This window comes from Delphinus delphis, chromosome 7, assembly GCF_949987515.2.
Source record: "Delphinus delphis chromosome 7, mDelDel1.2, whole genome shotgun sequence".
Taxonomy (NCBI): domain Eukaryota; kingdom Metazoa; phylum Chordata; class Mammalia; order Artiodactyla; family Delphinidae; genus Delphinus; species Delphinus delphis.
The window spans coordinates 58,511,313-58,799,670 of NC_082689.1; the positions used below are offsets into that span (position 1 = coordinate 58,511,313).

The window sequence follows — 288,358 nt, forward strand, 5'->3', positions numbered from 1 at the left end:
AGGATGAGCTATCATGTGGAGACAGAGGCCACAGGAAGAGCACTGAGGGACCAAACATGTGAGTAAAGAAGCGTGTGTATGTTATAGATCCAACCACTATGACTGCAGTCATTTGAAGTCACTAAGTTTGGGGCTGTTTTTTTCTTTTTAATATAACAATAGAAAACTACAACAGAAATTGGAATCTGGAAGTGAGGTGCTATGGTAATAAAAAGCTAAAAACGTGTGGCATTGGCTTTGGGACCAGCTGGAGGGCAGAGGCCAGAAGGGCTTTGAGGAAACTGTAAATGAAGTTGGAAGGAGGGTGATAACAATGTTATTGTATACTGGAGAAAAGGCAACCCCTGTTAAGTAGTGGTGGAAAGTCTGGCAACCCTGTTGACTATAGTAATACATCAATACAAGATAGAAAACATACCTCATGAACTTGTCAACATGGCTAAGGAGATTTGCAGGCAGAGTATTGTAAGTACCAGTTGGTTTCTCTAAGCTGCATATGATGAAACAGGAATATAGAGTCCCAGCCAGGACTTTGCTGGCAAGAATCAAATCCAAGGTGCTGCCAGCTAGATGACAGGGCTTCTAAGAATTTTAAGTGCACACCTCTTGGATTTTCTTTGCTAGACAAAAGGACCCCTGGGAATCTTAAAGGCATTGTCCCATAGCACCTGACTCTAAATCCAAGATAGAGGGAGCCTGTCTCACAGAGATTTGAGGGTGTGGCTTTTATCGAATAGAGTGGATTAAAATTTGATACACTGGAAGCCCTTAAAGATTTTAAAAAAGGAATTATATAAGCATGGCCTGAAGGGACAGAGATAGTGTAAAAACAAAAGAGGCCTCTGAGCCCACAACTTCCTCTGGACAAGAAGCAAGCAGAGACTGCTACTCAGTTGCAAACATGGACCGTTTCTTGTTTTTTTTTTTTTTTTGGCGGCACTGGGTCTTCATTGCTACGCACAGGCTTTCTCTAGTTGTGGCGAGTGGGGGCTACTCTTCGTTGCGGTGCACGGGCTTCTCATTGCAGTGGTTTCTCTTGTTGCAGAACATGGGTTCTAGGTGCGCGGGCTTCAGCAGCTGCAGCACGTGGGCTCAGTAGTTGAGGCACATGGGCGCTAGAGCATGCGGGCTTCAGTAGTTGCGGTGCATGGGCTCAGTAGTTGTGGCTCGAGGGCTCTAGAGTGCAGGCTCAGTAGTTGTGGTGCACGGGCTTAGCTGTTCCACAGCATGTGGGATCTTCCTGTATCAGGGATCGAACCCGTGTCTCCTGCATTGGCAGGTGGATTCTCAACCACTGTGCCACCAGGGAAGTCCCTGGACAATTTCTTATGGAAAATGAAGAATGACTCAGAGGGCACAGCCAAGGGCCTAGAGAATCTGATACTCCCAGCACGTGGAACTGGGCCTTAATTAAGGCATGTTCTCTGATCTCAGAGTTGGAGGAAATGATAGTATGTGCTTGGCCTAATTTCAGAATTACTATAGTCTGGTGACTGCTATGTACCTCTTATCCCTCCCACCCCTTAAAAATTTTTTTTTTAAATTGAAGTATATTTGATTTACAACATTGTGTTAGTTTCTGGTATACAGCAAAGTGATTCAATTATATAGATAGATAATATATATGTACACACATGTACATACATATTCTTTTTCACATTCTTTTCCATTATGGTTTATTACAGGATATTGAATATAGTTCCCTGTGCTATACAGTTGGACCTTATTATTTATTTTATATATAGTATTTTGTATCTGCTAATTCCAAACTCCTAATTTATCCCTCCCCTACTCCCTTTTCCTTTTGGTAACCATAAGTTTGTTTTCTATGTCTGCAAATCTGTTTCTCTTTTGTAAATCAGTTGATTTGTATTATTTTTTTCAGTTCCATATGTAAGTGATATATTTGTCTTTGACTTACTTCACTCAGTATGATAATCTCTAGGTCCATCCATGTTGCTGCAAATGGCAGTATTTCATTTTTTTATGGCTGAGTAATATTCCATTATATATATATATATATATATATATATATATATATGTATATATACCACATCTTCATCCATTCATCTGTTTTTTTTTTTTTTTTTTTTTGTGGTATGCGGGCCTCTCACTGTTGTGGCCTCTCCCCTCACCGTTATGGCCTCTCCCATTGCAGAGCACAGGCTCCGTACGCACAGGTTCAGCGGCATGTGGGATCTTCCCGGACCGGGGCACAAACCTGTGTCCCCTGCATCGGCAGGCGGACTCTCAACCACTGTGCCACCAGGGAAGTCCCCATTCATCTGTTGATGGACACTTAGGTTGCTTCCATGTCTTGGCTATTGTGAGTAGCACTGCTATGAACATTGGGGTGCATGTATCTTTTCGAATTAGAGTTTTCTCTGGATATACGCCTAGGAGTGGGATCGCTGGATCATATCTATTCCCCTCTTTTTGAATGGAGGTGTCTATTGTGGTTAACCTGTCCCTTTTTCACCATGGTATTGCTGGATGCAGGTGGGACAGATAAGTTTTCTTTTTCACAGGTCTTTGCAAATAAGGGCTGCACTTGAGAGACTTCCCTTGAAGAGCTTCAGTTGCTCCTGGACCTTATTTAACTGACAAAGTCCCGGACTTTGACCTGATGCCATAAAAGTACGAGATTTTAGGAGCTCTGAAGAGTGTGTATATTTTGCACGTTGGAAGGATGTGAATTGTTGTGGCCAGAGGGTAGACTAAAGTAGCTAGTTTCCAAAGATTGTCCCCCACAAATACTTCTCCTACAAGTATACTTGCCACTCTTCACATTAAGAGATGGAGCGTATTTCCCTTTCCTTGAATCTAGACTAGCTTTGACTAGTAGGATATAGACAAAGTGACATTCTAGGTCTTCTGGAACTAGACCTTAAGAGAACTGACAGCTTCCACTGCCTATTGCTACTGAAATGCTCCCTCTTTGAACCCAGCCGCCACGCTCTGAGATGCCTGAGTGACAGAGAAAGGCCATGTAGAGAAGGACTGAGGTGCCCTAAGCAACAGCCCTGTCTGACTAGCAACAAATGTCAGCCAAATGAGTGAGGTCATTTTGGATCTTCTAGCAATCCCAGTGCCTAGCCTAGCAATTCCACCCAAAGCAGAACTACCCAGATAACCCACAGAAATGTGAGAAATACTAAATATTTGTGTTAAGGCACTACGTTTTGTTTGTACAGGAGACTATAGTTGAAGGGAACTAATAATATCTGAAGAATGCTTTCATCTTGTGCCAGGTAACCTGGTTGCTGCTGTACACACCATTTTCATTAGACCTCATAAAACCTTTGTGAGGAAGATGGTGGTAGGATCAGGAAACTGAGGCTGAGACAAATAAGATGGTCCAAATGACATAGCTAGTAAGCAGTAGTACCAGAATTCAGGTCTAGGTTATCTGGCTCCAAAGCCTGTATTCTTTTTAGTATGCTGTGACACTCAACAATATTTTATAATTAATGGGCAAACCTCAGGTTTAACATAGAGAAAAATATGATTGGTGATTTTAAACAATATTACTCTGGAAACCTTGTTTATATTAAGTCCTAGAAAATTCTTATTTTATATACCATGCTAATGCATAGAAAGCCAAATCTTTGCTTTATCATAGTCTCAATTAATAGACTTTTATTGAACTTAATTTCCTCTTTTAGCATGTATTATTCAAGTAACAGGGAGATATGTTCCTTGCTTATATTGGTAATACATTTTAATTATATTTCTATGGAAAAATCTTTCATTTTGTTACTTATGGAATTCTTCGATTGGTTTAATGCTGTCAAAAATCTATTCAGGGCTTCCCTGGTGGCGCAGTGGTTGAGAGTCTGCCTGCCGATGCAGGGGACACGGGTTCGTGTCCCGGTCTGGGAAGATCCCACATGCCGCGGGGCGGCTGGGCCCGTGAGCCATGGCCGCTGAGCCTGCGCGTCCGGAGCCTGTGCTCTGCAGCAGGAGAGGCCACAACGGTGAGAGGCCCGCGTACCGCAAGAAAAAAAAAAAAAAAAAAATATATATATATTCATTACATTTCACTTTCTTTAAAGTTAATATAGAAAATGCAACAGAAGATAGTTATATTTGATAGGCACAACATTCCTGAGATTTTGACTTAAAAAAATAATGTGGATTAGAACAATAACACTAAAAAAATCTTCAAAGAGCTTGAAATACCTGCTTCAAAGCCCCATATCTAAGATGGAATCTGTGGTTAAAGAATAGTGACATTTCTATTCTTTCCCAAGATAGCTCATTTCAATTTATTCACAAATGATTAGGTAGTTATATTTAGCTAACAATTCTATACAAAGGAGTCTCTTAGCATTCTTTTTAGCAGTATAGTTCTATACAAATGTGAGCAATGGTTTTAGGCCAAATTTTTCCTTTCATTTGATTGCTCCAGACTTTCACAATTTCATAGTCTGGCTCTTAGGATTATTTTCCAGTTGCTAGGGATTTTACTACATTTTGTGTACATTCACAGAAATACTGATGGAGACAACAGTGGTGAAAAGTCTGGCAGGCTGGTTCCTTTAGGGTCTTGTCTCTGTCCACGGCCGCCATGAACCCCTTGCTCTGTCCTAGCCACTGGCAGCTCCTTATTGTGACTTTGTGAGTGAGTGGTATTCTTGCATGCCTCTGAGACTTGCTCCCCATCTCATTAATCTCAACTCAGCCTTTACAGTTCAGCACAAGTGTCCCCTACTCCAGTAAGCCCTCCATCATTGTCGGTCTTGGTGCCATACCGCATTTACTCACCCCCAGTTTAATCCTCACTTATTACACTGCGATTCCTTTGTCTCTTTTCCCCATTATGCTATGGAAGCACTGAGGAAAGCAATTGCATTTTATCCATCTTTATCTTCCCATCCCTCAGCAGAGTACCTGGCACAGCATTAGATTCAATAAATGCTTATTAAAGGAGAGAATGAAAGGGAAGCCTGTCTTAGAAAAAAAAAAAAAATACAAGCCTTAGAAAGGCACCTTCAAGGAGATCCACAGAAAAACACACTAACTTACTTTCTCTGTCAAACAGCTTTATTGAGAGATAATTCACATGCCCTGTAATTCACTTCTTAGGGTTATTTATGCTATGACAAACCCCTGCAGGTAGTTACAATTTATTCTCCTTCAGACTCTTGCATATACCACAAATGCTTGTGTTTTTTTTTTTTAACTTTCTTTTTATAGTAACAGTTTTCAAACATACTGAAAAATATTCAACACTTAAAATTCTCAGACCTCCTTTTGTCCAGCACAGTGGTTCTCAAACTTTAGTTGCATCAGAATCAACTGGAGGGTTTGTTAAACTATAAATTGCTGGGCCCTACCCTCAGAGTTTAGAAATTAGCATTTCTAACAGATTCTCAAATGATGCTACCGCTGCTGGTCTGGGGACTACTTTTGAGAACTTTTGGCCTAGCAGTCTCAACAATTATCAACATTTTGCCATATCTATCATTTATCACTCCCTCCCTTCCTTCCTCTTTCCTTTCTCTTCTGTATTTCTAAAAGCAAATGTCTGACGTTTCTCTATCATTTCACCCTTAAATACTTCTGTATATATCTAAACAATAAGGACTTAAAAAAACATATTATAATATCATCACACCTAAAAGTTAACACTACTTCATTAATATCTCTCATTGATAATGATCACATTTTTCTGATTATCTCAAAAACACTTTTTATGGTTGGTTTGTTCAAATCAGCATTAAAACAAGGTTAACACATTCCATTTTGTTGTGATTAAGTCTCTTTTAATCTAGAACAGTCGTCTTTCCCTTTATTTTCTCATGCCATTGACTTGTTGACAAAATCAGGTCAGTTACCCTGTAGAATGTCTTACCTTCTGGATTTGGATAACTGTTTCTTCATAGTGTAATTCAACTTGTCCTCCCATCCACTGTATTTCCTGTAAACTGGAAGTCAGTACTAAAGGTTGAATTAGATTCAGTTTTAGCTTCTTTAGCAAGAATATCTTGTAGGCGATGCCACATAAGTTATGTTGAATCACATCAGGAGGCATATAACATCTGGTTGTTCTACTTTTATTTTTATTTTATTTTAATTTTTTTTTGGTTATTCTACTTTTAGTGATGCTACATTGATTGGTAGATTCAAGTGGTAACAGCTTAATCATTGTAAAGTGAACTACCAACCTTTCTCCTTAATAGTTTTAATCATCCATTGATAAGCACTGCCTATACCACAAAATAGTGTTTTTCTAACTCAATCATTCTGTTTACATCTATTTTTATTTTTTAAATTAATTAATTAATTTTTGGCTGCTTTGGGTCTTCATTGCTGCGTGCAGGTTTTCTCTAGTTGTGGCGAGTGGGGTCTACTCTTTGTTGAGGTGTGCGGGCTTCTCATTGTGGTGGCTTCTCTTGTTGCAGAGCATGGGCTCTAGGCACATGGGTTTCAGTAGTTGCGGCACGCGGGCTCAGGAGTTGTGGCGCGTAGGCTTAGTTGCTCCAAGGCATGTGGGATCTTCCTGGACCAGGGCTTGAACCTGTGTCCCTTGCATTGGCAGGTGGATTCTTAACCACTGTGCCACCAGGGAAGTCCCTCTGTTTAAATTTATTAACTGGGTTTTCCTCCTCAATTAGGGTGATTTAGTGTATTTTGTACAGGATGGGCAGGATACATTCTTTTCCTTTATTTTTTAATTTTTTAATTAAAAACAAATTTTTTTTTGGCCACACTCTGTGCGGCATGCAGGATCCTAGTTCCCCGACCAGGGATCAAACCCACACCCCCTACAGTGGAAGCATGGAATCCTAACCACTGGACTGCCAGAGAAGTTCCTCTTTTCCTTTAGTTTTTAATTTTCAAAGTAAGGACTCGGTGCCTGTTGTTACTAAATTGTGTTGTTACTCAAATTCATATGTTGAAGTCCTAAGCCCCAGTATGTGTTTGGAGATGTCTTTAAAAGGCAATTAAGATAAAACGTAGTCATTAGGGTAGTCCCTAATACAACAAGACTGGTGTCCTTACAAGAAGAGGAAATTCAGACACAGATATACACAGAGGGAAGGCCATGTGAAGACACTGGGAGAATGTGGGCCTCTGCAAGCCAAGAGAGGCCTCAGAAGAAATCAACCTTGCTGACACCTTGATCTTGGATTTCTAGCTCCCAGAATTGTGAGGAAAAAAATTTCTGTTGTTGAAGCCACCTAGTCTGTAGTATTTTGTTATGGCAGCCCTAGTGAGCATACAATGCCCTAGCTACTTGTAATGGTGACCAGTAATTTTTTGTATATTTATGTAATTAATTAGCTAATTAATTAATTAGCTTTCTTTCTCTTTTTCATATCATTATGAATGCATGGATTTTATACATCCAACATGTTTCAATTTGTTGCAATCATTTTTCTTTTGGATGTTTAAATTGTTCTGTATTTGGCTAGAGGGAGCCTAGAGGAAATTGACTTTTGTGTCATTTTGATATGATCCCAACAGTCTTTGACAACTTCCTTGCTTTCAGGTAGAAGGCATCCTGGGCGCATTTTATACATTTTGGATCCCAACACATTAACGTAATCATTTGCTCTATAATGTCCATAAAATAGTTTCAGAGTAATCCAAGTATTTTTCACTAATTAGACTACTAGATGAAATTTAAAATTTATCTTTCTTTTTGTCCTTAGAATACCTATTTCTAAGAATATATACTCGAAGTCTTATGTTCTAGAGACTTCCCCGGTGGCGCAGTGGTTAAGAATACACTTGCCAATGCAGGGTACATGGGTTCAATCCCTGGTCCGGGGAGATTCCACATGCCTCAGGGCAACTAAGCCCATGCACCACAACTACTGAGCCTGCGTGCCACAGCTACTGAAGCCCGCGTGCCTAGAGCCTGTGCTCTGCAACAAGAGAAGCCGCTGCAATGAGAAGCCTGTGCACCGCAAGGAAGAGTAGCCCTTGCTGGCCGCAACTAGAGAAAGCCCGCACGCAGAAACGAAGACCCAACGCAGCCAAAAATAAGTAAAAAATTAATTAATTAAAAAAAGACAAAGGCTGCAGAAGCAGCAAAAGAAAAAAATAGGTAAATTGGACCATATCAAAATTAAAAAAAATACTTTTCTTCAAGCTGTAATGAGAACTGAAGTTAAAAGACAGATGAAATGGGAAGAAGCACAGTTCTGGGATTTCATCTTCCTACTTATATGCATCATTTAATAGTTCACCAATGATTTCACAGCATTTCATCCAGGATTCCCTGAATATACTGTTTCCTGATGGAACATTTTAATCACTGCATCAATTTAGATAATTCTGGTCATGTCATAACCACTGAAGCCTTAATGTTTCAGGCTCTTGTTTGTCCTTGAATATCAAAGCCTACAGATATGCTGAATATGTCTTTCAGTAATGTTAATAGTCCTATTTACTGAACTGAAATATTCATGATTAAAAAAAGAAATCCTAGCCAGAAGTTCCCTTTGAGGTCAATTTTTTTTACATGAACTATTTGAGTTAATCTTTTGCTCCAGTTAAAAGCACACACAGACATGGGTGCACACGAACACACATATACACACCCCTTTCTTCTTTATCTATACTGTTCGACTGCATCATTTACTATATGTAAGACATCATTTGGCTGTTGTGTGACAAGCATGTTTAAATACAAAGTGCATCTGGAATCAGATGGAATTGGTTTTTTTCTTGCCTAATAGTTAGGTTATTGCCTAACAAAGAGACTGTAATAAAATTGCCTAAACTTTTATGGATTTGGTGTCTTTAGCTACAAAAGTAACACTTACCTATAGAGTTAGTAAATTAGGTCCCAAATATAAAGTGGCTAGGACAGTATCTGGCACACAATAAGGGTTTAATAACTATCTTCATTCTCTACCTAAAAACCTCTTAGGACAAATGAAAGCAGAAAAAAAATCATTTGATCTTGAAGATGACTGTGAGTACAGTGCTACTTCCTCTCTTGATTCTTAGATCATTGTGTGTAATCCGGCTCTACTTTAAAGGAGCGCCAACATGAGCTGTTATTGCTTCAGTTGGCCAGGAAGGCAAAGTGTTAAGCAGTCTTTTAAGTCCTGTTAATTTGTATAAGGCACAGAGGTAATATAAAACAGTGGCTGTCCTAGTCACGGGTTCTCCTATCAGCTGTCAGACAGGATATCCCAAAGATACCTTCTAGAAGGAGATTCCTCAGTAATTTTCCAAGGTCACTCAAGAAAACCTACATGTTTCATCCCACTCTTTGGAGATCTTGCCCTCCTTGTGAAAAGGCATTTTTTCATCCAGAGTAAAATGAAGCATAAGACTATTAATTCTAAACTTCATCTTGGTAGTGAGACATCTGGTGGGAGCAATGCTTTCCTTAGGTTGGTACTCACTTTTTTTTTTTCCTCGTTAAATAAGCATTTTTGTCATTAGGTAGCTGTTAAAAAAGCAAGGGAAGAGAGCACTGTTCAACAGATTTCTGCTGCAGCAAAAAGTACTCCTCCTAAATCACTACTTAATAGCAACTTTCAAAGAGTTGATCTCCTCAGAGCACATGCTCCAAGAGGTTTTAATGTGTATTATATGAAAATGCATGTACCCATCTGGTAATGCTGGGTTAAGGAGATTTAACAGGTCTCTTTATTGCAGAATTTCTCAGACCCTTAAATATACTAATGTATATTACTGTCTCCTAAGGGGGGATGCAGGATGCAGCACTTCCTAAACTTATCTGATCCTAGATCTGTTGTTCCACAGAGCAGTGTGGAGGATCACTGTTGCAGAGAATACACTCTGGGAAATAATGTCCTATAATTTAAAACTACAGGTAAGAGGAACATTGGACCAATGGGCCCCTAATGTACATTAATCATTTTCAGGACAGTATAAGTTATTCTTTGCTTTGGCTATTGCAACTGTTGTTTGGCTGTAAGAAACAGAAACCCATTGCAAACCAATTTAAACAGAAGATGGAAGTCTTGGTAGAACACAGCGCTTTCGCACAGAGTTCAAAGTCAGAAAGTATACAGAGTTTTAGGAGGACTAGACTGTAACTTGAAAGTCAGAACTTGTGATTAAAGGACCATGTGGGTGATTGATTACCTACGCTTTTTTCCTGCCTGCCTGTTTTTTTCTTTCTTTTGAAGAGCTTTGTCTATATTGTCAAGAAAGTGTGTGACATAGCCTATGTCCCGTTCTATGTTCCCGTTAAGTTGTCAATATTATTTATTGCTATGTCCTAAGTCCAGCTTCTCAAAAGAAAGAGAATCTTGATAGCCCAGCTTGGATTGGGCTTTCACCCAACCCTAGAAACAATCTGTTGAGGCTAAAATTCATGTGCTATAAATATGAAGGTCTAGGCCGGCCCCCTCAGTTGGGTGAGGGGGATGGATTTTTCTTAGAAGGAAGGGGCCATGGGATGAGTAGGCACCACCAAAGTAACATTAGTCATGACTTCTTTATAAGAATCATTTTAGAAAGAAGGGCAGCCTTGATTGCAGTATATCATATACTGACAATAGCAAATCGATTTAGAAAGAATGTGCTTCATAGAATCTATTTGTGAATCTATTATGAATATTGTGTTAGGCATTATCACTATTTATTAATAACTAATTCTCCTCTACTGCTGGGTACAAGTACGGATCCCCTGCCCCTTGAAGTTTGATGTGGCCATGTAACTTCACTTGGCCAATGAAACGTCACTTCGTGGGGGGAAATACTTTGATATAGAAGGATTTAGAGACCAGGGCAGCCTGCAAGTGCCAAGCCAACTCATGGACAGCTAGCAGAGCTCCAAGGGACTTCCTGTAAGAGAACTATTTTATTCTGTAACCCCTCTGACATTTTGGAGTTGTCTGTTATTGTATTATAATCTAGCCTATCCTGACTAGTACAAATATTCCCTGAAATGAACCACACAGGTTCAACAGTGTAATGAAGGTGAAATATTATCCTGAGCTGGTGCTAATCTGAGAGGCCATAAGTTTGGTGACCTAGGCCTATGGACAAGATTCCCCAGTTTCCAGTTCAATTGACGGGACTCTTGTGATACATTTTGGTAATCTTCACTTCTCATGACTAGAATTTTAAGTATCCTTGTGAAGGTTAATAGAAATATTATTTTCACATACTCTCATTATATAACACCATTAAGTGTTATCAGAAGAGGAGCAATTTTCTTCAGTGTTTTCTCAGTGAACTAGGTGTATCAACATTTATGACAATTATGTACATTCAATCAGATGACCACCAATGCCACTGATTTGTTTCAGAATTATCATTCTGTACTCAAGCTGTTATCTTGAAAAAATGGTACAGGAAGTGTAAGTGGACATAGGTGCGCTTTTCTTATACAACCCTGATTTTGCTCAGAGACCTATCCATAGCCCTCACAATCAGATGCCTCAGAGGAAGCTGAGCTCTACTCCAGTCCCAAGGTTGGGCTGAATGGTCTCAGGCTAACCCCATTTCCCCTGCCAGTGTTCGGTTCAAATACAGGCATGAGACCCTACTTTGCCCAATGGAAGAAGAAGTCTGCTAGAGGGTTTCTAGGGCATATTTCCTTTTTTCTAAGAAAGAGTTACAGGAAGAGATGGTTTCTTCCCCTTACCCTCTCTGAATATTGTCATTTCAGGATGTGTTGCCTGGAACTGCCACAGCAGTCTTTTTGCTGTTAGCCTGAAGATGAATCCAGAAAATGCCCAGAGAAGACAGAGCTGTGATACAGAAAGAACCAGGATCCCTGAAAATAGTGTTGAGCTACAGAATCTATCAATCCTGAAGTTCTTCCTCTCTGGACTTTCTGTTGCATAGGACAAATTTCCATTGAATCAGAATTGCTATTACTTGCAGCTAAAAGCATCCTGGCTAATACATTAATAATATATTTGCTCTTTTAGGTTAGCATATGCCTTTTATGTTGCCTCTGAGAAAACAGCATGTAAAATTTTCTTTTAAGACTTCCTAAATCTTTATTCATGAATTACGATAGAGATTAGATAACAAAACTCCAGTAGTTTCTGCGATAACTGGACTCTTTAATCAATCAGCATTCTTTCAAACACTATGAGCAATTCCAGAATACAGAGCAGATGATTAAGCATGTTTTACTTCACAGGTAGCTTATGGTCAAATTTCAAAGATTCAAAATAATGTTCTGTCAAGTGGAAGAATGAAAATTTAAAATCTGTTTCTTTGCTGATGCCTGACAGGGTCTGGGTACTGCTGGTAATAGAACAGGCAAAGGCAAGGATTAAGCACTGCCTGGAACATAATATCAGAAGTCCTGCAAGTAAGTGAAAATCAAGGTGGTGGTGTATTTTAAATCGTGAAATTGTAATCAAAGTACTTAGGTATTCTATAGATTTTTACCAAGTTCTTAGATAGTTATTTGTGTAATTACTTGTTTGCCTGCCCTGTTAGATTGCAAGCTCCTTGAGGGCAATGACCATGTTTATCTTGTTCTTCACTGCACCTCCGTCACACAATTGTCATTGTTTTTTTGTGATAAGAACATTTAAAATCTAGTCTTTTAGCAACTTTCAAATATATGTATATAACACAGTATTGTTAACTATAATGACAATGCTGTGCGTTAGATCCCCAGAACTTATTTATCTTCTAACTCCAAGTTTGTACCCTCTGACCAACATGTCCCCAACTCCCCCCCAACCCCCAGGGTACTTATTTTTTTTGCAAGCTGTTCCCTTCCCCTGTAAAGTTATTCCCAGGACTCAATTTCCCTCTTAGTGTAGTTATTACTATTATTTTGTTATCTGTTATGCCTGTAACAGATGTGGATGAAGTTGACCAATACGTGTAGTCCAGCCTTGCCAGCCCATGATGAATGTGTCACTACTCCATTTTCCTCCTTTCCTCCTTAGACTCTCTCTAAAGTCTTCCTGTCTCCTGTCCCCTAGCTTTCTCTACAAGATCATTAAATCTCTGGATTTCCAACTGAGCTAGTCTGTATAAATTACTGACTCCAAACCACTCCCTAGATCCTTTGTGACCTTTCGTCAACTTACTTGATCCCTGGTCATTTCTTACCCTAGTAAGGTAAGAAAAATTCTGAAAGCTAATAATAACAAAGAACAAAAAATATGAGTTCTACTTATTTTCATCCCATTGATATCTCCTTGGCAGCATCCTTATGTTGAGCTGATCTGATGGCCTATTCTCATCCTTCCTCTGACAGAGATCTTTTGCTCAATTTCCATCCTAGGGATTTCCCTGGTAGTCCAGTGGTTAAGAATCCGCCTTCCAATGCAGGGGACACAGGTTCAATCCCTGGTCGGGGAGCTAAGATCCCACATGCCGTGGGGCAACTAAACCCCGTGCCGCAACTACTGAGCCTGTGTGCCACGACTAGAGAGAAGCCCACAACGAAGACCCAACACAGCCAAAAAAAGAAAAAAAAAAATTTCCATTCTAGACCACTTCTGATTCTTTCCTCTAGGCTTCACTTAATCACTGAGCCCAACAGATACTAAATAGACTTCCCTTTGTGCAAAAGGCTCAAGGACAAGCTTTCCTATGTTCAAAGTCATTTTCTTAGGCTTGGCATTAGTGTTAACTCTTAATATCCTGTCTGTCTCACTGAATCTTCATTTATCATGTAGAATAAAAGATACCTACTAGGCTTTTCTCTGAGACATGCCTGCTTCATTAGTAGAGGGAGGTCATGCACACAGATGTTTCTACTATGTGACCTCTACCCACCTGACCAAGGCTGACTGGACCCTTGGTAGAACTTTACCTAAACCAGGCCAATCAGATCCTCTTTCTCATGAATATGAATTGACCCCCCGTGAGTGCGAGTGTGTGGCATTTCCCCCAGTGAGTTGGAAATGGAGTCTTATTATTGGGCAACGGTTAGCAGCAGCTATTGGCCACTCCTGAAACTTCCTAGCTCACTGACATCTGTGTGACCTGCTTTGTCAAAGCACTTTAAAGGTGGTGAAAAGTGCAAGTAAAAGACGTAGCTGCAAATAGAGAAACAGGTAACTGACTCAAGGACTTGATAGTGTGAATTGAAGGGAACAGGTAGATCGCAGAGATATTGAGATTGAAGAAAGAGCAAGATCTGGCTAAAAGACAGTGATAACTTGAAGATAATTCTACTTCTCCAAGACTGGGGAACATTTTCAATTACTATTGGAGTGGCTGGTTGCTGGGCAGATTGGGCTCTCTGGGATTCTTGAGCTTTTCAGGTAATGGTTCCTCTCTTTTCACAAGCAGCAGTGTGAAAGCCAACTATAGAACTTCACTACTGAACAGTAAACAATTTAGGAATTACTTTGTTAGGACTATTCATAACCGTTTATACTGAGGCTGGGTACAAAATGTGGGCTATTTAGCTTCCTTCTGTTTCGTACCTACTGTGTACTCACACCCATTTTTATAAATACAAGGTATTGGTGACAAGGGAGCTAGATTGGGAGAATTTAAACGGTGCATATTTACCAATGACATAATGAAAAAATAATACAAAACCAAAATCAAATCAAGTTGCCCATGTCCTTGAGAATTTCCAAACTTATAGAAAAAGCTTTTTAACTTATCTCAGTAGATCACTCTCATAGGAAAGAGGAAAATGTTATGCAATTTTATTATCAATAATGGCTCCGTTGCTGCTTATAAAAAGTCCCTATTAGAATTTTGGCTGAAAGGGAACAGATTTTTCCGTTTGATTGGGGCTTGAAATTTGGCTTCTGCCATTTGCCAGTTAGTTGTGTGACTCTATCCAAATTATATAACCTTTCTGATCTTGTTCCCACATCTGTAAAATGGGCATACCCATACCAGCCAACTCAGAACTTTTCCTTTATTAGAAACTAGTCTCTTTGAAAGAAGCACCTAAAAAAAGTGTCACAATTTTTGGACAAGTATTGCATTCACTGCAACAAATACTTGAATGCTGACTGAAGGCCAGAACCTAAATGAATGAATTCCTTCTACAGATGGAGCTCATGGTGTAGTCAGGTAGGGGTGAGATGAGATGAAACCCTAATATTAACAATAGCCTTTATTACTATTTATGAGCCTTTCCTATCTGTGTTGGGTACTGTTACTACAAGGTTTACACACATTATCTCATTTATCCTCAATCCTCACAATAACCTCTTAAGGTGGGTCTCAGTAGCCTCATTTTATCCCAGAGGAAACTGAAGCCCAGAGAGATTATTTTGGTCAGGGTCAAACGGCTAATGGGTAGTGGATTCCAGATTGGAACCAACGTTCCCCAAATTCCAAAGGCTTCTGCTCTTAACCTTCCAGAGGAAAAGGAGCGGGATGTGTGTGGAAACTGGCTGTGTTAAACGCATTCTGGGATCCAGTGCCTGTAATACGCCTGAAAAATAAGGCGACAAAGGACTCCTTAGATCATACCCTTAACCCTTTTTTCCGTTAAGAAAGTTTGACAGCTTCTCACCATCTGGATTGACTGAAGAGCGTTATAGGAAAAGGAGGCGAGCTGGGTCCGTGGTCCCCGAGGACTCAGCTGGCGGCCAAGCGGGGCTGGCGCGGCTGATCGCCAGACCTCAGGCGACCCGCCTCCGCGCGGGCGGTCAGGCCGAGGGTGCTTCGAGGTGAAGCGGCGGGTGAAGTGTGGGGCTGGAGGGCGGCAAGCGAGCGTGTGCGGGAAACGCGGGGCGCGCACCGGTAAGGAAGCGGAGATCCGGGGCCGAGAGGCCCCACGTGTAGGGATGGCGGAAGACGCGCGCTCCTGCGTGACCGGCTCAGGCCTGCAAGGATGGTTCTCCAGCTCCCGTCAGCTCGGGCGCCGCGCGACTCCTCCCACCCTCTCCCGCCTCCCGCGGCCAAACCAATGGGCGGGACGGGATGGGGGGAGCGCGGGGCGGAGCGGGGTGGGGCGCGCGGCTTGCGCGCAGGTGCAGCCCGGCGCCCGGCCCGCCTGTTCCGCTGCCGCCGCCGCAGCCGCCGCCGCCGCCGCCGCCGCTGCCGCCGACGTGCATTCCGCTCGGCGGAGGGGCCGGGCCTGCGCTTTCTCCTCCTTCCTCCCGGCCTCCGGCTGCCGGTAGGACCCGTTTCCCGCTGCCGCTGGGAGCCTGTGTCATCGTCCGCCCTGAGCACGGTGAGGTCTTCAGGGAGCCTGTGGTCGCGACCCCCGTCGCGTCTTTGACTCTGGCCCATTGCTCTGAGGCCGGCGTCCCGCCAGGGCCGGGTGGCCGGCCTGGGCGGAGGGCGGCGTGGAGCGTGTGGATGAATGAGGCGCTCTCGGACTAGGCCGCGTGTCCCGGGAGCGGCCCACGCCTCACCCGGCACGCTATGGGGAAAGCCTTCTCCGGAGGCGGGGACGGCCAGTGGCCCAGTCCAGAGGGGGAATATGTTGGGTGGGACCTCGCTTTGGCTGGGCGGCCAGCCACTCCTTGGTAGGAGGCCAGAGGACTGGAAAGTCTCTGCTCGTGCAGCTGTGCTTCGGAGACCTGGGGTTTGGCTGGGAACAGCTGTGAGTTACGACCCTGAGAAGGGAGATTCCTGGCCCTCGGGGTCAGGGATCAGAGGCTATCACTTCATGAGCAGGGCGTCAGCGTGGCCCCGGGAGGTTCAATTGGAGCCAGAAGACAGGGATAGTGTTAGTTCCCAGCTTATAAAACGTGAGGTTAGCAGTCCTCATGAGTTCAGTTTGCAGTCGGCTCAATTTTGCCCGGAGAAACTTAGAGCCAGATTGTCAGGGACCGAGAAAGTTTCGACCTGTAAATAAAAAGGCTTAGTAGATCCATTTACGACTAGAAGTAACCAAAGGGTGGATTCAGGAGGTTGCTTATGAGGACTGATGAGTTGTAACTACAGTGCCGAAGGTGAAAGAGACTTGTTGGAAAGACCTTGATACCGGCGTGTGTTCATTCATGCGAAAAATGGTGCTTGTGGGCGAAATGGAAAAGAACAGGTTCCAGATTGAGGGAATGGTTTGGTGGGAGGTGACTCGGTTGCTAGTGGTTCTAGAATGGATTTTCTTTGACACTCTTACCTGTGCTCCTGCTTCCAAATGCTTTCATTCATATAACCACATGTCAGGTTAAGAAAATGTTTCGTGAACAGTCTGGATGGAAGATTGGCAGCTAAATTTTATTTTTGATTTCTGGTGCCACATATTTTTAGATCAGTTTTCCAGGACTTCTCAGGAGTGACTGCTTTGACAACTATCAGAATCAGATCTGTTAACAGAACTTTTTTGTTTTCATTTTTGTTGAAAAATAAAGTGTGTCAGTTTTAGATTGATATATACAGTATGCTGTATTCTTAATCTATTATTCAATAATATATTGTGTGTGATGAAATGTGTTTTTGGTCAATGGGGACAGTAAAAAGTTTTGTTCATATGTGTGTTTGTTTTGACATTTCAGATGCCCCCCAAAAAGGGAGGTGATGGAATTAAACCACCCCCAATCATTGGAAGATTTGGAACTTCCTTGAAAATTGGTGTTGTTGGGTTGCCAAATGTTGGGTAGGTGAATGTTGGGCTTTTCTCATTTTCGTTTTGTAAATACTTTGGGTCTTGTTGTAGAAATGGGAACTCATGAGGTAATAAAAATTTAAATTGAAGAAAAGAGGCTAGGAAGCTGGACTATTAATATGTTGCAAAACAAGGTTTTCATTTACACTTATCTTATTTTTGCTTTTCTACACAGATATTGGGTTGAAACTTGAGTTACTTATATTGTTTGTTTTGCTAAACTCAGAGGAAGAAGCAGTGGGAGTTTAAACATCAAGTTGAACCAGATCAGCTCTGGTTCGCCAGAAACACTGTTGGGAGATACACAGTATTGAATTTATGAGGAATTAGAGTAGTTTAAATTAGATTTTCATGCTGGCTGGCTCCGTAGGGTACTTAGGCTGGCTACCAGAGGCCATGCAGTAGGATACTTTAGGAAATAGTTTTAAAAACCCCATTATAAATTTGATTAGATTTTTGGGAGATCAGGGATCAGATGGCTGAATTTTTACTAGAAAAGAAGGTGACAAGTTTGAACTTAATATTGGAAGTTGTGTGCTAAAAGGGTATCTTATAAAGTGGCTAAATCTGAAAGTTGTGAGAATAAAATTTTGAGTTTTGTAATGTTTAAAATTAAAGTGAATTATTACTGCAAATAAGACTAATTAGGAAATATTTGTGGGGTTTATTATATAAATCTGTACACATGCAACTTGGTTGTTCAAAGTCTACTTTTTTCATTATTTGCCCTTCTATTTTAATACCTTTTACTAACCTTAAAATGTAAAATGTCTCAGAAGTGATTAGGGTGTACTAAGGAGTAACAGATCCAATATGGATTTATTAAGAGGATGGAAAGTATTTTGGAATGTGCTTTAGGCTTTTAGATTGGTGGCAGGTAGGACAACTATGTTCTTTCACGTGTTCCTAGGAGCCCCTGTCATAGAGATTGCTTAGTGAATGGAGCATGGTGTGACCAAGTAAGGCAGTTCTGAAATTCTTGTAATGTAAAACATGACAAGTGGGGCTGTCCTAATTTCAGTCTGGAGCTGGAGAGGTTGGCATTTTGAGGGGGTTTCCTGCTGTGATATAGGCTGCTTGCAAAGTAAGACTAAATAGAGAGTGGGAATCTAAGCAAAACAAATAATTAAGCAAAGTACTGTAGGGTGCTGTCAATAAACTTGAAAGCAAGATATGATCGTTATGTATGTTGTGAACTTTATTGCGTTAGTAAGCAAGACATAGTTTTTAGATATTAACATACTTCTCTCATTCTAGAATCATTGCAGTCAACGCAGCTTGACTTTACATGGGACTGATTTAAAATGGGCCATCTTAAAAAATGTTTCCTGTATGAGTTTTTTAGCATAGAGCATAATAAAGTCAATATATAGGAAAATAACCTAGGATATTTTATTATCCAGTATAAATGTGCTATTTATGCTTTTAAATTAAATACTCCTCCCACTTTCCCCCAGTTTTATTGATGTATACTTTATAAACAGTAAAATTCACTCATTTTAATAATGTGCAGTTCAATGAGTTTTGGCAATTGTGTTTGGTTATGAACACTCTTTTTTTTAGAATGATCTTACATTGCCTAACTGTATCAGGTAGGGTTCTTCGTAAGCAACACAAATTCTTGCTGTTTTAAGCAAGAAAAAGAGACTTATTGGAAGGAGAGCATTGAAGGACAAGCTGAACAGCCAGGCCTCAGGAAGGACAGCAGCCTGGGTAGTGCTGGCAGAGACGGGTCCACGTGGAGCTCAGCCATATGAACTGAACTTCTGGGTGTTTCTCATCACCTGCTGCCTCTCCAGTGATATAGATTCCTGTGTAAGGAAATCTTACTGGGCATGTCTACCTCTGGATAGGCCCACAAGAAATGGATTGGGGAGAGGGGACAGTTCTCTGAAGGATGGCCTGCTGATCAAAAATAAGGACATTTAGTGCTGAAACCATCTAAAGAATCTCTTGGTTTTTAGAGAACTGGATGAATAAGAAGGTTTGCTGATTATCTAGAAACATAGAGGGATATTTATAGCTAACAATAGTTGATATTTATTTGAACACTTATTTAGTGTATGCCTATCACTATTCTGAGCACTTTATGTGTATTATCTAATTTAATCAATGTTTAACATCCCTGCCCTCTTCTCATTAGAATTTAAATTCCGTAAAGGCAAGGATTGTCTTGTTCTTGTTTATTGTTGTATTTCTAGCACCTAGACTGGTGTTAGGAACTTAGTAGGTAGGCACTCAGTAATTATCTGTGAATGGATAGTTTTTCTGCCCTTGATGCCATGTGTAGGTTTAATGATAAGGAGGCACGTTTTGATGGCCACTTTTTTTTTTTTTTTTTTTTTTTTTGCGGTACGCGGGCCTCTCACTGTTGTGGCCTCTCCCGTTGCGGAGCACAGGCTCCGGACGCGCAGGCTCAGCGGCCATGGCTCACGGGCCCAGCAGCTCCGAGGCATGTGGGATCTTCCCGGACCCGGGCACGAACCCGCGTCCCCTGCATTGGCAGGCGGACTCTCAACCACTGCACCACCAGGGAAGCCCAGAAGTTTCTTTTTTATGTAAAAGTGTAAATTTTGCAGTCATAGATTGGTATATTGACCTTGCTTTATGAACTTAGAAACCCCAGCTCCTTGCACCTCATGCTTCAGCAATCCCAAGGGAATGGCCTTTCATTCTCATGGACCAAAGTGTTGTGAATTCCAGACAACTGGTTATCCAAGGGGTGAAAGGACCAAACAACTTGCCCTGCAATCTAAGAGGGATTTTTTTTTTTCCTGTAAGCTGCCACACCATACTTCTGGTAACATTCCTTTGTCCAGATATAGTCATAAGAATTTACTTTCAAGGAAGGCTAGGATATGTAGTCTTTATTTTGATGGACATATGTTCAGTTAAAAATTCTGTTACTATGAAAGGAGGAAAGAATGAATATTGGGGGACAACTGTATACTCTGTTCCATTACTCAGCAACTGCCTCAGGAGAGTATTTGTCTTGCTTAGTTGATACTTCCGGGAATGTCCTTTGGTTGTTCCTACAGCTTGCCTTTTCCCAATTTGCCAGAGTCCAGCCACAAAGCTATGTACTGTTGTTGAGGAAAACATTTTTTTTAAATGCTTTAAAAAAAATCACAGGGTAATTATATTCAATGTTTTAGTTATCTATTTTTATGTAGGAAACCACTCCAAAAGTTTGTGGTTTAAAACGATGAATATTTATAATAATATTTCTCATGATTCTGTGGGTTAGCTGGGTGAGTCTACTGCTGGTCTCACTTGAGATCCTTCAGGTGGCTGCATTCAGCTGATGGCTAGTGAGGGTTGGAAGGTCCAAGATGGCCATACCCACAGGGCTGGGGCCTTATCAGGCTGGAAGTCTAGGGCATTTCTATCTTCCCTTACTTGGCTTCTTTCTCTCCAAGTGGTCTCCAGCCCAAACTTTTTTATAGCATGGTGGCTGATGCCCAAGAGAGTGAAAATGTGCCAGTGGTACAAAACACTCCCACCTATTTCTTTTAGTCAAAGCAAGTCGTGACACCAGCCCAGAGATAAGGAGGGAAGGGAAATAGACTCACCCTCTTGAGGGAAGGAGTAGAAAAGAACATGTGGCCATCTTTAATCCATTGCATTCTACTATTTTCCTATTTTCCTAATATAGTTTTATATGACACCCATTTGTTCCCTGGAGAAGTCTTCCTGGCTCGTTCTTAGCTTCTTGTTCTTACTGAAGAGGCTCCATTCTTGACTGCTTCGAGAAACTCACTGGAGGAAGATTAATCTCTAGGTGCTCAATTAATAATGCTCTTTTTAATGCATATATTTATTTTTCATGCTGGCCAGTTTTTTTTTTCCAATATTTGATTATAAAAAATTTCACGTACAGAAAAGCCACTCACTTTTTATACAGAATAGTGTTTATTATATATACATTATATATAGGAAACAATAAGCAATTATGTATATTCTATCCTTGGGATAGATTATATTTTTCTTTTACAATTTTAAAGTCTTAATAGTAATCTTCCACTGATGACTATTAATAATTTGTTTTTTGCAGATTGCTTACATGAACTAGTTTGAAATTGATGTGGAAATGAAGGTACAGCGTGGTACAGATTGTGTATTTTAACTCTTTTGTAGGTCATTTAAGACCTTTTAAAAATGTTTGCTTTTGACAAAAACTATAGCAAAAGGCAATAATGATCTGATTGTCAAAGCTGGTACGCATTTTTTGTCCTTAACTTACTTAACCTCTCTGCCCTATTTGGCACTGTTAGTAACTCCCCACCTCTCTCAACTCTTCCTTCAGTCTTTTGTGCTTGCTACACTTCCTGTGTTTGCGCTCTATATTAGGTTTCTGTCCTTGGCTGTCTTCTCTTTTATACTTTCTCCCTGGGCAGTCTCATCCTCTCCTAATTTTAATCATCTGTTGGCTTCTCTTTTCTAAATTTATATGTCCTGCTCAGGTTGCATCTGAGTTCCAGATTCATATATCTAACTGCCCTGAATATCTCCAGTTAAATGTCTACACCCTACATGTCTAAAACTGAACTTATTGCCTCTTGCATTCCCTATCTTGGTTAATAATACTACTTTCCACCCAGATACTTGAGAGATTTATCTTTTCATCCTTTCCCCTCAGCTGTATTTTTCAGTAGGGCACCAAACCTGGTACCTGAATATCTCTCTGATCTATTTTCTTCACATCTTTTTGCCACTCATTTCTTACTTGAATTATTCCAGAGGCTTCTTAAGTGGGCTTTCTGTCAGGGCATTATCTATAGTAAATCTTTTTTTGTTTTGCCCAGGTGTTTTTTTGTTTTTGTTTTTTAAATTGAGGTATAACATACACAGTAAAATGCGAAAACTTTAAATGTACATATCAGATTTTTACATTTTAATTCACCCATGTAACCAGTACCCACATCAAAATCTAGAACAAATCCAGTGCCACAAAAGACTTCCTTGTACCCCTTCCCAGTTGGTACTATCCTTCCTAGGATAACCATATTCCAACTTGTATTACCACATTGATTAGTTTGCCTGATACAGATGGAATCACACATTATGCACTCTTGTTTGTTTTTTTTTTTTTCTTTTTTGCGGTACGCGGGCCTCTGACTGTTGTGGCCTCTCCCGTTGTGGAGCACAGGCTCCAGACGTGCAGGCTCAGCAGCCATGGCTCACGGGCCTTTCCACTCCGTGGCATGTGGGATCTTCCCGGACCGGGGCACGAACCTGCGTCCCCTGCATGGGCAGGCGGACTCTCAACCACTGCGCCACCAGGGAAGCCCACATTATGCACTCTTTATATCTTTTACAAGTCATTATGCCTGAGAGAATATACACTATATTTACCCTTTTTGCTATTGATGGGCATTTGGGTTGTTTCCTTTTTTTTGTCTATTATGAATAGAGCTGCTTTGAACATTCATGTACATGTCTTTTGGTGGGTAGATATAAGAACTCATTTCTGTTGGGTGAATGGATACACTTACCCCACTCACCCTGTCCCCCGAACTCCCCACCTCTAGGAGTTAAATAGCTTTAGATACTGCCACATAATTTTCCAAAGTGGTTATTCTAATTTATAGTGCTGGTATTGTAAAAAAGAGTTCTAATTTCTCTTCATCCTCACTAGCACTTGGTATTATCATTCTTTTTCATTTTGGCCATACTTGTGTGCAGTATCATGATCGTTTTGCATACCTGTGATAGCTAATGATTTTGAACATCTTTTAATATGTTTACTGGACATTTTTTGTGAAGGATATTTTTTCTTTTTAGTAATAATTAGGTGTTTTTTATTCTGGATATGGGTTCCTTGTTGGATATGCATTAGAACTACCTCTTCCTAGTCTGTGTGACTTTTTGCTTAAGAGTAAATAAAAATTGTTTTTGAAGTAGTTTCGCAATTAAAAAATTTCATACTTGCAAAGCTAGTTAAAAAAATTCCTATATGAGGTCTGCTTACACTCCCCAAATGTTAACATAGTACAGTTATAAAAATCAGGAAATTAGCATTGATTTACCAGTTGCCTCACTAATGTCCATTTTCTGGTCCAGGATCTAATACAGGATTACATATATGTTGCATTTAATTGTTGCTGTGTCCTTAGTTTCCTTTAACCTAGAACAGTTTCTCACTTTGTCTTTCATGTCCTTGACACTTTTGAGGAGTGCTGACCTCTTATGGTAGGCTCTTAAACCTTGGGGTTTATCTAATATTTCCTTGTGATTAAATTCAAATTATGCATTTTTGGATGCAGAAGTGACATGTGCTTCTTAGTACATTATATCAGGAAGCACACAATGTTGATTTGTCCTGTTACTAGTGATTTTAACTTTGATCACTTATCTAAGGAGGTGTCTGACAAATTTCTTCACTGAAAAGTTTACTGTATTTTCCGTTGCAATTAATAAATATATCTTTTAGGGAGATACTTTGAAATTATGTAAATACTGTGTTTCTCATACTTTTGCCCCCCAGTTTTGGCGTGTATTAATGATTCTTGTTTGAAATAGTTATTATTGTGGTGTTTACCAAATAGAGATTTAAAAATTTCTGTTGGTCTTCTACATTTATAGAGGAAACAATTTATAGAAGAAACAATGGAAATTCTATTGTTTAGAATTCTATTGTTTAGAATTCTGTTGTAAAGAAGAACCCCCCATTTTCTCATGTAAATTACTTATAATTTGTTTATATCAGGATCAGTTTTTACTTTGCTGGTTATAATGCGTTACTATTGTTATTTATTTTGTTGCTCAAATTGCCCACATTTGGCCATCAGGAGCCTTCCTGTTCACTCGTGTTACTTTTGATGTGTCCTCCATTTTTTGAGTATTTTCTGGTTTCTAGCTCCACATTATGTTCCAGGCTTATTTGTACCTTCTCTGTCCCAGCTTTGTAATAAACAAATTTTTCTGTTGACATATGTTTTCATCTCTCTTGGGTGTATACTTAGGAGTGGAATTTCTGGGTTGTATGTAACCGTATATTTAACTATTTGAGGAACTGCCAAACTTTTCTAAAGCGAGTGTGTCATTCTGTGTTCTTACCAGCAATGTATGTGGGTTCTACTTTCTTCACATTCTCACCGGTGCTTGTAATTATCTTTATTAAACATTTTTTATTTTTTTAAAATTTTATTTATTATTTATTTATTTATTTTTGCGGTATGTGGGCCTCTCACTGTTGCAGCCTCTCCCGTTGTGGAGCACAGGCTCCGGACGCGCAGGCTCAGCAGCCATGGCTCACGGGCCCAGCTGCTCCGCGGCATGTGGGATCTTCCCAGACCGGGGCACGAACCTGTGTCCCCTGCGTCGGCAGGCAGACTCTCAACCAGTGCGCCACCAGGGAAGCCCTATTAAACATTTTTTAAATTGAGGTTTAGTTGATTTACAATATTATAGTAGTTTCAGGTGTGCAGCATAGTGATTCAAAATTTTTATAGGTTATACTTCATTTATAGTTATTATAAAATATTGGCTATATCCCTTGTGCTGTGCAATATGTCCTTGTAGCTTATTTATTTTATACATATTAGTTTTTACCTCTTACTCCCCTACCCGTATCTTGCCACTACACCCTTTCCCTGTCCTCACTGATAACCACTATTTTGTTCTCTGTATCTTCATTTTGATTTCATTTTATTTCAGATATTTTATTTTTTATACAATAGTTCTGTCTGGATAGTTTTCGTATTTTTTCATTCCTCATTATCTTCACCTGTGAGTCTGTTTATTTTTTGTTATGTTCACTGGTTTGTTTTGTTTTTTAGATTCCACATATAAGTGATAATATACAGTATTTGTCTTTCTCTGCCTGACTTATTTCACTAAGCATAATACCCTCCAGGTCCAGCCACATTGTTGCAAATGGCAGAATTTCTTTCTTTGTTTTTTAATGGCTGAGTAGTATTCCATTGTGTGTGTGTGTGTGTGTGTGTGTGTGTGTGTGTGTGTGTGTGTGTGGTGTGTGGTGTGTATCTCATGTTATCTTTATCCCTTTATCTGTTCATGGACACTTAGTTTGCTTCTATATCTTGGCTATTGTAAATAATGGTGCTATGAACACTGGGGTGTATGTATCTTTTAGAATTAGTATTTTCATTTTCTTTGGATATGTACCCAAGAAGTTGAATTGCTGGATCATATGGTAGTTCCACTTTTAGTTTTTTGAGGAACCTGCGTGCTGTTTTCCACAGTGGTTGCAGCAATTTATGTTCCCACCAACAGTGCACAGGGTTCTTCTTTCTCCACATCCCAGCCAATATTTGTTATTTGTGGTCTCTGATTGTTATCATCTTTTTAATTATAGCGAAGGCATGAAGTGGTATCTCATTGTGGTTTTGAATTGCACTTCCTTGATGCCTAATAATATTGAGCATCTTTTCATGTGCTTATTATGCCTTCATTTTGGAACGATTTTCGTTGGGAATTCCAGGAACAGTTTTTCTTTCAGCACATTGAAGGTATCTTCCATTTTCTTCCAGCTTTCTAATGAGAAGTCTGTTGTTGTTGTTATCTTGGTTTCTTTGTACATAATGTGTTTTTTTTTTTTCCCTATAACTTTCTTTAAAATTTTCTCTTTACTACTGGTTTTCAGAAATTTGATTTTCATATGCATTGATGTGGTTTCCCTTATGCCTCTTTTGCTTGGGGTCTGTTGAGACTTTAGGCTTGTGAGTTTATGATTTTCATTAAATTTGTAAAATATTTGGCCAGAGCATTTCTTCAAATGCTCTTTTCTCCCCCTCTCCTCCTTTCCCTTCCTCTCCTCCTGAGACTTTTATTACATATGGGTTAGTCCGCTAGGTAATATTCTACTGAAGCTCTGGTTATGTTTTTGTCCAATTTTTTTCCCCTGTGCTTCATTTGATAGCTGCTGTTGTTCTGTCTTCATGTTCACTGATCTTTTGTGCAGTGTCTAATCTACAGTTAGTCACATCCAGTGTGTTTCATTTCAATTCAATTTTTTCATACACTGTATTTTTTATACAATAGTTCTGTCTGGATGGTTTTCATATTTTCATTATCTTCATATTTACCTTTATATCCTTCAGAAAAATTTTAAAAAATCTATTACATTTATTTTAAGGTCCTCGTCTGCTAATTCCATCATCTCTATCATTACTGTGTTTGTGTTTATTGACTTTTATCTTGCTTTGGATCTATATTTTCCTGCTTCTTTGCATGCCTGTTAATTTTTTTTTTTTTTTTTATGGTACGCGGGCCTCTCACTGTTGTGGCCTCTCCCGTTGTGGAGCACAGGTTCTGGACGCGCAGGCTCAGCGGCCATGGCTCATGGGCCCAGCCGCTCCGCGGCATGTGGGATCTTCCTGGACCGGGGCACGAACCTGTGTCCCCTGCATCAGCAGGCGGACTCTCAACCACTGTGCCACCAGGGAAGCCCGTGCCTGTTAATTTTTATTGGATTCCAGATGCTGGATTTTATGTTGAGTGCTGAATGTTATAGTATTCCTTTAACGAGTGTAGGACTTTGTTCTGGCATTTAGTTTTTGTGTATCATTTTGATTGTTTTGAGGCTGTTTATTATATTTTCTTATCATGAGTTCATAATATTTTTTGCTCTGGTGCTACTTTAGCTCTGATACTAAGACGTGACTCTTTGAGGACTCTACCCAAGTTCCCTTATATTATTATATCTTTCTCTGCTCTGCTGGTGGGGATGTGAAGTGTTCCAAGCTCCGTGTGAACCTGAGAACTGTTCACTGTGCTGCTTTTGAGTGTTTTTTTCTCCTGGCCTTTGGAGACTGAGCTTCCTCATGTACAAATATTACTGAACCATATTCTTGAAGATACCTTCTGCTTATCTCCAGAGCCCTCTCTCTGTGCAACTGCTTCCTTTCTAGTATACTGTCCTGTAAATTTTAGCTACTTTGGCCTGCTCAAACTCTCATCTCAGTCTCTTTAACTTGGCATGACTGCCGGGTTCTATTGGTTCCCCCTCCCTGTGCTGTGGCTTTGAAACCACCTTTAGGCAGTAAGCTAGGGTAGTTTTAGAGCTTAGTTCATTGGTTGTTTTCACAGGGAACACAGTCCTGTGCTACATACTGTCCCCTGTTTGAAAACTGTTTATTTCATGTTTTATCTGATTTCCTAGCTCTTTGTGTCAGGAGGGCAGTTCCATAAATAGAAGGGGAAGCAAAATTCCCCAATGACATTTAAATGAACTTAAATCTTATTGTATACTTCTCAGTATTGCAGGGTGCCTCCTCTTTCATGGAAATTCGTGAGTTGGGAATTATTTGTTTTCTTTTTTAATATGTTATGAATAATCTTTTGGACAATGGATATGCTCTCCCACTCACTCTTTCCTGTTATCAACAGTAATTGTGTACCTTAAAAGTACTTCATAATTTACTTTCTGTTAAATCTTTTAATTTTCATTGTTTATTTTTCAGAATTCTGGTCACTTTTTTTTTTCTATTTTCATAATTTTTTTTTGCATTTTTTAAAATTAGTTGTCCATTTTATACATATTAGTGTATATATGTCAATCCCAATATCCCAGTGCATCACACACCACCCCCCACCCACCGCTTCCTCACTTGGTGTCCATACGTTTGTTCTCTACATCTGTGTCTCAATTTCTGCCCTACAAACTGGTTCATCTGTACCATTTTTCTAGGTTCCATGTATATGCATTAATATACAATATTTGTTTTTCACTTTCTGACTTACTTCACTCTGTATGACAGTCTCTAGATCCATCCCTGTCTCTACAAATGACCCAATTTCGTTCCTTTTTATGGCTGAGTAATATTCCATTGTATATATGTACCACATCTTCTTTATCCATTTGTCTGTCGATGGGCATTTAGGTTGCTTCCATGTCCTGGCTATTGTAAACAGTGCTGCAATGAACATTGGGGTGCATGTATCTTTTGAATTATGGTTTTCTCTGGTTATGTGCCCAGTAGTGGGATTGCTGGGTCATATGGTAATTCTAGTTTCAATTTTTTAAGGAACCTCCATACTATTCTCCATAGTGGCTGTATCAATTTACACTCCCACCAACAGTGCAAGAGGGTTCCCTTTTCTCCACACCCTCTCCAGCATTTGTTGTTTGTAGATTTTCTGGTGATGTCCATTCTAACTGGTATGAGGTGATACCTCATTGTAGTTTTGATTTGCATTTGTCTAATAATTAGTGATGTTGAGCAGCTTTTCATGGGCTTCTTGGCCATCTGTATGTTTTCTTTGGAGAAATGTCTATTTAGGTCTTCTGCCCATTTTTGGATTGGGTTATTTTTTTTTAATATTGAGCTGCATGAGCTGTTTATATATTTTGGAGATTAATCCTTTGTCCGTTGATTCATTTGCAAATATTTTCTCCCATTCTGAGGGTTGTCTTTTCATCTTGTTTGTAGTTTCCTTTGCTGTGCAAAAGCTTTTAAGTTTCATTAGGTCCCATTTGTTTATTTTAGTTTTTATTTCCATTACTCTAGGAGGTGGATCAAAAAAGGTCTTGCTGTGATTTATGTCAAAGAGTGTTCTTCCTATGTTTTCCTCTAAGAGTTTTATAGTGTGCGGTCTTGCATTTAGGTTTCTAATCCATTTTGAGTTTATTTTTGTGTATGGTGTTAGGGAGTGTTCTAATTTCATTCTTTTACATGTAGCTGTCCAGTTTTCCCAGCACCGCTTATTGAAGCGACTGTGTTTTTCTCCATTTTATATCCTTGCCTCCTTTGTCATAGATTGGTTGACCATAGGTGTGTGGGTTTATCTCTGGGCTTTCTATCCTGTTCCATTGATTTATATTTCTGTTTTTGTGCCAGTACCGTATTGTCTTGATTACTGGCTTGGTAGTATAGTTTGAAGTCAGGGAGTCTGATTCCTCCAGCTCCTTTTTTTTTCCCTCAAGACCGCCTTGGCTATTTGGGGTCTTTTGTGTCTCCATACAAATTTTAAGATTTTTTGTTCTAGTTCTGTAAAAAATGCCACTGGTAATTGGATAGGGATTGCATTGATTCTGTAGATTGCTTTGGGTTGTATAGTCATTTTCACAATATTGATTCCTCCAATCCAAGAACATGGTATATATCTCCATCTGTTTGTATCAGCTTTAATTTCTTTCATCAGCATCTTACAGTTTTCTGCATACAGGTCTTTTGTCTCCCTAGGTAGGTTTATTCCTAGGTATTTTATTCTTTTTGTTGCAATGGTAAATGGGAGTGTTTCCTTAATTTCTCTTTCAGATTTTTCATCATTAGTGTATAGGAATGCAAGAGATTTTTGTGCATTAATTTTGTATCCTGCAACTTTACCAAATTCATTGACTAGCTCTAGTAGTTTTCTGGTGGCATCTTTAGGATTCTCTATGTATAGTTTCATGCCATCTACAAACAGTGACAGTTTTACGTCTTCTTTTCCAATTTGTATTTCTTTTTCTTCTCTAATTGCCATGGCTAGGACTTCCAAAACTATGTTGAATAATAGTGGTGAGAGTGGACATCTTTGTCTTGTTCCTGATCTTAGAGGAAATGCTTTCAGTGTTTCACCATTGAGAATGTTGTTTGCTCTGGGTTTGTTGTATATGGCTTTTACTATGTTGAGGTAGGTTCCCTCTATGCCCACTTTCTGGAGAGTTTTTATTATAAGTGGGTGTTGAATTTTGTCAAAACCTTTTTCTGCATCTATTGAGATGATCATATGGTTTTTATTCTTCAGTTTCTTAATATGGTGTATCACGTTGATTGATTTGCATATATTGAAGAATCCTTGCATCCCTGGGATAAATCCCACTTGATCATGGTGTATGATCCTTTTAATGTGTTGTTGGATTCTGCTTGCTAGTACTTTGTTGAGGATTTTTGCATATATATTCATGAGTGATATTGGTCTGCAATTTTCTTTTTTTGTAGTATCTTTGTCTGGTTTTGGTATCAGGGTGATGGTGGCCTCATAGAATGAGTTTGGGATTGTTCCTTCCTCTGCAATTGTTTGGAAGAGTTTGAGAAGGATGGGTGTTAGCTCTTCTCTAAATGTTTGATAGAATTCACCTGTGAAGCCATCTGGTCCTGGACTTTTGTTTGTTGAAAGACTTTTTTGTTGTTGTTGTTGTTGAAAGACTTTTAATCACAGTTTCAATTTCATTACTTGTGATTGGTCTGTCCATATTTTCTGTTTCTTCCTGGTTCTGTCTTGGAAGGTTATACCTTGTAAGAATTTGTCCATTTCTTCCAGGTTGTCCATTTTATTGGCATAGGGTTGCTTGTAGTAGTCTCTTAGGATGCTTTATATTTCTGTGGTGTCTGTTGTAACTTCTCCTTTTTCATCTCTAATTTTATTGACTTGAGTCCTCTCCCTCTTTTTCTGGATGAGTCTGGCTAATGGTTTATCAATTTTGTTTATCTTCTCAAAGAACCAGCTTTTAGTTTCATTGATCTTTGCTATTGTTTTCTTTGTTTCTGTTTGATTTATTTCTGCTCTGATCTTTATGATTTCTTTCCTTCTACTAACTTTGGGTTTTGTTTGTTCTTCTTTCTCTAGTTCCTTTAGGTGTAAGGTTAGATTGTTTACTTGAGATTTTTCTTGTTTCTTGAGGTAGGATTGTATTGCTATAAACTTCCCTCTTAGAACTGCTTTTGCTGCATCCCGTAGGTTTTGGGTCATCGTGTTTTCATTATCATTTGTCTCTAGGTATTTTTTGATTCCCTCTTTGATTTCTTCAGTAATCTCTTGGTTATTTAGTAACATATTGTTTAGCCTCCATGTGTTTGTGTTTTTTACATGTTTTTCCCTGTGCTTGATTTCTAATCTCATAGCGTTGTGGTCAGAAAAGATGCTTGATATGATTTCAATTTTCTTAAATTTACTTTGGCTTGATTTGTTACCCAAGATGTGATCTATCCTGGAGAATGTTCCATGAGCACTTGAGAAGAAAGTGTAATCTGCTATTTTGGATGGAATGTCCTATAAATATCCGTTAAATCTATCTGGTCTATTGTGTCTTTTAAAGCTTGTGTTTCCTTATTAATTTTCTGTTTGGATGATCTGTCCATTGGTGTAAGTGAGGTGTTCAAGTCCCCCACTATTATTGTGTTACTGTCAATTTTCTCTTTCATAGCTGTTAGCCATTGCCTTATGTATTGAGGTGCTCCTTTGTTGGGTGCATATATATTTATAATTGTTATATCTTCTTCTTGGATTGATTCCTTGATTATTATATAATGTCCTTCCTTGTCTGTTGTAACATTCGTTATTTTAAAGTCTGTTTTATTTGATATGAGTATTGCTACTCCAGCTTTCTTTTGATTTCCATTTTCATGTAATATCTTTTTCCATCCCCTCACTTTCATTGGGTATGTGTCCCTAGGTTTGAAGTGGGTCTCTTGTAGACAGCATATATATGGGTCTTGTTTTTGTATCCATTCAGCAAGCCTGTGTCTTTTGGTAGGAGCATTTTTTTTTTTTTTTTTTTTGCTGTACGCGGGCCTCTCACTGTTGTGGCCTCTCCCGTTGTGGAGCACAGGCTCTGGACGCGCAGGCTCAGCGGCCATGGCTCACGGGCCTAGCCGCTCCGCGGCATGTGGGATCTTCCCAGACCGGGGTATGAACCCGTGTACCCTGCATCGGCAGGCGGACTCTCAACCACTGCGCCACCAGGGAAGTCCGGTAGGAGCATTTAATCCATTCACGTTTAAGGCAATTATCGATATGTATGTTCCTGTTACCATTTTCTTAATTGTTTTGAGTTTGTTTTGTAGGTCCTTTTCTTCTCTTGTGTTTCCCAGTTAGAGAAGTTCCTTTAGCATTTGTTGTAGAGCTGGTTTGGTGGTGCTGAATTCTTTTAGCTTTTGCTTGTTTGTAAAGCTTTTGATTTCTCCATCGAATCTGAATGAGATCCTTGCCGGGTAGAGTAATCTTGGTTGTAGTTTTTTCTCTTTCATTACTTTAAATATGTCATGCCAGTCCCTTCTGGCTTGTAGGGTTTCTGCTGAGAAATCAGCTGTTAACCTTATGGGAGTTCCCTTGTATGTTATGTCATTTTTCCCTTGCTGCTTCAATAATTTTTCTTTGTCTTTAATGTTTGCTAATTTGATTACTATGTGTCTCGGTGTGTTTCTCCTTGGGTTTTTCCTGTATGGGACTCTCTGTGCTTCCTGGACTTGGGTGACTATTTCCTTTCCCATGTTAGGGAAGTTTTCAACTATAATCTATTCAGATATTTTCTCTGGTCCTTTCTCTCTCTCTTCTCTTTCTGGGACCCCTATAATGTGAATGTTGTTGTGTTTAATGTTGTCCCAGAGGTCTCTTAGGCTGTCTTCATTTCTTTTCATTCTTCTTTCTTTATTCAGTTCCACAGTAGTGAATTCCACCATTCTGTCTTCCGGATAAGGTCACTTATCCGTTCTTCTGCTTCAGTTATTCTGCTATTGATTCCTTCTAGTGTATTTCTCATTTCAGTTATTGTATTGTTCACCTGTGTTTGTTTGTTCTTTAATTCTTCTAGGTCTTTGTTAAACATTTCTTGCATTTTCTCGATCTTTGCCTCCATTCTTTTTCCGATGTCCTGTATCATCTTAACTATCATTATTCTGAATTCTTTTTCTGGAAGGTTGCCTATCTCCACTTCATTTAGCTGTTTTTCTGGGGTTTTATTTTTTTCCTTCATCTGGTACATAGCCTTCTGCCTTTTCATCTTGTCTATCTTTCTGTGAATGCGGTTTTTGTTCCATAGGCTGCAGGATTGTAGTTCTTCTTGCTGCTGCTGTCTGCCCTCTCATGGATGAGGCTATCTAAGAGGCTTGTGGAAGTTTCCTGATGGGAGGGACTGGTGGTGGGTAGAGCTGGGTTTTGCTCTGGTGGGCCGAATTCAGTAAAACTTTAATATGCCTCTCTGCTGATGGGTGGGGCTGGGTTCCCTCCCTGTTGGTTGTTTGGCCTGAGGGGACCCAACACTGGAGGCTACCCTGGCTCTTTGGTGGGGTAATGGCGGGCTCTGGGAGAGCTCTTGCCAAGGAGTACTTCCCAGAACTTCTGCTCCTAGTGTCCTTGTTCTCATGGTGAGACACAGCCACCCCCGCCTCTGCAGGAGACCCTCCAACACTAGCAGGTAGGTGTGGTTCAGTCTCCTGAGGGGTCACTGCTCTTTCCCCTGGGTCCTGATGTGGACACTACTTTGTGTGTGCCCTCCAAGAGTGGAGTCTCTTTTTCCCCCACTCCTGTCAAAGTCCTGCAATCAAATCCCGCTAGCCTCAAAGTCTGATTCTCTGGGAGTTCCTCCTCCCGTTGCTGGACCCCCAGGTTGGAAAGCCTGAAGTGGGGCTCAGAACCTTCACTCCACTGGGTGGAGTATAAGTATTCTGTGGTATAAGTACTCTCCAATTTGTGAGTCACCCATCCAACAGTTATGGGATTTGATTTTATTGTGCTTGCGCCCTTCCTACTGTCTCATTGTGGTTTCTTCTTTGTCTTTGGGTGTGGGGTGTCTTTTTTGGTGAGTTCCAGTGTCTCCCTGTCGATTATTGTTCAGCAGTTAGTTGTGATTCTGGTGCTCTTGCAAGAGGGAGTGAGAGCCCGTCCTTCTACTCCACCGTCTTGAACCTGAAGCCTGGTCACTATTGCTATATCATATAATTTCAGATTTTTTTTTTCGCTCATTTATTTATTTACTATTAACTATAGCCTGTTTTGGATTTCACCAGTTTTCCTGCTAATGTCCTTTTTCTTTTCCTGTATAGACCTTTTAAAGGTCATGAAAAATTTCATTTACTTTTGAAAAGTTCTATTCAGGTATTTTGTATAATGTCTCTCAATTCCAGTTTGATGTTTCCTCATGCTGTGGACTTTTTCTTTATCCACTCCTCTGTCGATAGACATTAGGGCTGCTTCCACCTTTTGGTTATTGTGAATAATGCTGAAGTGAACATGAGTGTGCAAATATCACTTTGAGATCCTGCTTTTAATTATTTTGGGTAAATACCCTGAAGTGGAGTTGCTGGATCACATGGTAATTCTATTTTTAGTTTGTTGAGGAACCTTCATACTGTTTTCCATAGCAGCTGTACCATTTTACATTCCACCAACAGTGTACCAGAGTTCTAAATTCTCTACGTCTTGGCCAACACTTGTTTTCTGTTTTTTTGATAGTGACTGTCTTAATGGGTGTGAGGTGATACCTCATTGTGGTTTTGATTTGCATTTTACTGATGATTGGTGATGTTGAGCATCTTTTCGTATGTTTCTTGGCTATTTGTTTATCTTCTGTGGAGAAATGTCTATTGAGGTCCTTTGCTACTTTTTAATGTTACTTTTTACAGTTACTTTTGTTGTTGTTGTTAAGTTATACTAGTTCTCTATACATTCTGGATATTAACTCTTTATCAGACATGTGATTTGCAATTATTTTTTTCCCATTCTATAGGTTACCTTTCACTCTGTTGATTGTTTCTTTTGATGTACAGTTTTTAAGTTTGAGGTAGTCTCATTTTTTTTCTAATTTTGCTTTTGTTGCGTGTCCTTTTGGTGTCATATCTCAGAAATAATTGCCAAATCCAGCGTTACAAAGTTTTTCCCCTATATTTCCTCTGTGACTTTTATAGTTTTAGGCTCTACCTTTAGGTCTGTAATCCATTTTGAGTTAATTTTTGTGTATGGTGTAAGGTGAGGGTCTTCATTCCTTTGCATGTGGCTATCCAGTTTTCTCAGTGTCATTTATTGAAGAGACTGTCTTTTCCCCATTGTGTGGTCTTGATACTCTTGTCAAAGATTATCTGACTGTATATGGGAGGATTTATTTCTGGGCTCTCTATTCTGTTCCACTGATATATGGGTCCATCTTTATGTCAGTTCCACACTATTTGGATTACTGTAGTTTTACAATATATTTTGGTATCAGAAATCATGCAGTAGACTTTTGGGAAGAACACTGTGGAGGTGAAGTGCCTTTCTCATTGTGTCATATTGAGGGGCTACATGATAGCAACATGATTTGTCACTGGTGATGTTAACCTTGATCATTTGGTTAAGGTGGTGTCTGCCAGATTTCTCCACTGTAAAATTATCCTTTTTCTTTTTGATAGGCTGTTCCTTAGAAGCAAGTCACTAAGTCCAACCCATGCTCAAGGGGAGGGGAATTAAGCTCCACCTCCTGAAGGAATAAGTATCAAAGAATTTGTGGACATTTGTTAAAATCACCACAGTAATTAATTAGTATTATGGGGGAAAGGTATCTTGAGGCTATTTAAATATTCTGTTTCTTCTTAAAGTTTCCCCAGCTAAACTTTATCACTTCTTGGTGGATTTTGCCTGCAGCAATTATTAGTGTGGTGTTCTAATGGTGATATTCTACTTCCTTTATTCCTTTTACATTTATTATTTGGAATTCTTCTGTATGGAATGTTTTTTTTTCCCCCTACAATTAGTTATTTATTCAATCATTTATATAGTTCTATTTAGACTCAGTGAAATTTTTTTTATTCTTTGGGTTTTAATCCAATATTATCAGTATTTATTTTGTTGCTCAAATTGTTCAGATTTGGTCATTGGGAGCTCCTTTAAGTTGCGTTTTATGTCCTTTTTACATGCCTCCATCTTTTTTTTCCATTCTTTTTGTTTTTTCCCTTTCTTTTTTTTTCCTTTTTTTTTTTTTCTTTTCAAGCATTTCCTTACTCTCTGACACTGTATGATATTTCTGGCTAATAGTGTATTTTTTGTGTCCTAACCTTGTCTCCAGAGAGCCTTGGTTTCTTTTATCGAAGAATGGTATTTAGAAACTAAGATCTGGGCTCTAGATGTGATCCTACTGCTGGGGTGTTACTTCTTTTAAGCCCTCTCACCTGATAGAATTAGGAAAAATATGTGGTTATACTAACTTATGTATACACACATTGGTATTTATTCCTGTCATTTCTGTTTTCTGTATCTAGCAGATAGATACTTTTTAACAGTTTAGTTATATGTAAATTCAAAACATTTCGAAAGAATATTCTTTTTTCCATGCTTTTGGTTGTGTGTTGTATGAATGGTTAATTCAGAATGCTGGGGGAGTTTGCATTGGTATCCTGACTTCCCTATACATATTGTAATTTTGCATAAGGTTTTAGATAAAACATATATTCAGTCAGATTTATTTATTATAGTAAAATATATAATTTCAAAAATAAAGTATTTAGGTCTTAAGTGGAGGGGGCATACATTAAGTCTAGCCACTCTTTTTTTTAATGATATCATTGCTGAAATAATATTTATGTAAACCTGTTCTTGCATAAGAGAGATCCCTACAATTTTGAATCTTATACTTTCAAGCTTCAATAATAACCTTATAAGGGATCTGAATGTGTGTGTGTGTGTAAAATTCTCATTTCACAAAAAGCCTTATGGGCTTTACCACTCCAATTTAAGCCAAAACTTTAAAATTCTTTGCTTTTGCAAGGCTTTTCTTTAATAGATTTGAATAGATCAAAATGTCTTAACTTGCCGCTAAAGGCTATACTAATAATCCTTAGAAAATTTTCTTTTTCCTTCTTCCTTTTTACTTTTTTGTACTTACAAAGCTATTGGAAGGTACAGATTACTTGGACTTTATGAAATTTAAAATCCTGTCCAAGATGAGTTGATCTGTGAAAATGGAGATGTCTTCCATGTTTAGTTTGACTGCATGTAAGAATTTTTTTAGCCTAAGAGATAATGGGACTTTCTTTTCTATATTTTTACTGTATAATATGTTTTAAGGGATAAACTTTTTTCTTTAGTATTAAACATATTTTTGTCCAGGTAGGCAGTCAAAAATGTAGTACTTAATAAAACCAATAAATTTGAAAATAACTCCATGAACTCCCTATGGACTTTTTTTTTTCTTTTTTTTTTTTTTTTTTGCCGTATGCGGGCCCCTCACCGTTGTGGCCTCTCCCGTTGCAGAGCACAGGCTCCAGACGCGCAGGCTCAGCGGCCATGGCTCACAGGCCCAGCCACTCCGCGGCATGTGGGATCCTCCCGGACTGGGGCACGAACCCGTGTCCGCCGCATCGGTAGGCGGACTCCCAACCACTGCACCACCAGGGAAGCCCCTGGACTTTTTATATTGCAATTACTGTGACTGTGGTAATAGCAATGAGCAGTTTTTTATCTACAGTGTACAAAAATACAACTGCACTTTTTTTGTCCCCCAAGAAAGGCACAAATGTCTTGTAAGTGGATTAATTAATATATTTAAATTTTCCTTGAAGTATTTTTATTGTACCATTATTTTGTAATATTTTTATTGCAGGTATGCAATATTTTAGTTACATTTTATTTTTTTAATTTTTTATTTTTATTTGTTGGCTGCACTGCGCATCTTCTGGGATCTTAGTTCCCTGACCAGGGATTGAATCCGCGCCCTTGGCAGTGGAAGCGCAGAATTGTAACCACTGGACCGCCAGGGAATTCCCTTTACTTACATTTTCGGTAAATAAGGACTTATGGATTGTTTTGGCAACCTAAGTATCACTTTTTATGTTTTATTTTTGTGTAGGGAGGGGAATAAGGTATGGAGCATATTACTCTCCAGTTCATTTACTTCAGTACACTTTTGTAATTCTCCCTTTTGTGAGCAATATCCTGAGGGGAAAACTGGTCGTGTTCTTGAGGTCCATCCTCCAAGTCTTCTAATTCTTTGCTGGGTTCCCTGTACTTCAGCATCAGCTTACGCGAGTAAAGCTGTTCTTGCATAAGAGAGATCCCTGGATTCTTGGCCGCCTTACTTTGCCTAGAATGGGCAAATGTCCCATTTCCAGATTCTTAGCCCCTTCAAACAGATACTTTCTGTATCCTGCATTTAAATGGCTTTTCTAGTTTTGGGTGAGAGTTCTAGTCTGCTGTTAGCTTTTGCATCTCACCCAGAAGCAGAATTTCCTCCCTCCACCAGTTGACTTGTTAGAGAAATCTGGATGTTAGTCTTACAGAATTTTCCAAAGTCCAAATTTTCTTAATTGCATCTATGTGGTGTCATTTAATATGTTCTCCTGTCCTCTGTATTTTCTGTTAAGTGATAGTAATATCTAAAGGCTTGATCAGGTAAGTTTCAGATAATTTTTGATCATATAATTTTTTTATGTCAGGAATACTTGAAAGATGGTGTACATAATTGTTAGGAGGTACTTTTTGGGGGGGAGACAGTTAATGATCATTGGTGATAATTACCCAATTCATTAGTTCCTTAGTGGTTGCAAAATGGTGGTATTCTAAGTTTTTTATTCTTTTTTCATTTATTGGCTGGAATATGTCTATAAAAGAATCTTTTCTTCATCAACTCTTTGTTACTCTAAAAGTGCAGTTTATATAGGAAAGACACAATGAATGTTTTACTCAACGGTTATCAGAAGAATCAATCACCTAGCATCATTAAAAGGTAGCCAGAGAGGGTTTTTTTTTTTCTTTTTTTTGATTTTGTCTTGTTGAGGATTATTAACAGCTCATGGATATGAAGTTATTTGATTTGTTATAGTTCATTGTAGCTATCCTTAAAGATGCTCAGATTGACCCATCTTTGGCCTGTGGGCCTATTCAGATTGGCTCCAGAGTGCTTTTGATAGGACTCTATGGCCTTCACTAGGTTCCTTGTTTTCCCTTGGGGAAAAATTGTTTGAGATTCATCTTGTATACTTCTGGTCCCAGACCTGGAACTAGTAATTTCTCCAAGAAGTCCTCGTTATTTTTAATGGACATGGCATTTAAAGCTCATAATTTGAATGTGAGTTTTCTTTTTAAAAATTATCTGCCTTATTTTATATATTAATTTTTAAAATTGTATTAATCTTCAGTGTCTTTCTTGAAATAGATGGACTATAACTTGATAAATATACAGACTATTTTAAATTAAGTACTATGACATTTATCTTAACAGGATTGAAAAGAAAAGCTATCTCTATAGGAACTAGTAATTTCCTCTTAATCATCATTCCTAGAGTTCTGGGATTGTTACCAGGCTCTTAGAGGTTACCAATATAAATTCTACAACAGTCAGTATTATTCAGTGAGTTGTTAGCTGAGTTAAAATACTGGGGCCTACACCAAATCTGGAAAGAGGCCTGGTAGTGCATGCCTTTAAATTCTCAGCTGAGTCTGTTCTGGCAAGCATTTGAAAGCTACTGATTTGACCATTGGTACTCTAAGTAACCAGTAATGATTTAAGTGTCTGTTTTTGGAAACTTTTCTACTTTAATCCTAAATATTTAGTCTGAATGTGATATAAGAGCAATATCTTAAAGACCTATGGGCAGGTTCAAGTTAATATATCGTTGCCAAACCATCCTTCTCACCAGTAGTATTTAGGTAAGCCTTCCTTGTTGCCTTTTGTTCATTACTATTTTATTTTATTTTATTTTTAGAGGGTGTCTTAGAGATGGCTTTTTATTTATTTTATTTTATTTATTTATTTATTATTATTATTTTTTAATTAATTAATTTATTTGTTTATTTATGGCTGTGTTGGCTCCTCGTTTCTGTGCGAGGGCTTTCTCTAGTTGTGGCAAGCGGGGGCCACTCTTCATCGCAGTGCGCGGGCCTCTCACTATCGTGGCCTCTCTTGTTGCGGAGCGCACGCTCCAGACGCGCAGGCTCAGTAATTGTGGCTCACGGGGCTAGTTGCTCCGTGGCATGTGGGAACTTCCCAGACCAGGACTCGAACCCGTGTCCCCTGCATCGGCAGGCAGGTTCTCAACCACTGCGCCACCAGGGAAGCCCAGAGATGGCTTTTTAAAAAAATTTTTATATTTGGCTGCGTTGGGTCTTAGTTGTGGCGCACAGGCTCTTTGTTGTAGTGCGCGGGCTTTTCTCTAGTTGTGGCGTGTGGGTTTTCTCCTCTCTAGTTGTGGTGCACTGGCTCCGGGGTGTGTGGGCTCTGTAGTTGTGGCGTGCGGGTTCCAGAGTGGGTGGGCTGTATAGTTTGCTGCTTGGGGGTTCTAGTTGAGGCATGCGAGCTCAGTAGTTGTGGTGGCGTGCTGGCTTAGTTGCCCCGTGGCATGTGAGATCTTAGTTCCCTGACCAGGGATTGAACCCACGTCCCCTGCATTGTAAGGTGGATTCTTTACCACTGGACCACCAGGGAAGTCCCTGTTCATTACTCTTTTAAAAGGGTCTCAGAATTTAAAAAAAAAAAAAAAGGACTGGTTCTCTGATTTAAAATTCAGTCAGATGAACTAACTGTAGCAAGTATAAACTTCTGATGAATATAGGGTTAGAGCTCATCTGGGAGACATTTTTACCTTAAAAAGTGTTTGGAAAAGATAGAATAGTAATACGAGTTGGCATTCTCTGAGTGTGTATTATCTGATAAAAATCAGATAACAGAAAATTAGTGAACAGTTCTTTCATTTTTAATAGCTTTTTCTTGATTAAAATTATACCTTGGAAAAAATTCACATTTTGACTTTCACAATCCACCATTCACAGTTCTAGATTACCAGTAATCCTTATGCACTAACAATTAGAAGGGAGTCTGAGCTCCAAACTCCCATTTCCTATTAGACAATTAGCCAATGCTTGTGAAGTGATTGACCTAACTAAATGAACACCTCTCTACATTTATGCCAGAGAAGATTATACTAGATACAGGTGAAATGATACTGGTATTCCAGGTACTTTAGGAGTAAAATAGATTTTGTGGTGTGTTGTGAGACTAGTTATCATTTATAACAAAGATTCTTTGGGGAGATGCTTTTCATGTTCCAAATAGACTGAGAGAGGAGCATAACTTAATTGTAAATCATGAGCTGCATTGTTGTAAATTTCATTTGTTTCTGTTAGTAAAAATGTATTCCCCGCCCTACCCCCCACCCTGCATTCCCAGATTGGTTTTATAATCCTTATGGATTTTATTTGAGCATTGAAATTGGAGTGAGATAGATTTTTCTCAGTGTTAGCCTAAGAATTGATTGAAATCGTTTTTATTCATTTTAGGAAATCTACTTTCTTCAATGTATTAACCAATAGTCAAGCTTCAGCAGAAAACTTCCCATTCTGCACTATTGATCCTAATGAGAGCAGAGTACCTGTGCCAGATGAAAGGTTTGACTTTCTTTGCCAGTACCACAAACCAGCAAGGTAAGAAGAATCTTTATGCCATTGTTCATGTGGTTGGCCCTGTATAGATTGAGTAAATATATATAAGTGATATATTTAAAATTATGTAGAAGGGTTGTGTTGTTTATTTCAAAATTAATGTAGCATTATTGTTTTGGGTGATTATAAAAGTAACCTAGAACCTGGAGAAGGGTGAGGAAGGATACATCCATTGTTAACATTGAAGTTATTTTTTTCTGGGGAGTGTGAAGTAGAGGGAGTAATTAGTCTGTATTATGTGATTCCATTCATGTAAAATGATACATGTATGTGTGTATTCATAGGAAAATGTATGAACTGAAGATCACAAACTAATTGATGGTTATCTCTGGGGAATGGAATTTTTAGGTCATTTTTTTCTTCATTTCTTGTAGTTCTCTCTGTTTGAAGTTTTTATAACAGCATGTATTATATCTTTAATTAGAAAAAGTAAGATAATACAGTTTTATTGTAGGAAGTTCAGACAATATGGAAATATATAAAGAGAGGAGTAAAAATCACCTATACTTCTACCTTGATATAATAGATATAAATACTTTTGAGGTAGATCCTTCCATACTTTTGATATATTTTTACTTGGGGTATCGTTAATATTTTTCTAGATTAAAAAGTACAGATTTAAATAAATAATAATTTCTAATATAATGTTTAGTACTATGTTATATGAATGTGCACAGATTATTTACCATTTCCCTATTATTGAGAATTTAGTTTGCTTTTAGTTTTTCACTATTTTGAATGTGGTGATAAATCCCCAATTTTTGTCTCCAGCCCTGAACTCTGTTGAACTCTAGATGTGTATCTAACTGCCTGCTTGACACTGACACTTAGAAGGCTAAACAGGTGCCTCCGATTTTACATGTCCTAAATGGACTTGATTTCACCCTGCCTGTGTCAAATTTGTTCTTCCTCAAGACGTTTAGAATTCAATAAATAGTACTATTATTTCTTCAGTTGCTTAAGTTAAAGCCCAAGATCTATCCTTGATTCTTTTCTTTCCTCACCCCTACATCCAATCTATCAGCAATTCCTATGAGTTCTAACTACAGAATATATACCAAATTTATTTACTTCTCTTACTTTCATCCTCTAGTTTTAGCATCTATTGATTTTTTTATGAATTAATTATTACTGTGATGATTGTCACATGATGATTTTGTAATTCCACCATTTCTTCTTCATTTATTAGTTGACATTCTGCTGTAAGAAGAGCTTTCTTGTTTTCATTTATTCATTCATATCAGTGTTACTCACTTGGTTATAATATGTCACAGTCATTGGATATAGCTCAAATTATATCCCTCAAATTGGCTCCTCAAGCTGACTTCTGAATCCTTTTTAAAAACTTTTTATTTTTAAATGATTTCAATTTTATATAAAAGCTGCAAAATTATATGTAGAATGTTTGTATGCCTTTCACTCAAATTTCTCTGAACCTTTGAAAATAACTTGCAGACATGATGCCACATTGCACTTTAATTCTTCAGTTTGTATTTGCTAAGTATAGGCACTCGCCTACATATCCACAGTAAGCCATCATAATCAGGACATTGACAATGATCTAATATTATCATCTAATTCACAGATTCCATTTAGCTTTCTCCAGTTGTCCCCATAATGTGCTTATTTGCTCAGTCCCTTTATATGTTGCAAATCCCTTGAACCCACCAGGTTGTTGCCCAGGTTGGACACTCTCCTGGCTTGGGCCCTGCCTGTTGCTGGGCTGCTCTCCTGCCCAGATGCCTTCCTTGTCCAGGCCCCAGCTGCTGTTGTGCTGCCTTCTCTGCCCACTCTGACTCTCTCCTTGTGTGAGCCTTTGCCACTGAGGGGCTGTGTGGTCATGTGACATTGCTGAAATTCTCCAGAGATATGAAGAGAACAACAACAATAATAAAGCTCTTGGAGGGACTTCCCTGGTGGTGTAGTGGTTAAGACTCTGAGCTCCCAGTGCAGGGGACCTGGGTTTGCTCCCTGGTCAGGGAACTAGATCCCACATGCATGCCGCAACTAAGAGTTCGCATACCACAATTAAGGAGCCCGCCTACTGCAACTAAGGAGCCCGCCTACCACAACTAAGGGACACACGTGCCGCAACTAAGGAGCCTGTGAGATGCAGCTAAGGAGCCCGCCTGCCACAGTTAAGACCCAATGCAACCAAATAAATAAATAAATAAATAAATGTCATGTTATTTAAAAAAAATCAATAATAAAGCTCATGGACTTCAAATTTATTGAAATTTTAGGCAGTGAGGGAATTAATTTCTCAAAATTTCTTTTGCTTTACTGGTAAACATTGATTAAACACCTTTATGGAAATACAAAAGTTGAATGGGAACCCATCTTCATTTTTTCCATAACTTAATTTTGTCCTCTTTGTGGTCAAGCAAATAAGGAAGAATTGACAGTAATTCATAGTTTTTCTTCTTGCAACCCCAAACTTACCTGTTATATTGCAAGTTTCCAGGTTTTTTGTTTGTTTTTTTGATGGAAGAAAAATCCTCCTCATCATTTTCATTTGTTTCTATTGAAGAAAGACTTACAAATGTTTTTGGTATTCTGTGTTCATAATATCATAGTGATTAAAAAGATTTTAAACCTTATTTTAATTTCAAGAAAGTTTCATAAGGTCTAAAAACATAAAGTAGTCTTAAAATCATTGGTACAGTATATAGAAAATCTTTGAATTAGGGCTCAAGTTTTTATTTTTTGCGATATATTAATGGTTTAAACCTTTATCCTGGCCTTAAATCAAGAATCAGAATTAAGAAGCTCATTTTCATTAGAAAACAGAATCTCAGAGCTATAGATTGTCCTGTGTGGTTTCCTTATAAAAGGAACGGAAGCCCAGAAAGGTGAAATGATTTGCTCAAGGTCATACAGATAGTTAATGTCAACCAGGGCTAGAACCCCAGACTTCTTCCTTCAACTTCAGGGCCTTTCCTCTCATATCTATGCTACTGTACTTTGTATTTATCATATGGGTGATATGTTTTAGTTGTTATATTATTTAGATGAGTTTGGTTGCACCTAACATATGGACTTAAAAATTGATTTATTGAGTTAGTAACAGGTAGCATGGTATTTTGTGTTGGTTTCAGCACCTCAGTTGTGTCATCAAGGATCTGGCTTTGTTCCCCTCTCCATTTTACTTACTTTATCAGCTTGATCATAAGATCGCCTTCCCCTTTGGTCATCTCAAATGACCAAATCATTTGGAACTCTCAAATCTTGGAACTGTATACTTTCTCATCCTTGTTCAGAGTGAAGGAAGAGCGGTTTGCTTCTAGAAGCCCTGTCAGAGGACTGACGATCTTCTATTCAAGAATCCTCTTAACCCTCTCTGGCAAATCTCTCCTTAAGCCTTTCTAGGCAAATGGGGCAAGGCAGAGGTCCTAGAATCATTAATTGTGCCTAGGGAATGAGATTAAGCTGCTTAGTATAGGCCCAAGCTACATGCCCCCTTCTAGAGTTAGGTGTAGAGCCAGCTTTTTCAAAGCTCCAGGCTACACTGGCGAGGTATGGCTAGCCAAATGACAGTCAATAGTCATCAAGAGAAAGGGCAAAGGATGCTGGAGAGGCAACCACAGTAGTCACCAAAAACTTAACCCCATCTTATGTATGTTTTCTGTGGATTTGCTGGTACCAGTTATGAAGTAATTTCTATTTGTATAAAAATTTTTTATAGAACAGTTATTTTAAAAGGACTCAGTTTCCATGCAGATAATAGGAAAGCATTTTGTGGAACTTTTTTCTTTTTTTGCGGTTTGCGGGCCCGTCACCGCCGTGGCCCCTCCCCGCCGTGGCCCCTCCCGCTGCGTAGCACAGGCGCCAGACGCGCAGGCTCAGCGGCCATGGCTCACGGGACCAGCCGCTCCACGGCACGTGGGATCCTCCCGGACCGGGGCACGAACCCATGTCCCCCACATCGGCAGGCGGACTCCCAACCACTGCACCACCAGGGAAGCCCTTGTGGAACTTTTATGTTGTATTTTATCATGTAATAAAATTGACATTCTGAAAAATGAATACTCTGAAAATTGACAAAGGATACATAAATGCATATACCGTACACCTTTGTCATATGACATTGAAAGTAGCTTTATTTACTCATATGCTTTAATCTCCATTTCTACATGGCTGACTGGTTTTCTTGTTTTCTAATTTGTGTTAACTGTTACTTTACTGTGTCTAATTCTGCTGCTGTTGTTAACAGCTACGTTATTACTATGCTGACAATTGGTTCACATCATTACATGTGCATTTTGGGGCTGTAAAACCTATATGGTGATTAAATGCAAACCCAGATATCCTATATTTGAATAGCAGTTTTGGTCACTATTAGCTGAGTGATCCTGTGTGCAATAGATTTCTTAACTCCTCTATGGCTTAATTTCCTCATCTGTAAAGTGGGTTTAATAAATAACACCCATCTTATAGAGTAAGTTTGAACTTTAGAATGATAATACATGTAAAGCACTTAGTCCAGTTCCTGGCACAAAGTATCTGTTGAGTACGTTGGCTCATTCTATGATGATTACCTTGACTTGTATCAGTATACTGTTTAAATGTTCTCTGCTTTTGTGTATGTGTGCATGTGCCAGTATAATAAAATTAATGATATGAGTTTTAGTTTTTAGAGTAACAATAAAGACATCTGTTCTGCTTTAAAATGTTTTCCCTTCATTTTCCTAGGTAAGAAAGTCCTAATTTTTTTTTTTTTTTTTTTTTTGCGGTACGCGGGCTTCTCACTGTTGTGGCCTCTCCCATTGCGGAGCACAGGCTCCGGACGCGCAGGCTCAGCGGCCATGGCTCACGGGCCCAGCCGCTCCGCGGCATGTGGGATCTTCCCGGACCGGGACACAAACCCGTGTCCCCTGCATTGGCAGGCGGACTCTCAACTACTGCGCCACCAGGGAAGCCCGAAAGTCCTAATTTTTTTTTGTTTTGTTTTTTTGCGGTACGCGGACCTCTCACTGTTGTGGCCTCTCCCGTTGCGGAGCACAGGCTCCGAACGCACAGGCTCAGCGACCATGGCTCACGGGCCCAGCCGCTCCGCGGCATGTGGGATCTTCCCGGACCGGGACACAAACCCGTGTCCCCTGCATCGGCAGGCGGACTCTCAACCACTGCGCCACCAGGGAAGCCCCAGAAAGTCCTAATGTTTTAAAAGATTATTTCTTGTTTAAATTTTTTTAATTCATTTGAGAGTCTAATAAACATTGTTCTAGAAAGGAAAGAATTAATTCATGTAACATGTTTGGGAAAGCCATTTGGTTAATAAACAGGTTCTTAGTACTATTTTATATTAAAATCATCGTTTGTTTTTCAGCAAAATTCCTGCTTTTCTAAATGTAGTGGATATTGCTGGCCTTGTGAAAGGAGCTCACAATGGGCAAGGCCTGGGAAATGCCTTTTTATCTCATATTAGTGCCTGTGATGGAATCTTTCATCTAACACGTAAGTACAGTTGTTTATTTAATTGATTGATTTCATTATGATCCGTGTTTTCTTTCCATTATTGTGAAAGTAAAATTAATAAATAATTAATAAAATAAAGTTTGCTTAGCTTCACAAGGTGAATTGTGGATTTGTCTGTTGATTGTGACTTAATGTGATTAAGTATCATCTCCATATGAGAAGGCTTATTCCATAGTAATATGCTGTGTTGCTGTCATTTTGTAATTGAATTTTATCCCATTCTGGATTAGACCCATTGAAAAGTGTTTTTATGCAGAAGTACTTTTGTTGATTGTAAAGGCATTTTGAAATTTTCTTAACTTGTGGAATTTGTCTGCATTTTTGCTTTTCCATGTGTTGAAAAGGCAGAATTGATAGAGGAGGGGATACCGTTACTTCAGAGGAAAGAAAATCATCCAGGTTATTTACTAAAGATGAAAGGATTAAGGAGAGACTATAGATCAGCTAGTCCTTGATGGAGAGAGGGATATAAAGCAGAGAGAAAATAAGTAGAACTATATGTTGGTTTGTGTTCTTTTGACTGTAGAAGTGAACCAAGAACAAAGTAATTCTCTGACAAAATAGAAAGTTTTAGGTTAAGGCTCAGGTCAAGACTGTACTTTATGGTAATAATATTAATAATATTATAATGAGCAAACGAAGGAAACATAAATTAGAGGTGGGGTCTGGTTCAGTGCTTTTGTTTGTTACTGGCCCTTGACAGATAACTATAAACAATTGAGAGTGAGCATTTAGAAAATTTGAGTAATTTTTTGGTCATTTGAATTTAATTAAAATATTGTGCTAGTATTTATGTATGTCTTTTAAAAAATTCATTTGCCTAGTAATTCATTTTTATTGTATTTTACAAAAGCCCATAACAGGTAGTTTGAGAAGCACTGGTCTAGGTAGCTTTACTTGGATGAAGGTTTGGAGACACCTTCTGGAAGGGTTTGGAATGTAGGCAAAGAATAAGGTTATATGTTTGTGTGTGTGGGGTTTCAGTTATGTTGAGTAGTGTTACCTAATGTCTGTACATTGGCGGGAGCCTCTGTTTTCCTGACAGTTTGTTTTTTCACTGGTTCTGGTGACTGATGTGAGAGTTTCAAAGAGAGGATAGAATCAAGTGTGACAACTGGGTTTCTGGACTGGGCCAATTGAATGACTCTTGATGCTACTCACTGAGATGTTAAATACAGAAGGAGCAGCAAGTCTTGGCAGAGTCAAAGAGTTCAGTTTGGGACAGTTTTTTGAATGTGTACCAGGGACATCCAGATAGGGATGTCTTTAAGGAAGTAGTCTTGATAGGGCAGGTATGACAGGAGGATGGGGGCCAAGAGAACTGAAGGTTGGGGTGTGAGTGATTGAACTGATGTGTGGGATAGAGCTTACCATAGGGTAGCAGTGAAGGTAGGAAAGGACTGAAAAGTGGAAGGATCTATTTCCTGATGAGGTTCAGGAACAGGTATGTTGGCTGTAAGCGGGTGTGTGGTTGAGAGGGATATTTGACTTAAAATTTTCAGAGCTGGAGCAGTTTCGGGTGATGATAAGTTCCTGAGAATAGCCTGAAACCATTCATATATGTAATAAAGTCTTTGGTTTTGTTGTCTCTTGTATAATATTCATCTGATATGTTTTTCTAACCTTTAGGGGAAAATGAATTTGGTTAGGAGCATACATACTTTATTGTATTTCATTCAGGCTAAAGATATTGTTGTTAAGAAAGGGAAAAAAATCCAGTTAAACTAGGTAACATGCTTTCTTATAGTGATTGATTTGAAATATGTTAAACTGTGAAAATATGCACCTTAGAATTGATGAAATACAGTATATATTATTGTATAGTGCACAGAACACAGAATGATACATTTATAACAAGAATTTTTTAAAAACCTTTGTAGAATTACAGGCAATAACAAAGACTTGAAGAGAATAAAAGGATAAAGTGATTACTTTGAAGCTATGAAAAGTGAGAATTCTTTAATTCCAAATTATGGTATATTTTCATCTTCAACTGGTTATTAAATATGAGTGTGAAATAAAATTTTATCTTTAATATTACTCTTTATAAAGGTTATTTTCTTCAAACGTCTTAAAGTCACCAGAAATGCAGTTCATTTGTTTATTTAATATTCGTTAATTAAATAGTAAATGTTTTTTCTGTTCTGGGTGTTGGAAATATATAGTGGGTAGCAGAATCTAATACAGTTTCTCGTTTTATGAAGCTTCTAGTCTAGTGGTGGAAACAGATATTGATTAATAATGTTAATAAATGTGTAATTACATTATTGTATTTGGACTTAAAAAAAGACGTACTTGTGAATTGTTTACTTATTTGCTTATTATTAGCATGTTTGAAACTTGTTTTATTTCTTTACTTCATTTTAATTTTGGTGTGAAAAATCCATTTTTTATGTTAATATCTTTTAGTTTCTCTATTTTTAAAAATTAATTAATTAATTTACTTTTGGCTACATTAGGTCTTCATTGCTGCTCACGGGCTTTCTCTAGTTGCGGCGAGTGGGGGCTACTCTTTGTTGTGGTGCGAGGGCTTCTCATTGCAGTGGCTTCTCTTGTTACGGAGCACGGGCTCTAGGCATGCAGGCTTCAGTAGTTGTGGCACGTGGACTCGATAGTTGTGGTTCGCAGCCTCTAGAGCACAGGCTCGGTAGTTGTGGCGCACGGGCTTAGTTGCACCATGGCATGTGGGATCTTCCCAGACCAGGGATCGAACCTGTGTCCCCTGCATTGGCAGGCGGATTCTTAACCACTGTGCCACTAGGGAAGTCATCTATTTTTGTTTTATACAGTTGGTTTAAACTACTAAGGAAAGGGACAGTGTAGGATGATATGTATTCGTGTGTTCAGGGCACTGTAAAGCTTTTCATTAGAACTTCTGAAAACAGAGAGAAAAAATTTTTAATGGTAAGTTGTGGTTATTACAGAGTTTTAATTTATTAATGTTATGTTTCTCTCCGTTAGTTTGATTCTTAAAGGTTAATTTTCCCCTCACCTTGTTTATTTCCCTTGGTTATTAGATGGATGTAAATATATACCTTGCATCAAAAATTTATACTTGTTTTAAATGTAAATAGTTATTCTGACAGGTTTGTTGGCTTTAGATCTTTTTTTTTTAACTTTTAAATCTAGTTATTTTAACAAGCACTCTTTTTAATTGAAGTATAGTTGACTTACAAAATATAGTTTCAGGTGTACAATATAGTGATTCAATATTTTTATGTATTACACTTCATATAAAGATATAAAATACTGACTATATTCCCTGTACTGTACATTACATCCTTGTAACTTACTTATTTTATACCTAGTTGTTTGTACCTCTTAATGACTTTGAATCTTTAGACCACTCTGTTTTATTCATTTGACACATTATTTGTGGAGCTTCTCTTTTTAGTGTGCTAGATTCTAAGGGATGTAATGGTGAGTAAAAAGAAAATGACCCTCCTTTATGGAGTTTACAGTCCAGTGGAGGAGACAGACATTGAATAAATGGTCACATGAACACTAGATGTCATTCTCCAGTTGCGTACAGAGAACAGAGACAGTATGTGTGTGTGTGTGTGTGTGTGTGTGTGTGGTGTTACCTTGAGGAAGTGATGATTTTGCTGAGAGGTAAAGGTTGGGTGAGGGCTAATAAGTTAGCAGCAGGAGGGAAGGAGAGATTGATTATTCAGAGTAAATGGCTTGTTTCAAAGGCCCTAGCACAATGAAGGAATTGTCAGCGTGGATAGGATTAATAACGAGGAGTAGAAGTGATGGAAAAGATCCTGGGAGGTAGCTGGGGATTCACCATGTCCACTATATTAAGGATTTTCTTCTCTGATGACTTAAGTATAAAGTTTTGAATGGAGACTTGGGGCAGGGAGGCAGATTAAAGTGTTTACAGGAGTTATTCAGTTGAGTTGCATTTTTAATGTTTTTTTTCATACTTTTGTTTTATTGTATTTTTAAAGTTTTTTTGAGGTCTCATTAAATTTCTTTAATTTTTTATTGAAATATAGTTGATTTATAATGTGTTAGTTTTACGTGTACAGCACAGTGATTCAGTTATACATACATATATACATGTATATATATGTGTGTGTGTGTGTGTATATATATATATATACTTTTTTAGATTCTTTTCCCTTATAGGTTATTACAGAATATTGAGTATAGTTCCCTGTGCTATACAGTAGGTCCTTGTTGGTTATCTGTTTTATGTATATGTTAACCTCAAACTCCTAATTTATCCCTCTCCCCCCACCCCACTTCCCCTTTGGTAATCATAAGTTTGTTTCCTATGTCTGTTGATCTTTTTTTTTTTTTTTTCAAGTTTCTGAAGACATTTATTTCCAACATAAAGGCAACATTTAACAGTTTGAAAATTCTTGGTCTAAAATTCACGTGACTATAGCTTTGGTCTCACAATCCCTGGTTTTAGAAACTTTTTGCATTGCTCTGTTATCTGTGAGTCTATTTTTGTTTTGTAAATAAGTTCATTTGTATCTTTTTTTTTTTTTAAGATTCCACATATAAGCAATATCATATGATATTTGTCTTTCTCTGTCTGGCTTAACTTCACCTAGTATGATAATCTCTAGGTCCATCCATGTTGGTTGCTGCAAATGGCAATATTCTTTATTTACGGCTGAGTAATATTCCTGTGTGTGTGTGTGTGTGTGTGTGTACACACACACACACACACAGACACACACACACATATATATATATATACACACATATATATATATATTTATATACACACATAGATACTATACACTATATCTTCTTTATCCATTCATCTGTTGATGGACATTTAGGTTGTTTTTATGTCTTGGCTATTGTAAATAGTGCTGCAGTGAACATCGGGGGTGCATGTAGATTTTCAAATTATGGTTTTCTCTAGATATATGCCCAGGAGTGGGATCGCAGGTTCATATGGTAACTCTGCTTTCAGTTTTTTAAGGAACCTCCATACTGTTCTCCATAGTGGCTGTACCAGTTTATATTTCCACCTGTAGTGTAGGAGGTTTCCTTATTCTCCACACCCTCTCTAGCATTTATTATTTGTAGACTTTCTGAGGATGGCCATTCTGACTGGAATGAGGTGATACCTCATTGTAGTTGTGATTTGCATTTCTCAAATAATTAGCGATGTTGAGCATTTTTTCATGTGCCTGCAGTTATTTATCTGAGGTATATATTCCTTTCTTTGGTCTAAGTGTCAAACTGTTTTTGAATGTTGATGATGTTCTAAATAATCATCTTCCTACTTAATTATTCCCCCTTTCCCAAAGTATTTTGAACTTTTGAAATTCTGCAGAAATTATTTCTTGATCCAGATGTGTTACTCTTCAGCTGACTGCTTTTCAGGTTTCTTGAACCATACAGAACATTTTTTTAATGGTTTGCATGATTTAAAAAACTAAAAACTTTTAAAAAGTGGGAATTTCTCCATACTTTTGCCGTGTGGCACCTATGATTTTGGATAAACAACTCTGACTAGATACGGGTATGTTATACATTGCTAGTTATATGTATTAACTATAGAACAGAAATTCTTTATGAATTCATAATTTTCCTTTTTTTTTGTTTGTTTTTGCTTTTCCTTACTTGATCATGTCATTGAGAAAGAAAAATAACAGTTTCCAGTGTTTGGGAAAAAATAAATAGAAATTAACATTCTAAAAATTACTTAATGGATTAACTGCTTTTGAAAACAAAACAGATACCCATTATACTTAGTATATATCACTTTTATGGAAAATTTTGTTGTGAAGATTTTGTTTTAAAAAGCTAAATACCGTGTTTGTTTATTTTAAAAGTTTTTTGAAGCAAACTATCCACATTTCCTTAATAGGTTAGTTATTCACATAAGCTGAGTTAGCTTTTTTATGAACCAAAAAAACTAGCCTTCATTCACTTTGAAGCAGAAACGCAGAGGTATGACGTTCAGGATATACTTTTCAAAGTGGTCTGTTAAAAATTAGTTACTGTTTAAATGACATTAAAGATAATAATGAAAGGGAAAATAAATCAGAATCATGTTAGCATAAAGCAACTATTTTATTTTTCTGCTATTTCAGTCTAGTGCCTAGAGTAAAGTGGAACGAATGTGGGTTTTAGAATCAAACCTGTGTAACTGTCAGTTCTTACTTTCTAGCTGTGTAACTGTGAAAAAGTAACACCTTGTCTTTGAACCTCAGTTTTCTCATGTAAAATGGGGATTGTAATACTGTACTTAAAGAATTATTTTGGAGTTTAAATAAACGATCATTCTGTGTGAGTGCAAATAGACTGTTATTTTTAATGCTGCTTCATTGTTTTTCTTGTGAACTTAGATTTTTAATTTCTACATTTTTTTAACTATAAATAAAAAAAAATTGTGGTAAAGTGTTCATAACATAAAATTTGCAGTTTTAACCGTTTTTGAGTGTACAATTCAGTGATGTTAATTACATTCACATGTTGTGCACCCATCACCACCATCCATCTCCAGAACTTTTTCATTTTCCCAAATTGAAACTCTGTACCTATTAAACTGTAACTTCCAATTCCTTCTTCCCCCAGCCCCTGTCAGCCACTGTTCTACTTTCTGTCTCTGAATTTGACTACTCTAGGTACCTCATATGAATGGAATCATACAATATTTATCCTATTGTGACTGGCTTATTTCATGCTTCATTATTTAATTATTTTTTAATTTTTTGCGGTACGCGGGCCCCTCACTGTTGTGGCCTCTCCCATTGCGGAGCACAGCCTCCAGACGCACAGACTCAGCGGCCATGGCTCACGGGCCTAGCCGCTCCGCGGCATGTGGGATCCTCCCGGACTGGGGCACGAACCCGCGTCCCCCGCATTGGCAGGTGGACTCTCAACCACTGCGCCACCAGGGAAGCCCCCTGCTTTATTATTTTTTAACTGCTGCACCATTGTCCACAGTATGAAAGTACCAGAGTTTATTGAATTAGTACTTCCTATTTGTGGGCATTTATTTATTTATTTTCCCAGCTTTATTGAGATATAATTGACATATAACATTGTCAACGTGATGATTTGATATATGTATGTATTGTGAAATGATTACCACAGTACGGTTAGTTAACACATCCATCACATCACATAATTAACATTTTTTGTGTGTGTTGAGAACATTTAAGATTATTCATTTAGCATCTTTCAAGCATGCAATAGAGTATTGTTAACTATAGTCACCATGCTTTACATTAGACACCAGAACTTAGGCATCTTGTGACTGGAAGTTTGTACCCTTTGACCAGCATCTCCCCATTTCCCCCACCCCAGCCCCTGGGGTCTACTCTCTGTAGCCACCAGTCTACTCTCTCTGTTTCTTTGAGTTTGGCTTTTTTAGATTCCACATGTAAGTGAGATCATACAATATTTGTCTTTCTTTGACTTATTTCACTTAGCATACTGTATGGGCATTATCATTTCTGACTTTTTTTTTTTTTTAACAGAATGTTGTTAATGGAATTCTTATACAGGTTTTTTTGTTTGTTTTTGGTACATGTCTGGGTATTTCTCTAAGAGATGCCTAGAAGTGTAATTACTAGGCCAATGGGTATATACACTTAGAATTCTATCAGATACATCCAAATTCTCCTCCTTTATCTCCAAGGGGATAATAGTGTTTTAATTTTTTGAATAGTTTTAGACAGGTCATATATTGGAATAGGTAAAACATTTACATGGTTCAAAAAGAAAATTGATGTAACATTGGGGTATACATTGAGAAATCTTTTTCCTACTCACATTCTGATTCCTCTGTCTTGCCTTTATAAGTGAGGCATTTATTAGTTTTTTGTGTTATTTTTTAGAGCAAGGCTTGGGGAATTTTTTTCTTTAGTGGGGCAGATAGTAAACATTTTGCTCTGTTGCATGTTCTTTGTGTCTGTGTGTGTTTGCAGCACTTCAAAAAGTGTAACAATCATTCTTAGCTCTAAGGTCATACAAAAATAGGGCACAAGCCTTAGTTCGCTGATCTCTGTTCTAGAGTTTGTTCATACAATGCAGACACATGGGGATATATTATATGTGTCATCTTCGTGAAAATACTTTTATCAGTCTTTTCCTTTGATTTCTTCTATTACCTTTATACTTAGAAAGTTCTTATCCTTCTCATAATCAGGTAAATATTCACAACTGTTTTTTTCTAGTTGATTTTCCATTATTTTTTTTTGAGATAGAAAATACAGTAAAGTATAAAATTCACAAATCTGAAGTGCATAGCTGGATGCATTTGTACATGTATATACACTTGTGTAACGACCACATAGATCAAGGTAGAGAACATTTCTGTCACCCTTCCCAGTCAGTTCCCCACTCAGGGTAATCACTGTTCTGACTTACATCATCATTGATTAGTTTTGCTTATTCTTGAACTTCTTATAAATGTAATCGCACATTCTGTATTCTTTTGTGCCTTCCCCCTTTCTCTCGCCATAATGTCTGTGAGATTCATCCCTATTGGGTATATCGATATTGATAATTTGTAGTTTTGTTAAGTTAGAAATTTGGATTTTATCCACTTCATGGATAATATACAGGATTATGTCACTTAGTTAACAGAGTTGATGCTCTATCAACTATGTATGAACACATTCTGAACAGATTTTAGTGGGAAGAAGTTTGGGGCAAAAAGAACTGCCAGGAGGTTCTTATAGTATTTCACGAAAGAAATAATGAGGACTGGATTTCAGAAAACTGTCAGTGACAGTTGAAGGGAAAGCAAATTTGAGAGACTTTGTGAAGAAGGGATAGGCTTTTCTTACATCTCGCGTAAACAGGAGTCTCTTCAAATAAAACTGTTTGCCAAAGATTCAGTGCAGAATAGGGAAACAGTGACAATATTATGGGAAGCAAATTCTTTTAAAATTCATATACATGCAGTAACTTGTAACAGGTTTTCTATTTAGAAAAATGATTATTTTTTTCTCTAGGGTTTTGTGAGCCGTATGACTTGTTTTAGAAGGAATGTAACTTCCTATTGTTAAATTTTTAAAGCTTTGAACATGACGAGGCTATTGATTTCACTGAATCCTTAGCTTTTTAAAGCTGGCATTAGAAGTTTTGAAGTGATTTTTCAATAGGAAGCTAAGGTGTTTGTGTGTTATCTGAAGGACAGCACCTTTGGCTCTATCGTTGCACCTACTGTCAAGCTGTTTATAGATAAAACTTGTTAGTTTCTCAGCAGCTACTTAGAGATAAGACCTTGTAGACTGGAAACAAAGGTTCTGTTTTCTGAGGTATGGGACAGTTTTGTTCCCAATTTAGAAATATATAGGAGGTCCAGATTTATAGAACTGCTAATTATAAAGTATGTAATCATTTATAGTTATAGGAAAGAAAATTTCAAATACAACTTGATTATTTTCAGCTAAATTGGTATGTGTTTGCGTGTGCGTGTATTATGTTGGTAGTGATGATGGGAGGGTGGGGTATGTGGTGCCCTGTTCTTTCCAGAGTTCTGTTCTCCAGTTGCTTGTTAAAGGGATAAAATGTAGGGAACCTGGGATGACTATACAGCCAGCATGTTTTTAAACTACCTCTTCAGGGTATGAACAGGCAGTTATGGCATGGCAAGCACTTCAGCATTAACATTATTAGCCTGTCTGAATTGTTTTGGCATTTTATTTTGATGTCCAGAAGAAGAGACGTGATTATTCAGTACCTAGTATGAATTAGGTACTATGGTCGATTCGTTCTAATATATTATTCTATTTAATCTTAACAATTCTGCAGGATTGGTGTTATCCCAGCTGTACAGATGAGGATACTGAGAGAGAGAGGCTAAGCAGTTTTGCTAGGGTACATAGCTAGTATACTGCGCATAGAGTCCATCCTTATTCTCTCTCTTTATTTGGCCGAGCAGCGTGGCTTCTGGGATCTTGGTTCCCCCACCAGAGATAGAACCCGGACCCAGCAGTGAAAGCGCCGAGCCCTAACCACTGGGATGCCAGGGAACTCCCCCATCTTTCTTCTTTAAGTCCTTTTTTCTTTCCAGGTTTTCACCATACCACACTGCTTTTGTACATTTTTAGATCTAAATGTTTAGGATCTGTGGGACTTCCCTGGTCGTCTGGTGGTTAAGACTCTGCTTCCACTGCAAGGGGCGTGGGTTCAAATCCTGGTGGGGGAAGTGAGATCCTGCATGCCGCGCGGTGCGGCCAAAAAAAAAAGCGTTTAGGATCCATATAGTAAACATGTTCAAGATCCATGTATTTGTGTGTGTGTGTGTGTGTGTGTGTGTGTGTGTGTGTGTGTGTGTGAAAGAGAGAGAAAGAAAATTCAAGTGCTTGGTATACATTGTTTTTCAGAGACTACCTGCTCTGCACAGTAGTGACCTACAGGTATAACTGGAGACTTTTCTGAAGAGACAGGTGCCGTATAGTGATTTTAAAAGAATTAGGTTATAGTTTTATTCTTTTGTTGCCAGGAAATATTATTAAGTACTTACTATGTGCCAGGCTCTGTGCTAAGTGGTTTTTGTGAGGAATTTCATTCAATTCTCAGAATAAGTCAGAAGTAGGTACAGAGGGGTTAGAACATCTGTCCAAGGTTACATAGCTGGTAGATGGTATAGTTGGGAGTAGTACTCAGTAAGGCAAGTCTGACTCCAAAACCTGCACCATTAGCCTTTGTACCAGTGCTGACCAATAGAAATATAATGTGAGCTATGTATCTAATTAAAATTTTCTGATAGCCACATTAAAAAAGTAAAAAGTGAAATTAACTTTAATAACATATATTTAATCTATCAAAAATATTATTTCAGCATGTAGTCAATATGAAAAATTATTGATATATTTTTGGTGCCATGTCTTTGAAATCTGGTGTGTAATTTATACTTAGAGCACATCTCCGTTTGGACTAGCCACATTTCAAGTATTTTATAGCCTCATGTGGCTAGTGGCTATAGTATTAGATAGCTCAGCTCTACACTATATTCATAGAAAGAAATTTGAAGAGATACATCAAACTGTTCATAGGTTTTTGGGAGAATGGAATTGGGATGGAGAGAGAGGTGGGTGACTTTCCTTTTTAGATCCTTGGCTTTTTAAAAAGTGAGCATGTATTACTCTGATTTTTAAAACATGAGGAATTTTCTTATTTAAATACCAATATAAGGTATGCACAAATGATTCAAATAAAATTCTCAGGAGTTCTGTATTAAATTAAGGAGAAGATGGCTTTGGCTTAGAATGCAGTGATTCAGGAGTTGTCAGTGATCTTCTGCCATCTCTGTAAAATGTTTGATTTTTAAGCTGGGCTAATCAAGTTAGTTCTGCCAGGATGATTTAGTTAAGAATTTTACTCTCAGGTAACTAAATTAGTGGGTTCTGTTGTTAAAGAAGTACTTCATTGAGAGCTCCCACACATTATATTTGTATGGTCTGTTCTGCCATAAAAATACTTGCGTTTCACAGGGAGATCAGCTTGGTGCTTTGTGACCACCTAGGGGGGTGGGATAGGGAGGGTGGGAGGGAGACGCAAGAGGGAGGAGATGTGGGGATATATGTACACGTATAGCTGATTCACTTTGTTAGAAAGCAGAAACTAACACACCATTGTAAAGCAATTATACTCCAATAAAGATGTTAGAAAAATAATTTATACAACATCTATACTGCATAATATTTTGCAGTCTTTAAAAATGTTAATGTAACTCTGTGGTCATTGAATGAAAATACCATCACCATATATTACTACATGCAGACATAAGACTGCGAAAGAACATTTATAATGTGATCTTATTTTTAGTAAAATACAAACACATAGAAAATCTGCAAAAATATATGCAAAAATGCTAGCAATAGTTACATTTTGTTAGAGGGAATATAAGTAATTTTCACTGCTTTTTTTCCTGCCTTTCTGTTGTCACAAATGTTCTCAAACTAAATATATTCTGGCCAGGTATTATTTTGTAATTAGAAAAATAGCCTGTAAGCCTGGTTTTATTTTGAAAGAAAAGAAAGATAATGTAGTTCTGAAAATTAATTTTGATTATTTTCAAAAATATTTTTCTCTGTTTGAATCTTTAGCAGACAAAAAACCCCTGTAAGTAATTTAGAAGGAAAACAAAATGAAAGAATTTCATAGAGTAAAAATACCTAAGATTTTCCAGTTTTATTTTATTTTGTTTACATTATATACTAATTCCACATTCCATCACTCCCTTTTTCTTTCATGTTTTCCACAAATCCTACTGTCTCTGTCACCTTTAAGTGAATACATTTTGGGTAAGAAAAAAAATGTGCATTTCTAAGATACCTTACTGTTATGTAGTGAAAGTGTGTGTGTGTGCGTGTGTGTGTGTGTGTGTGTGTGTGTGTGTGTGTGTTGAGGGGAGAAGAGGAGGCTGTGGGGAAGTCAGGACTGCCTTTATACCTTTTTGTTCTAATAACAAACTAATTCCTTTTTGTGCAGGTATCTCTTCCCCCATTCCATGTATTCTTGGTAAGGCGATATTATCCAGCTTCCTCCTTCTACCCTGGGAGGTTGTGGGAGCTTTATCTGTGCCCTTGCCAGGTAGAGCCAGGAATTGGCCCCCTAACCTGAGCTGGGCTTTGAACGATGAAAAGATTGGGTTAAGGTCATTGAGAGCTCATTATTTCATTTCATCTGGGTTTTTTTCCCCCCAAGAGTAAGAATGATAATAGGAAAAGAAGCATAGTCTTCTAAATAGATTCTTAACATTTTTATTGTCTTTACACCAGTTGTTTTAATATGCCCAGTGCAGTCCTCTAAACAAAATTCCTTTGTTAATTTGTCAAAGCAAAGGGAAACCCTTGCTAGCCATGCCAGCCCATTGTTGTTTGAGATATAATCAGTAGCCATCTACTTGATATCAAAAAGTATTCCCTTAAAATAGATTGAATTATATGCAATTTAGGTACAAAAACTTGTGCTTTAGAAAAAAATTAGTGTCATTCCATAGTCCACATAAAATTGTAAGTTAATTATGTATTTATCCTCACCCCCTTTCCATCATCTCTAATAAGAAGGCAGTTTTGGTTTTATCAGATTTCACTCTATTTCTTTTCTTTTCTTTAAAATCTGAAAGGATATATGCTTATTTTCTTCTCCTGATTACAGGGAGGAATTTAGTTTCTATTTGAATTTACTTTCCAATGTTTATTTTCCTTAAAAAAAGGAGTCTACGTCAGTAAGTAGAATATTTCCATTTAGGGAATAATTGCTAATTGTAGTTCGATTTTGATGTCATTTCTTTTTATTTTGAAAGATCTCTGCAGTTTTATAATTCTTAGGAAGTGTGTCTGTCATTCCCCCACACCCCAGGATGATTTTAAACCCTTGACTGATTTTACTTCTCTTTTGGGCTTACCCTTCTCAAACTGGGCAGACAAATTCTTATGGGATAGAATTAAGATTAATCTATGTAGATGATTTCTGTGCAGATGGTTAGAATTTTTGGCCAGGAAAAATAAAGCCTTATCCTTTCTCCTTTGTTATCAATGGCAGACGCGTCTTCACTCAGTTTTGTATTGCAGTTACTCTATATCTGTTTAAATTTCATATGCCTAAATTGCTTAGTTAGAGCTTTAACAGTAAGATTCCAGAGGGGTCCTATAGTTTTGTTGCCTGTGTTTGCTAAAAAGGGATGAAGGTAACATTGATGGAAGAAATAGGTTTTAAGTTGCCTTTCTAGTTGTAACCCTCAAGGCACTACCACTTTATTGAACTGCTAAATGAGAAGGTGAAAAGGCTGTCATTTAATTGCCATCCCCCCTTTTAGGTTAAGTTACGTGTTTATATGTTTTGTAAATCACCTTTAATTACCATGAACATAAATTACTGTTTTTCAAGAGACCACCTCCCCCCTTCCTCATAAGCACGTCATTTAAGAGTTTAAAATGAGTCACGCATTTTTGCCTAAACACAAATTGCCAATATAAAGCTGTCTTTGATTGTATCCTAAAATAATGGGTTTTTTTTCCTTTGGGTCCTGTAATTTTCTTTTTCAGCAGTATTTATTAAATTAATCTAGTATTGGATTGCAGTAAACAATCTGACCAAAAAACATGTTTCCTTTGTTTCTTCGGTACAAATTCAATGGGTTAAGTAATTATGCAGTGGTTCTCATCTACATATACAATGCATTCTAATAATCAACTTCTGTTTACTGTGGAAATAATGCAGCAGTAGGAAACAGTTCCTTCTAGTTTGCATTGTAATATTGTATACATTGTAATGTTGTATGCAGTAATCTACTAGCTGTTTACAATTTAATTGCTTGAACATATCCTCATATTCATGGTGGTCTTATATCTACTTTAGGTGCTTGAGGCGTTCTCATTTTTTTTCTAGATTGTCTTTTCCGACATGTTTTAGAGGTCTCCTTTCCTGTCCTCTGCTCAAAATAGCAACTATATGGATTCTTTTTAAAACTCTTCTCTCACTAACGAGTTGAAATCACTCAGGGATGGAAGGGCAACTTCTAAGGTCCTGGAGAGTCTCTTGATCTTTTAAACATTAAATTTTGAACCACATTTTTCTTAGTTGTCAGAACATTGTCATTATGTTAAGTTAAAAATGTAAGTTTGAGACTGATTTGGTTTTGAAAACCAGTGTATTCATTGTTATACTTGACTTGCATGAATGAAATCAGATGAACACTTGTTTTTTTATCACAGTGTGAGTCTTCAATTTCCTCATAACTTGTCCCTCTGCAGATTTGACATTGACACCCATAACCACCTATTGTGGACCTGATACAGTTTTCCTGCATCAGTGACTTAAAATTTTGAGGTTACGGGTTGCCAGCCGAGGCAGTTGAGGGAAAGGCAGGGCTTCCTCTAAGGGCTGTAGGTTGTGTAGCAGCACTAGTCCTTTGGAACTGGAAGATTCCTCTTCTCTCCACTGGTGAGGTCAAGGTGTCTCCTCAGAACCCCCAGGCTGCCCGTGAACCTGGAATTATCTTGTCCAGGTCTGTGACGTCTCCTTCCTGGTGCATCTTCTCCTCCCACCCTAACCCTGTCTTTGCTGTCCTTGCTCCCAGTGTAGGAGGGAGGAAGGAACGTTGCCTGGCTGGCCTGGATTTGACTGACTCAGTTCTTGCCATTGGGACCTAAAGAAGACCCCGTTGTTCCACCAGACGTTTAGATATTTTGCACATCACATAGGAAAAGAGTTGGGTCAGGTGAAGGTGGTTTTGTTCCTCTTCCCCCTTCCCTGAGTTGAAAGGGACAACTGTGTCCACCTTCTCTTTAGGCCAGTTGTGAAGGTCTTCTCTTGTATGCCAGGGTGTCAGATGGATAGAACTGAAACAATGGTTATACATTAATTTATAGCTTTCTGAGAATAGTGTTCTCCCTCACCCGCAACTAAATTTATTGTTCACATTTTAATAAAGCTTTAGTGTGAAAATGTAGGGGGTTGAATGTACTCCACCCATTTTCCTAATTTGTTTTTTCCATTTTTGTATATTCAGACTGAATTCTGATTTGTGTATTATGAGTAAAATGTTTGGGAAAAAACTAATTTAAATTATTTTGAATACAATTTTTAAAAACAATTGAAACATTGGTATATTAAGGGTTACAGTCAGACCAAGTGCTGATATTTTATTTTAAAGAACTGAGGAAAATAAAGCCCCATTAAGGAACTTTACTGCAGGTTTTGATTTTAAATATAGAACCCCAGTCTTATTATAATCACCATTTAGATATGATCTGCTATTTATAAACTCATGGTTGTATTAATAGGAAGGAATCAGTTGAGTAACAGGGAAAGGAATTTATTGAGTTAGGAGGAGGCGCTTTACAGCGCTCTCATTTGATTCTCCCAAGAACCCTATGAGTTAGATCTTATTAGCCCATTTTAGAAATGAGGAAACTGAGTCTCAGGGAGTTTAAATAACTTTGGAAAATCACACAGCTACTGAGTGGCAGAGTGAAGATTTTTAGCAAAACCCATACTTTAATTGCTACCCTATGTTTACTTCCTAAAGCTATTTTATTGCTTAAAATTATATCATAAAATATTTTTCTTGTTTTAGAATAGCTTTAATATTAATAATTTTTAATGAGAGGATAATATTGTCAGTGATCTATGATTTATCATTTCCTAGATACTGAATATGTTTTCAGTTATTCTACTATGATAGATAACTCTCAGTGAGTGAATATTCATGTCTTTTTGCCTTTATTGTATTATTTGCTTAAGAAATATTTATTAGAGAGAAATTAATGAATCAAAGGATACACTTCTTTTACATTTCATTTCTTGCTAGCCATTGCCATGTTGATTTTCAATAGGGTTTCTTGAATTTGCTTTTTATAGAGATTACCATACCCCATTTAACCAACTGTAAATACCCGTTGTACAGCGTATATTGGGAACAACTTAAAGTGTACATAAATCAGTGAAATAAGATTACATGGTAACTATTTACCCTATGGAGAGTAAAGGGGAAAAGCTGAGTGACTTTGATAAGAAAACAGTTGGCGAAGCCCCAAGAGTGGGACTGTTCCTAGAGAACAGTTGTTGGAAGAGAATGGAGGAGCTTGAACGCACTGGAATTTACCAGGGGATTGGTTTGTACCTGGTTTGCTTTTCTTGGCAGGGTTTTGTGGTTAATCTCTGAGTTAAATTTGATGTAAATTAAGACCAGACTATAATTTGAATTTGAATTTGAATCCTTCTTTGTTATAATCCGTTTTTGTTCTTTCTGTCAGCCTTTCTTTGCTAACATTGTAATTCGTGGATGAGAATTTTAAAGTTTGCTTCGTTTGACTTGAGAGGCATTAGGAGACTGGCATATTTTACTTGCAAATAGAAGATTTAGACTTGAGTATTTACATAGAAGGATTATGTTATAAGCATCACTATGTTTTTTCACTAAATGACTTGTTAGGTAATATTTTATTAGGAAATAAATGAAGGAAACAAAGTTAATGTTATTTCAGATGGTATACTTAACCCTGGTGTCTGTGAAAATATATGTACATATTTATATATTGTATTTTCCTATCATTTTTGATAACTGTCCCATACCAGCTAAGGCAGAGTGGTAGCTAATCTTTACTGGACTGATGATGATATCCCTTGACAGTGGTGGAAGGAACTGTTCTGCGCAGCATTTTCCTGTCATCTCCTTTCTTTCCCTATACATGACATGAAGAATTACAAGTACTATTACCAGAAGCTTTATTTATTGAGGATTAATATGTTATAGGCAGCATCTGAAAGCTTTATTATTACATCTGTTACCTCATTTAATTTTTCACAAGGTTTACTTGAAGTATGCACTACTATTCCCATTTTACATACTAGAGAAACAATTAGAGAGGTTAAATAACTCAGGTTAGTAAATGGCAGAACTGGAAGTTGAATTTGGGCTCTTTGATCTAAAGCCCTTCCTTTTAACCATTATCTCATGTGTTCTGTACATTTTTAGTTAAATTGACTATAAATGGTACCATGTTTCAAGTCTTTAGTCTCCTTTGCCTTAGAACCTAGTTATTTCAAGGAAATCTTCACATTCTGTTTTTGAACAAAGTACTCATGGTAATTACTTTGAGGTTCACAAGCATTTCTTAGGGATAGAGTTCAGAGGGAAAGAGAGATCTCGTTTAGTCAGAGAAGTTGTGATTTTGCTTGGTTCGTAAAGATAGATGTTTTGTGTGGGTTTCTTTGAAGGTGATTTATGTATGGTAAGGGAAATACGGTTGGAAAGTGCATGCTTACTGTTTATTAGCATCAATGTATCAGTATTTTATCTGGACTTTAAAAAATGTATTTAAAGGTTACAGGATCTTATTTTTACTAAATAAGAATTCCATTGAAACACTTTTCTGACTTGAGCTTTTTCCCCCCTCTTGGGCATTTGGGTGGAATACAAAAAAATGGGATATATTGGCATTTTCCTAGGATAAAGTTGGCACAATAGTGAGATGGTTCATTGGCATCCTCTAAAGGCGACTGGTGATACTTTTTGGATCTCTTTTGATACCACACTAGTAGTCTTTGATAGTTTTATGCTATCTGGTATGATATGAAGGATGTTCCTGGCTTATCTCTTCTTTTTTTTTTTTTTTTTTTTTTTAACATCTTTATTGGGGTATAATTGCTTTACAATGGTGTGTTAGTTTCTGCTTTATAACAAAGTGAATCAGTCATACATAAACATATGTTCCCATATGTCTTCCCTGTTGCGTCTCCCTCCCTCTGGCTTATCTCTTCTATTTCCTGCCCCAGGTCTGGAAACAGCACAGTGTCCAAAGAATGCTGGTTCCTTTTTCTAACTGCTGTAGTCTTTCTCACTCAGCTATCTCTCTTTATATCCCCTAGAGAAATTCATTTTTTTAAAAAAGAATGCAATTTTTCCAGCCACTTGTCTCCATGTGGAAAGGTGGAAAATTATCTTTAAAAGAGTGGGGATTAATAACCTCTAAAGCAGCAGTTCTCAAACTTTTTGGTCTGAAGACTCTTTTATATTCTTAAAATTATTAAATATACCGAAAACTTGTGTTTATGTAGGTTAAGATCAATCAATATTTACCATATTAGAAATTTAAACTAAGACTAAAAAATTTCTTCTTAATGCATTTTAAAATAACAGTGATAAACCCATTATATGTTAACATATTTTTGAAAAATAATTATATTTTCTAAAACAAAATACTTAATAAGAGTGGGATTATTTTATATTTTGCAAATCTCTTTAATATCTGGCATAATAGGGGATAGCTGGATTATATTTGCTTGTACACTTAATTTTTTGCAATATGTTGACTTGGGTGAGATGAAGAAAATCTGGCCTTATACAGATATGTGGTTTGAAAAAGGAAGAGTACTTTAATAACCATTTCAGATAATTGTGAATATTATTCTTTGATACTACATCAAAGCTTGACAAATAGAAATTTCTTAAAAGTTAATTGAAATGTAGAATCTTCAGCTATAGCAATGGACTCTTTTTCTCTCACATTAAAGTCCATTGGTCTATTTTGTACTTTGAATGACTCTCCTACCCATGCATGCCTTGAGTCATTTGGAGAATACCAGTTCTCAGTGAGTGATGCAGATCTTTTAAATTATGACACATTTTATTATACAACAGCACAAAATCACATATGTTAATATCGCCACAGATCTCATAAGAAAAGTCTTTAAATATTGGGAAGCTGTCCGGTGCTTTGTGACCGCCTGGAGGGGTGGGATAGGGAGGGTGGGAGGGAGGGAGACGCAAGAGGGAAGAGATATGGGAACATATGTATATATATAACTGATTCATTTTGTTGTAAAGCAGAAACTAACACACCATTGTAAAGCAATTATACTCCAATAAAGATGTTAAAAAAAATATTGGGAAGCTGTCAAGGTCATGGTGGCAGTTACAAGTTTTCCAAAATTTTAATTTTAATTTGAAAGCCTGAATTTTATCGTTTATAATAAAATGGCTGCCATATACTAAAGATTAAATAACCATGGTTTGAATGTCAGTTGTTCTTTCGAGTAGAAATGGTGCTCCATGGAAAAAGTGGCTAGTTCAGCTGGCAATTCAAATGCTTTTCCGTGACAACTATTGTACTTTGGTATGTAGCAGAAGTGTTTTATGTGTACTTCTGTGTCCTTACCCAGCATATTAAAAAGATGTGTACCCAAAGCTGAGATTTAATAAAATTAATAATTTTTACTCTCATTAAGGACATTGTTAAGTGAAACTTGATTACTGTTTTTGTATGTGTGTGTGAAGTAAACAATGATTATTAGTACAGTTTGGCATCACTACCTTGATTCATGCTAACATCCTGGTAGTTCTTAGCATTGATTTTGTACCATGACTACAAATGTCAACACAGTGAGAAAAACCAATAGCATCTTATTATTATTATGACATAATGCTTTAAACTTGCACACCCCTCAGGGGTCCATGGACCACACTTTGAGAACCACTGTTCTAAATTCTTTGAAAATGCCCAGAAGTCTTCGTTAGTCTTTATGAATCTACCTACATCTTTTGTTCATACAACCTGGATTTCTTCAAGTTCCACTGTTCCAGGTACATGTAAGTAATTTATCACTCAACTTTATCATTTTCGTTTTGCGAGCATCACATACAAAAGTTTACTGCAGATGTGCAGATGTTCAGCTACTTGGTCATTTGAAAGGGCTTTGAATAATAGACATTGTGTCTATCAGCCTACAAATGAATATTTGTATGTAAATATTTGTGTGTAAATAAATTGGATGTTACATATATATCCTAGAATTAAACAGTTGTAATGTGAATTTTAGAGATAATTCAGTATTCCTTGGTTGTATTGATATTAATGTGACTCTAAGGGATGTCGTAGATCACACTTGCCTGTTTATTTTTTCCTCATTTTTTAGTGACTTAAGTCTACCCTCTCCATCCCCAGTTGTTGCTCTTTAAACTAGAACAGTTAAAATCATTTAAGACGAATAAGGATCCTTTGTGTACAGGAATATTTGGGAGTAGGAGAAATCTTTTAATCATAATCCATTCCTAATCAAATCTTTTTCTGTGATTAGTTCATTGCAGTGGCAGAATTGGGGTAGTGAGTATGTCTTAAACTTGAAGTTTTATTTCATTCTACTTTGCCTTATTCTCTTTTAAGAAACAACATCAAAAACAACATAGCTTCTAGTGCTCCAGTAAAAGTTTAGATTTTTAGGTTGGGTGGTGGTGGTAGTGAGGAATGCTAGTCATTTTGGACACCGCCATCTGTTTCACTTTTCTCCATCAATGAGAAAACACCTCTAACACTGATAGCTAATTAGGCCTAAAGAGCTTGGGTGTTTGTTTCTTGCTTTTATGGGGAGGTTTTGGTCCAGCACTGAATAATAGTACTCCGATATCAACTAATAAGAATAGATTTTTTAAAAATTTTGAAAATATTTTAACCTGTTACTAAACTATGAAATACACTGGTAATATATTAACACATTGGCAATATATTAATATACTGTCTCATATAAATACTTTTAGCCCAGTATTAATCCTAGTTTGTCTGGTTCAACGTCTTTTTTATGTTGGGAATACTGTATTTCCCTGTAGAAGAAACCTTTTGGCTATTCAAAGATTAAAACAGATATTCTGGCAAAACATTATAAAAATGTTGATTATGAACAATTTAAGAGCTTCACTTCAGTATTTTCTTTTTATAAGCCACCTGTTGTCTTATGTGCCTAGTGTATACATTTGAACAAAGTGCTCATCACTTGTCAGCCATCAGTGGCAGCATAGAAATTACTTGTGGTACTTGCTTTGCAAGAAGTTCTTTTGTATTTGTGACATCAGCTTTGTTTTATACAATTAAAGTATTACACGCTAGAATAATCTAAATTGCAACCACTAAATGGTGATTTAATTCTTCTTGCCTTGAACTGAATTTGTTTACTGATTATATGTAGCTATTGACTACTGTTTAACATGACAGATTCATAAAAATTTCCCCCCATTTTGATAGCAAATAAGGTGGTTATATTATTAAAGGTTTTTCTCAATTTAAAAATTTGCCTTCAATAAATAATACATAAAGGGATAACATGTTGAAAACCCTGCGTGTGTGGATAATCCTTCTCATATGATTTGATTTTCAAATGAAGTTTAATACTTCTGATATGATATATTCATGATCACTTTAATAGTATTGTTCTAATTTTTAAATTCCCAGTTAAAAGTGTTTGCAGTCATTTTTATTCATTTTCTTCTGTTAAAAAAGAACAAAGTATAACTGTTTGATTAAGACTTAAGATTGATACTAGAATAAATATTTAGACTGTTAGATAACTTCTCTTATACTTACAGTAACATTAACTCTACACAGCAATCTGGATGCTTAGATAACTTTACCAGTGGATTTTAAGTAATCTGAATATTTCCTTTTTGTTGTCTTGTTAATAGTCCTGGTTATAATTTTTTAAAATAAGTTAACAGCACTAATACATTGACATTATTTAAAATGACAAATATTTTATCCAGATCATTTTTTTAGTGAACAGATTTCAGAACTAATGGAATAAAATTACTCACTTAAAGCAAATTTATCTTGTATTTTGTATAAAGCTTAGGTAGGAATGCCACTATTCAGTTATATTATAAAGGTAAAGTATAGTATAAATATATTTTCCAAGGTAGCCAGTGGTATATTTCTGCAATATAATTGGCTTCCTACACCTTGACAATAGTTTGTATACAGAAACTCTACATGAACTACTACAGAAAACTACTCACAAATAAGACTTTTTTGTTCTTTTCAGTAACAGTCTGAAACTAAATGGGAACTTTATGTTTGCAGGAACAAAATTTGGAATTTCTTTTTTACTGCATGGTTGCTCTGATGTAAATGATGTAATATAGTGGACATTAGTATATAAGTAAATGATCAAATGAGTCATAAGATGGAACATCTGCCTCAGAAGCCCTTTCAGACAGCATAAGCTATGCCGTTGAAGTCTCTAATCAGTGCATCTGTCCCTGAGACTTCAGTGGTGCAAGGATAGTTTTCTATTTTGGATTAGTTACTATATGAAGACAGTATATTAACAATTTTTTTTTTGATGCATGCAACTGGAAAATTTGTGCCTGTGATATCTGAATAAAAAATTAACAGTGATTTTTTTAAAGCATAGTAATAATTAAGGGATGGCAATGAACATATAAACTTTTACTTTTACCTGCCTTAAAGTGGTTATTTATGATAGGATTTTACATTGCAGACCCGTAGATGCTTACTGGAGGAAATTTTCTTGCAAATACTGATGTAACAACAGGAGAGAAATCCAGATGGAACCTGAAGCACAGCAGGATTCAGAAAAGATATTTAACTAAAACAGAAGCCTGTATTTTGGGTCCATTCTGAGCTGGAGAATTCCTATAGTTTTAAAATTGCCACCAGAGAGAGTTGGGATGGCGGGGGGGAGGAAGGGTGGGCAAAGGAGGGAGGGTATGTGCATGTTCATGTGTTTCATACAAAGTAAAAACTTCTAACCAAATGCACTGTAGAATACCAGATGATGATAATGACATACAGAGAATTGTGGTATATGTATGTGTATTTTATTCTTATAATCAACAAGCCACAGAAGATGAATTCTTATGATCATATTTAATTTTACTAAAGGATATGATCTAAAGTAGAAGTCTGCCCTCTTCCCTTAGAAAATTTATACTTAGCCATTCAATTAATCCTTTTTAACAATAGAGAAACAAGTGTAATTAGAGTAGGGTTTTTTTGTTTGTTTGTTTTTTGTTTTTTTGCGGTACGCGGGCCTCTCACTGTTGTGGCCTCTCCCGTTGTGGAGCACAGGCTCCAGACATGCAGGCTCAGCAGCCATGGCTCACGGCCCCAGCCGCTCCGCGGCATGTGGGATCTTCCCGGACCGGGACACGAACCCGTGTCCCCTGCATTGGCAGGCGGACTCTCAGCCACTGTGCCACCAGGGAAGCCCCAATGAAAATTTTTTTTAAAATGAAGGAGAAATAGTTTTTCTTAGCCAAACAAAAACTAGGCATTCATTGACAGCAGATTTACTGTATAAGAAATGTTAAAGCAAGTTCTTCAAGCAGGAGGAATATGATCTACACAAACTTAGATCTACATAAAGACCACTGGACATGGAAAAAAAAGTTATTACTTATTTTTAATTTATTTGAGATAAAGGTCAGCAAACTTTTTATATAAAGGGCTAGACAATATTTTAGGTTTTAAGAGCCATACACGCTTGCGTCTACTCAGCTCTGCCATTGTAGTGTGAAATATATAAGTGAATGAATGTGGCTGTGTTCTAGTAAAACAATTTCTAAAAACAGGCAGAGGGTTAGAGTTGGCCCATGGGCTATTGTTGGCTCATCCCTGCTCTAACAGTTAACTGACTATCTAAGACAAAAGTAGTATTATATGTTTATAGCATTTATAAAAGATATGACAATAGCATAAAAGATGGAAGAAAGGAATTGGAAATATAATATTTCTGTAAGTCCTTGTACTACACATGAAATGGTATAATATTTGAAGGTGCCCTCAGATTAATTAAAAATGTGTATTGGACAACCACTAAAAATTTTGAAATAAGGGCATAAATAATAAATCTATGGAAGCAATGCAATGGACTTGTAAACAATCCTCAGCATAAGAGAAGTTAGAGAAAGAGGAATAAAGAAAGAATAGATGGAACAAATAGAAAATAGTAAGATGGTAAATTTTAATCTAGTCATATCAGTAATCACGTTAAACGTGGATAGTCTAAACCAGGGAATGGCAAAGTACTTCCAACCACAGTTTCATTTCTTTGTACATGTGTGCCATGATAAAGGAAGTTCCTGGACCTATTGGGCATCTAGAATTTAGATACTCATTTACTTGCATAAGGAAGAATTCAGATACTGTCCTGTGATACCCGCCTGTTTAATGGTAATTTACTTCAAGGAGTAATTTTCATTTTAGGGAATAAAAATTGACTTGGGTATGACTAGAGATAAAAGGGTACATTGTATTCCAGACTTTAGAAACACCAATCTGAAATAAAGGAAAAAAAGTATTACAGTAAATACACATTAAAGCTGTTCTGTCTTATCAGTTACCTAAATGACATTGGATTAGGAGTTAGTTTTTAATGTAGGAAGTTTTCAAAATTCATTTGTGAACTATAATCTGTTATTAGGTACACATCCATTTCTAGGGCTAGCTATACTTTTCCCTTTGGAATATCGCTGACTATATATACTACAGTAAGAATGCTTACACATTACTTGTTGATAAATACTAATGTGTTGTAGGTTAAAATCTGTGCTTAAGGGCTTCCCTGGTGGCGCAGTGGTTGAGAGTCTGCCTGCCGATGCAGGGCACACGGGTTCGTGCCCTGGTCCGGGAAGATCCCATATGCCGTGGAGCGGCTGGGCCCATGAGCCATGACAGCTGAGCCTGCACGTCCAGAGCCTGTGCTCCACAACGGGAGAAGCCACAACAGTGAGAGGCCAGCATACCGCAAAAAAAAAAAAAAAAAAAAATCTGTGCTTAATATTTTGTTGGTAACTTTCATGTAACTAACTTGAAGCAATACTGCTTGCCTTTGAAAATAATTCAATGTTTGGAAAGATATTTGTGGTTTTAAATTCCAGCTTTGTTACTTACTAACTAGTTTTGTACAAGCAGTAACAGTTAGGCTGTTTGAGTAAAGTGGAGGTTATTATCATACCTCGTTTACATAGTGAGGTTTAAATGAGATATAATGTATGTAAAAGACTGAGAAATATTAAATTTAAATCTCAAATTAATTGTTTTGAATATGTAATTATATATGTGGCTCAAAAGTAAAATGATATCTAAAGATAAACACTGAAAAGTCTTCTTCACCTTGTCTCTATCTACCATGCCCCCTCCAACTCTAGTATTTAATTAATTAATTAATTTATGGCTGCGTTGGGTCTTTGTTGCTGCATGGGGGCTTTCTTTAGTTGCATCGAGTGGGGGCTACTCTTTGTTGCGGTGCGCAGGCTTCTCATTGCAGTGGCTTCTCTTGTTCCCGAGCATGGTCTCTAGGCACACGGGCTTCTGTAGTTATGGCACACTGGCTCAGTAGCTGTGGCATGCGGCCTCTGGTGCGCAGGCTCAGTAGTTGTGGCGCACGGGCTTAGTTGCTCTGCGGCATGTGGGATCTTCCCAGACCAGGGCTCGAACCTGTGTCCCCTGCATTGGCAGGCAGATTCTTAACCACTGCGCCACCAGGGAAGTCCCTAGTATTTATTTTTACTAGTTTCTTGCTTATTCTTTGATAGTTTTTTTATACAGTTACAAGCAAATACAGTTAAATATTTTTTCTTTCCCTTTCCTAAACAAAATGCCTGCCATATAAACTGTGATGCACTTTGCTTTTGATATTTAAAATGTCCTGGAGAGCTCTCCATATCAGTGCACAGAGATTGTTTTCATTTTTCTTCACAGATACATTGTATTTCATTGTGCGGCTGGGTCATCATTTATTCAGGAGGTTCAGTATTGCTGGATACTTGGCTTATTTCCAGTTTTTTGCTGTGATTATGTTATAATGCCACAATGAGTAATCTAGTACTTATGTTATTTCATAAATGTGTAAGTTTATGAGGGAGATTCCCAGAAATGGAATTGTTGAGTTAAAGGGAAAATGCATTGGTAATTATGGCAGATACTGCCAGATTTCCTTCATAGGGGTTGTGCAGTTTTTGTACTGCTTCCAGCAATGTATGAGAATACTTGTTTCTCTATAACCTTGCTAGCAGAATGTGTGTTAAACTTACAGATTTTTTTGCAGGTCGTTAGGAGAGAATTGGTATGTGGGTGTAGTTTTAATTTGCTGTTCTCATTATAAGTGAAGTTGAACATCTCTTCGGATGTTTAATAGCTGTTCGTGTTTTTCTTCAGATTGCCTGTTTATGTTGCTTGCCCATTTTCCTATTGGGTTGTCCTTCCTTCCTTCCTTCCTTCCTTCCTTCCTTCCTTCCTTCCTTCCTTCCTTCCTTCCTCCCTTCCTTCCTTCCTTCCTCCCTCCCTCCCTCCCTTCCTTCCTCCCTTCTTTCCTTCTTTCTTTCTTTCTTTTCCGTAATAACTAAGAATTCTTTTATGTTGGGAATATTAGATCTATGAGTTGCAGATATTTTTTCCCAATTAGTCATTTGTCTTTTTCTTTATGGTCCGTTTTGCTATACAAATATGTTTTGGTAGTTGAGCTCAGTTGTTATCAAAGAGGCCTTCTCCAGGGAATTCCCTGGCAGTCCAGTGGTTAGGACTCTGTGCTTCCACTACAGGGGGCATGAGTTTGATCCCTGGTTGGGGAACAAAGATTCTGCAAGCCATCTGGCTCGGCCAAAAAAAAAAAAAACAGGCCTTCCGCAACTCAGGGCTATAAAGTAATTCATCATATTTTCTTTCAGTATGTTTATGGTTTCATCTTTTACTTGTAAATCTCTAATCCATTTAGAGTTTATCTTTGTGTACACTGCAACACATCGATTCTACTATGTGTATATATTTTTTAAGTATTCCTTTCATAATGTTGTCAAATAATATTTATTAAAGTCTGTTCTTTACTGACTTGACACCTTTGGCATATGCTAGATTCCTATAAGTACTTGGGTCTATTTCAGATCTTTCTCTGTTTCATCAGTGTGTCAGTTTATTCATTTCCTAATGCGACACTTTTAAAAAAATCATCAAGACTTTGTACATATTGTAGTATCTGGTAGGGCTGTTTCCTTCATTTTCATAGTGTTCCTGGCTAGTTTTGCTTATTTATTTTTCTGTATAAACTTAATAATCATCTTTCTTCATCACAGAAAATAAATCTTGTTGGCATTATTATTATGATGACATTCAATAAACTTAATAATCAGCTTTCCTCATCTCTGAAAAAGAAATCTCGTTGGCATTATTATGATGACATTAAATTTATGTTAATTTTAAAAGAATTTATAATCTTTTCGTTCAGAAACATGGTGTGTTCTTTTACTTGTTCATGTCTACTTTTGTAGTGTTTGGAAAGGTTCTCTTTGTGTTGGTTTTGTACATTTATTGTACAGTTAATTTCTGGGTTTTTTATCTTTTTTGTTGCTTTTGGTATTATAAATGTGGTCTTCTCTTTCGTTATGTTTTCTGTTGTTGTTTGTATATTAAGAATACTTTAAAAAATCAACCTGTTCACGTGATTCTTTGTTAGGTACTGTAGGAAGGTCTTAAAAATGGATAAAATATAGATTAAGGGAAATTGGATATAGCACATTAATTCAGTGGAATACTGTGCAGTTTATATTAAAGTGGACAGGTGCCTGTGACTCATGAAATGAAAAAGTAGGTATTCTGGTTTTGTTTAAGCCCTATGGAAAAAAAGCCTCAAAAATGTATTCAAATGTTAACAATGGTTTTTTGGGGATTGCTAGATAATTTCTTCTTTTTGCATAACTTTTCTGGTGGCAGTTACTAGTCCACAAAAATCCATGTTTTCCTTCCTTGTACATGTCCGTTCATCTTTACTACATTTCCAAATCCACCATGAGAATGGACATGTGTCTGCAGTTTTAGCAGTGGATTGTGAAAAGAAGTGATAGGTGATACTTGTCCTAGATTTTAAGGCATTGACTATGCCTCCTATAGTAGTTGCTTTTCTCCTTTTATGCTGATTTAATTGGAAGCACTTAGACCATGCAGATGATGGTGGTGCCTTAGAGGATGGTTGAGTCATGTCTTGGAAGGAACCTGGATCCATGAATGACTGCAAGGAGCAGAGCTGCCTCGCTAAGCTGGACCATTTGTTTCAAGATTGAAATTAAAGAGAAATAAACTTTTTGCTTGTTAATTCACTCGAATTTTGGCTCTCTTTGTGTTCTGGTTTTACTGTGGCTTATACACTTGTGTAGGGCTTCCCTGGTGGCGCAGTGATTGAGAATCTGCCTGCCAATGCAGGGGACACGGGTTTGAGCCCTGGTCTGGGAAGATCCCACATGCCGCGGAGCGACTGGGCCCGTGAGCCACAAACTACTGAGTCTGCGCATCTGGAGCCTGTGCTCCGCAACAAGAGAGGCCGTGATAGTGAGAGACCTGCGGACTGCGATGAAGAGTGGCCCCTGCTTGCCGCAACTAGAGAAAGCCCTCGCACAGAAACGAAGACCCAACACAGCCAAAAATACAATAAATTAAAAAAACAAAAAACCAAACAGAGTTGGTAAAAGACCACAGGCATAAAGACGATCATTTAAAAAAATAAAAATACACTTGTGTATTCTAAATATGTGAACACATTACTTTTATAATTAAAAAATCCATTTTCAAAGAATGTAAGATCATACTATACTTATTTTACTGAAACTTGATTTTCTCATTTAAAATATCCTGAATATCTTTCCATGTCATCAAATGCCCCTTTTTGTGTAAATAAACTTTTTATTTGGAATAATTATAGATTTACAGGAAAGTTTCAAAGATAGCACTGAGAGTTCTCATATACCCCTCACCCAGTTTCAGTTTCCTCTTATGTTATCATTGTTTCAATATCCCCTTATTTTACCATGGTGCATTTGTAAAAACTAAGTACATAAAACATGGTACATTTATTAAACCAGCATTGGTACATTACTATTAACTAAACTCCAGACTTTATTTGGATTGCACCATTTTATCTACTGAAGTTCTTTTTCTATTCCAGGATCCAATTCAGGAGACCACATCTTATTTACTTGTCATGTTTCCTTAGCCTTCTTTGGTCTCCTCTGATAGTTCTTAGTCTTTCCTTCTTTTTCATGACCTTCACAGTTTTGACAGTTGAAGTGTTTTGTAGTTCCCTCAGATTGGGTTTATCTGATGTTTTTCTCATGATTAAACCAGGGTTATGGGTTTTTGGAAAGAATACCACAGAGGTGAAGTGCCTTTCACATCATATCCAGGAATACATGGTATCTACATGACATCAGGGATATGTAAAGCTTTATCACTCGATGAAGGTGGTGTTTGCCAGGTATTTTCACTGTAAAGTTACTATTTTTTCCTTTTCATATTTTTCCTTTTCTTTGGAAGCAAGTCAAATCTAGCCCACAATAAAAGGGAAAGGGGAAAATACCCATTTTTGAAGGCTGAATTTAATTTGATAGATATCAAACTTGATGTCCAAAGACCAGCTTTGGATACTTGAAATTTTCTGCTTTGCTTCTGTGGGCAGCTGACCAATCAGCATGGAACCAGGCTTGAATTTCCTTCTTTAATTGCACATTGTATAGCCTACAAGTTGGGAACAAGAGAGGAATAAATGGGATTGGAGAATATACTTGTGTCCCTCCCCAAATGCCTCATTTTTTTCTATTTGTCATCTTGATCTGGAAATCAAAGTTAAATTCCCTATCTCTGGAGATCTGAACATTTCTGGTAGTACAATGGGAAGATTTAACTGAGTACCATTTATTGAGTTCCATTTAGGGCCAGTACTGTGCTGGGCCTTTCACATGAATCATAGTTAATCTTTAGAACAATCTTAAGAGGAAAGTACATTTTACCACAAAGAAACTGAGACTAGATTTTGACTTGCCTAATGTCATTCAGCTTATAAGAGGTAATATCTAGGTCAAAACCATTTCTTCCCCCACCTCCTTTTTTTCCATCTTATATATCACAGTGCCACCAGTTCTTTTGTCTCTACATCAATAAGAACAACCTAGTTATCATTAAATATAGGTATATGATAGCTATTTGGTGTACTTAACAGGTAGTATGAAAAGATGAAAACTATTAGTGCTGTGTGTTGTAATCAGATTTTCAAGTTAGGATTCTCTTTTCCCCAACCTAGATCATGTGCTGCCCTATTTTCTCTGCCCTAGTGTATACTTCCTGAATACCTGAAGAAACCCGTAAGAGACTGGGCTCTCCTGGTCTCAGTTCCAGCTTGCTGTTGCACAGCTGATGGTTGGATTATCAATAGTTTGACTTTGCCATTGGCCAGTTCATTCTGATGCCAGTGGCTGATATAACTGATTTCTCCCTCAGAACTGATGATGGTAAACTTTTTCTGAGAGTATGTTAATATGCAGATATAGTAGTCATATTAGCAAAGATTGACCTTTTGTGGTTGTTGAAGTAGTGTCCCATTTTCTTAAAGAGATGTCAGAGTTTTTAATGGTATCTTTAGAGATTTGTTATAGGCAATAAACAAAATGTTTAAAAAAATTATGCTGTATATTTGATGGTAATAAATACTAAGGAAAATAAAGTACAGAAAGAGAATAGTAAGTGTTTGGGTGGGGATTGCAGTTTTAAACACTGCAAAGGAAGGCTTCACTGAGAAGTTGTCATTTGAGTAAAGAACTAACGGAAGTAAGGGATCAAATTATTTAAATTTTGGGGGCACAGTAGGAAATGCAAGGGGCCTGAGGTGGAGTAGGGCCTGGTGTTTTTGAGTTCTGTTCTTCTATATCCACCTGTATCATATACTCTTCTTTTCCTTTTAGTATAACAGGTGAATTGTCCCTGCCAAGGCCAACTTGTTAAATCTGCTTCCCTCTCACATGTGATTGTGATCCTGCTGCCCTGCCCTCTCTTTCCTGTATCATGTTTCCTCTCTATTGATTTGTTCCCATGACCGTGCAAACATGGGGTAATGACCCCATCCAGCTACTACTCTCTGTTCTCTTTTGCAACGAGACTGAAAAGATGTTGTTTGTACTGTGTCCACTTCTTTGCATTCCATTCTTTTTTTTTTTAACTTCAGTGAGGTTTTGCCCCCCAAAAGAGCATTTGAGAATGCTCTTGTCTAGGTCATCAATAACCTCCACGTTGCCAAATGCTCCTTTTTCATCATTCTCTCTGAGTAAATAATAGCCAGTTATCCATTTATTATCTGTTTCTCCTTCTAGTATGTAAGTTCCATGACAGTATGCACATGGGTGCCCCTCGATATTTGTTGAATGTGTGGGTATGTGTTGCTACATACGTCCTTGTACATACCTTATATACACCATGGTCCACTTGCCTGAGGTTTTTTTCCTTAGGGTAAGTTGCTAAAAGTAGAAATTACTGAGCCAAAGAGTGTACACATTTTAAAGGCTTGTTAGTAAGCTGCCTCCTTAACCAGAACATACTGTTAGTATTTGTTTATCTTTAAGGCTTTAGCATTTATTATGAACACCTCTTAAATGCTTTTAATATTTTAGATTTGTATGGTTTCCCAGATAGCCAAAATTCCAGTGTAACTTACAGTTTTTTTCTTTAGTATTCTGTCTATAGTCTAATAGAAAAAGGTGCTCCTGAAGTTTTGTGTCCACAGAGTATTGGAGACTTAGAATATCATCGAAGCAGTATGACTGTCTTTAGGAAAGAAGTTTTAGCCATTATACTGCATCCTGCTGTCTTATCTGAGGAGTAACACATTTGCTAGAGGTATTTTCCTTTAGATTGCTGCCCCAGTCAGAGGTCAAGTACTGTGGTAACTACACTTTTGCTATATTGATTGAAGAAACAGAGCACTAACACACACACACACACACACCAAATTTGTACTCTGATCATATGGGTGGATTTCTGATTCTGGACTTAAAAGTCGAATAGTTTGATTTTACTCACATATTCCCAATACTTGTTAAAATGTAGGCATTTGATAAGAATATTGATAAGGCTATTGATAAGAATAAAAATGGATACATTTGCTCTATAGTTGTAGTGTTATACTGAATGTAAATTTTTTCCATGTAAATATTATATTTATAACAAACAATATTTTATTATGGAATATTTAGATTTTTTCCTTCATTGAAAGAAATGTTTCTGCTATTATTAGCTAGTAGCTGCTGTTTTCAGTGTGCAGTTTGTTGCTTGATTATATGTTATAAAATAAACTTAAGTTTGCCCTAGACTGCTAAACTCAATAGTTGCATGTTAGCTTATTGTTAGGAATAGGGTTCTTGTAAATTTGGAAGGGAAGAGTAAAATTAATGTGAAAAATAAAGATATCAAGATATCTTCTCTTTCATTAATCTTTCACAACAAATTAATTTTCTTTTTCTGGTTCTTGTTATGTGACTGGCAAGTGAAATGTAAGTTTAGTTACCAGTCCAGAATGTTTTAGGAACATGGAGTTTTTGAATTATAACCATCACTGCTATCTAACAAGTGATAGCAAACATTTATTAAATACCTACAATGTAAAGCCCTTAGGGCTAGGTTAATAAAATTCATAATATATCTGTCCTTAAAAAATTCACAGCCAAATTGGGAAATTAAGACAAATGATGGCATTCATAGTAACTCAGAATTAGTCAATAAATGGAAGTTTATTATAATGTTGTTACCACCAATAGAAATGTCTATTTAACCTTTACATATTGTCAGGCATCCCACGTGAGCTTCTGTCTGTTTTACAGATAATTGAGTAAAAATATTTAGAGGTTCTATAATTACTGATAGTGAAGATTTTTAAAGTATTCCTTTAGTTAAGGTAGGGTGCCCCTAAAAGAGCCTTGTAGGCCAGCAAAGATATATATTTGAATATCTAGCATATCGACATGAAGTTTAGAATTTTTAATAAACTGAACTCAGTATTATGTAACAATGTTCATACGTAACTACTTTGAAAAGTTTCTGTTCTTTTAAACTTTGAAGTACTAATAGCCTGCAATTTTTCACATTGTTGTCATACTGTAGCCATTAAGTTGCACTTTGAGAATTTGGGGTATTAGTGAGAATTTTATTAGTTAAGTTTTTAAATTATCCTCTTGGTTGTGTTTTCCCCCCACCCCCGATATGGGTAAAATAAACTGTCAATACTTACAGTTAAAAATAGAAAATGCAGAGCTTCCCTGGTGGCTCAGTGGTTGGGAGTCCGCCTGCCGGTGCAGGGGTTGCGGGTTCGTGCCCCGGTCCGGGAGGAACCCGCGTGCCGCGGAGCGGCTGGGCCCGTGAGCCATGGCCGCTGGGCCTTTGCGTTTGGAGCCTGTGCTCCGCAAACGGGAGAGGCCACAATGGTGAGAGGCCCACATATCGCAAAAAAAAAAAAAAAGAAAAAAGAAAAATGCATGAACGTATGTGCTTATAATCTGCTCATTATTTTTTAAATTTTTAAATTTTTTTTTGCGGTACGCGGGCCTCTCACTGTTGTGGCCTCCCCCGTTGCGGAGCACAGGCTCCGGACGCGCAGGCTCAGGGGCCATGGCTCATGGGCCCAGCCGCTCCGCAGCATGTGGCATCTTCCCAGACCGCGGCACGAACCCGTGTCCCCTGCATCGGCAGGCGGACTCTCAACCACTGCGCCACCAGGGAAGCCCTCATTTTCCTTTCAGTTTAAGCATTATCCTTGGTTTAAATTTAAGTCATATACCTCAGATCATAAACTAAACCAATCCAAAATAAGGCAAATAAGGCATAATGTTCTGGCATCTTCCTTACACTTCTGTATTTCCTGGTAGAAGTGGAGATTTTGAAAATAAGAGGAGATATTCCTTAGAAGGAGATTTTAATGTTGCTGTTATTTAAAATAAGTTAAGTTGCTTATTTTTCCTTTAAAACTTTGTACCAGTTTTCAGAAGTCAGGAGTTTATCTAGCTTGTACAAGTTTTGGGGAACTAATTCTACAACATAAAATAATTTTGCTATCTTTTCTCTTTGTGATTAAATATTTAAACCAAGTATAAAATTTAGGTTAAAGATATTAGGAAGAAAATAAAATATATATGTATTTGATTTGAAATATACTTATTTCATAGGCTCATATAAAGACAATTTAAATTAGCTGGCACAATTTATGCAGAAAGTAATAACAGTTTGATCATATGAAGTGTGTTTACGTCTGTGTTTCTGTTTGTCTTAAGGAAGTAGAGTAAGTCTATTAAAATTTTTGTTTGCTAAATTTAAATAATTAAATTTAGATCTTTTTCCAGAGCGCTGAGGAACTGGTATTTGTTCCTTTGTGGAAGGAGGTGGATTCATAAATTAATAATGGGTTATTAGTTCAATAGTGGTAGTTTGAAAAACCATGTATATTTCCATGTTCTATTTTACATTTGAGGTTATGCAAAAGTAGTTAATATTTATGTTCTGATATTTTAAAAAAATTATCTGCTTTGAATTGATTTAGTGATTCATAGATTATAGTTGTTGTGTTGTTTTTTGTTTTTCTTTTTTACACCGGTGTTTAGTTTATCCTTAAAGTTAGTTTAGTTCTTCATAGGGAACTGTGTTTTTTTTTATATATATAAATTTATTTATTTTATTATTTTAATTTTTTTTTTTGGCTGTGTTCGGTCTTCATTGCTACACGCAGGCTTTTCTCTGGTTGCAGCGAGTGGGAGCTACTCTTCGTTGTGGTGCGCGGGCTTCTCATTGCAGTGGCTTCTCTTGTTGCAGAGCACAGGCTCTAGGTGCGTGGGCTTCAGTAGTTGTGGCACATGGGCTCAGTAGTTGTGGCTTGCGGGCTCTAGAGTGCAGGCTCAGTAGTTGTGGCGCACGGGCTTAGTTGGTCCGTGGCATGTGGGATCTTCCTGGACCAGGTCTCGAACCCGTGTCCCCTGCATTGGCAGGAGGATTCTTAACCACTGCGCCACCAGGGAAGCCACAGGGAACTGTGTTTTGATTTGATTAGTAATTAGAAAATAGGCATTTAAAAATTTTGCATAGGCTTCTAAAATGCCACTAAATATCTCTAAGAATACTGAAAAATACCTATATTTGGTTTGCATGTGTAATAAATTCTGAAAATTATTTAATGAAATTATTACGTATAGTTGATATTTCAAGTATAAAAGGGTTTGGATAAAACTGAAGTGAATTTATTAGCAATTTGAAATGTACAGCTTTTTAAAATGTGATTGAATCCAGTATTTTAAAGAAGGTTAGTATATTCTGAACCCATTAGAGAATTGGTTAAATTGGGGTAAGTCAAGGACTTTTTGTAAATTAAGATTTTCTTTAAGATCTGTCTTTTTCTTTTAAGTGGTATTAATTTCTTGAGGAATTCATATTTTCTGATTAAGCATGTTAGGGTTTGCCTGAAAAAAAATTTAAATGATCCAGATGTACTTGATTTTATTAAACTGGCTGACTTTATCGTAAGTCCATTGCCATTTGCTTATGGTTTCTGGCTTTTACAAGCGGTGAATAATAGTGCTCTTAAATTGGATTTATGCTGACTTTTAAGAAACATATTTGTTCCAAGCAGTCTAAGAAGCACAGAGATCCATGTCAATATTAAGAATTCATATTTTCCTTGAACAGAAGGTTGTGTTAAAATGGTACATGGTATGTTTTCATTGCCTGTTGAAAGACTTTCATGCAGTTAAAATAAGCATTTTGATGGTGGTTGAATTAAGAGTTTTTGTCAGTCTCTTCTCATCATGGATGATTAGACTAAAACGTCTGCTTGTCTTGACTTGAGATCACCACAGCTTCAGATAACACGCTTTGTGATTGAAGGTCGAAATATTTTGAATTCTAATAGGCTGCCAGATGAATTGCTTGAAATAGACTGTAAAATTTCAAGGCTTCCTTTTCCATCTGCTGTGAAAAGAACCATTGGGAATGGTTGAGCTTGATGATCATAGAATTACTGTATGGTGATTCTAAAACCCTCAAAGGGAAGTTGCTATGGAGATCTAGTTCCAAACTGAAATGATTCACCTTTGAAAGGCTGCAGGGTCTGAGGAGCTGAACACATCATTGTTCAGGTGGTCATTGGTTAGGAAATTGCTGGTGCCTGTGTAATCAGCATTCCTGTGGTAGTTAACGATCTAAAAAGGTTTGTTCTGAATGATGTGGGACAACAGCAATGTGCATAAGATGGCTTCTCTCAATCATGGTTTGCTCAGCCTGGGGCTTGTAAAAATACAGTACTAAATAGCACAGAAAGGAACTGCTTCATTGAGGAAATCTTTTGAAAACAAAATTTTGCATTGATGAGTTTGACATAAAAAAAAGAAGGTTCCTTTTTAAAATAAAGTTTTTTGTAGAAACATACTTTGTTTTCTTCGTTTTATTCCACCCTGCACCCCCATTTTGTGATAAGAAGCTCTTTATTTCTCTAGGCCCAGGACCGTGGTGAAATATTCAGCTTTTAATATCCTAAGTACCTTGTCAAGAGCCTCTTCGTATAGCCACAGGGTCACATGAGGAGTTTAGAAAAGCCCCAAATCGTGGAGAATGAATCTAGGAAAGTCCCTAAGTTATCAGGAGTAGAATGCAATTAATCCCTCTATAGCAAATTGATCCCCTCAAATTTTTTATTTTTTGTGATAGCATTATTTTATTTTATTATTTTTTAGTTTATTATTTTAAATTTTATTTTTGGCTATGTTGGGTCTTTGTTGCTGCGCGCGGGCCCTCTCTAGTTGCGGCGAGCGGGTGCTACTCTTCTTTGCAGTGCATAGGCTTCTCATTGCGGTGGCTTCTCTTGTTGTGGAGCATGGGCTCTAGGCGCACGGGCTTCAGTAGTTGTAGCTCACGGGCTCTAGAGCGCAGGCTCAGTAGTTGTGGCTCACAGGCTTAATTGCTCTGTGGCATGTGGGATCTTCTCAGACCACGGATCCAACCCGTGTCCTCTGCATTGGGCAGGCAGATTCTTAACCACTGCGCCACCAGGGAAGTCCCGGGCAACACAATTTTAAATTGATATTGTTTACAATTTTTTCTTCTATGATTTTTAGTAAAAATTTTTAATCACCTTTCACTTTTATTTCTAGAAACCTGAGACCAGAATAATTTTTGAAATTCGTTTGACAACAAATCATTGTAAACTGCTTTTCTCCCATATTAAGATTTCAAAATATGTGAAATTCAGTCTTAATTTCCTAAGAGCCTATAATGTTGAGCTTCTGTAATCAAGTATGAAATCTTATCAAAGATAATTTTATATATTGTTTCTCTAGATAAGACGTTTTCCCCAAACATTATTGAGGTATATTTTACATATAATAAAATCACCCATTCTTACTGTACAGCTTGATGAATTTTGTTTATTGTATACAGTATGTTTCCACCATCACAATCAATAAATACATTTTAATCATCCTAGAATGTTTCCTCATATTCTTTTGCAGTTCCTCCAACCCTTTTGCTCTAGAAACCACTAGTCTGCTTTCTATCATTATAGATTTATCATTTTTAGAATTTCATATAGTATCATATGGTATGTTTGTGTTAGACTTTTTTAAACTAGCATAATGTTTTTGAGATTTATCCATATTGTGTGTTAACATTTTGTTCTTTGTTATTGCTATGGTAATGATAGTATGGATATATCACAGTTTGCTTATCCATTTATTAGTTGATGGGGATGTTTGAATTTCAAATTTCCAACTTTACTGTTATGAATATAGATAGGTATTCAAGTCTGTGTGTGAGCATATATTTCTATTTCTTTTGGATAAATATTATACCTAGAAATGGGCTTGCTGAAACATATGGTAAATATATGTTTAGCTTTATAAGATACTGCCACATACTGTTTTCCAAAGTGGCTGTTGGAAATTCCCTGGTGGTCCAGTGGTTAGAGCTCCATGCTTTCATTGCCGAGGGTGCAGGTTCAATCCCTGGTTGGGGAACTAAGATCCCTCAAGCTGTGCGGTGTGGCCAAAACAAAACAAAGTGGCTGCAATTTTCATTTCACACCAGCAATATGTGAGTTCCAGATACTCTTCATCCTCTTCAACACTTGATATTGTCAGTCATTTAAACTTTAGACATTCTAAAGGGTTTCTCATTGTGGCTTTAATTTCTGTTTTCCAGATGATTAATGATGAACATCTTTTCACGCTCATCTTTATGTCTGCTTTGGTGAAATATCTGTTCAGACCTTTTGCCTGTATTAAATTGAACTGTTTGTATTATTTTGAGCTGAAAGAGTTCTTTGTATGTTCTGGCTACAAGTCCTTTATCAGATATATGTTTGTGAAATTTTCTCCCAGACTGTGGCTTGCCTTTTTGTTTTCTTGATTTTGTCTTTCAAAGAGCAAAAGTTTTTCATTACGATGTTCATTTTATCATTTTTTTCTCCAGTGACTCATTGCTTTTTGTACCCTGTTTAATAAATCTTTACCCAACTCAGTGTCACAAAGGTTTTCTTTTATTAAAGTTTAATAATGTTAGTACTTACATTTATGCCTGTCATCCAGTTTAATTTTGCATATGGCATGAGGTAAGGGGTTAAAGTTAATATTTTTCAATACAGATAGCTAGTTGTTTCAGAAACATCTGATATTTTCTCTCAGTGAATTGACTTGGCACCTTGTCAGAAATCAGTTGACCACATTTTGGGGTCAAATATTGGTCTATTTCTGGACTCTATTCCATTGTTCTGTTTGTCTATTCTGCCAATACCACACTGTTTTGATTACTGTAGCTTTAGTAAGTTTTAAAATCAAATAGTATAGGTCTTCCAACTTTGTTCTTTTTCAAGATACTTTTGGCTTTTCTAGGTTCTCTATACAAATTTTAGATTCAGCATTAATTTCTACAAATTAAGAAGCAGCCTGCTAGCTTCCCTGGTGGTGCAGTGGTTGAGAGTCCGCCTGCTGATGCAGGGGACACGGGTTTGTGCCCTGGTCCGGGAAGATCCCACATGCCGCGGAGCGGCTGGGCCCGTGAGCCATGGCCCCTGAGCCTGCGCGTCCGGAGCCTGTGCTCCGCAGCAAGAGAGGCCACAACAGTGAGAGGCCCATGTACTGCAAAACAAAAACAAACAAAAAAACCCCAACAAACTCAGCCTGCTGAGTTTTTATTGATTTTTGACTTTGTATTGAAACTAAGTATGGAGACTACCACTCTGTGAACATGGTGAATCTCTTAATTTACATAGGTCTTCTATCAACAATATTTTGTATTGATAAGTTATAGTATACAGGTTTTGTACATATTTTTAAAATTTATCCTGAAGTATTTAAAAATTTTTTCTTGCTATTGTAGGTTATTTGTATATGCCCTTAATCAGGTTGAAGAAGTTCTCTTCTATTCATAGTTGCCTAAAGACTTTCATCCTGAATGGGTACTGGATTTTATCAAATGCATTTCTTTTTTTTTGGCTTAACAAAAGGAGTTTATTTGTCTTACATATGAAAAAATTCAAGGGTTGGTTCAGCAACCCAACAATGTCATAAAAGCCCAGATTATTTTTATCTTTTCATGTTTCCACCCTTAGTATTTCCATGATATCCTCTCTCCAAGCCTCATATTATTACATGATAGCAGCTAAAACTAGGAAGTAATTGGCAAGCTCTCCTTAAATTTGTATTTTTTTTTAACATCTTTATTAGAGTATAATTGCTTTACAATAGTGTGTTAGTTTCTGCTTTATAACAAAGTGAATCAGCTATACATATACATATATCCCCATATCTCCTCCCTCCTGTGTCTCCCTCCCACCCTCCCTATACCACCCCTCCAGGTGGTCACAAAGCACTGAGCTGATCTGCCTGTGCTATGCGGCTGCTTCCCACTAGCTATCTATTTTACATTTGGTAGTATTTATAAGTCCATGCCACTCTCTCACTTCGTCCCAGCTTACCCTTCCCCCTCCCCATGTCCTCAAGTCCATTCTCTACGTCTGCGTCTTTATTCCTGTCCTGCCCCTAGGTTCTTCAGAACCATTGTTTTTTTTAGATTCCATATATATGTGTTAGCATATGGTATTTGTTTTTCTCTTTCTGACTTACTTCACTCTGTGTGACAGACTCTAGGTCCATCCACCTCATTACAAATAACTCAATTTTGTTTCTTTTTATGGCTGAGTAATATTCCATTGTATATATGTGCCACATTTTCTTTATCCATTCATCTGTCAATGGACACTTGGTTGCTTCCATGTCCTGGCTATTGAAAATAGAGCTGCAGTGAACATTGTGGTTCATGACTCTTTTTGTACTATGCTTTTTCTCAGGGTATATGCCCAGTAGTGGGGTTGCTGGGTCGTATGGTAGTTCTATTTTTAGTTTTTTAAGGAACCTCTATACTGTTGTCCATAGTGGCTGTATCAATTTACATTCCCACCAACAGTGCAAGAGGGTTCCCTTTTCTCCACACCCTCTCCAGCATTTATTGTTTGTAGATTTTTTGATGATGGCCATTCTGACTGGTGTGAGGTGATACCTCATTGTAGTTTTGATTTGCATTTCTCTAATGATTAGTGATGTTGAGCATCTTTTCATGTCTTTGTTGGCAATCTGTATATCCTCTTTGGAGAAATATCTGTTTAGGGCTTCTGCCCATTTTTGGATTAGGTGGTTTGGTTTTTTGACATTGAGTTGCATGAGCTGCTTATAAATTTTGGAGGTTAATCCTTTGTCAGTTGCTTCATTTGCAAATATTTTCTCCCATTCTGAGTGTTGTCTTTTCGTCTTGTTTATGGTTTCCTTTGCTGTGCAAAAGCTTTTAAGTTTCATTAGGTCCAATTTGTTTATTTTTATTTCCATTTCTGTAGGAGGTGGGTCAAAAAGGATCTTGCTGTGATTTATGTCATAGACTGTTCCAAATGTACTTCTTTTTGTTATTGAAATGATCATATGGTGTTTCTTTTTTATTGTATTAATATGGTGACTTTCATAGACTGATTTTTGGATAATAAGCTGCTCGTATTGCCAGAATAAACTCAGTTATTCATGATGAATAATTCTTTTTGCATTATGTTTGATTTGATTTGCTAAGATATTTTTTAAAGGATTTTTACATCTGTGTTAATGAGGGATCATCAGTTCTGTGGTTTTCTTTTCTTTCTTTCTTTCTTTTTTCCAGATCTTTGTCTGGTTTGGATATGAGGGTTATATTAGCCCTATAAATTGAGTTCAAAAGTATTTCTTCCTTGATTTTCTGAAAGAGTTTGTGGAGGATTAGTGTTATTTTTACCCTAAATGTTTTTGTTTGTTTGTTTGTTTTGTGTTTTTTTGCGGTAAGCGGGCCTCTCACTGTTGTGGCCTCTTCCATTGCGGAGCACAGGCTCCGGACGCGTAGGCTCAGCAGCCGTGGCTCACGGGCCCAGCCGCTCTGCAGCATGTGTGATCTTCCCAGACTGGGGCACGAACCCGTGTCCCCTGCATCGGTAGGCAGACTCTCAACCACTGCGCCGCCAGGGAAGCCCTACCATAAATGTTTGATAGAATTTACCAGTAAAGCCGCCTAAGCCTGGAGTTTTCTTTCTTTTTTTTTTTTAATGTGTGTGTGTAAATCCATACTTTATTACACTGAGTTGGCTTAAAGTGAATTATAGTTGTGATACAGGGCAGAGCAACGTTTAGGAGTGAATTCAGAGGTAATGACTCTCTCTGAGCAGATACAACAATTCAGAACTTTGTATGAGATGATTTAGAGGAGGAGTTGCCAAATAAGTCTGGTGAAAGGCACTTCTTAGAGAACACTGAGCATGAGCAAGCTTTCTACACCAAGATCCTGACAGTGTGGTTGGGGAAAGCCAGCAAACAAGCTCTTATGACATCATCAGAAAGTGTCATCTAAAGATGACAATGGTCATCTTTAGATCTTTGGCTATCTTTTTAAAGAAACATTTTTCCCTTCATTTCCTTGTTATTATTTAGTTGTTTTATTTATTTATTTATTTATTAACATCTTTATTAGAGAATAATTGCTTTACAATGGTGAGTCAGTTTCTGCTTTATAACAAGAAACTGACATATACATATGTCCCCATATCTCTTCCCTCTTGCATCTCCCTCCCTACCACCCTCCCTACCACCCTCCCTATCCCACCCCTCTAGGTGGTCACAAAGCACTGAGCTTATCTCCCTTTGCTATGCGGCTGCTTCCCACTAGCTATCTGTTTTACGTTTGGTAGTGTATATATGTCCATGCCACTCTCTCACTTTGTCCCAGCTTACCCTTCCCCCTCCCCGCATCCTCAAGTCCATTCTCTAGTAGGTCTGCATCTTTATTCCCATCTTGCCCCTGGGTTCTTCTGACCCTGGAGTTTTCTTTGTGGGAAGAATTTTGTTTGCAAATTCAGTTTCTCTAATTGATATAGGGCTATTCATATTTTCTATTTCTTCTTGGTTCCCTTTTGGTAATTTGTGTCTTTTCAGCATTTTGATGATTTCATCTAGACTGTCAAATTTTCTTTCTACGTATTTGGTTTAAATCTGCTTTTCCTCTTTAATTTCTTTCATTTTTTTTTTAAATTTAATTTCTTTTTTGGCCGCACCAAGAGGCTTGTGGGATCTTTGTTCCCTGACCAGGGATTGAACCTGGGCCCTCCGGCAGTAAAAGCACAGAGTTCTAACCACTGGACTGCCAGGGAATTACTCTCCCCTTTAATTTCTTTTTTTTTTTAATAAATAAATTTACTTATTTATTTATTTATTTATTTTTGGCTGCATTGGGTCTCCGTTGCTGCGCATGGGCTTTCTCTAGTTGTGGCGAGCGGGGGCTACTGTTCGTTGGAGTGCATGGGCTTCTCATTGTGATGGCTCCTCTTGTTGTGGAGCATGGACTCTAGGCATGTGGGCTTAGTAGTTGTGGCATGCGGGCTCAGTAGTTGTGGTTCTTGGGCTCTAGAGCGCAGGCTCAGTAGTTGTGGCACATGGGCTTAGTTGCTCTGGGCCATGTGTGATCTTCCTGGACCAGGGATCGAGCCTGTGTCCCTGCATTGGCAGGCAGATTCTTAACCACTGTGCCACCAGGGAAGTCCCTCCTGTTTAATTTCTTAAAGTGAGAACTCATATCATTGATTTTAGAGCTTCTTTTTTTTTTCCAGTTTATTTTTGGCTGCATCCGGTCTTAGTTGCAGCACGTGAGATCTTCGTTGAGGCATGCGGGATCTTTCGTTGCAGCGCGCGGGCTTCTCTCTAGTTGTGGCATACGGGTTTTCTCTTCTTTAGTTGTGGCGCACAGGCTCTAGGGCACGTGGGCTCTGTAGTTGTGGAGTGCAGGTTCCAGGGTATGTGGGCTCTGTAGTTTGCGGCACACGGACTCTAGTTGAGGTGTGCAAGCTCATTAGTTGTGGTGCGTGGGCTTAGTTGCCTTGTGCATGTGGAATCTTTGTTCCCTAACCAGGGGTCGAACCCTCATCCCCTGCATTGGCAGGTGGATTCTTTACCACTGGATCACCAGGGAAGTCCCTAGAGCTTCTTTTTTAATGTAATCATTTAAAGTTACACTTTCCTCTAAGTACTGCTTTTACTGCATTCCACGTATTTTGATATGTTGTATTTTTATTATCATTTTAAAATATTTTCTTATTTCTCTTGTAATTTCTTCTTAATTCTTAAGAAGTATGTGTGTTTCTGAATGTTTGGGGTTTACCTGTTATGCTTATTGTTACTGATTTCTAATTTAGTTTCTTTGTGGTCAAGGATCATATTGTGTATGGTTTTAGTTTTAGTCTTTTTATGTTTATTGAGACTTGTTTTTTGACTCAGTGTGTAGTATGGGCCAACTCAGCTGTGTACTCTTGAAAAGAATGTATACTTTGTTATTATTAGGTATAATGTTTGATAAATATCAATCATTTAAGTGAAGTTGATTGATAGCATTTTTCATATCTTCTGTGTATTTATCGATTTTTTTTTTTTTTGGTCTGGTCTATCAATTTAGTTAAGAGAAGGGTATAAAAAATCTCCAACTCTTGATTGTGGAATTGTCTATTTTGTCTTAATTTTGTCAATTTCGATTTCCTATATTTTGAAGTTTTGTTATAAAGTATATACACATATATGAATATGTTCCTTCCTAATGAATTTACTTTTTCTCATTATAAAATATCCTTTTATCTTTAGGAATACTTTTAATTTTGAAATCATAAGATAGTTAGAGCCACTATAACTATCTTATGTTTATTGTTTTCCATTCATTTACTTTCAACCGATCAATGTCTTTATATTTAAAGTACATCTCTTGTACAGAGCATATAGTTATGTCCTGTTTTATTAATTTTGATAGTTGGCAACTATTAAAATGCATCGTTTAATGTACTTATTGATAGGTTTAGATCTGTGTGCTTCTCTTTGTGTTCTCTTTGTTGCTTCTGTGTTTTGTTCCTCTGTTTCTCTTTCTATGTATTATTTTATTATTTGAAGATTTCTTAGGGTTTCATTTTAGTATTCATCTTGGTTTTTAACTAGACTTCACCTTTTTTCTTTAATTGTTGCTTTTTCATTTACAATACACATCCTTAACTTTTCACAGATAGTGTGTAGATGTTTTTAAGTTTCTTACAGTTTACATAGCTTATATCGTATCATTTCATGTAAAATATAAAAACCTTGCAACTATATAAACCCATACTCCCTTCCAGTCCTTTGTGCTATAGTTGTTGTATGTAATACTCTACATATATAAATGCAACAATTAAAAAATTGAGATCAAATTCGCATAAAACTAACCATTTAAAAATGTACATTCCAGTGGCCTTTAGTACATCCCACAAACGGCTTTTGCTTTAAACATATGTTTGTATTATAAATAAATCAAGAAGACAAAAACAGAAAAAATTAGTCTGTTGTGTTTACTCAAATATTTGCCATTTCTGATGCTCTGTTTTTTTTCTGAGAATCTGAGGTTCTATCTATTGCATGTCCTTCTACTCTGCCATCTTGAAATGTGTCTCCTGAGGTTCTACCTATTATCATTTCCCTTAAGCTTGAAGACGTCTTCCAAATGTTTAAGTGCAGGGCTGTTGGCAATGAATTCTCTCCGTTTTCTTTCATCTGAAAATGTCTTTATTTCAGTGTCATTCTTTAAGAATATTTTTGCTGGGTATAAAATTCTTAGTTGACAGGTTTTTTGGTTTTCCTTTTTGTACTTTAAAACTATTGCACTCTTCTGGCCTTAGTTTTTGATGAGAAATCAACCATTAATTGAAACATTTTTCTTTTTCTGCTTTCAAGATTTGCTCTTTATTTTTGACATTTGTGTTGTACCTCTGCTATTGTGTCTGCCATTGAGTGTGTCTCTTCATGGACTTCTTTGAGTTTATTTTATTGGTATTCATTGAACTTCTTCAATCTGTAAATTTCTGTCTTTCAATAAATGTACATACACTTTTACTCATTAATTCTTCAAATATTTTTTCTGCCCTCCTAGGACTGTAATTACATGCATGCTGGACCATTTTATATAATCTTATAGGTCTCTGAGACTGTTCATTTTTGCTTAATCTATTTTTCTGTGTTACTCAGACCAGATAGTTTGTATTGATTTATCTAAAAGTTAACTCATCTCAATTTGGCTGTTATATCCATACAGGGTTTTTTTTTTAAGGTATTGTCTTATCAGTTCTGGGTTTTTTTTTTTTTTTTTTTTTTTTTTTGCGGTATGTGGTCCTCTCACTGTTGTGGCCTCTCCCATTGCGGAGCACAGGCTCTGGACGCGCAGGCTCAACGGCCATGGCTCATGGGCCCAGGCGCTCCGCAGCATGTGGGATCTTCCCAGACCTGGGCATGAACCTGTGTCCCCTGCATCGGCAGGCAGACTCTCAACCACTGCGCCACCAGGGAAGCCCAGTTCTGATTTTTTTTTTAATCATTTTTATTTCTCTGCTGGCAGTGCCTGACTTTTGTTCATCATGTGCATATTTGTTTTTATTTACTGAAGATAGTTTTAATAGGCACTTAAAATTTTCCTTAGCTACTTCCAATATCCAGTCATCTCAAGTTCAGTTTCACTTGTTTCTTTTCTCTTAACAATATGTTTGATTTTCCTTAGGTAATTTTGGATTGTATCCTGGACATTGTGAATATTAAGTTATATTTCTGGATTCCATTGTTTTTCTCTGCTGTGTGTTGTTTCCTTTGTATTAGTAGGCAATTGGACTTGAACTACGAACTCCATTTCTCAGTTTGTACCTCCCGTTTCACTTCAGATATTTTGTCTTTAACTAGTCTGCTTTGAGTCTGCCCTGCCCATGCATGGTTCTGGCATCAGGTAAAGAGATGTGTGTACGGAATTTGGGGATTCCCTCTATTTTCCCTTGCTCTCTCCTGTCCCTTTGCATTCTTTCATTGCCATAGTTTCCCTGGCTTTACTTTTCTGGTTCCCCAGACCAGACAATTTATCTGCTTCTTGTGCTGTGCTGCCTACACTTGGCTCCAGAGAAAGTCTTGAAAATAGGAATCCACTTCGTATAACTCCCCTCCTTTAAGAATGTATTCTCAACTAGTCTGTCTTTGTTGTTTAGTGCCTTTAGGTAGCTGCTTTTTTCGTATCTTGTCTTGTTCTGTAGCACTTTCCCCCCCTAGAGTGGGGAGTGGTAGTTTTCCAGTGAGGTTTTACCATGCCATTATTGAAAATGGAAGCCCTGTGGGTGGAGTTTTAGGCTACCTAATAACTCAGTGGCACGCCAAAACTGGAATACAATTTCTTTTCAGATTTGTACACCAGCACTTCCTATAGTGATAGCATGCATATTAAGGCAGTGGGTTTTGAACCTTAAGAAAAATGTATTTGAGATTTATAGTTAAATTCAACTTCTTACCAAAATATAGTTGAATCCTGAATTGATTATTATACAGTATTTATCCTTAGTAATAATATATTATCATTATACCTTGATTATTATATAATAAAATTCTTTTGAGTGAATAATTGATAATTATAAGTATTACATTTCTGAGGATTCTGAATTTACTTGTGCTGCAGTGTTCTCTCTCATATAGCCTTTGGGACTAAATTGAAGAAGATATAAAAGATTCAGTCCAGTGTGTTAGTGACTAAATGGTAACTAATTTATATTTACTGATGGGAATATTTTTGTTGGGGATAGGCTAAATATTGTATTGACTTCTGGGTTTTTTCCCTGTTTAAAAAAAAAATTACTTAAGATTCTTCAAGACATGATTGTTGATACATTTTAATGTGAGCTTGTATAACAATTAAAATGACAGTATTATAAAAGAAGACATAGTAAGTACATTCTTAACTAAATATTCACAGTAGGAGAAGGGAAGAGAACCTTAAAATATTTTTCCCTTAAATAAAATCTAAATTAATATCTTTTAGCATGGTAAATTTGGGCCATAAATTGGAGTTAGTAGGTAGATAAATCAGTAGTACAAGAAATTAATTTTATTGCATCTTTGTGCCCATTATTTTAAAGGTAGTACTGATGATCATCACTAACAGAAGTTTTATAGCAGACTGTATTATTACAGAACAGAATTTTGCAGATATTTAAAATTATATGGATGGAGATACTTCACAAAATGATAAAGGACTGCTGTTGTACTCTGTAATAGTAGCAATAAAAACAACCTTCCTCTTGGGGACCAGAACCCCATTCAAATAAGCTATTCGTCTGTTTGTTTGTTTGTTTGGTTTGAGATTTTCTAGTTCATGTTCAGATCATGTTTCCCAGGTATGTGAACTGGCACTGCCACTCCCACAGTTGGGTTCATGTCAGAGCTTCCTAGTCTTCTGTTGTGTCTGTGTGCTCATAAGTGATATAGTGATAGCTGTCTTCACTCTGTGTAGGAAATTGCTTCTCAAAGGCTTTGTTATATCTTCCTATTCAGCAGGAGGGAAATTTAGGTTCCAGTTGTGTAAGTACATTGGCTTATTTTTAGTATATGAATTGAAATTCTTAAAGCTGGGTCAAAAGTAAAATGTTCATCAGGTACATTTAAAAAATATCAGATATTATCTTCTGATAAATATTAGGAGGTGACATTTAAGCTGTGAGTGATAAATTATTTGCTAGACAATGGAAAGAGGAAAGACATTCTCAGTATCTTATAAGGTACAGTTTAACTGAAATTATTTGACAAGCTAATCCAATTTCTTTGTTAGGAGGTACTCTTAAATACAATCGATGAGGGCTTAAACTCATTTAAGTGAATCTTTTTTAAAAATTAATTAATTAATTTATGGCTGTGTTCGGTCTTCGTTTCTGTGTGAGGGCTTTCTCCAGTTGTGGCAAGCGGGGGCCACTCTTCGTTGCGGTGCGCGGGCCTCTCACTATTGCAGCCTCCCTTGTTGCGGAGCACAGGCTCCAGACGCGCAGGCTCAGTAGTGTGGCTCACGGGCCCAGTTGCTCCGCGGCAGGTGGGATCCTCCCAGACCAGGGCTCGAACCCGTGTCCCCTGCATCGGCAGGCAGACCCTCAACCACTGCACCACCAGCGAAGCCCAAGTGAATTGTCTTATGTTTAAGGGAGAAGTAAAACTTGAACTGGATAGACTTTGGCTAGGTGAAAGGGGATAGTACCAACACTTGTTCTGTACCTTCTGTGTATCAAAGATTTTGCTATGCAAAAAAAAATTTTTTTTAATTTTTTTTTTTTTCAGTAGATAGCATCCCTGTTTAGAGAGGAGGAAACTAGGAGCCAGAAAGATTGTTGTTAGCTACATGACCTTAGGCAAGTTAATGGCAGAACTCATAATTTCTGAAGCCAGGACTGTTGGCCTGATGACACCTTATACCAAGTGGATGCATTAATTTTTAAATATGGGGTAATAGATACTCATTATTCTATAATGCTTCATCTATGGTAGGAAGCATAATATCTGAGTTGTGATATTTCCTGTTACAATAGAATTCCATTTCAAAATGGCATAAAAATGAAGATTATCTCTCAGCTTGTACTATTAAGCAGGTAAGATATGGTTTCGGGCAGTATTTGATCCACTGACTCAAAACTGTCCCTAAAGACTTAATCTCTTTCTGTCTTTGCCCTCTGTCTTGACCAACTTTATCCTAAGGCTGATTACTCTCACGGTCTGAAGATGGCTTCCAGCATCTCACTGGCCACGTGGTTTCTAGTTCACACCCATCAGGGAAAAAGAGTGACTTTGGCCCAGCCTCCCAGTAAAAAGCTTTGAGATTTACTCCACTTGGACCTGCTTTGGACATGTCCAATCTTTGACCATTCATTGTGGGCAGATAGAATCATCTAAACTCCCTAAACTCCTAAGTAGTTAGAAGAGAGGGGGCATAGATAGATGTCGGGGAGTTGACAATAAATCTGTATGTTCCAGTGTCAAACTTGAACATCGTTATTTGCAGTTTTGTTAATTGGAGAGGAGAGAAAATACCTGTTAAATTTTAAGTTAAAAAATTTTTAGGAATTAATTCACTTTGATACTTTGATTCTTGACTGGCTCATATCATTGTTCTTTTCATGGTAATACCTCATAATACTGGTTTAAAACATCCCATTATTATGAGTTAAAGCAGTATAATTCTGATGAAATTTCATTACTAGAGTGGTAATAAAAATGTTTCCTCTTCATTAAATATGTGAAGTTTATTATTCATGAAAATGAAACTGATATATTACTTTGTGAGATCACCAAACATGAAGCAGAATGGTGTTATTAGAGCCTCCTCATAGTGCTCTGTATCGGTTAGTGCATATTTTATTTAATTCCATGTTTTAAAAGTTTTATTTGTTTGTATTTATTTTTAAACAGAGTTTTGTTCTCCAAATGAAAACCTTTTTTTTTTCCCCCACTTTTTTAGGTTAAAAGTTTTCTTTTGATTTAAATTTTTGATCAGCTTCCTTAGTAGTCACCCATACTTTTGTTTAGAGGTAATGTTTTATTTTATATTATTGCTATAATCAGTATCACTTCAGTTGGTCTTTTCTGGAAGTGCATCTTCTCTTTTTCTACTTCATTTTATTTCCACTACTATTTCCTAATTCAGGCTCTTATGCATTATAACTGTCCTTTGTAATAAATTCTTGCTGGGCCTCTCTTTTTCTGATCAGTGTGACCCAGGGACCATTTGTGTCAGACATGTTTTGTTTAAAATGCAGAATCCTAGGTGGGACCCTGGTGATCCAGAATCAGGGAGAAGGCTGGGAAGGCCTAAGAGAATATGCAAAGTGCAAATGGATATGTTTTTATTGTTTTTATCCAAACTGTGGATTAAGCAGTAAGATTTTAGATAAATGAAAAAAAAAAAGATTTTAGATAAATGAAAATAAAATTCTTGTATTTTAATGTTTACATTGATTGCTAGGCCTCAGTATATTTTTTCTGTATGCTAGTCACACATGCAGATTTATATATGGCATATGTATAAATAAGCCTATACATATAATACATTCATGTTTATATTTAAAATTTGCTTTTATTATTATACTTAAGTGTTATATTATCTCTAGTATTAATACTTTTATTCAGGGTTAAAACTTAGCAAAATAATATATGATAATATATATAGTATGTGTTTAATATCGTTGGATGCATTCTTATAGGTAAAAATTTATATGACGGAAAGGAAATCTTATTTAAGAAATGAACCGCACTATTTAAAATAGAAATCTGAGATCTTTTTCACGTTGCAGCTGAGTTAAACAAATAATCTTTCTACCATTGCTAAGAAGTGCATGTAGTTAAAAATATGTATACATTTATACATATTATTTTTAAAAACCTAGTTAACTTTAAAATATGTAAGTTTTCTTGTCGTTTAGGGTTCTGTGAAGCTGATCATCAAGAGGGTTGCAAATCATTGGTGGTTTCTATTTTCAGATTTCCACATCCCGGAGTAATTTGCTTTAATTTCACCCAATTTAACCTATACTTCACACCATCACCATTCAGCTTTAATAGCTATGTTCTATGCATAAGAAAAGCAGATAAATGTCCACAATTAGGCTGCAAATGATTACAACTAGTTAGGGCTTTATGAAGACAAAACTTAAAGGACTATGGCGCCAAACAAAGCCACAAAAGACGGCTGAAAATGCTGTCTCGAGAAGTCAAGTCTACCATGGCATTTGATTTATCACTTTTGTAGTTGATTTTACTTATTTTTAATATATTGGCAGGTGTGCCTACTCTGAGAAATATTCAGCTTTAAAGAATATTAGTTCCCTGTTGTTTAATGTATTTTAGTTTTTGTTTGCTTCCTTGAATTTCAGCATAGATAACAAGATTGAATCTTCTTTAAAAAATATTAAAATAATAGCATGTTTTTTGAAATTAAGCAGAATTGGTTTGAAATGTACTGGCATCTACATACCTTGCAATGCATTTGTGAAATTAAGACGTCTGAAATGTTTGTGTATCAATATATGGTACTATCAGACATATGATGGAAGTATAATTTTATAATTCTGTCTAGAATTCCATTTCTGGATGGGTCTTAGCATGTAAAAGGTATACCTTTAGAGTATTACTTGTGTAATGTATGTGCACATATATAAAAGATTCAGAAATTATTTTAATCCTATATATGTGTGGGTGTTATGTTTTCCTCTATGTAAGTTCTTCTTGATGGTTACTGCACAGCATTATTTTAATGTATAAAGAATTTGTTTATCTTTCAAGGTTTTAAAAAAGCCAGACTATTCATTTTACTATAAAGCATGTCTTCCTCCTGCAAAATAAAATGTGTCCTTTTTGTTAATGTTTTTCCATATTTAGCAAGGTAAATCTGAGTTAAAAGACTGGATCGCGTCTCTCTTCAAAATTTTCGGTCCAGGTTTTGACATATAAATCTTTTCTTATTTTTTAGTGAATAAATAAAATTCAAAGTTTTAGTTTAGTATTTAGATTTTATTCTTTGGTCATTCCGTTAAATATTCTCTCAGAAATTCTGTATAGATAAGGGTAACAATACTGATGGATAGTAATTTCTTTTTACAGCTTTTGTGCACCCAAAATTATTCATGTAAGTGAAATACACCCATTCTAGAAATGTCACCTCCACCGTTTTATTTATTATATGAGGGGTAACATGTATCTATTTAAAACATGTACCTATTGTAGATAATCCTTATTTTCTGAACTAATAATCAAATAATGCCTCTTTAGTTTATTGCTTAGAAGCCAAAATAAATGTAGATTAAAAACCTAAGCAGGGCTTCCCTGGTGGCGCAGCGGTTGAGAGTCCGCCTGCCGATGCAGGGGACACGGGTTCGTGCCCCGGTCCGGGAAGATCCCACATGCCGCGGAGCTGCTGGGCCCGTGAGCCATGGCCGCTCAGCTTGCGCATCTGGAGCCTGTGCTCCGCAACGGGAGAGGCCACAACAGTGAGAGGCCTGTGTACCGCAAAAAAAAAAAAAAACCTAAGCAGTTGTGGGTTTTATGCACATGTAACAAACACAATATGCATGCATGCACAGAGTTGCTAACTTTAAAAATAATGCTCAGGAAGTAATAGCTTGTTGCCTTTATAAAAGGAATGTATGTGGGAAAGTATACTGAAACTTATTTTTTAAAATATCTTTATTTTAAAGAAAGCAGTCTACCCTACAAAGTAGACCAGTATAGCCATGGTAAGACAATATAGCTACACAGCTTCGCAGTTGTATTAAACTAGTTTCATACGCTATATCATAAAACTTTCAGTCCAATCAGCAACTAAATTTAAATACTGCAAATTGTAGCAGCAAAACAATAATTCTGCTGATTAGCCCCTTTCCATTTCTTGTAAGTGAACTGTTTATGCTGTTGAGTACCTTTTGAAAAAAGAAAAAGCCAAAACAGCCTTGATTAGTCAAGGAGTAATTGGATGACTTGATTTTAGCAAGAGAATGAATTGGTTGATGATAGCCTGTAACTAAGTGTAGTGGTTCTGTTCAGATGAATACATAACATACAGTCATCAGATCTTGACAGGTATAACATATAAGCAGTGCTAAAATCTGGTGGTAGTGGGGATAAGGTGGAGATGGAGGGGAATAAGTTTGCCATGAAGTCTTTTATTAGACATTTTAAGGTGATTCTTAAAGGAATTAAGAGGAACTAACTTTTTTTTTTTTACATTGGGGAAGGGGTAGGGAGATTTGTCTTACTTTAATACTATAGTCCCCATGTTTTATGCTCTAAAGACAAAATAGCTCTAAAGACAGAAGAGCTGTAGGATCATTTAACTTTCTTTAGGGGCATCAGCAATATTATATCTTTTTACTCTTGTTGAATATCATGGTTCATTAGCGGAGCCATGTGGGAAAGCCTTGAAGCATTAATTGTGTTGCTATTTAACTATTTAAAGTCTTGATAAGTCAGAACTTTTTGTAGATGGCATTATGATTTCCTGATTATTTTAAGGCTTTATCTGAGTTTACATGAATGAAAACTGGCATAAAACAAAAAAATTTTTTTTCGAATTTATTCCTTTGTAACTAGTCTTCTTAAATAAGTCCTGGTTCTCATCTTCCTCCTCCCCCCACCCCAAAGAATGTATTACAGTAACGACCCCTCTGCTATAATGTTCTGCTGGGGTCCAAAAGTTTCAGCTGCATAAAATACGAGGGCAGTTTATTGCCAGATGAATGGAACGGCTGGGGTGAGCCCACACACCTAGTTGCAGGGGCTGAGGGTGTGGCAAGGTGCGGGCCCAGCCAAATCCCTTTTGGTACTGGCTTTGATTTGGCACCACCTGGTGGTGATTGTTTGCTCTGACTTAACTATTGATGGTGATCTTTAGGGTAGCAGTAGAATTCTAGGAATTTCTCAGGTAGCTGGTACCAATTTTGTTGAACCAATTCGGGTGGATTGGGTTGGAAGACTACTGGGTATGCGGTGACCTACCTTACACAATCTGCTTCAAAAGGTTCAGTTGCTTTCCTGTCCTTAATCTTCCTTCTGTGTTTCTGGTCTCATTTTAGAACTGTGGATTATTGCATTTAAGAGCATAATTATTTTATGAGGTATGTTATTTGGTTTTATGACATCTACCTTCGCAGTTTGGACCCAAGAATGATCCCTATCATGTAATGTGGATTTAGTCAAACCGTTATTTTCCTATTCTAACACCAGATGTTCTTGGTGAGTCCTTCCTTTTCCATTCCTTCTATCCCCACCCCTACCCCACCATATCTTAAAAAAACTAGGTAAAAGTTATAATCCATTGATATTATAGATAAAGCTAAAAATAGTTATCTAAAAAATTAATAGCCAGTCATTTATTTAACTGATTAATACCTGTCACATGTTTACATTTTTCAGGTATTTAAACACCAGTATCAAACTCTAGCAGAGGCAATATTATCTCTTATCAGAGCGTCCATGTACTTAAATATGAGATTAAAAAATAATTTATACTTCCATCAAAACCTGCACACATATCTTAAAGTTTAAATGACGTCTATGTAACACCAGTGTTCCAGTTTGAAACCTTAAGGCTGACTTTCCATCAGCTTGTACTGAATACTGACCCCCTCCCTACTTCCCTTCATCCTGGATTTACTTTCTTGTATTTATTATATGCTGACCTATTTCTCTCCTAAACATCTTTAAAGGCAGAAACTAATCTTATTGAGCTTTCTCTCACCTCTGAAATTTGCCTTCCAGCTCTTGGCATCATTCTCTTTGTGATTAACATTCAGTACACTTTTGTCAAATATGTCTCTTAAACTATGCATCTTAAACATCTCCAATTTTATGACTGGCCACATTTCATTTCTTCTCAATTTAATGTCATTCTTCCTACCCACTAGACAAAAAAAAAATCTTCGTAAAGATTTAATTTTTTTTTTAGATTTAACCACTTTCTTGTTATTTCTATAACTAGTACCCAACAATCAGCTGCACTGTTTGTGACTAGTAGTCTCTTTCCAAGCTATTATTAGATCTTGTATATAACTGATAGAATCGTTTAAAGAGTGTGAGTGAGTAAGCGAGCAAGGGCAAGATCACAAGAGCACTCCTCTGAAAATCTACATAGGAATTTTATAATCAAGGAGATTAAATTTTAATTTAATCTTTTCATCAATTGACACCACACATTTGAACCTATGGCAACATCTTCTGGTCGATACATAGCACAACCTTTGTCTTTTCGTGTTCACCGGCGGTTCTCAACTGTGAGTTAGCAACGCCTAGAGACAGTTTTGATCTTCACAGCTGGGGCGTGTGCCTGTGTGCATGTGCGCGCACACTCACGCGGGTGGTGTGGGTGTGTGTGTTACCGGCATCTGATTTGGAGAGGCCAAGGGTGCTGCTGAAACATCCTGCAATGCACAGGTCGAACCCCCGCAAAGAAGAATTACCCGGCCCCAGATGTTAGGACTGCCAAGGTTGAGAAACCCTGGTATACACCTTGTCTTCAGCTTTTCATTTATAAGTGTAACTAACATATTTTGAGTGTTTACATCCTAAGATCTTGACATATGTTACCACTTTTAATCTTCAGGGCAATCTTATGAGGTAGGTATTATTCTCTAGATTTTAGACAAGGAAACTAAGGCACAGAGAAATTAAATAATCACACAACTAATGAATCAAACAGTCTGAAATCCAGATTTGAATCTAGGTAATCTGATTCCAGAGTCTGTGCCCTGCATCATTTCTGCTCTATTTATACTTCTATCCTGCCTGGAATTTCCTCTTGACTCTCTGCTTCCCTTTGCTAATATCTGTCCCTAAAAGTCTTAATCTGTACTCAAGCCTTCCCTCCTCAATCTTGATTCACGCTAATCAATCCCTTCTCTCTCTTTTTCTTTTATGGCTGCATTTATTTGTCTTAGTTACAGTGTATAGGTTTGCCCTCTTCTTAATTTGATTTATACATTTAAAAAATTATGCCATAATATGTAATCCAGTGCCCAAGAAGTCCTCAGAAAATAATGAAGTGAATATCGTCACTAATAGCCAAGCAATTCAGAGGTGAAGAGATGAAACACAAGAAACGTCTCACATCTGTTATTTCAATTTGCCATGTTTTGTGCGTTACTTACCCTGTTACTTTATGTGATTGACATGCTTAGCACTGGTTTCTTTGAAGTACTTGCTAAATATCTTATTGTGTGCTGTGAAATTGATCCTTTGCTGTTGTGCTGCATGTCTAACTTCGTCTAGAATCTGTCGTTCTCCTCTAACAGTTTTTCATTCTGAGTGCTAAAAAGTGCTCGAGACATTCATTCATTCATTGATTCCTTTACTCTTCACTTCACCTTGTACCTAATTGTATATCAGCTCTGATTAAGGCACTGGAAGGAACAAGAAAGGCATTTAAGACAGAATCCTAGAACTTAAATAAGTAGAAGATAGAATCACATATTCTAATATTAGATATACATGCTACAGGTCAGGATATGGTTAGAGAAGGCATCATCGTGGAGATACCATTTCAGTGGCATCTAATTAAGGTCGTGAAAGATATGTAACTTTTTTTTGAAAGGCAGAAATGGGGAGGAAGAATACTCCATGCAGAATGATGAGTAACAGCACTGAAAATGTAAAATGAGAGCATTGAATGTAGGTCAGTTTGATTGAAAGGTGTGGGATATTAATGGGCACCAACATTAGAAAAATTAAAGCTCTGATTTGTCATTTAGTTTATTTCTTAAAGGGCAGAGAGTTCACATGACTCCTTTTATTCATTGCTTACAGTACTGGTAATAAAGTTAGAATTCTAGTTCTGTGCATTACTCCATTTGCATTTTCTCTCCTTACAACATTATTCTTTAAAAAGATACAAAAATGGATTTTCCCAGGAGTCATATTTAGGGTAATATATTAAATCACCAGTTTTACCACACCTTATTCCAAACAAGTGTCTTCAATTCCTATTCTGACCCAAGGATGGTAGAGATCTCTTAGACCTGGACTCCTAGAATTGCTGTGCTGATGAGGGGAAGTTAAGCTATGCATTTTAGGGATGGATGTGATTTGTAATAGAAAGAAAGAATATGTATCTTTGAGGCCCAGGGAAGGGAGTGGGCAAAAGTTTACTGACAGTTGAATATTAAGAACTTTCAGGGCTTAGGGAGTCAGTACAAGAGTTTGACTTTAGCTGAGGATTTGTGGAGAGTGAGGGTAGGGCAAGGTCAGTTTATAGAGCACCTTTTCTAGTGACAGAAGGCTAAGTGATGTTTTAGAAATTAGGAAGTTAGTAAGATTAAATACAGCAAAAGCAGCTTGCTCAACATTGGAAGTAGAGCAGAATCGCAATAAATATTAATTCAAAATACCATTGATTAAATTTAGCTTTTATACATCTAAGTATCTATTATATAGAATAAGAAGTGAAAATCTTGTTCAGAGATGAATGTTAGTTCTCATTAAGGTACTTTTCTGCCTGCTTCTTTGGAAAGAGTTGATATGTTGCAGCGACTAAAAATGTAAAACCCTTGAGCAATTGAATATAATTAAGTACAGGTGTTGACTCTGGGTTATAATTCATAACTTTTAAGTGACTTTAAGGATTCCTTAATGGTGTGAATATCTAATTATCTACAATATAAGTACAATACCAGTAACCGTTAGGTAGAGTTTTCTGGTGTTCTGTACATTTAAAAGAATTATATTGTAAAATATTGTAATGTGTTGCTTCTAATCAGCAACACATGTATGTGACTTCCTTGGTGGCACAGTGGTTAAGAATCCGCCTGCCAATGCAGGGGACACAGGTTCGGTCCCTGGTCCGGGAAGATCCCACATGCCGTGGAGCAACTAAGCCCGTGCGCCACAACTACTGAGCCTGCGCTCTAGAGCCCGTGAGCCACAACTACTGAGCCCTTGTGCCACAGCTGCTAAAGTCCGTGCACCAAGAGCCCATGCTCCACAACAAGAGAAGCCACCGCAATAAGCAAGCGTACGGCAACGAAGAGTAGCCCCCACTCGCCGCAACTAGGGAAAGTCCGTGCTCAGCAGCGAAGACCCAACACAGCCAAAAATAAATAAATAAATAAAATTTATTTAAAAAAAAAAATTGTTGCACTGGGTCTTAGTTGTGGCAGGCAGGCAACATTTTTTCTTTTCTTTTTTTTTTAATTGAAATATAGTTGATGTACAATATTATGTTAGTTTCAGGTGTACAACATAGTGATTCAATGTTTAAATACATTACAAAATCATCACCATGATAAGTCAACCATCTGTCCCTATATGAAGTTATTACAATATTATTGACCATATTTCTTATGCTGTATATTACATTCCTATGACTTACTTATTTTATAACTGGAAGTTTGTACCTCTGAATCCCCTTCACCTATTTCACCCACCCAGCCCCCTCCTCTGGCAGCCCCAGTTTGGTCTCTGTATCTATGAATCTATTTGCATTTTGTTTTGTTTGTTCATTTGTTTTGTGTTTTAAGTTCCACATAAGTGAGGTTATATGGTATTTGTCTTTGTCTGACTTATCTCACTTATCATGATACCCTCTAAGTTATTCCATGTTGTTGCAAATGGCAAGATTTTATTTTATTTTATTTATGGCCATAACTACCCCTTTAAACTACTCTTCCCCCATACAATAAAGAATTTTTGTCATGTCATTTATAAAAAATAAATAGGAACTAGCATTTTTCAGTGTTTATGAATAAAGCTGTAGATGTTAAGTGAATTGCCAATGCAAGTTTAGCTCTCTCCCTTCTCTTTAAATAGTAATGAGCTATAGAATTATAAGTAAGTTGGGAATCATAGTTCTGACACAAGGTAGGTTTTAAAGAACGGATTAGAAATGTGAAAAGATAGAGATTTTTTTGAGGAGGATATCCTTGTCTTGATTTCTAACATTGTATTTAATAATTTATTTTTTACTGGTTTAGGATTGTGGCCCTTAACCATTCAGTGATTTTGGTGGGACCCTGGATTAGAATATAGATGCTCAGAACATTTATTATTTACCACATAGGACACAGGATATTTTGCTGTTGTGATTTAAGATTCAGTATATTTGTATAATAATTTTATTTCTTTTTTTCTAGAGTCTGTTTAAAAATTTTTTATTGGAGTATAGTTGATTTACAATGTTGTGTTAGTTTCAGGTGTACAGCAAAGTGAATTGGTTATACATATGCATATATCCACTCTTTTTAGATTCTTTTCCCATATAGGCCATTACAGAGTATTGAGTAGAGTTCCCTGTGCTATACAGTAGGTCCTTATTAGTTATCTATCTTGTATATAGTAGTGTGTATATGTCAATCCCACTCTCCCAATTTGTCCCTCCCCCCCCCTTACCCCCTGGTAACCATAAGATTGTTTCTTATATCTGTAACTCTATTTCTGTTTTGTAGATAAGTTAATTTGTACCCTTTTTTTAGATTCCACATATAAGCAATATCATATAATATTTGTCTTCCTCTGTCTGACTGACTTCATTTAGTATGACCATCTCCAGGTCCATCCATGTTGCTGCAAATGACATTATTTCATTCTTTTTAGGCTGAGTAATATTTCATTGTATATATGTACCACTTCTTCTTATCCATTCATCTGTCCATGGACAGCTGTCCACATCTTGGCTATTGTAAACAACACTGCAATGAATATTGGGGTGCATGTATCCTTTTGAACCATATTTTTCTCCAGATACATGTCCAGGAGTAGGATTGCTGGGTCATATGGTAGCTCTATTTTTAGTTTCTTAAGGAACCTCCATACTGTTCTCCATAGTGGCTGTACCAGTTTACATTCCCACCAACAGTGTAGGAGGGTTCCCTTTTCTCTACACGCTCTCGAGCATTTATTGTTTGTAGACTTTTTGATGATGGCCATTCTGACTGGTGTGAGATGATACCTCGTTTTAGTTTTGATTTGCATTTCTCTCATAATTAGCGAAGTTGAACATCTTTTCATGTGCTTTTTGGCCATCTGTATGTCTTCTTTGGAGAAATTTAGACCTTCTATTTAGACCTTCTGCCCATTTGTTTTTTTCTTTTGATTGGGTTGGTTTTTTTTTGATATTGAGCTGCATGAGCTGTTTGTATATTTTGGAGAGTAATCCCTTGTGTTCATTCATTTGGAAATATTTTCTCCCATTCTGTGGGTTGTCTTTTTCATTTTGTTTATGGTTTCCTTTGCTGTGCAAAAGCTTTTAAATTATATAAGTCCCATTTGTTTATTTTTGTTTTTATTTTCAGTACTGTAGGAGGTAGATCCAAAAAGATACTGCTGCAATTCATGTCAGAGAGCATTCTGCCTATGTTTTCCTCTAGGAGTTTCATAGTATCTAGCCTTACATTTAGGTCCTTAATCCATTTTGAGTTTATTTTTGTGTATGGTTTTAGAGAGTGTCCTAATTTCATTTGTTTGCATGTAGCTGTCCAGTTTTTCCAGCACCACTTATTGAAGAGACTGTCTTTTCTCCATTGTATATCCTTGCCTCCTTTGTCATAGATTAGGTGACCATAGTGCATGGACTTTCTATTCTGTTCCATTGATCTATATTTGTTTTTGTGCCAGTACCGTACTGTTTTGATTACTGTAGCTTTGTAGTATAGTCTGAAGTCAGGGAGTCTGATTCCTCCAGCTCCGTTTTTCTTTCTCAAGATTGCTATGGCTATTTGGGGTCTCTTGTGTTTCCATACAATTGTAAAATTTTTTGTTCTAATTCTGTGAAAAATGCCATTGGTAATTTGATAGGGATTGCATTGAATCTGCAGATTGCTTTGGGTAGTATAGTTATTTTCACAGTATTGATTCGTCCAATCCAAAAACATGGTATGTTTCTCCATCTGTTTGTGTCATCTTTTATTTCTTTCATCAGTATCTTAATAGTTTTCTGAGTACAGTAGGTCCCCTACATAGGGACAGGTACCGATCCAAGAGCATGTTCTTAAGTCCAATTTGTTCGTAAGTCCAACAAAGTTAGCCTAGGTACCCAACTAACACAGTCAGCTCTATAGTACTGTACAGTAATAGGTTTATAATGCTTTTCACACAAATAATACATAAAAACAAACACAAAAAATAAAGAAAACATTTTTAATCTTACAGTACGGTACCTTGAAAAGTACAATAGTACAGTACAACAGCTGGCATACGGGGGCTGGCATCGAGTGAACAGGCAAGAAGAGTTACTGACTGGAGGAGGAAGTGGAGGTGGGAGATGGTAGAGCTGAAGGATCATCAGCAATAGGAGATGGAGGGCAAGCTGCAGTTTCACTCATGCCTGACATTGATGGCACGGGTTCTGGTTCCTTGCTGGATTCAATTCTATCTACCCTTTTGAAAAAATGATCCAGTGATGTCTGGGTAATATCTCTTTTTTTCCTGTCATAGATGACATGGTAGCACCGGATTGCATTCTTAATGGCTGCTGCAACCTTCGTGTACCATTCTACGTTTGGGTCCTGTGCCTCAAAAACTAACAGTGCCTCCTCAAATAAAGAAAATCCCCTTGCCATTTCCTGCTTCGTGAATCTCTTCGGTTCATCATTTACTTCTTCCTCTTGTCTCTCTTCATCCTTTCTGTGGGCCTCCGATTCCATCAGGTCTTCATTAGTAAGCTCCTCATGTTGCACAGCAAGGAGTTCAGTGAAGTCGTACTCTTGCAGATCTAGCTCCAGCTTCTTGCCGAGGGTCACTAAGTTGCTGAAGACCTCTTTCAACTCCTTATCCGAACGCATGTTCGCATCTTTGAAAGTTTGCAACTTGAAGGTTCATATGTAGGGGACTTACTGTACAGGTCTTTTGCCCCCTTAGGTAGATTTATTCCTAGGTATTTTATTCTTTTTGATGCAATGGTAAATGGGATTGTTTCCTTGATTTCTCTTTCTGATCTTTCATTGTTAGCATATAGGAATGCAAAAGATTTCTGTGTAACCTGCAACCTTACCAAATTCATTGATTAGTTCTAGTAGTTTTCTGGTGGCATCTTTAGGATTTTCTATGTATAGTATCATGTCATCGACAAACAGTGACGGTTTTACTTCTTCTTTTCCAATTTGTATTCCTTTTATTTCTTTTTCTTCTGATTGCTGTGGCTAGGACTTCCAATACTATGTTGAATAATAGTGGTGAAAGTGGACATCCTTGTCTTGTTCCTGATCTTAAAGGGAATGCCTTTCAGGTTTCACCACTGAGAATGATGTTTGCTCTGGGTTTGTCGTATATGGCTTTTATTATGTTGAGGTAGTTTCCCTCTGTGTCCACTTTCTGGAGAGTTTTTATCATAAATCAGTGTTGAATTTTGTCAAAAGCTTTTTCTGCATCTATTGAGATGATAATATGGTTTTTATTCTTCAACTTATTGATGTGGTATATCACATTGATTGATTTGTGGATATTTCTAGAGTCTTTGGTTATATAATACTTTTTGCTTCCATACTTGATTTGGGCTCTTAAATCTTACATGTACCGATGTTACCTTAGATGCAGATAAAGATCTTTTGACTTGAAACCTTGTCATGATATCTCCCCCACACCTCTCTCTGTCTTTCTCTGTCTCTCTCTCTCTCTTTCTCATTGCTTTTATGTAGATGACATTATTTTCTTTGCTAAAGTTACACTATGTATCCTGCCTTCATATCTCCCATCAGTATTCTAGTGTACTTCTTTATCACCATATTTGGAGTACAGCAGTTCTCTTTTAGCTGGTTCCCTACTTCTGGTTAGTCTTTCTAAAATGCCACTTTTTGTTTGTTACTCAATAACATAAAAACCAATGTTGCCTCCCTATTGACTAGCAGATGCAATCCAGACTTACCTTGCTATTTGGACTTCCCTATTCTTTACCCTACTGGGTGTACTAAGTTTTTGTCTCCTACCACTCCTCAATACAGTGTCTCACTATAGTCAGCTTTCCAGTAAGCCTTCTTTATTTCAACCTTCATTTTTTTATCTGATGCTTTTTCCTGTTACTGGTCATGCCTTTCTTTATCTTCTTTACCTATACCAAATTTCTGTATTTAAAGGCCTTGATGATTCGTTATTATTAATTGAACCTATATTTAAGGTCCTTGTTAGTGAGTATTGTTCTCCTTTTTTATTGGCTTAGATTTGTTTTCCCAACCAATTGTCTAATTATTAAGACTAAGGTCCTCATATTTTGATTTTTGTTTTTAATTCTTAAGACTTAGCACATTGTTATGTATAAGCAAGCTTTCTTTAAGTGGGGAACTTACGTTTAGCAAGGCATATTGTGGTCTGCATATGTTGAGGAGGTGACAGTTTATGCATTGATTGTATAGTGGTAGAGGATGGAAAGAACTTAAGTAAAATAGGCCCATCTTGACCACATACCCTCTTATTTCCAAGTAAACTCTAGACATACAATTTGGAATATCAAGTTTTCCATGACAGGTAGTTTATAAAGTACCGCTGTGAAGCCTGTACACTTAAATACATCACGTGTTTTAAAATCTATTTCTGTATAGCTAGGGATGCTTCGCTTCTGAAAGCTGAATATAACCCAAATTTAAGTAGTAATATAGCAAAGCAGTTCACTGAAGTGCTGAATTTTCAAAGTATATTTTTATTTCTGAAGTCTTTTCCAGTTAGATTAAGCATCCTAAAAGTATGGATTTATCTGTCTTACTCAAATCTTTATGGAATAAGGTAGGATTTGAATGAATGAATTAATGAGTAAGTTGGTCAATCTTCAGTCCATTTATAATTGAAAATAGCCAACTCATTTCTGCCAAATCATACCAAGAAATAAATATGATGCAGAGTGTTCAATACCACGTGGATAGTCAAATGTATCTCACCAAGTCTGTATTTTGACTGGCTCTCAGTAAAGAGGTACACAAATTTTAAAAGTCACAGCTTTAATATGAGCATTGACATTTTGCATTCACTTAGTGAACACATTTTATAATAGAAATGATTTATTTAATAACTAAAAATACATTTTTTGTTCATTTTATTTGCTGTTACCTCAAAGTATACTGGAGTCAATCAAGCGAGTTTGGGGCTGGAAATTCTGTGAAAGAGTGTGTAATAGAGGGTTAAGAGAGAGAGCTAAGAGAGATATCAACATTTATGTGGTGGTTAGAGCAAGGAAAGGAATAGCCTGAGAAGAAATGGCCAGAGAAAATAGAAGAAAATCAGGAGAATGCAGTTGAAATGAAAGAGACGTCGTCAGTGCTCTGAAGTTAGATGCTACTGAGAGGTGATTCAAGATTCCTGAAAAATGGCTGTTTGATTTAGCATCATGAAGGCAAATCATTGGTGTTCTTTTTGAGATCGATTTCTGATAGCCTGGTGGGGGCACACTCCAAACTGTTGTGGGTTAAGTTTTGTATAGGAAGTAAAGAAGTGGCGAGAGCAGGAATGGCTTGGAGCCAAGAAGTTTGGCTGGAAAGGGAATTGATGTCTGAGGGTGACTGACCTGACTGATTTAACATAGAATCTTAAACCTCCTTAAATATTGATGGGAAAGTATTGATGGAAATGGTGGTGGTACAAATATAGGAGAGAGAGAGGCATAATAGATTGAGGTCTCAGGAAATACAAAGAACAGTCTGTGGAGCAAACTTCCTTGGAAGGGGATAAGATCCAGAGCAGAGATAGTAGAGATTGGACATAAATAGTAGAAGGTAATGCTTTCCAGTTTACTGCTGGCAAGAAGGAAAGATTGGGTAAAAACAAAAAGGGGGTTTGGTATTCCAAGGTGACATGCATTTTCTCTGTGAAGTGAGAAAGATTAGGTCTCCTGGGTAGCAGGAGGGAAGAGGAAAGATCGGAAATGTGAGAGAAGTCAAGAAGGTTTGAAAAAGGTGCTTTATTGGGAAAGGAAACATTGCAGGATTGCTGGGTGAAGAATCTTTGTGATGGAATCCAGTCTGAGCCTAGCTTATGGTTAAATTTCTCTTATAACACATTGTTTAATAATGAGACTTTATTATAGTTAGTATTATTTTCAGTCACCATTTTTATATGTATATAAAGAAATGTACAGATATAAAATAATTTTCATGATTATGGTGGTTTTCTCCCTGTGGCTAGTCACTGCAAAACCAAAATTTTAACTAAAATTTGTGTAAGTTTTTCTACAAGTTAAACTTGTTTATTGTGTTTAAAAAAGAATGACTTTTTAAAATGACTTGTTTTTATGAACAATGCATGTTCATTATAAAAAGTTTAAGCAAGACAAAACTGATAAAGAAGATTTAAAAATTACTCAACACCTCCTTGCCTAGGAATTACTTTTATTAGCATTTGGTCTGTGTTATTAAAAGAGAGAAACAGTTTTATTAAAATGTGATCATTAATGTATATACTGTTTTAAATAGAATACTATATTTAGTTGGAAAGAAAGAAAAAGAACTGAAGTAATACAGAAGAAATTAATGATTCTGTACCAGTTGGTTGACCAACTTGAGGTTGGTCAATTTTTGTTTCAGTGTTTGTTTATGCTGGCATACTTAGAATGTGAAACTTCGAAAGTGGCTATGATTTCTAAGTGGGCCACCTTCTTGACAGAATCTCTTTCAAAGGCCTTGACAGTTAGAATCTCTTTCAAAGACTGAGAAATCTTATGGTGTTTTACCTTGTATAGTTAATCTACTCAGAGTATATATAGAGAGGAATATTTTCAAAACCAGAATGAGCTTAGCAATGCTAAAATTTAGCTCTTTCGTACTCTTCAGTTATAAGAAATAAGAGGAGAGGTCCATGTTTACATCCTTGAGTCATAGTATTCTCATCTCTGGCATATGGAAGAAATAGACTCTAATGGAAAGGGACATAACTATTATAAAATATTTCTCAAAGAACTACTCTTTGCCGGAAGCAATGATCATCTTTCTCTAGGAGAAAGGAGAATACTCCTTTCTTCTTGAAACATTTTCTTTCCCCTACTCCTGGAAGAGCATATTCCTTGTTTTTCACTGACTTTGTCACCACTTCGTAGTCTCTTTTGCCAAATCCTTCCCTATCAGACACCTGAGTTTTTAGTGCTCTCTCTGTATGATGTCATCCAGCCCATAACTTTAAACACATCTGATAATTCCCAATTTTGTATCTCCAGTCATGACCTTCCAAACTACATCTAGTCCATTCTATCATATATTCTCAGTACAAACATTCTCATCTTCTCTACAGCAGCAATTTTATTTCAGGTTACCACTCATCTGCACCACTGCAACTACCCCCTAACTTAGTCTTTCTGCCATCACTCTTGTCCCCTCCCTTAAAGTCTGTTCTTTTGAGAGTAACCAAAGTGGCTTCTTTAAGTCATAAATCATATATCATCATCCTACTTTCCCTTTATTTAAAGCTCCCTAATCAATGGCTTCCCATTATAGCTAGAATAAAATCCAAACATCCATGGCTTACAAATGTTTGTGAACTGCTTTACTTCTCCAACTTAAACTTTATTTACTATCCTCTGCTGTGGTTCACCCACACTGACCTTATTTCTACTTCTTAGAACTCTCTTCCTTCAGGTCTTCTCATTACTCCCTCATTCTGGCCATTCTATTCTCAGCTCCAATACCGTCTCCTCAGAGAGGCTTCTCTGACTATCCTAGTACAAGTATTGCCCAGCAAATGTAAATTGATACAGCCACTATGGAGAACAGTATGGAGGTTCCTTAAAAAACTAAAAATAGAACTACCATATGACCCAGCAATCCCACTACTGGGCATATACCCTGAGAAAACCATGATTCAAAAAGAGTCATGTACTACAGTGTTCATTGCAGCACTATTTATAATAGCTAGGACATGGAAGCAACTTAAATGTCCATCAACAAATGAATGGATAAAGAAGACGTGGCACATATATACAATGGAATATTACTCAGCCATAAAAAGGAACAAAATTGAATTATTTGTAGTGAGGTGGATGGACCTAGAGTCTGTCATACAGAATGAGGTAAGTCAGAAAGAGAAAAACAAATACCGTATGCTAACATATATATATGGAATCTAAAAAAACGGTACTGATGAACCTAATGGTAGGGCAGGAATAAGGACACAGACGTAGAGAACGACTTGAGGACACGGTAGGGAAGGGGAAGCTGGGATGAAGTGAGAGCGTAGCATGGACATATATACACTACCAAATGTTAAATAGATAGCTAGTGGGAAGTTGCTGCATAGCACAGGGAGATCAGCTCAGTGCTTTGTGACCACCTAGAGGGGTGGGATAGGGAGGGTGGGAGGGAGGGAGACGCAAGAGGGAGGGGATATGGGGATATATGTATACATATAGCTGATTCACTTTGTTGTACAGCAGAAACTAACACAACATTGTAAAGCAATTATAGTCCAATAAAGATAAAAAAAAAGTTTGCCTAGCGGTGCCACCCCCTCCCCCCAGCACACACATGCTCTATCACATTATCCTATTTTATACGGAATAGTACCAAAATAGTTTTTAAAAATCAGATGACATCCCACCACCAAAATGACCATAGTTAATATTTTCAGACATTTCTTGATTTTACAAAAAAAAATTGTGATCTCACATTTTTGACTTAATTTATTTAAATAGGAAATGTTTTCACTAATGTAAGTGGGAAATTGCCAAAATTGAAGATAATGAAAATAAATACAATGAAAACTACATATTTAATTTTTTAGCCTTTAGAAGCTCTGAGGCTGAGGCCTGTTCTGTTGATAAAAAGTTATCAAAAAAAAGTTATCAACATTTATAAATTTATAAATGTTAAACATTAAAGATCAATGGCATCAAACCAACATTTTCTCCTTGACATAGTCAGGACTAAACGAGAATTGAAAGAGAAATAACTTTCTCATCAAGCAATTCAGTATGATATAGTCTTCAAGATGACTCTAGTCATCTTCTTTATCAGTAAAGTATTTCCCCCAAAAGGGAATTGTGATAATAATTGTAACATTTATGATACTAATTGTTTTAGTTAATGTGAAGTTGAAATAAATAACTTTTGCCATGGACTAGGGTAAAAATGTTGTGGTGAACTAGTAAGAATTAGTGGGGGGAAAACCTGTAAACTCACAAAGTTTATTATAAACTGTTCCAAGGTGACTTGAGTGACATGAAATGATATTATTCAAAATTAATGTTTGAGTATATTACTATGGAGTTTCTTCTAAATTACTAATTCCTACATCATAAAAAAAATAGTATATGCCCCAGTTACTGAAAGAGTTCTCTGTTAAGCACTTCACATATATTATCCAATTTAATCATACCCATCCTCTGAAAGGTAGAAATATCTTATTTTAAAGATATGATAATGAGATCCTTAGAGATTCAGTGATTTGTCTAAGATTTTATGACCAGCAAGGCTGTTAAAGCCCTTATTCTTTTTTAAAAAAAAAAAAAATTATTTATTTATTTGGCTGCGCCGGGTCTTAGTTGCAGCACTCGGGATCTTCATTTGCTGCACTTGGGACCTTTAGTTGTGGCATGTGGGATCCATTTCCCTGACCAGGGATCGAACCCCAGCCCCCTGCATTGGGAGCATGGAGTCCCAACCACTGGACCACCAGGGAAGTCCCTAAAGCCCTTATTCTTAACCAGTAAATCTTGTACTAAAAAAGATATGAAAGAATGTTATGATGTGAGTGTACAGTGATGTCTGTTGACCCAGGAGCATGTCTTTGGAAATTAATCTCTGATTTTTTAGTTGTAAGAAATGGGAAGTTGCCCAAATGGCCGCCAAATTTTCTGTAAGCTTACATTTTACAGCTCTTTTAGGCCCCAGTTGATCACAGGGCTATTCAGGTTTGAAGGATAACTTTAATGTTCCCTTCCGTTCATTTTTATCTTAACTTTTGGCACTATTTATTTTTAAAAATAAATTTAAGTTATTTGCATAATATGTTACCACCTCATATACAAATGAATAAAATAGGAACACTAACTTTCAGGCATAGGAACAACTACGCAATTCAGTTTCTGTTATCCACTTAATTAAAATTGAGGGCTGGGACTTCCCTGGTGGCGCAGTGGTTAAGAATCTGCCTGCCACATAGAGAATGGACTTGAGGACACGGGGAGGGGGAAAGGTAAGCTGGGACAAAGTGAGAGAGTGGCATGGACATATATACACTACCAAATGTAAAATAGATAGCTAGTGGGAAGCAGCCGCATAGCTCAGGGAGATCAGCTCCGTGCTTTGTGACCACCTAGAGGGGTGGGATAGGGAGGGTGGGAGGGAGACTCAAGAGGGAAGAGATACGGGGATGTATGTATACGTATAGCTGATTCACTTTGTTATACAGCAGAAACTAACACAACGTTGTAAAGCAATTATACTCCAAGAAAGATGTTAAAAAAAAAAAAAAAAAGAATCCACCTGCCAGTGCAGGGGACACGGGTTCGAGCCCTGGTCCAGGAAGATCCCACATGCCTCAGAGCAACTAAGCCCGTGTGCCACAACTACTGAGCATATGTACTGGGACTGCTGAAGCCTGTGCACCGAGAGCCTGTGCTTTGCAACAAGAGAAGCCACTGCAATGAGAAGTCCGTGCACCGCAACGAAGAGTAGCCCCTGCTCACCACAACTAGAGGAAGCCCATGCAGAGCAATGAAGACCCAGCACAGCCAAAAATAAATAAATCAATTAATTAAAAAAAAAAAAATTTTAAAAGGAGGGCTGAAATTAAGAAATTGCCATTTAAAATCTGCTGATGCATTTACTGTAGGGATGTTGTTGAGGACATCACTATAGTTACTCATTAGCCCCTACATCAAGATGACTATATAAGAAATTTTTCATTCTAAGTGTCATAAAACGTTTTTTATTTCTATAACTGAACTGACCACGTTTCCTTTGTTGATCTGAGTGCCAGGAAACTAACTTTTATTTTCAGTTTTCCTGTTTTATTGTGCTATTTGTGTAAGTTGCCTCATCATGATAAGAAGTAAATAGTATTGTGCTTCCAGGGAAACTTTTTTCATACTTTTCAGATATTCAAAAAATTTACCTAAACCATTGTCTGTTGTGTTTACTAGTAAGATATAATGTACCTCCTCATTTCTTACTAATTTTGTTCATATGAATCAGGTACTATATAACATCGATTGTTTGCCAAGAATACTTAAGTATTATTTTAAATAGTTATATTAAATGTAATAATTTACTTTTATAATTATTATTACCAAATATTTCCACGTTAAGATATGAACAGATTAATTATTTTAATTCTGGGGAATTATATTTAAAAAGTTTGCAACCTGTAATGAGAATGTCTTGGTTTTTTTGTATGTAAGAATGAGCTGTAGTCAGTTTTTCTCTTATCAAACTCAATCAAACTGTCATGATTCCTATGATACCTCTATCTAAAATAATAGATACTGTATGTTTGAAAGCATCTCATTTTGGGAATATAATCTAATTGGTAATTTTAATTAAATTAACTTGTTTATAAATGTGTTTATTGTTTGGTGGGTATATCATTGCATTCTGTTTATAATATTTCTTAGTATTTGTTCATTTTTGTGATACTGTTATCTGATAATTTGAGTAAATCCCAGTTGAATTATGTTGCCACATTATGTCTTCAAAAGGGCATAAAGTCAGTACACATGCTTGAGTAATGTCTGGTTGTTTTACCCTTATGTTTCCAGTTGGCAATTTGAAATTATGGCTTCAACTGCACTTTAAATATGTGATAATAACATGTGTTTCTAATAAGGGCCAGCACCATTTTGTTCAGATAGTGTGAATGGTTGTCACTCATATATGACGAATGCACCTTCATCTGCTTCTTTGATAGTCCCCTAAAAACCATACCCTCAAATCAGGCCGATGAAATTAGCTGCTGTGTAAATTGTGTGTCTGAGTGGTTCATTATCTAATCACCGTCAGAACCACAGTGATAAAGTAGATTGAAGCAGGGAAGAGGTCTGCCAGATGATTTCACCACCACCACCACCCCCCGCCCCAAATCCAGTTTCCCTTGGAAACCCTAATAGTGCAGTTTAGAACTTCAGGCTCTCATGCCTGGAATACGGTATCTTTTAACGTACCAAACCTGAAAATACCAGTAGTTCTGGAGCATAATTTTCTTTCTTTAAAGATCATAATTTTATTTATTTCAATCAGTTTTGGAAACGTTGAGGCTCTTGAATTACTGTTTTGCTGCTAGTGCCCTAAACAGTACTAAATAGGAAAAAAAATACTCTGTCCTACTTGTAAGAATTCAGAATAACTTGAATAAATTGTTAACCTTCTAGGAATCTTGGCTCACTCTAATAATGAACTTCTGTGTTATTTGTTTATTGAATTGCTTCCCTTTAATTTATTTTAGGTGCTTTTGAAGATGATGATATCACGCATGTTGAAGGAAGTGTAGATCCTATTCGAGATATAGAAATTATACATGAAGAGCTTCAGCTTAAAGATGAGGAAATGATTGGGCCTGTTATAGATAAACTAGAAAAAGTGGCTGTGAGAGGAGGAGATAAAAAACTAAAACCTGAATATGTAAGTAAAATCTACAGCTTCTTTAGATATTTGAGTTCATTTTCCTTGATTAAATTTTTAAAATAAAGCACATACAATAACTAATATTGTTATGGAATTTTAGGATTCAAGGATCATTTCTGTTAAAAAATTGTTGAGAAACCTTGTTTTCTCTTGGCAGCGAAGGATTGTGGTGACAGGCTGTTTAAGGTGTTCTTAGGAGACCATATATAGCAGTAATATTGAGTATTTTATGGTTACTATGTATATCCTCAAGTTTTGGTGTTGGAGATGTGGGGTTTTATGATGAAAACTTACTGGATTTAGATAAAGGACTGAATATGAGTTTTGTGGATTTGGAAGAAGTGATTTACATAAGGAATTGGTCTTCCACAGTGATTGACCGAATGAATGCACTGTTAAAGTAGACAGATAATTTTAATCTTTTATGGTGTGAAAACACATGTCATTGTCTTTAATATTCAAATGTGTTTTCTATCACATTGTAGTGAATAATTATTAGTAATATTGTAGGAAATGTTTCAAAATCTGTTTTGAAGCTTTTAGTTTAAGTATCATCAAATTGTCTTTTACCTTAAAAAAGCAGCCTTAATTATATATTTTCTCATTAATTAACATCTTCCACAAACTGTTCTTGATTTTTATGTTTTTTTGTTATAGGAAGAGATTTCTTTTCTTTTTAACTTTTCATGTGTTTTTAATATGTTTATTTTTTATCTTCTCATTTTTGGAAACTGATTATCTTTTTGCTTTCTCATTTATTTTTAATAAGTTTGGAAAACATACCTTTGATTAGGGAACTCTAATAGGAAGAAATCAATTACAGAATCAACCTCTAAACAGTCACACTACCAATAAATTATGGTCGAAAGTGCCTGGTCTTGGAACAGGGAGACCTGTATTGTGCTACTGATTTCCTTGAGAGTCTGGAGTGAGCCCAAGTCATTTTACTTTTCTTAACATCATAGTTACTTCACTTTTTCCCTGTTCAAATAGAATGGAGAAGGGAGAGCGATTTGTCTGAGGAAATTGTACAAGATTTAGGATGGAAAAGGGGATTTCACATGTGGGTATGAAAGATATCCCTTTCTGTAAAGGGGGAAAACGTCCTGAGACAGATGTTGGGATTGAAGGCAATTCCTTTGCCCCAAACAGCATGGTTTCTGATTAGAGTAAAGCCTTATGCAGTCATCCTTTAGTTAATTGAAACTTACTGACATCCATATATATTTCAGAAGCATTAACTGTCTTCAAAATAAACTTGTCGATCTTACTTTTACTTAAATGGGGAAAAGAGGCATCACGTTCTTCTGAAATTCTTGGGCTACCATTTCCTGGCCTTTCTTCTCAAAGAAAACTAGAATGCTGAGTGTTATTACTCCTTATTTCCCCAAACTGTGATTATTTCATCATTTTCTTTCCTAATATTAGATTCAGCTGCTTCAGAATAAATTATAGATTCATGTTCCTCAACCTTTTTTTTTAAATTATCACTGTCCCTAAGGAAAAAAATTGAATTAAATTTCAATTAATTAAATTTCTCCCTAATGAGAGAAATTAAATACTAACAAGTAAGAATTTGTTGGATAGACTTGAGCTTTGGAGGGCCACAAAACATTTTAATAACGAAGTTTTTTTTCACCCCCAAGAACCAATTTTTGCCCCTCTGGGAGTAATATTACCCCTATTGTGAATTCATGCTATAGATTATCTTGTAGCAAAGCCAATACTGGTAAGTGTGGTAAAACAGATGGCTTTTTAGAAATTTTTTTTCAGTTTGTTGTTAGCAAAAATAGGATTCTGGTTGGGTCTATAACGCAATTTGGAAAGAATTAACATCTTTACAATACAGAATCCTCCAGTGTAGGAACATCTTATATTTCTATTTATTGAGCCAAGCACTGTTGGGCACTTTTTATATATGTTATTTAAATCTCACAACATGCAAGGTATATATTATTATCTCCATGTTAAAACTGAGGAAGGCCAAGTTTCAAGAGGTTTTGTGAATTACTCAAGATTTCATACTTAGTAAATTGTAGATCAAGTTTTTCAACCATATTAGTCCAACTACAGGGCCAATATGTTGGGGTTTTTTTTTTTATGCTTTTAAAAATTGTAAAGCATTAACCTCATATGTATAGTTTAACAAATAGCTGTGATACAAATGGGAGTAAAACCTACTTGCAGGTCAAGAAATAGAATATTGTTTAGCACCCCAAAGTATCTCCATCACTTACCAGTCTTAAAACTTTCTGTCTTCCCACAGCTAACCATAATCCTGAAATTTATAATAATATCCTTATCGGTGTATGTGCCACCTGCAATGATATGAATTATTTTCCTGAGTGCAAACTTTATATAAATGGTATATAAAGTGCAGACTTTATATAAATGGTATCATGTTGTATCTATTTATATGAGCATTTTCATTCAGCATTATTTTGTACGGTTCATTTATGTTGCATTTATCTTTAATTCATTTGTTTTTCTTAATGTAAAATATTTCATTGAAAAAAAATACCATAATTTTAAGATCTGTTCTACTGTCAGTGGGCATTTGAATTTTCCCTCAAAGTTTTTTATAATCATGAGCAATGCAGCTGTGAACATTCTTTTACATCCTGATGCATGTAAGGATAAAGTCTTATATTTATTATAGAAGTCAGTAGTATATGTATATCTTCGACTTTACTAGATAACACTGTTTTCCTAGTCTGTGAGAGTTTATCCTGTTGTCAGTACTTGGTATTATCAGACTTTTTCATTTTTGCAGTTTGATAGCTGTGTAATGGTATTTGGTTATGGTTCTCATTTGCAGTTCTCTAGTTATGTAAGATTGGAGACCTTTTTAAGTATTGATTGGCCCTTTAGGATTTCCTCTTTTGTGAAGTGCTTGTTCTAATTATTTTGCTCATTTTCTATTGGATCAGTGTCTTTTTCTCAATAATTTGTGAAAGTTACTTATATATTTTGGATATTAGTCATTTGCTTTGAATGGATTGCAAATATGTTCTCCAATTCTGTGGCTTTTATTTTTAATCTTTTTAATAGTATCTTTTGATGAACAGGTGTTAATTTTAAGGTTAGTGTTTTCCTGTCTTGTTTAAGAAACTTTCCTACCTTAAGGTCATCAAGATAATCTCTTGTATTCTAAAAGCATTATTGTTTTATCTTTCACACTTAGCTCACTAACCCACCTGGAAATTATTTTTTGTAAGTAGTTTAAGGCAGGCATCCAATTGGACTTTTTTCCCCCATATGGAAAACCTGTTGGTCCAGCACCACTTAAAAAAAAGACTGTCCTGGGCTTCCCTGGTGGCACAGCGGTTAAGAATCCGCCCGTCAATGCAGGGGACGCGGGTTCGAGCCCTGGTCTGGGAAGATCCCACGTGCCACGGAGCAACTAAGCCCGTGCACCACAACTACTGAGCCTACGCTCTAGAGCCCACAAGCCACAATTACTGAGCCTGCACACCACAACTGTTGAAGCCTGCACACCTAGAGCCCATGCTCTGCAACAAGAGAAGCCACCGCAATGAGAAGCCCGTACACTGCAACAAAGAGTAGCCCCTGCTCGCCACAACTAGAGAAAGCCCGTGCGCAGCGACAAAGACCCAACGCAGCCAAAAAAAAAATAAAAAAGACTGTCCTTTCCCTACTCCAGTGAGGTGCCTCCTCTGTCATAAATCAAAGAGCTTTGGCGTCTTAGCTCTTTCCTGAGGATCGGCAGATGAGTCTAGGTAAAAGTGGCCAAGAGCAGCAGTGGGATCCCAAACCTGCTGAGGTGAAGGTGAGAAGGGAAGATGGAATGAGGGGTTAATATCCCATGGATTCTATGGTCTTATGTGTGTTCCTTACATCATTTTTATACTTTCCTCATCCCCTGCTGTCCCAGTCTCTAGTCTAGATCAGGCACAATTAAAAGTGTGGTCCTCACACCAGCAGCATCACCATCACCTGGGAGCTTCTTAGAAATGCAAGCTACAGATCTACTAAATCAGAATCTCTGGGGGTGTGTTTTAACAGGCTCTCCTGTTATGCACGCTACACAAAGTTTGAGGATCACTGCTTTAGAGCAGCCGCCAGCCCTCTACCCTCCACCCCAGGGTAGAAGAGTCTTAGGCCTTCCCCTACCCTTTTCTTGGTCTAGTAATGCCTCACTACCTTTTTAGGTCCTTGGTACTATTAAGAAGATAATATTTTTCTCTATTTAGGCCTGCTTTATTGTTGTCTTTATAGGCACAGTTACTCTGAATCACTTAGTTCATTAGTAGTGAAAATGGAGGTCTCCTCGATACAATTTTACCAACAGTTTGCTTGATATCATAATATAACAATCTGACAGTTCATGGGGATAACGACCAATGTTAAGCAGGGAAAGACATTTTAGGATGAGTTATTTTAAGTAGTTTATTTATTAGTGAATATTTTTACATTATAACTACTTTTGCCTTAAAAAAAAGTAAGTTACAAACAACAACATTTATAGTATAATCCGGTTTATGTAAAAAATGATAGCTGTATTTTTATAAGTGCATCCAAAGAGGTATGGAAATATGCTCAATTGTTATGTTTTAACAGTAAACATTTGGAAACTAAAAAAGGTTTTTAACGGTAAAGTGTTTGGAAAGGGACTAGTGGCTGTGAGAGAGTGAGTGATTGGGGTGGGCACTTTGACTATTTACCCTCTATACCTCTCTGTTACTTGACTTTTTTTCATAGCAATGTGTTATTAATTTTTTTAAGGAAATAAAAAGGTCTAAGGAAATTATTTCCTTTAGGTGGCCTCCAAATAAAGAGGTAAATGCATATATATTGTCCTTAGCTGTTTCTGACCTATATTCATCAAACTATAATTTTAGCTTTGCACTAGAGAAAGGGTTTTGAAGTTTCTATCTGAGATTGGAAAAGGAATGTGGTAGGAGATGTGAAGCTGGAATAGATGCATACATGAGAAGTCATAGGCTTTAGGATCAATTTCATCTTCACTAACGTGAAAATTGGGATAGGCAATGTAATTTATGAAGATTAAGAAGAAGCTCCTTATGTGTTTTCTTAACACTGTGACAGTTTGAGTTACAAAGCCATTTTGAGTCATATCTCAAACTCTTTGCCTTTTAATCTAAATTTTGGTTGTGTCTCCTCAGAAGTAGACCTTGAAGCAAGAATTGGAGTGCAGGTAGTTTTCTTGGGAGTTAACTCAGGAGGCACACATCAGGGAGTGGGGAATTAAGACCAGGAAGGGAAGGAAACCAATACAAAGTTATGTATATGAGCAGGCGGAAAACCCTGAGCAGAAGGGGATCAGCCCTTCCAGGGATCTCTAGAAAACAGTGTAGAAAGTGTCTTGTAGTTTTTCTACTGGAAGGATGAGGAAGCTGGGGTAATTAATTATTAACTAATTTCCATCAGTCATTGATTGTGGGCTGCTCCTCGGAGTGTTAACTACCTGCCTGGCGCCTGATGCCTGTGTGGTCTGGGCATGGTGCTTAGGCAGTTGCAGATGCTTAGAGTAAGAAGCCATTCAGCATGTACCGGATCTGTGAGGGCAAAGGGCATGGGGGCAGGGCACCAACAGTCTCTGCCAACATTTCTTCATCCAATGTGCATCTAAACTTTGTATCCTAATCATTCTATTTAGTTTTGGTGGTTCTTTAGTATCACAAGTTTAATTTGGTGGTGTTCTATATTCCCTGTTTCTGATTTATCTTTAGTTTTCCTGATACAAAGAGGGTATCTATGTGATTCTGGTACCAACTAGTTCTCGTAGGGGAGTTGTCTGTTTTTAACATTTTCTTGTATTCTCTAACGAATGGTCTAAAGGTATAAAATGTGATTGTCTTCTTTTCTTCAGTTTATGTTTGTAATCTTGACTAACAGAATCAGGGACTTTAATTGGATGTAGATCCTAGGCTATAAAAGCTACTTGGAAGTTATAAGAAAAATAGGTATTTTGGTCACTAGGTATTTACTAATTATTCCTTAATACTTGTTCAAATGTGTCTTTATTTTCTGGGTAATCTTTCAGAAATTTAACACTCAAGCCTCTCTTCCTATGAAGTTTCCATTTTCTAGATTTGGTTGTTATGTATTTTTATGTAAATAAGCAGGAAAAACGTGAATTAGATATACTCTAGCATAAAACATGAGACAACTTTTTAATGCTAAAACAGAATCTTCCTGACTACAATGTTCATGTATTCTGTCATAAAGATACCTTTTATAAAGTGGGTCTTGGTGTTGTGTTAAAACGGAGGCACTAAAGAAGGGAAGAGTGGGATAAACATTTACTATTGGTGTTGTTAGCTAGGTGTACTAGTTTCCTAGGGCTGCCATAACAAGTATCACAAACTAGATGGCTTAAAATAATAGAAATGTATTCTTTCACAGTTCTGGAGGCTAGAAGTCTGAAATCAAGGTGTTGGCAGGGCTGTGCTCCCTCTGAAGCCTCTAGGGGAGAATCGTTTCTTGCGCCTTCAGCTCCTGGTAGCCCCAGGCATTCCTTGGTGTATGGCAGCATAATTCCAATCTCTGCCTCCATCTTCTCATGGCCACCTTTCCTCTGTCCAAATTTCACTCTTCTTATAAGGATACTATCACTCTTCTTATAAGGGATTAAGGGCCCACCCTACTCCAGATAGGCATCTTTAGCTAATTCCCAGCTAAGGTCCTACTGAGGGATTAGGACTTCAGCCTGTCTTTTTGGAGGACACTTTAAGCCATAACAAGGCATCAAGTTCAAGGTTGATTTTAAAGTGTGTATACATTGTATTTGGAAAAACAAAATTTGGAAAATGAAGGTAGAAAGCTTTAAGAAAAATTTTATTTTGTATTGATAAGTATTTGGAAATATTCATACTTAAAAAATATTTATAGAACTAATAGTTACTTAATTAAACAACTAAATAAGGCAACCAGGAATTGTAATTAATGGATCTTTTTTCCTCTCAGTCTCTCTGAATGAAATAATTAACATCCACCAAACATATGGCTATTGGCAGATTTCTTCTCATTATTCTTATGGCAGTTTTTAAAGTTGATTTTGTACATAACTTAAAAAACATTAAAAATGTTTAAATATGTAACGTGTTTTTCACTAAAATCAGAAGATTCAAAAAGAGTATACTGTAAAAACATAATTCTCCTACCCACTTCTGTCTTCTCATTTACCCTTTTCTCCTCTTTAGATTCTTATGTATCTTTCCAGAACTAGTCTTACATGACTTACAAAGATCGTTTCTAAAAGAACAAGATACTAAAAATACTGAATTGCATTCATTCACCTTTCTCCCCATATCCTCTCTGTTCTCGTGGTCTCGCAACTCAGTGGACCCAAATTGTTTGAACTGAGTATCAGTATCTTTGACTCCTCTTTCTCGTGTACAATTTATATCCCGTCCTGTTGATTTTATCTCCTGAATATTCCTTGTATCTCTTCCTTCCTCCTTATTTTAAAAACTTCTTTAGTTTGGGCCTCATTTATGCTTAAACTGATTTCTTTACCTCCATTCTTGCTTTTGTTCTCCACAATTAGAAACTGCAGATCTCACTATGTTATTCCCTTGATTAAGATACCTCACCATCTTCCTGTAAGATACTGCCAACATAAAGTCCAAGGCTTACAAATTTCTTTGTGACCCAACTTTGCCTGACTTATACTTTCTCAGCTCTCCTAACAGTGAACTAAACATTTTGCTTTCACATGAGCTCATTAACTACAACTCTACCCTTTTGCTGCCCCTTCAGTCCTGTTTCCTAGTCATCCTTTGAGACATAGCCTAAAGCAGAAGCTTCTTACTCTTTAAAAAAAACATTTTATTGTGGAAAACTATACATAAAATAAAATTTACCACTTTAATCATTTTAAGTGTACAATTCAGTGGCATTAAGTACATTCACAATGTTGTACGATCATCACCGCTATCCATTTCTGGAACTTTTTCACCATCCCAGACTGAAACTGTATCCTTTAAATAATAACACACCATTTCCTCCTCCTTCCAGCCCCGGTAACATCTATTCTACTTCCTTTCTCTATGGATTTGCCTATTCTAGGTACCTAATGAAAGTGGAACTATACAATTTTTGTCTTTCTGTATCTGGCTTATAGGTCCTCAGTTCTCAGTATTATTTATTTGAAGACAGCAATTAGGAAGTGCAAAGCTGTTTAAGACTAGCATGATAACACAAAGAATGTATTGTGTTTGGGGCAAGGCTCACAAGGATTAGGCTCATTTGAGACCAAACTACTTTAGTAGTATATCAATTTATATATACGCTGAGGGGAATAAATTCATATAACAGCTGATGTTTTGGTGCATATGCTATAGGCATACTTTCCTGGATATTTCTATCTGTCCACTTTCTCCTTGCCTGTCGCCAATGGAACACAGATGGAGAAAATTAAAAATACGACATGTTAGTATCCCCATAAACTCATTATTAGCAACCTCAAGTGGGTCCTCAGCTATATCCAGCTTTCCTAGTTGCTCCCCTGCTCTCTGCTGCAACTGCTTCCCTACTCTCCTCAAACCTCTTATTTATGTCCATTCCCCACTTTCATCCATCCCTACCCTTAGCAGACAACCTTGCCTCCTATTTCAAAGATCAGAATAAAAGCCATCAGACATAGGAATTCCCTCATTTTCTCTCTAATTTTCCACTAGCCAAAACTAAAGCCTACTGTTCATTCCTCTTATCTATGGCTAGTTATTCCAATTCTTTGAATCTTATCACTTACTAACTTTCTAGAAATCTTACACTATTAGTCATCCCTTGTTTTTTTTCCCTTTGTTGCTTTTAAGTGATTTTATTGAGGTAAATTAACATAGCATTAAGTTCATCCTTTTCATATATATAATTCAGTGGTTTTTAGTGTATTCACAAAGTTGTATTTCATTCACCAGTAGTTCCTTCTTTCTTGTATATACAACTCGTCCCTCTCAAACTAGACCGTTTGCATCAACTATTTAAAGATGTCTTTTTTAATCTTAAAAAACACTTCTTACTGAATACCACACTTCTCATCCTTCAATTACCATATTTTCTCTATTCTCCTTCTTTAAAACCTCTTGAAAGAGTTATTTTTTCTACCTCCTAATAACTCAGTTCTATCTATCTGGTTTATCTGCTCATTAAACTCAAACAGGTTTCACCAGGGTCATTAGTGGCTTTTGCATTGTTAAATCCAAGGAACATTTTCAGTCATCTTGTTTTGTCAGTAGTATTGGACACTGTTGTATCATTGCCTGAACTACTCTTCCCTTGGATTCCATGACCACATTCTCCTGGTTTCCCTCCTACTTCTCTAGCAACTTCTCAGTTTCTTTTGCAGGCTCATCTTCTTATACCTTTTGCTATTAAATATTGACATTACTTAAAGTTGAGTCTTAGGCTGTCATCTCTTCTCTCAATTCTCTTTCTATGTGATGCCATCCATATCCATTGATACAATTACTATTTAAATACAAATAGCTTCCAGATTTGTATCTCTAACCCCATCTGTCCTCTGAACTCCAGGCTAGTATATTTAATTCCTGACTTGACATCTCATGTGTTTCTCAAAGACAACTCAAAAGTTAGCACATCTGAAATCAAACTCCCTCCCTCAAACCTGATTCTCTTCAGGGTTTCTTAGCTCAGTGAATTGTACCACTGTCTGTTAGATTATGCAAACCAAAAACTTAATCGTTTTTGACACATTCTCTTTCCATCATTTCTCATATCTAATCTATCACTGAATTCTGGCAATACGTTTGGCAATATACAGATGTAATAATATGCCTATATTTTCTTGTGTATATGCATACATATAAAGATAAAGGATAAAACAAATACGGCAAAATGATACTTTAATGAATATGTGTACAGACATTCTCTATTATTGTAGTTTTTCTTTAAGTTTGAAATTATTTCAAAATAAAAGGTAAAAACATAGCAAAATTAAAATGTCTTATGACTTTAATGTATAGAGGTACAGTTAAAATATATGACAGGGCTTCCCTGGTGGCACAGTGGTTGGGAGTCCGCCTGCCAATGCAGGGGACACGGGTCCGGGAAAGATCCCACATGCCGCGGAGTGGCTGGGCCCGTGAGCCATGGCCGCTGAGCCTGCGCGTCCCTCCGCAATGGGAGAGGCCACAACAGTGAGAGGCTCCCGTACCGCAAAAAATAAAAAAATTAAATAAATAAATAAAATACATGACAATAATAGCACAATGGGGGTGATAATGACATAATTTAAAATGATATAATACTCCAGTTAAAAGACAAAGAGTTTGGCAGTTTCTCAAAGAGTTAAACATAGAATTACCATGTGACCCAGCAGTTCCACTCCCAGATTGATATTTCCAAAAGAATTGAAAACTGGTGCTCAAACAAATACGTGTACATGCATGTTTATAGCAGCACTATTCACAATAGCCAGAAGATAGAAGCAGCCCAAATGTCCATCAGGGGTTAAGTAGATAAACAAATTGTGGTATATGCATACAATGAATATTATTCAGCCTTAAAAAGTAAATGAATGCAGATGCCAGATGTGGATCAACCTTGAAAATATTATGCTAAGTGAGAGAACCCAGACATAAAGGTCACATATATTGTATGATTCCATATGTGTAAAATATGCAGAGTAGGTAAATTCATAGAGACAGAACTGAAGATTGGTGGTTGCCAGGAGCTAGTGGGAGGGGAAAGTGGGGGCAAACTGCTTAATGAGTACACGGTTTTACTTTAAAGTGATTGAAATGTTTTAGAAGTCGATAGAGGTAGTGGTCGCATCACAGTATGAAGGCTTAGTACTAAATTACTTTAAATGGTTAATTTTATGTTTATTTCATCTCAATAAATTTTTAAAAAATCAGTTAAGACAGAGAATGTCAGATTGGATTTTTAAAACCCACCTCTATGCTGCTTATAAGGTACATCTTAAATATGAAGACATGGAAAAATTGGAAGTAAAGGATGGAGAAATATATACCACCCCTCTCAAAAAAAAAGCCACTGTATTGTAATAATATCAAAATAGACTTTGAAGGAGTTATAAGGAAGTATTTCATAATGCTAAATGTTCAATCTACCAGGAAGATAAAATAATTTTAAGTTTGTATATACCTAATAACATAACTTCAAAATATATAAAGCAAAAACTGATAGAACTAAAAAGTTTTTTTAAAAAGACCCAAATCTACAGTCATGATAGAATATTTTAATACTTCTTTTAGTAATTGATAGAACAAGCAGACAAAATTTTAGTAAGAATATATAAAACTTAAACGATGTGATTAAGGAGTGTGACCCAGTTGACATATAGAATACTGCACCTAACAACCACAAATGTATGTTCTTATCAAGTACCAATTTAACATTTACCAAAATTTTCCATATTATTAGCCATATAGCAAATGAACAAATTTCAAATGATTGAAATCATAAAGAATATGTTATCTGACCACTATGGAATTAAAATCAGCAATCATCTTTCACAGAGTGAAAGAACATATTTGCAGTATCTAATAAAGAACTTGTCTACAGAATATGCAAAGAACTATAAATAAGAAAAAGGCAGCCCGATAGAAAAATAGGCAAAAGACTTGAACAAGTACTTCATAAGAGATGAAATCCCCCAGTAATCATTAGGGAAATGCAAATTCAAACTATGAGATACTACACACTTACCATTAAGAAAACTGACAGTACTGAGTGTTGGAGGAAATGTGAAGCAAATGGAATTCTCAGATAGTGTTGATGGGAGTGTAAATTAGTACATCTGCTTTTGAAAACTGACCAGCAGTGTATATGAAGTTTGAGTAAATATGTGACCTGAGACTGGCGCAATTCCAGTCTTAGGTATATACTCAAGAGAAATGCATACATAAACTTACTGAAGTACATGTATAAGACTGTTTATAGAAGCTTTATTTGTAATAGTTTTGAAGTATAAACAACCTCAGTGTCTACCAATAGTAGAATAGGCAAATTGAGGTATATTCCTACAGTGGAATATTACATGGCAAAGAAAGAACACACTACGACTATATCTAACAACGTGGATGAATTTCACGAACGATGTTGAATGAAAGAAGCTGGACACAACAATACGTATTTTATGAATCTATTTCCATAAATTTCCATAACAGGCTAATTTGTAGTGTAAAAAAGCCAGGATAGTGCTTATCTCTGGAGGGGAGTGGCACATTGTGACTGCATTACTGGTAATATTCTGTGTGTTGATCAGGTGGTAGTTACATGCATATGTTGATTCTGTGATACTTCATCAAGCTGTACACTTATGTATGTTACACTGAGTATATGCTATACTTCAGTATAACCCCTTTTCAAGTTTGACCTTCAAACCACTGATTATATTCTGCCATATCAGGTGAATCTCCAATTTGGATTTTTATTTTCCGGCTTTAATTTTGCTTCCTTAAAAATCTGTCTTAGTTCATCAACTCTCTTGACATCTCATCCATTTTTTCCTAACCTCACTCTGTTCTCTATTTATGGCCTCATGCTCTTGTTTCATAGGCGTTCTTTTTGCATTCTACCAAGTATGCCAAATAATTCATTGAGAGAGTGGTGTGTGTGTGTGTGTATGATCATTTTCCTCTTCCTTTATGACTCTCCTTATTCAGTAGCCTTTTTATTAAAATCAGATTTGTGGGCTTTTCCTCTTCCCTTTGTCCTTCCTTGAACATGGTGAAATCCATTCAGACTTATTTATAGAAATCATAGGGACAGTTGCCTTCTTCTTAGTAATAGTCAAATCCTCCGCTGAGATCTATACCTCAGAAATAAATGGGTGTCCATCCCGGTTGCCACTTTATAGCCGATGGGCTAGGAACATTGCTGTTTTAAGTTTCCACTGTTTACTTCAGTGAATCACATAACTGAAAACCAACAACTGCCAACATACATTCTAACAGGTGATTGCTAGAATTAACCGATCATTTTAATTCTTAGAGGACATTTCCCTCCCACCCTCCCACACATACTCGCTCAGCCATCAGAGCATTGCTGCCAGTGTCTTAGTTTGCTTCTGTGTTGCCTGACTCTTTTCTGGAATTTTTAGTCACTGAAGTATGTAGAAAGATGGTAGTCAGTGATCGCTACTCTGGTCTCCATAAACAGCAGCATTCATCTAGTAGAGAAACAAATGCTTAATATTCTGATTCAGGCAGATATTTAATTTCAACTTAGAATGCAATGGAGGTCTGTTTCATGAGTGAAAGTGTAGTTAGGATTTTCCTCTATTTGGGTTGTTTAAAGGGGGTATTTGGTTGGAGCAGGTGGAAGCTGTATTAGTGGACTTCTAACCAGACTATTTTGAGCTGGAGGCCTTGCCCGCCATTCTTTTGGTCTGAGTGCATTGTTGGCTGTGTGTGTTAAAGCCACCCAACCAGTATAGGTCAGCTCATCTGAGTGTTAACTTCAGGTATTAGGGTAGTGGGTTTGTCTAGAGAGAAGTACCAGGCTTGGAAGCTATCATTATTGCAGAGTAAGAGTGAGAAACTGCCAAACCTATCCAGTTAGCCACCAAATTTTAGGATTGCAGATGGTGGGCAGAGGATAGATGAAGTCCTCCCTTCCCCCTCACCCTGTGAATATACCTTTATTTTTTTTCCTATCTTAAAGATGATATTTATTGGTTAAAAATAAATAAAACAGCATTATATTTTTAAAAAAGAAGGCAGAAAGGGAAAGTCTCTCTGGGATCCAATCTTCCTGATTTCTATTGCTACCAATTTGTTAAGGCATCTATCCAGTTTCATTTTATGAGTACATTTATTTATATGTATTATATATAGTTTCAGAACCACAAATGGAATCACGTTGTGCATTCTGCCATAAATAATAATACTTAATATCTATGGAATATTTACTGTGTACCTGGAACTGTGGCAATTACTTTACATGTATTTTCTCATTTAATCCTCACAATCACCGTATATTGAATTGGAGTTACTATCCCAATTTTACAGAGGCAAACTTAGGTTAAGTAGCTGCCCCAAAGTTACACAGCTACAAAGTGATAGAGCCAGGGCTTGAGCCCAAATCTGTTTGACAACAAAATCCATATTCTTAACTTTTTTCCATTGTTTTGAACCTGCTTTTTTTACTTAGCAATGTATCTTGGACATTTTCCTATGCAAATATATATACAGATATGTCTTGTCTTAATGGATAAAAACTGTTCTGTTGTATGGATGTCCCATAATTTATTAACAAATCTCCAGTTTATGGGTTTTTAGGTTGCTTCTAATCTATACCTCTCTTCTTGTGCTAGTATCACACTGTTCCAATTACTGTAGCAGCTTTATGATTTATTTATATAGTAAAGCAAGCTACATATTTTTCTCTCTAAACATATTTAAGTCTCAAGTAATTCATTCTTTTAGGATAATGATATATTTAATTTGTAATGTTTTCCAACAACCCTGTTATGATTTTAACTGTAATTGTGTTAGATAAACATTATAGTGGCTAGAATTTTTATCTGCACGGTTTTGATAAGAATAGATGAATTTTGAGTGCAGAGTCTGGCTGAACCAGGTTTTAGGTCAGTGTTTCTGGACCTCAAGTATGGGAGTCCATGAACCTAGAACATATACTTAAATTGGCTGTCATTGGAGCATTTGGGTATTGCCATGGAGTCACATAACCATGGTTCTTGGATTTTTGGATCGTGAATCCTTTTTAAAAGCATTTGGAAGATATGTGCCATTATCCCTCAAATGCACATAAACATAGAACTTTACATACAATTTCAGGGTATTAGGAAACTCCTGAAATCCATTTATGGATCATGGATTAATAATTTCTGCTGTGGGAACTAGAAAATACCAAAATAGAGAAGTCAAGTAGTCTTAGAAAGTCTATATGGGTTATATAACATAACGAGGTTATGTTAGTGTTTGCAAAGAAAGTATTATTTTTGTGGTTCATGGATTGACAATCAGATATTTTACCCACATAGAAAGAATATAGAATTTTCCTGATGACCTTGGAAAGAGAATGAGGACTTTGAATAACAGCCTTGGGAATGCCTAGGCTAAACAGGAGTAATTAGAAAGGCAGTAAGGAAGACAGGCCAGGGTGATTGGACAGAGCGTGAATTTCCAAGTCACTTAGACCTGAATTTGAATCTCAGCTCTGCCCCTTACTGGCAATAGGAATTTAGGCAAATCATACATCCTCTCTGAGTCTAAATACATTATAGCTGCTGTTAACAACAACAGTAATAAAATATATCAAGAACATAGAGCATTTCTAAAGGTTAAATGTGAGGCTATCATCAATAAGAGTCACGGCAGAAGAGCAAAGTATTCAAGGTGAGTTTGGATTAAGTTTTTTTGGAGTTTAAAGGTAGTTGTTCAGCAAAAGCTAGTCCTTATAGAATGTTAAGGCTAGAAGCCTGAATTGAGATTTCACTGAGAGCCAGTATTGTTGGTAACTGTCAGAAATTTGAGGAAAAGGACTAATAAACAATTATTCCAGTTGGAGAAGATGTGTGCTTTAAAGGAGTACTCAAGAGACTATATTGGCATTTTGTAGATCACTAGTATTTAATCTTTCAACAATCATAAAAACAATGACAAAACTCATATTTATCGAGAGCTTACTCTGTGCCAAGAACTATGCTAAACACCTTATATGCATTATCTCTTTTGATCTTTACAACAACCTGCAGGAGGTAGATAGCATCATTATCTGCCTTTTATTAATGAACTAATAGGTCATAGACCTGGTAAGTGGTGGATCTAGGATTTATTCCCACATTTAAACATAAAGTGGTTACTTCAAGTTAGATACTCATGTTGTTGCAATATAACCAAAAAAGTTCAACTGACCAGGAATTTTTGCACAGTCTTCATCATGTACAGAATTTATTTTGGAAATGAGGAATTTGTTAAAGTTATCAGAACAGTCCTCCTCCTACATCTGTATTTCTATATAACGATGTTACTAAAGACACAAAATTCTAAAGTAACTTCTGATGCATCAAGCATTAGTGTTTCTATTTTATGCTTTTATTGTATTCTAATTCGTTAAAAGTAGGTTAAGTTACGTAATAGGTTGTTTTTTCAGTTAACCAAATTCAATTAAATGGAATATTGTTCTAACTATAATTATTAATATATATGTTTATATATACAAGCATAGGAAAAGTTCAGTCAATCCATTAAGTAGTTTATACAAATAAGTCCAAATGTTTTCTTTCATTTGATCAACAGTTTTTCAGGTAAGGAACGTAGCATCTTTAATTTTGCTAAAACTAAATATTTTTACTTTATGTAAGAAAGACAGCACTTTGCAGCTATACCATATAATGATCATTTACATAAGGTAATCTTATCTGAAAGCAATCTATTTTTGATTTGTCTTAAGTAAAACTGGCATCTTAATAATCTAAGGTGTCTTTTCTTGGCTTTTAAATCTTTTGTAGGGATAATTAAGAGAGTACTGAGTATAAAATAAAATATTTTAAGTTTTAAAATATTTTTACTTTAAACTGTTTAAAAACTTGGTTATCTTTAAATTTTTCTAAAAGGATTTGAATGTGGCTTTAGTGAATATACTTCTTTAGAACTTTAATTATGAATTAATTCTCTTTACCTAAAATTTGAGTGCTCCTAATTTGTAATATAATATGGTGGTGTGAAGGGGGAAAGAAACTAACGCCTAAAAGATTTTGTGATAGGATCTCTATTTCTGAAGTGGTGCTTTAGTTAATTTAAAATGAAACTGAAATACTGAAATTCCTTCACTAGCAATCAGCATTTATTGAGGCCCTTTGGTTTTGTGAAAATGTTTATAGTTAAAAGTATTTTATACTTTTTATATGATTAAGATTTAATTTCCTTCCTTATTTTTGGTTTGGCTTTCCTTTGTCTATTTTCTTTTCTTTTTTTAATTGAAAAAAACTAGTGGAACCAAATGTAAGATGGTACCACTGTTTTCTCCTTCTTTTGTATAATCTTGTTGCGTGTCTCCACATAAGCTGTTCTGGCCTCTCATCATAGTAACCAGCTGGGCCATTTCACCTGCTGGAGCCATTAAAGAGGACTCTCTCCCCCTAGATTAATCCCCTCCGACATTAGTTTTTTGCACTGACAACTGGAGCAGGCATTCAGAATTTGCAGGTGGCCAGTGTGACGCACATAATTGCCTACAATTTTAGGCAATGAATAAAAATGGTCTACATTACTTGTCAAAGGTTGTATATGCAGTGCCAAGTGAGATCTATGGGAAGCCTTTTAGGGTTTAAAGAACAGTTAATAGCAAGGCTGCACAGGGCTTTTTTAATCATAATGCATTTGTAATATAGCACTTTGATCTTCTCCTTGTAGGAAATGGTGTTACATTAGCCACTTTTAAACATTTATGAGTGAAATAGAAGAGTAAAAGTGATTATTCTTAAGCAGACCATGTTAGATTTCATTAAAAGTTTTCGGCTTGCCCCTTCCTTGTTGAAGTCTGTGGGAAGTCCTTTTCCTGGAGGGTTTCAAATCAGGATCTAAGGATATAGGGCTTTTTCCTTATTTTTCCTGTTGGTAACAGCAAGATTTGGAAGGAAGGTATACTAAATACTGAGGTAATTTAACAAGTGGATATTTATAGAAGACTAATGATTTATGATAAAGTAAAATACATCAATGAAAATCTAAGAAATCTGTTACTAATAATTGTGTATTACAATAAATTTTGAGAAATGCATATTTAAAACATACCCATAAGTTATCTTTAACAACAACAACAACAAAAAACAGATGACTCTCAAACGCACTTCTTCTGGAAGAGCTAAGTTTGACCTTTCAGACCCAAGAGCCTTTTATTAACACCTGCCTGTAAGGAGAACCTTGCCACACGCAGCTTTTAGATTCAGAACCACAAAACTGATGAGGAAAGGCTTGAAGGGTTCAGTTTGTGTCACTTGCTGTTTGCCGTTTCCATTTCACAGATGATTAATCTTTCTGTGAAGAAAGGCCAGAGAAACAAAGCACATTGGGCTCTTCCTGCAGTTACTCCTTCTGAATGCACACTAGCTTGCTAACTAAAAGGCCTTTAGATTTCCAGCAGAGAGAGATGTTCTGAAAGTGAATGCAGCTGGTTGGAGGTCACCAGTGCAGGGCTCTTGCCATTGTGTAATGGAGGCTTTGGCAGGTTGGGGGGGGTGGGTTGGAGCAGGGACAGGAGAAGTGGGCAGGGAGAAGGTGTCAGCAAAAAATTAATTCAGAATAAAAGGGGTTTTGGTCAGTTGATTTAATATTTTGGAGGGTAGATCATCAATAATAGGCTCAATTTCATCTATTTTGTTTTCCTTTTTAAGGAAAAAATTATAATTCAGTCTTTCTCCAGTGTTCCCCCACCCCCCCGTTTCCTAATAGCATGTTTATCTTGCAGTTTACATCACTAGATAATGTTGAGATATTATTAACTCTTGTAGTCTTTGGTATGTTTTAATGGTTTGAAATTTTTAAGATTGTTACTAATTTTGCTAGTATTCCACATTTCATATGGTAAAATTTTAATGCCACATTAATGTTTCATTTCGTATTTTAATGAGATATTGAAAATAATTTTCTGTGCAACTTAGTTCTTTCATAAAAAAGTTGCCTTTATTTTTATAGTCAACTTTTAATTGAGGGTTTGAAAACTTTTAATTTTAATATTTAGTATCTAAATGCTTAGTATTCATCTTGTATTTACTTTTTTTCTCAATTGTGTATAGGACATAATGTGCAAAGTCAAATCCTGGGTTATAGATCAAAAGAAACCTGTTCGCTTCTGTCATGATTGGAATGACAAAGAGGTAAATTATAAATATGATGCGATCTATTATTACCTTTGCTTCGATTTCTTAGAGAACAAAATTGTCATTATTTTACACTTATTATTATATCTAGTTAAACTTTATTTCTCTCAATGATTTCTTATTCCCAGCCTTGTTATTTTTTCTTTTCCCCTACTCCTGATATTTTGTGACAACTAATCTTTTAGAAACAAGAATTATAAAAATGGCTTCCTGTTTAAATAGTTTTCTTTCAAGTTCTTTAGTGACTTAATATTTACTCAACTTTTAAAAAGGACTCTTTTTCTATCTCCCACTTTAGATTGAAGTGTTGAATAAACACTTATTTCTGACTTCAAAACCAATGGTCTACTTGGTTAATCTTTCTGAAAAAGACTACATTAGAAAGAAAAACAAATGGTAAGTTTTTTTTCTCCCCAGATGTACCCCGACATATCATATCTGAGCACACACAAACACACATACATATGTACTTACTGCTATGTTTGATTTAAAATTTTTCTCCTTATTATTAAAAAGTTTAAAATGGATGAGAAAGCTTTGCCTAGTGTTAACATTCCGAGATGAATCTCCTAATGATTTACACTGAGAGAACTTAAGAGGAAAAAAAAAGGAATTACATTAGGCAATATTGAATTATACATATTTAATTATCAAATTTATTGAATAGACAATATTTCCTTTGCAAAATGAGAATAAATCTACTTAGAGCAATAAAACTTTTTAAACTAGGAAATTCTAGCTTTGTTGATTTTATATGTGACTTTAAAATATCTACTTGGAATTGTAGCTGGGCATAAGTTTTAAAATCCAGATTGAATACTTAAAAAACATTTTTTTTTTTCTGGTACGCGGGCCTCTCACCGTCGCGGCCCCTCCCATTGCGGAGCACAGGCTCCGGATGCGCAGGCCCAGTGGCCGTGGCCCACGGGCCTAGCCGCTCCGTGACATGTGGGATCCTCCCGGACCTGGGCACGAACCCACGTCCCCTGCACCGGCAGGCGGACTCCCAACCACTGCGCCACCAGGGAAGCCCTTAAAAAACATTTTTTTAATTAAAAAAAAAGCTATGGTGGAGGGAAAGACCAGGTATTTGTTTCAAAATACTTTAAAATACACAAAGGTAAAAACTATGCATTCATGTATTGATTGTCATTTTTGACATGTAACCAAAATGTGCCAGGTTTCCTTTAGTTCACTAGTAACTTCAAAAAATCATATGTTTATGTAACATAAGGGCATGTACACATTTGGCATGGTACTCACTGGACCCTCAGTATTTTATACTGTTAAGTCATACAAACAAACCAAAACTATCCAAAGTAAAATATCTGAATTCTCCTAAAATATATTTTCATTTGTTTTCCCCTGTACTTCATTAAGTACTTAGATGCACATGGTTTCAATTTTCCATTAAAAATTCTCATTTCCATATGATATCAAAGAGTGAGAAGCTTTAAACTGAAAAATAAACATTCATAGACTGGAAGCCAAAACAATAATTAATGTCAGATGGTTAACTCCAATAAATCATTAGAATAAATTCTGTGAAATTACTGCAACTAAAAATGCCCTGTTGATATTACTATAAGACATTTTGTGTTCCTGATAGGAAACTGAATTTGGCCTCTTAATTTGTAATGTTCTAGAAAGCATAAACCTGACATGAAAATTCAGTTCTGACTGGTCAGTGTCTTCTAGTAGATAATTAACTTTAAAATAAACAGTTCTGTCTTGTTTCTTATATAAAATTCTTATAAAGTTTGTGATTGATATGTTAAAAATTGTTACCTTTGGGAAGGAATTTTAAATATATTATTTGACTTCAGTTAATAAATCTCATTGTAGTGTGAATGGTAAGGTTTCCCAGGGCTCCGTGAAACAATACAGACATCAAAGTTTACATGAAAAGGGATGAGTCAGTTTCCTTGCCCAAAGGAGCTTCTCACACCTGTATTTGGATGATTACAGGTAGAACTCCCTGGCTCTAATTGTACAGTAAATACTATTTCCCAGACCCTAATGGTAGACAGACTGCTTGGGAGACGCCAGTCTGTGATTTAGCTGTCGCCAGACACCCCATGTTTTTTGTGAGACCAGTGGTGATGATGATATGGTTATAGCCAATTGAAAGTAAACTCTTGTCTAAATAGCACATTTTAATTTATAAAAATGTAGAGGTATGGATGATCCTATTTATAAAATCAAATTTTAGATTTTATGTATGACTGATGATCTGGTTTGGGGTAGCGTGTATGTTTGGTGGGGGTGGGGGGAGTCAGATCTTGTGGAAGTTAGTGTAATTGTAGCTGAAAGATCAAAGACTGGGTAACTGAGTGATGTTCCAGAAGAGAATTTACCACATAGCCATTTTCTGTACAGTTTCTGCCGCCTGCTGTTCCTATTTTCCCTCAAGCTAGCCATTGACTACCCCCTGTGCATCCCTGCTCGTAAAAAATGATTGAGGAAGTATTTGTCATGTATTTATGAGTGGGAAACATTGTGTGATAGGGAATGGCATCTACTGGAGCCAGAAAGATTGCCATTCTCCTTTCATTCAGCCACTCTGCTACAGCTTTAAATCTGTTTATGCAACATAGCCTTTGTATTAAAGTGCAGAATAAATTTTTATTATGAAGGATATGAACACTAGGTTTTCATCACTTATAACATTGCAAGCAGATGTAAATAGTTAAAATATATTTTAATTACTAAATCCTTTAAATTTGTGTTAGCATCTTGTTTTTTGGTAATGTTTATATCTCAGCTCCATTTGCATAAGTTGCTCCTTTAGCAAAAGAAAAAGGTTTTGTTTTTTAAGGTTATTATGTAATGTTACTGTAGCAAATTAAGACTGATGCAGGAAGTAGTAATAAATATTTTCATGGGTCTTTTAGATCTAGAAAGCTATTTTAAATGGTCAGGAAAGAGGAGGAGGAGTTTGTGATTCTGGCCACAAGAGGAAGACAAATATATTTTAGGGGGTCACCATTTTAGAAGTAATGAACATTTTAATTACTAAAGTTCACTTTAAATTTAAATGGAAACATGTTAATTTTTAAGTCCTAGAAAATAAGGAAGCATTTTGAAAGACAAGTCTATTGTGTTACTGAGTAGGTGTATTGACCTTTTTGAAAGATGTAAAAGCCGGAATGGTTCCAAGCATCTACTCACTGGTTTTAACAATGTTGAATTAGTCATTTCATTGATTTATGATTAAGACCTAGCCCCTGAAGAGAAGCTAATAACATGGCAGCCGGGTTAGTTACAGTTGTGTTGTGATTAGATGACAGTAATCAAGATGTTGTAAGGGGAATCCACAGAAATTTTTTTTATTATTATATATTGTTGTTCTTTGAATGAATAAAACTATGCAGAAATTGTTGTTGTGTTGTCGTCGTCGTCATCTCTGGCAGATGTCAATGATTTTTGAACACTTGAGAATTTCATATTTTAAACATGATCAGTTACTTATAACTAAGATCCTATTACATGTAGTATTAATTTTCGTTTGAGATCGCCTAATGAGTCATGGTGTCAAGCAGGTATAGGACATTAGACCTGCCAAACTGTTGCTTAATTAGGGGTGTAAATTTCAATCTTTGCACCTTTGCTGCTCTGTTAGTAGTATATCCTATCCAATTATGAAATTGGTAGAACTAATTTTGTACACCTACATAGCTTCCAATTTTGTTTCTTTTTTGTGTTCTCTTGTTCCCATCCTTCTTAAAACTGTTGATAAAGGATAATTTTATTTTGTTGTTTATTATACTACATATTCATATTCAACTGAAAAGTATAACTAAAATTTAAGACATTCAGACTTCTTGTATGCATGTGTGTGTGTGTGTGTGTGTGTGTGTATGTGTGTGTAAAACATGTATTTGCATATGCCCTGGTGGGCTTGTGGTCACTGAACATTATTCTCTAATATTATATAAGAGTCAATTAATCTGAGTGTTGAAATTGATTCAAGATAGGTAGACAAGTAGTTGCAGTCTTTTAGGCTGTTTTGTAATCAAGGGCAATGTGTCAGGTTCACTAAATGAATTTTAAATAGAAAAATGTTTTATTAATTCATATTTTACTATGATTCTGTCTGCCCTACCCCAACTTTTCTGTTTTTGTTAGTTTTCCACATAATTTGTACATAACAATTAAATGTAGTTTGATGATACTGTATATTGTATACCTGGCTAGGGGGAAAATCATGGAATAAGCCCAATATATTCTTGATATCTTGAACTGTATATAAGAATTACAGATACTATATCTCAGCAACTATTTACAAAGGGGAAGTGTGAACATTTTTTGCCTATAATTTTTAATGTATGTATATATAATATAAAATTATATGTTATATACTATTCAGGAAAAAAGTACCTTTCAGGTATATAGGGATAGTTTGAGCTATAATATCGATTGGTTCTTAGGCTTTCTTGTGCAAGCGCATCATTTATTCACAATAAGTATAGATGTTGACACATAAGCATACTTTACACATCTACTATAATTATTGCTATTCCTATAGGAGTAGAAGTATTTAGTTGATTGGCAACACTCCCCAGAGGTAATGTTGAGTGATCATCTGCCATACTGTGAGACTTAGGTTTTATTTTCTTGTTTACAGTTGGAGGTCTGACAGAAATTGTTCTACCTAACTCATCCTTGGACATTGTTCTCCACAACACATGTTATGTAGTAGCACATTTCCATTACGTCTTATCAATAGGAGCAGTATTCACTATTATAGGTGATTTCACCAATTTCTATCATTCACTGATTTCCATTATTTTCAGGCTATACAGTTAACTCAACGTGAGCAAAAGTCCACTTCACAATTATATTTGTAGAAGGTTAATATAACCTTCTTCCCACAGCATTTTCTTGGCCTTTCAGGAATGCCATGATGTATTCTGTAAAACTACTATAAGAAGTCATCAATTTCTGACAAGATTATTCATTGAAGCTAGAAATTTAACACAAATAATGCTGCTTTGAAAAAAATCACATTGTTATACATTCGATTTACTCGAAACAAATAAAATGGGAATGATTAATTATTCTTAAATAAATTATTCATTTTAGTTCAGAAAGCTTCCCAAGTAGATTTGAAATTAGGTTCAATTCATATAAAGTTTTCAGGAACATACACTAGTATATAAAGCAAGATTCACATGTATAAGGTTTTTTTTAAATGTTTCACTTTATCATCCACTAGTCTGGCAAAGTAAAAGCCCTGAAATATCCATGCAGTGTTTCTTTGGGATTATAATTTCTGTTTTTTTAAAAAATCACTTGTGGTTCTTATGGTTTGGGGGGAATGTTGTGTCAGCTTCATCTTGAAGTACCTAACATTATGAAGGCTGTGAGAAAACATTTTTTATTGTAAGTGTGTTCCTACCTTCTTGAAATCACAATGTAATGTTGGTAAGTTTGTTTTAACATGTGAGGAGTTTTTTAGCTGAATTAAATTTTAAAAGCTATAATTTGTAACTTTTAGTGGAGATTGCTTTATGAGGACTAGTGTTTATTTGCTTCTTTGCCAGATATAAAAGGGTGATAGAACAAGTTAAGGATATTCTGGAAGCCTAAACTGAGCGATTCTTTTTTTAGTATGAGATTGATTAAATTGGTAAATCCTATACAAAATATTCTTTCGTTTTTTTTAAAATAAATTTATTTATTTATTTTTGTCTGTGTTGGGTCTTCGTTTCTGTGCGAGGGCTTTCTCTAGTTGTGGCAAGCGGGGGCCACTCTTCATCGCGGTGCGCGGGCCTCTCCCTATCGCGGCCTCTGTTGTTGTGGAGCACAGGCTCCAGATGTGCAGGCTCAGCAGTTGTGGCTCACGGGCCTAGTTACTCTGCGGCATGTGGGATCTTCCCAGACCAGGGCTCGAACCGGTGTCCCCTGCATTGGCAGGCAGATTCTCAACCACTGCGCCACCAGGGAAGCCCCAAAATATTCTTAATTTTACTGAAGTAAGTTGTAAATAAATTCAAAAAGAAAAAAATTTTTTAAGACCCCTTCTCTGTTTTATAGTTTCTTATTTTTGCTCTTGGATAATTATCAATTATTTATTTTTAATTTGTATTATGACAAAGCTTTGAAACAGTACCATATGCACTATGAATTAGGATTTCAATAATTTCTGGTGAATGGATTTTGTGGAGTTGAATATTTCTTAATTTCTCTGGCCAAAATCTTGAGAGTGAAAAAAAATATACTAAAGCAAGACAATCTTTTTATTACAAAAGATGGAAGGCTGAAAGAAGTGGGAGGGAAAAGACCTTTGGCCATTCAGGAATCTTTATTTGAATGTCCTTTAGCATTTGTATATGTATGTACATGTAATAATACTTGTGTACTTTTCTGGTTTCATTAAGTGGTTTTTGGTTACTCTTTCAGCAATTTCATAATTCCTGTCAAGAGATGTTAGTGCCCTAGAGCACGTAGTCATAATGAAACCAAATCACACCTCTGATTCCATGTTTGAAAAAGATAATTATAGGGCTTCCCTGGTGACACAGTGGTTAAGAATCTGCCTGCTAATGCAGGGGACGCGGGTTCGAGCCCTGGTCCAGGAAGATCCCACATGCCACAGAGCAACTAAGCCCATGCGCCACAACTACTGAGCCCACATGCTGCAGCTACTAAAGCCCATGTGCCTAGAGCCCGTGCTCTGCAACAAGAGAAGCCACTGCAATGAGAAGCCCGCACATCACAAGGAAGAATATCCCCTGCTCGCCACAATTAGAGAAAGCCCGTGTGCAGCAACAAAGACCCAATGCAGCCAAAAATAAAAATAAGTAAATAAATAAAATTTTTAAAAAGATAATTATGGAAGAAAGCACATCTTTTTATATGGATATAATGCTATTGACCCACCATATTAGGCATGTTAGGAATTTCCCCTGGCCTATTTGCCTTTTTGCCCAATACAGTTTATAGGCAATAATTTCTCTTTGCAAGATCGTTCACTGAATTTGAGAAAGTGATACTGTACTTTTGGGAGTCAGTTTTTATCTTCATTAGCACCATCTGTTGACTTACTAATTTATGAGCAATATAATTTATGAGATGTGTCAGGACTTTCATCTTTTTTAAAGTGGCTGAAGAATTTCACTGCATATAATAGGGAGAAGTTTTACAAATTTTCTTCTAGCTTTAAGAGCCTAAAGCTCTTTCACAAAAAACAAGTGTTCTCTAGGATTCTTTCATGAAATTAAAACATATATCCCCCATACATGCACACACATATATAACCTAGGAAATGAAAGACAAACTTTGGCATACAGCTATATAATGTTCCTCAAATCACGAGTGATTCATGTACACAGAGAGTTTCTCTGCCTCTCTACCCGACTCACTTTGGTGAATACTTCAAGGTCTATTAATATTCTTAAAAATCTGTGTCCCAGAGGTTAAGGACTGTTGAGTCAGATTTTGTTTCTAAAACTATGAGTTGAGATGAACTACACTCATAAAATGGGAGTTTTGAGTAGTAGTTGGTATAGACAGAGGCGACTGTTGAAGCCCAGAAATCTTAGGACTGTTCGTGATGAGAGATAGGGCAGGGCCTTGTGAAGGCTGAAGAATGGAGTCTAACTGTAGTATATGCGGTCTCAATAACAGTGTTTTCCTGGGAGAAGGCTGTAGAAAAGGAAAGGAGAAAGTGCCATTTGGGGCAATTTCAATGTTTTGCCTAATATCTCCTGCTTATGCAGGATAGGAGAGGAGTATTATTTTCTGTGCCCCTGTCTTCTGTGGTCTCTCCTGTTCCCCAGTCACTAGATCTACCTTTGGAGATACTACTGTAGTTCAACTACATTATAAGTTAAATAGACTTCTGAAGGCTGGACCAAAATGCTGGATACCGCTGATAACATTGATTCTGTAAGGAAAGTGAATTCTAAGAAACTTAGAGCATATAGTCTATTTGTAAATTAGGTAGTGTATGTTATCAGGAAGTTTGATGTATTAAGAATACAGCTGCTTTAGAATTTGAAATGCTAGTTTTGTGGTCCTTATTTGCTGCTAACTAGTTCTTCAACCTCAGGCAAATTATATAGCCATTCATGTATTGAAGACAGTTCATCAGAATGTTCACATAAAATGTGTTCTGTATAAACAATATTTCTGAAATTTAATTAACATAACTCAAAAAGAATACAGTAATAGAAAAAGAACTTGGTAAGTCTTCTAAATGTATCTTTGGGATACATTCCCTTGGTTTTTCTTTCCATTATATCAATAAAGAAACAAAATGTATCATGTATATGTTTACAGCTATAATTCTATGCTTTGAAACAGTTGTCATCCAAAACAAAAACAAACTGAGAACCATCTCTATTGCACAGTGGCGGTAGCGATAAAACTCCCATGATATCACCATCTTCCATAGGACTCTGCCCTCATCTCTCTCTCAGGTTAGGCCCTGTGGCTTCATCATTTGAAGCTTAGAGGATTTTATTGTCACTCCTGGGCTTCCATTAGAGTAAATCATTCTTTAATTATGATAGCATAATTTTTTTTTAAAAAAATGGTGTTTATTCTTTAAAGCCTTTTAAAACAGTTCCATTATATCACAGCTTCTCTATTTCTGAATGTTTATATGTGTGTTGGGGATGAGGCAGTGAAGGTTAATAAAGAATTAAAGGAGATCATCTCTAAGGTTCCCTTCTAGTGCTAGAATTTTATGATTTTAGTGAATTATAGCAAATTCACAATGAAAAGATGCCCATGCAAATGTCTAGTACCTTCTCAACCCTCATATGTAGGTTTGTCATGGTAAGATGTTTTTGTGACCGTGGGACAATCCAGAGCATTCCTGAGGTTGGCAGATACATAATTCATGAGCAACTTTTCTGGACTGAATTGAAGATAAGACCTGGTCTTTCCCCCTCCTCTCATTCCTACTCCCATATCTCTACCCCTTGAAAATAAGTCTTTTCTGGATCTTACCATGCTCTTATCTTCCTCATAGTAGCTATTGCTCTGTCTAGAATGAGAACAAAGTGGAAATAAAACTTATTTGTAGAATTGGCATATCTATATTTGAAGGTAGTTACGTTACTCAAAATATTGCATTTCCTTATTCTAAATTGACCTAGAAAGCATTTCCCCATCAAAAACATTTGATTATAAAACACCCTCAAAAGCTTACTTAATCCACCATGTAGTAAAAATAGTACAGTTTGGGTGAGACATATTTTGGTATCTGTGACCATTTTTATTACCAATTTAAAAATTCTGCTAAAAAATGTGTTTCAAAATAACTGACTTAGGAACTCTGAGTACACCCCTGTCTATAAATTTGGGGCTCCACATTGGTACCTGGTTCAGTCTTTTTAATGCTTATTATCAAGAAGACAATTAACTTCATAAAAACTGTCAATATGAATATAAATTTCAAGTTTATGTATTCTTATGAAGACTGTGAGCTCAGTGAAGAGATAGGTACTATGCTTCCTTTTTCCTTTTCTAAGCAAATAAACATTGAGACTGATTTAAAAAAGCCTTTGCCCCCATAAGGGTTATAGTCTCATGGAATAATAGACAACCAACAAACAAATATTTAATATAATGTCAGGAAATGATTAGGATCACTTTGCTGTACATCTGAAACTAACACAACGTTGTTAATCAACTATGTTCCAATATAAAATAAAAATTTTTAAAAAAGAAAAAAAAATAGATTACCTCAGTGGCTTAACTTATATCACTATTTCACTTGATCATTTTTATTTCCTCATCTATGTTTATGATACCATCATTATACTAATCTGCATCTTTGAAATCTCAGAATTAATATTTAAGATTTATACTTCTTTTTCTTTAAAACTAAATATTAACTCTTGGTAAACTTTTTTCATAATATTTCTCACATTTTAATATATTTTTTTCCATTTCCTTTGCCACAGCCCTCTTTATTGTGTATAATTTTATTGCTGAAAGACTATCACTCTATCTTCTTTTTTCAAATAAACCTAGCACATAGCATAATGCATAATTAGCATTTAGTTAGCAGCCAGAGGATGTTTGTTGAATGAATAATGTGCTGGTAAAGTTTAAAAGCCAGATATAAAATTCTGGCAGAAAATTAGGCTGCCAGAATTTTATATCTGGCTTTTAAAGTCTATCTTTTGGAAATTTTACCTTTCTCATTTTAAAAATAAAAATAATAACTATCTTCCTCATAAAGTTGGTATGACTGTTATATGAATTGATACACTTGATCACTTAGGGTAGTAATTGGTACATAGTAAATTCCCAAAAAACATTTTCGATTTTTACAAATGAATGAAAGAATAAATGCATGAATAAAATAAATAAATAAATAAAGCAGGGTAGGAGGGTGCTATTTTAGTTAGGCTGGTCAGGAAAGGCCTTTAAGAAGCAAGGGAGTGCACCATGAGAGAGGGAGGATCTGAGGAAAGCTTAGTCCAGGGAGAGGGAACAGCAAATTCAAAGGCAAATGTGATGGAACATCGAAAAAGAATATAAAATGTGAAGACAACCACTTGAAAAGAGCTAATAAGTTTTTATTCAAATACATTGCAATTAAAAAGCATATTAAACCATCCTAAATGTGTTCAAGTAAAATTTGCAATTATATAGATTTTGAATTTCATGTGCCCCACACTACTACCCGTAAATCACTTCTTTTAAAAGTCCCTTGATGTATGCCCTCAGATAAGTAGATTGAACTTTACTAAGAAGAATAACAACCAACATTTATCAAAACTTCACAGTGTTTCAACTTAGGTTACTTCATTGGATCCTCAGACAAATCTCGAGATGGCCTCCATGACACTATTATTTGGCCTCGAATTGAATTTTTACTAAAATGAAGCATTTTCATAGTTGAATTAAGAGATCTGCATTTTAGTTTAGGAATGTGTTCAGCTAGCAGAGAGATAAATAAGATTGTGTTTCCATTAATACAGATACAAAGGTGCCTTTTTAGTACTTTAAGTATTTGTCATTAATATCAAGGGAGTACTCATCAATATTCCTAGGTGATTGTCAACATTTTCCTTAGAAATTCTCTAAAAAGAACAGTCTGTGGAAATTATCTTTGGGTTTAGTCCATTTTGAAATGTAAAAGGAAAAGATCGAATAACATCTGTCTGTTGGTAATTGTTTTTTAGCTTTTTTTTTTTTTAAGTGATGTTTCATTTTTTCCCAAAGAGCATATCTGGATGTTGGAAACATGAAGGTCACTAGTAGTTTTCATACATAATTTATACTTAAAATTGTTACCTTTTAAATTGTGCCATTTTTCTTTTCTCTGTCCTGCCCCCACCCTCCCATTAAGTGACAGTGACTTAGCTTTTCATGTACCAAACCCAAAGACATACATAGTAAACCATCATTTATTATTGAGTTCCTGCTGTGTGCCAGGCATCCTTTAGAGGTTAGAAATTGGTGAGATGTTAATAGAAGAATAGATGAAACATGAAAAATTTAAGGATATTTATGAAACACAGATATTATCATGCCCATTTTACAGATAAGACAATTGGAGAGATTCAGAACATGCCCAAGTTCTTGTAGTAGAAGAAATAGACCCATTTGACTTGAATGTTTGTGCCAGTTCCACACGACACTGCAAGATATATTTGTGAATCTTCAGAGATCTTTGAAAATATCGCTTTAATTAACTTTGTGTTCTGCTATGTTTTATCTCAGGAAATAACATCTCCACCAAATTGTTTAGGGTTTTAGTTAATAAAAGGAAACAGTTCTCAAGATGGCAACTATCTGCTCTTCTTAGGATAATAAGTTTTTTGCTGCTGCCATTTTTCTCTTGCCTTGTAGTTTTGTTAACTATATGTTACTGTTACAGCAAAATATTTTAGTACCTGCTTTAGCATCCATTTTTAAACATATTAATACCATATATGAAAATTTTGGTGGCGAAAATACAACTGTTCTCATTGAAGCCGATATAAAAATTGCATCAAGTTGCCAAGTCTAAAATAATACTACAGACTAGACCTCAGAAAACAGCTATAACTACAGATCAGTTTTTATATATTAATATGATAAGCAAAATTTTCCTTTTTTCTTTCTTCTAGCATACCATACAGTTTGTTAAGAACAATTCTTCACTGCTGGGGTAAGGAAGTTGGTGTGTAAATGAACAGGGAAATGAGAGAATATCATGAAATAGAACAACAACGGATAATTTATGCGCCTAAAGTGTTGTTGTTATGTTAGTAGTAGTCAGCAGCAGTCAACATGTACTGAACACTTAACTATATGCATTACATTTAAGACTCCCACCAACCTTATAGAGTAGTAAGTACTATTAGTATTTTAAGGAAGTCAAAGCAAGTATAGAGAGACTGAGGAACTTAGCCAAGAATGGTGCCAAGCTTCAAACCTGAGCAGTTTATGTCCAGAGTTCTCGTTCTTTACTACTGCGCCATGATGTCTCAGCATTGGTGCACTGGTGATGTTGGAAAGGTTGACAAGGCCTGAGAAATAGATCACATACTTGCCACATTCCCTATCACTATACATTTCATTTAGACATAGTTCATGCACTATAAAATTTGAGACTAAAATTTCACTATAACCTGATTAGAGAATGCTAACTGAAGGTAATATAAAAATTTTACCTGAAACCTTATCTTTATTATCATGGACTTATCTCTGTACCAATTTAATAATCCTTTGTTGGGTCAATAATTAAAATATTTTATATATTTTTACGTGGAAAATACATGTTATCAATTCTTTTTTAAGATAAGTACATTCTTCCACCACTTGGTTTTGTTTGTGTGTTTGTTTTTAACCACATACTGATTTGTTCTGTTTCCTTGCATTTTCAGTTACTTGGATGTGTTCTTGAGACCTTTCTGGGTTAGGGAATTGTGCATGTGTATGTATCTCTTTTATTAGCTGAAGTGCATGCAGGTAATTTGTATAATATTCTGTTCAGATGCTTCACTAACACATAGCAATATAATTGAAAGAACATTGTATATGCATATTCATATGTATGTATGTATATGTACACATAGATCCAAGTCTTGGGCAGAATAATGACTACTATTTGTTCAACACCTATTATATGCCAGACTTTGGGGCACTTACATATGTTGTCTCATTTGGTTTAATCCTCACAACAAGGCAAATATCTACCCAAATATCTATCTTTCTCTCAAGCTCATGAAAGTATAAAACATCTTATTGCATTTATAGCATGCTTTTCATGAAACAAAAAGTGCAAAAAAGAGTTGTCTATGTTGGTTGTATCCTGGTAAACATTACACAGAAACCCCTACCAGCTAGAGAGCAAACATTTATGCAGTGTTTTTATATAAGCAGGACTCAAGATAGTTTGGTTGGTGTCCTTATAGCCCTTGTTTCCTCACCTGTGAAACAGAAGAGTAATAACTTTCTTACAGAATAATGAGGGTTAAATAAAATATTTTACATATATTAAGTGAAATTATTCTGTGGTAGATAGGTCCATTTGTCTTGGAATTTAATTCTCATAATTTGATGAAAACGTATATATGATAGATCTATATAGTTAATTAGTGTCTGGCAATTGTAATTGCACAATAAATTCTCTTAACTAATTTGAGTCCCGCTTACATAAGCCACTGCAATTATGTTTGCTTTCCAACAAGCACGCTTTTCTGTAATTTTCACTGGTATACAACCAACATAGCTCTTTTTTTGCACTTTTGGTTGCATGAAAAACATGCTATAAATGCAGTAAAATGTTTTATACTTTCCTCTCATGAGCTCAAGTTAAAACAAGTCTTTAAAACATTTTGTTAACCTGTTAATTCTCAAGAAATAAAGAATAGCAACTTGCCATTTTCTTCTATTTCTCCTAATTATACATATTTTTATTTTTTATAATATTGTAATGTTCTGCCTTCTGAAATTTACAAGGATAAGGTCACTTGCATTTCTCTTCCTTTCACTGTATTTTTGTTTCCTCTCTGCTTCCCCTACCAAAAAAAATTTTTTTTTAAGTTTGTGATTCAGTTAGAAGTCTATTTAGAAATATAAGTACCAGACTTCATATTTGTAGAGATTTTACTGTTTCATGAACACTTTTAAATGGAACAGTAGCAGTTAGAAAATCTTGCTGTGTTTCTCCTGTCATTAATCAAGACTAATCCCTATACCTTGCCATCTCTACCCAAATGGATTTTTCCTTAGTCTTGTCAGCAGGTATGTTGTAACACGTACGTAGCTAAGAAAATCAGTGGTTTACCAGACAGTTCAGGTAGATGTAGACTGAAAAAGAATAATTTGTAATAATGTTTTTATTATTTAAAAGTGTTTTTTTTTGTGAGTCTTTTAAAAAAAATATCGTATGGAATAGTTTGCATGGGATATTTCTTGCATTGTAGAACTTTACTTCAGGCCAAATCTGAGACAAAAGAGAAAAAGAGACCAAAAGAGAATACCAACAATTTGTTTCCTTTCCTATATTCAGAGGTAAACATCTTAGTTGTCTAGATCTCTTGAAATTAGTACTTTTAAAAGCTTTTAATTGGGCTTCCCTGGTGGCGCAGTGGTTGAGAGTCTGCCTGCCGAAGCAGGGGGCACACGTTTGTGCCCCGGTCCGGGAAGATCCCACATGCCGCGGAGTGGCTGGGCCCGTGAGCCATGGCCGCTGAGCCTGCGCGTCCGCAGCCTGTGCTCCGCAACAGGAGAAGCCACAACAGTGAGAGGCCCGCGCACCGCAAAAAAAACAAAAAGCTTTTAATTGTTACTAGAATAAATAGTTCAAGTCGTTATTTGGTTAAAGTTTAATGATTAAATATGATTAAGTAATTATGTTTCTACAGTTACCCATTTCGTGATTATGATATATGATGAGACATTATTTTAAATCTATTATTAAGTGAAATTTGTATTGGTGGCCAAGTATAAGGTTTAATATGACTTGGTATTACTTAGACATTTTGGCTGTATAGTTTAAAGACCACCAAATTACTTTGCGAAATTCTTAACAGCTTTACCATCTTGGAGAACCAAAACAAAAGAAAAAGCAGTGCCTATTAAGTATTCTTAGCTATATGCATGGGAATGTATGTGAGTGTGCTTCAGCTTAATAATAACGACTTTCTTATTATGTATCACTTTATAGGATTTTTTTTTGTAAAATATTTACTAGTTATATATTTGCTGTCTTATGGTTATTTCAGTGCCCTATTGACATCAAGGGTTACTGATTGTTGTATTAGTAGTTCCTGACAAATAGAAATTATTTGATATGCTAAGCCATTTCTGACAGAAGTTACAAAGTTTTGACAAACACGTATGGCACAGCAAGTGTCCAATTCTAAAGAGTAAAATAAATGCAAACCACCATTACGGTGAACACAAACAGCCTGAAAGCAAGTTATCAGTAAGCAAATAATTGTTGAACTGTTATGAATGGAATAGGATGTTGAAATAGGGCATGATTGGCTGATGTTACATATGTCCTTGATTACCTTCCCTGTGCTTTTATCCTAATAAGTGACATTCTTTGTATTCCCTTGGATGGCTAGACAGTCTGACACTGAAGAAGAATAAATATTGCATGTGGTACACATTAAGCTGTCATCCAAGACAGCATTTATAAAAAGTAACTGGAGAAATTCATAAGAAATTCTGTACTGCTACAGTTTCCTGGCTCCAGTCATAATTGTCAAAGTTCTTGACACATTCAGGTCTTCAGAAATGATTTAGGTTTACAGTGGCTTGGTGTATGAATAATTATTATGGATTTGTGTTCCCATATTGCCTTAGGATGTTAATGTTAGTTACCCAAATGTTATATTTTACAGTAATTCTTTTTTAAGGGAACTTTATTATTTTTATTTATTTATTTTTGGCTGCATTGGGTCTTCATTGCTGCACAGGCTTTCTCTAGTTGCGGCGAGCGGGGGCTACTCTTCTTTGTGGTGCGTGGGCTTCTCATTGTGGTGGCTTCTCTTGTTGCGGAGCGTGGGCTTCGGTAGTTGTGGCTCGCGGACTTTAGAGCGCAGGCTTGGTAGTTGTGGCACTAGGGCTTAGTTTCTCCGTGGCATGTGGCATCTTCCCGGACCAGGGCTCGAACCCGTGTCCCCTGCACTGGCAGGCAGATTCTTAACCACTGCACCACCAGGGAAGCCCATACGGTAATTTTTATTTTAAGAAATGTCTCCACATTGGTGTTAGTGACATATCTTCCATCGTATGATTTTTCTTAAAAGGATTTTAGACAATTCATATATTTGAAAGGAAGAACCGGAATTTTTTTTTTTTTTTTTTTTTGTGGTATGCGGGCCTCTCACTGTTGTGGCCTCTCCCGTTGCTGAGCACAGGCTCCGGACGCGCAGGCTCAGCAGTCATGGCTCACTGGCCCAGCCGCTCCGCGGCATGTGGGATCTTCCCGGACCGGGGCACAAACCCGTGTTCCCTGCATCAGCAGGCAGACTCTCAACCACTGCGCCAGCAGGGAAGCCCAAGAACAGGAATTTTTAAATGCTTAGTTTATCTTTAATCTGTTGGAAAATATTGCTTGCTTGTGTTTAGTGCTAGCAAACAACTTTCAAAATAAATATTTTTATTTTTCTTCTCTAGCAGCATTGGAAAGCCTTCAAATGGTCCAAATGAATACTATTTTAAAGTTATTTCCAAAAAGCCAAATCACTACTTGGTGTTTTATTTTTAAATATTGCTTTTATTCACATACTTTCGTAATTTTAATATAGTTCTTTAAGGCAGGGTAGTGTTTTATTAATTCCAGTCACTATTATCTCTTAAAATTTCCTTTTGGAGGAAGATGTGTAGAAGATATAATATTGTACAAAAATAAACATACATAAATAAAGAAATAAATTATGAATGCAACTTTAGCAAGCATTTTTTAAACTCTTCTTTCTCTTGCTAAACTAAAAAACACTTCTTTTTATCCTGTCTATATGGTGTGTCACATCGTAACTGAAGGATGCCAGAAAAAAATTTTTTCTTTATGTTTCTGTAACCTGACACAGTTATTCTAAGCCATTTGAAATTAAGTAATTAGTATTCCCATTCTATAATCTAATCAAGAATATAACATATTCTATCAGCTGATTACTAGGAGAATGTGATTAAGTATCAGAATGATTTAGGATGCAACACAAATATGAAAATAAAATACTGTGTTGAGTTCCAAATTATGAACTCTATTTTTGGGGAGGACAAGAGGTCAGTCAGGGTTTCTGTGACAACTGTATTTTCTGTTAGTTTTAAAATTATACAATTTTAATTTGAGGCAATGTTTTTGGGGGTACTCTCTTTACTTTGAAATCTAAACCATCCATTTGAATTGAAGAAACTTTTCTCCAGGTATAACACGGCTCAACTGTTACCTATAGCTTTTAACTCTCTGGCCACTACAGAGCACAAAATATTTGCCCAACTGGTAAATTGAACTGTAAGTCCCACTGTGGGAAATTGCTTTGCTGTGCTCCAAACAGCAGTTATCTTAGTAATTGTACCTGAATTCTTTGTGGCTAATAGAGCGTAGACGTCCATTTTACAAGCAGAAAAATTTCTCTTAAATACTTCTAATTATAAATCCCCCAAGTAAAATGTGAATCAGTAGACTATAGTGAGATGTTAAACTGTATCATTTTTAATTGTTAGTGCAGAAAAGTGAAATTCTTTTTTTCTTTTTAGTGTAAAACTGTACATACCAACATTTCACATTCTAAACTGGAGCTCCCAACAAGGAGCTTATCGGCACAAATTGTCTAGTCCATCCCCTTCCTCACTCAAAACCTAATGACCCTTTATCATCATGGTTTAGATTGCTGGACACAGATGTGAGAAAATACAAGTAATCTACAGGTAACTACAGTAGCTGCGCTGATGTTCTCAGAGAACTGACTGCTGGGAAGATAAAGAGCTTCCCACAGAGTCTGTGACTTTCCGGCAGCAAAGCACATCATGAGCTCATACATGAAGTTTTATTTGCTGAAGATTCACAATAAGATGCATTAGAACATTCAGCAGGGACTCTTTTTAGATGAGCACAGAAATTCTGGAGGGTTATTAGTTGATACACCATTGCATAGCATCACACTAAAATTTTTTTGAATTTCAACAATATTAATTCTTTCGAGAAACACCAAAGATTATGACTGCAATGCAGCGTTAATTTGAACTTCTTGATATTTAAATAATCTACTACAGACCCTAATCTCTTTCTCTTCACAAAAGACTGAGCTTCATGCTGAAAAGTAGTTTGGTTATGATTTTTAATATGAAAGCAGAACGGCAATTTCTCAAACTTCATAGTAAATTGTATTTCAAAGGACTTGTTTGTGGCCAGGTGCTCTGCTTTTGTTAGCTGCTTAGATTGTGATCAGTGAGGTAAACTCATTTATCCATTTGCATGCAATTGAGTAATTTACCATGAAAAGGATGATCGTTTATTTTTTGTTTGTTTTGTTTTGGTTTTCGGGTTGGTTTTTTTTTTTTGACAAAGGTACTGCACCTGTAGCTTAAGTTTTATAATTGTTGGTTTAACTATTATTTGCAATAATCATAGTTTCATGCAGCTTTAGAAAAACTACAATGCAAAAAATATTTACATAATCTTTTTTTATGTATGAAGTGTTTTGTTTTTAGTCATTGAATTTGGTTTAAGTTTACTAGGTTGGGGTGAATCAGTATGAATTAGACTGTCTGAACTTCAGGTGTGTTCCTTTTCAAAAATTGTTTGCTCTTCATATTTTTCTAAAAGCGAATTAATTTTGTTTCTGTAAAAACTGTAGCTCCAGGATTAGGAATAGACATATTTCCTTCATATGTCAAAATGAATTACAGTCCTCAGATCATTTTTAGAAATTACCATTTTAATAGCTGAAAGATAAAGATGATTTTCAGCAACTCTTGTTGGTTAAGCAGCTGACAGCCAACAAAAGAAGTAGTGAGATACTTGACTCATTCATTATATAGTTATATGGGTTATGTACCTAGCTTATTCTTTTCAGAAAATATTGAAATGCCCAGAAAATTAAAGAAGATACTGGCTAAGTCTTTTAGGCTAGGTTCCAAGTCATTTTCACTTCAAAAATATTATACTTTTAAAAACAATTCTTTGCAAGCAGAGCACCAAAATTACAGCAAATATACCTGCCATCTTACGTAGTTAATTTAATATTATGTTTCTAGTATAGAATGACTATGAACAAAGTAAATTTCTTATCAGAAAACAGAAAAAACAAATTATCTGTAAGGAGAACTTGTATTATTCTTACAGCAATTAGCATCATTCTTTTGATATATTTGAAATATTCTATGTTGCATGGCATAGATTAATCTAAAAAACAGGACATTGAAGAATTGCTTGAGGCAGTATTATACATTAATTCTGTTTTTAGTTTGCTATAAGATCTAAAGAAAAAACTATATTTGTTTCCATTTAGCAGTAAATAGGAAACACAGAACTCAGAATTCTACAAAGTGTATTTTCTTACCATCTTCATGTTTAAAGGGAAAGAAACCAGGGAACCATGTGCAGTATAAGATTGTTTTGCATTTTTGTTTTTACATCACCAGATTAAGTATAATGAAACCCATCTGCAAATTGTAGGAAATACTCATTGGTTTTTGTCAAGGACTATAGTATGGTTTTTTCCCCTTCTTTTTCTGCTGTAGTTTTTTAAAAAAATAAATTCAACAAGATATACGGAAAATTAAAAACCTTGTCTGTTATAAAGTTTTGTTTGAGCGTTTTAAACTGAGTGATTAGCAGAAATAATGACCCTGTCAGCCTTAATCACATTAAAATGTGGTTAACATCATTTAATTTTTTCTACTTAATATGCAAAAATTTCCAGTAGATTTGCAGTGAAGGCCATTGAAATTCCATTAGAACAAGAATAAAAATTTCAGGCATCATTTATTCAGAGAAGGAATAAAGGTCTCGATTGAGAACTGCTGAATCTTTCTATTAGAGACACTATGAATCATTACATTGAATGTACCTTACGTTTCGATAGATCTGTGTGTCTGGATTTTCAAATAGTTGAAAGTCATGTTTTATCATTTTTCATGAGGAGAAATAAACTAGAATTGCATAATTTTATAAATACCTAGAAGATTACTGAACATTTTATTTTGTACTCATTCAACCTGCTTAAATTTTAAGTAGAAAGTTATTTGTGCCTTAAAAACAAAATGAAAGAATTGATTATTTTAACATGGAACAAACTACATAACCAATCCACAAAATGGACAGGTTGTGTTTTAAATAGTTAACTTGGTATATGCCAAATAAGAAATTTAGAATTAAGCACCAAATGACGCTCTTTCCCAAAGTCCGTAGCTTATCATTTGTCAAGCTTCAACTGGTATGTTATACTGCATTAGCTATGTATAAATTACAGCTGAAGCACGTTCTGTGGTTTCTAGTATTGTTTGTCCTTTTATGATCATTTCTGATATTTGTTGTGATGTAGTAGGAAAAGCTTAATTTTATTTTAAGCAATTAAGAAATGCCTACCATTTATACTTTCTTTGGTACGTTTGCATTTGCCAGTATCCTGTAAAACTTACATTGTGTGGAATGTTTCTCCCCATTTAAAAAAAAAAGACTGTTACTCTATATACCTGATAAGCAGAAATGGCTTTCTGGACCCATTCCTATCTCTCGGGTAATTAAGTAATTATACAGTGGTGTTGTTGTTGTTGTTGTTTCTTTTTTTTAATCTGTATTTTGTTCCCAAACCATTTGAACCCGTTATATAATTACTCTGTGTGTACTTCGTAGTAAAAATATCATTGGAAAATTTATCAGGGAAAGTGTTCCATGCATGTGCTACTCATAATGTATAAATTTCTCCATCCTGGCATGTTTCTGTGTCTGGAAATCTAAGAACATTTAATTGTCTGCTTCTCCTGTTCACCACACCCCTTTTCCCCACTGTGGCTGGCTCTTCTGTCCTCCTCAGAAACCCCTTCCCTGACTACCTTGTCTAGAGTAATCCCCAGACTCCCTTTTGTTCAAAGCATTGTGTGTATTTGCTTCTGAGCACTTGGCATAAGTTATATAATCTCACTTACTTGTTTCTCTTTCTGTCCCATAAGAATTTACATTCCATGAAAATGAGGATCATGCCTGTTTTGTTCATTTTATATTTCCAGTGCTTGGCACCAGACTCAGTAAATTTTGTGATTGATTGAATGGCTGGCTGGATGAAATCAGTTGACTTTATTCCATTATGTTTCAACTCTGACTTTTAGTCTTCATTAATAGAAATATGTAGATCACTTGAAGTCTGTCTATTCTGGTTAGATACATCAAAGGTTTAGAGCACAGTTAGATGGATGTCTATGCCAGGTGGCAGTGGATGATTTCCATAATGGGTCAGAAAGTAAATATTTTTGGCTTTGAGGACCACACAGTCTCTGTTACAGCTACTCACCTTTGCTGTTGTTCTGCAAAGGCAGCTATAGACAGTATGTAAACAAATGGGCATGGCATGTGCCAATAAAATTTCATTTATGGACACTTACATTTGAATTTCGTATAATTTCACTGTCACAAAATAGTCTTCCTTTTTTGTTGTTGTTTTTATGAGAAATCATTTTTAAATGTAAAAACCCTTCTCAGCTTGTGGGCCATACAAAAATGTGCAATGATTTGCTGACCCCTGTTCTATGCACTCAGCCAAAGACAACCTTTCACTTGTACACGTGATTATATATCCCCACTCACCTACTGAAGTAGTTCCTCCTCTGTCTCCCGCGTCATCAGTTTTTCCTTTCCCAGTGGATGTTTCGCATCAGCATACAGGCATGCTGTCATTTCTCCAATCTTTAGAACAACAGCTTATTTTGACCGCACTTGCCTTACACACTACAGCCCATTCTCTCCTTCCTCTGGAAAGAGTTATATAAGTATTAAATGAAATTACATATATAAGATGCCTGTCATTTTCTCCTTTCATTTTAAAAGAAATGGAGTATTACAGTTGTATTTTTTGCGTTACTTTGTTTGCAGATTTTCCTTATTTAAAGGAAAACTAGACAATATGACCCCATTGGGAGGCAAGGTGGGGAAGAAGAGGTATATAATAGATGGAAGAAGGCTCCATTTTGTCTTTCTGTCTCTTTCTGAATAAACTGTGCTTAGAAACTTCATGACATTCTCTTGCTTGGCTTTTGGGTGACAGACATATTAGCCTTCCACTTCTAATATCTTTCCTTTACTGATTTTCTCTTTGCCTGTTATGGCTCTTCCCTGGCAATTAGTAATTGAGTGATTCTTGTTAACGTTTTTCACTTGCCCTCTACGCTCATGCCTTCAACTCTAACCTGGATATATGCTAGTGGTTCTCAAAGTTTAGTGTGCACCAGAATCCTCTGGAGGGTTTATTAAAACACAGATTGCTGCCTTTACTGCCAGAGTTTCTGATTCATTAGGTCTGGAATGGGGCCCTGAGAATCGTCAAGTCCAACAAGTTCCTAGGTGCTGCTGGTGCTCCTGGTACATGGATGTTACTCTGAGATGTGCTGCTCTCTGCTAATGATTTGCAAATCCATAGCCTTACTTTTTCCTCTTAGCCCTTTTCAAGTTTCATTATTCCAGACCGGCAACAAGAAATCTCCATTTGGCTATTCCATTATCATTATGAAGCTTAATATGTACAAAACTAAACTCCTTATTTTTTCCTACAATATATCCACAGTAGGAACTACTTTCAAACTTTTTTATCCTTGTTAGTAGCACTGGTACTCTTTGAATCTTTTAAGCTCATCTCTTCAAATCATTTTAACATATGTCCTTTCATACATATTATTCAGTTAATCACTAAGTTCCATCTTTTTTCTTCTAAATCTGGCCCTTACTCATTCCTTCCTCTTCCATTACACTGCTTATCAACCTAGACCAAAACTTTATCACTTCATTTTTAAGTTGGGTAACAGCCTCCCAGCTTATCATCCTTGACTTTGTAGGTTGTTTTCCTATGCATGGCATTCTGATTTGCTTTAAACATATTCACGCTGACATTTTCTCAATGCATGATCCTTCATTGAAACGTAGGAGAATATCTTTACAACTTGGGATAGGCAAAGATCCCTCGGATGAAATAGAAAAAACACTAATATAAAAGAAAAAATTGGATTTCATTATAATGAATAGCTCTGTTCACCAAAAAATACTGTTAAGAAAATGAACAGATTAGCCACAGACTGGAAAAATATATTCACTATACATATATCTGACCAAGGACTTATATCCAGAATATATTTTTAAATTTCTACAAATAAATAATATAAAGACTAGTAACCCAATTCTAAGAATGGGCAAAAGACTTAGACATACACTTCACAAAAGAAGATACATGAATAAACACGAAAAGGTACTCAGCATCTTTAAGTCATCAGGGAAAGACAGTTTAAAACCACAGTGAGATATGATTTCACAGTCACTAAAACGGCTAAAATCAAAATAACTAACAGCACCAAAAGTAGACAAGGAAAGGGGAGCAGGAATTGTATCACCTTGGAAAATTGGCAGTTTATTTCACGTATACATTTATCCTCTGACCCAGTAATTCTAACTTTTAGTATTTATCTAAAAAAATGAAAACATATGTTCATATCTTATAAATGTTTTTCTTACACAAAGTAATAATAGCAGCTTTATTCATAATGGCCCAAAACTAGGAGCAACTCACATTAGTAGAAAAATGGATAAATAAATTGTGGCATATTTATGTGATGGAAATCATATACCTCACCAATAAAATACACAGAGCAACATGGAGAGGCAGGGTGGATTGACTGGGAAAGGCCATAAGGGAATTTTCTGGGGACATGGAAATGTTCTCTGTTTTGAGGTGGTGGTTACATGTGTGTATAAAATTCTCAAAATTCATTGAAACATACAAGATCTATACTTTTTTTTAAGATTTATTATTTATTTTATTTATTTATTTTTGGCTGTGTCTGGTCTTAGTTGTGGTGTGTGTGCTCTTTGTCTCGCAGCACATGGGCTTCTCTCTAGTTGTGACACGCAGGCTCCAGGGTGTGTGGGCTCTGTAGTTTGCAGCATGCAGGCTCTCTTAGTTGAGGCGTGCAAGCTCAGTAGTTGTGGCGTGGGGGCTTAGTTGCCCCATGGCATGCGGGATCTTAGTTCCCTCACCAGGGATCGAACATGTGCCCCCTGCATTGGAAGGCAGATTCTTTACCACTGGACCACCAGGGAAGTCCCAAGATCTGTATGTTTTATTTTTTGTTAATTATACTGCAACAAAAAAATAATTTTTTAAAAAGCCAGCAATGGCTTCTTGTTCCCTATCAGGTGTATCCAAATATACATTAAAATACCTAAAGAGATAACAGGCTGACGTGATAAGCTCTGTGAAGACGATGACAATGTTTATCTCATTTATTCCTACCAACCCAGCACTTTGCTAGCACCTAGTAAATATTTAATAAATACCTCTTGTGTGAGTAAATAGTCTTAACACACCATGAATGTTTTTGCACATATTTTATAATAGTTTTTCTAATTACTGTATGATACGCTATTGTATTGATGTGCTATATTTTATTTCTTAAAGCAAACTATAGTGACATACAATATTGTGTTAGTTTCACTGTACAGCATAGTGACTTGGCAGTCAAATACATTATGAGATGGTCACCATAAGTCTAGTAACTGTTTGTCACCGTATAAAATTATTATAGTATTATTAAATATTCCCAGTGTTGTACATTACATCCCTATGACTTATGTATTTTATAACTGGAAGTTTGTACCTCTTAATCCCTTTGACCTATTTTACCCAACCTCCAGTAACCACCAGTTCGTTCCCTGTGAGTCTGTTTTCATTTTGTTTTGTTTTTTAGATTCCACGTATAAGTGAGATCATAGGAATTTGTCTTTCTCTGACTGACTTATTTCACTTAGAATAATACCTTCTAGGTCCATCCGTCCTGTCACAAATGGCAAGATTTCATTTTTAATGACTGAATAGTATTCCATTGTGCGTGTGTGTACGCGCACACATGCGTGAGCACACATGCACACGTGTGTGTTCTTTATCCATCTATCAATGGACACAGGTTACTTCCATATCTTGGCTATTGTAAATAATGCTACAGTGAACATAGGGGTGCATATATCTTCTCTAATTAGTGTTTTTGTTTTCTTCAGGTAAATACCTAGAAGCAGAATTACTGGATCATAGGGTAGTTCTATTTTTAATTTTTTGAGAAACCTTCATACTTTTTCCGTAGTGGCTACACCAATCTACCTTCCCACCAACAGTGCACAAGTATTCCCTTTTCTCTACATCCTCACCAACACTTGTTATTTGTTGTCTTTCTGATGATAACCATTCTGATAGATATGAGGTGATACGTCATCGTGGTTTTGATTTGTATTTCCCTGATGATTAGTGATATTGGACATCATTTCAGGTGTCTATTCAGGTTATCTGCCCATTTTAAAATCAGATTGTTTGGTTTTTGATACTGAGTTGTATGATTCCTTTATATAATTTAGATATTAACCCTTTTCGATTATCCAGATCCCCCAGTGTTTTCTATTGAGGTTATTTGACTTTTTTTTTTCTGGTGAGTAAACTACAATGAACAACCTTGTAGCCATCCAAGAAAGTACATTTTTCCTTAACCCCAGCCAACACTGGGTGTTACTCTTTTTTTTTTTTTTTTTTTTTTTTTTTTTGCCGTACGCGGGCCTCTCACTGTTGTGGCCTCTCCCGTTGCGGAGCACAGGCTCTGGACGCACAGGCTCAGCGGCCATGGCTCACGGGCCCAGCCGCTCCACGGCATGTGGGATCTTCCTGGACCGGGGCACGAACCCGTGTCCCCTGCATTGGCAGGCGGAGTCTCAATCACTGCGCCACCAGGGAAGCCCCTGGGTGTTATTCTTGCTTTAATCTTTACTAATTTGACAGATAAAAAGTGGTATATTATTTTAATTTTTATTTCTTTGATTACCATGTAAAGATAGGGTACCTTTAATAACTGTTAGACTAATTATTAGAGAAAAGATGTATCTCCACTAGGAACAGAATTAAACATGGGCTTAAGTCGGTTGCATAGCATTTAATTTCTCACTTATAATTATTATTTTGATGTATTCTAAGAGCAGAAATTTTATTGTAAAGTAAGAGAAACCACTCAAGAATATACTTTAACTGTAATATGTCATTAATAAAATTACTTTTGGCAATTTCTTTTCAAGTGAATTTATTTAAAACAGTAGATAAGTGTAGCAGGCAATGTGTAAAGGCAGTAGAGAGAAACCTTTGAACTAAGAATGGGAACAAAGGAATAAAGGTTTTATTAATTTTGTGTCTCCCAGTATGGCCAGGGAACAGGAAGTGAGAAGCTGCTTTTCATACTCAGAGGCAAGTAACAAGTGGTTCCTAGACTGACTCCTTTGATTCATATTGGTTTAGAAATTATAGCAAAGTCAAATATACTTCCTACTGGTTCACTTCAAATCTATTTTTTATATATTTGCAACCCTAGGTAATTTTTTGCCCTTCTTAGAAACTGCCAGAATATCACTCAGCAGTGATTTTAATGAGTAGCAAAACTTGCCGTTTTCCTATACAGCAGACAGGACAGTTTAAGGAGAAAGTAAGAAAGAAAAGACATCCCTTTAAATAAAGTTTGAAGTGGTTAGTGTTTAGACCTGCCTTCTCAGATAAATTTGATTAATAGCCAGATCACAGATAAATATACAGCACACTCCTGTTTAAGAAATTTTGTTCTGAACGTTGAGGTATTCAAAAAAGGCAAAGCCGTTCTTCACTTTATAAATAATAAATGTTGAGCACTTACCTTGTGTCAGATACTATGCTAAGCATATTACATGAACTTTCTTATTTAATCTTTACAGCAACGCTCTGATGTAGATGCTATTATTATCTCCATTTGTTGATGAGAAAACTGAGACCTTAGAAATGTTCCATGACACAGCTAGGATACTTCCTCTCTCTGGCTGCAGTACTCTGTAATCATATTCTATACTGCCTCCCTTTGCAAAGGGATTATGTGTGGGAATCATTTAATTATAGGATTCCTTTCATTAAAATAAATTAACTTTTGTATTTTATTTACAAAAGTTCATTTTGCATACAGTGTCTTTTCAGTAAAATAATGGACTCTGACCTATTATTACTTGCTAGGACAAACTACAAGCTATGAAACCAACTACAGATTTTGCTAGCTGTGATTCTACTCCCACATTTCCTAGTTATCCCTTTTCTTGTATAAAAATATTCCACTAAGCAAATTGGCACTTTGTATAAGACTATGCATACCAAATTATGTCAAAATAAATATTCCTATAACAGAGAATAAGTCTTCTTTCAGAAGCAGCTGGAAGTTTTACCACAGATTACTTACCACTGTCAGGGAAAAGGCATTTCATTTCTCATCTAACATGGTTCCATTTAGCATCTGTGAAAATGTCTGTTAATAAGAATAGGTGCATGTATCTATTTGCAACTACTGAAGTTTGCATTGAGAGCTCTTCTCTTTTTTAGTGCTTCTTGCTTCTCCACTGTCCCCAAATCATTGTTCTCCAAAGATACAGAAAGAGTGACTTTCCTTTTTTTACAATGACTATTTGCCTTGGGTTTGTATCCTTCTGATTTGCTCCTTTATGAAATTCACATGTATCCCACATGGTAAATAGAGGATTTGGATAAACGGGATCATGAGGGAATGGACTTCTTTGTTAGAATATGGAAGCACCCTCCAGAGGCTGAATTAAGAACAACTTCAGGAAGAAGAATCCATATGGGAAAGGAGGTCTGTGCAGATTGATTCTGACATACATACCCATACTTATCTTTCCCTTGGGTGTTTCTTACTTTGTTACTGGCCCACAAAATCCCAGCTCTGTCATGAACAAAAGCCCCTTTCCTTTTCTGCTTTTCCTATTTTTTAAAAAAAGCTATATAACTGAAAAGACCACTAAATGTATTGGTTTCTTTTTCTAAAAATTCTTGAGTTTAATGAGGCCAAATTCTTCCTTTATTGAGATTATGCATCCCCTCCTCTTTGTCGTGCCTGTGGCACATTACTTCCCCTATCACAATGCTTATCATGCTGTTTTTAAACTATGCATTTGTCTGTTTTTCCTCCCCCATCCCTTACACCCCCTTTTTCAAAGTTGCTTGCCCAAGGTTTAATATAATGCTTATTAGTACACATAGTTATTTACTACATATATTTGCAATCATTGTGCTTTCATTCTTTCCAGTTACTTTAATTCTACAGTAACTGTTGAGAATGACCCCACTCACTGATAGGAGACAGCTAAGTTTGGGGGCTAACCTTTGAAGACCTCCTTTGTTCTAGGCACTTTAATACATCAACCTGTGAGGATATATTATTTGTGTTATTGATGATTCAACTGAGATTCAGGAAGCTTAAATGGCTTTCCCAGAACCTTATAGCTGGTATGTGATTAAGCTGGCATTTGAATTAGTACTTGCTTTACTCCAAAATCTCTGCTTTTTCTGTTGATCCTTTCTATCTCTGCAGGAAGGTTAGACATTATAGGATCATAATGTGCAGAATATTCGCACTTTTGTTTTTTATCTTTTTTTTTTTTTTTTTTTTTTTTTGGTACGCGGGTCTCTCACTGCCGTGGCCTCTCCCGTTGCGGAGCACAGGCTCCAGACGCGCAGGCTCAGCGGCCATGGCTCACGGGCCTTTCCACCCTGAGGCATGTGGGATCTTCCCGGACCGGGGCACGAACCCGTGTCCCCTGCATCGGCAGGCGGACTCTCAACCACTGCGCCACCAGGGAAGCCCTGTTTTTTATCTTTATATTCTCAGTTCAGCTTTGGGTTTTTTATTTTTCAGATAATTAATATACACAAAATTTTCCCTTTTAAAGTAGGTTTTAGTATATCCACAACGTGCCACCATCACCACTAGATCCAAAACATTTTCATCACCCCAGAAAGAAACCCTTTGTCCATTAGCTGTCCCTCTCCATTGCCTCCCCCACCTAGCCCCTGGCAACCACTAATCTACTTTCTGTCTCTTTGGATTTGCCTGTTGAGGATATTTCATATAAATTGAATCATACAGTATGTAGCCTTTTGTGTGTGGCTTCTTTTACCTAGTATAATGTTTTTCAGGGTTCATCTATGTTGTAGCATGTATCAGTACTTCATTTCTTTTTATGACTGAATTACTTTCCATTGTATGGATATACCACTTACTGTCCATCTTTTTAATTTTACCCATCCTAGTGGGTGTCGAGTGCTATTTCATTGTGGTTTTGATTCGTATTTCTCTGATGATTAGTGATACTGAACATCTTAAGTGTTGGCCATTTGTATATCTCCTTGGGAAAAATGTCTGTTCAAATCCTTTGCCCATTTAAAATTGGGTTTCTGCCTTTTTTTTATTGAGTTGTAAGTTTTAATTATTATTGTGTGGTGTTTTTTATTGAAGTGTAGTTGATTTACAATCTTGTGTTAGTTTTAGGTATACAGCAAAGTAATTTAGTTACATGTACATTTTTTCAGATTATTTTCCATTGTAGGTTATTATAAGATATTTAATATAGTTCCCTATACTATACAGTAAATCCTTGTTGCATGTCTGTTATTTAATTTTTTTATGTAGTCTCTCTACTTGGCTCTTATCAGATGTATGATTTCCAAACATTTTTCCCCCCATTCTATAGATTGTCATTTCACTGTCTTGACAGTGTCTTTTAGTGCACAAAATTTTTAATTTTGAAAAGTTTGTGTTTTCTTTGGTTGGTTGTGCTTTGGGTGTCATATCTAACAGACTATTGCCTAATCCAAGGTCATGAAGATTTCCACCTGCTTTCTTCTAAGAGTTTTATAGTTTTAACTCTTACATTTAGGTCTTTGGTCCATTTTAACTTTTGTTTGTGGATATTCACTTGTCTAAGCCCCATTTGTTAACTGTTATTTCCCCATTGAATTGTGTCGGTACCCTTGTCAAAAATCAGTTGACCATATCATAAACTCAACAACAAAAAACCCAGATAACACAATTAAAAACACGGGCAAAGAACTTGAATAAACATTTCTCCAAAGAAATGTCCATCACAGAATGAATGGATAAACAAAATGTGGTATATACATCCAATGGAACATTATTCGGCCTTTAAAAAAAGAAGGAAATCCTATCATCTGCTATAACATGGATGAAACTTGAGGACATTGTGAAGTAAAATAAGCCAATCCAAAAAATGACAAAAACTGTATGATGCTACTTATAAGAGGTGTCTAAAGTAGGCACACTCATAAAAACAAAGCACAGTGATGGTTTATAGGGGCTGGAGGTGGGGTGGAGTGGGTGGGGTGGTAGAAAACAGTGGATATAAAATTTCTGTTTTGTAAGATACAAAAGTTCTGGAGATCTGTTACAGAACAGTGAATATAGTCAACACCACTGAGTGGTACACTTAAAAATGGTTAAGATGGTAAATTTTGTGTTATTTTTAACCACAATTACAAAATTTAAAAAAAATCAGTTGATCTAGCCGTCTGGGTGTATCTCTGAACTCTCAAGTCTGTTGCATTGGTCTATATGTCTAGTCTTTTGCCAGTGCCACATAGTCTGGATTACTCTAGTTTTATAGTAAGTTTTGAAATATGGAAGGGTGAGACCTTTAATTTTGTTCTTTTTCAAGATTGTTTTGGCTATTGTGGGTTCTTTCATTTTTCATATGAATTTTAGGATGGGCATGTCAATTTCTGCACAAAAGGCAGCTGGAATTTTGATAGATTGCATTGACTCTGTAGGTGAATTATTAACAATGTGTTAGGTCTTCTAATCCGTGAACACGTATGTCTTTCCATTTGCTTTGATATTTAATTTCTATCAATGATGCTTTATAGTTTTTGTTACAAGTATACTTCTTTTGTTAAATATATTCCTATCTCAGTTTAGTTTTATTTATCATCTATAAGCCCTTCATAAATTTAGACCAGTCTCAAAAAGACTGGATGCTGAAGTTTTCATCACCTTTATGATACTGTATTTCTTTGGCACACGACCACGATGACATGTGTTGTCACACATGCTCTCTCTCTCTCTCCCCCCACGTATACACACGTTCTCTTATTCCAAGGATCTTCTCTATCTTTCCCAATCTGTCAAAGATAGTCTTTTTGATTTTCTTCATCTTCATAAGTAGTCTGGGTATGGAAGTCCCATTTCTGATACCATCTACATTAAAAAATTTGTGTCTGTGATAGTTAAATCAAGATTTGCGGCTCTCCCTGTAAATTTATGTTTTGATTATAGATTGAATCAACCTTTGCACAGAAGTGGAAGAAAAGATAGTTTATCCTGGGGCACCATGGCCAGAAGTAATTAAATCTCATCTGTAGGATCATAATATAGTTGGGAAGTTTTCTTGTAGCTAACGGAGTTTCATAGTCTCAAGCTACAAATATTGATTTATACCTCATGACAACTATTGTTACAGAATATTTCTATGTGTAACGTTTAAGATTAGAATATCAAATTGCAAAGAAATGGCAGAGATTCACAAATAGTGGCTCTCAGACATCAAAGTACAGAGTGTTGTAAGGGTTAGGTGCAAATCCCACTTCTAGCGATCATAAATCTAGGTTTTTTCGTAGAGTCCTTAGATTCACAGGTGGTCTAGAAACTATATTTTGAGAAACACTGCCCTAAAGTATCAAAAAATGTACCCTGCTTGGGACCACTTAGTATATGAATGCAAATCCTAACCTGGTAGCCTTGCAAAAGGTAAGAAGCCTGAGATTCAGGGAACATTTTGGAATTTAAGGTGCTCGTTTTGGTACATTCTCAGAGAACCTTTATGGTTCTGACTTGAATTACAGTAGTTCAAGCCACAGATTTTACCTTGGGAATGAAAATAATCCCACTATACTATGATTTTTTCTTTGTATAGCCTTACCTGAATTAGGTGTACTTCACCTAATGTTGGTATAATTTTTCACTTCACCATTCTAGTAAATGTGCATACCTCCAATGGTCAGGTCAACTATAGCTTACTAATTCCTAAAGGTTGACTCTGGCAGAAGAGACAGATAGCTAGGAAGTACATACTTACTTCTGAGTGTTCATTACCTAATCTTTTAGATTAACTTTCAGCTTTCCTATTTATTGATCCACCCAACATTTATTGAGCATATGCTTGTGCCAGGTACTGTCATAGTGGTTCTGGAGATATTGCAGTGAACAAAGTATTCAAAAAGTTCCTTTCCCTAATAACTGAGTAAGTGGGTTTACCAATAATGGGTGGAAGATAATAAACTTTAAGAACATATGGGACTTCCCTGGCGGTCCAGTGGTTAAGATTCCGCATTTCCACTGCAGCGGGGCGTGGGTTCGATCCCTGGTCGGGAAATTAAGATCCTGCATGCTGCAAGGTATGGCCTAATTAATTAAGTAATTTGTAAAAAAAGAACATAATATATCATGTGTGATGAAGAAATAAGTCAGGGTGTGGGAATAGAGAGTGACAGGAAATGGAAAAGGAAAGGCTTCTTTTTTAAGGTGGTGGAAAGTAACATTTAAGCAGAAATCTGAAGTGCCTAAAGATTTCAGCACTTGTATTTGTTCAATTTCTGGCATATGCCATAAAATGGTAGAATTTTCCACCTTAAAAGGATCATTTAATCATTGCACTTCAGAGTTGTTAAAAACAACAGAACTATTTCTTCTGATGAAATCTGATGCAAAAATCCAGCATATAAAGAATGACGCAGCTCTGGTTAAAATGCAAAAGTGGAGGGTCGAGAACCTCCCTATTCTTCCCCTCTTGCTGTCTCCACCATTTCTCCTCCTAGCACCTTGGGAGCTCCTATAGGGAACCCGGAACGATTTGAAAACTACTCAGCAGTTTGCAGGTGGGTAAACTAAAGCTAAGAGAACTTAACTGCCCGTAGTCCCTCAGCTAGTTATTAGTCAAAGCACTTTGCATCCATTATATACCAGCGCTGTGCTAGGAGAGTTCTGTAGATATATCAGGGAACAAAGACAAGTCCCTGACCTCAAGAAGTTTTTATTATAGTGGGAGGAGATAACCAAAAAATAGGCAATTTATAGTGTAGGATGGAGTGTGGTAATAACATCTGTCTGTGTGGAAGCTCGGGGAAAGCTCTACGGGAGCTGGTTTCTTAAAGAATACATTGAATTTAGACCAGTTAAGAGGAGCTGCTATCATATACTTAAATGAAGATAACCCCTAAATGTGGTCATTATCAGTATCAAGATGCTTTTAGCTACAAATAACAAAGACAATCCCAACATGTAATAGTTAAACCCAAGGCAGTTTGTCTTCAGGTTTGGTTAATTCAGTGTTCCTGTGACAGTTTCAAGACCAAGGGTTTTTCTCATCTTTCCCTACATGCATTCTTTTGGTCAAAGTATGGCTGCTGGAATTCTAGAGGTAAGATCCAGACATAGTGTCCAACAGAGACAATCTTCTTTTCCCTTTTTAAGAGCCAAAGGAGCCTTTCAGAATCTTCCTGAAGTCCCTAGCAGGCTTCCTCTCATGCCCTATTGACCAGAACTAGTTCACATGCCCACTCTCAGACAAGTTGCCAGCTGGTGAATGGGATTTCTGTTATTTACACAAAGTAATTAGGACTCACCCTGATGTTTTCTCCTGTTTATTCATTGCAAGATCATTTTTAATATAAATTTATTTATTATGATTATTTTTTAGAATTTATTTATTTTATTGATTTATTTTTTTGGCTGTTTTGGGTCTTCGTTCCTGCGTGTGGGATTTCTCTAGTTGCGGTGAGAGGGGGCTACCCTTCTTTGCTGTGCGTGGGCTTCTCATTGCAGTGGCTTCTCTTGTTGCAGAGTACGAGCTCTAGGCGCGCAGGATTCAGCAGTTGCAGCACACAGGCTCAGTAGTTGTGGCTCAAGGGCTCTAGAGCACAGGCTCAGTAGTTGTGGCGCATGGGCTTAGTTGCTCCGCGGCATGTGGGATCTTCCCAGACCAGGAATCGAACCCGTGTCCCCTGCATTGGCAGGTGGATTCTTAACTACTGCGCCACCAGGGAAGCCCTGTGGTATTAATTTTAGTGCAGGTTTCTAGTATTTATTGCCATTTGTAAAATAACTGGATTAATACATAATGTTTATGTCATCTTTAAGAAGATAGCCTTACCTTCCATAAGCCTTACCCTTTTTTTTTTCTTTTAGAACACTGCAAATTGACATTAATTTGCAGTGATCATGTTTGGAAAATGGAAAAGAAAAATGTGATATCTTAAAGTCATTATTTGGGACTTTGAGCGGTTTTAATAGAAATGGCAGTAAACCTGCAAGGGAGGAGACTAGTGTTTATCAGTGCCCCCTGGATTTTTGGTATATCTATACCTTGAACAACATGAGTGGAACTGGCTTAGTAAAGGTCATGTCTTTAATAACATTGACTGAATCATGTTAAGTCACTGCACGAACCAGCCCTGGATCCTCTGACGTATAAGTTGCCTCATTTTCTGAGTACTGACATATGGCTCTTGCCAGCATTTATATTCAGTCAAAAGCAAGATATCAGTGATTTTTTTTTTTAAAGTTAAGACCTAGATTCACACAGGAAACCATACAAGGTGTGTATAAGGACCTGATATTACCATATGTAACAATTTTAAAGATTTTAAATCTACTTTGACGCTGGAAAGTAGAATAAGCAGATTTGAGAGAGTTCTGATGTTCAACAAAGATAGCATAAATGGTAATATAACTTGGCTTTAGAGCCAAATTGAGCCATCTTTAAAGGATTTTTAGAAAATCAGAATTTGAGTAGCTGGGGATAGTTGAATGGCTGGATGGGCGTGAAGTGTAGGAAAGAATAAATTAAAATTCTTATTAAAGTATATTAGAGAAAACTATTTCAGGAGTTTAAGTTTCAAGAATTTAGTTTTATGCAGAATATCATACCATTGAGATATCATCATACCATTGAGATTCCCATTATAAAGATAAGTATTGTCTTGTGAAACCAGTCTCAGTTTGGATATGTATATGAAAATAATGTGTGTATGTGCACCATATGTTTGAATCAGGTATAAAATCTATTTCTTCTTGTGGGTGATGGTCAAAAAAAGTTTGAAAGCTGTTGTATTAGGACACAATAAAATGGAGGATTTAACTCTAGTATGGAGAGCTTCCAGTTAAGAGGGTAGACTGAACCAATATAGGGGGCTCCCTTCTTGTTTCTAATATATAGAAACACCAGAGGAAATAACCAGGAAAGATAGTATTGATGACGATGTGATATTTTTAGAACGCGGCAGGACTTGAAAGCAAGAAAAAGGATTCTCTAGGTGCCAGAAACAAAGAGGAAACTCAGTGATAGTCGAAAGTGTACTCAACAGTGTATGGCCCTCAGGGAAAACTGAGCTCATGGCTTAGAGGCCTTAGTTTCCATATAGGAATAAGACTCAGAGCACAGGCCCAGGCTGCAGGTGCTGGAACAAGGCTCACTCATAAAGCCTAGAAAGAGCTGTCCTTTCCATGATCAGATACTAGAAAATTGCACCCCCCAGCTCCCACCCCTTCTGGAAAAGGGAAGAAACTGTTATTCTCAGGAAACTAGAGACTGGGACTGTACTATAAGAAGAAGCAGGTCAATTTGCATTACCAATGACCTAGTGCAGAAACTCTGTCAAAGTGATCTGGAGCCCAAGACCTTCCATAGGTCTTTCCCTGGAAGAAACAACCACAAAACTATGTCAGCAACCCAGCAGTTGACCACAGATTCTCTTGGAACAAAATGGCTCCTGCCAAATGACCACACATCCAAGAACAACACAGCACATACACAGGAGCCAATGGTTTTGAGAGGTCATAAGCAGATGGCATATGATGGGGCGGTGGGGACAGAGTTATACACAAGAAATTAGAAATAATTAGAGCAGTCTGAAAGGAACTTTTAAGTTAATCTTTTAGAAATCTTGAAAGAGAATAAGAATTCATTAAACAAGTGTAAAATGTTACCCCAAAGAACAGGTAGATTTGAAAGAGAAACAAATACAATTTTTAGATAAAATTTGTACCTGGAAGAGAAATATAAACCATGTAAATTAACCCTAGGAAAATCAAATTATGGAATCTGGAATTTCAAGATTGGATAAGAAGGTCAGGTTATAAGACCAAAGGTATATTTGAGACATAATCTTTTAGAAATCTAATGCTAGTTTAATATTAAAGATCTCATTTGTCCAAAGACACTAACAGATCATAACCTGCCAGTGCGTCTCAAAGCATAACCCTTTAGCCTGAAAACTGATTGTCCCTGCTTAGTCTCCTTGCTGTGGAATCATTACTAGGAAGAAAAATACAACTAATGGCAGTTCCTCTTTCCATTTGTCACTCATAAGACTTTGGGGAAATCAGTGTGGCTCTGGCTCCTTATTAGTAATCTCTGGCTTTGTGCAATAATCTATTTATATAAATTTATAAAACGAATGCTCTGAAAGTCTTTACAGTTTAACTCTTTAGGAGTGTACTGTCTTTACTGTTTCTTCTCCCCTCATATAATTTGATATTCTATGACAATATCATTATTATTTTGGTTACTAACAGTTGGATAGTTTTCTTTAGACATTTGCTAACATTTGTGTATGGAGATTACTGTTCAGTCACTTTGACAGAATGTACTTGAAATTGTTTTTCTAGTAGTGGTACTGAGCTCAACTTTGATTTTCCATATCCCTCATGTGCCAATAGCTCACATTTTTTAGATGACTACTATAGTTTGGGGTATGGTTTGTAGCAATAGAATAGACATCTTTCTGCAAAAGGTAACTGGTCCCAATGGGGTTCAAACTTGTGATCTTGGCCTCATTATCACACTTTTGTAACCATAAGACCTAACAGATATATTATATGTATTTCAGTCTATAATCTTGAAATCAAGTCGTATTTTTAATTACTCAAGGCTTATTTCAAATATGTAATTAAAAATCACTTTGGGACATTTCTCGCTTTTGTTTGATAGTAAAAGTAACAAAAGTAAAGCAGACAGCCAAAGAACCTAACTCACTTTTCATCTTCCCTGTGTTTTCTATGACAGTGAAAGTCACAAAAGTGAAGCTTGCAGGCAAAGACCTAACTCACTTTACGGAGAGTGCTACGGTACCTTTTTCTTTTAGTGAGGCTATAGCAGGTCTGATGTCAGTCACTTTAGAGACCTTTAGACCTCAGTGCTCATTTATTGCTAAAATGTACCAGCTCTGCTTCTGCATTATGAAGATCATCTGTCAACACTTTGAGATATTCTCCTTTGTTATTAAGCTTGTGATGCTCTACACTGTCAGGTTTTTTGCCAATTATAGTTAAGGTACAATGGTGTATTCACCAGATCAAAGTCTCACATTGGCGGTAGAGGAATGATTTGTAAGTCTTTATTCATCTGAATTGTACAATAGAACACCTGAGGAATGCAAATAATCCCTCTGAGGAATCTGCAGGAAAGGCTGTTAAAATGACAGGGTAAAACTATTGTTATTCTGAATTGATGTTTCAGCCAAAGTAATTATTTCTTATCTTGTTGTCTCATAACAGTTCTAGTTTTATTAGTTATGTTGACCATATTTATGAAACAAAATGTGTATTTTATATATATGTTATCCTTTTACATGGGCTTGTTTTATTTTACTTTATTAAATCTATATTTGGTATGTGATTTTCCTTTTTTTAAATTACATATTTGATTTTGACTTGTATAATAAATGTATGTTACTAAACCATTGATGGTAAATTTTAATATACAGTTTTGTTTGAATAGTGTAAGTCTATAAACTAAGTTAGAATCTCATAATGTTATTATAGGAAGAAGTATCAATTTAAATTTTTACTTTTTTCTTTAACCTTTCCTTCATAATTTTAGATAAGAAAATAGCTGGTTTGGATTCCCTATTTTAAAGGACACATACTTTATTCCAAAATACATTTTTAGGGATTGGTTCGTTATTTTTAGGATGTGACCAAAAGAGGAAAAAAAATATTATGAAGACCAAAAACCACTGATAAATATTAAATAAGTAAATTATAGGTTAGCCTTGTATAACAAACATGTATGAACTATTGTGTGAATTTTTCATTCCTTTATCCCATTCTACTCAGTAGACCATATTCTTAATTTTCTAATAACTCTCATCCCTGCCATTTTCTTTGATGGGTGAGTGTTGATGAATTTGTGCTTTAGTTCTTGTGTTTCTTATCCACTGTAGTGACATTTGCATTGTTTATTTATGGATAACTTCCTCACTTTTTTTACCATGATAGTTATTAAAACCTGGGTCTAAATATGGGAGACAAGTGGAACTATATGAGACTATGATATATATTGAACTATGAAATCCATATCCAGTTCTATACTAAGCTCTATTCCAGAATCATAGGCACATATGCTGTGATTATCTGAGAATAAAAATTAACATTACTAACTGCTGTTAATATTTGTTTACTATATGCCTCGCTTTACTTTTCTAGGTTCTTTACCTACATCATAATATGTACTGTTATTATCTCCATAGGTGAGGAAACTGAGGCTTAGAAAGGTTTAGTAACCTGCCCAGGAATAAAAAGCTAGAAAAGTGGTAGGATCAGAACCTGGTTAATATACTCACTACAGTTATCTCATTTATGTTCTAACTACCACTTGGCTAAAATACTCCACGTTTTGGAACAGATCACTCAATAATGTCTTTTCAGGTAACACTCGATATCAATTTCCTAACTGATTTGGCTTTCCAAACCCTTTTGCTATTAAAGTACTTTATTTCCTCTGTAGTTCTATTATTCATGATCCTACAAAAGTGAGATTCATAAGAACAATGTGTACACAATCAACTAGGTTTTTGTAAATCTATATTTCCGGACTTTTTTTTTTTTTTTTTAATTAACAAAAATCTCCCTCAAAACCAGTGACAACTGTAAAGTCTTGTTAGTCCAAGAAGGAACTGAACCAGGCATATAGATATCTGGGTGGAACAAATTCTGTATTTGTCAGAGCTCTTCGAAATTAGCTGACACTTTTAGGTGTGATTCCTATAAATATAGAACTTTGTGTTTTTGCTTTTTAAAAATATACTTTGTGAAGTAAGGAGAATAATAAATCATAACATTGAGGTTTTCAAGGTCACAGTTGTTAATGCTGAGCAAATATAGTGTAACTGTAAAAAGTTTTAAAATATTTGTATTAGTTCCTATAGATAATGTGTTAAAGTAAAACTAGATTACAGTAAAATATTATGGCGTATACCTGAAGCAATTGCTGGCTGTTAATGCCTTGACCTTGGAAAGCTATACACAAAAAGATGGCATCATAAAACTGTGCAATTCTTATGAATATGTATGTGCTACTTGATAATAATGAATGTGGTACAGTCATGCATGCACTACAAGATAATGTTGTGCCCTTTTTTGTCTACAGGTTGATAAAAATTAAAGAGTGGGTGGACAAGTATGACCCAGGTGCCTTGGTCATTCCTTTTAGTGGGGCCTTGGAACTCAAGTTGCAAGAATTGAGTGCTGAGGAGAGACAGAAGTATCTGGAAGCGAACATGACACAAAGGTTAATTAGCATTCATTTTCCCTACACTTTATTATCAACTATTTCCTTGCAGTAATTTAATTGCTTGCGCTGATAGAATAATAAATGACAGAGTAATTACCATTATAAAGAGGGAATCTTCTCCTTTCTTTACCATGAGACAGAGTGAAAAGATTTATTTTAAATTAAGTTTTTAACTGTCATCTGTCATCTCCGTACAGTGTTTTAATTATAACATAGGTATTAGTTATGTATATTTTTGAGAAGGAATGATCGCCAAAACTCTTTCGTCATGTTCAGTGGGGGAGGGGAAAGGGTGAATCAGTTGCCTTAATTTTTTCTGAGTAACAGTAATATATTGTTTAAACATTGGATTTCAATCAAATAATTTTGCTTTCATGACCCACGTCCTGGAAATAATTGATATTGGAGGAAAATAATCATAGAATGGGTAGATCAAATTTTTCTTTTTTTTTATAATAATTCAAAATGATATGTTCAGACCAGTACAATTAAAACCAATTTTAGAAAGGATTTTTTAGGAATAGTTATGTGCTTTCTGACTTCTTCAAGTGTATTATGAAAGATGAATGGTCATTTACTAATATCTCTAACATTTTCTGCTTGAAATGAATAATTTTAGCTTTGTACTGATCTCTGGCACAATCAACTTATATGTTGAGTGAATTTGTTACATTTTATTTCAGCGCTTTGCCAAAGATCATTAAGGCTGGGTTTGCAGCACTCCAGCTAGAATACTTTTTCACTGCAGGCCCAGATGAAGTGCGTGCATGGACCATCAGGGTAAGATTCATACTTATTCATCAGCTATATCCAGTTCCACACTATTGAATTCAGATTGATATCACTGACTTTGAAGTTTGTCATGGTGGCGGTTAGCTAGTCATTACAGATGAGGTTTTTGTCCAGGATAACTTTAATTATTTGTGAGCTGCTGAACAGTGAAAGTGGAGCGGCATTGATTGAGGCAGGTAACAATTGATTCTGCCTATTACATAGTCTGAATTTCTTCATCCTGTAGAATCTGTCTACCCTCCTCCTGTGGTCAGAGATAAGACACACCAGTATTGTGCTTGCTTAATCTGTGTGACTGGGTTTGTCTGCAGTGAAATTGATGTTGCTTTTCATTTTGTATTCGCTAAGTTTGTTTGGGTTGCGGGTGGTTCTTTCCTCCTTTGCTTTGCTCGGATTACATTTTCAGCAATAAAAGCAATATGACATCATTATGCTCTTCATAGATATACAGTTGGGCTCAAAGAGCTAAACTCAATGTGTAATAATTCATGGCTTTTTAAATTTGAATTCATAAAAGTAGTGTTTATTTTTGCAGTGTTTTATATTCAATCTTCTTTAATAATGTGATATGTATTTTAAATATTGATGTATAACTGATTACCACCAGAAAGAATGACTAATTTATTCCCAGAGGACAATAGAAACTGAACTGTAATGGCTTGCTTTTAAATGAAAATATATTGTAATATGGTAGTTACTGTTGAAAAATATTTTGAAATATATGTAATCCGAAATTGTGTTACAGAATATAAAAATAATGTCAGAACTTTTAGAAATACTCAGTGTCTTATTCATTCTTTTATTATGCTTTTTTAATGTATGCTACATGATAAATTTTAGGGCTGCTTTGATTTCTGTTTTCACTGACTACCTTAATTTATTGTTACATCTATTTTGATTTAAGATGGATAGGAACATGGAGTCAGTTGAACATAATGTTAAATGCGTTTTGTGAATGTGAGATTCACTTTTCTTTGATCTCCTCTTTCCTTTGTAAAAAAAAATGTTTGATTGACTTAAAACTAAGGTCCTTTTATATAGACTTACAAAATAATGTCAAAGCAAATCCAGGTTGGTAAACAAATTGCCAGGGTTTATTTTTACTATATATTTTAAAGCCTTAAAACTTCCAAACTTAAGTATGTACAGCAGGAAAGATAACATATTCTGGGCTTGAAAATATGAAAGCTGGTTTATTTTAAGACTGATTGTAAGTATCCATGATTTAATGTGCTAAGATATTTAGTCAGGTAAGCATCAGTGAGTAGCCATATTAACCCAATACATCTTTTATTGTAAAAACTGTGCTTTATAGTGTCAGACTCCTTACCACTTTAACATGCTTTATTAAGCAGCCTTTAGGTCACCCATTATTTCTCAAATTTCTTTCCATGGTTGTGTGTGTCTGGAATGTACGTCCTTGTAATTTAACATATGGGGTAATTATAAGACATTTCTCTTCCTGTATCAACTTGAATTTTCCTTTATGATGGTTAGAGGCAGGGTGTATTATGTAAAGTGTTCAAAATTCTATTAAAATTTTATGAGGATTTTAAAATTATTTGCTGAACATATATTGTATGATTTGTTGGAAATATCTTAAAAATATCCCTTTATATATTGATTTTTATATGTTCTTTAGATGAGCTGAAATTTTCAAGGCTTTTTATCTTTTTGAAACCTTTGATAATTCAACTTGAAAGCTATTTAAAATCCTTACTTTTTTCCACTGTGAAGAATAGAAAATCGAAATGCAACCTACGCCGAAACCAGACCACTGCATCTAAATCGATAAATCCGTGGATGACTATTAGGAAAAACAAAGCTACACTTCTTTAATATCTACTGATCTGTCTGTGCTAAATCTGCTGCACAGATAGTGCCCAGTGTTGAAAATGTTCTAATTGTATATCTGACATCTTAACTGATATTAAACTAAGTTTAAGTTGAGTCCAACAGCAGATCAGAGAAAAGAAACTCTACGCTTTCAGTCAGTCATCTTAAATGCAATTAGTTTTCTCTGGTCTTTCTATTCAAAGAAAGGGACGAAGGCTCCTCAAGCTGCAGGAAAGATTCACACAGATTTTGAAAAAGGATTCATTATGGCTGAAGTAATGAAATACGAAGATTTTAAAGAGGAAGGTTCTGAAAATGCGGTCAAGGTAAGGAATTATTTTCTAGTTTCACACTTTATAATTTTTGCTAATATGAAGATACTCAGGATTAAAATGAATAACTGTCTTTTAAACTGTGTGTCAGCATTAGTTTTACTATCAACTGATTGAAGAGCTGTAGATGTTTACATGCTTTTTAGACAATTTTTTAAATGTGTAAATTGTCAGTAATTTTGTGGTGTTTTTCTAAAACAAAAAAAATTTTTAAAGCTAGCTTTAAGTAGTTATAAATAATTTCAAAGAATTTGTTCACTGATGACCAATGAAAAATTATACTTATTATATTTGATAGGTGAAATAGAAGTAGTATGTATATGTTTAACATTAACTCAAAGAAAGCAATATAAATTTAGTTAAATAAAACCTGTTCTTGCTGAACTTCATGGTTGTACGTTTTTTTTTAAAGATCTTTGGGAACTTGATTTGCTTTCTCAACACTAGAGGGCAGGTCCAAAATTGTGCTTTATTTTAGCTAATTAAGTATAATTTGATTTGCATCCACTAATAGTGAAGCTGTGTTATACATGAGTAATAAATGATTTCTTTTAATGTAAATTCTGTTGCAGACTTGATTTTGTTTGACTTTATTAGGTTTACTTAGCAAAGTCCAGGGGGTATGTCATCTCTCATCAATAAATAGATAGGTCAAGGGATTAAACTAACGTTGTAAAAAGGTTTCTTTATCATTAACTTAATTTGTTATTTGAAGACTACTGTAGAAAACGTTAAAGAATTTAAAGAGGTCTCTTGTGTTTACTATTTCATAATTTCAAAGGAATGCAAAAAAGTTTATTTCAAGTTTAGTTTATTCTCACTGTTATCATTGGAAAGATCATACTGAACAGCAGGACTATAATAGAATTGTTGGAACCCCAGGAAGAGAAGGGAAAAATCTTGATATAATTGGTTCAGTGTGGAATGAGAGCTATTTTGTTTTTTAAAAAGGAATGAAAGAAGTTACAATTTACAACTAAACAAAGTCATTAACTTTCCAATAGTGTCATCTGTGTCGATAGATAAATATGCAAATATAATGTATTAAGATTGGACTTTGTCAAGAATACTAATTAGACTTGAAAAATCTCAGATTATTTTTCAACATGCTACATGATGCTGGCATATATTTTTTTCATAAAGATGATTAAAATAAGGATATTTTTCTATTACTAGAATTCAGAAATCAGCTGCTTCTTTTTTATACTCTCAGGGGATAAGCCTGTTTTACCAACCCTTAATAGATGTCTATGTTGTAATAAACTTGAAGATATATAAATTGTGAATACTTCCTTTAACAATACAGGGAAATTTTTTAATATACAATAAAATAATATTGCCTACTTGTAGAAATGCTTAACACTAACTGGGAGCTTTTATACAGTAAATTGGAAAAGATTGACCTCTGGCTTTTCAGCTTAGAATACCATGATGTATTTTATGTGGTTTTTAATCTCCAAAACTAACATTTTGAAATTTGAACTCCAAATAAAATGAAGCATTTATGAATTTCTTTTATTCAACAAATACTTACTTGCACATTATCAAGTAGATTTTAGGTTTGAGAGCAAGATTGTGTATATGTGTATGTATGTATATGTATTTCGAACACCAGTACAGCATAACTAATTTAATGCCAGTGTTGTGAACTATATACTGAATAGCTCTGTGTGGGCTTTGTAGTCTACAGGGATATCACATTATTAGCAATCATATCTGCTTAGGCAAAGCTGGCTTCTACAGATGGCTGCTTTCAAGTGCAAATGAACTGGTTAGACGTGTCTTGTTTAATACATACTCAAGATTCACAAATGGGTATTGATTTTTTTTTTCAACCAGTGTTTCTGATAGCAGTGGAAATGGATTAAATGGTCTCTAGAGAATTTAAAGGAACACTGTCACCTTTAATTAGTAGTAAACTTGAGTGATAACAAAGTATATAAACTTACATTAATATGTCATGTCAATATGTATTTGATTTAAGTTGTCTATATAGTTTTATAACATTGGACTTTAGATTCTCAAAACAAGTAGCATATGGCCTTCCATACATCACAGCTTTACAAAAATCATGTGTGTGTGTGTGTATGCCTTTTAGAATGTTAGGGTATACTGGCTTTTTAAAAATTAGCTTCATTTTTAAAAACACTTATTACTAGGTGTTTTTTAATATGTGGTCTAGATAATTGAAATATGCTTACTAGGGCTCTATGACCTGGTTTGTTGATTTTAACCTCAGATGTATGATCTTTCTTAGTCTTGTTTCTAATTAGTATAATTGCATTTGACTTTGAACATTCTTATCAATATCTTCGAAGGGAAGTACTAATCTGTTGGGCAAGGTTTCATGTTCTCAGTAAATTCCAACAGAAGTAAAATACTTTTGAGAATTTTTTCCAAAAGCTCATCAAGTCCTCAATGTTGAGTGGTCAGTGTGGGGTCATGTGGGACTGGGTTGGTTGTGTGCAGTGTTAAGTGAGAATATGTAGATGTTGAAGAGCCTGTTGTGCTGAGGATGAAGTGTGTGTGCTGTGCCACGGGGTGAACCTGGGTCTCTGTAACTGCCGCTTGTTTATGTTAGAATTACCGGAGGATTGCTGTCTTTTTTTTTTTTTTTTTTTTTCATTGTTTAGCTATACTTTATTTATTTATTTATTTTTTTAACATCTTTATTGGGGTATAATTACTTTACAATGGTGTGTTAGTTTCTGCTTTATAACAAAGTGAATCAGTTATACATATACATATGTTCCCATATCTCTTCCCTCTTGCGTCTCCCTCCCTCCCACCCTCCCTATCCCACCCCTCCAGGCTGTCACAGAGCACCGAGCCAATATCCCTGTGCCATGCGGCTGCTTCCCACTAGCTGTCTACCTTATTACTTGATCTACATGCCAGCGGGTGGAATCAGTTGCTTTGCTGACTAATTTACAAGTGGAAAGTATATCTGTCTTTGCAGTTCCAACCTATTAGAGTCTGCTTATAACTAGGGCCATTAGTCAGTAAACTTCTTTGTGTTCAATTCTAGTATACACCACTATGTATTGTCATTGTCAAGATCAAATTAAAAACTACAAAGAAATAGTTTAAAATCTGTACATGACAATTGATAATGGTTTTCTTTGTAGCAAGCTGTCTTTTTGGCATCACCAGTATCACCAAAGAATTTCTTTAAGCAAATAAAGCAGCTTTAACCTAGTTATATAATCTTTTTTCCTGCCTGGTTTGATCTGTTTGTTACAGTGACTTGCCGGATGTTTGCAGACACATCAGAAATGTACCATAAACACCATGTAATGAAACTTAATGATATTGGTATAATTACATTTATGTACCAACAATTTAGTGGAGAATACATTATGATTATGTATGTATGGAAAATCTAGTGCTGCCCAAATCAGGAGTACTTTGCTCCTCTCCAAGTCTAGTCTTGAACTGTGTGCCTTCCTGTATTTCTTTTTTTTTTTTCCTTTAATATGACCCAAGAAGTATAATACTTCTTGTGTGTGTTCCTACCATTTACCTTATATATTTAATTGTAAAAAAACTCATTTCCTCTGTGTTTCCTGTTTACAGGCTGCTGGAAAGTACAGACAACAAGGCAGAAATTATATTGTTGAAGATGGAGATATTATCTTCTTCAAATTTAATACACCTCAGCAACCGAAGAAGAAATAAATTTTAGCCATCACTCAGATAAACGTACAACTTCCAAAAGGCATATACTTTTTTTTTAATTAAAATTTCTGAAAACTGAAAGGGCAAATAAAGTTGGGGGGATGGGAATCTTCTACAAACAGAATTATTTTTATTTGTTTTAAAATTAAAATACTGTGTACCTCCAATGAAGTGCAAGTTCACTAAATGTGAACAGCTTTGCTTTTCACGTGATTAAGACCCTACTCCAAATTGTAGAAGCTTTTCAGGAACCATATTACTCTCATGATACTTCATTAATCTCCATCATGTGTGCCAAGCCTGACACATTTGACAGTGAGGACAATGTGGCTTGCTCCGTTTTGAATCTACAGATAATGCATGTTTTACAGTACTCCAGATGTCTACACTCAATAAAACATTTGACAAAACCAGCCTTGGTGTGTTTGGGGATGTCTGTATTGACTGACTGTGGTGTGCTGAATGCGATACGGCACCTGGCGGTGGCTGATTACAGAATTTTAAGGCGTGTGTATGACACAGCAACTAGCTTGTGGGGCAGCTGCAATTGTATCTTAAAAGTGGGTCTTTCATAGGAATCAGAAGAATAGTATACCAGGGATTTGTCTCAAGAAAGTTAATTAATTTGTAGATGGACATTTATAAAAAGATGATGGTAATGATATTACAGAGGATATAACATAGGTGACTGTGACCAAAAAGAAAATAATGCTGGAAAAAAATTCTGCTTCAAAAATTAAAGGATTTTTGTTGTTGTTGCTGTTGTTCTGACCATACTGAATAGAATGTTCATTTTTAATCATTCCTTTGAAATTATGAAATTATTGTGAAAACTAACCCTTTCATATCTGGTGGGTTATATTTTTGTTTCAATTCAGTAGTGAGTGTAAAAAGTTCATTACTAAAAAGGTTAGACCTTGAAAATTACAAAACTTCTTAAATACTTGCTATTAAAATATGTTAAGACCAGTTGAAATTTTAGTATGTATAAGTTAAGCACTTTCTAAAATTGTAGCAGAAAGTTCTGAAAGAAAATAATGATAAAATAGTTATCTGGAGATCATTTGCCGCTTAGCCGCCTTCTTTTATGATGACAGTCTTAGAGTTTCCTCCTCCCTGAGCCCTCCCATTCTCTCCCATTTCACACTCCTGCAAGACTGCCCTTGTCCCCATCCATGGCCCTTTTGTGCTCCTCTGTGATCAGAAGACCATTGCAGTGGAGTGCAGACTCCCACCTAGGCCAGCCCTTGCCTCTCTACTGTGTTACTTTGTTACACTAAAGATAAGGAAGTTTTAAAACACACACACATAAATTTAACATTGAAAGTTACTTAATGTAGCACAAAAAGCAAGAAAAGAAATGATTTTAAAGGCAATTTGCTATACAGAGGAAAGGTTGTTTAAAGAGGATTCAATTGAGTAATGAATACAGTTTAGAAGCTCTTTAGTGAGTATGTTGTTTTTGAGAATCAAATAGTGATATTCTTTTGCTAACATAAAAATTAGTAAACTTCAGCAGGGAAATAAGAATAAAATGAAGTGAAAAGTTGTTTTTTTATTTTTATTTTTTAAGAACTGAGTAAAACATAAATGAAACTCAGGTACAGGTGCAGTTAACCAAGTTTGCAGTGAAAATTCCTGTTATATTTCTATACTGGAGGAATGTAGAGATTAGTGGCTTGTTAGGGGTGTCAGCAGTATAAGAAAAAAACCAATCTCTTGCTTTTGAGTCCTTTCCAAAGTAAATTGCATAGACTTCTTAAAGAAGTTTGGAATCTCATTAAAAATCCTTTAAGATTGTGTAATTTTACTTTCTCTAATTTCTAATGTGATAATTGCATATTGTAGAACAGAACCATTAATAAGAGAAAGGAATTAGTTTTGAGGTAACTGCCTTCATTAGGGGCTGAAATTAAATGCTAAAGATGTTTAATTTGGTTAGAAGTTCTGTAACATTCTATATATGTATACAAATTTGTATATCAACAAAAGTTGAGAATTCCAAGAACTTTTGCATATAGATAACTGGGTATATGCCTATTTCTTCATGTTTTCCCTCCTTTAATATTAGTGATAGTTAATGTATTTTTAGGATAATAAGTGAACATTTTTCACCTAGCTGTAGATCCATCTTAATCAGATTTTTAGTTAAGAGAAATTTTATTTGAAAAAAGTCCGTGATAGCATTTTAGTTTAGTTTTATCATATTACCTTCATAACTTCACTTTGGGCATGGCTCAGGTCAGAACCCCCCAAAAGCACAAATGCTTTTATCGTTAACATATTTGTGTGAAGCTTCTGTTCACTTATAATCTGCCAGCCCCATTTGGAGAGTAAATTTTCTAACTCGTGATTAATCAGTTTTCCTGCATCAAAATCCAGATTGATGTTTATCTCTAGTTGTCTCTTAGTATTATTTTCTCAAAGCTCCTTTGTAACATCTCTGTCCCCTCTGATTCAAAGTCAGAGACAGAAAATCTCTTCATTTCCTGTCCCTTATATTTTTCTGATTAGTCTACACGTAATGGTCTTTTGTTACTTTGCCAGAGACTTCAGAAATGTTGGTTCTAACAGCACAGAACATTAACTCGGAAAACTGATCTCATTTTAAGCTTGTAAAAATACACGATTGTGATAGAATTAAAGAGCTAGGCTTGACTTTTGAGTGACTTTGTCTCTGAACTAATTTGGGGCCTCATATAAAAACTGACAGTTCTTGGTTTGCCTTCATGGTCTGTGAATATCCTGAGCCACTTGTAAATTAGTATCTCAGTGGAAAGCCCCATGATGCAATTAGGAGGTATAAAAAAGAGGGGACTCCCTTGACCACCATCACCCCCCCGACCCCGCCCCACCCCACCCCGGGTAGCACTTACAAGAGTTCTCAAACCACCTATCCGATCTGGTCCTTGGCTTTACATGTCTAGGGACTTGATTTTTTAAGCTCAGCTGATGCTGTATGTGACATTTTCCAAATTCTATGAGTCTAATTTATAAACTAGAATGCCAATTTCTTTTGTTTACAGTAAAAGATGTTCCAGATATATAAATAAGAAATGGTAGTGAAGGCCCATACTCAGGAGGCCAGGGTTTGACTCCTGACGACACCACTTCCTAGTTGTGTGACCTCAGTTAGGTAAGTTACTTGACTACTCTGAGCCTGTTTCTTCTGCTATAGAATGGGGATAATGGACCACCCTCATGGGGTTGTTGTGAGGATTAAGTGAATTTGTATATGTATAAGCATACCTCAGAGATATTGCGGGTTCCAGACCACTGCAATAAAGCTAATATCTCAAGAAAGCGAGTCATACAAATTTTTCATTTCCCAGTGCATATGAAAGTTGTTTACATTATAGTCCATTAAGTGTGCAATAGCATTTCGTCTGAAAAAGCAATGTACATACCTTAATTTAAAAATACTTTATTGCTAAAAAATGCTAGCCATCATCTGGGCCTTCAGTAAGTTGTAATATTTTGCAATAGTAACATCAAAGATCACTCATTACAGATCACCATAATAAATATAATAACGAAAAAGTTTGATATATTGCAAGAATTACCAAAATGTGACACAGACACACAAAGTGAGCAAACGCTGTTGGGAAAATGGCACCGATAGACTTGCTCGACACAGGGTTGCCACAAACCTTCAATTTCTAAAAAACACAGTATCCATAAAGCACAATAAAGTGAGATATGCCCATAAAAAGCTAAAACTGCTTAGTAACTACTAAGTACTTAGCCAATGTTAACAATTCTTTTAATTTATATTCTTTTAACGTATATTCGGAGTGGTCCCTTCTAGCATCTGTATCCATTCACGAGGCAAAACTATAGTATGAACAGTAAATTGCTTGGTGAATGTAAAATTAAAAGAGAGAAATGTAAATGTTCATTAGGAAATCACTTCCAGGACTTCTAGTGGTTGTCCCCAATTGAGGATACTTCTGTCTACTTGATCATTAGGTCATTTTATTAGTCCTGCCTCTGTATGGTCACAGTAAAAAGATGGGAACAAATAATTATGATATTTCTTCTAAAGACACATAAAAATGGGAGATAATAGGGGGATTTACTCTTTTAGCATCATAGACCTCCAAGCTCTAGGGTGTGCAACAAAGTTCTTAATGAAACATGAAAAAAACTCACGTCACATGAGTTGGAATGCTCAGATCCAGCTGTTCCTTTGACTTATGCTTCCCAGCCCAGAGAGTGGTTTATTTTGATACCATTCCCGGGGAGCACTTCTGTATCTGCTTTCTTATATGGATAGCAGAGTTGCTTTCATGCTTTGGCAAGCAACCAAGGAGGGAAGAACCTGTCATAAGGGGCCTGTGTATGTGGCTTGCATTTGAGGGCCCACAGAGTCCATCCAGTAAGGTCAGAGCAGTCTCTTGCCACAGGAGTTGGGGAGAGAAAGTTAAATAATGATATGTTCAGTTCTTGCACTCTCCTTCAGGTCTTCATGCAAATTGCATTTTTTTCTGATGAAATAAACCATCTTGGTTGCCTTAGAGTATAAGGAGTAGATCTCATCTTCAGTTAATTAAGTTTCAGTCACATTTTCCTAGTTGTCTTAATATTGTTTCATAAAACACTTTACTCTCCAGATCATGACTATAAACTATTTGTTTGAAAAAGGTTATTTGCCAATTATTTCATCCATCCTATGTTGATTTTACCCTGAGAAAATGACATTATACGAGAGTATGCTAGTTTTCTACCAGAATGCGTTCTTCTTTCTTCATAGTTTAAATAGAGTATAGCTGGACACCTGGCTGTCCTGCTGCAGACTCTGTGCAGCTAGGTGTAGGTTCCATGACTAAGTTCTTGTCAGTGGAATGTGAATGAAGGCCTTAAAACCTTGAATATGTGCTCACCTCAGGAGCTACTTTCCTTCCAGGGAACCCCTTGTTAATAATGCAAACAAGGACACCTTAGGGCACAGCGGAGCAACAGTATAACAGAAAGCTGCATCTCTGAAGGACTCTGGCGAGCAGAGCGCCCAGGAACCTGACCGCTTCCCTTGGGACTGGTATGTGAAAGAGAAACTGCAGGGTTCTTTAAGCTACTGTATTTGAGCTACCATATTTCTGTTGTAGCAGCCTAGCTTTTTACCCTAGCAGATAGAGACATTTTCTGTTCTTGTCTCCATTATACCTTCTTTGGAGTTTATACCTTCTGTGTTATGAGCACAGCTTTTATTGGGTGGAAAGAGCTAATCCAATCTGGATCAGGTACCACTTCCACTGCTTCCGCAAATTACTCCTCCTGTCTTACATTCTTCACACGTATAATGAAGATCATAGACTAAATGGCCTAGTATGAAAGGACTAAAGAGCATTCCAGATATACAATAGCCACACAATAAATGTAAATTCCAGATTGTTCCCTTTAACATCACCCAAAAGTAAGCGCTCCTAATAGGCCCAATCCTTATGTACCACACTCAAGAAAACTATAGAGCATGTTTTTCTGGGGTTATTTAAATACCTGTGCTGTAGAAGAAATATTAATATTTTAACATTGCTAAAGAATATTCCAAAAGAGGAAATAGTTGAATTGAGGGATAAATGTTGACATTTTGCTAATAACATGCCAGGACCTCATATAAATCATTGAATTCCGAGACTGAAAATGTCATTTCTTGCTTAACCTATCCTATAAATAAGAAGTAACTGAGGGGACCTTCCTAGTGGTCCAGTAGTTAAGACTCCACGCTCCCAATGCAGGGGACCTGGGTTCGATCCCTGGTCAGGGAACTAGATCCCGCATGCTGCAATGAAGATCCCGCATGCTGCAACGAAGATCCCACGTGCTGCAACTAAGACCCAGCACAGGCAAATAAATAGTTAAAAAAAAAAAAGAAAAAAGTGAGGAGCAGAAAGATTAAGATTAACCATAATGACAAGTCATAAAATAATAAACTGTTGCAAAGATTAATTGATAAAGTTGTTATTTGGAAGTTGAAATTAATTTTCACACGGAAAATGGTTATTACATTTTCAGAGTAGCCACAAAATCCTATTCAACACAGTGTAACTGAAATACTGTAGGGGGTTTTGGACAGCCAAGGGAAAAGAAAGGGTAAGGAAATCCAAACATCTCAACTTGGCAATTGAGGCCATTGATGATCTGGCCACAGCCTATTTCTCTCTCATTATTCCTTTTTTTGGTAAAGGCACAAGGAAATTAAATCCCTTAACCAATTACACAGCTCATTATTTTCTCTGTCCAAAAAAAAAAAAAAGATGATTGTTCATAATTTTTAAACCAGTACAGTAGAGCATTATTTGCATTGAATGACCCATTTTGGCCTTAATGAATAGAAACAAGTTTGGGAGGGTAGAATGAAAATCCTGCCAGCCTGAATCATATAAACGCAAAAGGTTTCAGCAATCCATGATTTTCCCATTAATCCAGCCTAGGATATCCACGAGCGGTTTCTAAAAATAAATAAATGATTAGGGATGAGTAGAGATGAGAGATGAGTAGAGATAACAGACCCTTGTGAAGCCTCTATTCACCTTACCCTCTTCTTCAAATTATTGTTACCATGAGAATCATAAAGGAGTATTTATCCTAAATAAGTGAAGAATGTGGAAATTTAAAGAAAAAAAGGCAGTTTAAAAAGTATTCTACTTGGGACTTCCCTGGCGGTCCAGTGGTTAAGACTCAGCACTTCCACTGCAGGGGGCCCGGGTTCAATCCCTGGTCAGAGAACTAAGATCCTGCGTGTGCTGCACAGCAAAAAAAGAAGTATCCTATTCAGTGAAAATGTGCTGTCCCTCTCTACTTGCTAAGGTGGAGGACATGCTCTATGCTTTTATTTGGGGAACAGTTACTCAGATGTACATATATGTAAATTTTCATCCAGCTGTACAGTCAAGACTTGAGTCCTTTACTGTATATAAGTTATACCTCAATTTAAAAAAAAAAAGAATTGCATCCCTCAATTAAATGATTGGTTGGTATGGCCCTTATGCCCAAAGTGCAATATTGAGTGTTCGTAAAGTGCTTATATACTTAAAATTTTTAAAGATGTTGGCTAGTGATAATATCAGTATATAAACCACAGACCAAAAAAGTTTGTTAATGCTTAAGACGGACACATTTCACAATTGAACAGGAGGTATTATTTCAGAAACTATGATAAAAGACTCATTCCCACAGATGAGAAGGTAAATGATTTTCTGTGGTCAGAAGAATTGAAATCCATGTCAGCTGTAATAAGATTCAATTGTAATAGCAAAAACAATTGGAACAATTTAAATATTCATCAATATAGGAAAATGGTGAAACGAACTATAATACATCCATAGAAAAGACTACCTTCGGCCATTAAAAAGAATAAAGTACATCAATATGAGCAGCATAGAAAGATTTCTTATTCATTTTGCTTTGTGAAAAAGTAAGTTGCAGAACAATATGCATAGTATGGTCACAGAGGTACCCTCAGTTAACTGTTTGGTGTGTATCCTTCCAAATAGTTATTGTTGTACTTACATATATGTATACCTCTACATATGTTTTTACATAAATGGGATTATAATCATTATGCAATGTTTTCACTTAAATAACTGAATTAAAGATTTGAAGGCAATGTAAAAAATGCATCTAGAATTACATCATATTTGAGAACTTTCATGTATTCCTTTAAGCAAAGACTTGAAGAATGAAAAGTATGCAGCCATCAAAACAAGTAGGGTGGGGCTTCCCTGGTGGCGCAGTGGTTGAGAGTCCGCCTGCCGATGCAGGGGACATGGGTTCATGCCCCGGTCCAGGAAGATCCCACATGCCGCGGAGCGGCTGGGCCCGTGAGCCATGGCTGCTGAACCTGTGCGTCCGAAGCTTGTGCTCCGTAACGGGAGAGGCCACAACAGTGAGAGGCCCGCGTACTGCAAAAAAACAAAAACAAAACAAGTAGGGTACAAGATTCCCAGGCAGAAGGAACAGCAAATGCAGAGGTTGTGAGGCAGGAAAGGACCTGGTGTTTTGGAGGAACAGGAAGCTGGAGTGGCTAAAGTGTAATAAGTAAAAGGTTCTTGGTTATGCAGGATCTTGCATGCATGAGAAAGTTCTGGCATCTTATTCTGACTTAAATAGATAATCACTAAAGAGTTTTAAACGAGAGACATGCAGTCTGATTCATATTTTTAAAAATCACCTGGGACAGCTACATGTAAAAGAATGAAATTAGAACCCTCCCTAACACCATACACAAAAATAAACTCAAAATGGATTAATGGTCTGAATGTAAGGCCAGACACTATAAAACTCTTGAGGAAAACATAGGCAGAACACTCTTTGACATAAGTCACAGCAAGATCTTCTTTGACCCACCTCCTAGAGTAATGAAGATAAAAACAGAAATAAACAAATAAGACCTAATTAAACTTAAAAGCTTTTGCAAAGCAAAGGAAACCATAAGCAAGACGAAAAGACAACCCTCAAAATGGGAGAAAATATTTGCAAATGAAGCAACTGACAAAGGATTAATCTCCAAAATATACAAACAGCTCATGCAGCTCAATATCAAAAAAATAAACAACCCAATCAAAAAATGGGCAGGAGACCTAAATAGACATTTCTACAAAGAAGACATACGGATGGCTAACAAACACATGAAAAGATGTTCCACATCACTAATTATTAGAGAAATGCAAACCAAAACTACAATGAGGGGACTTCCCTGGTGATCCAGTGGTTAAGAATCCACCTTCCAATGAAGAGGACATGGGTTCAATCCCTGGTCAAGGAACTAAGATCCCACATGCCATGGGGCAACTAAGCCTGTGTGCTGCAACTACTGAGCCTGCGCGCTCTGGCCCACGCACCACAACTAGGGAGAAGCCTGCATGCCTCAACTAGAGAAGCCCGCACACCACAACAAGGAGCCCACGCACCGCAATGAAAGATCCCACATGCCTCAGCAAGGATCCCGTGTGCCGCAACTAAGACCCAATGCAGCCAAAAAAATAAGGAAAATAAGTTTTTAAAATGTTAAAAAAAATCAACCTAAAAATTACTAATAAGATGGTTTCAATTTTTTCTTTCATATTGTTTTCAAAATTTGAAGTGTATTTTATACCTACAACACTTCAATTTAAACCTGCCACATTCCCAGTGTTCAGCAGCCACATGTGCCTTAGTGGCTACTGTAGTGGATAGCACAGGTCTAGGGCTTTGCCCTTCCTCCTAAGGAATTTAGCCAAAACTCTCATCCCCACCTGATTTCAACAGAGCACATAAAAACCCACTTTGCTCAGACCGGTTGTGTTTTCATTTAAGGCTGAATAGAAAAAGTATATGATAAATCTTCATTCCTGCTTTTTTTTTTTTTTTGAAGAAAAGAGGGTGAGGGGGCTCACTGACTGTAGAGGATACATGGGAGAGATCAGTTATAAGAGGTACCAATGAAGTTGACTCTAGACTTGAACTATGAAGAAATGGAGAGACGTAACTTGATTCGACCTGCTTACTGGAGGAAGAGCTCACAAGACGTACTGATGGAATGGATGAGAGGTGGGGAGGGAAGAATCAAGAATGACTCCTAGGTTTTTAGCCTGAGCAGGTAGATGCATGATGGTGCCACTTCCTGAGATGGGAAAGACCTGGGGGAGGAGCAGGTACAGGATGTGTGGGGGGCATGGGGATCAAGAATCTGTTTTGAATGTAGGTGACACTGCCCAACTTGAAGACTTACTATAAAGCTACCATGATCAAAACAGTGTGGTATTGGTGAACGAATAGACAAATAGATGAATGAAACAGAATGGAGAGCACAGAATAAATACAGTCAACTGACCATTGACAAAGGAGCCAAGGCAATACAATGGAGCAAAGATTTTCAACAAATTTTCAAACAAATGATGCTGGAACCAGTGACGGCCACATACAAAGAATGGATCCCTACACAGAATTATACCCTTCACAAAAAGTAATTCAAAATGGATCACAGACCTAAATGTAAAATGCAAAACTATAAAAATGCTAGAAGATAACATAGGAGAAAATCTAGATCACCTTGGATACAGTGATGACTTTTTAGATGCAACACCAAAGATAATCCATAAAAGAAAGAATTGATAAGCTGGACTGCATTAAAATTTAAAACTTATGCTCTGTAAAAGACACTGTCAAGAGAATGAGAAGACAAGCCACAGACTGGGAGAAAATATTTGCAGAAGACATATGTGATAAAGAACTGTTACCCAAAACATAAAAAGAACTCTTAAAACTCAACAATAAGAAAAACAGCCCAATTAAAAAATGTTTTAAAGGTAGGTTCAAGATGGGTAGATATGAAGTTGGCCACTAGCTACAAGTATCTGAAGCTCAGAGGAAAGTTTGAGGCAGCAGATATATAAATTTAGAGTCATCACTATATGGATGGCATTTAAATCCTGGGGACTAGAGTAGATCACCCAGATTACATAGAGTGTATAGAAAGAGAAGAGGAGAGGACCAAGAATGAGTCTGGTCAGAGGTCAAGGAAAGGAGCAGAGATCAGCAAAACAGACTCGAAGAAGCGACTAATGAAGTAGGAAGAAAACAAGGGGGTATGGTCAGAGCAGCCAGGAGAAGGCAGAGTTCCAAAAGAAAGCAAATGCTGCTGAGCAGTTGGAAAAAAATGCTGGTTGACAAGTTGTTTCATTTGAAAGCAAGTTTGAATTACTCTTTTGAGAAGTTTTTCCACAAAGGAGACAAGAGAAATGGGGTAGAGGCTGGAGGCTTTTTTGGTTGGTTGGTTGTTGGTAGGTTTTTTCATTTTGTTTTGTTTTTGTGTGATGGAAAATGCTAGAGCATGTCTGGGTGTTGATAGGTACGCTCCTGGAGAGGAGAGTTTGAGGCTGATGAGGTAAGAGAGAAAGGAGAGGACAGAAGAAGTGTAGTTTTGAGAAGCTATGGGGTGGGGGGGGTTCCATCTGGAACCCAGGTGGAAGGACTGGCCTTTAGTAGATGCAGGAATGCTTCTTCCACTGGCATAGAAGAGAAGACAGTGAGAACATGAGTAGAGATGTAGCTTGTTTTCCCAGTGATGTTTAAATCAAAGCCATAGCAGAGGGTGTGTGAAGAGAGTAGGTTTGAAGGGTTAGTAGAAGCTTTTCCACAGCTCTCTTCAACTTGCCTTTTTGATTTTGTTTCTTTCTTTTTTTTTTTAAACCAAGTTTCCATGGGCTAGCACAGAATCCTGGAAGCCTCCATTTATTAACCTTTTATTTATTGGATCATGAAGTGGAGGAGCACTTGGGGTTAGTATCAGAGGGGACAGTGTACCAGCTGAGTGTCAGTCCTGGGGGAACGGGTACCTTCTCACTCCTTGTGAGCCTGCCCTTTACCTTGTTCCAGGAAATAGAAAATACCAGCATTTAAGGTAATCTCTCATGAGGCTCTGCATTTTATCTTTCTATTTTGTGGTAAAATTCCTCACTTCTTTCTCTTGTGAGGCCTGCCCAGTCTAAGCAGTTTCTGTTTAGGGTAACTACCCTCTTCAAAAAAGTTTGTCTCAGTAGAGAATAGCAGTCGCAGCTGCTGCTACAGTGATATAAATAAGAGTGTGGGGAGTGTACAGTTCCTAGCCTTTCATTTCAGTCCTTTGAAATCTCATGACAGTGCAGACCAGAGAGTACCTCTTGGACTTTTGTGACCCTTGCCTGAGTGGATTAACTAACCCTGTTTACTAATCTTTCAGCCCCCTCTTTTTTTTTTTTTTTTTTTTTTTTTTTTTTTTGCGGTACGCGGACCTCTCACTGCTGTGGCCTCTCCCGTTGCGGAGCACAGGCTCCGGACATGCAGGCTCAGCGGTCGTGGCTCACGGGCCCAGCCGCTCCGCAGCATGTGGGATCTTCCCGGACCAGGGCACGAACCCGCGTCCCCTGCATCAGCAGGCGGACCCTCAACCACTGCGCCACCAGGGAAGCCCCTTTCAGCCCCCTCTTGAAGACCCTCATCTTTAGAATCCGCTGCTCTCGTTACTTTGAACAAAGCCTCCAGTTTGCTGCTCTTCTGATCACAGCATGAGAGCAAGCATATTTGCTTTGGTCAAATTTTGTGTGTAAGTGATTTCAGCCATTTGGCTTATTGTATTTGTATCATTTGGGGGTGAATTCCAGGGACCTCAGGACATCATTCCTGTTTTTACTTGAAAATAGATGTAATGAAGAACTGTATTAGATTTGGCCAAGTTTTATTTCCGAGGAAGGAGCCTGTCTTGTGGTTTAACTCATCCAAAGGTACATCTGATGTCTGGTTTGACTAACATCTTTACTCAGTTTAAACAGTGTAACAAAGGAAAGATCTATTTCCTTTCTTATGCATGCCTTGAATAGTGATGCCCAGCTCAGACATTAGAACCAAAGTCCCACCTTTTACCTGCTAATGCCTTCAAATCTCACAAACACTGTTGATTATTTACCCGTAACCATTTCTCATACCCAGCACACCCCCTTTTCCTTGCAACAAAATCTTTTTTTTTTTAACATCTTTATTGGAGTATATTGCTTTACAGTGGTGTGTTGCAACAAAATCTTAATTTTGTTCAACAGACAGTAAGTGTGCCTAGCTCCAGGAAGTACATTATTATTGGTCTAAATTCACCATGTAATCTCGTTTCTCCTCTGCCAGGGTTAGGGATAGGCAGGTGATCCAGTTCTGGCCTGTGAAATGTAAAGAAGTCTGGGGAGGGGCTTGACAGAGCTTTGGGGGAAAAATTCCTCCCTGATAAAAAGAGGGAGACAAGAAGACATTGTCACTCTCTTTTCTTTCCTGCTACCAGGGACTTGGGATGAATTCCAAGGCCCTCTGTACATCATTCCTTTGTTATTTGAAAATCGATTTAATAAAGAACTGTGTTTGGAGTTGTGGAAAAGGAAAGCCAAGAGATGGGCAAAGAAGCATCCCTAACTGTTAGTCAATCTTGGGTCAGCCTCCCTCCAGATTCTTGTTTTGTGCAAGAATTAAATGCTCTCATTGTTTAAGCCACTTTTAGTTGAGTATTCTGTTACTTGCAGCTAAAAGCCTTCAGACACATCTGACTTCACAGAACTTACTGTGCTTCACAGAGCATCTTTTAACACTCTTTATCCTGACTGAACAAAAACAATTCCCCATCTTCTACTTGGCTGTTAAACCATGGTTCCTGAGTAGCTTATTAAATATAGTTGAAGATCCAAGAGTATTATAAAAAGCAAAGTGTTTTAATTCTTCTGATTTTTCTAATGTACTTTGGCCAAGTGGAATAATATAAATAAAATGATTTTTCATTAACTGATCTATAGAAGAAAGAATGTCAGTATTCCCAAATAGCCATTTTAGAGTTTTCTTCTTTTTTTCCCTCAGTGTAATCACTATATATTTTTTAATTTTATTTTTATTGGTATATAGTTTTACAGTGTTGTGTTAGTTTCTACTGTACAGCAAGAGATAATTGGATAAAGAAGATGTGATACATATATACAATGGAATATTTCTCAGCCATAGAAAGGAACAAAATTGGGTCATTTGTAGAGACGTGGATGGACCTAGAGACTGTCATACAGAGTGAAGTAAGTCAGAAAGAGAAAAACAAATATCGTATATTAACGCATATATATGGAATCTAGAAAAATGGTACAGATGAACCTGTTTGCAAGGCAGAAATAGAGACACAGACGTAGAGAACAAACGTATGGACACCAAGGGGGGAAAGGAGGGGTGGGATGAATTGGGAGATTGGGATTGACATATATACGCTAACTAATATGTATAAAATAGAGTTTTCTTCTTTAAAGTGTTTTTCAGGCTTTCTGGTTCAGAATTTGAGTTCTTTTCATTTTTATTTTTTTTATTTTGGCTGTGTTGGATCTTCATTGCTGCACGCGGGCTTTCTCTAGTCATGACGAGTGGGGGCTACTCTTTGTTGCGGTGTGCGGGCTCCTCATTGTGGTGGCTTCTCTTGTTGTGGAGCACAGGCTCTAAGCGCACAGGCTTCAGTAGTTGTGGCACACGGGCTCAGTAGCTGTGGCTTGTGGGCTCTAGAGTGCCGGCTCAGTAGTTGTGGCGCACGGGCTTAGTTGCTCCGTGGCATGTGGGATCTTCCCGGCCCAGGGATTGAACCCATGTCCCCTGCATTGGTAGGCAGATTCTTAACCACTGTGCCACCAGGGAAGCCAGAATTTGAGTTCTTAATTGAGCCAGCCTTTGGAAATTATTGGAAATCAACCATAAACAGCCTCTGCTATTGCCTAAGGCAGTCACTATGGGTTTATTATTATTATTGCTATAAAAGCTCACCTGTGTTATTAAAACCCAAAATATTCTTCATTCTTTATGGCTTGGCATTTTTAACCTTATTTGTCCATAACTTTAGCACTTTATCCACTTTTTATTACTAGAGACTTAAATTTGTTCTGCATTTAATATTCTTATCACAGTTTTTCTCCTTTCCAGTCCATTCATATCTTTATACCTTTTGTCCCTGAAAATGTGGGAATATGGCCAAATCTCATTTTGGGGACGGCTGGGTCAAATCGAAGATGATGATACTGTCATTTATAATTAACTACCAAAAGTACATCTCCAGTTTACCAGGTTTTCTGTTTTCCATATCTTTACCTGAGAGTACCATTGAGGTGTTTGGGTTAAAACCAGCTCCAGGAAATTGACATTTTGTAATAAACAAAAACAGTCATAAACTAACATTTCTCAGAGCCTGAAACAAACCATGCAACAAGCCTGGAAGGAATAAGCACAATCTTCTCTTCATTCAGAGTTTTAGCTTTTATGTTGGCCAAGTCGGATTTAGTTACTGACAGTAGGTACAAGCTTCTTTTCTAACTAAATGAATTGGGGTGAAAGTGGGGGAGAGGGGAGGGAAGAGTGACAAAACTACAGTGACCAAGTTAGGACATAAGTGCTTAGTAAACTCAGTGAAGAATTTGTAGGCCAATGCACATTTCCACAAGTGGTTTGTGGAACTTATTTTCAAATTCCATGTAGAGTGCTGATTGCATCAAGCAAGATGAATAATTTATCTCCTGCATCACTGGAGCAATGACTGTAAACTTGTTCATTAAATTCAACAAGCATGTATGAGCCAGGCTTCTGCCAGCTAGTAAGGACTATCACCCTTTTGAAACCTAGACCCATGGAGGAGGGGTTTTAAGGTGGTCTTGGTTGTACCCACAGGATTTTAATTTATGGAGATGACTGAGAGGCTAATGCCATTGAAAGAAGATTGTGATTACTTACATTTCCCAAGAGAAGGGAGCTTGCCATACCATGCAGGGCCTCATGGGGAAGCACCAGGTTTGGTCAGAAGGCAGAAGCAGCAAAGGGAAAACATGGCCCAGACTTTTATTGTTTTCCTCGGGAAAAGCAAAGCAAGGCAGGGAAAATAGCTTAGGATTGGCTAGTTTAAATAACGTTGGCAAGCTCTGGGCTATAGGGATGGTGTCTGGTTTTGTGCTACCTAGCTCTGGTGATTAGGGGAGAGGAATGTTGGGTTGGTGTGTGAGAGTTAAATAAAGGAGGTGGTTGGGAGTGTGGACTCATGATTGTTTAGAGGCCTTGTAATATGATTTTTGTGCATCCACAAAAGCTAGCTCACAGGGGAGATGTCAACAATGGTGGCCATCGGTTTGGCCCTGTGAATAATGAATGCCAACTAGACAAATATAGAATCTAAGAAAACACAGAACAAAAATCCACATGATCAGGAATTCTCAGTGCAAATCAATCCTCTTACATAAAAACATAATTTAGAAACTATACTACGTATGGACAAGCACATGGGAAACAAACCACATAGCTATTGCAGGTTTTAATTATAAAAATGTGCAGTAAAGAATTTGGCCTTGCCCAAAGAGAGGTCTGGCCTTTGCCCTCAGCTTACAGGATTAATCTGTGTCATACCTGATAAGACCGTCTTTGTGTAGGGCCCATGATGGCCACACTGGATTGTAGCGTGGGGACTGGACTCTCCAGAAAGACTAGCTGTAATTTAAGGTAGGGCTTAGGTCACACAGTATCAACCTACAGGCTGAGTTCAACCATGTGGGCACTCAATCATGCCTACATAGTGGAACCCCAATAAAAACTGGACACTGATGCTCAGATGAACTTCCCCAGTGGGCAGTACTCCATGCATACATGTAGATGCCAGGAGGGAAATGGATCCTAACTCCACAGGAAAGGATGATGGAAGCTGCACATCTGGAACCCTCCCAAACTCTACCCAATGCCTCTCTTCCTTTGATTTTAATGTCTCCTTTCCCAGTAATAAACCATAGCCATAAATATAAAACCTCTCAGTGAGTTCTGGAGCCCCTCTAGTGATTTATCAAACTTGAGGGTGGTCTTGGGAATCACTCCCCACAAAACATGCAGTTGGTGTTAGAAGAGAAGGCAGTCTTGGGAACTGGGACCTCAAACTTTGCAGTTTGTCTAACTCCAGGCAAAAAGTATTAATGTATACACATGCATTGTACATAAAGAAATAAAATTTAAAAGTAAAGAAGGTATTAATTTAAAAAATGGAAGGTTTTCCTCCCCTCTCTAGCTTCACAAGTCCCAGTTCCCCACAGAATCCCACTTGAACTGTTTCTTTCTGGTTTATCTTTCTAGACATTTTCTGCACAAATATAAACATATATACATACTTTATTATTCTTTTAATCATAAATGAAATTGTGCTCTATAGACAATTCTGAAATTTCCTTTTATCCCTTCTATTTCACGAATAGTCTTTGTGTCAGCACATCTGGACCTACCCCTGTGCTTTTGGCTGTATGATGGCTGTACAATCATAAGAAGGGAACCAACTGTCAGGGTTCCTGTGAGATCACATGATTTCACACATGTAGAGCTCTTAGAAGAGTACTAACACAAAACAAGCAAGCATTCCATATGTTATCATTTATTTGTTTATTCAGCCTGCCCTCTATTGGGTACATTGCTATTTCTAGCAATGTACCTATTTTCCCATTATTTCTAACAAGGCCAGAATGAATTTCCTTGAGCTTGTACTTATACATTCACATCTGGGATAAATTTCTAGGAATGGAATTGGTATGCCAAAGGCTATATGCATTTAACATTTTGCTAGGTGTTGTCAAATTGCTGTCTAAAATGGTTGTACCAATTTACATTCCAACCCCTGGCCTGTGATCTGCCTGATTCCCCTTACTTCCAATTACTGAGCATTATCCAACTTTTTAGTCTTTATCAACCTGATAGGCTTTTAAAAATTGCATCTCCTTTCAGTTTACTTTGCATTTCTTTAATTATTGTGAGGCTGGGTATCTTTTTCTTTTATATTTATGCATTTATGTTATATTTATAGTACTTTTTTCTTCCAGCTGCTTAATTCATGTGCTTTAATTTTCTATTTGATTTAAGCAAACTTCCCATGCGATTTGAAACTACTATTTTGAATAAGACTCAGGCAAAATGAAAAGATACCAAGATGCTTTCCCAGCCAGCATTCCACACCATCATGACTTCCACTATGGTTTTAAACTTCTTTTAAAAAAAAAAAAAAAAGCTAAGCTAAATGAAAAACGATATACTGGAAAGAAGTACTTCTTGCCAGTGGTTGATTGAAGGGCTTTTGCTTATTTGTTTATTCCTTTCAACTAAATAGAACTCATTCCCTTTAATTCAGCTTATATCCATTTCTCCAACATGGAAACCAACCCACCAAGAACTGAATCTTTTTATTTTTTAACTTAAGCCAACCTAATAAATAAATATTCTATTATTTCTCACCCAACATAAAAGGTGATAGAGAGCAAACTGGTAACAACTTTTGTGTGTATTGGTACATTTTTTGCACTTTTTATAAGAGTGAATTACTTTTCTAAAAACAAGTTGACTTGGAGGATGGTGGAGTAGAAGGACATGTGCTCATCTCCTCTTGCAAGAGCACTGAAATCACAACTAACTGCTGAACACCCATCGAAAGGAAGACACTGGAACCCACAAAAAAGATACCCCAAAGACAAAGGAGAAGCTGCAATGAGATGGTAGGAGGGGCACAATCATGATAAAATCAAATCCCATACCTGAAGAGATAATAGCTGAAAACTTCCCTAACATGGGAAAGGAAGCAGTCAACCAAGTCCAAGAAGCGCAGAGCGCCCCAGGCTGGATAAACCCAAGGAGGAATATGCTGAGACACATAGTAATCAAATTAACAAAAGTTAAAGACAAAGAAAAAATATTAAAAGCAACAAGGGAAAAATGACAAATAACATACAAGGAACTCCCATAAGGTTATCGGCTGATTTCTCAGCAGAAACTCTGCAAGCCAGAAGGGAGTGGCATGATATATTTAAAGTGATGAAAGGGAAGAAACTACAACCAAGATTACTCTACCGAGAAAGGCTCTCATTCAGATTTGATGGAGAAATCAAAAGCTTTAGAGACAAGCAAAAGCTGAGAGAATTCAGCACCAGCAGACCAGATTTGCAACAATGCTAAAGGAACTCCTCTAGGCGGGAAAGAGACTAGCAACTTAAACAAACAAACCCAAAAAAACAAAAAACCTTGTACGCATATAGACTGTTATATCAAAACCTCATGGGAACAGCAAACCCCAAAACTACAAAAGAAACAAAAGAAAAAGTAACCCAAACACAACACTAAAGATGATCATCAAATCACAAGAGAAGAGAACAAACAAGGAAGGGAAGAAAAAAGACCTACAAAACCAAAACAATTAAGAAAATGACAATAAGAAGACAGATATCAGGTCCCTGGTGGCGCAGTGGTTGAGAGTCCGCCTGCTGCTGCAGGGGACACGGGTTCGTGCCCCGGACCGGGAGGATCCCACATGCTGCAGAGCGGCTAGGCCCGTGAGCCATGGCCGCTGAGCCTGCACGTCTGGAGCCTGTGCTCCACAACAGGAGAGGCCACAACAGTGAGAGGCCCGCGTACCGCAAAAAAAAAAAAAAAAAAAGACAGATATCGATAATTACCTTAAGTGTAGATGGATTAAATGCACCAACCAAAAGACATAGACTGGCAGAGTGGATACAAAAACAATACTCGAATATATGCTGTGTACAAGAGCCCCACCTCAGACCCAGGGACACATACAGACTGAAAGTGAGGGTATGGAAGAAGCTATTCCATGCAAATGGAAATCAAAAGAAAGCTGGAGTAGCAATTCTCATATCAGACAAAATAGATTTTAAAATAAAGACTGGTATAAGAGACAAAGAAGGACATTACATAATGATCAAGGGATCAATCCAAGAAGACGATACAACAATTGTAAATATATATGCACCCAACATAGGAGCACCTATAACAATAATAGTGGGGGACTTTAACACCCCACTTTTATCAATGGACAGATCATCCAGACAGAAAATCAATAAGGAAACACAGGCCTTAAATGACACATTAGACCAGCTGGACTTAATTGATATTTATAGAGCATTCCATCCAAAAGCAGCAGAATGCTTTCTTCTCAAGTGCACATAGAACATTCTCCAGCATTGACCACATGCTGGACCACAAGGCGAGCCTTGGTGAATTTAAGAAAAATAATTTTTTTCACATCTTTATTGGAGTATAAATGCTTTACACTGTTGTGTTAGTTTCTGCTGCACAACAAAGGGAATCAGTTATATGTATACATAAATCCCCATATTCCCTCCCTCTTGAGCCTCCCTCCAACCCTCCCTATCCTATCCCTCTAGGTTGTCACAGAGCATTGAGTTGAACTCCCTGTGCTATGCAGCAGCTTCCCACTACCCATCCATTTTACATTTGGTAGTGTATATATGTCATTGTTACTCTCTCACTTCATCCCAGCTTCCCCTACCCCTCCTGTGCCCTCAGGTCCATTCTCTACGTCTGCCTCTTTATTCTGTATGACAGATTCTAGATCCATCCACCTCACGACAAATAACTCAATTTCGTTCCATTTTATGGCCCACTAATACTCCATTGTATATATGTGCCACGTCTTTATCCATTCATCTCTTGATGGGCATTTAGGTTGCTTCCATGTCCTGGCTATTGTAAGTAGTGCTACAATGAGTATTGTGGTACATGTATCTTTTTGAATTATGGTTTTCTCAGGGTATATGCCCAGTAGTGGGATTGCTGGGTCATATGGTAGTTCTGTTTTTAGTTTTCAAGGAACCTCCATACTGTTCTCCATAGTGGCTGTATCAATTTACACTCCCACCAACAGTGCAAGAGGGTTCCCTTTTCACCACACCCTCTCCAGGATTTATTATTTCTAGATTTTTTGATGATGGCCATTCTGACTGGTGTGAGGTGACACATTGTGGTTTTGATTTACATTTCTCTAATGATTAGTGATGTTGAGCATCTTTTCATGTATTTGTTGGCCATCTGTATGTCTTCTTTGGAGAGATGTCTATTTAGGTCTTCCACCCATTTGGTGTTCGGTTGTTTGTGATATTGAGCTGCATGTGTGGCTTGTATATGTTAGAGATTACTCCTTTGTCAGTTGCTTAATTTGCAAATTTTTTCTCCCATTCTGAGGGTTGTCTTTTCATCTTGTTTCTGGTTTCCTTTGCTGTGCAAAAGCTTTTAAGTTTCATTAGGTCCCATTTGTTTATTTTTGTTTTTATTTCCCTTACTCTAAGAGGTAGGTGATAAAGGATCTTGCTGCGATTTATGTCATAGAGTGATGCCTGTGTTTTCCTCTAAGAGTTTTATAGTGTTTGGACTTACATTTAGGTCTTTAATCCATTTTGAGTTTATTGTTGTGTATGGTGTTAGGGAGTGTTCTAATTTCATTCTTTTACACATATCTGTCCATTTTTCCCAGCACCACTTATTGAAGGGGCTGTCTTTTCTCGATTGTATATTCTTGCCTCTTTGTTAAAGATAAGGTGACCATAGGTGCATGGGTTTATCTCTGGACTTTCTATCCTGTTCCATTGACCTGTATGTCTGTTTTTGTGCCAGTACCATACTGTTTTGATTGCTATAGCTATGTAGTATAGTCTGAAGTTAGGGAGCCTGATTCCTCCAGCTCCGTCTTTCTTTCTCAAGATTGTGTTGGCTATTCGGGGTCTTTTGTGTTTCCATACAAATTGTGCAATTTTTTGTTCTAGTTCTGTGAAAAATGCCATTGGTAATTTGATAGGGATGGCATTGAACCTATAGATTGCTTTGGTTAGTACAGTCATTTTCACAATATTGATTCTTCTAATCCAGGAGCATGGTATAACTCTCCATCTGTTTATGTTATCTTTGATTTCTTTCATCAGTGTTTTATAGTTTTCTGAGTACAGGTCTTTTGCCTCCTTAGGTAGGTTTATTCCTAGGTATTTTATTCTTTTTTTTGTGATGGTAAATGGGATTGTTTCCTTACTTTCTCTTTCTGAACTTTCGTTGTTAGTGTATAGGAATGCAAGAGATTTCTGTGCATTAATTTTGTATCCTGCAACTTTACTAAATTCATTGATAAGCTCTAGTAGTTTTCTGGTGGCAGCTTTAGGATTCTCCGTGTATAGTACCATGTCATCTGCAAACAGTGACAGTTTTACTTCTCCTTTTCCAATATGTATTCCTTTTATTTCTTTTTCTTTTCTGATTACCATGGCTAGGACTTCCAAAACTATGTTGAGTGGCAAGAGTGGACATGTTTGTCTTGGTTCTGCTCTTAGAGGAAATGCTTTCAGTGTTTCACCATTGAGAATGATGTTTGCTGTGGGTTTGTCACATATGGCTTTTACTATGTTGAGGTAGGTTCCCTCTATGCCCACTTTCTGGAGAGCTTTTATCATAAATGGGTGTTGAATTTTGTCAAAAGCTTTTTCTGCAGCTATTGAGATGATCATATAGTTTTTATCCTTTAATTTGTTAATATGGTGTATCACATTGATTGTTTTGCATATATTGAAGAATCCTTGCAACCCTGGGATAAATCCCACTTGATCATGCTGTATGATTTTTTTAATGTGTTGTTGGATTCTGATTGCTAGTATTTTGTTGAGGATTTTTGCGTCTATGTTCATCAGTGATATTGGTCTACAGTTTTCTTTTTTTGTGATATCTTTGCCTGGTTTTGGTGTCAGGGTGATGGTGGCCTCATAGAACAAGTTTGGGAGTGTTCCTCCCTCTGCAATTTTTTGGAAAAGTTTGAGAAGGATACGTGTTAACTCTTCTCTAAATATTTGATAGAATTTGCTGGTGAAGCCAGCTGATCCTGGACTTTTGTTTGTTGGAAGATTTTTAATTACAGTTTCCATTTCATTACCTGTGATTGGTCTGTATATATTTTCTAATTTTTCCTGGTTCAATCTGGGAAAGTTGTACCTTTCCAAGAATTTGTCCATTTCTTCCAGGTTGTCCAATTTATTGGCATACAGTTTCTTGTAGTAGTCTTTTATGATCCTTTGTATTTCTGCAGTGTCAGTTATAACTTCTCCTTTTTCATTTCTGATTTTATTGAGCCCTCTCTTGATGAGTCTGGCTAAAGGTTTATCAATTTTGTTTACCTTCTCAAAGAACCAACTTTTAGTTTTATTGATCTTTGTTATTGTTTTCTTCATTTCTATTTCATTTATTTCTGCTATGATTTCTACTCTGATTTATTTTTTCTTTTACTAACTTTGGGTTTTCATTGTTCTTATTTTTCTAGTTGCTTTGGGTTTACAGTTAGATTGTTTATTTGAGATTTTTCTTGTTTGTTGAGGTGAGCTTGAATTGCTATGAACTTCCCTCTTAGAACTGCTTTTGCTGCCTCCCATAGGTTTTGGATCATTGTGTTTTCGTTGTCATTTATTTCTAGGTATTTTTTAAATTTCTTCTTTGATTTCTTCAGTGATTGCTTGGTTATCTCGCAGTGCACTGTGTAGCCTCCACGTGTTTGTGATTTTTACAGTTTTTTTCCTGTAATTGATTTCTTTTTTCAGTATTCTTTTTTTCTGTTTTTTAAATTAAATTAAAATAATTTATTTATTATACAGCAGGTTCTTATTTGCAATTGATTTCTAATCTCACAGCATTGTGATCAGAAAAGATGCTTGATAAGATTTCGATTTTCTTAAATTTTTAGGTTGATTTGTTGACCCAAGATGTGATCTGTTCTGGAGAACATTCCATGTGCACTTGAGAAGGAAGATTATTCTTCCGCTTTTGGGTGGAATGTCTTAAAAATATCAGTTAGATCTGTCTGGTCTATTGTGTCATTTAAAGCTTGTGTTTCTTTATTTATTTTCTGTCTGGATGATCTGTCTATTGGTGTAAGTGGGGTGTTAATGTCCCTACTATTACTGTGTTACTGTCGATTTCTCCTTTTATGGCTGTTAGCATTTGCCTTATGTACTGAGGTGCTCCTATGTTGAGTGCATAAATATTTATAATTGTTATGTTTTCTTCTTGGATTGATCCCTTGATCATTATGTTGTGTCCTTCCTTATCTCTTGTAACAGTCTTTATTTTAAAGTCTATTTTATCTGATATGAATATTGCTACTCCAACTTACTTGTGATTTCCATTTGCATGGAATATCTTTTTCCATCCCCTCACTTTCAGTCTGTATGTGTCCCTAGGTCTGAAGTGGGTTTCTTGTAGACAGCATATATAAGGGTATTGTTTTAGTATCCATTCAGGCAGTCTATGTCTTTTGGTGGGAGCATTTAATCCATTTACATTTAACGTAATTATCAATATGTATGTTCCTATTACCATTTTCTTAATTGATTTGGGTTTGTTTTTGTGGGTCTTTTTCTTCTCTTGTGTTTCCCACTTAGAGAAGTTCCTTTAGCATTTGTTTAAAGCTGGTTTGGTGATGCTGAATTCTTGTAGCTTTTGCTTGTCTGTAAAGCTTTTGATTTCTCCATCAAATCTGAATGAGATCCTTGCTGGGTAGATTAATCTTGGTTATAGGTTTTTCCCTTTCATCACTTTAAATATGTCCTGCCAGTCCCTTCTGGCTTGCAGAGTTTCTGCTGAAAGATCAGCTGTTAACCTTATGGGGATTCCCTTGTATGTTATTTGTTGCTTTTCTCTTGCTGCCTGTAATATTTTTTCTTTGCATTTAATTTTTGATAGTTTGATTAATATGTGGCTTGGTGGGTTTCTCTTTGGGTTTATCCTCTCTGCACTTCCTGGACTTGATTGACTATTTCCTTTCCCATGTTAGGGAAGTTTTCAACTATAATCTCTTCAAATATTTTCTCAGACCCTTTCTTTTTCTCTTCTTTTTCTGGGACCCCTATAATTTGAATGTTGGTTCATTTAATGTTGTCCTAGAGATCTCTGAGACTGTCCTCAATTCTCTTCATTCTTTTTTCTTTATTTTGCTCCTTGGCAGTTATTTCTACCATTTTATCTTCCAGCTCACTTATCCGTTCTTCTGCCTCAGTTATTCTGCTATTCATTCCGTCTAGAGTTTTTTTTTTTTTTTTTTTGCGGTACACAGGCCTCTCACCGTTGTGGCCTCTCCCGTTGCAGAGCACAGGCTCCGGACGCGCAGGCTCAGCAGCCATGGCTCATGGGCCTAGCTGCTCCGCGGCATGTGGGATCATCCCAGACCAGGGCACAAACCCATGTCCCCTGCATCGGCAGGTGGACTCTCAACCACTGCGCCTCCAGGGAAGCCCTAGAGTATTTTTAATTTCAGTTATCGTGTTGTTCATCACTGTTTGCTCTTTAGTTCTTCTAGATCCTTGTTAAATGTTTCATGTATTTATTCTGTTTCCGAGATTTTGGATCATCTTTACTGTCATTACTCTGAATTCTTTTTCAGGTAGGTTGCCTATTTCATCTTCATTTATTTGGTCTTGTACGTTTTTACCTTGCTCCTTCATCTGCAACATGTTTTTGTTGTTTCATTTTTTTCTTTTTCGATGTGTGAAGCTGTATTCCTGTCTTACTGGTTGTAGAGCCGGGTTTTGGCGCTTAGATGAGGACCTCCGGGAGACCTCACTTGGACTAATTTTCCCCGGGGTCTGAGGTTCTCTGTTAATCCAGTGGTTTGGACTTAGCGCTCCCACCACAGGACTTAGCGCTCCCACCACAGGAGCTTGGGCCTGACCTCCGGCCTGGGAACCAAGACCCTGCAAGCTGTGTGGTGCAGCAAGCAAAAACAAAAAAGAAAAAGAAAAAAAGGAGCAGTACAATAACAAAAAATTAAAAATAAAATAAAATTAGAAAGGTAAAAAGTATAAAAGCGTGGTGGGGGAGGAACAAGCCAAAAGGAGCAGAACAATAACAAAGTGTAAAGAATAAAATTAGAAAAATAAAAGGTTTATTGAAAAAATAGAAAGTAAATGCATCAACAACGTAAAACAGAACCCCAACTTAAAGAAGAAGAAAAAAAACGGCCTTGGCTATGGGGGGGTCTTAGTTTAGGTGGCGGGTGGAACTTAGGCAGGGTGGGGTTTAGGGTGGGGGTGGCCTAGGTGTGGGGGGGTGATATTCAAGCGTGGGGTGAGGCCTCTGCTTAGGACCTGCACGGAAGGGGAGAGGCAGCACCTCCAAAGGGGGACCTCCAGAGTGTGGAGTTCCAGAGTTTGAAGGTAAGGCCCTGGGTGAGGGTGTGTGGCTGGGGTTTTGGCCCAGCGTAGTTGGAGGGGGTCTCAGATGGGGTCTCCAAGTGTAGAGGTGGGGCCCTGGGTGGGGGTGTAGGGGCAGGGCTTGGGCTCTGTGCAGCAGGAGGGAGGCTCCAGGGGCAGAGTATTAGGCCTGGGAACCCAACAGTCTCCCTGATGCCTAAGTGGATAGGGAAGGTGCTGGCCATGTTCCCTTCTGTTCCTCTGCCCACCCTCCCAGGGTCCACCCCGTCGCCGCTGGACCGCTCACCATGGCTGGGTCCCACTGAGTGTAGGAACTCCTCCCCTCCCTCAGCCTCCTCTCAGGGGTGCCAGCCCTGTAGGTCCGGCCTTTACTTTTGCTCCCCCTTCCCTCCCTCCCACTGCCTCAGGACTCGCATGGCTGGAGGGGGCCTTGGTGGGCAGAGGATCAGGCCAGGGATCTCAGCAGGCTCCCAGGGGCCCAAGTGAGTAGGGGAAATGCTTTCCATGCTCCCTTTTGATCCTCTACCCTCACAATGGTCCCCCGCTTTCCCCCTCTGGGCGTGGGATCCCTTCCCCTCCCCCAGCCGCCCCTCAGGGGCACTGGTCTCGTCCCACCTCCACTTCTCCTCTCCCCTCACTCTCCCCCATGCCACATGTCCTACCTGTTTGCTGGGGGTTCCTCCCATCCCCTTAGGTGTCCATAGTCCCCCACTGCTGCCCGGTAAGTGCCCTAGTTGTGTGGAGACACGAATTCTGTGTCCTCCTAGTCCACCATCTTGACGCCGCCCCTCAATTTAAGAAAATTGAAATCATATCAAGCATCTTTTCTGATCACAATGCTATGAAATTAGAAATAAACTACAAGAAAAAAACTATAAAAAAAACACTGTGGAGGCTAAACAATATGCTACTAAACAACCAATGGATCACTGAGGAAATCAAAGAGGAAATAAAAAAATACCTGGAGGCAAATGACAATGAAAGCACAATGATTGAAAACCTATGGGATGCAGCAAAAGCAGTTCTAAGAGGGAAGTTTATAACAATACAATCTAACCTCAGGATACAAGAAAAATCTCAAATAAACAACCTAACCTTACACCTAAAGCAACTAGAGAAAAAGAACAAACAAAACCTAAAGTTAGTAGAAGGATAGAAATCATGAATATCAGAGCAGAAATAAATGAAATAGAGACAAAGAAAACAATAGCAAGGATCAATGAAACTAAAAGCTGGTTCTTTGAGAAGATAAAATTGATAAACCTTTAGCCAGATTCATCAAGAAAAAAAGGGAGAGGACTCAAATCAATAAAATTAGAAATGAAAAAGGAGAAGTTATAACTGACACCACAGAAATACAAAGGATCATAAGAAACTCTTACAAGAAACTGTATGCCAATAAAATGGACAACCTGGAAGAAATGGACAAATTCTTAGAAAGATGCAGTCTCCCAAGATTGAACCAGGAAGAAATAGAAAATATGAACAGACCAATCACAAGCACTGAAATTGAAACTGTGATTAAAAGTCTTCCAACAAACAAAAGTCCAGGACCAGATGGCTTCACAGGCGAACTCTATCAAACCTTTAAAGAAGAGCTAACACCTATCCATCTGAAACTGTTCCAGAAAATTGCAGAGGAAGTAAACTCCCAAACTCATTCTATGAGGCCACCATCACCCTGATACTAAAACCAGACAAAGATACCACAAAAAAAGAAAATTACAGGCCAATATCACTGATGAACATAAACACAAAAATCCTCAAAAATCCAACACAAAAATCCTCAACAAAAAATCCCTAGCATTCGAAATCCAACAATACATTAAAAGGATCATACACCATGATCAAGTGGGATTTATCCCAGGGATGCAAGGATTTTTCAATATCCACAAATCAATCAGTGTGATACACCACATCAATAAATTGAAGAATAAAAACCATATTATCATCTCAATAGATGCAGAAAAAGCTTTTGACAAAATTCAACACCCATTTATGATAAAAACTCTCCAGAAAGTGGGCACAGAGGGAACATACCTCAACATAATAAAGGCCGTATGCAATAAACCTACAGCTAACATCATACTCAATGGTGAAAAGCTGAAAGCATTTCCTCTAAGATCAGGAACAAGACAATGATGTCCATTCTTGCCACTTTTATTAAACATAGTTTTGGAAGTCCTAGCTACGGCAATCAGAGAAGAAAAGAAATAAAAGGAATACAAATTGGAAAAGAAGAAGTTAAACTGTCACTGTTTGAAGATGACATGATACTATACGTAGAAGATCCTGAAGACACTACCAGAAAACTACTAGAGCTCATCAATGAATTTGGTAAAGTTGCAGGTTACAAAATTAATACACAAAAACCTGTTGCATTTCTATACAGTAACAAAGATCAGAAAGAGAAATTCAAGAACCAATCCCATTTACCATCACATCAAAAAGAATAAAATACCTAGGAACAAATCTATCTAAGGAGACAAAAGACATGTATTCCTAAAACTATAAGACACTGATGAAAAAAATTGAAGAAGACACAAACGGATGGAAAGATATACCATGTTCGCGGACTAGAAGAATCAACATTGTGAAAATGACTATACTACCCAAGGTAATCTACAGATTCAATGCAACCCCTATCAAATTACCAATGGCATTTTTCACAGAACTGGAACAAAACAATCTTAAAATTTGTATGGAGACACAAAAGACCCTGAATAGCCAAAGCAATCTTGAGAAAAAAACCAGAGCTGGATGAAGTGTGCTCCCTGACTTTAGACTATAATACAAAGCTATAGTCATCAAAACAGTATGGTACTGGCACAAAAATAGACATATAGATCAGTGGAACAGGATAGATATCCCAGAAATAAACCCACGCACCTATTGTCAATTAATCTACAACGAAGGAGGCAAGACCACTCAATGGTAGAAAGAGGTCCTCTTCAACAAATGGTGCTGGGAAAACTGGACAGCTACATGTAAAAAAAAATGGAATTAGATTATTCTTTACCACCATACACAAAAATAAGCTCAAAATGGATTGAAGACCTAAATGTGAGACCGGACACTATTAAACTCCTAGAGGAAAACATAAGCAGAACACTTCCTGACATAAATCGCAGCAGTATCTGTTTTTTGATCTGTCTCCCAGAATAATGGAAATAGAAACAAAAATAAACAAATGGGACTAATTAAACTCAAAAGCTTTTGCACAGCAAAGGAAACCATAAACAAAACGAAAAGACAACCCACAGATTGGGAGAAAATATTTGCAAATTATGTGACTGACAAAGGGTTAGTCTCCAGAATTTGCAAACAGCTCATGAGGCTTAATACCATCAAAACAAACAACCCAATCAAAAAATGGGCAGAAGGCCTAAATGGACATTTCTCCAAAGAAGACACACAGATGGCCAAGAGGCACATGAAAAGATGTTCAACTTTGCTAATTATTAGAGAAATGCAAATCAAAACTACAATGAGATATCACCTCACCCTAGTCAAAATGACTATTATCAAAAAGTCCACAAACAGTAAATGCTGGAGAGGGTGTGGAGAGGAGGGAACCCTCCTACACTGTTGGTGGAAATGTAAATTGGTACAGCCACTATGGAGAATAGTATGGAGGTTCCTTTAAGAGCTAAAAATAGAGCTACCATATGACCCTGCAATCCCACTCCTGGGCATAAAAACATGGTCTGAAAGGATACGTGCACCCCAGTGTTCATTGCAGCACTGTCTACAATAGCCAAAACGTAGAAGCACCCTAAATGTCCATTGACAGAGGAATGAATAAAGAAGATGTGGTACGTATATACAATGGAATATTACTCAGCCATAAAAAAGAATGAAATAATGCCATTTGCAGCAGCATGGATGGACCTAGAGATTGTCATACTGAGTGAAGTAAGTCAGACAGAGAAAGACAAATATCCTTTGATACCCCTTATATGCAGAATCTAAAAAGAAATGATACAAATGAACTTATTTACAAAACAGAAACAGACTCAAGACTTAGAGAACAAACTGTGGTTACCAGGGGGGAAGGGTGGGGGGAAGGGATAGTTAGGGAGTTTGGGATTGACGTGTACACACAGCTGTATTTAAAATGGATAACCAACAAGGACCTACTGTATAGCACAGGGAGCTCTGCTCAATGTCATGTGGTAGCCTGGATGGGAGGGGAGTTTGGGGGAGAATAGATACATGTATATGTATGGCTGAGTCCCTTTGCTGTGCACCTGAAACTAACATTGTTAATTGCCTATACTCCAATATAAAATAAAAAGTTAAAAAAATAAAAACAGGTTGACTTGTATGTTCTAAAATATATTTTTAAATATATATTTATACTTATAAATATATATATATTTTTTGGCCACACGTAGCATGTGGGATCTTAGTTCCCCAACCAGGGATGGAACCAGGGTCCCCTTCAGTGAAAGCATGGAGTCTTAACCACTGGACTGCCAGGGAAGTCCCAAAAGCTATATTCTTGATTTTCAAGTGAATTTCACATTTTGCAAAGAACATTTGCATCAACTCCTCAGGAATTTGGTTTCTCCAAAAAGGAGAAACCCCCAAATATGGTCCTGCCTTTTGTCAAACCTCCTTTTCTTCCAAAACTGACCTCTTGAAAGCTTCCCAAATGGGGCTCCTTATTTTTCAACTGTACAATCTCATTCCCCTTCCTGCCCTCCATTTTTCAGAACTTGTAACAGTCAGTATATGATTATACCCATACTGGCTTCACATATTTGGATATACCCATATCTATCTTTTCTCCCCTGCTAATTATAAAGCTCCTATAGATTAAGTACTCTGTTAGTTATAAGTTAGAATAACAAATTACCTCCAAATTTAGCAGCTTAAAACAACAATAAACATTTATTTTCTAGCATAGTTTCTGCAGGTCAGAAGTTCAGGAGCTGGGCTGCAGTCCCATTAGCAAAGGCTTGACTGGAGCTGGAGCATCTGCTTCCAAGATGGTGCACTCTCAGACTGGCAAATTGATGCTACAGAGTTTCTCACCACGTGGACTCCTCCAAAGAGCTACTCAAGAGTCTTCATGACATGGCATCTGGCTTCCCCCAGTATGAGTGATCTAAGAAAGGACAAGACAAAAGCCACAGAGGCTTTTACGACCTAGACTCATAAGTCACACATTCATTTGCAAAATATCCTACTGGTTACACAGATCAGCCCTTTTTAGGGATGTGAATAGGCAAGAATCATTTGTGGCCATCCTGAAGCCTGGCTACCATGGGGACCCTGTCATTTATTCATTCTTTATGTTGTGCCTCATAGGTCATAGATCTTGGCATTGGTATAATCATTTAACCCAATTATGCACAAATACAGTAATGAATCAGGAAACTGTTTCCTTTAATCAAAACTGATGACACATGTATAAAAGGACAAGTCCCAGGTCAGGTCTGCAAGGCAGAGATTTGCATGCAAGCATTTTATTGTGGAGAGCCCTCTGGATCCCCACACGCCCACTGTGGGGAGTGCCAGCTGAAGGATTGGGATCAGGGAGTTGTTGAACTACAACAAAGGCCTCAGCAAATGCCCAGGGGAGCTCTGGAGCTAGGATGGCCCTTCAGAGTATTTACACCATGGAAATGGGCAAAAGCTACAAGTCAGAGTTTTTAATCCCCAATCTGATCCTTGAGTCGGTTATTGACCATTTACCAGCACACAAGTGATCTACTGAATCCCTTTCTCTGAGGTCCAGAATGTATTATTTTAGAAAATTAAAATTCTGAGAAGTCCTACAAAAAGGAAAAGTATTTAACTTTGTGAAATGAGCATTTCCCAAACATATGACATGGATACAAATCTTAGGCACAGGCTCAAGTATACAAGAAGCTATTTAATTTCTGATTCTGAATCCCTTTCTTTCAGATTGATGAGAAAACAAAACATAACCTCCCTCCTTCCTGAAATTCCCTCACCACCCCTACCCCCTAGGGTTGTACACTGGTTCCAAGTGGCAGGAGAGGTGCCCTTGAGTGGTTCTGGTTCTCACTCACTGGTCCACCCAGGTACTGCTCAGATGCCCCACATCCCTGCCCACAGCCCGGCCAGGTCTGAGGTCTGAGCTAGTCCTTCTGTGACAAAGTAAAGGAATATCCTGTCCTGTAGGCGGGAGGCACTTTCTCCAGCTCACCTGTCAGCACCACTTCCGTCGCCTCGGGCTGGTCTCCCCCATTCTCCAGGCTCCTGAAAGCCTCTGAGCTGCAAACCCTGGTCTCCGGGCTGTGCTGACCTTTTCCTTCACCACCTCCCTGGGCTCTGTTGCACAACACCACAGACACAGGATCCCTCCCTACCTCCTTCTCTTCCCGACTCCCCCTTCCAGTGCCCCGCGCCTCCACCCCCCACCCGGCCCCCCACCACTCTCCCCTCTCCTCGTTCCTTCCCTCCTCCTGTCCTTCTCTCTTCCCCAACTCAAATACTTCCCCGGCTGGGGAAATCCCTCTCTAGTCAACCAGTCTCTGCTTAAAAATCGGCTGAATTCTCCTAAGGATTTAGGTTTTAAATAACAAAAGCCATAAAGGCTGGCTGTTTTGTTTTCTATCCTAACAGAAGCCTCTTTTAAGGCACTGTACCCCCTATCTGTTTATATGGGTAAGAAAGTATGAAATTGGGGGAGGTGGGGTGAAGAAGTTCATGTCTGAAAATACCTTTCTTTCCATCACACCTCTTTGAACTTTGGAACATTTCAGGCAAAGTCTGCCAGCAGCTTCCCACGTGGCCTATTGAGTACCCTGCCGGGTGCCCAGCAAGTGCCATGGGATGGCCTCAGGGCTCAGTCTGCAGACGGACACAGACAGTAGGGAAGGCTTTCATCTCCGGACTCTGTCGGCCATTCTGGAGCATAGGTGCAAAAGAGGAGGGAGGGTGGAGGCCAGGGAGTCCCAGTTGATCGGGAGGTACTGAGTCCCAGGACTGCAGAAGGCAAGTTAGGGGAGGTTGCTGTTCTTGGTGGCTTTTTGAAAACTTTCTTACAAGATTGCATCTTCGCCGCCGTTACACTTGTGTTTACACCGGTACTGCTTTCTGAGGCGCCGATGGCACTTTTGAAAAGGATGCTGATCCCCACAGAGCTCTGAAAGCATCTTAATATCCCTTGGAAAATTAACATATTGACTTAGAAGTGATGCCAAAATGCAAAGACTCCACCAGACTAAAATAAACTCAAACCTGGTTAAACGGGCATGATTTAATAACAGGCCACTTCTACACTGTTTATTTCACATAGCATTTATATTGGTGGCAGCTATGATAGCAGGTCCTAGGGCCTCGATAAGATCAACAGATTACCAAGTGCTAATTGTTTCTGCCAAGTGTAAGTGAGGCGATAAATAGCTTATGGATTAAACAGCAGTGCCCGAGGGTACCATTCCCGGACTCCAGGCTCTTCTGCACCCTGGCAAAATAACTTCCTCTTATCCCATAATTAGACACTTTTACCTTTAAAAACTGCACTCATTAGTGAATATGTTATCCTTCCTCTGCCACATTTAGAAGAGAAGAAAAAAGATAAGGGGGGAAAGTAGTCTAATAAGTTAAATGTCAATGACATTTCATCCTTTTGTCATCATTGAAATACAGACTATCTTGGATCATATCTGGTCATCTATGTAGTTTTTGCATAAGGAGCGACTTTCCAGTGCTGAAGTGCGGTAATCATCACTTCTGGTCCTCCGCGGCCTGGCGCATTTCAGTGCCCGCTGGCCCACTGCAACTGTTTGCTACCATTTATCGTTCTGCCTCACATTCACTTACAAGTGTTATGATACCATCACACTTATTCAATGCCAGTTAATGTGTCTTAACTTTATCACGAATGCAGTTGTTCCCTTCACAGCTTCCCATCTCAAGTGAGAATCGTATGGGTTGAATATCACTACCACATTATTTTACTAGAAATGCAGACACAGAGTGCAGACACAGTGTGACAGTTTTTGGTTTTTAAAAAAAAAATATTTATTTATTTTTGGCTGCTGCACGCGGGCTTTCTCTAGTTGCTGCGAGCGGGGGCTACTCTTCCTGGCGGTGCGCAGGCTTCTCATTGTGGTGGCTTCTCTTGTTGCAGAGCACAGGCTCTAGAGCACAGCCTTAGTAGTTGTGGTGCACAGGCTTAGCTGTTCCGTGGCATGTGGGATCTTCCCGGACCAGGGATCAAACTCGTGTCCCCTGCATTGGCAGGCGGATTCTTAACCACTGCACCACAAGGGAAGCCCTGAAAGGTGGTTTTTGTTTTTTTCCTTTCTTCTTCAGCCTCTGAACATCTGGTTGGAACAGTGTTACCTGGATAATGTTATTTTTCACTCTGCTTTAGTCATGGTATGTCAAATGTGTTGGATATTCTAAAGACAAAAATGTGTCCACTTCTTGTTATTTCATCCATCCATTTGTCCATACATTTACTTCATCATTTATTCTTTGCATGTTTACCAAACTCTTTTGTTTCAGACCCTGTGCGGGGCGCTAGATGAAAGACAAATGTGAGTCCGGCACATGTCTTTCTGCTGAGCTCAGAGGGAGAGGCCGAAATTGTAAATTCTGACTACAGTATAAAGCTGTGGGCAGGCCCCACCCAGCTTGGGCTTAGGCCAGAAGATTCCAATGAGGAGATGATAAAGCAAAGAGGAGCAGCAGAGAGCAGGAGCAGGGACTTGTAGGCCCCTCGCTGAGCTCCCCTCGGTAGCATGTAAGAGCCCACTGTGTCTGGGGTATGAGTGCAGGCTCGGCCAGGAGGACCCTGCAAGGATGAAACACAGAGCTTACCAAGGTTCTCCCATTTTATTCTCCCAGTAACCCTGTGATTCGGGTACTGCCCCAGCTGCTCCGTAGTGGGGAGCAAGAGGGATCGAGGAAGAAATTCCAGCTGCCCCTGCTTACTGTGACCTTGGAGAAAGGAACTTAACCTCACTGGCCTCCGTTTCTTCATGTGTTAAATGGGGATCAAAACAGTTTCTACCTCTCAGGCTTGTGAGGCTGAAATGAATTTATACATGTAAAGCACTGAGAACAGTGCATAAGTTCAATAAATAATAGCTATCATTACTAATCTCGCTGATTAAGTTTAGTGACTATAATTAAGTGACAAAAATCAGCCAGCTAAAAAGGGGTAGAGCTAGGGGTCAAACCACTTCCTCACCCACAACACGGCGTAGTGTACCGTGGGACCGCATAGGTCAAGCCTGGGTGCAACGAAGGAAGGCTTTCTGTGGAAGTGGAATCCAACCTGAGTTTGAAAGAAGGGCCAAGAGTTTGCCAGTGGTGGAAGGCATTTCAGGGAGATGGAGCTGATTGTGTGAAGTCCCCCTGATTGTGTGAAAGCATGACTGGTATGTTGGGGGAACTGAGGTACCTGAGGTATGGGGGGCAGGGAGTGGGCAAAGCACACAGGAATACCAGCTGAGGAGTTTGGTCTGGATCTTGAGGCCTTGCAGATTTTGTCTCATTTTTGGTGTTAGTTATGTGCTTATATGAAGAGTGGGAAAGAGTGAAAGAGAAACTTTAAAATATAGGTCATCTGTACTTACAATTTACTTACTGTTTTTCTTTAAATGACTTGCTCTTTTAACTTCAGTTTATTTTTCAAAGAAACTTTATATCACAGCCATAAGTGGAAAGCTCAAAATGCCAGATGTGTTTTGAAATTCAGATTTTTTTTCTGATTCAGAAAGGTGATATAATGCATATACTTAACGTTAGTTAACACACCCCAGGGGGCAAAAGAATCAATGAATATTTCTGCAGAGAAATGTATGAATATTTACACTAAGATGAAGACTATATATAGCTTGCCTTGAATCAACTTCGGCTCCAGACTTACAACCTTTCGTTTTTCAGAGTTTTTTGCATTTTAGAATGTGGAAGGTAACAGAAAATATATTCATTGCAAAGGAAACCGTGTGATTCAAGTCCAGCTCACCCTCCCTGCTGTAGGTGTTCACAGCCTCCCCCAGCAACGTTAACAGTGCCGGGAACTGGGTGTAGGGTAGACAGAAACTCTAAGTGATATTCTTTCAACTTTTCTAGAAAGTTGAAACTATTCTAAAATTAATTTTGTTAAAAGTCAGCTTTCCTTGACATTGATAACTGAAAGAGAATAAAAAGCAGAATCACCTTCTCATTCAGTCATTTCTGGGTTTTTTTTTTTTAATTTATTTTTCTTTTGATGTGGACCATTTTTAAGGTCTTTATTGAATTTGTTACAATATTGCTTCTGTTTTATGTTTTGGTTTTTTGGCCGGGAGGCATGTGGGATCTTATCTCCCTGACCAGGGATTGAGCAGGCACCCCCTGCACTGGAAGGTGAAGTCTTAACCCCTGGACCGCCAGGGAAGTCCCCGTCGTTTCCTTTTTTAATGCTCCCTCCTCATTCCACCTAAAATCAACCCATGGATTTGCCAATCCCCAGGGCAGGCTCCCAGCCTTGGGAAACCCTGGCTGACTCTGGGCTGGGCCATGCTCTCTGAAGATCAGGCCAAGGGCTTGGGCTTTTTCTGTGGATGATGAGGTTTCATTCATGGTGGTTAAGTAGGTTTGGGGGTGCCTTTGAGAGTTTCACCTGGGAATGGGGTAGACAGTTTGGCTGAAGCGGGAGAAGCTGGGCAGGGGGAGGGAAAGTTTGGTGGTCATGAAGGGACAGATGTGGGACAGCTATGGGAGGACAGGAGGGTTCAAAGGGGTAGGGATCCACGTCCACTAGAGGTATTGGGACAGGGCCAGGGTATGTAGAAGAGTGTGTCAGAGGGCTGGTTGAGGCAGGATGCTGACTTTGAGGGGACGAAGGGCACCTTACAGAAAATGTCCCTCGTGGGACTGGAAGTCAGAGCGTAGAGCCAGAGATGCTAGTATGGATGCCATCCTTCTGCATAATGGGGCCCTGGAGCTGGAGGACATCTCCAGGAAAGAGAAAAAAACACTCCACTCCCCCAACCCCTTACATCCCCCACCTCCACCCCCCAACTGCGATTTAAATTGGGGAGGAGACCCAGGCTTCTTACAAATTAGGAAATAGACAGAGGGGCCCTCATTGTAGGTAGAAAAGGAAGCTTGGTCCTTGGTTGTTAATCGTGATGCCAGTGGAATCGGGATCTAATTGGAGAAAGATGGAGACCCTCCCCTAGAGGACACGATGCCCAAGGCTGCCAAAGCAGGGAGCTGTTTTACCAAAGGCCAAAGAACCAATACCAAAAAAAATGAAAGAGGCACATGAAGACATCCTGGAGAAAGCAAGGAAACAGGGCTTGCCTCTACAGAGTCTGGGGGCCTGTTTGCACACAGAGGACACCCACCCTGCCCGCCTGCCTATTTTTGCCCCCAAACTCTCTCCTGCCCATCAGCCCCTTGTCTGAGCTACCGACTCCAGGGACCCTGTGCCAAGCCAGTGCCATTCTGGGGCTTAACCCCGCTGCTGGAAGCAGGAGAGAAACTGGGGGCCCCGGGGCCAGTTGCTGAGCTTGGATCTCAGCTAAGGGAAGAGCAGTGCTGAGCAGAGGCCCCCTGCCCCTGGCCTGCCCCTACAGCCCTGGCCCCCGGGGTCAGCCCCCTGCCCTCCCAGGGTGGGCTGACTGGCAGCCGGCTGCGGGCCTGCCTGGGAAGCCGGTCAGCCTGACATCCCCAGCAGATGTCAGTCTGGGAACAGGAAGCAGCTTGTTTGGGGCTTCTAAAAATAAATAAATAAATAATAACCACAACCACAAGAACGGTCTTTTATTCCAGAGTTAAAAAATGCTTTAATGACTAGAGCATTTAGCACATCGGGGGTTTTCATTGTTTTCAATTATGTGCAATTCTGAAAGGAGAGCACAAATTCTGAGCCTGAATGGAGAATTGTGGGGCTGTGGATTGGTGCTGTTTTAAACATTTGCTTTACTACTTTAAGAAGAGAACTGTAAAATGGAAATAATGATATAGTATTACAAGTAAATTACACTGTGGAATAGCATTAATATTGCAGTTGAAACCTAGAATTTGAAGTAAAGATGGAAATATTCATTTGTACATAGTTTTTGTTCTCAGAAAAATGATTTGGAATTAGGCAAGAAGCTTCCTTCCCCGTGTGTGCCCTCGGTCTGCTCCCTGGCCCCCACCCCTGCCTGGGCCCACAGCAGGGCCCAGGCACCCACCCGCTGGGACAGGAGACCAGGAGTTCTTAGCCCTCTGGAGCGCTGGCACAGGTGGGGTTCTCTGTGCTTCCCCCAGCAAGGGGGAATATTAATGCATTACAGAAATGTGGGATTTAGAATGTAGAAATCCCTGCTGTCTTGGGTGGTGGGTGGTGCGTGGACCTAACGGTCTTAGGTGCTTGGGGACAGAGGCTAGATAAGGGGTTGGCGGCAGACGAGGTGACAGATGAGCTTTACTCTTCGGCAATCACTTTCTCTCTTCCCCTTCGGAGAAGAGGGCTGGGAGAAGGGCAACAGGGAAAAGGTTAGAGTCCATAACTTCCTTCTGTTTGCCAATTCAAGTGTTGTGTTCCCCGCCACCATGGGTTGCGTGATCTTAGGTCCCCAGCCAGGGATTGAACCTGGGCTCTGGCATTAAAGCGCCAAGTCCTAACCACTGAACCACCAGGGACTTCCAATTCAAGTATTTTTAATTTTTATTTTATCTTATTTCTTTTCTGTATTGGGGAACTGTCCTCCTGCATGTGTTTTTTAAACTAATATAATACAGCTGAGCTCTGCTGGTTCTATTTTCTGAACCAAACATCTAGGCCCCCGTGGTCAGTGACAATAAAAGATCTTTGGAAACACATCCTTTAGGGGCACCCCATCATCCTAGACCAGGGCCCACACGGCTCACAAGCCCCCACCACCCATTTCCTGACCTGGCCCTTCCCACTCTGCCCAACTCTCTTGACCCTTTGTCCCTGAGAGCCCTCCGTGCAGGTCACTCTCCTTCCCCATCATCCACGCAGGCCACCAAGCTCACCGTTCCAGAGTGCACTGCCTCTGTGAAGTCTTCCTGGGGAAGCCCCTCACCCCCCACTACATACCCCATGTGCTCCTGTCACAGCCAGCACTGACCTTTTAGTATTTATGTGCCCCCATCCGCATTTGACCATGAGTTCCCTAAAGTAACTGGAGTCATATTTGTATCCCTTGCTCATTACAGGGCATGGCGATAAATGGTTATTGAATACATGAATGAATGAATGAATGATTTGACAGGTTGGGAGGTGTGACTAGGAAGTATTATTTGTTGAGTACTCCTGCAGGGTAGGCATGATCTCTCTTTTTACAAATAAGAAAACTGAGGGTCAGAAATGTTTAGTAACTTGCCCCAAGTTAACACAGCCAGGAAGGGACAGAGCAAGGATTAGAGCAAGTCTGTCTGACTCCTTAATCCACCTTTTCACCCACATGATGGAATGAGGATTCATTCAAGGAACATACACTGGGCACCACCAAGAGACCTTTGTAGTGCTTATTGGTTCCTTGGAATCTTCATAACAGCCTAGCAAATACCAAGGGTCTTCTTCATAGAGATTTGCACTGAGTTCCTTGTAACCACTCCTCTCCCCCACCCTGTCTCCCACCCCCATAACCTTTTATTTGGAAAACTTTAAACCTGGAGAAAAGTTGAAAGAGTAGGACAATGAACATAAGTATACCCTTCATACTAGCAAATATATATATATACACTCATATATGTATTTACACATTAGCGGTTTAGGGGTTTTGTGTGTTTTGCTTGTTTTGCTAAACTATTTGAAAATAATTTGCAGACTCCTAGATATTTTGGCATGCTTCTGTTAAGGAGAAAGATTCTCTTCCATAGTCACAACACCATTATCACACCCAATCAATTAACATATACTTAACAGTTAATATATAGTGTATGCTCAAATTCTCTAACTGGTTCAGGAATGTCCTTTTATAGCTATTTTTGTTTTTTGATCCAGGATCTAACTGAGTTATCTTTTCTCTTTGCTCTTCTATAACCTAAAACAGTTTGACTTTTTTTTTTCTTTTTCATGATACTGACATTTTGAAGTACAGAAAATTTTCTTGTAGAGTGTCCCACATTCTGGGTATCTCTGTTTTTCCCTTGTATTTTTTCACCAAGAGTAGTACATAGTGTCATTGTGTATCTCCTGCTGTATTGTATCAGGAGGTATAGAATGTCAGTTTGTCCCATTATTGGTGATATTATTATGTTTGATTACTTGGAGTGATGGGCAGCCTCTAAGATGGTTCCCAATGGTTCCTACCTCTTGGTATTCACATCCTGTGTGTCCCCCTCACCTTGACTGTGATCTGGATTTAGTGGCTCACTTCTAAAGACGAGACTATGGCAGGAGATATAGAATGTCCCTTCTGAAATTAGGTTATAGAAAGACTGTGGTTTTCATTTGGGGAGCTCTCTGTTTGCATCACTTGCCCTGGGGGAAGTTAGCTGCTGTGGTGTGTGTGTGTGTGTGTGTGTGTGTGTGTGTGTGTGTGTGTGTGTGTGTGTGTGTGTGTGTGTGTGTGTGTGTGTGTGTGTGTGTGTTTGAGGTGGCCATATGGAGAGACCCACAGGAGTGATCTTGGAAGTGAATCTTCAGAGGGCTGCCACCTGAGTGATATAATCGACTATCATAATTTCTTTCTGGTAGCCAAACTGTCCCAAATTGGTAGAAGTTCCTTCAAGCTGAGGTCTGTATCCTTTTGACAGGTTTCCATCAGTCTTTGAGCACTTTCTTACTTTCTGGCTCACTTTTTATTTTCCCTGCCCCAGACCTGGAATCAGCCATCTCACCAAGGTTTCTTTTAGTGGAGAATGGCATTCAGAAACTGGGCTCTGGTCCCTAGGTTTGCTCATTGTTACTAGGATATCATTGCTTATAGACCTTTTAGTGGACAGAGGTAGGAAATGCATTTTTTCTAAAATAAATGTCCTCCAATTCAAATCCAACCCTGTAGGGTTCTTCCTCACCTTCCCATTCCAAATTTGTGTCTCTCTTCCTCCACAGTGAGAACCCTGATTCAACAGCAGTATACTTAATCATTTGCTCTGTCCTACAACATACTCAAAATAGTTTCAGAATTACTATCCCAATACCATTTCCAACAAGAAGACTTTTAAGAAAAATTCAAGACTTTGCTGTTCTATTTGTTCTTAGAATGTATCCCACTAAATGTATACAGAGGACAGTATTCACAAATCATTGAAATTGACTCTGTGTATGGGTGGGGCTCCATACTGATCTGATAGGCAGTTAGGTTTCTTTGTTTCTATTTGCATTTAGTTTCAGGATTTGCTTCTTCAAATCTTTTTTTTTTTTAATTTATTTGTTTTATTTATTTATTTTTGGCTGCGTTGGGTCTTTGTTGCTGCACACGGGCTTTCTCTAGTTGCGGTGAGCAGGGGCTACTCTTCATTGCGGTGCGCGGGCTTCCGTTGCAGTAGCTTCTCTTGTTGCAGAGCATGGGCTCTAGGCGCCCGGGCTTCAGGAGTTGTGGCTCGCGGGCTCTGGAACGCAGGCTAAGTAGTTGTGGTGCACGGACTTAGTTGCTCCACAGCATGTGGGATCTTCCTGGAGCAGGGCTCGGACCCGTGTCCCCTGCACTGGCAGGCGGATTCTTAACTGCTGCGCCACCAGGGAAGCCCTTCAAATCTTTTAAAATTTTATATTTTTTATAAAAGTTTATAAAACTTTTACATGGTTCAAAAGTCAAAACTCTCTATAAGTATACTCAGAAGTCTTCCTTCCATTTTTATTCCTTCCACTCCATTCCTATCCATCCACTGTAAGCAACCATTTTTATTAGTTTCTGATTTATTCTTCCTGTGTTTCTTTTTCTTATACAAAAAGTAACCTACTAAATCCACCCTCTAGCACCTTGATATTTTTACTTAATATATCTTAGAAGTCACCACATGTTAATTCATCGAAATATTTCTTTTTCAGCTTTATATTACTCCACTGTGTGAATTCATCATAGTTTATTCAGTTAGTATTTACCTAACAGATAAGCATTTAAGTTGTTTCTAATATTTTGTTATTATAAATAATGTCTCAGTGAATTTATAAATATATTGTTTTATATTTGGGGAAGTGTACTTTCAGGGTGAATTTCTGGAATTAGGATCGCTGGGTCAAAGGGTGAACGCATATGTAGTCTTCTAGATATTCCAGATTACCTCCATAGGGGCTGTACCATTTTGCAGTCCCACCAACCGTTATGAGAATCCCCTTTTTCTTACAGCCTCGACAACAGAGTGTATTACCAAACTTTTGAATTTTTGACAATTTGATAAAGGCTAGTATCTTATTATAGTTCAGATATGCATCTGTATCGTTACGAGTGAAACTGAACATCTTTTCATATTTTAAGGTCCATTTACATATTTTTTATGTGTGTAAACTGTCTATCCACAATTTTGCCCAATTTTCTATCAAGTCTTAGCCTTTTTTCCCAATATTTAAATGTTCCTTATATTCCTAATATTACAGACTAGCCTGTATCTATGATAAATGTTACAGAGCTTTTCTCTCAGTTTGCTTTTTCTTGTTTTTGCCATGCAGCAGGGTTTTAAAAAATGTTGAATTTATTAATATTTTCGTTTTTTGTATCTGGATATTTTACTTTTCATTAGAAAGCGTTTATTTGGGAGTTCGGCTGGGCTTGGACTGGGTTTCCGTGCATGTAGGTATTGTGTCTCCCTTTTGTGAGTCACCATGGTGAGACCTCTTTCCCCTTTTGCCGAGAAGATGGGGTCTGTGAGCTTAGACAGTCTGATTAGTTTTTCATCTGTTTCTCTCTCAGGAGTTCCACATCCCTCCTTTACCCGAGGAGCCTGGGTTGGGGATAGTCGCTTAGCTCTCATTGGGAGGGGTGGATGCTACGTGGGAGAGAAAGCTGCCTCACATTTTCTCTCTCAACTGGAGGAGCAGGTACCCATAGCTGCCCTTGGATTGCATGGGGTCTGAGTCAGAGAAAGACTTTTCCCACACCCAGGGTATAAATAAGTCCACCGTATTTTCTTCTAATACTTGTGTGGTTTCATCTTTTACATTTAGATTTCTGGTTCATTTGGCGTTTATCCTGGTGGTTGGTAAGAGGTATGGGTCCAATTTTCTAATCGACAAGGTGCCCCTGGAGAGCTGCGGGAGAGGGTGGCGGTGGCGGTGTGGGGAATAAGCAGCCATCCCTATGGTCTTGGCCACTAGGTGGCGCTCCGCTAGACTCTTTTCTGCGGGACTGTAGGAGGAAAGGATGTAAGTCTTCAGAAGAAACAAGGAATGACTGGTTAGGTTTCATTGGCCAAGAGGAAGCCTCTAGTGGGAAGTTCCCCTCCATCCACACAACCTTGACTTCTATAGGCAGCTCCGTGCTTCTTTCCTCATGTTAGAAAGTATCATTTCCTCCGAGTCTCTGTTTCCCAGCAGGAAGGCTATGTGGGCCAAGAGTATGTGTGCATAAAGATTACCTCCTCGGTATCTTCAGGCCCTGGGGTGAGGCAGTGGGCAGAGAGGTCACGATGGCCCCTGCCCTGACCTGTACTTCTCTGGTAGCCTGGGCCTGGGAGTGACAAGACCTTGGTTCCTGCCCAAAGCCACTGCCAACTGGCATTATTATCACAAGCATGCCACTTAGCCTCCTATTCCTCAGTGTCCTCATCTGTAAAATGGGACAACAACGCCTTCCCTACCTGTGTGCCAAGGATGTCAGTGGGATAAAATGATATAAGTGGAAATGGGTGTGCAAAGTAAAAAACACTGTACAAATGCATTTTTACTATCATCATGGTTATATCTTATCATATATGGATTTATCCCTCTGGAAGATATTATGGTCAAAAGAATTTGTAGTGATAGGCTACTTTGCTATATAAGGTGATTTTTCCACATATCCTCTCATGGAAGTGACACAGCCTTAATGAGAAAATGGACAAGGTTAGCGTAAAAAGAACTGCCGAAGTAGAAACCCTAGAAGAGGTCCACGATGAGCTTTCCTAAGGGTCCCTAAACCCCCTGAAATTGTGTACAGAATTGCATACCTGTGTATTTTTCACAGCTTGTATCAGATTGGTAAAGGAGTTCTTAGTCGAAAAATGGTTAAGAACCACCTGAAAAAAAGGAGCCACGCTGGCCCCAGGGCCCTCTCCCCATTTGGCTCTGAAAGGACTGAACTGGTTCTAGCTCCTTCCTCAGCCCCAGATTGGATCTTATAGCTACTGGTCTCACTTCCAAGTGGAGCTGGTCTGGAGAGAAGGAGAAAAGAGATGTAGGAAGGGTCTACAAGAGGTCTGAAGTGTCTAGAAAGCAAGGATGAAACCCTAAGGCAGTGTGGGTCCAGGGACAGCTCAGCAAATAGGTCAGAAAACAATTTTGTCTTGCAAAACTTGTCGTGCCACAACGGTCTTCCCTCTGTTCCTGAAATGAGCCAAGGTCATGCCCATCTTGGGGCCTTCTGCAGAGGCATTTTTGATTACCTAGAATGTTCTTTTTGCCCTGGGTCTTCTCCTGACTGGCTGCTTCATATCATCCAGGTCTCAGCTGGAATATCAATTCCTCAGAAAAGTCCTACCCAGTCACACAATTCCCCCAGCCCAAATTATCTTCCAAGAGCAACCATCACCATGTGGGGTCATCTTTTTTATTTGCTTACTTGTTTGTTGTCTGCACTGCCAGCCCCCCACCCAGCAGAGGGAAAATGTGATATGGGCAGAAACATATTATTCCCAGAGTCTGCAACAGTATCTGACACAGGGAAGCGCTCAACACACACTTGATAGGTGAGTGGATAAGTGGATGCGTGCTGTATTAAAGAACCGTGTTCTCATTAGAAAGGGCTGCATCAGCATCTTCCTCTTTCTTCCTCTTCCTCTTTCCTTGGTGCCCATGTCAAAGTCATCAGGTCCTGCCTGTGTGCTCTACTTCTGAGAAATGCCTCACAGCTGTCTGTCTGTCCTCTCCTACTCCCCAATCCCCCGTAGCCACTGCTTGCTTACCCTGTCTCTCTCTCCCTGCGGCCAGACTTTCCTGAAACACAGGTGTCCCTGTCCCAGCTCTGCATCCTCCTTCCTTGCTACTATTCACCCCCCAACTCCTGTGATAGCCAACCTCCTCGTGTATCCTCCATTTTGGGGGCTGTACTGAAGTGTCTTTCCCACAGTAACTCCAGGCCCTGCTTTTCTAGCCAACAGATCTTGCCTTTCTCATTAGTGGAGCCCAAGCATGGTGGTGTAGGCAGCACCTTGGTAATCCCTGGAGAAGACATAAGTGTCTGCCTCTGAGGTGCACAGGGCTTCTGAAGGTAGCAGGATGGGTGGGTGGGTGAGAAGGGGCGGGAGCTGGGGCAATAGCCAGAGAGAGATTTCTGAGGATGTCTCAGAAGCAGACAGAGAAGGGCCCCCCACAGGGCAGGCCTGGGGCCCCTAGACAGCTCTTGGGGAGCCTGTGGGCAGAGATGCTGGAGCTGGCCTTCCACAAATCAGTGAAACCCTTGGAAGGCCTGGAATGGAGCTGCACCCAGGTGACGAGATGGCCTTGTCCCTGCCTGTTTTGCAGCTGTGGAGAGCCATCCAAGGGTGGGCAGGCGGTTGCGTAACACTTAAGAGGGGAGAAAGCAAACCCAGTGAGACAGGAGGTCTTGGCTTTGGTGACGGGACAAACACTGACCGCAGTTGATGAGGTGGCCCTTCTCTCCATCTACAGCTATTGCTTGCCCCTCAGAAGAGCCCACACCGGAACTGAGGTGGGAAAACTTTACATAAGGTAGCACCGTTTAGAGACCTTTCTTATGAAAGACACTCTATTTCCTGTGAGTTACTGCCATGAAGAATATTTATTTTTAATATCAAGTGTCTAAATTCATCTACCCTCTAGAGATCATTTCATCTTGTACTGTGCGCTATCTCAGCAGAAAAAATGCTTTCCCCAAATGTGTCAGTTCTATTTTTAAAAAGGTTCAGTGACCTATTTCTGTTATTCTCACAGACACCGAAAGAACAGTAGAGTCTATTTAGGCTCAGCTCTGTCACCGAAAAGTTACCCCTGCCAGGTGTTGCCTACAGAGGCACCATCTTGCTTTGCAGTAAAGAAGCATAAATAAATAAGAGGAGTATTGTCAGAGTGAGATCATGGGAGCGTAAACACACACACATACACACACTTCTCCATTTTTGAACAATGTGATGATGACTACAGTCCAACCTCAGCCAAACTCACATTAGGAGATTGCTTAAGAGTCAACCATTTACTGGACAAAGAACTTGAAAAGACAATTTACAAAAGAGGAACTACAGTTCATCAACTAACACACGGAAAAATGCTTAACTCCTCTAGTCATCAAGGAAATGAAAATACTTAATAATGCCACTTTCCAACACTAACCTACGGTGTGAGAAGTCAGGATAGCAGTTACCCTTGGCTGGGGTAGAGGAGGGTGAACGGGGCACAGCAGGGGCTTCTGGGCTTCTGGTAATGTTCAGTTTCGTGATCGGGGTGCTGGTTACTTAGGGGGTGTTCACTTGGTGAACATTCACTCATGATTTGTATACTTCTCTGAATGTATGATAAACCACATTATAAAGTTTACAAAAGAAATAAGCTCACTTTCTACCTATTAAGTTAGCAGAAGAAAAAACATTAGTGATAATAGCCATGCCGTTGAAGCCATCAGGTAGCTGGACTTTTTATGTATTGCTAGAGGCAGTGTACATTAATACAGTCCTCTCTGGGGAACAATTCAGCAATATGGATTTGAACTCTTAGAAATATTCATATTTGTTAACTCAATAATTCCACTTCTGAGATCTCTCTTAAGAAACAATCCTAAGTGTCAAAAAAGGTTTAAATTGCAATACCACTGAAAATAACAAAAAAACATGTATAATAGCAAAACATTGAAAGCAATTTAAATGTTTGACTATAGGGCAATGGTTAAGAAAACTTTGATAAATCCCGTGATGACATTTTATGTACCCTTACTGTAAACTGAAGTGAGTAATGACAGAAGGAAACACAATACAGTAAGTAGGAAAAGCAGGATATGAAATAGTAGGCACAGTTACAACTACATTTAAAAAAAAAAAAAAAAAAAAAGGAACGACTCTTTGCAGAGAAAATCACCAGAAGATAAAAAAGTGAGCAATGCTTGTGTTTGGCTAACAGGTCCAGGTGGGATAAAATTTCTTTAATGTACTTTCCCATGTTATCCAAATTTTATTTAATGAGGCTGTATTACTTTGGTAAAGGAGGGAATGTTTTAAAAGTCAGCCTTGTGCCTTCCACTCAGTTTCAGAAGGTGCTGCCCTCTGTTTCCCCCGGGTCCCCTACACCCCTGCCAGTCTGTGTTTAGGTGCCTAATGTCAGCATTCTGGGTGGAATGGAACCAGCACTGAAAACTGTCAACTCTGGGGAGAGCATAAAGCCAACTGTCCTTTCTGTCCTGGCTGTTGAGGGCTTGTCTCTGATGACCCATGTATTCCCTAAGTTTATCACCAGGGCTACAAATGTGCCAAGGTCTTACTAAGACCCTTGTAATCTGGAGGAGCGGGGGTGGGGAAAGCATGGACTCAAAAAGATAAGAAGAAAAGTGCAAAATTAAAATTTACAGATTTTTATTGCAGTGGCTACTCTCCCTGAGAGTAGGGACCACTTTGTAAAGATCTTTCTTAACCTCGTGAATGCTCCAGAGCGTTGAGGATTAAACGTAGATGATGTCAGCTCCTTTCATCGTTACCTTTGATTTCATAAAAATGTCATTAAATTTGAGATCAATTTGTAGGTTAAATTTCTCTCATATCCAAGAGTTTCGGACTATTCATGACCTTTGAGAGAAATTCACAGGTAATAAATGTTAAATTCTTTTTTTGGTAGCTATATAATTTTTAAAAGCAAAATGGTAAGAGATCTCTCAGCAACAGCAATATACTTGTTTCCTGTGGGATAGACATGTATTTAAATGCCTGTTCTAGGACTTCCCTGGCGGTTCAGTGGTTAGGACTCTGCACTTCCACTGCAGGGGGCGTGGGTTTGATCCCTGGTTGGGGAACTAAGATCCTGCATGCCATGGGGCACGACCAAAAATAATAAGAATAATAAATGCCTGTTCCGAAGTAGGACAGAGTCTCCTCAGGCGAGAGTGACTAGGGCCTGGAGGTCTCCTTATTTCTTCCCTCAGGTAATAAGCAATCGATTAAGAGGCCTTCCACCACACCCTTGCCCTGCTCCTAGATGAAAATTTATTCAAGTCTGTTCCCGCTGAGCACGCCCTCTTAAGAGATGTCAGCCCGGACCCCAGAGACTAGATAGGCCCCCTCCTGCCCTCTCTCCTAAGTCCTGTGCTTCCTTCTGTCAAACCTCTTTCTTCTTTGAATTGTAATTATCTGCCCCTGACCTGGGAGATCCCTGAGAGTGGGGACCACTTTGTAAAGATCTTTCTTAGCCTTGTGAATACTCCAGAGAGTTGAGGATTCAATGAATGAATGACAGGATGGGAGAGAGGGAGTGGAAAAGACAGACGGGGATTGGAGAAGGTGGGGGGTTGGTGGTGTGGAGTTGGAGGCGAGGGCAGTCTGAAACAGGTTTGGATTGAGTGGACTGCGAGACAGGTGCTTGGTCCACAGGAATACTCCGGTCTGGAGGGCAGGCGAGGGGCTGGGATAGAGAAATCAGGTGGTGGCCACCAACATATATGCGGAGGGAGGGAATTGAAGCCACTGCTATGGTTGCGAAGAGGTCACGTAGGAAGTTTGGGCAGAGAGAGCCTGGGAAACCTCAGCACTCATGGGGTGGGCAGGAACGTGATAAAGAGAGCAGGGGCTGTGAAGTCTGAGTGGTTCCAGCAGAAAGAGGAAGAAAGCTGTAACAGGAGGCATGAAGCCCAGGCGGGAGGCCGGTTACAGCGCTGAGCTCTCGTGTGGGTCGACTGTGTGCCAGGCCCCAGCCCTGTGTTTTGTGTGGATTATCTCAAGTGAGCTGCAGGACAATGTTAGGATAAACCCCTTTCTATAGATGTGTGAACTGAGGCACAGATAGGCTGAGTTGCCCAAAGACATAGAGGAAGGAAGTGAAGACTCGGGGACTCCGCTCCAGACTCCATCACAACGCCGGATTACCTCCAAGTAATGCTTCCAGCAAGTGGGGCTGGAAGAGTGTCCCTAGGAGAAGGTATTAGAAAGGCTCAGAGCAGTGTCTGTGATGAGGGCCCCGGCCAAACTGCAGGGGAACTAGTGAGTCAGCGAGGGATCAAGGAGACAGCAAGCGACTGTATAATGAAGGGTGGCTTGCAATTTCACGAATGTGTTTGTTATCAAGAAGCGATTGCCAGTTAATATGTTTCTAATTTTAATGTCTTTTAAAAATTATCTTAGCTGGTTTTGGGTGGTGTGTAGGGTTTGAGAGCTGCTTCTGCTGCCAAAAACATGGAGACTTTGTCCTGAGTCCCATGCTTAGTACTCCGATGTCCCAACTTGAGCTAAAGAAGCCGCCCTGGGTTCCTGGCCACAGCAGCCTGCGCACTGGTATTTTACGTCTCATCACCAGAGGATTAATTGATGACATCACTGTGGAACCTCCCAGTGTTGGCTCCGTGACTGATGAACATGGGCCTCGGAGGCCTGCCGGTTTCTTGGCCTACAGAGCAAATGGACGATATACTATGAAGGACCGCAGACAGCTTCCTGTTTACAATGGGAGGTTTAGGTTTCACAATCCTGGGCCGATCCAATGCAGCAAACGTTCCAACACTCAATAGATTTCTTGTTCTATTCGTTGGATTTGTGTCCTATTGAGTTTTTCATGGCTAGAGTATTCATGAGAATGAAACTGCCGGGCTATCTGAATGTTAGCCTGCCTTTTGAGAAGAAATCAGTGGATAATGGATTTGCTCCTGTTAATGAAGTTTTAAAGGCTGTATCAATCCTCTAACATGAAATGTGGGAAAGAATGAAAAGCAGCAGAAAAAGAAGCATCTGTGAAAAGATAGGAAACATTAAAGCTTGGACTAGAATGCTTTCTGCGTATGGAAGAGATAAGCTTATCACAGTATTTTTGTCCTGCTGACCTATGGTGACATACTGATGATGTTAACTGGCATGTTCTTAGTTTTTTGTTTCTTCAAGAAAATAGGCTCCATTTCTACAACTATGCTACTAAATACAATGATCTTTCTAACAACGCCCTTAACGTTTTTTGGAGATGCCATTTCTGATTTTCAGAAATAAAGGTAAAATCAGGAAGCAAGATCCCATATGCTGAGAACCCTGGATGGCTGATCAACTTTACCTATGGTGCTTTGCCTTTAAACAGTGGGTGGTAGTACATGACTTCAGACGTGTATCTAAGACTCTTTCCTCAACAGTAAGAAAGGAGCAGAAATAAATAATTTTTTTCGAATTAAAAAAAAATTACCTCTGAACCTATCAATGAAAACTGAAGCACCTCTCCATTGCTTTGCTGTCTCCTTCCTTAATGCAGAATTGGCCACAACAAACACTGCGGGCCTTTCTGTTCAATATTTGACATTATGGATTTTCCTACATTTCCTTTGTCTACAGACACTCTTCCAGAGCCATATGGCCTGCAGAACCACCTAGAAAGTGAAGAGGAAGCAGGGGCCCTCCATCCCTCCTGGAGACTGGGTGGCCCTGCCTGGGGGCCTTCGCGCTAGATGTGCCCATTGCCTAGAACCCTCCCTTGTGGCGTCTCCCTAGCTAACTTCTCTCCTCCCTCGAGTCTTCCACCATCACAGTAAGACCTACTGTGACCATCCTGTAATACTGCAGCTGGCCCCCGCCCCCAAACTGCAGGGGCTCCTATCTCCCTTTCCCTGCTCTATTTTGTTCTTTTTTTCCATAGCAACGGTCACTAGCAACTGTCCATAGCAACTGTCATAGCCACTAAGCCAGTAATACTACTTATGCAATATCTTTAGTGTTTGCTGCACATTTCCCCCCTGACTACTATATGGCAAGCTCCTTGAAGGCAGCCATCTTTATTTTGTCCTCTGACTTATTCCAGGTGCCTAGAGCACTTGTGGGCATCTAGCAGGCCCTCCATTCATATTTTTGGAATAAAAACAAGGGAGTTCTCCCAGGTGGCTGTGACTCCTTCATAAAACGGGAAGGGCTTTTGCCAAGCCTTGGAAGATGGGCAGGCTTTCCATAGGAGAAACAGGGGAGACAACCAGGTAGGGGAGCAACATGAGCAAAAATGCTGGAAGAGAGGAGGAAGGAAATCATTTGGGAAGCAGTGAGTAGACCGATTTGGTGGTACCCAGGGTGTGTGACATCAAATACCAGGATAAGAGGTGTGGATTTTCTTTCATAGACAGTGGGAGGGAAGCGAAGGACTATGGAATGGGTTCTGAGCAGGGAAGGTACTTGATGCCGGTAATATTTTAGGAAGATGAATCTGGAGGTGGAGTGCCTTTGGGTGGGAGTGGCCCCTTTCGGGAGATTTTCCTAGATCCCCACCCCCTGTGTCCCCCACCCCATGAGCCCTCTCCATCAGTCTGAGGATTTTCTGTGCCCCCATTTTCTTTGTGTTCTCACTGCTCCTTACTAAGCAGAATCAGAATCTGAAGGTGTGTTGCACAATCTTAGATTTGGAGAGAGGCAGCTTTAGCTCTGCCTACTCTCCTTTTTCTAGGTGAAACTGGGGGAGCCATTACCCATGGCCTCTGGTTAGAAATGGCATGCAGCACTTGGAATCCTTCCTCCTGCTTCTCCATCTTCAAATTCATGCCATGGTCCCCAAGAGGAATGAGTGAAGGCTTTGAGATTTCCCTAAGCAACACTGAAATTCCAAAGGAGGAAAGGCACAGAAGACCTTTGCCCGGTACATCAAGAAGGTGGACAAATTTAGAGCTGGAGCCTTGTGTTACAATTGCAAGTCAGACTCCAAGAGGGGTAACCAGCTTATTAGCGCAGGCACCTGGAAACTGACTTTTCTGCCATCTCTCCAAGCACACACACACATGCATGCACGCACACACATGTGTGCACGCTCTCACATACACACATCTACTGGGCCATAGAAAGATCAAGGCCAACTGCAAAGCACCCATTCCCCAAGACTCCTAATTTATATTGGGAACTAGCTGTAAAGCTCCTCCTGGCCCCCAGCCTTCCCTTGCAATGATAAAGAGCATGTCGCATCACACTAAATGTGACACTTAATCAAAACCCATCTTCTTTAACAAATCCTTAACCTCCAGCACAGGAGAGTCACCAAGGCCAAGGGACGAGACAGGGAGCCGACTCAGGTGGCACACGCTTTGATCAAGATGATACAGATTTCCTTTTATTTCACTTTCATCAGAGTTGTAAAATTCCAGATCTGTCCCCTTTTTGATTTGACAACAGCACATTTCAGTAGAGGTTGACACCAAAAAAAGACCAGGACTTGTTCTCTCTTCAACTGGGAGTAGGCGATAATTTCTCTGAATCCTCTTCAGTAATGATCGCCAGAGCTTCTGATCTTCCCATAAGCAAGTTTTGCAGGGAATGTGGTTAAACTGAAGCGCAAACCTGGCTGGCATCTGGTTCCTTTCTTAAGTGGTATCTAAATACCCTTAATCTATCGGCCCTGGAAAAGACCTCCCCTTCTCTGCTTCCTTCCCTCGGTCTTTTTTTCTGAGACTTAAATCCTCGAGTGAATTCTTTCGCCAGATTTCTGGGGCAGGAAATTTACTTCCCTGGCACTCAGTACGTTAGAAACTTCTGGGGTTCCAGCAACTGTTCATTTCTATAGCATGGCCCGTGGCTTTTCTCATGACCTATGTGGGATTTTGTTTTTAAATTATTTAATCACTAGCTAGTTCCCAATAGAACATATTTCCATCTGTTCAATGGACAGTTATTGAATCCTAATTATGGATGATGTAGGTGTTATGAATCAGAAAGATTTACTTCTGCTTCCGAGAAACTTTCCATCTTGAATTATGATGACATAATGGTAATAGTAATGGTAGCATGTGACAGGTGGCTACAAGAATTCCAAAGCACAGATCGTTCATGCATCCAGTAAGTATTAAGCATCTACCATGTGGCAGACCCTGTTCTAGACACTGGGATACTGCTCTGTACAAAATGGATAACATTCCTGCCTGCAAGGTGCTTATATTCTAGTTGGGACTGGGCTGAAAATGGGGCAACATTTTCAACTTTTGTATATTTGGCTTTGAATGGCTTACAACTTTATCCATTGTCCTTCCCCAATCACCTTTTGTAGACTGAATTTGGACTTTCATGTACCCACCGACAAGTGAAATGTCTGAGCTATTGCGTGATGTCACACCAGCCCCATTTGTGTAGTGTCAGTACCCTTATTATTCACTAAAAATGAGCAGAAATTTGAAAAACGAAAGTGTATAAGTTCTCGTGAACTTATTATAATTGAGACAAAGATGGAAACCACTAGAATGGAAAAAAGGAAAATGAGAGAACCTATTTAAAATGTTGTAGGAATATCACATATTGAGTCTCACAAAGTAGAATGTATTTTTTGTTTCTGTGAGAGTAGTCTTCCTTATAACATGTGTTAGCAACAGCTTGGGCAGGTTCTCGGCAACAGCACTCTCTAGGCACCACCTCTACACGGGCAGGCCTTTTTCTACTCAGGAGGGCTGGGTCTGGGGCGGGGACCCAGAAAGGACCAGGCATGGCCCGGCACCAGGAAAATGCACTCACCTTTTACTCGGGACTTAAAGGAAAATAGAATATCCAGCATATTTCAGAGCAGGAGGAAAAAGATGGTTTTCTAGAAAGGACTGCATTTCAGCCAGAAAGAGGAGATCAGAAACTAGCAAAGAAGCATCTCCTTCCCAAGACCAGGTTAAGGCTAAAGATTGTAGACTAACCTGGAATGGGAAGGTAGAAGCTGGGAAGGTGGCAAGGGCCAGAGCTAGGAAGAGAGTAAGTGTCACATCTGCTTTGACTCTTCTAAGTAGAGGCCTCACCCCCTTTGCCCCTGGAGGAGAGGAGACAGGCAGAAGATTATTCCTGAATACAAGTCTGTGAGGGAGTCAGCGCAGGACGACAGTCAGCACACTGATGGGATGGTGTGGAATGTTGGGAGTGAGGGCAGCAAGAGCCATCTGAAGCTGGAACAACCAGAACTTTACTTTGTGGTTCCAGTGGCTTATGATCTGTGTCCTACTTTCCCTCCTGCAGGCCCCAAACTGCTCATGTAGCAATGCAGCACACACGGAAGGAAACCACAGCCCTAAAAGCCAGCAGGAGCTGGAGCGAAGGAGGCTGCATTTGTCCTGGGAGACAAGCTCCCTCCACTTCTGACCTGGCAGACGAGCTGGGAGGTATGCTACAACCCCTGGTCAAAGCTTATAAGGGTCATCTTCCACTGGCCCCTCTCTGTCATCTCCCCATTATACCTGAGACCTGACTCCTGGTTTGACCATCGGATTAAGAAACTTAGTGCAGAATTCAGCCACCATCAAGGTTGGTAAATAGGTGTTTGGTTCTGTGAGTTGTTGCGATAAAATAGTGTCTATTTTAAACTTTTTATTATAAGAAAATTTTCAACATACATAAAAGTACAAAGAATCTCAAGTTGTACATCTTAAACTTACACAATGTAATATTTCAATTACATCTCAATTCTAAAAATTAATTTAAAAAATACAATTAAAAAAAACTCCTCTTCCACCATGTGATAGACTACTATGCAGCCATTAAAAACTTAAAACTCATTTTACTAAAAAAAAAAAAAAAAAAAAGACTCCCCTATACCCATCATCTAAATTTAAACATTAACACCTTGCTATATGCTATAGACTGAATGTTTGTGTCCCATCCCAAGTCATGTGTTGAAACCTAATCCCCACTGTGATGATATTAGGAGGTGGGGCCTTTGGGAGGTGATTAGGTCATGAGGGTGGAGCCCTCATGAATGGGATTAGTGCCCTTATAAAAGAGAACCCAGAGAACTCCCTCACCTCTTCCACAGTGTGAGGTTAAGTGAGAGGACAGTCATTTATAAACCAGGAAGGGGGCTCTCATCAGACATCAAATCTGCCAGCACCTTGATCTTAGACTTTCAGCCTCCAGAACTATGAGATATAAATGCTTATAATCCATTTATATCTTATAAATGCTTATAATCCAATTTCAGCCTCCAGAACTATGAGGTAAAAACATTTATATGAGATATAAATGTTTATAATCCACCCAGTCTATGGTATTTGCTACAGCAGTCAAAATGGCCTAAAATGCCAATTTGCTTCATCAGTTTTTTCTTTGCTTAAGTATTTTAAAATAAATTCCCCAAAAAATAAAAAATAAATCCCAGACATTGTATTTCACCCCTGAATATGCAGTATATGCTTTTGAAGAGACGAGGACATTTTCTTATAGAATAACCATAGCACCATTATCACACATATCAAAATTAACAATAAATTCTTAAGTATTTTCTAATACCCAGTCCAGATTCGAGATCAGGCACATTCAAGGTGGTATGGCTGTAGACATACCCAATCCAAATGCAAATCTTCCTGATTATCCCCAAATGTCTTCTTATAATTGGTTTGTTTGAATCGGGATCCAAACCAGGTGCACAGTTGCATTTGGTTGTTATTTCTCTTCTGTTGCTTTAATTTAGAGGATCATTCTGCAGCACTAACCAGTGGGTTGTTCTTACCACCCACCCCTCTGTCCTAGGCTTCTGTGACTCTTTCCAAGTGTACTCTGAGGCCCCTCTGGAGCAGTTCAGTTGACCAGATCAGAGTGACCACGATTTGAAGGTATCAGCCCTGTCACGGAACCAGAATCGCAGATTTTCAAAATTCCAGGTATGAGACCATGAGATTTGGGGAAATGTATGATGCAGTTTCTGTCCCTGGCTCCAGACAAGATACAGCTTCCACCTAGAGGAGGAAGAGGAGGAAGCTGGAGGAGGGAGAGAGAAGAGGGACCCCAGGATAGAAGCAGAACTGAGGGGGGAGCGCTCCACACACTGAGGGTCCAGGCAGAGGGGCTCCCTCTGCGGCTTGTGCTGAGGGGCTAGGCAGCCACCCTCCTCGGGGTCCTCTGGTGAGCACTGCCCCTGACTCTCCTCTTGTGTGTTCAGTGGAAGGGACGCCCATAGCTGCCGGGAGAACTTTGCAGTCAAAGGCCCACAACGCAGGGAAGCTCCTTCATGGGGTTCGGGGCCCTGGCTACCTAGAGGGTTAGCGGTGCTTGGAAGGAAGCCCCTCACCCACCCCAAAACTGGCCAGCACCGAGTTGAGGTCATCCATGCAGCTGGGCCGGGTCACACAGGCCCTCTCTTACATCTTCGTACAGCTGCCTTGTCACTGGCATACTCTCGTGCTCCCTCTGAGAGTTCAGCCTTATGCTAGGCTGATTTCCCCTAGATGTGAAACTTTGATCCAAAGAATAGCATTTCTTACATGAGAGCAGGAAGTGCCTGGAGCCTGAGCTTTGTCCTCTAGTGCGGTATTGCAGCGTTAAGTGTGCCTCTGGACCTCTTGGACCAGAGCTAGACATGCTGGTGAACAGAGTGGAGAGGTGTGAGCCAACACCCAGATGACAGCTGTGCCCCGGGCCTAGGCCATTCCAGAGCACTGGGCTGCCTCTCTGCTCGTGTCTGTGTGGAAATGTTCCTGCCGAGCGCATTTGGGGGACATTCATATCTTCTTTGATGACCCACTTAGCGCTCTTTGGGCTCTTGTCTTCCCTTTATTGGCTTTGGTGACCACGGCGCTGGGAGCACTCTGCTCTCAGACAGGCTCCCCGGGGGACCCCAGACATTCTGACTGTAACCAGGACAGTGGGAACTTTGGGGGGATGCTGCTTTGCTGGCCCCCACATGTAGCACAGAGATCCTGGCAGCTGGAATCTGGTCTGCATCTGATCCATTTTATCTGCAAAGTATTCAGAAAATTTCTCCCCCAAAGAACATGCTGACTCTCTGAAGGAGGGAGTGCAGGGTGGGTCGCTTGTTTGAAGACATTCTCGGTTTTGATGAGGCTTGTGCAGAGACCCAAGATAAGCCTCAGAACGTGAGCCAAGCGGGTGGGGAAAAGGCTCTCTAGTGACACTCAGCATCTTCCCCTGCCTTCCATTTTACATGTTTACCAATTGTGAAAGCAGATCCAGCTGTTGGGAGGGATTGCTTCCAGATGACATTATGGGAAAGGAAAACACACTTTACAAAAAAGCTGCAGAATAAAAAGCAGAACATGTACGCTCTGTGGGCCAGGCTTTCATATGGACTATTTCCTGATATTGTGCAATAAGCCAGCTCCTGGGTAATAATCAGAACGGTGCAAATGTTCCCTGTACGAGAGTAAGGAGACCAGAATTGGGATCAAACGTGGCAGAACTTGGGGAAAATCACTTGACCTCGCTGGGCCACCATATTTGTCTCCTTTTGGAGAACTGCTTCCCACCTTCACCGGGGATCTTGTGAAAGCCTCGGAAAATATTTTCTGTATGCTGAATAATGTAAGAGAAACCATGGGAAAGCAAAGACATTTTGCTTCTGAATCCGGGATGGGTTTCTCAGCCCCCAGCACAGAAATTTGCTGTGTTGGCTTTCTCAAAGATTTTAGAAGCTCTCTAATGAGCTGGAATTAAAGTGTCCCTTTACTAATTTGGTTTTACAGGTCACTGGATAAAACCTACTTAGAGTGGTTTGGAAGAGGATTAGGACATTTGCATCTCTTCCAAGTTGACTTTCCAGGCAGGGTCAGTCAGCAGCTGGAGACTCCCTTGGCTAGGGGCCAGAGCTCTTTTGTAAGCTGCAAGTTTGCAAGGGCTTGTTGAGCACACTATAACTCTATTATCCAAGGAACAGAAAGTTTGCAAGGAAATAAAAATGTAAATATATAAAAGCAAGACCTACGTTCCCAAGTTTGCCAGCCTAGAGAGAACGCCGGAAAGCCCAGCGCTGCAGTTACCCAGGGCAAAGGAATCAGCCAAGGCCCTTGAATTACTCTTGTTCAGCCCCTGTTGGGGCAGAGTGGACCTCAGTAGTCAGACAATTGCTTTGAGCTCAGGAAGTCTCCTTAGACCAGCACTGTAGCCACTAGCCATGTGTGGCTGTTAGAATTAAATAAAATTTAAAATTGTTTTTCAGTCGCACCAGCCGCATTTCAAGGGCTCCGTAGCCACATGCAGCTTAGTAATTACAGTAAGGATAAAATGAACACTCACTCATTTACTCAACAAATATTTTCTTCACAGCAGTGAAGGAAGCATACAAAATCTCTGCCCTCGTGGAGTTTCTGTTCTAAAGGGCAGGATAAACAATAGACAATAAACACATCAGTTGTGGTCTCAGCAGGAAACAGATGATGCATTCAATTGAGTAACTGAGAAGAGTTTAATAAAGGGAGGATTTACCAAGATGTGGGCTCACTTCAAGGAAACCAGCAAGGAATGGTGCCGGACCCCAGAATTACCCAGCACACCCACACCTAGGCTGGACGGGCCGAGAGGAGAGGCGATCACCAGAACCCAGTGAGAGCTGTGGGGAGGAGCTGTAACCTGGCCCAGAGAGGCCACAGGCGGGGAGTCCCCTGGGGCACAGAGCAGGGCGGAAAAGGATGGAGAGGGAATCTGAAGGGGCAAACGGAGTATCTAGTAAAGGCAGCAGGTGCAAGAGGAAGAGGAGCAGGTAAGAGGGATGAATTATGGGTCAGGGCAGCCATGTAAAACAGATCCCCTGAAGCGCAGGGTGTCCTTCATTTGCTCTCCCACCAGCCCTCCTTTCCCTGTTTGCTTATGACTAATTGTGTCCTCTCCTCCACGTCCATCTATCATCTCTGTGGTTCTTCTGCCACTTGTCCCATCCTCTCTGTGGCACCGTCACAAGTCCTTGGAGCCAAACCAGGGCAGCTCTGCTGAACCTTCGGTGAATCTTCATGCTCTGTTTACCTTAGGAGCACAGGCAGGGCAATTTTTTTAATTTTTTTTTTATTTTTGGGTGCGTTGGGTCTTCATTGCTGTGTGTGGGCTTTCTCTGGTTGTGGTGAGTGGGGGCTACTCTTCGTTGTGGTGTGCGGGCTTCTCATTGCGGTGGCTTCTCTTGTTGTGGAGCACGGGCACTAGGTGCGTGGGCTTCAGTAGTTGTGACACTTGGGCTCAGTAGTTGTGGCTTGTGGGCTCTAGAGCACAGGCTCAGTAGTTGTGGCACACGGGCTTAGTTGCTCCACGGCATGTGGGATCTTCCCGGAACAGGGCTCGAACCCTTGTCCCCTGCATTGGCAGGCAGATTCTTAACCACTGCGCCACCAGGGAAGCCCAGGCAGGGCAATTTTTAAGTTTTCATTTTAAATAGGCTCTATTTTTTGAGAATAGTTTTAATTTTCCAGAAAAATTGAGAAAATAGCACAGAGAGTTCCCATATTATCCTCACCCCCCCAACAACTACCCTTATTATTACTCTCTTCTGTTAGCATGGCACATTTGTTACAATTAATGAACCAATAATGATATATTATTAATTGAAGTCCATACTGTATTCTGATTTTCTTAGTTTTTGCCATCAACCCAAGCTTTCTCCATGCCCACTCTGTACTCCCTAATCTGGCTACCTGTTTCCACACATCTTCCTCCAAGCTTTCAAAAGCCAATAGAGAAAATCCTGAAACTGGGTGAGTTGTTCCAGTCTGAGGAGAGAACATCTAGAAGCACTAACAGTCACAAAGCAACTTACAGGTGCAAGGGATTATCGACAGCCTCGACCCAGTCCTCAACCTCTGGGCACTCCCCTCCCTGAAGCCATCACATAGGGGTCCCTTCAGCCCTTCATCCAACTTCCCCTACTGTTAATACCTTACATATCATGATATACTTATCAAAACTGAGAAACTAGCATTGACAGGGGACTATTAACTAGACTTTGTTCAGATTTCACCAGTTTTCCTGCTAATATCTGACTTTTTCTGTTCTAGAATCAAATCCAGGATACCACGTAGGATTTACTTGTCCTGTCTCAATTTTCTCCAATCTGTGACAGCTTCTCAGACTTCCCTTGTCTTTCACGACCTTGACACTTTTGGAGAGCATTGGTCAGGAGTTTTGTAGAATGTCTTTTAATTTGGTCTTGGGTTTGATGTTTTCTCATGACTAGACTGGGGTTATGAATATTTGGGAAGAAGACCCCAAAGGCAAAGTGCCTTTCTCATGACATCATATCAGGGGGCTCATGATATGAGCATGACATATTACAGATGATATGAACCTTGGTCACTTAGTTAAGGTGGTATCTGCCAGCTTTTGCCACTATAAAGTTACTAATTTTCTTTTCCATAACCTTGTTACCAGTATGTCACTAAATCCAGCCCACACTCAAGGGGAAAGAAATTAAGCTCCTTCTCTGGAGGAAGGAGTAGCAAACCTTTGTGGGTATATGTTAAACACACCACAGTAATTAATTAATATCTTTGGGTGCATGCGTTGAGGCTATACAAAGATCCTGTTTCTCCTTAAAGTTTCACCCACTACTTTGCACATTCCTCAGTGGATCCTGCCTACAGCTATGGGGCTTTAAAGGTAATTTCTGATTTCCCTCATTCCTTTCACATTTATAATTTGGAATCCTTCTGTGAGGACAGTTCGTCTCTTCTACTCATTTATTAATGAATTCAATCATTTATTTATACCACTATGGACTCATGGATCTTTATTTTTTCTTTGAGTTATAATCTAATAATATTATTATTAATTTTGTTGCTCAAATTGTTCCACTTTTGGACATTAGGAGCTCTTTCAGATTTGCTCTTGTGTCCTTTTGGCATGCCCTCATCCTTTTTTGTGTTTTGCTTTGTTTTAAGCAGTACTTTACCTTCTGTGCCCCACAGTCTCTTTGTATTTTCAGCCCCAGCTACTCCAGCTATAGAATCTGCCATTTTTCCAGAGGGTGTTCCAGGGCATTTTAAATTTCCCTGCTGATATGCTAGTGGCTTTATTTAGGGCCTGCTGCTTTGCCAGGATCAGAATCCTTTCCTTACAGGCAACTCTCACAATGGTAAAGAGTCTGACAGAATCATTGTCCCTACCCTGGCACGTAGTAGTTGGGCACACAACTATGTAATCCTCAGTGTTCTCTTCCACAAAATGGGGAATAATCGCACTTCCTTATGGGGTTTGTGTGAGAATTAAATGAGAGAATGCATGTGAAGCTGTTCACTTGCCTGTCATAATTATTCAATAAATATTTTTTTATGATAATGAAGATGCTGCTGCTTCTGGTAGGGGCAATCAGTTTTAAGGGCATGGACTCATGGCAGATGCCCAGCTATGTAACCTTAATAAAACTCTCTGCACCTCAGTTTCTCATCTGTAAAATGGGGATAACAATAACCATCTCATAGAGTCTTTGTTGGATTAAATAATATACACAAAGCACTCAGAACTGGGCCTATAGTAAGTACTTGTTAACTGTTAGCTTTTTTTTTTTTTTTTTTCTTTTTTTGCTGTATGCGGCCCTCTCACTGTTGTGGCCTCTCCCGTTGCGGAGCACAGGCTCCGGATGCGCAGGCTCAGCGGCCATGGCTCACGGGCCCAGCCGCTCCGCGGCATGTGGGATCTTCCCGGACCGGGGCACGAACCCGTGTCCCCTGCATCGGCAGGCGGACTCTCAACCACTGCGCCACCAGGGAAGCCCTAACTGTTAGCTATTATTGTTTTTGTAATTATTATTATTATTGAGTAAATCTCTGGTTCCTTTGGTGTTATCTTACCCATAATTGGTAGGCCAAGAATTATGGTAGAAAAATTAAACTATGTACAAACTATGAAATGTAAAGGTAATAGGTGGTTAACATGCAGTTATAATCCTTAGAAGGAGTATAGCTGAATTTGAATTCATAACTATTTCAATCACAGTCATGTGCTGCTGACATCTTCTCCTCTGTGGTGTTCACAAATGGCTGAGACGGAATTACTCAATTCACACTCATCTCGCGATGATGCATTTGGCTCAAATGGTGTGCGGCTTTGGGGGAACCCTTTGTGACTCCATCAGAGTTGAACATTAAAAATGATAACTACGATCAGCCAATGCTGAGGGACCCATCTTGTGGAAAAAAGAAATGGAACCAACACAGTTAGTGACACAATAATTAGGACACACGGGAGACTGCTGACAATTTGGAGATATTTTCTTGGAGAAAATATCGAATTATTGAATGACTTGTTTTTGGGAGGGGGAAGGTCTTTATTGATAAATAGGTTACAGTGAAATAGAGTGATAGTTTTTAGGAGACATTAGTAGATAATTAATTTGGCAATTTATTACTGCAGAGTGACAGTCGTGGCCCTCTCCTCTGAGCATGTGAAGTCAAATACCCAAAGGTACCTTCTGCTCTGTCTGTGGGATTCAGTGTCATGAAAACTCCTGCCCTCCTGCTGAAAACCCCAGTGAGTTTTCTTGTCAAGAACTGTTAGGCTTTTCTCACTATTAGTGTTACCGTGCAGCTGAAGCTCCGCTCAGGGAAGAGTGTGGAGGTGTGATGCTGTGAGGGAAGGCCCACTGGCTCAGGCTGGACGCACAGGATTCCCTCCCCTTTCTCTCACCCGTCTCAGTCCCCCACTCCCATGCCCAGCCTCCCTCATACCCTCGGGGCACTCCTTGATGCCAGGTGAGTTATTCACTGGATGCTTGTTCCCTCAACTACAGCCATTTGTGAACAGCCCTCATGATTCTGCTTTATCCACAAACCATATGGATTATGATTTATTTACTATTTTTCTTTTAGTAAAACGTAATGCCCAAGTTAGCCTCATCCTGACCAACAATATCTATGGAGCCACAAGTCTCTCGTGACCATGAGGTCAGTGACCTCAGCCAATGGCTAGGTGGGGTCTCCCCTCTCAATGAGGAAAAATCCACCGTGGCCTGGCTGGGAACAGGAGCGGAATGCAAAGGGCCTAGAGGAGAAACCGGGCTCTCTTCCTGGAGGCAGTTTTCTCTAAATAAGAAGACACTGGCAGCAAGCCCTTCTAACACGAACGGGCACATGTCCGTTCACCATTGACAAACATTAGGGTTCCTGAGGTCCAAGAGGGTGAAAGGCGAGGTGACTGAGAAGAGTGAGGGTGAAGGTTGTTGAATGTGTCAGGGGTCTGCAGGGTGGAGGCAGGCACGTCGGGCCTATAAAGCCATCTCAGGGGCACTATGGTAGGAGCTCACTATATGAGGTGGTGGCCCCTAGAGTCTGTTCCCGTGATTCTGCACTGCACGACTCTCTGCTTTGGTTATTGCCCACTGTCAGGCAGATGGGGGTCTTTCTGAGTAAAGGCTTAAGGCTGACAAAGATGCCAAGCTGCAAACACTTGGATCCTATCAACATTAGCACAACTATTAGTAATAATGTTTTTTTTTTTTTCTGGAGCATAACATATCAAAGGCTCTGAGGAATTCTGTAGTAAAACAACAAAGAAACAACGGGGTTTATTTGGCTTAACTGAATGTTTCCTAATCCTCAACTATATTTTCACTATCTTGACACCCAATCTTTGATTCATAACATTCCCTCTTCTCAGATGGTAAGCTTTTAAAAAATGATGGTGAAATACAAGTATCCCAGTTAAAGACAATTTTGCAAGAATTTTGTGACAGTCCCACAGGTCCCTGGAGTCTCCTCCAGGGTATTGCTAAAACAGTGTTGGGAAATATGGCTTTCACTGTGGTCTTGCTGGAAGTTGGGGTTAAGCTATCCTGTTTTCTTTTCTCCTTAGATTGGGCCATAAATCTCAGAAGATATAATAGCTTACATTTGTATGGAATTTTATAGTTTACATTATCACATACATTACCTCAGTTTCTCCTCACAACAACCTTGAGGGTAGGGATTATTATTCCATTTTATAGATGAAGAAATGGTCTCAAAGAGCTTCAGTAACTCATTCGAGGCCTAAAACTAGCCTGAGGCAATGCCAGGGCTTAAGTCAATCTTTTTACTTCAGATCTGGCGAACTTCCTGTATTTCTAAGTTTTTTTTTTTTTCCCTTGGGCACACCACTTTGTTTTTTGGTCACATCAGACTGTTGGCTCTAAATTCCTAGGATTTGGGGTTGTAATCCCCTCCCCCAATCTGAAATACTGTTTTCTAGTGAAGCCTTGAGGATCACCAGGGGAAGGCACTGACGATGGTTCTAGCACCTTGAGGGCCTGGAGGGCACCTGCAGGGACGTCAAGGGGCTCAAACCCCCTTGAAGAGGCCCAGGACACAGGTGAGCTGGGCCTGACCTGGGCCTTTTGCTCCTTCACCTAAAATCTTTCCCACTCTCCACCATGCCTCAGGGCCGAGAGCGTCCAAACATTTTCTCTAAGGAGCTGCAATGTTGCTTCTTACTTCCCTGACCCTAAGGGAGGAGCCATTCGCGTGAAAACTTGATTTACCGAAAGAGTCTCCTCGAAACACCTTTGCTCGCCTTTAACCCGTTTGGCGGGTGTCACTGGCTCAGTGTTTGCCGATTCCGGGTCCAGAAGCGCCGAGACACAGGCGGCCAGCGCGGCCAGGGCCTCAAGTGTCACGGCTCTAGCTCCCTGGGGAGGGAAGGGGTCTTCACCTCCGCCGGGTGCCCTGTTCCCTGCAGGGCGCGGGGGAGGGAAGAGAAGGAGGCGGAGGGGACATGGCAAAGAGAGAGGGAGGGGAGGGTAAGAAGGAAGAGGGAGGGAGTAAGAGTGAGAAGAGAGTGGGCGCTGGGAAAGAGGGAGAGCCGGAAGGGGTGGGGAGAGGTGGAGGCGGAGCGGAGGTGGGGGGAGGGAACGCAAGCCACGGGGGGCGGGGCTCGGGGCGGGGGTTCCTGGCCACGCCCTCCCGCCTGGGTCCCCGGAATTCTGGTCGGGCCCGCGGAAGTCGTACGAGGTGGCTGGTGATCGCTTGCGTACGTCGAGGGGAGCGCCAACTCCTGTTTCCCGGACGTCCCCGGGCGGCCTGGGGGACAGCTGGGGCGTCGCGGCCCGGGGAAGGGAGCGGAAGTCAGCGTCGAAGCCGCGGAAGGAGGGGCGGCTGGCGGAGGCCCCGCAGCCCTTGAGGCCGGTTCAGCTGCACTAATGACCGAACGCGGTGTGAGGCTGGAGTGTGGCCGCGCGGTGCTTTCTGTAGAAGGCATTGGCCAAGAGCGCACCTAGGTTCAGGTGCTCGTCTGAATGGCGGGAGCCTGATGGCCCGGGGTTCAGTGTGACTCCTCCGATTCCCCAACCAACTTCTCCAAGGGGCTCCCATATCTGAGAGTGAGGTCTGCATTTCTGTGGTCCTCATGTGGGAAACTGTCAGAAGAAGTGAGGGGGAAATTTCCAGGTTAAGGTGTGTGAATGCGAGCATGTACCGAGGTATGTGAGCCGGCATGTGCATCCATGAAGAGGAATGTTTTTGTTCCAGGAACCCCTCTCCCCAAACTTATACCGAGTGGTGGGGTGAAAGCGAGGCAGTGTGTCCGAAATCAAAAAGCCAGGAGGTCCCCTGGGAAGCCGTCTTCCAGTAGGACCGAAGTGCTGAGCATCTTTGAAGAATGGTCCAGACACCTTGTCTTCCTTCCTGTCCTGCCCGTGGTGATCTCCTAGGAAGCCTATCATTGAATAGTCATGTTTATTGCATTTGTTTTCCTTTCTTGCCTATTACTCTCTCTTCCCGACCCCAGGTAACAAGCTCATACTTTCGTTTCTGCTAACACTTAATTGGATGTCTCCCCTTATTCTTTGACTCCCCTGGGCTTTTGGACACCTCATAGAAGGCAGTGCTGAGTCCAGCTCTGGAGAAAGACTTTGATTGAATCTCAGCTTCACCACTAACTAGCTCTATGCTTTGAGGCAAATTACTTAATCTCCCTACACTGCAGTTTCCACCACTGTGAAATGGAGATAATAATAATACTCACCTTACAAGGTTGACTGGAGGATTCAATGAAATGATTCATGTAGAGTTTATCTAGTCTTATCTGTCAGAGCCATGAGCCCCCTTTCTCCTAAGCTACCCTGGGTATTCCCTCTTATGCACCCCATTATTTTGCCACCTAATCCATTAAGCAGGGGGTTGCTTGACATGTTTTCTTTGTGTACATATAGGTAGATTGTTTCCTCAACCTGCTTTTTAAGTTCTTTAAACATACTGTCATTTCTATGTATACTCTGACACCAATTTGATACATTTCACATAGCTTGTGTTCAATACATGTGGATTGAATAATTAATAAAATTTATCTAGAGAGAGATTTTTCTAGAAAATTTGAAGTTATGAAAAAGGAAAGCTCTTCATGGGGCAGGGTAAATAGAAAAAACTTAATAGATGGTTATCTTGTTCATTATCTTGTTCATAAAAGGTATCATTATAGTAATTTCAATTATATAAAGAAAACTGTAAAAAAGACAATTGGAAGTGAACATGACGAAGTATAGAGTTGATGCCCTGCTGGAGTAGAATTATGAGTGGTTCTTTTTCTCCCGCTTTATACTTTTTAGTCCTTTCCATACTTTTCAGAGTATGTATTACTGTGTTACTTAGGAAAAGTACTTTATATAATTTAGGTTATAAAAATGATCATATTTTGGATACTTAGAGATGGAGGGAAAAAAAATCCTGAGAATAAAGCAATAGTTTTCTTCTTTTTCAGACTAGTGAATCTTTTCTGATTCATGCTAGAAAATCAACTGATTAGTTTGAAGTATAAAGACATTTCCTTTTCAGTGACCAGAATACTTGTCTTGCCTATTTAGGCACTTCCTTTGAAGGATCAAGATCCAAGGCAGGGAATGAAAATCATAGAAGGGTTCATATTAAATCCAGAGTCAAGGCAAAATGGTCTTAATGGTTATCTCAACTAAGCTGTAGCAGTCTAGTGAATTTTGACCTTTCCAGTGATTTTCTTTTTTGGCTTAGAGGTGCACCAGTGCCGTTCTGCTTGTATTACTGTAACTTTTTTTTTTTTTTTTAGTTAAAAATGCTTTATTGCTAAAAAAATGCTAACCATCATCTGAACCTTCAGTGATCATAGTCTTTTGCAGTAGTAACATCAAAAATCCCTGATCACAGATCACCATGACAAATATAATAAAAATGGAAAACTTTGAAATATTGCGAGAACTACCAAAATGGGACCCAGAGACATGAAGTGAGTGAGCAAATGCTGTTGGAAAACACTTTTTTTTTTAAATTTCAAATTTGCAATTTACTTCAAACAGAGTTACCTTGTTTTTATTGAAAATGAGCACAACAGCTTGATTTATTTGCACAGTTATTCTTTCATTCAACAAAAATTTACTAAGCACCTTCCAAATGCCACACCCTGTGCTGATGCTGGGAATACCAGTCAAGACCTTGTCCTTATCTTCCAGGAGGTTAGGGTCTCATTGATGGACATGCATATATAAATAATGATGTTATAGAGAATTATCACAGGAGCTTTGACACATCCATGAGTAGGCATACTTACAGCAGCCAGTGGGACACAAAGGAGTAGCCCGTTGTAGTGGGGCAAGAGCACAGTGAGAAGGAGGAGACAGGAGAAGCTTCATAGAAAACTAGTTATCTGGGCCGATTACAAATCTTTAGCTTATAAGTGGGTAGTCCTTCCTGATGTGAAACTATTATTTTTTGCATACTTTGCCCTAATTATGTTTTCTTATTATATTCTCTGATACATTAAGGGTATGCTTTGTGATTCCTTACTTGATAGGGGCAGTGAGTTTATAATGGTCAAGTCCTATTCCACCATATTCCAAGGACTGGCCAAAATTTAAAAATATGTAAGTCCTTTTATTAGATATGATTGAGGCTTAGAAAACACCTTAAACCTTAAACTTCTTATTTTTACTTAAAGTGTATACGTTCATTCCCTAGTCTTTAGGTGTTGGGCTCACTGTGGGTCCTCTGATTAAACTTACTCATAGTTTTGTCTTGCGTTAGTTCCACTTTTTTTGTTTTTGTTTTTTGTTTTTTGTTTTGCGGTACGCGGGCCTCTCACTGTTGTGGCCTCTCCCGTTGCGGAGAACAGGCTCCAGACGCGCAGGCTCAGCGGCCATGGCTCACGGGCCCAGCCGCTCCGTGGCATGTGGGATCTTCCCGGACCGGAGCATGAACCCGTGTCCCCTACATCGGCAGGCAGACTCTCAACCACTGCGCCACCAGGGAAGCCCCCACTTTTTTTTTTTAATAAATAAATAAATTTATTTATTTATTTTTGGGTGCATTGGGTCCTTGCTGCTGTGCGTGGGCTTTCTCTAGTTGCAGTGAGCGGGGGCTAATCTTCTTCATTGCGGTGCGCAGGTTTTTCGTTGCAGTGGCTTCTCTTGTTGTGGAACATGGCCTCTAGGCTCACGAACTTCAGTAGTTGTGGCTCAAAGGCTCTGGAGCACAGGCTGAGTAGTTGTGGCTCATGGACTCTAGAGTGCAGGCTCAGTAGTTGTGGCCCACGGGCTTAGTTGCTCTGCAGCATGTGGGATCTTCCCCGGCCAGGGCTCGAACCCATATCCCCTGCATTGGCAGGCAGATTCTTAACCACTGTGCCACCAGGGAAGCCCTAGTCCCACTGTTGAGTCATTGTGTTTATGATTTCCAGCCTCTGTTTTTCTATAGTGGAGAGAGAACATAAAGACACTTGTAAAACAATTATAAGTGGGGAGTTTTTTAGGCTTTACAATTTTTTTCTTCATCTTTTACCGTTTTCTAGCTCACAACTAATTTGACATCAATTTTTATTATTTATTTTTTAGTGACCTGCCTTTATAGAGTCTTTTCAGAAATCATTCAACTTCATTTTTATATCATTTTTCATGTCCACTTTATTTGTTTTGAGTTTTTTTCTTTTGCACTCATTTCATTATTTTATGTAATAGACATCAACACATTTTAGAATAAATAACTGATTCTAAGGATGCAATTCAACTGTTCTGTAATGTTTCATTCAAAAAATGTTAGTCATGACCCAGTGAATTTATTTCAACCCAGTAAATTGATATGAAGACCTACAGTTTGAAAAATACTGTTTTAAAGAGTAGTCACCTAGCATTCAGTGCACCTGGCATCAGTGGGGGTTAGAGAGGGATAGAGAGTGAAGGTTAATCCAGTTAGTTAGTTAAGCATTGTTTCATTAAGAGGGCTTCTACTATATTAAAATTTTGTTGGATTAAATTTCTGGGTCAACCACCAGGGTTTGGAAATCTCCTTGCACTCAAGTTTTGGATGTGTGGCTTGAGTTTTAAAGAAACCTGGCTTGGATCTAAAACTCTCAAGCTTAGAGTTAGTGCTAATGGCCCACAGAGTTCATGTTATATAGTTAACCAACCATAACTGAGCCATTTTAAGGCCATTTATATTGTATCCTTTTCTACGGATAGAACAAGGAAGTTAATTGATAAAATGTCTAAGCTAATATAAGAAAACAGTTTTCCTAGTTTGTGACAATATCTGGGCTTCTGAGAACCTCCATTTAAGTCCTGTATTCTTTCCAGGGACACAGCACTTGAAAGATATTTGATGGTACCAGAAAAGGACATGGCAAGCAAGAATATTTAAGTTGAAGTCAAGACCTTCCTTCTTGGTGGAGCTTCCCAGATAAAAAAGGTATTGGGGGCTATCCTGCCAGAGAGCATAGTAAAGACAGATGGGTATTTTCCTGGGTTGATAAATGTATTTACCCTGATCTGCAGGACTAGCTCTCAGAAGTTTACCCCTTTTCAAAATGCCTGTTGTTCACAGAAGATGTGGCCAGGGAAGGATGGACCATCTTTGGCAAAATATCTGGGAATACCTGCCTGCAACTCAGGTACCTCTAACCCCTTTTAAATGAGGGCACACAGTGTGATGTTCTTCATTTTTGAGGATGTTAGGCCTGGAACCTTAGGTTTGGTGTGGAGATTGCTTGGAAATAGGGCTTGTAAGGGATATGCACTAGGCATATCTCCTAGCTTCACGAGCTGTTTTTCTAAATCCTGAGATGGAGCTCCCTCTTGTAGATATAGAGAGAACACAATAATATCAGAGAGAGAAGCCAACCAGTTCTGCAAACAGGCCTAATGAGAGGTAATCACAGTTGTGTAGTCCCCAGAACTCACATTGTCAATGCAACTAGAATGATGAGGTTCTCAGGGACTGATTCATGCTAGCCAGACTCACTGAAGTCTTTTGAACAGAATGCCAGTTCACAATGGGGAAATTCATCTCCAGTGATCAGGAGACTCCTGTTTGTTCTCCAGGACCCTCACTGCTAAATCCTGTGTACCTGGGGAACCAGAAAGTTGTTTGGTGATCTCAGAATCACATGAGAGAAGTGGATGGTTTTATGGGTTGAATTGTGTCGCCTCCAAATCCATATGTTGAAGTTCTAGCTCCTTGTACCTTGGAATGTGATCTTATTTGGAAATGGAGTCATTCATTGCAGATGTAATTGATTAAGAGTAGGGTGGCCCATAATCCACTATAACTGGCATTCTTATAAATGGGGATGGCAGAAAACTTAAGTTGTTATCAACGTAAAATATACTGTTATAGATGTAAGTTGTTATATGTAAGCCACATGGTAACCACAAAGCAAAAACCTATAGTAAATACGCAAAAGAGAAAGAGAACGGAATATAGGCATACCACTAAAGCAAGTCATCAAACGACAAAGGAAGAGAGCAAGAGAAGAAGGGAACAGATAGGGACTACAAAAACAGCCAGAAAACAATTAACAAAATGGCAATAAGCACATACCTATCAGTAATTACTTTAAATATCTATATAACTGGACTATATTCTCCAATCAAAAGACATAGAGTGGCTGAATGGATTAAAAAAAAAAAGACTGAGGGCTTCCCTGGTGGCGCAGTGGTTGAGAGTCTGCCTGCCGATGCAGGGAACACGGGTTTGTGCCCCGGTCCGGAAGGATCCCACATGCCGCGGAGTGGCTGGGCCCGTGAGCCATGGCTGCTGAGCCTGCGCTTCCGGAGCCTGTGCTCCGCAACAGGAGAGGCCACAACAGTGAGAGGCCCGCGTACCGCAAAAAAAAAAAAAAAAAAAATACTGACCTATATGCTGTCTACAAAAGGCTCACTTTAGATGTAAGGACACACAGACTGAAAGTGAAGGGATGGAATAGTCTGTGCAAATGGAAACCAAAAGAAAGCTGGAGTCGCTATACTTATATCAGACAAAATAGACTTTAAAACAAAGACTAAAAGAAAAAGAAGGGCATTACCTAATGATAAAAGAGTAAATCCAACAAGAATTTATAACACTTGTAAATATTTATGCACCAGCATAGGAGAACCTAAATATATATAGCAAATATTAACAAATCTAAAAGGAGAAATAGATAGCAATACAATAATAGTAGGGGACTTTAATAACCCACTTAAATCAATGGATAGATCATCCAGACAAAAAATCAATAAGGCAACATTGGTCTTAAATGACATGTTAGACCAAATGGACTTAACAGATATTTACAGAACATTCCATCCAAAAGCAACAGAATATATTCTTCTCATGTGCATATACATTCTTCTCTATCTATTTTTCAAGATAGAAAATATGTTAGGTCACAGAATAAGTCAATAAATTTAAGAGGATTGAAATCATATCAAGCATCTTTTCTGACCAAAATGGTATAAAACTAGAAATTGATTTTATGAAGAAAACTGGATAATTCACAAATATGTGGAGATTAAGCAACATGCTACTGAACAACAAATGGATCAAAGAAGAAATCTAAAGAATAATTTTAAAATCCCTGAGACAGATGAAAATTAGGAATGTAACATATCAAAATTTATAGGATGCAGCAAAAATAGTTCTAAGAGGGAAGTTCATAGCAATAAATACCTACCTCAAGAAACAATAAAAGTCTCAAATAAACAACCTAATTTTACACCTCAAGGAAATAGAATAAGAAGAACAAATGAAGCCCAAAGCTAGTAGTAGGAAGAAAGTAAGATTAGAGTGAAAATAAATAAGAGACTAAAAAGAAAAGGAAAAAATAAAGTAGAAAAGATCAATGAAACTAAGACCTGGTTCTTTGAAAAGATAAACAATGTTGCCAAACCTTTAGCTAGACTCACCAAGAAAAAAAGAGAGAGGACTCAAATAAATAAAATCATAAATGAAAGAGGAGATGTTAAACTGGTGCCACAGAAATGCAAAGGATCATAAGAGACTACTATGAACAATTATACACTAACAAATTGGACAGCCTAGAAGAAATGGGTAAATTCCCAGAAACATACAACCTACTAAGACTGAACCTTGATGAAATAAAAAGTCTGAACAGACCAATTACTGGTAAGGAGTAATCAGAATTATCCCAACCAACAAAAGTCCAAGACTGGACAGCTTCATTGGTGAATTCTACCAAGCATTCAAAGAATTAATACCAATCCTTCTCAAATTCTTTCAAAAATAGAAGAGGAGGAACTCTTCCAAGCTCATCTTCCGAGGCCAGCATTACCCTGATACCAAAACCAGTGTTAAGGATGCCACAAGAAAGGAAAATTACCGGCCAATATACTTGATGAACATAGATGCAAAAATCCTCAACAAAATATTAGCAAACTGAATTCAATAATACATTAAAAGGATCATACGCTATGATAAAGGGGGATTTATTCCAGGGATCCACAAATCAGTCAATGTGATACACCACATTAACACAATGAAGGATAGAAACCATATGATCATCCCGCTGAAGGAAAGCATTTGACAAATTTCAACATCCGTTTATGATAAAAACTCGCAACATAGTGGGTATAGAGGGAATGTACCTCAACATAGTAAAGGCCATATATGACAGGCCCACAGCTAACATCATACTTCATGGTGAAAAGCTGAAAGCTTCTCCTCTAAGATCAGGAACAAGACAAGTGTGTCCACTCTTGCCACTTTTTAGTCAACATAGTACTGGAAGTCCTAGCCAGAGCAATTAGGCAAACAAAACAAAACGAAACCCAAATTGGAAAGGAAGAAATAAAAATGTCACTATTTGCAGATGACATGATATTACATCTTCCTTCTTCTGTTTATACGTTCTTTTTTCTGATAGGTCAATGCCATGTATCATATCTCAATTTTCTTTGCCGTACTCCAGGTATGTCTTACAGTACACCTGGGTTGCTCCTGCCAAGCATTTACACGTACTACCCAGCCTATTCTGTTTTAGTTAATGAAAGAATCAGCTGCAGGCTGCTGATTAAAAGAGATAAATGAACACACCAAAAAAAAAAGCAGATTTGTGACCCCTGCCTCTCAAAATTTTGATTTGTAAGTTTATGGTGGGACCCAAGGATAATCATGTTAAATAAGCATCATAGGTGCTGTTAACCTCACTGATTATCTGTTGATTTGTGCTAGATTCTTTCTTAGAGCATAATCTAAATTCCAGGTTCTGGAGACACCCAGCTTGGTCCAACCTTGGTAGGTTGTACTCTTAGCTTTAAGGACTTAGGCATTCCCCAGCTAAGAGTTCAGAAGAAGAGTGGGTATCCAAGCCAGTCCAATTTGTTCATTCATTCATTCAACAAATTTTTGAGCATCTGCTAGGAACTAAATACTGTTCTAGGGTCTGGAGACACATCAATAATACAAATAGATACAAATCCCTTACATTCTAGCTGGGAGTCAACAGTCAACAAATCAATAAATACACTAGGTGAGCAGTGCTATAGACAAATACAAGCAGTGTAGAAGGACTGTGAATGCAGAGGGTCTGCGGGCATTACAGTTTTCAAAGGCGTGTCCTGGGTAGGCCTCACTGACAACATGACTTAGGTGGGCCATGTGGTTCTCCAGAAGAAGACTGTCCCAAGCAGAGGGGACAGCCAGTACCAAGTCCCTGGTCAGAAGCTGAGCACACCTGGCCTGTTAACAGAAACAGGAGGCCATTGTGCCTGGAGTGGAGTACGAAAGGGAGGGAGGTGGCAGAGGCTGAGGTCAGAGGTTACAGGGGAGTCAGATCATGTCCTTACAGGGCATTGCAAGGCCATCGGCTTTTACTCCAGTGAGACGGGAATCAATTGGAAGATTCTGAGCAGTGACAGGATCTGACTTATATTTTTAAAGTATCGTTCAGGCTGCGGTAGGAGGGACAGGAGCAGAAGCAGGGAGGACCAGTTAGGAGATGACTCCAGTAATGCAGATGAAATGTTGATGATTGGCAATAGGGTAGTAGCAGCAGAGATGGTGAGAGGTGTTAGATGTTGGATAAAATTTGAAGGTAGAACCATTTTCTGACAGATTGGATGTGAACGTTGGAGAAGACAGATGTCAAGGAGGACTCTAATCAGGGTGAACCTTACAATTCTTGCTTGGAATGCTGAACAGAAGCATGTCCAAATGAGGAAGCACATGGCAGGCATCCTATGCCCATGAGGAGAGTCAAACTGTGGGTGGCAGGGCAGAGCGGCAGAAAGAAATGGTCCTGAGGCCTGGTCCATCTCTGCACTTCCAGTTACAAGAGCCAATGAGTCCTTTGTTATTTGCCTCCGAAATAGGCTTATTGCTACTCCCACCCAGACTCTAAGGTGTCTCTGAGATGTGCTATTTACCTAAAGACACTTATCACAGTTCCACCAGAGCTAGTCTTCAGACCTCAGGGATGACTCCCAAAATATTCCTTCTCATGCCTCCCTATCTCATTGGTCTCTTGGCAAATTGTAAGCCCCTTAGTGTACTGTGTCAGGAGCAGGGCCAGACAGACCCGGCACGGCAGAAAGTGTGAAATTATTAGCACAAGATCCCTGTTGTTGGTAGTAGTGGTGGTGCTAGTATCACCTGTATTTTACAAAATTGAGAGCAGAGATTAAGGGATTTACCGTGGATCAGAAAGTCTTCTATTTCAAATCTAAGATGGGTTTGTCTGATTAACCAATTACAATCCATCTATCACATAGAAGGGAGTAGAGCTTTTCAGGAGGAGATCATCTGGCTGGTTGCTTCACTGACTGGCAGTATACTGGTGCAGATACCACAGATGTGATCCTCAGCCTTACACATCAAATAACTACCGGGCCCCTTCCCTCAGGGTGATTAGGCTGGAAAGGATGAATTCATATAGCCCAACTTATAAGAAACAGATGTGTAGACCAGCTTGTCAGATTATTTAAAATAGGAAATATTTCTCAAACTTGAGAACTTGTAGACTCTTGAATATATCCCACTTTGAGAAACATTGTATTCGTACTTACATCATGAGACTTTATGTGATCACTTGATCAAAACAGTCAGAAATGCAAATCTAGCCTGAACATTGGCATTATTCTACGAAAAGGTGGCAATCCAGGTGATGCTTGTGTTAAAATTTTTATATTATCTTTAAAATGAAAACACAAAATTTAAAAATTATTCTAAAGAATTCCTGGACCTCTAAGAATATGATTGAAGACTCCAATGTGAAAAATAATGCAATAGAAGAAAGGCTTTGTTTGAAAACGGGAGTTAGTTATGTATACAGGATGCTCTAAAGCAAGTCCACTCAGGAAACCAGATTGCAGATCAGAAGGCAGATTGGTGGGTGTAGAATAAGAACAGAGGGAGTTGGCTGTTCTCAGGGAACACAGTCCTCAGACAAGGGTAGCTGGTTATCCTAACCTGCATTTGCTCTACAAATATTTTTGTTTAAGACTCTACCAGTCATGGAGAACAGAGCTCCATCTTTCTTGCCTTATGATAGAGAAGGCAAGAACAAATTATTGTTCACTAACTTTCCTTTTCCTAGACTTCATCATGAATCCACGAACCCTCCCTGCCAATGCATCATTTCTAGGTAAATAGGAATTGTGCTCTTCTCCTGACAAGGAAGGGACTTGGACCAGATTAGGAAACTCCAGAGACCACACTCTTTCCAATTAGCACGTAGCTAGTTTTTGTCATTCAACTAAAATTATGAGGGTCGCTTATATTCTATAGGAGACGGTAAAAACAACTTTTAACTCTCTTCCAATTTTGTCTACAGCAGACTCTGAGAAATCCATCATTCTTCTCAAATGACTTCTCCCCGTGTTGTCTGCCTACTCCTATTTTAAATCTGCCTTTGACCAACCCTCCCCTTTCCCACCTCCAGCCTCAGCTGAGTCAGTGCTAGGAAGTAGGGAGCACCCACCGCCCATTGCCACGTACTCTCTCCTGGCTCCCACACTGGACTGGACTGGAGCCAGGTTCAGCGCTGGGCTGCCTCCAAGCAGGCTGAGAGAATGCATCCTGTTCCTGGGCAGCGATTCCAGGGGCAACATTGAATCCTCGGAGCCAGGCAAGGGCATGTAATCCCTTAGGCCACTTGGCAAATGCCTATTTGTTCTCTAGTATTGTCAGAACGGGGAGGGGGTGTGGAGGGAGCGCCTGGCCAGTTTGGAAATGAGAGGGCCCTTAGGGAGCACGCGCTGAACCCCAGGGAGCCTTGATCCGAGCATGTGGTCCTTGCTGAGCCCCCTTACCTGGTCTCACACCACTCGGAGCAGATGCCTACACAGGCACCACCAGTGCCCTCCAGCGCCTTTCAGTCCAGCCACTGCTGACTTTCTCTACCCTACCATTTCTCAGGAATGTGTGCCGTTCATCTTCTTCCCGCAGTCTGGAATGTTCATCCCTTTTAGCTCCTCCTCGCTAAATCCTCCGCACCATTCATTCATTCATTCATTCATTCATTTCTTTTCCCTTCCAGTTTTATTGAGATGTACTTGCCATACAGGGTAAGGTTAAGGTGTACAGCATAATGATTTGACTTATATACATCATGAAATGATCGCCACAATAAGTTTAGTGAACATCCATCATGTCATATAGATACAAAATAAAGCAAAAATGTTTTTCCTTGTGATGAGAACTCAGGATTTACTCTCTTGCCAGCTTTCATATATGTTAATTATATTTATCATGTTGTACGTTATATCCCTACTACTTATAACTGGAAGTTTGTACCTTTTGACCACCTTCATCCAGTTCTCCCTCACTCTACCCCCTGCCTCTGGTAACCACAGATCTGATCTCTTTTTCTATGAGTTTGTTTGTTTGTTTTTGAAGTATATTGACCTACAGTGTTAGTACCTGGTGCACAACATAGTGATTTAATATTTCTATATATTACGAAAATGATCATCACTCCTCCCCACCCTTTAAAAGCCACAGCTGTAATGAGCCCTCTAGAAGGCCTTCTATGATCTACAACCAGAAAGGATCTCTTCTTTTTTTGTCAACAGCCATACCCATTTTCCTGGACCTATCCTAAAACATAGACAAAGTTCTGGTTTGTATTGTAGCTACTGAGATACATTTCTTATCTATTCTACCAGGGAATAAGGTAGGACATGGGGGCATGTGTGACTGCCTTTGCTTTTCTCATAAGGTTCCTCACATTGTAGTTACTTAATATTTGTTGAATGAATAATAAATCGGAAGCATTGTGCACATGGTGCACAAATTACAGAAGACGGGATCCTTTACAAGTTTCCCTTCAGAAGCTGGCCCTAAGCAGGGCTTTCCTGGAGTCTCCTCTCATCTCCCCCCACACCTGCAGCTACAGGGGCCTATTGCAAGGGGAGGGTAGCCTCCAGTCCTCCAGCAGTAAGCCAGCATCCCTTCTGACTGGTCAGTGCCTAGGCCATACCAGTTGTAAAATATTTTGAATATCACCGCTGCATCTAAGACAGGCAGCACTCAACCAAATGACATAGAAGAGTGTATTCAAGTGCATGTTATAGCAGTAAGACATTCCCATTGTGTGTGAGGCACAGGCTAGGTGTGTTGAGGGAGGCACTAGAGGGTAGGGGAGTTGGGTGTTGCTAGAAGCTGGCAAGCAGGGAATAATTGTACTTTTCATTAATTACTTGTGTAACCTTGGGCAATAGAGCACCTCTGCAGTCTGGAGACCTGAGTTCTGGTGCTGACACCTGTGCTTGGATCTTGGGCAGATCACTTGACCTTGTCACAGTCAATTCATCTACACAATAGGGGGATGGTTGAGGTTATAGTGAGATACAGTGTTGCTCGATGCGTGTAGAAAGTCATGAATGGAGCCTGAAGAATGGATAGGTCAAGGGGATAGTGCTTGAGCTTTCCTGTTGAGCCTTCCTGTGGAAGAATCTATTTCCTGCCTGTGCTTTAACAGGAAGTATTTATTGGTTCTAGACCAAGTCTTGGAATTGAACATCTGGCAAAAGATGGAGAAAATAAACAGGAGTATTCAAACATCAGTCTGATAATGTGCCTAATAGTCTGAAGTTTTTTTGCTTGAAGCAGGAAGTGTTTCTCATCAGGTCAAATCACAATTAAACCATGCTTTCTTTTCTCTGTAAAGTTCTTTTAAGTTCGTTGTTATTTCTCCTCTGAAAGGGCTCACAACACATTGCCAGATGTCACCAGTGAGCATGGAGTAGGTTATGTAAATGTCTGGCATAGTTTAGTTTATTATCATTGTTTTTATTACTTGGTAAAAAGAAAAGTCACTTGTTGGTTATATTTTCCTGTGCAAATAGAATTGCTTAACAGAAGAAAAGGAAATAGAGCAACTGTTACTAAATGACCCAAAAGCAGAAGTTGAGTTCCTTTCACATGAGCATTCAAAAATGTTTCAGCCACGTACTCTGGTCTTGGCAGCCCAGAATCGGGGAAGACCTGAGCTGTGTTGAGCAAGGTCAGAGTGAAGATTTATACACCAGCAGAGGAATGCGGGCAGGAGGCAGGCATGTGTAGGTATTGGGGGTGAATCTTTGAGCAGACCACTCAGTAGCCGTGAACACCACTCACAAACCCAGTTATAATCATGTAACAGAAACACATGTTGTGAATTTGCTAATTTCTCAGACACATTATGTTTCAGAATTCTTGAAAGTACCCCAGGGGAGCTCTCTCTAAACTGGTTTCATTCAAGGTCAACGCCTTGGCTAGCTGACCAGTAAGATAATTTTCTAGATTTGGGAGCCATTTGAAATATGAAAGTCTTGAAAAGAAGCATATTACAATAGATTAGAATCTGGAAGAGAGATTACAAATTTAATAATATGCACTTAAATGTGAATTGTTATCATTGGTTAGACAGATATCAAATTTATTCAACCCATAATTCTCAACCTCTTTTTTTCCCCATAAAAGCCATAAATATAGTACCAAGTGGGAAATAAAGGCTGCTGGGTGATCGGTAAGACAGCTGATTGCTGTTTCTCTAGCAAAGGAAATTTTTGTAATTTGTTCATATGCTGCTGCATTAATGCTAAAACTTGCTGTCGGCTACTAATTATTCCCTACAAAAATTTGGTTTCTGTTTTTAATCTTGGTAAGAGAGCAGTTGTTATTGTAGTCTTCAGAGGAAGACTGGTACCTGAGAGAGAGCCCCACTGACAGGTGGGGCCAGTGTTTTTTTTTTTTTTTTTAAGGGAATTCCTTTATTTTTATTTTTTATTTATTTATTTTGGGCTGTGTTGGGTCTTCGTTTCTGTGCAAGGGCTTTCTCTAGTTGCGGCAAGCGGGGGCCACTCTTCATCGCGGTGTGCGGGCCTCTCACTATCGCGGCCTCTCTTGTTGCGGAGCAACAGGCTCCGGACGCGCAGACTCACCGGCCGTGGCTCACGGGCCCAGCCGCTCCGCGGCGGCATGTGGGATCTTCCCGGACCAGGACTACGAACTCGTGTCCCCTGCATCGTCAGGCGGACTCCCAACCCCTGCGCCACCAGGGAAGCCCGGGGCCAGTGTTTTAACGAGGGGAGTTGTGTTACACAGAAAGATTTTGGAGATGGTATTTTAACACAGTTTCCCTTGGAAGATTAAGTTTTCTAATTGCTTTTGTTGTTAAAATGCAAGTGTATAAAATATGTGTCAGATTAGTTTCATAATAAGAAGGCCAGTCCCCAATTCTCCTTATACCAGATATAAGCTAATGTTTTATTTTTACCTTAAGTTTGAAGAAAGACTTTAAATTTAAGTATTATAACTAATGGACAACACGGACAGTTATCACTTTCAGGTCGCTTATCAATATCACCTTCTCAATGAAGCCAACTTTGACCACCTTATTTAAAATTGTGATACCACCCGCAACCATCATACTCTTTCTTTTCTCCATGGTACTTACCACTTTCCAATCTACTAATTTACTTTTTTATTATATTTATTGCTTATCATTTTTCTCCTTCTACTAGAAGGTAACCTTCATGAAGGCAGGATTACCCATGTTGTTTACTGATATATTTTTAGCGCCATAAACAGTGCCTGGCATGTGTGTGTGTGTGTGTGTGTGTGTGTGTGTATGTGTGTGTGTGCATATATATATATATAAATATATAGCAGGCACACAGCAAATGTTTGTTGAATGATTGATGGACATCTATATATCTGTACTTTCAAAACGTCTTCTGTTCAGAGAATACTACTAATATCTAAGAACCCTAAGGTGCATTTCTTAAAGGCACAGCCCCTGTGGGTGCATGTGATCAAAGTGTAGTCAGAGAACTGATGTATAGTCAGAGAACTGATGTATAATCAGAGAACTGATGTTGGACACAAGTGTTTGATGCTCCAGTTGCTCTTTGAGCATTTACCAGAAGCAGCTGAGTGCCAAGTCTGCATAGGCCATAAGGACAAATCTCTCTCAGTGACTAGAAAGTCAAGACAGTATGTATTTGTGAAGTGTTCATTTCTATGTACCCAGTGCTGAATCCACTGTGAGGTTCTCCAGAAAGGAGAAGGCCCCATCCTTGTTCTCAACAAGCTGGCCATCTGGCTGGGGAATTTTCTGTAGAAATGACCACCTATGGTTCCTAACTCTTATTAGCAAGAGGATCCACCTAATTTAAACCAAAGAACTGCTTGGATTTGAGGACTTAAAAACTCAAGTCAATGAAGATCATTAAAAGTACATGTAGGGCTTCCCTGGTGGCGCAGTGATTGAGAGTCCACCTGCCGATGCAGGGGATGCGGGTTTGTGCCCCAGTACGGGAAGATCCCACATGCCACGGAGCAGCTGGGCCCGTGAGCCATGGCCACTGAGCCTGTGCGTCCGGAGCCTGTGCTCCGCAACGGGAGAGGCCACAACAGTGAGAGGCCCGCGTACCGGAAAAAAAAAAAAAGTACATGTAACCATTTGCTTAGACCAGTAGCCAATTCCTTTGACCTGGTATCCAAAGATTTTTAAAGGTAATTGTTTGTACAGTGAGGCTTAGCTGAATATTTTCAAAGTACCTCCATATCAGAGTGCCCTGGAGATGAAGAGAGATTGTATGTTTCCCTGCAGTCCTCTGCTTGCTGTAAACACCTCCGTCTCTTGTCTAACTAAGACACAAGTTTGTGCTTGCCTCTTACCCTAGCTCACCAATCAGAGCCCCCAGGTCCTCCTGAGTGAGTCCCCCAGTGTTCATCGTCTGCTGGTCTCACTGTCTCTGGTCCCTCCACCTCCAGTCCCTCCTGCTCACTAGAATCCTTCTAAATCATGGCTTTCACCTTATCGGGTCCCCCTTTAGGAATTAATTGTACAACATGCATAGGACTAAATCCAGACTCCTCACACTACAGTTTTCTCCCATCAGATAGTTCCACCTGGCTTAGATGACCTCAGCTCCCTGCCACAGTGAATACTGTGCTCCAGTCTGGTCTCTTTGTTCTTCTTTCCCCTTCCACTTTCTCAGTTTCCCTTTCCCAGCCCTTGCTCTCCATACTTGGACCCGTCTCTTTGTCTTTATTTGTACTGTTTCTCATTCATTCATTCTTTAAATAGATATTGAGCATATACCATATATGAAGCAGTGTTTTGTGTTCTGGGGATACAAACTCAGCGATTTGGATTATGCTGTCTTCCCTTCTTCCTTAATCCAAGGCGATCCAAACCATACACTGCCCTCAAGCGCCAATTCAAGCTTCACCTTCCTAAAGGTTTCCTGATTCACCCCTCCGGACAATGGTAGGCAGCTGAGTATAATGGTAAAGAGAAAGGGCTTGGGAATCAGATAAATCTGGATTGGAAATTTTTGTCTACCACCCAATATCTATTGACTATTAGGCAAGTTACTCAACCTTTCTAAGCCTCCTATTACCTCATCTATAAAATGGGAATCATAGTCCCTCATGGGTTTGTTGTGAGAGTAAAGAGAGATAGTAGTCAATGGTGATGTTGCTGTTATCTTTCTCTTCTCTGAAACTTTATAGCAGATGAATTATGCTTGGTCACTTAAGAATGAGTGAATATTACTTGTAGTGTTTTTGTGTTTCATGAAACTCCTTCCTCATTCAGCAGCACTTAACAAGTGCACAGTGAACGTATGTACAGTAAGAGGACACTTGGCTGTCTCATTGCCTCTCTTCTATTACGTCCCCAGTTCCTCAGGGACACTGGCTTCTGGCTGTCCTTCCTATACCACCTCCTTGTCAAGATGAACCCTTTCCGTGGACTGAAAGCCATCAAGATAGAAATGGAGATGCCTCTATTTGATCTGGGGCTAATGGGAGAGGGAAACTTTTACAAACTGAAGGGTGCCTGAATTTCCAACTAGTGTTAAGTGACCATAGCAAAGTATAACCCATGGCTGCAATTTGCTCTGTCAAAGATGGAATTAAAGGTAAATTTGAAGTTTCACAACATAGTTCTCTCTATTATGGGTGCCGCTGTGCATTAAAATTGTCTGTGTGAGGCTCATTGGGATGGGCAGAGATTCAGTCACTGCTAATGCCTTAAGGAAATGGGGTGGTGAGAATTAGGGTCATTCATCCCAACTGGGGCAAGAAAGAGAACCAGGAAATGTGTTTTTCAATCTTGACATCTTGCCAGCTGGAGCTAGAGGGAAATGTTTTTTTGAACTCATCGAGCAGCCTACTCACAAATCACAGAGATAGCTGCGCTCAACAAGAATAGAGAGAATTTTTATGTGGTCTAGTTAAAGATGTGCACCACCCATTCAGAGCTGTGCAGAGCACCCCTCAAGGACCCTTGAAACCAGACCACATCACTGGTGGAAGCCCACTTTAGCAAATGCTATGCTAACTGGTTTTACGCAATGAGGCTATTTACATATCCTCAGTAACAGTTTGGACTAGTGTAAGAAAAATACAGTATAGCAGGTGTGCCCACCAAATTCTGCATATTTAGCCATAACTGATAACTAAGATACTATCTAGTAGGTATAATATGTAGGTGTGGTTAAGTAGTCTTAAAAAGAATAAATATTCTAAACAGTTACAAATCAACTTTGCAGTTTTCAAAATAACTTTCGTATGATCTCAACTGGTTCTTATGACACCTTTGGGACAAGGGCAGCACAGATAATTATAACCATTTTACAGGTGAAGAAAGAGAGAGGTTAAATGATTGTCCAAGGTTACAAAGCCTCTGAGTAGCAGAACTAGGATAAGACTCCTCATGGCCATTATTATTTTTGTTATTATTATCATGCTGGTTATTATATTGACTCCCTGATATACTTCTCTGTCTTTTCTGCTCTCTTTCCTATACACAGAGATTTCTGGAATGCACGTGCCCCTGAGCTGCTCTGTCTCCTCTGGGCTGGGGAGTAGGGTGTCCCTGACTGGGTTCTTGGCTTTTACAGGGGCAGATGGGGCTGGAAGCCTGGCCTGGCCCGGCTGGCTGGATTTCTCATTTTGCCTGGGGCCAGGCCTGAGTGGGATGGGTAGAACTGGAGCCCTTTTTACATTTCATGTTTTTCTGGTTTCTAAAAACAAAACAGGGTAAGAAACCCCTCTAGCAGGAGTGCTTGTTCCAGGCAGGGTGTTCCTGCCAGTCTCCTCCTGTAGGAGGACCTGCCTTTGGGCATTCCTATTCCCTTTCCTTGGTATGTGATCACTCTGATAAGTTTTAAAGATACATCACATTCAGTGTCCAGGTCTGACTGTTAGATTCGAATGCAAATACAGTAGGTTACATGGTTTCATTTCATTAAAAAAACACTATTCTTGAAGTTGGGAGGTACACATGTTTACTAATATTATGCTGGAGCTCTAAGAAGGGACCATCCCCCAGCCCCAGAGGAGTCAGCTGGACAGCTTGAGTCTGGAAGGAGTGGTGGTGACCAGCACAGGCTGACACATGCTGGTTTGATGAGGCACAGCTCAGCCTGGCCTCTGGAGGTTCATTATCTGAAAGAGAGATCATTCACTCTCATTTGGTCATTGCTTGAACTTCTTTGGAGGAAAAAAAAAAAGAAAGAAACACACCCAGAATTTGAAGTAATGGAACTTCATTAAGTTGGAAGCACCAAGGTCGTGTAAATGGGGAGGGTTTTAATTGAACAAGAAAATGTAAACCCCTGCTCCTTCCTAGCTGGAACCCATCCGTGTTGCACATCTGCATTAGTCCTGCTGCCCGTGCTTTTCACGATTGTTTCTGAGGGCAAGGACCTGAGTTTTGGACGCTCACTAATCAGAACCGTGCCAGGGGAAACCCAGAAACATTTAGCAACTCTACCCAGAGAATGCAAATAGTCACCCGCTCCGGTTCAGTCACCTTCACACAGCCTGGACACGGTTGACTCCAGAGGCTGCAGGGGAAGGCATGGCTTTGAAAGTCTCTTTCATAGCGGGTAAGCTCATGCTTTCCCACATAAACCCTGAGACAGCTGGGGAGAGAGAGATTGGAAGAAAGACAGGGAGAGGCAGGGAGACCTTGTCTGTATAGAAGAAGCCAAGAGCACAACAGCAGCCGTCAACGTGCCAGAGGGAGGCTGGCAGAGAGCCAAGAATCTCTGAGCGAGGGCTGAGCATCAGGGCAGGCCCCTCTCCCAGCACCGTTCCAACCAGGAGAATCAGACGGTGCCCACCAGTTGCCTCAGCAACCGGGGGGGTGGTTGGAAGCCCCGGGGGTTTGTTAGAACTCTGGGCTCCAAGGAGGGGCCTCCTTATTCTTTCCAAACTGTGTGGTGAGCAGCTGGAGGGTCTGAAGTGGCCGTCGTGTTTGGGGGCTTCCGGAGCCACTTTCCCCAGGCCAGCTGAGTCCTGTGACCAGGAGTGGCTGAGTCACGGCAGCAGCTGTGTGTCTCTCCAGCTATGATCTGCATGTAAAATCATACTCGTTATTGTATCCTAACCTTTTCAGCATAGATGTGACTTAATTTTTAAATTGCCCTTTTGCTGGCTGGGGATTGTATTCTTTTCCCGAGTCTCTGCATCACAGTTCCTGAGTCTCCAGCATCCTCCATAACTTAGTTTTCCCCCTCTCCTACCCAGGCAAGAAAGAAACTGAGAATTATGACTCCTAAAGTATCTCATCCTCCAAGTCCTAAGAGAATCAGACCCTGGGGAGAGGAGATGACCTCACGTACACCAGCTGTGTGCCGTCACATCCAGGGGGGCCTGGAGGACCACCAAGGCCAGCCTCCCCCCTGCCCTGGCACCTCCTCTCTTTTCAACCCCTTTCTCTTTGAAAACTAAACTGCATTCCCTAGGCTGTGGTACTCTATTTCCTGGCTCCCAGAAATCTTTGGTGTGAGAACAGGCAGAGGAATCTCCTGGGGTGTATTTGGAAGGAAGGGAGTAAGCTCAGGGTTGGATAGCTTCCACGAGCTAAATCTTAACGCTGCTGCACAATGGAATCATCTGGGAGCTGTTAAAAAATTGAGACTCTCAGGCCCAGGCCCAGATTCAGTGCATCAGACTTGCACAAAGTTTTTGTTTGTCTGTTTTCTGTTTTGTTTTTTGTTTGACAAAGGTACTTTTTGTAACCATTCCCAGGTGATTCTGAGATGCAACCAGGGTTGAGAACCACTGATGTAAAGGTGAATAGCCTGGGCATGAACACAGTCAAGGTTCCTGTGTGCTACATAATGGGTACAAACCTTATTTGTCTGCAGGAAGTCCCTCAGTCTGGGCCAGTCAGGCAGCTGTACTTGCTGGTGAAGACCTCTTTCTTTCTCTCTTTATCTACCAGATACCTCCTCTAACTTGTTCTAAGCTTGAGGGAGGTGGTCCTGGGTAAAAAGAACCCAGTTCTGTGGCACCATTATAGTAAGGGAGCTTTCGGAAAGTTAGCAGAGGAGGAATACAACTTCAGAGCACTGAGGGGAGAGGGGGTGGTTTGCTGATTTTTTCTTTACATCTAAAATAAAACCCAGAGGAGGGGTGGGCAAAGACAGAAGGAGGGAAGAAGCAGAAGTGAAACAGAAGATAGAGTCATGAACGAAAATGAGAGAATCCAGGAAGATTACCACCCCTACCCCTCACCCGCCCCCATACCTGTTCTTAGAGAATCTGAGAAGGTGGGGCTTTTGACTCTAATAATTAAAATTGCAAATGGCCTTCCTTGAAATCTGTCCTAAAATTCTGAATAGCTTTAGCTCTGGCAGCTGCCTTGGGACAGTTATTTCAGTGTCCCAGAGGAAAGATATTTTGGGGTTTAGTCCTTGCCAGAAATAAGAAGCCAAGGGAAAAGGAGAAACATTACAGAATTTCCAAAAATATTTTGATAGCAATGCAAAACTTTGTGGAGGCTTAAAGAAAAGTTAGAGTACACTCATTTCAAGAATGCCTACTGGCTTTGTATTTTGGCTAGTAGATTAATTATGTTATCCTATGTTGTCATCTGGGGAAGGGCAAGTTCACAGATACACATGTGGGAGTGTGTGTGTAAACGTGTGTATGCCATATGCCTGTGTACACTTATTTATACATTTTTCTGTTATGATTTGTGTATATGAAATAGATAAGTTCTATTTAAGTTTTAAAATAACATATAAAATAACTTTTCCTATTTGGAAAAGTGAGGGAGGTGACATCAAGTTCTAAGTCTGGCAGGAAAATGAAATAGGGAAGGCTTCAGTTAGTGATGTAAAGTTGGACTACACATCTCAAGAAACCAAATATGACCTACCTACCTATGGTCCTCAGGGCAGATGTGGGCCAGTGCTGCCTGGGCCATATGTGGGGACCTTTGGTGGGCCTGCTGGGAAGTAATGTGCTCCAAATAAAACTCGATGTTTTCCTCCTCCAGCCCTCTTCCTTCTACCTACTCCTGCTTCTCCTGCATTGCCTAAGCAAAGTCACTTCTTTCCAGTGCATCCCGGTGTTAGTGGTTAAAGGATTTTGTTCCTTCCCAGTGGCGCAGCAGTAAGGCTATTTTGTGGGTTCTTATTTTTAATGGGTTTAAGCTATTAGTTGTTCTGTAGTATTTTATTTCTTATAATGTGCTCATTTTCTCTACAAGTATCCAAGGGCTGTGTTGCACAGGGTGCAATTTTAAAAATAAAATAATTATGCCCTGGAGGTTGGCAGATTTGGGCTTAAGAATTATTGCATTGTAAGGGCATCCCTCAGTTATGTGCAGGCTCATAAATATCTGCCCATCAGTCGGCTTGTCTGGGCAGCCAGATCTGTAGAATCAGTTTGCGATCAAAAGTACTAAAAATGGCAAAGCTTTGTTTATCTCAGTAAAGAAAGTCTTCATGCAATTTGGGAGCAAGTAACAAACGTTTCTATGGTGTAAAATGAAAGTAGAGGATCTGATGAGACAAGATTTTCCTGCAGTCAAAAGTGTGAGCCCTTTTGTTTTTGTTTTTTAAAATATTTATTTATTTGGTTGCATGGGGTGTTAGTTGCAGCAGGCGGGCTCCTTTGTTGCGCCTTGCTGGCTCCTTAGTTGCGGCATGTGGGCTCCTTAGTTGCGGCAGGCGGGCTACTTAGTTGCAGCTCCAGGGCTCCTTAGTTGCGGCTCGCTGGCTCCTTAGTTGCAAGCACATGGGCCCCTTAGTTGTGGCAGGCGGGCTCCTTAGTTGCGGCATGCAAACTCTTAGTTGTGGCATGCATGTGGGATCTAGTTCCCCGACCAGGGATCGAACCTGGGCCCCCTGTGTTGGGAACGCAGAGTCTTATCCGCTGCGCCACCAGGGAAGTCCCGTGTGAGCCCTTTTGAAGGATGGGCAGCTAATACTGATTCTTACTCTGCTCCAGCACTCAGCAATTGAGTAAATAATATCTTATCTGCTCCCTGAAGTGTATATTAGAAAATTCACCCCAGTGGCTCTTTTTTTAAAAAACTTTTCCTGACAAGGGAAAGAAATTGTATTTTTCATTTAAAAGAGAAAGAAAAGTAATTTTTATTCGTATGATTATACCTGTAGGAATTTGTTTTGTTTCTTTGAATTTTAAAATTTTGATGTTGGTAACATGCAACCATCGCCCCTGCCCCCACCCCCAAACAGAGTGTCAAGTTCATATTGTTGCTAAATTTAAGATTGAGTTTAATTAGGAAAATTTTCAAGTTGAACGTTAATTGACAATGATAATTAAAATCTTATAGTTCTTTACAGTTTATAAAAAGCATTCATATGCTTGCTCATTTAATTTTTGCAACATAGAGAGTAAGATGAGGCAGGTTTTACTCTCTCTACTTTATGGCTGGAGAGGTCAAGTCTCAGGAAAGTTAAGGATCTTGTCCCAAGTCATAAAGCTGGCACATGAGGAATGTAAGTCTTCTGATCCCAACCCCATGCTCTTCTTTAACTGCTAACTGATTAGTCTGGTAAGGACTGTTAAAAACTAATGAATTATGTATATGTGCCTTGAATCATATGGTTTCTTATTAAAGTTTTAAATTTTGTGAGGGTTCTTTAAAAGAAAATCTCAGCGGGTGGGCAAGCCCAAGCTTCCTATGGCTTCAGCTCCCTCTGTCCCATGGTCAGGTTTGTTGGCTCCAGCAACTGTTTTTCCTCATCCCAATATTGAATGAGATCTAGAAATATTCTCTTTCCTCTTAGCGGAGTCCAGCCCAGCTGTGACAACATTGGACCCTTTCAAAATTGGCTCACCCTAGTAAACTGAGAAAACAATTGTAAAAACACATACATGGATTAGTTTATGGAACACAGGTTTTTAAATTCTAACTTACCTACAGTCTGGCCAATAGCTGCATTAGCTTTCAGGACAGACCCCCAACTCCAGGTCCTAGGCCTTGCTTTCATCCTGTCTGGGGTGCTGGAGAGGATGTGATGCCAAGGTACTCAAACACATAAACTAGGGTGGATTTCAGGTCTAACAAAATAGTCAGTCCTCCCTAGTATTATTCTTCAAGTGTGAGCTGTCTCTGAGTCTGTTCTGCTCCACCTCTGTTCTATAGTCACTTTTGGCTCTTTTGGCCTGTTTGATCCCAAGAATTATGTTATTTATCATATGATAGAAAAGCACTAGACTGGGAGGAAGGGGCCAAGGGATAAGACCAGGTCCCCGTGTGTGACACTGGCAAGTCACTTTGCCTTTCTGGGTCTCAGTTTCCACATCTGAGAAGTATGTGGGTTAGATTGGATATCTGTCGTATTTTCCCCAACCTTTGTCCTGGAAGTCTCTCTCAGTCATCACAGATTTCCACTGGTCAGCCTGAGGTGGTGAGGAAAACGGCATGTTTAAATGTGCATATGGGAGAGGGTCAAGTTGCACCTGGGACCCAGAAATGTAGAGACCCTGCTTCTCTAAAGACTTAGGGAGCTGAATACAAACTCATTTGGGGTCCAGAGATGCAAATGACAGAGACAAGCAAGATAATGACCCCTAGACCTAGAGAAGATGCAAAACTACTGCAAGGATTGACAGATGATGCCCAGATAGGACTCTTTGCTGCTGGGATGTAAACTTCACAAGGGCAGGGATTTTCGTTCTGTTTAATGATGGATCTCATACCTAGGCACTCAATATATGCTATTGAATGACAAATGAATACTTTAAACTTGTGATAAGCTAAATAAGCAATGTGAGAGTATCTAATTTATCGAAATGCATTCACCCCAAAATACACCCTGTGCCCTAGGGCCGATCTCTGGATAATTCTGAATCACTAGCTAAGCTACTATTCATGTAGCCACTAATTGGCTTGGCCTTTCCTCCTTCTACTTGCACTTTCTCTGGTGTGACCCTTGCCTGTGGAATGGTTGGTCTGACATTTATGGCTCTGCCCATCATCAGTTAATAAACTTCCCCAGAATAATCATACTGTATCAATTCAGTCATTAAGCTGAAATGGTTAGCAAGATCACACAATCCTCCAGACTTTGATTGTGGAGAACTAAGGGTATGGTAACGTGTGGGTGGATATGTAAGTAAGTAAATATTAAACTGAGACCAAGAGGAGAAAAAGAGGAGAGAGCTGCCCTGTCTTTGCGCGTGCCTCTCTCTGATACTCAGGGATGTGCTCAGAGCAGTTGAAAAATTCTCCGCTTGGCTTGTGTTCCACTCTGAAAACAGATTTAACTTCGTAAAACAATTTCATTAACATCATTGCACGTATAATAATGGCAGTCAGGGTTTTTTGAACACAAGAAAAGCCCGACACAAATAGGGAACAATCCAAATAGGGTAACAGGGCTAGGAAAAACCTGGCAGCTCTTGCAAAACCTGCATGGAGCCAGGGCCAAAGCTCTGAACTGCTGTCCAGCCACACCTCCTCTGAGGCAGGGCTGTTTCTGGTTCACACTCTTCTTCCTCAGGCAGGTTCAGGCTGTTCTCTTTGGTTTATCTCCTCTTTATAATTCAGTTCCACAACCTGATGAGTTTGCTCTTCTGCTTAGTTCCTGTTAAGAGTTGCTTTTTTCTTTTTTACCAACCTCTGTTCCATCTGAGTCTGTGTCTTCTTATGAAAGATTTCCTCTTGGGTGTGTTGGCCAAAGCACTGAACTCATTGGTTAGCCCTGTGTGTTCCTCCCAAGAGGCATGTGGGTTTACCTAGTTTGAGTTATACATGATCCTTGCCCTCTAAGCAATTTGCAACCAAGTAAACAGATAAAGCAGGTAAATATTGGATAAGGTGTAAAGAAGTAAATCAATTAACTACGACAATATAAATTACAAGGAATACGTTCAAGATGCATAATTTACAAGAAAATAGGTTAGTTGCTTTTAGTAGAGAGAGTAAAAAAGTCTGGCAGATAGGATGGATTTGTGATCTGTTCACTCCCTCATCCAGCAATAACTAAGTAAATATGCTGTGTTGGACACGGTAACAGAAAGAAGATGGATAAGACATACCTACTCTCAAAGGTTATAGTTTGTAGAAGAGACATGACGTGTGCACGTGCCTATCTGAAATACAAGGGGGAACGTGTTCAGTGTTTCGAGAGGTACACCAACAAGGCTCAGGCAAGGGAGCAACACTTTTTGGCTGGGGAGGAGGTGCGGGTATTTGAGGTGGGCTTGAAGCATAGGTGGGATTTCATATTTTCAATGTTTCACCAGGTCACTGATGCCTCAAGGTAAAAATAAGTCACGGTAACTGAAAAAACAGTATTTTTCTGGCTTTGGTCCAAATCTACTATAGTGGTGTTCTAAACCTTACCCAGTCTGCCTGCCCCAGTATTCTTTGGCACTTGCCAGTTCTTAACCATTTGAGAATCATATCCTCTTTTCAGCATCTGTGCAACTTATAGAACCTATTTCCAGAGAAATAAACATACATACCCAGTTAGTTGCATGCAGTTTTCAAGAGTTCATGGACACTTGCAGCCTATTCTTGGACTCCCAGGAGTCCATGGTCTCCAGTTTAAGAATTCCTGATGCAGGGCTTCCCTGGTGGCGCAGTGGTTGAGAGTCTGCCTGCCGATGCAGGGGACACGGGTTCATGCCCCGGTCCGGGAGGATCCCACATGCCGCGGAGCGGCTGGGCCCATGAGCCATGGCCGCTGAGCCTGTGCGTCTGGAGCCTGTGCTCCGCAACGGGAGAGGCCACAACAGTGAGAGGCCCACGTACCGCAAAAAAAAAAAAAGAATTCCTGATGCAGACAGTCCCTTAAGTGTGGAAGCCATCAGTGTTCGGAGCTACGCAGCCGGGTCCTGCTGTCAATGCATTGGGAGCTGTCACATACGGAAGCCACGCTGTATTCTCTGGGGTCCTCAGTGCTCCTGGTGCAGGCTGACCTGTGTAACTCTGAGGGCCAATTTTGGTTCCAAAGCAGTGCTCCTTGCTAGTGTGCACCCATGTGTACACACGCACACGCTCACACACACACTATCAGAATGGGGAATGCATTTGTGCAGGGTGTACACATTTTTAAAAGTTTCCCTGGTGATTCTGATACCTGTGATGTGTCCCTCCACGCTCACTGCCTTAGGATGCTATTATCTGTGAGCCTCCTGCATCCCTTGTGCTGAGAAACTCCTGCCTGGCAAGTGCACCAGACATGCCTAGACAGATCTGAATCCTGGCTCTGAGCCCAGCTTAGGCTCAAGCTGGGACATCCCTCCACTCCCCTTCCATGCTGAATTAATATTGCAGCTGGATGGCAAAATAAGGTCATCAACAAGGAAACTCTAGAAAGCAGGCAGTTTACAAGTGTTAAAATATTTATCACAACTTCCTTGAACAGGAGCTGGGCTGGAACCTTTTAGAATCAGGGATGTGACCTGGGGTTGTTGGCTGAATGTTGAGCTGTTCTGATCTGCAGCTTCAGAATTAGACTGGCTTCTGGGAGTAGTGAGTAGGTTGGGGTGAAAACCACATCCCCTTTCCTATTTTTAATACCACTGAACATCAGTGTGGTATCTCCCTCAGGACCAAGGCTGGATTACCTGATGGGCAGAGTAAGCATGTGCGTCAGGCGCCAGCAGTGCCCTGTCCCAGTTCCTACTCCCACTTTATTCAAAGCTACATGGGCTGTTGTCCCCATCAGGATCCCCTTCTCAACTGGAAAGGGCAAATCAAGCAGAATTTTACTCTGGGAGTATAATGGTACCTCTTTATTCTGGAGAGCAATCTGTATCTCTGAAGACTTGAGGATAAACACCTAGTTCATATACTCCAGTACTTCCCAGGAATTTCTACGTTTCTAACAGTTACTCACAAACACCCACTCTATCTGGGTATTGGGTCAGGCACTTCAGAAAGGAACCATTGGCTTCCCTGGTGGCGCAGTGGTTGAGAGTCCGCCTGCCGATGCAGGGGACACGGGTTCGTGCCCCGGTCCGGGAAGATCCCACATGCCGTGGAGCGGCTGGGCCCGTGAGCCATGGCCGCTGAGCCTGCATGTCTGGAGCCTGTGCTCCGCAACGGGAGAGGCCACAACAGTGAGAGGCCCGCGTACCACCAAAAAAAAAAAAAAAAGAAAGAAAGGAACCATTTATGGTGAGTTTGTGGTAGGGAGATATTCTGGGGAATGTGTGAGGAGGAGGCCTTCCTGAGACCCCTTGATTCACAACACAAAAGCGACTATGTCTACTGTCCTGTGAACCAGGTCTTCTTCTTGCCTTATGTTTTTCTTTTCTATTTGTTTTTTCTTGGCTGAAATTTAATGTAAAACTTTTGCTGTCTTAAATGTTTTCATTAAAAAAAAAAAGGGAGGGGGAGAAGAAGGCTTTTAAATCTTTCCGGTTCTTTCTAATAACTTTCAGTTCTGACATTTGCCTTGAAATTGCCGTGACTTTAGGCAAGAGGAAGGGGAAGCAGGAAGAGAACTCCTGGCCTCCCTGAGCCTGACTTCGAAGCCCAGGCTCTCCTCCCTGTGCAGAAGGAGCCAGGAGCCCCCAGGAAGGACTTGAAGGCGGGGGTGCTCACAAACAGTGGGCTGGGAAGCCTTACTCTGCACAACACTAAAGCTGCTAAAACAGATGATTTTGAGGTTTGGGAGCTGATTTGTCTTAAGAGGTGGGCTTTTTTTAAAAATTTTATTTTAACTGAGAGTTACTACTATCTTTGGAATTTATTTCCTTGGAGGTTGGTGGCAGCCTGAATTTGGCAGTGTTCAGGGCAGTGTGCTTTTGAATTTGCTTTCATTTCTTTTTTGTTTCTTTTTTTCCTCTCCTAAAGCTTGGGGTTGTGAGGACTCAGGGCATTGCTTCATTAGGAAAGGGAACATGTCAACCTTTGCTGAAACTGCTGTGCTACAGGATGCCTTAGACTCGCATGATGTGCCCTGAATAGGGACAGGCAGGATTCAGGACTGAGCTCAATATTAAAACCAAAACAAAACCAAACCCAAACCCAAAAACAGCTATCAAAGGCAGAAAACAAATGAGAACATTTCACACCTCTGAATTTCAAAATTAAAAGACAAGTTAAAGACTGGGAAAAGTGTGTTTGAAACATATATAAGAGAAGTTTAATGTCATTTGAAAGTGCACCTTCAGGACTTCCCTGATGGTCCAGTGGTTAGGACTCTGCGCTTCCACTGAAGGGGGCATGGGTTCGATCCCTGGTCGGGGAGCTAAGATCCTGCATGCTGCGTGGTGTGGCCCCCACCGCCCAAAAAGTGCACTTTCAAATCAAGAAGAAAATGGCGAATACCTCAACAAAGGGTATAATAATATAATAATGCACAGTATAAGAAATACAAATGGTACTAACTATATAAAAATGCTCACCCTCGCTAGTAATCAAAGAATTTCAACTTAAACAAAAAGCCATGTTTTTGATTATCAAATTGGCAAAGATTAAAAATAAAAATAGAAACTGAGGTGGTGAGTATGTGAGAAATGGGTACTTACTTTTATAAGTAGCTAGTGAGTGTATAAATTGGAGGGCAATTTGGCAGTGCATATCAGAAACCTTAAAATTGTGTGTACCCTTTGATACAGCAAATCCAATTAAAGGAATTTAACTTTAGGGAACTCCCTGTCAGTCCAGTGATTAGGATTCTGTGCTTCCACGAGTTAGATCCCTGGTCAGGGAACTAAGATCCCACAAGCTGCATGGTGCAGCCAAAAAAGAAAAGGAATTTAACTTTAAGGAATTATCATGGATCTGTGTAACTATTTAGCTACAAGGATGTTAAATAATATACCTATACTATGAAATACGCAGGTATTAAAATGATGTCATAGGTATTTAATTATATAAAAGGATATTCATAATATGTCAAATTTTAAAAGTTAATTAAAATTAGCATATAACGGGACTTCCCTGATGGTGCAGTTGTTAAGAATCCGCCTGCCAATGCAGGGGACACGGGTTCGAGCCCCGGTCCGGGAAGATCCACATGCTGCAGAGCAACTAAGCCCGTGCGCCACAACTACTGAGCCTGCACTCTAGAGTCTGTGGGCCACAACTACTGAGCCCACATGCCACAACTACTGAAGCACACGCACCTAGAGCCTGTGCTACACAACAAGAGAAGTCACTGCAATGACAAGTCCGTGCACCGCAATGAAGAGTAGCCCCCGCTCACTGCAACTACAGAGAGCCCGCACGAAGCAACAAAGACCCAACACAGCGAAAAATAAATAAATAAATAATTTTAAAAATTAGCATATAACAGTATAATCCAATTTTTACAAAAGAAAATCTGATGGATAGAGAAAAAGACTAAAAGGATGGAAAAGAAAGTTAACAGTTATAACCAGTGGCTTTTCTAGGGTAGTGGAATTGCATTTAATTTTTCTTCATTTTCATCATCTCTGTTTTATAAATTTTCTACAGAGAATATATTTTCTTTTCATAAATAGAAAAATAAACCTTCATAGCATTATATATTTAGCCAAATGGTGGTATATTTTTATCCCCTGAGGATGGTGCCAGTGGAAGAAGCCTTATGGCTTCAAAGGTAACTTGGGCAATGAGCTCTATCATTTTCAAATTTTAAATAAGAATTTTTTGAATTTGAAGCAATTTGATTTTGCTCTTTGTGGAATAGTAATGTGAGGACTCTCTCTAGAATTAAAAATTCACTCTGACTCCTAGACAAGTGATTTAATCCCCTTTTAAAATTAAAATGATGTTCTGAGGAAATTAAAGTCCACAAGGACTAACGTAACCATGAAAATAAGCACTGACATTTGCAGAGTTTAAATATAAATTAGGGCCCCAAAGCCCATTACACCAGTCTAAACATGAGAAAAACATCAGACAAACCCAAATTGAGAGTGGCATTCTACAAAATACAATTGTTCCTCAAAAGAGTCCAGGTTGTGAGAAGCAAGGAAAGACTGAGAAACTGTCACAGGTCAGAGGACACGAAGACAGGACAACTAAACACAACGTGGTATCCTGAGTTAGATCCAGGAACAGAAGAACATTAGTGGAAAAACAGGTGAAATCCAAATAAAGTCTGGAGTTTAGTTGGTAGTAACTCACCAATGCTGGTTTCTTAGTTTTGACGAATGTACCAGGGTAATATAAGATGTTAACATTGTACGGTGACTAACCATCCTGGTTTGCCTGGGAGAGGGACTTTCTACATATGAAATATACACTACTCATCTTTTTATGATCTTGCCGTTTGTGTTTTCAGAGATACTTGTTTGCAGGTGGCCTTTTAAATGTATTCACTTTTAGTATACATTAAATAGACTTTTAAAAGTTTTTACTTCTTTCATTCTATTGCTTTATCCATGGATTTTACTTACTTTTGAAATATTCTCAGCCTTTGTTCATATGCTTTCATCTCCTCTCAAAAAAGTTTCCATGATTGGTTGAACCCCTTTATGCACAGGTCCCTATACTGTTCTTATAGAGTCTTTCACTCCAGTATTCTACTAGATTTTTAAAAGTGAAGATTCTAGTTACTTTTTTTCTTCCCATTTAAAAAATCAAGGTAAAATTTACATACAATAAGACATCCTTTTCAGGCACAAGTCTATGGATTTTGGACTATACTAGATTTTTTACAATTGTAATTCAAATATTCTCTTCTTGATTCTTAATAGATGTTTGAATTCATCAATCAAGATAAAGATGACTTGAAATACTTACGGACTATGTCTATACCAGTTATGATAAATACAAACTTCATTAAATTATTGTTCATTTCCTAAATATTCCTTTTCTCCTGAAGATTCAGAATTATTAAGTTTAAATTTCATGGAGGACAAGACATTGGTAAATTCTGTAGGAAATCAATGATTGAAAGTATCAGAAAGTTATGATTTAATTTAAAAAGTCAGCATGAATTCACATCTTATCTGCCTCAGTTATGTGAAATAACCTCTGGGTCTAACAACAAATATCAGCTGAGGGAAGCCATGAACCAATTACTTGGGATAAAGCACCATGAAAAGAATACTATACAAACAACTAATCTGGAAGTTAGAGAAGTAAGGTGTAAGGATGAACTACTTAAGTAGATTAAACATTGACTTTGATATCGAAGTGTGGAATAGTTTGGAATGGATGGATTACAAAGCTCTAGGGATCAATATTAGGACCAATTTTATTCATTTTATATGTCAATGACTTAGAAGAAGGAACATGCAGTTTTGTATGTTATACAAAACGAGAGGGAGGGACAGTCAATACAAAGAAGGAATGAAAAGACTTGAGTAAACTAGGAACAGAAGCAGATAAGTGGCTTATTCAATTCAAGGTGGAGGAAATATGAAGAAGAAAGATCATCTCATAGTAATATGAAATCACAATGTTCAAAATAGAGTAAAAGAATGAAAACTCATTAGGTGAGTAAATAAGCATGCTAGAAATAAAATAATTCAAATGCTATGAGTAAGAAAGGAATATTAACTATAGAGTTTAAATATTAATATTCTAAGTAAAAACATTAAGTGTATTTTTAATGTAGTAGACTAAAATAATAACTCACTGGAATATATATAATTAGAGCAAATAATTATGCTTTGGGAATTCCCTGGCGGTCCAGTGGTTAGGACTGCGAGCTTTCACTGCCAAGGACCCAGGTTCAATCCCTGGTCAGGGAACTAAGATCCCACAAGACACGTGGTGCGGCCCAAAAAAAGAAAATGGTGACATTTGCTGTCAGGGATGAGAGAACACTTGTATTCTGGGTAGTCTATCAATACCAGAAATATCTTATTAGGTGGTAGAGTCACCTAATTTATTATTTATTATGCTTTATAATTTACATATATATTGCACATATTTTATATATATCAAACGGTATATAATAAAGACATTTAAAGATTTCCTTACAAGTTTGTGATGATTTGTTCAGCTGGTGAATGCTAGTTTTGTGGCCCCTTTACAATCAGCAGGTCATATCACTAGCAGTTTCTCCATGAAAATAAGATGTCTGAGACTTTCATCTTAACAGAATACAAATTCGTGGTGTATTGAAATCAATGAACCATTTAATAGATGTTTGTTCATTATTTTCTCTTTGCTCAACAAATAGAATTGTTTCCTGAACTTATATCAAACATGTCTCTTTTGATAAAGCATAAAAATCTAACATTTTCTTTTAATATTTGAAATTCAAATAAGTTAATGTCATAGCTTTAAAAAAAAAAGTCCCAGTGGGACAAATGAAGAGTTGTTTTCTTTTCAAATCATACTCCTCTCCTTCCTTGAGAATCACCACTTACAAGTCACAGAAAAAGGGTGAGACATCATGCTGGGGCACAAAACATGTAGGATTGAAACAGTGGTGACAACGTGGTCATGAATTAAGCGTAATATTAAGGGTACATACTCTATGTGTCTTGGAAAATTAAAAGCAAGGGAATTACTAATTGCTGGAAGTAATGGCTTTATGGAAGAGGTTAAGACTTGAACTGAGGCTTAAAAGCTTGTTTGAATTTGCAAGAGCACAGGGGAGAGGGCAGGACAAACGTGGTGGTAGAGTGAGTAAAGGTTCAGGGGTAGGAGTGATTACACACATAGGGCAGTGAGGGGTTTGTATGCATTAGATCATGAGAATCACTAACATTTTTTTTTTTTTTTTGCGGTACGTGGGCCTCTCACTGTTGCGGCCTCTCCCGTTGCGGAGCACAGGCTCCGGACGCGAAGGCTCAGTGGCCATGGCTCACGGGCCTAGCCGCTCCGCGGCATGTGGGATCTTCCCGCACCGGGGCACGAACCCGTGTCCCCTGCATTGGCAGGCGGACTCTCAACCACTGCGCCACCAGGGAAGCCCTCACTAACATTTTTGAGGCAATGGAAGGTTAATTTGGTGGCAGATGCAGAAAAGAAGGGCGCAGGAAAGTCTGGAGTACCATCTAGAGCTACAGAAGTCCAGACAGGGCAAAGCAGCCTTTGATCTCTTTCAGAAGGAGCTGTCTAACCCTCAGTGATTTCTGAATTTGGAAGATACTCATTTAGCAATGTATGTAGTGGACTTTAGACTTTGTTATTTCTCTTCTGTTTTATCTGGATTTGTGTATGTTTATCTTTTGTCTCTTAAATGGATTATCTGCTTCTTGGCAGTAGAGACCAAGCAGTATCTTATGGAATAGGGTTCAATAAATTTTGTGGTTTCAGAGGGTAGCTGAGAGAGATTCTGCAGGAAAACTTGTTAGCACCTCGTAACTGGCTGCCAGTGAGAGAAGAAAGAGAGAAATGTGTCAAAGGCAATTTCATGTATGGGCATCTGAGAAAACGAGAACCTTGCTGTCAGAGATAGGAGAGTCACAAGGGAGAGGGGAGCTGGTTCTGTAGAAAGTTATCGGTTTAGCTTTGAACATTCTGAGTTTGAGGTGAAAGTGAGACATTCCAGAGGAATTTACAGTGCTTGAGGTTATGGAACTGGAACTCAGGTGACAGGAGACAATTACAGAGATTTGGGATTGAATATAGAGATGGCTAAAGTTGCAGGAATGGTCGAGCTTCCAGGGGATAAGCTTGTAAAGAAAAGCTCAGGGAATCAAAACCTGAGTCTGGAGTAATGTTCATCATTTAGGAGCTGGAAGGAGGGAAAGAAACACTAAACCTGCACTGTCCAGTATGGTGGTCACTAGCCACATGTGGCCATCTAAATTTAAATTAATTAAAATTAAATACAATTAAAAACTCAGTTCCTGGGTCACAATAGCCACATTTCAAATGCTCACTAGCCACGTGTGATTAGTGGCTACTGTAATGGACAGTGCAAACAAAATGTTCCCCTCATCATAGTTTTATTGGACAGCATTGCAAAGATATAGAGAAATACTCATTTGAGAGAAAACCAGAAAGCCGATGACCTTTCAAGGGAGGAGAAAGTTTAAGGACGAAATGTTTACAGTGTCAAATGCCGAAAAAGAATGAAAATCTGCGTAGGGACAATCCATGGATTTGGCAATAAGGAAGTCATTGGAGACCTTTAAGAGCAATTTCAGGTAGCATGGTAGGGACAGAAACTGATGTAGCATTGCATTAGTAAGGCAGTAGGTAGAGAGCAAGTTATTGAGACCTTGGGCAAGCAAAGGAAAGAAAGAAGACAAAAATTAAAGAAAACTGCAGAGTCACATGGAGGGGTTTTAAAGATGGGGGACTTGTTCATGTTTGGAGAATGGACAGAGGCGTATGAAGATGTTAAGGGCTTTGTCTGGGGAAAACTCCTGGTTTCTCTTTTTACTGTCACAGTCATAATCCTCAGAACGCTTCACTTCTAGTCACCAAATGTGTGTTTTCTTAAAAAAACTTATATATTTATTTATTTATTGGCTGTGTCGGGTCTTAGTTGCAGCACGCATGATCTTCGTTGAGGCATGCGGGATCTTTCGTCGCAGTGTGTGGGCTCCTTGTTGCAGCACTTGGGCTTCTCTCTAGTTGTGGCCTTTGGGTTTTTCTCTTCTCTAGTTGTGGTGCACGGGCTACAGGGTGCGTGGGCACTGTAGTTGTGGTGCGTGGGTTCCAGAGCACGTGGGCTCTGTAGTTTGCGGCACACAGCGTCTCTAGCTGAGGTGCGCGAGCTCAGTAGTTGTGGTGCACCGGCTTAGTTGCCTCTTGGCACATGGGATCTTGATTCCCTGACCAGGGATCGAACCTGCATCCCCTGCATTGGAAGGCGGATTCTTTACCACTGGACTACCAGGGAAGTCCCCAGATGTGTGTTTTTAATCCCGCACTAACCAGTTCTCCAACATCAGCTGGATGTCCTACAATTCAGTTCTGACACTGTCTGGAATTAGGGTCAGATCTCACAGGTTAAAGGCTCAGCCCCACAAGCCTGTCCCCACTTCAGACACCAGTTGCAAGTCTTAGATTGTTTCCAGTACTTCTGACCGACCAGCGATAAGTTGGGGTCCCTACAACATCATATTTGGGTTTGATGATTTGCTTGAATGTCCCACAGTACTCAGGAAGACACATTTACCGTAAGGGATATAGATGAGCAGACAGATGAAAAATACGTATGGTGAGGTTTGGGGAAGGGGTTAGGAGCTTCCATGCCCTCTCCTGGCATGCCACCTTCCTAGCATCTAGCAATCTGGAAGCTCTCTGAACTCCATACTTCAGGGATTTTTATGGAGGCGTCATCACATAGGCACGACCGATTATTGACTCATTTTCCAGCCCCTCTCCAGAGGATAGGAGGTGGGGCTGAAAGTTCCAAGTTTCTAATCGTGGCTTGGTCTTTATAGTAATTGGCCCCCATCCAGGAGCCCACTTGAAGTCAGCTCATTAGCACAAAAGATACTCCTATCATCCAGGAAATTCCAAGGGATTTAGGAGCTCTGTGTCAAGATCCAGGGTCAAAGCCAAATATTTGAACAAAAGATCCTCCTAGTGCTACTATCACTTAGGAAATCACAAGAGTGACAGGAGCTGTGTGCCAGGAACAGGGCTGGGGGTGTGGGGAGGGGGCAGAGAGCAATACATGTATTTTCTGTTATTTCACAGGCACCCAAATCCCTGCCCTGCATTTGCTTCTCTTTTTAGCTATGAGTTCAAGTTTACAATAGTCTGTAAACTTGGATAGCTCATGAATATCCTGCTAGCACCTCCAACTCAACACATCTAAAATCAAACTCATGATTGTCTGTCCCATACCCATTCCATTTTTTATATTCTTTATTCCCAGCTCATCTTTCCAGTTACTAAAGCTGGAAAACTTAGTCATATGTGAATCATTCTCTCCCTCCCCTCCACTCCTTCAGTCAGTCAGCTGCCTGGGCATGCTTATTTTTAATACCTCTGCCATAGACTCATGTATTAATTTATACTTTTTGTTTGTTTGTTTAAAATAATGATTATGAAATATTTCAGGCAAACAGGGCAGTAATAGAGAAAAATATCATAAGGATAGTATACTCAGCCTAGCTTAAGAAAAACTTGAAATATGAAATCCGTTCAGATCCCATCCTTCTCTCCATACCAAGGGTAATCAACATTTAAAATTTAGTATTTATCATTCCCATTCAAGATTTATAGTTTTACTCCACATGTATCCATATATAGTATAGAATATAAGTCGGTATGTTTTTAAACTTTATATAAATGGTGGTATATTGTTTATTCTACTATAACTTTTTTTCACTCACTATTGTTTTTGAGATTTATCCATGATGAATCATCTTTCATTTATTTTAAATGTTATTTAATGAATATACCATAATTTATTAACCATTGTGCATTTTACTGTATATAATGTGTATATATATATGTACTCCCATATTTCTATATATAATAAATATATGTGTGTGTATAATTGCTTTTATTTTTTTACTCGACTCTAGAGTTGAAATGGAGTGATGACATGGTGCAGCATTTCAGCCATTTTTTGGGTAATTGGAAAAATTCTATTCCTCAAGGCAGGTAAAAACTCTTTTCAATATTTTCTACAGTTCTATCCAGCTTGCTCTCTGCCACCTCATTCTTTATTTTTTCCTCTTTCTCTTACCTCATCTAACTAGGCCTTGGGCATTGTTGGCTCTTTTTGAGAATAGCTGGTAGATCTGTCTGGCTTATAGAATTAAAGGATAGAAAAATGGAATTCCCTGGCAGTCCAGTGGTTAGGACTCGGCACCTCGGCCGTGGCCCGGGGTTTGATCCCTGGTCAGGGAACTAAGATCCCACAAGCCACACCGTGTGGCCAAAAACAAACAAACAAAAACAAAAAATTCCATTATAAGATAGAGATTTAATCATGAAATAAATTTGAATACACTTCACGTTGAAGGTTATTGTTCATCATTGAGAGACACCACAACTTAATGGCATCAGGTTTATTTATTTTTAAGTATTATTAAAGTATATATATATACTTTTTTATAATTTTTTTTAAAAAATAAATTTATTTATTTTTGGCTGCATTGGGTCTTCGTTGCTGTGCACGGGCCTTCTCTAGTTGCGGCGAGCAGGGGCTACTCTTCGTTGCGGTGCGCGGGCTTCTCATTGCGGTGGCTTCTCTTGTAGAGCACGGGCTCTTAGGCACGTGGGCTTCAGTAGTTGCCGCACGTGGGCTCAGTAGTTGTGATTCGCGGGTTCTAGAGCACAGGCTCAGTAGTTGTGGCGCACGGGCTTAGTTGCTCCGCGGCATGTGGAATCTTCCCAGACCAGGGATCGAACCCGTGTCTCTTGCATTGGCAGGTGGATTCTTAACCACTGCACCACCAGGGAAGTCCCTTAAGTATATTTTTAAGTGTTAATATTTTTAAGTAAAGCTACCTCATAAGTTTGCTAACTTATAACCAAGAGAATTTCTAGCATTTTTATATTATTCAAAGAAAGATAATTCACAAGATACTTTCTAGCACTGTATATTCTTCTAAGACAGATTATTAACAAGGTAGAAATGCATAATCCACCTTTTCTTAGAAAATTGCAACAACTCAGAAATATGGCAGTAGACTAAGCTTCCTGGACTGACATGAAGATGACTTCAGAAGTGTTACGGATACTTAGAAAATTTAGAATACCCAGGGACATCAATAGCCTGAATGAAAAGAATGGGATTTCTTGAATTGTAAAAATATCAGTCCTTTTGTACCATGGTGATATCATTGGTGTGGAACTTGAATGAAAATAAGGGTCTAACTCACTTGGGAAAGTTGATCTTGAAAGAGGTGAACTATTATAAGGTCAAAGAAATTTTATCATACAGTATGTATTGCTTAATTGTAATTTTTTAATTCATCATTCATTTTCCCACAAGATAATTGTCTTGACAGTCTTTCTGCTTAGTATTAATTAAACATCCACAACGTGTTCAGTATTGGTTAGAGCATTCAAAATATATGACCCCTAACACAAGGAGTTCACATTCTAAGAAGACTTGCTTTAAAAATGATCTTCCTGGGCTTCCCTGGTGGCGCAGTGGTTGGGGGTCCGCCTGCCGATGCAGGAGGCGTGGGTTCGTGCCCCGGTCCGGGAGGATCCCGCGTGCCGTGGAGCGGCTGGGCCTGCGCGTCCAGAGCCTGTGCTCCGCAACGGGAGAAGGCCGCGGCAGTGAGAGGCCCTAGTACTGAAAAAAAAAAAAAATGATCTTCCTTATAAATACGTATGTTTGATCTACTTTATTGTGTTTATCTTTTCTCTTTTATTTTTTACATAACGGGTAGGTGAGTCTTTTCAGTTGATCATTTAAGAAGACTTGATATGTTGATTGGTGAGACTGACGCGTGGGTTTGAAGCCTGACTCTGCCATTTATTTGAAAATGACACTGAGCAAGTCTGAAAACCTTGCTAGCCTCAGTTTCCTTATCTATACAATGATGAACCTATGATACTTACCTATTAGGGCTGTGAGGATTAAAGATGCAAAGGAGTTGGCACATAGCAAAACCTCAAAAAGCTCTCTTTTTGGTAGACTAAGTAAAAATAAGACAGGAGACACGGCTTTTGAGGTATATATATATATATATATATATTTTTTTTTTTTGCGGTACGCGGGCCTCTCACTGTTGCGGCCTCTCCCGTTGCGGAGCACAGGCTCCGGACGCGCAGGCTCAGCGGCCATGGCTCACGGGCCAGCTGCTCCGCGGCATGTGGGATCTTCCCGGTCCGGGGCACGAACCCATGTCCCCTGCATCGGCAGGCGGACTCTCAACCACTGCGCCACCAGGGAAGCCCTTTTGAGGTATATTTTTGAGAAAGTAGGGAAGATATGAAATATGAAGGAGGTTAAGTACACCTAGTCAATGTCAACTAGAATACTTCTGAAATATGATAGTGATTAAGTAGAACAAACTTGAAGATTCTTGAAATCCAGTGTACACAAGCTGAAGAGATTCAGAGGTGGGTAAAAGGAGGGTCACAATCATAGCAACAAATTCAACAAATTTTATGTTAAATAGACATTGACTTAGGTGGAACTATACAAAATTGCCACCTTTTTAGACAAAAAATGGGTGAATATTGGCAATTTAATACTGTTCACTTAATAGATGTTCAGAAGGGAAGAAAGGCAGTAGGGGCTGTGAAGGAAAGGGCAGAGCCCTTTAGCTGTGGTGCAGTTAACCAGGGCTGTCGCTGTTTTTAATGCAGAATGGCTAGGCTCCTGCAGATGTGAACCAAGTATTATTTAGTGCCCTCTTCTCTTTGTAGAGAAAAAGGGGATTGAAGATGCATGAAGATGTCATGCCAGTGGGTCTGTAGGTCTTTGAGGCCCTTTGACATTCATCACGGTTTCCAAAGGATTTAACTTACAAAAACACAAATAAGATTTAAAAAAGTAAGTGAGGAAATTGAGAAAAAGGGAAAATAAAGTGACATTCAGATCTCCTGCTGTGATGTAAACAGTGACCAGCATAGAGCTTCCTCAAATCATCTTTGGAAAGGAGAAAGTATAAATAATATCCAGCACAGCGCTTCCCTTCTTGATAAGCAACTGCAATTTCTGAGTTCCTATGTAATGTAGCAGTAAGTGCCATTGAGAGGCCGTCTTCTACCGAAAAACAAATATCTTTTAATTAACACAAATTGTATTTCAAGATTTGACTACAGTACTGGAATAGC

At 38.4% G+C, this 288,358-nt stretch overlaps 1 protein-coding gene, 1 long non-coding RNA gene and 1 pseudogene across 3 annotated transcripts; all 3 read left to right on the top strand.

Moving 5' to 3' along the window:
• The first annotated feature begins 15,907 nt into the window (after positions 1–15,907).
• Positions 15,908–184,225, top strand: OLA1 (Obg like ATPase 1). Of its 2 annotated transcripts, XM_060016569.1 has the most exons (11): positions 15,914–16,075; positions 17,349–17,449; positions 41,369–41,512; positions 46,860–46,987; positions 118,248–118,423; positions 137,163–137,243; positions 137,545–137,642; positions 176,698–176,838; positions 177,525–177,621; positions 179,673–179,795; positions 183,378–184,225. In XM_060016569.1, exons 2-11 carry the CDS (start codon positions 17,349–17,351, stop codon positions 183,477–183,479), a joined length of 1,191 nt encoding a protein of 396 aa, XP_059872552.1. In that variant the 5' UTR covers positions 15,914–16,075; the 3' UTR covers positions 183,480–184,225. The 2 variants fall into 2 exon arrangements, with proteins under 2 accessions (XP_059872553.1, XP_059872552.1); XM_060016570.1 differs by lacking the exons at positions 179,673–179,795; positions 183,378–184,225 and adding an exon at positions 179,276–179,313 and having other exon boundaries at positions 15,908–16,075.
• A 48,144-nt stretch (positions 184,226–232,369) lies between these two features.
• Positions 232,370–232,886, top strand: LOC132428736 (oligosaccharyltransferase complex subunit OSTC pseudogene; annotated as a pseudogene).
• Positions 232,887–252,392: 19,506 nt separating this feature from the next.
• LOC132428121 (uncharacterized) lies at positions 252,393–279,507 on the top strand. The gene is made up of 3 exons (XR_009520071.1): positions 252,393–252,495; positions 252,582–252,697; positions 279,439–279,507. It is a non-coding gene; the product is annotated as an uncharacterized lncRNA (long non-coding RNA).
• Positions 279,508–288,358: the final 8,851 nt, after the last annotated feature.

Excerpts from the sequence above, each read along its gene's own strand:
- OLA1 (XM_060016569.1), top strand. The coding sequence starts at position 17,349 with ATGCCCCCCAAAAAGGGAGGTGATGGAATTAAACCACCCCCAATCATT. Across the intron at positions 177,622-179,672 it reads TGCGTGCATGGACCATCAGG|AAAGGGACGAAGGCTCCTCA; the intron begins GTAAGATTCATA and ends TTCTATTCAAAG. Across the intron at positions 179,796-183,377 it reads GTTCTGAAAATGCGGTCAAG|GCTGCTGGAAAGTACAGACA; the intron begins GTAAGGAATTAT and ends TCCTGTTTACAG.